This window comes from Cydia pomonella, chromosome 19 (assembly GCF_033807575.1).
Source record: "Cydia pomonella isolate Wapato2018A chromosome 19, ilCydPomo1, whole genome shotgun sequence".
In the NCBI taxonomy this organism is placed as follows: domain Eukaryota; kingdom Metazoa; phylum Arthropoda; class Insecta; order Lepidoptera; family Tortricidae; genus Cydia; species Cydia pomonella.
Window position 1 is genome coordinate 10,949,000 of NC_084721.1, and position 288,358 is coordinate 11,237,357.

The window sequence follows — 288,358 nt, forward strand, 5'->3', positions numbered from 1 at the left end:
GACATACCGGACGACCAAGTTGTAGCTGCTTCAAATTGCTTGTTGTACAAACGTTCGAGATTGAGTGCTTGCATAATGGCTATTAGATACTTTCTTTAAATGATGCATTTTTATTTAACTGACTTATAAAAAAAGGAGGAGGTTAATTATGTTCGATTGTATGCTTTTTTATTTAGAGTCACATCAAGCTAAGTCGGCAAAGATTTTGATAGCCCAGCCTGTGCAAGTGTTAAGTAAACGTCATAATTTCATAGAAGCTTGACGTTTAAAATAACACTTTCACTGTCTGGCTGTCAAAATCACTGCTAATTTATCTTTGCCTGACTCTAAGTTCAGTAAGTCTGGACATACCGGACGACCAAGTTGTAGCTGCTTCAAATTGCTCGTTTTACAAACGTTCGAGATTGAGTGCGTCCATAATGGCTATTAGATACTTTCTTTAAATGATGCATTTTTATTTAACTGACTTGTAAAAAGGAGGAGGCTAATTATGTTCGATTGTATGCTTTTTTATTTAGAGTCACATCAAGCTAAGTCGGCAAAGATTTTGATAGCCCAGCCTGTGCAAGTGTTAAGTAAACGTCATAATTTCATAGAAGCTTGACGTTTAAAATAACACTTTCACTGTCTGGCTGTCAAAATCACTGCTAATTTATCTTTGCCTGACTCTAAGTTCACCGATTATTAAAAACATATGTAATACTGTATAACCTGAAAGATGCTCGGCAAATGGAAACATGGTCGCCCTAAATTTACTTGGAGCCGTTCCATCGAGCAAGAGATGGGTGTATTGGGGATGGGGTGGAAGGAGGTTACCTAACCTGCCCAGGACCGGAGTCAGTGGAGGAAAATGGTTCTAACATTACACTCCAGCAGGGGGTAACATGATGAAAAGAAGAGAAGAGTTTGTTGTTTTATTAAGGTTCACCCATGATAAAAATATAATATATAAAATACTGTGTTTTATGAATAGACGTAATTAGGAATAATAATTTTCTCAAACATTGTCTATAAAATGAATGTTTATAATTGTCTTATGTGAAATGATTGATCACCCTTATCGACCCAGTCACATATCTTATAACGCCTGCCGCAGTTAGTCGAAACCGTGGATAAATTAAATAATTGCAAACACTTTTTTGTAGGCGCTACTGAGAAATATTTCCAGTATAATCGCCATCAGCTACATAATTTTATTATATTATATCGGAGCGACTAAAGTCTTCACAAATACACAAAGCCTTTAAGCTTTAAATACACAAAGCATTATTATTATTTTTTTATTAGAGATAAATCACAATTACAGAATATCTGCTCAAAAAGCATCATTAAACCAGAAAGGTTTGTCTCGTTACTCCATTCCGCAGTATTTAAATAATTAACTATACAATGCAATACACATACACATCTAATTCGTAAACAACGTAATGATTGCATATGCATAATGTAATCAAGATGTTAAAGTGCGTGTTCAGATATTTTTGAGTAGCTTGTCGGCTCCGATATATCTGATGGCGTGGCGACCATTCGGCCACTGTTATTCAAACTATAATTTACATACGCGTACCTAATTATTCGATTACATGTTAAATATAGCCTGTTAACTGAGGGTTGAACTCCCAATTATTTTCTATGGATTAAGCATCCCGGTGTACATTACAAAATTAGCCATTAAGTGGTCGTGTGGTGGCAAAATGGCCAGCCATTTAGACCGCGACTGTAAATTTAGCTAATATTTAATCTGTTATTGCGACACTGTAAGAAATATTAAATTAGGGAGTAGCGATATGCACAGTGTTTTTTTAAAGTCCTTTAATTAAGGTTGAGCTTAAATTAAGTTACTTTCTCAAAGACACCAGTATTCTAATTAGCGCCATTTAGGAGATAAACAAAAATTTATTTTTATCTAATTAGGCCCCTATGAATCTGTACACTTGCCTTGGGGCTTGTTTACTTATTGATTAGTGTTTAGTATGAGTTTATGCATTTGATACGAAATGCAAGTACCTCTCTACTGGTTGGAATTAGTTTAAAGATATACCCGAGTTCGAAAAGTAATCCTGATCTCGTTATATCCTTAATGATAATTTGTCCCTGGCACTAACTAACCCGCCCATTAATAAATAAAACTATGCGCCTATAAATTAAGCATAGCATTAGCATTCAAACGCCGCATTGCTCGGAACACTGTGGAGCTGCAGCGCTTAATCAATTATTAAAATCGTGTTAGTATTGCGAATAAATTAATTTCTATTGGAATTTCGATTCACTATTTAACAATGTTAACGGCGACAGCCGATTTAGTGATGCGGTAACGATTTTGACGACTAATTGGTTATAATATCGTGTATAACAAAAGATGATAGGTGCTTTTGATTTGGTTATGTGGATTGTTTCTATTCCTAAAGGTAAGTTTACTAAAGTTGTGGGAAAAGATACTTTGCGGAGGGGCACATATTAAAGAAATATATTTTTAGTCCGATTCTAATTTTGATTTCTTAAACAGATCAATTCATAAGACTTTCAGAATAAGAAATTAAAATTAGAATTGTACTCATGGTTTACTAAATAGTATCTACCTACCTATGTAAAATTACGATAATCCAACATTTTACGCCGGGATCACAGGCCCAAGAGACAGTTTGAAAAACAAAATATATATATATATATTTTCTTATATTTTGGTGCCAAAGAACAAATTTATCTATTTCTTAGCGTATGTCATATTCTCTTTGACGACCTGTCTGGCCTAGTGGGTAGTGACCCGGCCTATAAGGCCGACGGTCCCGGGTTCAAATCCTGGTAAGGGCATATATTTGTGTGATGAGCACGAATATTTATTCCTGAGTCATGGGTGTTTTCTATGTATTTAAGTAGGTATTCATAAATATTTTTATATTATTATATTATAAATATACCGTTGTCTAAGTACCCACAACACAAGCCTTATTGAGCGTGGGACTTAGTCAATTTGTGTAATATTGTCCTATATTATTTATTTATTTACTGCCTCATTTGGAATTAATATACATGGATAGTATGTTTGCGCTTTTATCATTTACCGTGTTCACATTTAGCGTCTCTACGCAGTTAGATACAATTACAAACCTACTTGTTAGATAGAATACTACGCCGTTAGACGACAAAAAAGCGATCATCATAGGCATATATTGTTGCAGTGAAATAAAATAGCCCATTAGCTTTGGCTTTTACATTAAAAATATTATAATGGGTACTAATTAACGCTTAAATATCGCTGTGAATTTTAATAAAGAAAGGCAGAATACACCAACGGGACTATCAGACGGAAAATAAACGAAAATGAAAACAGACCAAAGTGTAAAAAGTCAGACGGGACTACAAACAATTTTGCAACTAAAACAACGGCGAAGACCGGGGGCTTAATAGAGAACTAATTAAAACTTAGTGAATAATATTCCGGCTAAGTCCATCTCAGTGTAATTTGTTGGTCCTAAAGTGATTTTAAGTTTTTGAAAATTTATTAACAAGCTGAGTTTGTTACGAGATTTTGTTCGAGAGTGTCCTCCGGGGAGACAAAAGATGAGAGAAGCTAAAAGGCAAATGTTCATTGATGTGTAGTCTAAGATAAATTAGTACGGCTTTGTCAGGTAGTGTAGATGGCGATGTACGGCTCCGTATATTGTGCGGTAACTCGGGCTGTAAATCCTGAACAGTAATATATGATCACGCGCCATTGCGGAATTTCATTGGAACTAAATTTTTCATACTAAACTGGACTGTCATCCTATACATGAGAATAACAGCGCCCTCTTGACAATGATCATATATTTCTATGCGGGCTTTAATTCAACAATGCGTTACACAATTCAGTCATCTACCACAAAACATATGCCGCGATATAGCGCCGTCAAAGTAGACTGTTGTCAAACTTTGCACATCTTCACATATCTTATACAATCAATGAATCTTTGATAAAGCTTTAATGTAGTTAATTAAATATCGAAAAGATTTGAGCACACAAGGTAAAGTCAGCAACAGAAGTTACTAAGCAGGTGAAGTGTTCAAAATGTAGGTAACTGTACACAACATTTGTTAAGAGAATAAGAGTGCATGTACATAGACTAATGGTATGCAGGGGGTTACCTCTCTGCAGCTGACTGTACATTTTGAACAACCCGCCCGCTTTGCTTCTTTTACTGCTAACTTAATAAAAGTCTAATATCAATGTTAATTCAGTATAAGATACGAGCTTTTGAAGAGTAATGCCAGTTTTGCCTTTGAGATCTGACTCAATTAGTTACTTACACGTTACTAAGTAATTATTATGAATTTAGATGGGAAACGGTCACCGTGGCCCACGGAGGAGATTCAGAACTGGACTGAGAGTATCAATAGTTTTCCGTTTTCCTCCTCAAAATTGCTGGTCGATTTACGATTACGACCTATGGATTACGAGCTATAATGATTGTTTATTCAGTTATCCCAACATTTCATAAATACTTATGTTACGTATGTACGTTAGGTAGGTACTCATTTAATAAGTACTGTGTAATTAACCAAATAAATCTACATAATTTGCGTCATAAAACCTATATTAGGGCTATAAGAATAATTTATAGTATTCAAGGTCGTTGAGAATAATTAAACAGATGTTCCTAAAAAATTACAGGTTTGGTTCATTTGGGGCCAGCAATATTCAGGACACGCGCGCTCATAACGCGGCAGACGGTGCCGATGAGTGGTGTAAGGGGGAACGAATAGCGTGCTGTTTTATCTACGCACGACTTTTCTAACAACTACTTGGCTGCCGTAAATGTCAAAAATCCTGGCACCAACATCGATTTTTCATTTACAGCAATGACGTTTCCTGCAGCAATTCAGTCGGCAGCAGCGACTTTATTGCCGACTCCCTTAGTGCCGCAAAGAAAATCGAATTTGCTGCCCGGTTGCAACGCAGTCGGCAGTAATGTCGTGCTGCAATACTGCTGCAGTAATGCTGGCGTAGTCTGAATACGAACAGTACCTTAACAAACACAGACTTACCGAATACCATTTTTATAGAAATCGTAACACAAATAAATCACACTTCGCTAAATTAACTATTCTGTAATCAACATCATTGAAGTTCGTACCAACTATGAGTGGTTCTTTAGCTACTAAAATGACGTTTGATTTTTACTTAATTGAATTAAATGACTGCTATCTTCTGCGATTAATTCAGTCAGCAAGTCGAGTGGTCAACAGTAAAAGTACATATGCCTAAGTGAATATGAGTGCAAGTAATATGGAATCTAAACAACCATTTCTTATTTTATAAAGAAGCGCGAAAAATGTATAGATGATTTGATCACCGCGTCTTTCAACAAGAGTTTAACCAGGTATAATTTCAAAACGTTAAAATGGTAAAATTCTAAACCGTTCGCCTAAAAAAGGCTTGGCTTCTGTGTCTTACGCCTAGTCTGATAAAAGTTCGTGTCCAAAATACCGCAATTTGCAGCGCCGCCATATTATTGGGAACACTAATAGTTACGAGATTTTCTCACCTGCCCCTTAATTGATCTGCGGCTCGCAGAAAATGGAAACCTCATCATTACACGCGGGAAAATAACATCTGGGAGGAAAATACCTGATTGTATAAGTACAATAATAAGTACTTCTAAGTATTCACACTTATACTTATTTTTATCTTCTATATTTCTACGAGTACAATAACTAAAATAAATCAGCGAAAATGGCGCTGGACAGAGCACATGATGAAGGAGAACCTTAACAAGTGACCAAAGGACCTCGTAGAGTAGTGTCCCAGGTATTTAAGTTCGTTATTATTGAATATATGTAAGGTATGTATCTGCGGGCCTTAGTTGCCTGAAAATAAATTATGTTTAATTTGATTTCATAACCAAAAAACCGGCCAAGAGCATGTCGGGCCATGCTCAGAGTAGGGTTCCGCAGTTACTCCTCCGTCACAATAAGCTAAACTGGAGCTTAAAGTATAGTAGATGGAACAACCAAGGGATGAACTGTGGATGTACGTTTTTTTACTATGAAGGGGAAACTTTTTTGCGATAACTCAAAAACAGCTAAACTGATCATATCCGCTATAGTTTAAGTTTAATGTCTTTTTTAAGCTCTACTTCCAATTTTTTTTTCATATTTTTGGTTCTTGGACCTATGGTTCAAAAGTTAGAGGGGGGGACACATTTTTTTTGTCTTTCGGAGCGTTTATCTCCGAAGATATTCACTTTATCAAAAAATGTTTGTTGAAGACCCCTATTAGTTTTGAGAGACCTTTCCAACGATATCCCACACAGTAGGGTTGAAGCAAAAAAAAATTGACCCCCACTTTACGTGTAGGGGAAGTACCCAAAAAAAAATTAAATTTTTAGATTTTATTGTACGACTTTCTCGGCTTTATTGATTTTATATATCCATGCCAAATTTCAGCTTTCTAGCACTAACGACCACGGAGCAAAGCCTCGGACAGACAGACAGACAGACAGACAGACGGACATGGCGAAACTATTAGGGTTCCTAGTTGACTACGGAACCCTAAAAACCTAGACCACAACAATATCAATGGTCAGCTGACTTTAAAATAATTGATGGAGATGTTAGTTAGTTAGTTAGTGCTTCTGGGCATTTTCCGCAAATCGACAACCATTGTGCCTATTTTGCGTGAAACGAGGTAGCGCTACTCTAACCACCCCAGCTCCTCCACGAAGCCTAGCAAAGTTTTCAGGTTGCTAAATGCCTCTCCTAGTGTGCACGGAGTCCCTAGGTATTTGTTCCTGTATACTTCTACCTGTTTGCAGTCTAGGAGAATATGTTTTGTTGTTTCTTCTTCTTCCATGCACGCTCTGCACATGGGGCTGTCTGTTTTACCCATATTGTGTAGGTGTTTGTTAAGTGTGTTATGTCCCATCATTGATGGAGATGACCGGATGCGAACAGCAAGGGATCGAAGTACATGAAACGCTTTGGAGGAGGTGTGTACGTCAAAGAACGCGTGGAAGTTGTCGAAACCTCCTCCTTTATAGATAAATTATATTTGAATTGTAAATTTTCATAATAAAGGTAATTTTTTCCTATGTTTTACCTATCCAAGTGCAACCGTAAAAATCGTAAAAGCGCTGAGAAACGAGTATGTAGGTTGCTCGTCTTCAATTAAAAGAACAAAACAATATCGTAGACAAAAGTAAGGAACTAAATACCGAACAACGTCAGATGCGTAATTTAGGAAAGTTTCAGCTCGCTGCCTGGAAACGGTCGTGGACACGACATGCTGGTTCTAATTGTAACGTATGACATCGCCTGACACGCGTCGCAAGTGACAGCTGACATATAAATCCAAACATTACAAGCGGCGTGTGCACGCCCTTGTCTACCGTAGAGAGCCAAAGGAGTCATGTGCTTCTGGTGTCTATTTGCCCTAAAATAATTATACTAGTAGCAATTTTTAAATTACCTTTTAACTTCACACTTCAAGGCTTATTTAATTATTATCAAAGAATTAGGGTTTTAATGTAAACAACCGTAAACAGTATGATTGTTATTTAAAACCCGAATCGCTTAAAAGCTTTCAACTTAAATACTTATCGGCTATAAACAAATTTGAAAGTCGAACCGAACATAAATAATCAAAAATCCGCCCTCTAGTAGGTATTAATTAAGGCGGGCGTCTATTGCACCGAAACGTATTAGGTTCATTGAGTCATTATTAGGTACTTCATATAGAGACGCCATACAAAACAATGAAAGTGTTGCAATCGCAACCTGTAGGCAAGGAGATCGGGGCGTCAATAGCGTGACGCGCGAGCTAAACGGCGCTTACGACGTTTTGGTCGTGGCGAGATTGACGCCCCGCTTCCATCGTTATTGTCGCCCGGCAACAACTCATGGCGCAAAATACTGGTTCTCTGTACCGGTTCTATCCGTAGTAATAATAGTTCAATGATTAGGTTTTATGAATTTCTGTGCTTAATGACGTGTTTATGACGGCATTTGATCTTGTATTTTTTTCCAAGTGAAGATGAGTAGTTGTAATTATACTAATTATAGCTAGATTTCTTAAAATATGTATGAGTTATAATTTTAAATACCAAAAAATAACTAACATTAAGTTTATCATTTTGCTAAGTTCGTGAGAATCTAGATGACGGTACAGTAACGGAACACAAGAATGTGTATAGATTAAGAGAAATTAAATTCACGTATCAGATACTCGTACCTACACCACACACCCAGCTTCGATAGAAGACTATTCATTATGCGTTACGCTAAATACATTGCTGCTTTGTTGAGTTGTGCAATAGCTTGCAGCTATGAAGCATTTTTTTCAGTTGCTCATCATATAACGAAGTTTGTGATATTTTGCCATTTAAACTGATAGGTCTCATATTTTGTCAGTTCTTTAAATAGGGAATTCCTGGACCTCTATTCAGATTTAATAACTTGTTACGGTTTTGATCTTATTTTGAGACGTCCTTGAAGATCATTGGTGCATGAGAAATGAAGTGAAACTCGTGCACGAGCTGCGCGCCAATCACCAAGGTCGTCTCGAAACCATAACTAATTGTTAAGTCTGTATCGGGCTTCCAGTTTCGACCGAAGATTATTTGTTATGCTACGAAATCTGATTTAATGAATAGCGCGATAGCATGCAGCTTAGACGCAATTTTATATTTGGCTCATCATATAGTAAAGTTTGTCGAATTTTTCCTATTTCAACTATTATTTAACCGTCCAGAGACCTAGAAAAATATCTCCTGTTCCATTTTATTTTGAATCTTTATTTTGACTAATCAGAATTGCATTCGTCTTTCCTTAATACTTGGCCAGAGAACAGATCGAGAGTTCGCAACGGTGTCAATTGCGCCCTTAATCAAATATCTAAAGCCGGGAGCTTTGCATAAACATTCGGAACTGTTTGGGGAAGCGATATTAGGTATCGGAACTAAATTGAATAAACCTGGATTTGTTTACTAAACATCGCTTTCTAATTAATCGGGACGTCCACCGGAAATTCCGGTACTTGCAACAACAAACGGTACCGCATGTACCGCAAGCGATAACCTGGACTATAATTACGGGAATGAAAATCCATTAACAGTACAAAGACTTGGTATTTACGATCATTGTATTTGTTCTACGTTTCTGAATCATGGTGAAACTATCGAAATTGAAACACATTGAACGATTTAGGTGCCGTTAAACTGGGGTTACTTTAAATCGTGGGGAAATATTGATCATATATATATTTAAAATACACAGAATTGGTTTCTGAACGCTTTCATCATGTATTTCTGTCAAGCTTGCCAACCACATCATTGCGATCAAACATCAACTCCCTAATTCTCTAAAATTGGTAATCAATATTTCCCCGCGATTCAGTATATAGGTACGGAAATTCATAAAATCTGTGGTGTTATTTAAATAAGTTGTGGGTTCAAGTACTGGTTGGTGGATTAAAAATAATGTATTTTTAAATTATTAATTAGGGCGTTGATGATCGTAATAATAAATTATTCGATAAAAGAATTAAAACATATATGTTTCTATCACGCATTAGGTTAGGACTATAACCTATACCCTCTTTTAATAGTTAATAATCTTTGAAGTCAAATTTATCACATACGCTGAGGCCAAAATCGGCCAGGATAATATCATTATCAGACAATGAGAGCAGACTTGTCCTCATCAGTTGGATGTAGTATGTATTCGATGGAAGTATTAACAAACCATCTGAGAACATATGTATACTTAGATACCTATATCCCACATTTCTCTACAGTCATCCCATATAATAAAAAAAACTGCAGAGCTAATATTGTATGTACAGTCAGCATCAAAAGTAGCGGATCAAATAACGTTTCATAAGTATCTACCGTTCTGTAACAGTTTAACAAAAAGTGATGTCTTTAATATAGAACAACTAAGACTGTAAAAGATATACTTTTGAGCGCTAATTTTAGAAATTTATCTATATTTGGAAAAGTTATCCAGAATATCAGATACTTTTGGCGCGTTGTTTCATCCGCTACTTTTGATGCTGACTGTACCTAAATACAAACACAGACAACCGACAAACCGTCTGCCAACATATATATTCCCAGTTATTCCCCACATGCCCCTACATGTATAAGTAATTTAGGCTGTCAGCGCGGTTTACTCGAGACGGCGTCAGCCGCGCCGCTTAATTACAAGGCGTCAAGATAACTGTAATCAAAGGCCTTCAGTGTCTATGCTTAGGCGTCAATATGTCGCCTTATTACCAGGGAATAAGGTAGAGGACAGTAAACATATTATTTAGACGTCAAAGGACAATGGGCACTTTTGTATGGGGAGTGTCCCATGGATGTATACTGTTGAGACATATGTCGTTTTAAAGCTCTTAATCGTAGTATTATTTTATTGTATGGCACCAACCTTGGACCACTTGCAGGGACCGAGCTATATAAAAAAAGAAGTTGCGCATATAAGCAGTTATATTTCCTTATACGCGGGATATAAAAAGTTTAAGCGTATTTTATTCGAAAGAATATAAAAAATGCTTTATGTTTTTTGTATCAACACCAATGATAAAGTATTTAAAGGGACACAATGTACAGTTTAAAAAAATCGTCATTCTAAAAATTACTTGATACACAGCGAAATAAGAGTGTATACAAATGCCATGTATATCATGTGAAAAGTATTTTTATAAGCTATTTTTCGTATAATATAACTGGGGTCAAATCGTTGCAGGGACCAAAATAAAACCATTTAATGAGTTAATTAATTGTAGTTAATTACGCCTTTACTTTTCTACTCAACGCCAGATGTCGCTCTAAAGCAAAATTCTACTTGACGTAAAACATTTATACATAGCGGTAATCTCGTCAGTCTTACTCCATCATTTTAAAAAGTATAGACTAGTTTATGGATTTCTAAAGTTATGTCAAGATGACTCTGAATGTAATATTGTCAACAATAATTGTCAAAACACGCAATTTAAAATATTCAACATTGTAATTACAAAATAGTATATTTCTAATACGCTATAATTTTCTCCAATCGAAAGGCACTCCATTCCATTGATCTCAGAGAGTATGCTCCTTGATGATCTTCACTATTCATGGGGTAGGTAAGATAAAAGTATTATTTTTTCTCGTATAGCTGCTATATAGCGTTCGACTCCATGGAAAATAAAGGCTCCAAATTATATAAAAAATATAGCATATATACAAAGTGCAATTTAGATAGTATTCCAGAAAAAAATGCGCCAATGTAAATGCTGAAAAGTTTCCTATCGTATTGTCGAACAAATTCATATCTACTTCTGATCTACGCGACCTTAGAAGTTTGGATTGTCCTACCTAATCATTTTACATTTTATTGTTTTCAGAACAAGAATTATTTTACTTCCCACTGTCTATGTAATGGGACTTAGAGCGGATTCATACTTTACTATACGTGTCGTGTCGAATGATAGTCCCTATGTCAGTTTCTCCAATTCTATTTTGCGTAGGATAAGTTAAAAAAATAATTAAAAATATGTGTTACCGTATTTTTATTCGTGAAACGTTACCTATATTTCTAAGTTAATGATTGTACTATACTTCCAAAAATATGTCTGACAAACATTTTACATGAAAGCCATTTTTCCATGTAAAAATGAACTGTTATAGGGACCATCTTCTGAATTTATGATAATTTATTCATATTTTAATGTACTCGGGTAATATTGCAGACATTATATCAGCACCAAATAAATGCTGTGAACCAGATATAATAATATATTAAGTGGCGAATAACGTTTCCAAATCGCATTTTCTTTTGACATATTTTTCTTTTTTTTTGCTCTTTTTTTCACGACCGGTTTGGCCTAGTAAGTCGATGATCCTGGGTTTGAATCCCGGTAAGAGCATTTATTTGTGTGATGAGCACAGATATTTGTTCCTGAGTCATGGATGTTTTCTATGTATTTAAGTATTTGTATATTATATATTATTATGTCGTTGTATGAGTACCCACAAAACAAGCCTTCTCGGCTTGCCGTCCCACAGTCAATTTGTGTAAGAATGTCCCTATAATATTTATTTATTGTTATTATTATTGTATGTCCGGTAACAGAACTCCCCAGGAGCACTCGGGTGTGTAAGGTCGCTACTCCCCAACTTATTATAATTGTTATTACTTTCAGCATTTTTAAGTTGTTCATCGGACACTGAGGCCATTGAAGTTTCAAGCTGGCGGCATCAAAATGGAGTACCTAGGTACTGTTTCAAATAAATGGGTGGTAAGTAAGTACATTTGGTGAAGTGGAACTGCTGATGTTGATCAGAAACGGAACTCTTCCACGCGCGTGATTTGTCTTCTTTGTTAAGTTTGTAGCGAGTAAGTTTCAAGTACCAAGGTTTTTAGGAACCTTTGTGTCAAGGTAAAGGTCTGACGATGGGTTCCATGAGGAAGCGAGGGAACACCTCAAATCTTATAGGCATATAGTCATTTTGGATTTTCATCAATACCTTAAGCTTTTTCATTCCCACTAGTGGCATTTAATGAAGTGGAACTACTGATGTTGACCAAAACGGAACTATTGAACGCGCGAGATTTTTCTTCTTTGTTTTTTTTTTATGGCAAACGAGCAGACGTCACACCTGATGGTAAGCGATTACCGCCGCCCATGGACACCTGCTAAACCATAGGGGTTGTAAGTTCGGTGCTGGCCTTTAAGATTGGAATACGCTGTTTTCTTAAAGTTTTAAATGTCGTATTGGTCCGGAAATACCGCAGGCGACAGATCATTTCATAGTTTAGCTGTATGAGGCAGGAAGTTTCTAGAGAAATGCACAGTTGAGGACTGCCAACCATCTAAGTGGTGAAAATAAAAATGTTGTAGCGTAGAGCGCTGACGAAAAGAGGCGGCAAGGATTAATCCGAGCAATTCGATGGAACACTCGCCGTAATAGATTTGTCCTGATAAGTTTGTAGAAAGTAAGGTTGTTAAGAAACATCTGTGTCTAGATCCAGGTCTGATAGATACCTCAAACCTTATAGAAATACATATAGTTTTTTTTGGATTTACATCAATAACTTTGGGCGTTTTATTAAAAAAAAGCTACATTTAATCAAGTGGAACTGCTGATGTGTTCCAGAACGGAACTTTTCAACGCACACGTTTTGTATTCTTTATTAAGCTTGTAGTGAGTAAGGTTCTTAAGGTGTACTTAATACATCAATGTCCAGTTCTGATGATGGGTTTCATGAAGAATCGAGGGAATTCCTAAAATCTTTTAGGCATACATGTAATAATTTCTGGGATTTTATTCACATATCAAGCATTATTATTAAAAAAGTGTCATTTGACTAAAAGTAACAGCTGATGTTGACCAGAATGGAACTCGCCAACTCGCGCGCGATTTGTTTTATTAGTTAAGTTTGTAGCAAGTAAGTTTTAAGTATTAAGGTTTTTAGGAACATTTGTGTCAAGGTAAAGGTCTGATGATGGGTCCCATGAAGAATCGAGGGAATTTCTTAAATGCTATAGGCATATATGTAGTACTTATTGGATTTTCATCAACATATTATCAACTTTTATTCACAAAAGTGACATTTGATGATGTGGAACTACTGATGTTGACCAGAACGGAACTCCAACGCGTGCAATTTTTCTTCGTTAAGTTTGTACCAAGTAAGGTTCTTAAGAAACATTTTTGTCAAAGTACAGTTCTGATGATGGGTTTCATGAAGAATCGAGGGAATTCCTAAAATCTTATAGGCATACATGTAATAATTTCTGGGATTTTATTTACATATCAAGCATTTTTATTAAAAAATTGTCATTTGACTAAGTGTAACAGCTGATGTTGACCAGAATGGAACTCGCCAACTCGCGCGCGATTTGTTTTATTAGTTAAGTTTGTAACAAGTAAGTTTTAAGTACTAAGGTTTTTAGGAACATTCGTGTCAAGGTAAAGGTCTGATGATGGGTCCCATGAAGAATCGAGGGAATTTCTTAAATGTTATAGGTATATATATAGTACTTATTGGATTTTCATCAACATATTATCAAGTTTTATTCACAAAAGTGACATTTGATGATGTGGAACTACTGATGTTGACCAAAACGGAACTCCAACGCGCGCAATTTTTCTTCGTTGTTAAGTTTGTAGCGAGTAAGGTTCTCAAGAAACATTTTTGTCGAAGTACAGTTCTGATGATGTGTTTCATGAGAAAGCGACGGAACTCCTCATTCTCCTCAATTTTTATAGGTATATAGTAATTTTGGATTTTCATCAATATCTTTAGCTTTTTTTATTCACATTAGTGGCATTCAGGTTATACCTATTTAGGAAGCAGAGTTTCTAATTTAAGGAAATCTATGTAAATTGATGTTTATGAAATAAATTCATTCATTCAATTCATTCATTTGATGAAGTGGAACTAGTGATGTTGACTAAAACGGAACTCTTCAACGCATGAGATTTTATTCTTTTTTTGTTTATTGTGATATAAGAGGCAAACTAGCAGACGAATCAACTGATGGTAAGCAATTACCGCTGGCCATGGACATCTGTTACACCATAGGGATTGTAAGTGCGGTGCCGGCATTTAAGATAGGAATACGCTCTTTCCTTAAAGTTTTAAAGATCGTATTGGGCCGGAAATACCGCATGCGACAGATCATTTCATAGTTTAGCTGTATGAGGCAGGAAGTTTCTAGAGAAATGCACAGTTGAGGATTGCCAACCATCTAAGTGGTGAAGATATAAATGATGTAGCGTAAAGCGGTGACGGAAAGAGGCGGCAGAGATTAATCTGAACAATTCCTCGGAACTTTTAAGTTTGTAGAAAGTAAGGTTCAATCAAGCGGACCCCAGGCTCCCATGAGCCGTGGCAAATGCAGGGACAACGCGAGGAAGAAGAAGAGAAAGTAAGGTTCTTAAGAAATATCTGTACTAGACACCAGTGTCTAGTGTCTAGGTCTGATGATGGACACCTCAAACCTTATAGAAATACATATAGTTTTTTTTTTCATCAATATCTCTAGGTGTTTTATTTTAAAAAAGTTATATTTGATCAAGTGGAACTGCTGATGTTGTCCAGAACGGAACTTTTCAACGCACGCGTTTTGTATTCTTTATTAAGCTTGTAGCGAGTAACGTTCTTAAGGTGTATTTATATCAATATTCAGTTCTGATGATGGGTTTCATAAATAATCGAGGGAATTCCTGACATCTTATAATTTCTGGATTTTTATTTACATATCAAGCATTTTTATTAAAATGTGACATTTGACGAAATGCAACAGCTGATGCTGGCCAAAATGGAACTCGCCAATTCGCGCGCGATATGTTTTATTTGTAGCAAGTAAAGTTCTTGAAGACATTTGTGTCATAAGGTCTAGTTCTGAGGATGGGTTCCATGAGAAATCGAAGAAATTCCTCAAATCTTATAGGCATACAATACATACAGTAATGTTTGGATTCTCGTCAACATATCAAGCATTTTTATTTAAACAAGTTAGTGATATTGACCAGAACGGAACTCTTCAACGCGCGCGATTCTTATTATTTGTTAAGTTTGTAGCAAGCTAGGTTCTTAGGAAACATTTGTGTCAAGGTCCAGTTCTGATGATGGATTCAATGAGGAATTGAGGATTTTAAATCGATTTGAATTCACAATTAGGAGGAATTGAGGATTTTCGTCAACATATCAAGTTTTTTTTATTTGAACAAGTGACATTTGATGAAGTGAAACTGCTGATATTACTGAAACTATGCTGATACTGCTGAAATGGAACTCTTCAACGACAAGTATTTTACCTTAGGCGTTTTTTTTTTATTTTATTTCGTTTATAGCATGTAAGGCTTTTAAGGAACATTTGTGTCAAGGTCCAGTTCTGATGATAGGTTCTACGAGAAACTGAAGGAGCTTCTCATATTGTATAGGATAGGCATACATATAGTCATTTTAGGATTTTCATCAATATTACAAGCATTTTTACTCAATAAAGTGACATTTGTTGAAGTAGAATTGCTGATGAAGAACGGAACACCTCAACGACTTCCAGATTCTTTATTTTTATTACTCTTCTTTCTTTTTCATTATTCTTAGAACAGGTATTTCTACGAAGTGAACCGAACTGCTACTATTAAAAGTAGCTAGGTAGGTATGTTAAATAGGTTAAAACTGTAAGGATTATTATGTATAAGTAGTTTCTTTTAATTAAACATAGGTAAGTAATTCTATTTAAGTATAAGTATCTTTAAAAAAACATCAATCGACTCTTATCTGTCACTAGTTCCAGTTTCAGAGTATAAAATCCGGGTACACAGCCACGGCTAGCCGGGTAGCCAGACAGTTCGAATACGGACAAGTTATTGTGAATAAAAAATCTTATCGTCTTGCAAAAGTTAATGTCATAAATGTATAGGTTTCGAATACATGAATATAAAGTGAAAATGCTGGTAAAAGTATTAGTTTTTATCATTAACCATTTTATATCCCAACAAAACTGTTACCCTTACAAAAATAAAATGCTTTCATTACCTAATGTAGGTTACGTTAGGTAATAAATAAATAAATATGTAGGGACAATCTTACACAGATTGGCCCCAAACTAATCAAAGCTTGTACTATGGGTACTAGGCGACGTTAAACATACCTACTTATTTAGATAAATATATATTTACGTATATACATAGAAAACACGCAAGCCTTAGGAACAAATATCTGTATTCATCACACAAAGAAATGCCCTTACGCGATTCAAACTCGGGACCATCGGCTTCATAGGCAGGGTCACTACCCACTAGGCCAAACCGGTCGGCAAAAGGTAAAGATAATTAGGTAAAGACAATGAATAATTAAACGTATTATAAATTGACACCAATATCCATCAAATAGTATAACTAGGTATGCTAAGAGCGGGCTTCAGGCCATTACGTCGCACCTTTAGAATTAAATTAATTTGACTCAAAAAGTACGACTACTTTATATATGTAGTTTGGTAGAACAGTAAGAACTCACTATATGTGTCTCTTTTTCATGCGGTGAAATCCCCCCACCCGGAAAGGATAGCGACGCCCATTTTATCGACTCTCGAGTCGACTCCAATCTGATACTAATAGTAAGTAAGTACTTACTTAGTAAGCAAATTGTAGTAGTTTTCCCTTCTTAGTAAAAGGAAGTATTGTAAAGATACTACTTTTTAACCGACTTCAAAAACTTTTTTTTTGTATATATGTTAAGTAAGATCTTCGTCATTTCTGAACCAATGTTGAAAATTAGTTATCGTTTGAAAGTGGGTGTATAGTTCCAAGATGGTCCTATTTTTGACAAAACCACGAGGAATTAAGGGAACTCCCCAAATCTTATAGTCGTTTTTAGGGTTCCGTAGCCAAATGGCAAAAAACGGAACCCTTATAGATTCGTCATGTCCGTCTGTCTGTCCGATTCTGTCACAGCCACTTTTTTCCGAAACTATAAGAAACTATACTGTTCAAACTTAGTAAGTGGATGTATTCTATGAACCGCATTAAGATGTTCACACAAAAATAGAAAAAAAACAATAAATTTTGGGGGTTCCCCATACTTAGAACTGAAACTCAAAAAATCTTTTTTCGTCAAACCGATACGTGTGGGGTATCTATGGATAGGTCTTTAAAAATGATATTGAGGTTTCTAATATCATTTTTTTCTAAAGTGAATAGTTTGCGCGAGAGACACTTCCAAAGTGGTAACAAGTGTGTCCCCCCCCCCGTAACTTCTAAAATAACAGAATGAAAAAACTAAAAAAAATATATGATATACATTGTCATACAAATTTCCACCGAAAATTGGTTTGAACGAGATCTAGTAAGTAGTTTTTTTTTTAATACGTCATAAAATTTAAAAAAAAAAATTTTTCATCAAACCCATACGTGTGGGGTATCTATGGATAGGTCTTCAAAAATGATATTTAGGTTTCTAATATCATTTTTTTCTAAACTGAATAGTTTGCGCGAGAGACACTTCCAAAGTGAAAAAATGTGTGTCCCCCCCCCCGTAACTTCTAAAATAACAGAATGAAAAATCTAAAAAAAATATATGATATACATTACCATGCAAACTTCCAACGAAAATTAGTTTGAACGAGATCTAGTGAGTAGTTTTTTTTTTAAAACGTCATATAATTTAAAAAAAAAATTTTTCATCAAACCCATACGTGTGGGGTATCTATGGATAGGTCTTCAAAAATGATATTTAGGTTTCTAATATCATTTTTTTCTAAACTGAATAGTTTGCGCGAGAGACACTTCCAAAGTGGTAAAATGTTGAACAAAATCTAGTAAGTAGATTTTTTTTTTAATACGTCTTAAATGGTACGGAACCCTTCATGCGCAAGTCCGACTCGCACTTGGCCGCTTTTTAGTTTCATCAACAGACCAGGCATTGCCATTCAAAAAGTGCTATTTGAAGAAGTGGAACTTCTGATCAGGACCAGAAAAGAACTCTTTAACGATGCGTATTTCACGCTAGACGATTTGTCTTCTTTGTTATGTTTGTAAAGAAGCTACTTGCTTAACGAGGTTTAAGGAATATTTGTGTAAAGGTCTAGCTTACATCATGGGTTCCATGAGGAATTGAGGCAACCTCTCAATTCTTGATGGAACGTAAAACTGTTTATTGTCGATAGGTATCCCATCTGCTCTAATTTACCCCACTTGAAAAAAAAGGTACATGAAAAAAAAACTTCTCTTAAAAATAGGAAACCGACTTCAAACATAGGTATTAGAAAACAATACAAAAACTGTTATTGTATTTTCAGAAACCATACGGCAATAATGAGGATGCATCGACATAAGAAGAATCGAACATGGGCAAGATAAAGTTCAAGAAAAAAGCAAATATAATGTGTACTTGTGTGTAGTCAAAGAAAGTTGAAAAATAAAGCATAATTAATGGCCATAGAATACAGAACCGATACACGAACATTCAGACTATTAAAAATAGACATATAGGTTGATCGTACTACTCGTACTAATGTATATCTTTTGTTCAATTATATTATTGCATTAAAGTTAGATTCTCTAGATATATATTATTCATAGGTTCTGTATTCTATACGAATTGTTTCAGTGTAATTATTGTACTAAATACCGTTGACCGCCTGTCAACAGTATTTATTTCTACATTACTATCACAGAAGATTTTAGGCCCTACCGTACAGTTTTTGAATTAGTATTTACTATGGACAAATATAGCGAAATGTGAGTTTTTACCTAAAATATCAATCTTTTGTGAACGTGGTGTAGAGTATATACCGCCTAAGACTGAAGTAGCTACGCGGGTTACGTTTTAAAAATAGAATCGTGTTCATGGTCGGCCCATGGTAAAAATAATTAGGTACCCGTAGACCCGCTGGTGAACACTGTTTATGATAACACTTAAAATAAACCCCGTGGACCCACCAGGAGAACATATTGGAGAGACTAGAGATAATACACCGCTTTAAGGGCGGTCGCACTCGGCATTGACATCTGGCGTCTAGATGGCGGGTGGACCTCAGCGAATTTCAAAGAAATATTTATAAACATTCAATGACGTTCGGCTCGGACACCAGATCTTCAATCTCCTGATTCCTGTGGAGTCTCCAGGTTCCATCCTCTCCACGTGTGAGTCCTAGGATTTTTCGCGCTGCCAGACTCCGATGACTCGGGCACGTAGTCCAGATGGGTGAGGATCGTGCAGCCTGGAGGGCGTACTCTGAAGTTCCAAATGGCCGAAGACCGTCTAGACGTCCTAGGTAGGTCCCGCTGGAGAGACGAAATGCAAAAAGACCTTAGCGAACTCGGCGCTGTCGACTAGATGGAAACGGTTTTGGACAGAGAAGCATGGCGGTCTTTGGTGTCGGAGGCCAAGATCCACTTCGGGTCGCTGCGCCATAGCAGTAAGTATTTATAAACATACGGTACCTTCTGTGTACCTAACCCAAAACGAGATATTTAAGAAAAAGTCCACCCGCCATTCTGACGTCAGGATTGCGGTTGGACCTATGAAATCTTGCATTATACCGCACTAAAAGTATGCAGTTATATGGTACAGTCGCCATCAGATATATCGGAGTGGCCGAGGTGCTCAAAGATCTCTAAACACGCACTCTAACCTCTTGACAGTAGAGGCATGTTCAGATATTCGTGGGTACCTTGGCCGCTCCGATATATATGATGGTGACTGTACCTTCAGTGTACCTCTGTAAATAGAAATAGAAACCGGTGTACCTCTCCCCAAAACAAGCTAGGCTAAGCTCATGCACAATATAACTGCATACTTTTAGTGCGTCAGGTTGGCGGGTGGACCGTTTTGTAAAATATCTCGTTTTGGGGAAAGGTACACTGGTTTCTATTAAAGGTACACTGAGGTACACAGAAGGTACAATATGTTTATAAATATTTCTTTGAAATTCGCTGAGGTCCACCGCCATCCTGACGCTTACCATATATCTAAGGACCGACCTTAGGGGCAATAACGATAGTGCTAGTTCAGTTGTGTCATTCAAAAATTCGAGCCAATCGTGCTGTCTAACGCAACTAGATGCGATCAATCGCGTGCGTAATGCGAACTCATCAACCAATCATGTTGTGGTAGTGGTACTTGTGGCGTTAGACTGCACGATTGGCTCAAACTCGTGTGCGTAACACCGCTGTACTGGCCCCAATCTTATTGCCCGTAAGGCCCGTCCTCAGATATATTATGTCAATGACACAGTCGCGATTTTAAAAAATCACATCGCTTCTGCTACCAAGTTGTTGAGCATAACGTTTTCCTATCCACAGGTTCCATCTGTCCATCCATTGTTACTTAACTGATGGATCGAGATAATGAAACCTACTGAATAGAGCGGGTCGATTGGATATAACAAAGTACGCTTATATGAAACGCTACTCCGGTGTGCGAGTGAGATAGTCAGGCCAATTTGAACTTGCATTTGACAGAAAACTGTCTCCATCAAACGCTACCAGTTCCATTGCCGGCCTCTTCGCTGCCTTCTATAGTGGTTCAATCTTACCTTGCTCAGGCTTTCCACATGGACCAACTACGTATGCACAACTGGTTGTGCCATTAAAAATATGTGTTCCTAATGGCACAACTACGCACAACTGGCACAACTAAGCACAACTAATGTGCTCTCGAACCATTTCTTATAACACAACTACAATCAAAAGAGGAAATAGATAGCTTTCACATTAATATGTGCCCCTCCGATGTTGCTTATGTCCATGGGGGGCGATGACTGCTTCCCATCAGGCGGCTCGTTTGCAGCCTATTAGGCTATTACATAAAAAAAATCCTCTTTAGATATTGACAGTGATAATGGCCACTATTCTCACTTATCTTTGCATTATAATATTATTAATCATTGAGCGAAATTGGAACAATTTCGTCGAGGCTCCCAATAATTCTCTCAGGTTTAACGAGGAGTACACAAATGATTGATTTAAAGTTGGTAAATTACAGGTAGTTGTGTAATTAGGAACTAAAATTAAATCCTTGATAAACCAGTTGTGTCTATGGGAAGGATTTCGAAAAAATATTCCTTATGGCACAACCAGTTGTGCATACGAAGTTGGTCCATGAGGGAAGCCTGACCTTGCTTATGAATAAAAAGGGGCGTGCACACCGATATTAGAGTAATATTGGAATCATATCAGTTAGTTGCGGGCGTCTCGCTCGCACAAATACATGCGTATAAGTGCGAAATGAACGCACGAATGACAGCTAACTGGTATCATTCCAATATTATTCTAAAATTGGTTTAATGTCAGTTGCACTTTCGAATTGGCCTACATAGCGATTTCCTTAGCCTGCACACCGGATCGGCGTGTGGGCCGGCATCTAGCTAATGTAAAGCCACCTCATTAGGTGCTTTTAGCCTTTTGAACGGCAAGAACACCTAAAGATGTGGTGAGAGAAAGCCGCGCGTCCCTCATGCACTGCACTAGCTTTACAGCTTGCATTGCGACCAATGTATGCCGCTCACCGCCCCGCCGGTCGCGTGGGTCCAATCCGCGGCCCTAGAAGACGTACTTTACGTACATATAAACAAGAGCACGCGAGCATATTGCGAGTTGTGTATGTGTACTTGTGTTATCTAGGCGCACAAACGGTTACAATAACAAGAAGTGTACACCGCGTGTGCAGTCCAACACGGGAGCACGGGTGCGATTCGAAAATAACGCGCTAGCGACGCATTACGACATTGATACTTTACCATTTGAACGCCATAAACAAAAACGTTACTCACACGCCAAGGTCACGGGCGCAAGTGAGCTTGAAAGTGCATGAGTATTACATTAGGGACTTTGACAGCGATTATAACAGCTATAATCATTAATGTGTTCATGGCCCTTAAATCATGTCTAGTGACGGCGCCTTTAGGTGTTCTTGACGTTCAAAAGGTTAAGGGCGTTTGCTAGCTGGCGCTAGTGCACGGAGCGGGCAAACACGCGCAGGTGCCTTTGTAAGTAAAATCAGTCGCACGCGTCCGCGCCAGTTAGCGTTGCTGATACTGTAAGCCGCACGCCCGCTCCATGTACACGCGCCACGTTGCGGACGCCCTATGCCCTAAACCTTACTTGAAAGTGTGAAGGTTACTCTGACAGCGGCTATATCAGCTATAATGTATTTATGACGCTTTGAGCATAGCTAGTTAAGACGCCTTAAGGTATTCTTGGCGTTTAAAAGGTTAAGGGCGTTTGCTAGCTGGCGCGAGTGCACGGAGCGGGTGCACGCGCGCGGGTGCCTTTGTAGGTAAAATTCGTCGCACGCGTCCGCGCCAGTTAGCGTCGCCAGTTACTGTTTTTCGTTAACCCGCTCCAGCTAGCAAACTAATCGCAAATGGTCCGAGATTGGCGCAATAACCATGCATTACCTTATCTGGATCTGGATGCACCTATTCACCAATGCTTGCTTTAAAGTAACTTGTCGACTCGTCCTGATAATATTTGTGCGACCGTGAAGAAAATCTATGCCGTCACTTATTTTTTAATTTATATGAAATAAAGATGTTAAATGTATTCAAAAGTTTTTATTTAATAAGGTATAAGTGCTCTGTGCACCCGCACCAGCTAGCGGTGCCCTTAGCAAACCAATCGCAAATGGTCCGAGATTGGCGCAATAACCATGCATTCTCTTATCTGGATCTGGATGCACCTATTCACTAGAAAATGTATGCCGTCAGTTATTTTTCAATTTATATGAAATAAAGGTGTTAAATGTATTCAAAAGTTTTTATTTCATATGTATATATAATGGAACGAAATACAGCTACTATCTTAGCTTGGCAAACAGTTAAGAGTCGCTGATGCTTGTAATGTATTCACTGCGTTAATTTTAGGTTTAAGATTCTTTATTCTCACTAAGAATTTGACAATTCACTTACATGAGAACTTAAAACTACACAATTTAATCCTGCTTCATATGGCAAACGAAGGGAACGTTGCTTTGAACCGCGGCGCAATCTCAAATGTTTCACGTTTACACAATTTTCCTACAGAGAGACAAAACAAGTATGTACATAGTACCTTTTTACGATTTATTTTATCGTAACATATAAACTTAGATTTATTTTCTTGCTGCTAATTATGGTACTCCATAAATACATTTACTTACCTACTTATTGCTTAGGAATCTTATTTCATGTTTAATAATAAGTTTATATAACGTTTCTAGCAGGACATAACGCGAACTTTAAAAAATATAATGCTTTTTCTACCTTTATCACTCGAATATGTAAGAGCAAGAGAGATAAATAGACGACACTTACTCGTTCAAGGTAACAACTCGTTTTATTGTCAAAGTTCCGAATTAAACAAACTTATTCTTCGGTGACATTTTTAAGCGTTTATAAGCGACTATACGGATCCAGCATTTGCCGCTCATTCGGTTCTCCTATTGCACGCAAGATGTCAGTACTAGAGAGGATTTGAAAAATCATAATTAAGTAGTTTAGTGCCATTTATTGAGCGGTAATAATTTAAAAAAAATATATAAATTACTTTTTCATTATATTTCAGGCATGCAAAGTGATGTAAATGGTTACAAAAGTAACTCTATATGAATGACATTTTTTAGTTCCAGTTTACGCCGCAGCGCATGATCAAAATTATTAATATCATCTTCCCTGGACACTTTCGGTCTTTGGTGTCATATAAGTAATTAATGCTTAATTGAAGACCTTCCAAATAGGATAAAACTCAATTGTATATACCACTAGTAAAAATTACCCAAACGGCTACCAAGGCTCCATCTAGTGCCAGGTAGAACAAACAAAGCGGCATTTACCACACTTAATTAACGAAAAAACTAGTTTTATTACCGCCCCTGCAAGCATTTGAGTGCAAGTATATATATATTAAAATACCTTATAAAAATGTCTTTTAAATGATATATATGGCTTGAGTATACAAGCAAGTTTCAGTGTTTAATAGCAGTATTTTTAATTCAAGCATATGTTTTATCAACTAATTCCAGCCCTGTACGTACTTAAACGTAAGTAGTGGTAAACAGAAATCTAGAATTTCTCATATTCTTTCATACAAAACACCTAACAACCGGCTACATAACAAGTACTTTGTAAAACAACCGTTTATATTGGCCACTCTTTTTTTTAAATTGCTCAGTCCCTGCAAGTTATCCAAAGTTGGTGTCATACAATAAAATAATGCTAAGAGTAAACCCTTTCAAACGAGATATGTCTCAACAGTATACATCCATGGGACAAATTGCCCATTCTCCTTTACTTGCTTATATGTATGGAAAATCGACTATGCTTCATCGGTATCAAATATATTTAATTACATTTTTCGCCTTATACAATGGATTGAGGCAGTAAGTTGCAATAATATCATTGACGTTGAGGACTTCAAACTTACGATGCTTTGCTGCCAAGATTCTTAAGCGACTGGCTAAGACGTGAAATTCACTTTCTGCAAACCTTTTGTCAGCTTTCTATCACTTATCAGGCACTAGCTCATGATCGTTGAGCTTTGGAGTGATAATAGACACCATTTAGTTATGCATGTGAAAAATAATTAAAAGTGGTAAAATTGTGGTTAAATACAATAAAAAAAAAACCTACTAAATAAGTTAACGGAAAATCGACACTTGATTCCATTGCTTCAGGTCAAGAATCGTTTTTAATATTCAGAACCGTGTTTGTTATATTTTTTATAGTGTGAACGGGTACACTCAAAAGCAAAAAAAAATAAGTAAAATTACTATCTAAAAATCACCTGTTCTCATATTCATTTTTTTTTCGTATTTTGGGACGATGGATCTGGTTTAAAATAACATCATGACCTTAAAATAAAATATGACAATTTTTTTTTATTAGTTTAAATTTTATTTTTTACTACTTGTTTAAAACTTGTTGTGCGAATACGCGGCTTGATTGTGAAAAATTACAATTTACAAAAGGGAGTAAAAATGAGTATCACATTAATAAAATAGATACATTTGTTTATTTGTACATACTTTATTAGAACGTGATTTAAATACCAGCATTTATTTCTCCGACAAGTCTGTACCCCTAGTGTAAATTTTATCGACATCATAACGTGACGAACGCGAAGTCTCATTTTGTATAGGATTTTGAGTTTCCAAAACGTCCCGCTTGGCGCGCTCTTTCTAAATCCAATACAAAATGAGACTAAACGCAAACGCGTACGCAGTGCCGGATTAAGACATTTTGGTGCCCTAAGCATTTCTAGACCATGGTGCCCCCTCATCAAGATTACATTGAATTTTCTTGGTAAATTGAGTGACGTTTATTGCCGCATTACTTCTGAGAATAGAATTTTCAATCCGTCACATCATTTTATCACGGAAATTGACAGAACTGCAGTATTAAGGTCAAGTGTAAGCAAATTCGAAGTCCGGAGGCCAAGCCAACCATGGTCCAAGTGTAAGCGAAGACGTAAGACGTAGGCAGTATTCCGCACAGGATTTTGGAACCTCTAGAGCTTTCCTGTGAAGCTCATTCATGTGAGGGCAAAGGCCGAGCTTCAGTAGGGGCTTAGCCATTGGCCATTGGTTTTTGTCAGAACAAGTACCAATGGCCACAAATGTTTTAAATAGCAAATTATTGTTTACGAAAACGGGACTTAATAGGGTAAGTTTTAAAATTACCTCTGACCCGACGTTTCAAGGACGGCGTTGTCCCCATGGTCTCGGAGAAGACTGTGTAAAGTCGACATCATTATCTTGACGTTGGAGGTAATTTTAGAACTTAATCAAACGCGAATAAGTCCCGTTTTCTTAAATAATAATGTGTCACAATTAGGCCAATACAATTAGATTTTTTCGACCTAAAAATACGTATAATCCGAGTTTGCTCCACTCCAGGAGGTGTGCATAAATGTTTCCTCTTTTTCAGTTTTTTTGCTTGTAAATCGAAAACGGTACGGCTGTCGGAAAATTTGTTCTAATTACAAGTATTATTAAAATTGATATCTGAGGATCCGAAATGTAATTTAACTATGTTCTTGCAATAAAATATATTGATTGATTGATTTATTTAAGGTACCTTAATATGTATTCGTAGTCCTAAATTGTAAATTAGGTCGACATTTTTTATTTTTGGTAAAATCATGTTAATAATCCGAAAACGCTTTCTTACCAGTGTCTGATCCACTACCTAAGTGCTATTTTAATTGATAGTGGGTTCCTTCTACATCGAGTGGTTTGGCAATCCAAAGGAAAAAATTATCTCCTAAGGATCCCAAAATGTATGCACACCTCCTAGGATAGAACAAACTGGGATTACACGCATTTAGGACCAAATAAATGTATTAAAACAATTTCCAGCTTGCTGGGAATTAATTCCTCAAAACGCTATTTTTGAATGTAATTTGATTGGCCTAAATCGTGAAGGTGTTTTTAAAGGCAAAGTCTAAGGCTGAATGCGCGGAGCGTTCGATCAGCGCTTACGGATGAGGCCAAAGGTCGAGCTGGAAGAAAGCAAGGCTTGAATTTGACCAATGGCGAGGTATGAATAGCTGGACGTCCGCAGCGTCAGATCGCGGCGCGTTATCATATAATACAACTAATGGCGAGGTGTGAGCAAGGCAGCCCAGCTGCGAAAGAGGACAGCATGGATTTGGATCCATGACCAAGCGAAAGTGGGGCAGTTTGCATAAAGTAGAAGGCCTGGCGTCGCATGAGACCTAACGCCGAACTGCAAAAGAGTGGCTTGAAATCGAACCTATGTAATCACGGTCCGCCTACTGCTCGGCCTTTGCCTTAACTCGAAAGCGCAACTTGATAAGATGCTTTTGTTTTTCGGCCTTCGCAGGGCCCTTTATTACACTTTGACAATTAGGTCGCAGGATCGCGGCTCTGCAGCAACTCGGCCTGGCCGACACATCTGGTGTGCAAGAGACCAAAATACGCTACAAAATCGGTAATCTACGTCGAGAAAATCGGTTGGCCACAAGCCCGACGGTAAGATTTTTTTGGCCATGAGCTTTGATGAAGGTTGGAGATGTGCTTACGTGTACTCACTCTCTTACGACCCTTCGTTATTAGATGGGTACTTGCACACGTATCAAAAAGTTTCGTGTACATAAGGCCGGCGCCCCACTGCTGCGCACGCTACATCCACGGCCCACGTTTTAATACAAACCGTGGGCAAGCCCACGAAATTTTGTATAGGAACGTGGGTCGTGTACATAGCGTGCGCTGCAGTGGGGCGCCGGCCTAAGTGTAGTACACTACGACTGCGATGCTGATGCAGCCTGCGCGTTTTTTTTTTCCTATGATTTTGGTGCCCCCCTAGACGTGGTGCCCTAAGCAAGTGCTTATTTTGCTTAATGGTTAATCCGGCACTGCGCGTACGTCACGTTTCAAAATAGAATTTATTGACACTAGGGGTACTGAACTTGAGCTATAACAAACTGAGGGTACTTTTCAGTGACACGCTAAATTTTGAATGCCATCCAAGTAGGTTTGGTAAAACACGTAGAGTAACAATGTTGGCAATCCAGTATACATAAATTTATATATTTTAATAGAAAAGAAAAAAAATCCAGCATTTGTTTTATGTAAGATTCAACTATGTAAAAAAGAATAATAAATAAATAGGGATCAAAATCACCTTAAACAAGTTACGTATTTTTTTCAATGTATTTTATAAAATAATTCCGCATACTACATAGAATAATGCAAAACTGAGACAGCATATTATGTTAAATTATATTACAAGTAACTAAGTATAAGTATTATAAGTGATAAACTTCCAATAATATGAATAATAAGGGATTTGTACCTATAGCTTTTTTATCAGTCAAAATCTTTGTGACAGAACTTACGACCTCACTAAGTTCTCGTAAATGCTCGTTTCCTGTCTTAACCTCCTCCTGTCCTGTCTAACTATCCACACAATGTAACGAAGAAACCACTTGTATTACAAATCTACAAACTTTTACAAAACGCCACGCTTTCAAATAGTAATTGAATAACCAAGAAGAAGTATACAGATGGCAATGACATAATTGCTGGCCTGAAATTTCCCCCATTGTGCAAAACTCCCATTGTCGTTAGACGAATGCGTTTAGCGACTTGTCTGTGAGTTATTGCTATTCTTTACCGCTCTTTGCTCTGAATTTTCCTTGTAGAAGGCAATTTTGAGGGTTAAAAGATTTTAAAATTAACTTTCTTATAGTTTAGCCTTAAGCTGTCAGTAATCAAGTAATATAATATATTAACTTGGGTGCAACTGGTCTAATATGGAGACAATTTTCAGTTTCATGGTCTGATAAAGTCAAAAATCCATTATCGGGACCAAAAACATTTGACATAGCCTGGAATAACATACAGAGTGTCTCCAATCACGGGGCTTTGAATGCAGGGATCGATCCTACTCGCTACACTGAGCTACTTTTATTATGAGACCAACCACAAAAGCGCAAAAATGTTTGGGTATCTTATACATTTTGGCCGATTGAAAATACAAAAAAACCTGGATTCGGGTTGGTCCCATAGTAAATGTAGGTCGATTTAGCGGGTAGAAATCTGCATTTAATGCCCCATGGTGGAAAACATGCTGTATAACATAATTTGATTTACATAAAATGTAAAACGAATGCAGTCGCGAGCAGAGGCTAGTGACAGAACAAAACTTTACCTTTAGTAAAATAAAATCTCTAGAGAAATCAGGTAAGTTATCTATATAACAATTAATTGTTCCTAGAACTGGACTACAGATCGATGTCCCTCGATTTTCCTTGGAACTATTGCCTGGGTCCCCTGGGTAAGAAAATTAATGCTACAAGAACGAGGAAGACTTTTTCTTATAATAAATCTCGATGACAATTAAATATATCAAACGTCACTATAGCAATATATTCATAATTCATAAGTCGTGATGATCAGAAATATGTTTCTTATTTCTTACGTTTTGTATAAACACGTGTACGTAAGAATATTCAGACATCTGTAAACGTATTATGTTATAATTAATATTTTTTTTAACTGACATTTACCGAGTGTTATGGTTACCCTATTTGTTACGAACTGTTACGAACTCATAGCATATTAATCAAATTATTCAATTCACCTTTTTGTATTGTCTGGCAGCCTGGAGACATTATAAAAAATAAATATTGACAATGACAAATTTTAATCATATGATTACGTTGTTCACATTGCAAATAAGTCAACATGAATGTTGATAAGTAGGGATATTTTTTAGGGTTCCGTAGCCAAATGGCAGGCGGAACCCTTATAGATTCGTCATGTCCGTCTGTCTGTCCGTTTATGTCACAGCCACTTTTTTCCGAAACTATAAGAACTATACTGTTCAAACTTGGTAAGTAGATGTATTCTATGAACCGCATTAAGATTTTCACACAAAAATAGAAAAAAACAATGAATTTTGGGGGTTCCCCATACTTAGAACTGACACTCTAATTTTTTTTTATCAAACCCGTATGTGTGGGTTATCTATGGATAAGTCTTCAAAAATGATATTGAGATTTCTAATATCATTTTTTCTAAACTGAATAGTTTGCGCGAGAGACACTTCCAAAGTGATAAAATATGCCCTCCCCCCCTTCTTCTTCTTCTCTTCTAAAATAACAAAATGATAAAACTAAAAAAAATATATGATATACATTACCATGCAAACTTCCACCGAAAATTGGTTTGAACGAGATCTAGTAAGTAGTTTTTTTTAATTGGTATTTAATTAAGGAGCTAATGGATTGTCATTTGAATTAGTATTAGTTTAAGGAAGCTTTATCGGGGAATGTGGTTACTGTGCGCGACTCAACACATTGAGTGCCGGAAACCCGCTCGGCGGGCTCCCTGTTTGTAGTCGCTTTTCTCTATAAAGCGGGAAAACGCTGGGATAGGCTACGAGCGTAGCCATATGAAAACGTTGGCAGTGAATGTGTTACAAGTTAACCTGTATAGTATTAATATGACTAAGTTTCAGATCAGACAGAGAAAAAAAATATTTTATTAGTAGCAGAGTAATCTTAATTTCCTTGAGTTTTCAAACACAAACTGAATTTCAAAATGATTAAAGATTAAATCATAAAAAAATTATGGCCTATGCATTTCTTAATCTACATTTTTTATCTACGCAAATAACGCATTATGTCCCCCATCGGTAATATGATCATTACCCTCATATTTTCAAGGAGCTCTCATTCTCCAAATCACCTTGACGGTAATACTCAGCTAATGTACCATTTAATGACGTCATTCCTTTGCGCAGTAATATTATTTCATTCTTTATTTGAAAACGTGATTTCAAATTTCATTTTTTTCATTTAGTCTTATCTTTCGACGTAATTTGCGTGAAGTATAATAAATAATAATGTTTAGTTAGGTCAAGTAAGGTTACTTACGAATAAGATGCATGTCTAAGCAGTCAATAGAATAAAAGTTATTAAGCGGTCGACGAGTCCAAAATAAACTGAACACACATGAACAACCTACGTTAATTATAGGTATATAACAATTATGAATTTAAACTCCAAGTTTTCTTATTTTTATGGCTTTGTTCGGTGTGATTTTTTTTTTACGCAAATAATTCAATAAAAAAAAAACACTAATTATTCGTTTTTGAAAAAAAGTATTATAACGTAACGTAACTCGCATACTTATAGAAGCGTCTACCATTACTAGCGCCGTACGCGTATTAGCTACAAAAGACTGAATACCTCTCTGGTTAAGTGAGATAAATAAACTTGAGCTTAAATAATAAATTCCCGCTAAAAGCACATTTTATTAATGATTCATTAACCGTGGCCCGATAAATCGCGTCCGTGCGAAGCTCGCAGTTTGTGTTGCCATTATGCCGTTACCGCATATCATTACTGTTTAAATCGCCAGTTTGATTCGATCATTAATTAATGACGAAACTGTTCGGGAAATTTATTTTGAATAAAATACGATATGAGTTAAATTGTTGTTATTAGTGACAACTTCGGGTAACTAGAGCCTCGTTTGAAAACCAAAGATTTTAACTGTCTCTAAGGTGAGACCTACATGGATGCCACGAGTTTGCGATTGACATTTACGTTAGCGTCTGCGTGAGCACGATCGTATTCCCTCTCTATCGCACCAATACATCTACTTGTTTAGGATTGACGACGCCGGTTCTCAAGCTTTGATTTTATCCAGGTGTGTAGGTGTATGACGTTATCTTGATTTGAAGGTGTAGGTAATCCGTTACCTCTGGAAAGTTGAACTTATAAATAAACAGCAACTGGAAAGCACTTTGAGAATGTATGTACGAGTAAACAGGAATACCTAGTTACCAATTTTTGACTAAGGTAGGTATACACATCAGGTGACAAGGAAAACTCACTAATTACTACTACAAATTCATAGCCATAATATACCATATTATAACTAAAATAAGGTTGATTTTAATTATTATTTAGTAATTAAGGAGTGAGTTTTGCTGGTTACCTGACGATATGTGCCTTACTAATTTACAAAATATATATTTTTACAGAATGATATAATTTCCAAAACAGAATTCTATTTGTAAAAAATCTGTAGTTTGTTTTGGGTATTCTGTTAAATAGATGATAGTGTTTTAGTAACCTACTGACTTGTACGTTCGTAAATAAATACGTTAACTATCAATATTTTTCTTTTCTATTTAGATTGAAAAACATCGTAAAAACAAATGACTTCCACTTCCAAACAACCAGAATTTTGGGATTTCGCCCAAAAACAGTCGACCACGTCAAAACATTGTTGTTAACATTGCGCCACGTCGCGTCTCGTCTGCGCGCGCGCGGGACTTGGACAAATTGCGGCAGCTGCGCGTGACTACTGAAGACCAAAATACGCACGTAGAGAGGGGAATATCCAGTATCGATACAGCTTTATGCAAATTGTTATGGGGTCGAGAGACTGCATTACTTTTCCAATGCAAGTCGCTATTTGCAAGTACTTTCGCAAAAATACTGGCAAATAAATATTAGGTATAGGACATTCTTACAAAAATTGACTATGCCCCACAGTAAGCTCAAGAAGGCTTGTTTTGTGGCTGCTCGGATAACGATATAAATACATAGAAAACACAAATTACCATAGAAATCACACAAATAAATACTGGGATTCGAACCCAGGACCATCGGCTTTATAGGCAGGGTCACTACAAAACAAAGACAAAGACCTGAGAAATGAAATACCATTCATCTCGTTTGTCGTGTTTCTGTCGTGGCCGCTAAAGGATTATAGTGAATGTAAATTTCTTGCCGGAGAATGTCATAATAATATTATGGCGGGTCCAGGGTAATCCGCCGAATTATATATCAGCTAAAACTACGCAACGTTAGTATTAATTAGTGGTCTAATTATTGGTCAGCTACGGGCTGGTGCAACTTCTTCATTAATCACCAACCGATAAGTGGTAGACTTAAAATATTAAAACCTAATTATTTTTATGTATTTAGTTTTTTTGTAATACTTAATGTTGACCTTTGTTACTTAAAAATTAATGATTTAGATTTGAATTACAATTGGTCAAACATACGTCTACGAGTAAGTATTTTCTCCTGTGGAGAATAGTTAACAGCTTGTGGTCATGTATGTTATGATTTTATCTTCTTATCAAAATAACAAATAATACATTAGCGGAATGGTGGCCACGTCCAGGCAGTGTATTCCCATTCATATGTAAACGAGTATTCGACAAAATAGTTTTTTTTTCTATTAAAATAAATAAAAAAACTGATATTATTGCAAGGACTAAGAGATGTAGTGTCTCTTTTTATTATTACAATATTTTCTTCCATTGCTAATAGCGGAAATTGACATTGCAAGATTCAAAGATTAAACCTAATTAAATTGTCATTTACAATACAATAAGTTTAATCTAAATTACATAAATCACCGTATTCACACAGTTCGACAACTGACCAATCTATCGATATCGATAAACCGCCATCGCAACTATGACAAACACTGGGATTATAACACGGCAATAATCATAACTCAATTAAATCTTTTATATTTATGTGAGTAGTTAAATCAGCACGCTGCGCCAATAAATTCTACTCTATTAGGAGTTCGCAATCCTCACTGAAATGTGAAATAATATTCATATGATGAAGTAAAATAGTGTTGTGCAAGACATTTAGGTACATACGTACATAAAAACAGAATTGTAAGGAAAATTTAGGTATTTTTAGTTTGGTTGGTATTATGAAAATCTGGAGTCGTATTCTGAACCCCTAGTGTAAATTTATTCGATAGCGTGACGTGACGTACGCGTTTGCGTTAAGTCTCATTTTGTATGGGATTTAGAAACAGCGTGCCAAGTGGGACGTTTTGTAAATTCAAAATCCCATACAAAATGAGACTTAACGCAAACGCGTACGTCACGTTTCGCTATCGAATAAATTTACACTAGGGGGTACTGATTGAATAAGGTTATTAATTATATGTTTGTGTCAAATGTGACTTTCTTGAACCAGAAACGTCACTTTTGACCCTGACTGATCATATCCATACCAAAACAGGTCAGATTCATAGTGATATTACAATCAGAATACGCCTTTCCTGCAGGTTAGTATTACGAGTAGGTAACCGCTTGCAAAATTGTCCCATTTACTTAGGGTCAGTGCAGGATGTATTATTTCCATACCACTCTGTCGTTATCGTTACATTGAAATTCAACTTATTAAAGCAATATGTTCTTTTAAACATATACTGATTTGATGCTAATATTACTTCGTTAAAAATGTTGTTAAATATTATATAACGTTCGAACGAAATACCACCATTTTTGATTTGGTTCTTATCATTTTTGAAATGTGCCTGTTATTCACAAGAATAACATATGGCCATATATATTGATGTGTTCATTCTGAGATGACATCATGAAATGATCAAACTCTATGATCTGGCCCCGACATATAGGTACACATGTTTTTCAACATAAGAAGACAAAATATAGTAATAATATAATCTTCTTTTTTACATCACTTCAATCAGATCCACATAGGGTTATTAAATCAATAATTTTACTATGACTTTGGTATGGTTATTGGTTACAGGAGATTAAAACATATTGTGGGCTACTTACAACATGTTTTAATCTCCCTATTCAAACTATCTGAAATCAAATCTTGAACCATTATTAGTTAATATCTGCGCATCTCGTTAGCCCTAAAACTGACATATCAGATGTCAATTACAGAATTAGATAACTTACTTACTTACTTACTGCTGTGAGCGACCCGAAGTGGATCTTGGCCTCCGACACCAAAGACCGCCATGCTTCTCTGTCCAAAGCCGTTTCTGTCCAGTCGACGGCGCCGAGTTCGCAAAGGTCAGAATTAGATAAGATTTTTAAAATTCGAATAAGCCTTCTCTCTACGTACTCTACCCATTTAGCATACGACCTACCAAACGCAATCTACGAAAGAAAATCCTGTTGGTTATAAACGCAATGGTTAGAAACGAAATCTTAACGGAATTAATTCCATCACTAGTCACTGAGAGGAAACTGTTTACGATATAGTAAATCGAGATTTCATATTAAATAAATTTCATAGTCGTTAATAACATAAGTTAAAATGGCTTTTGCTAGTAGTTTTGTTATCGTACGGCGTTTTATGTGAACAATAAAGTCGCATACGTTTTTTTAAGAACCGGTTGACGAAAGACTGTATTGTTTTTCGAATGATTATTCTAAAATATGATCATGTACAATCTAGGAGTGGTGCGATTTTAATGTCTTGCGGTAGATACACTACAGTAGATTTTTTCTAGAAACCGAGAAGTAGATTCAGATTACCACAATTTTACACAACTTTGTCAAAATAAATACCTCGTATATCATTTAAAACTTTCGTGTTTTGAACACATTACATAACATATTTATAACCGGGTCTATCTCGAATTTATTTTTACCTTTATTTTTGACGTTTCGAAGCAGGTTTCAACGTCAAAACGTCGGAAACCAAGATAACAAAATAGATTCCCTATAAACCCGGTTTTATATATGTTTTGAAATAAATACCTAGGTTAAGAGATACCTTCTTATATTTGTGGGAAGAAGCGGTTACTGAGACCTACACTCTTAGGCGCTTAACACACTGGATCTGATTCGCAAGTCGCTCTGATGTTTGAGCGAGACAACGTTATGCGCATATTATAGCGACATCTCGCTCGCATATCCCACGACGTGCTAATCAGATCCAGTGTGCTGAGCGCCTTAATCTCTATAAAAAATATGTGTCCTGACAATTCATACATCTCGTCCTCTTAGCTACTGCTGTACAAAATAGATAGCATGAATTTAGTTCAATTAAATATTTTCCATTGCATTATGTACTTTTTATGCTGGTAAAACGACCTATATATTTAACTTGCTCAGTTTTATGAAGTAAATTCTAACAGTTATATGTAATAACAGTTTAAATACATTGCCCGATATTTCGCCATAACAGCTGCTGTAGTTCCGTTCCCATCAACTCGATACACTTAATTGTCCAAATTGAACATGCGTTGTCCGTCTGTCAGGCTCTTTGACCAATGACAGGAAAGCGCCAAACTATCCAGTTGAAACCGAAAGGTTGTATACTCCATTAAATAGTATGGGTAATACCAAACCAACCAACCTTTTTCTAAGTAAATGGTATATTACAGGGGCCGTGAGGGCGGTGAAAAGAAACACGCAAGGGGAATTACATGTGTAGGTATAATTCCCAGTTACATTATAACCCTATAGCCAGTTGACAGATGGGTTGACATTTTGCGTGTTGAAATCGGGATGATTCAAGTTTGCATTTTTCCATTGCATGAGGTTTGAACTGGGCGCTAATTTTTTGTGCCATGTCCTTTATTTTACACCAAATCTTATATAAGTAAAATAAAAAGTGCCCCTCGTTTATGTAGTTTAAGGACGAGCATGTAGTTGGACCCGGGTATGTCCTTAATCTACGTCCAAAAGAAAGGTATGAGCATTGTAAATGACATCTTGCTTTATGTTACTAGGGCACTGCACAGCGGATGTCCAATCCAGATCTAGAGCAGAGCCCAACTGAAGGTACTTCCTACCTTATAGAAAACCGCAGCCAAATAACACTAGACCCTACTCATAGTGTTGTGTTCCTGCCGGTGAGTAAGGTTACCAGAGCAACGAGGGTAGTGTTAAAGTCGGCAACGCGCCTCTGGAGTTGCAGGCTACGCCTGAAAATTAGTTGTAAATGTCATAACAGTATCATACAAATGCAACCTGCAACTACACACTCTTCACTTAATAAACATGAGTGTGAACTTTTGTATTAACCTATATCATATGATTTTTACCAACAACTGCGCTCTAACTGAAATTTTATAAAATACTCAGTTTGCGGCTTGCAATATAGGGTAAAGAACATAATAAGGTGACCAGTGTTCGTATCACCAGCAATTACTCCCAAACGGATAATTACCCCGCATTCGGGTCGTGTATTCCCATTCGATGTGCGAGCGCAAGTAAGTCCAGCTCACAGGCGCCAGTGTAACAGGATTTCAAGATCCGTAACAGCAACAGCTATGCCATATAAATATTATTGAAAGTAACGCGCGGGTATCAAGTGTAGTCGAAGAAAAACTAGGGTGAATACTCTTGGAAATGGTTTTATAACCATTGGTGGCCGCTTTCGGATTAAAAGAGCGCCTGGCGTTCGTTAGTCTGTTTGGAAAGAGAAGAGTCGTGGAATGTATTGAGCACCATACATTCCACAAATGTTGTCTTCCTGCACAGACTCTAGCTCGTTGGGTGGACGACATTTGGGAAGATTGGGTGCTACTTCTGGATGAGACTTACTCAGGAACGGGATAAGTGACGTACTCGAAGTGAGGACTATGCTCAGCAGTGTGCGATAAAAGGCTGATATTATGATGAGGTATACGAAGGACCTCAATACACGTTCACGATGAGTCTCATATACTCTTCCGCGGTGACTTTGTATAATCGAAGAACCCACTTTGGAGCTTTGGCTGATTCACCGTCTCGCCTGTGCTTGGTTTGCGATAAGAATGATGCCTCAGTGTTGCCAGTCCATTTCGAATGCGAACCGATAACGCGGTTAGCAGCAGCGATAAATGAGCTGTTTGTGCATTAATGTTGCCATGTTAATTGTATGCATAGTCAACCTCAGAAATCAGTATAATTTACATCGATATGTCTTATCTTTGATGAGTATGTACCAATACTGGATGGAACTGGATTGGATCCAGCAATGCAGTTTTCAATGGTATCGCTAAATTTGATCTTTCATTATGGCTTACAGTGATGCTAAAGAGCACAATTCTATTAAAAAGCTCAATATTTTCTTACAAAAACCAACAATAAGGGACAATCGGGATGACTGTAACACTGGACACTGTATAAAGATATTACCAGGAAGCAATTCGAACTTAATTTTGCTGTCATTATTATACTCCGCAAAAAGATGATCGGGTTGATTGGGGAGTGAATAAACTAGTTAAATTAAAATTATATGTAAATGTAATATATATTCAACCAAAATAATATAAATAATATTCAACCCAGAAAAGTGAGGTGTGAATCTTTTTCTACACACAGTCCCTGTTATTTTTGGGTAAATAATACTATTACAGACTTTACGATATTAAATTTATGTGTATTCTTAAACTTTAGTAGTAATTTAAAAGTGACAACATTTAACAAATATAACAATAAAGCCATTAATCAAGCGCCATCACAACTAAATATAGATGTAAAAGCAAGCAGACACCTGGCAACTTATCCGACTTCAAGATACAGAATAATCAGAACCAGCTAATTCTTTACCATTAAAAGTCCTCACGTACTTACGCAAATACAAATTGAGTTAGACCTCTATAACTTTTATTTTCTTCTTCTTCTTTCTCATTCTCTCACAGACTGTAATTTGGCTTCATTTTGTGCGGTCATAAGCCATCGTGGACTGCATGGCGCAGACTGCCACCAGCTGACCTTTCATAGCGTTCGACCATCTCATACGTGATCCACTCTGAGCACGTTTGCCAAGAAGCATTAAAAATGGTATAAAATATAAATACAGTTTGATTTGGGACTGAAGTACGAGACTAATTCTGGTAGCATTTGTAATTAGACATTCGCTATAAAAAAAGGTAAGGATCACTTTAATATATTAATAAAGACGAAAATTATTATAGGTACCATAACCGAAAGAAATTAAAGCTTCAAAAACATTGCGAGTACGCACCAAAAATAAAGGAGGTGTAGCGGCTCCTTTAGTAGAATAGACCTTTGGCAACATAGAAGTCACCAAAGGTTTTCCATTTTAACAGAAGATTAGAGAAGAAGAAAATTAAAGAGTACCTAGTAAGCACTTTACTTTGCAATATTTCAATCTCAATTGCGTGTAAAGTCTACAAAGTTAGCCACGCATGAACTTGAATAACCACGCTGTTCTAAGTTTTAACAGTGCGTCATGAATAACCTAAAAATAAACTATATCAAAGGGAATCCAGTAGCAATGCACCGTACCGCTCTATGTCCTCACAAAGGAGGTGACAGAAGTCGTAAACGCTATGCGACTAAAAATAATTGTCAACTTCTCAATCAACGGGGGATTATTAAGGAGATTAACGATTTAATATAGAGCTAATAAAACATTGCCGGAAATTAGGTCGAATATTGTTTTTGAGCCATATATATTGTTATGAAATTTAAGCTAAATAAAGCATTGTTACAGATGCCCTGTATTTACCGGGGACTAAGTTATCCAATCTCTTGCTTGAGTAAAGCTTCAACGCGATTTTGCAACTATTTGGTTGAGAAATGTGACCTGTCGAGGAGAATAGCCGGACAAACATAGGAAAGCTTTTTGTCCAAACTGCAACAGAGACTCTTCGCTCGGGCTTCGTACTCGCTGCGTCAATTGATCATTTCTTCATTATTACATTACAATATTTATTTGTTTCACAAGGGAGCAAGTTGTTGTTAACTATACTTTAATCCTATACTTTCTACATCAAAAAATGCAAAAAGATATTTTTTTGTGATTTGAAGAGTGGAGTTATGAGCGTTGCGACGGTTTGTAGGGAAGAGAGTTAAACAAAGTTTGCTACCGATTGAAACACAATAATAGTTTTCACCACACCTACGCGAGTAAAATACGAACTGTAAAACATTACAAATCAAATTCAAATAGATTCTATTAAATAGTTATCATTCAAATTCATCATTTAAAAGTCAATTCTACCAGCCAAAATGAGGAAACGACTCAAAATTACTGAAGATTGCTACACTTGTGAATAAAATGCAGCTTTCTCGTGAATTTTTGGAATATAATGAAGAGTCTTTCCGAGCTAGTGTGGTTAAAAAGCATATACCTACTCATTTAGTTCATGGACAGTTTTAATTTAATTGTGCTTATTTTAAATATGTATAAGGTGTTAAATTAACAGTTTTAAATCACGCACGTTAGGTAGTGTAGTACGTTAAAAGTAAAAAAAAAAAACAAAGTACCTAATCAACTCTTATTTACCTTAGCTAACGATATCTATATATCTAAATTATGCTAAGTAATATGCTATAACTTGTACTTATTTTTTTAAATAGTTTCAAGTTTAATGTTTTTATTTTAAGTAATTTTCTAATGAAACTGTGTGCAGCTTCCTTGGCTCCACACCTGTTTTAAAGTTTCCAGGCACTCAAGATACAACAGCCAGCTTTACAAGTAGAATAGTGCTCAGGGCTAATACAAATTCAAAGCTTTATATTTCTCTTAAAAAATTTAATATAAAATAAGAGTCATAAAAGTGATGAGATTAAAACATTTAAAACATATCGAGTTTATTCAAGCGGGACTTATAAGTTATAACATAAAATAGGGTCAGGTAGAGAACAGTTCGGGGCTCAAAAGTAAAATTTTGACGGGGCTAGTTTGTGGGGTATTTGTCTTTAATTTTTTTCTGCATCAATATATAATAATGTAATATATTAACATTTTATTTTTAGTTAGCTTTATTTATTTATTTTAAGTACAATACAATATAATATTATGTTGTAAATAATTATCAAGAATAAACATCAAATTCATTGTCTATCGAAACTGGAAATAGTATTTCATATCAATTTCTATCAAACGTCTTCACAGAAGTGAGTGGACACCCGATATTTTCTAAACAGTTTTCAATGATACACCCCTGTTATTTCTATTTGTATCTCTCGCTTCAGAGATCGGCCACTAGATTTTGTGACAAACTCGTCTCTTATAAATTGCATTCCACGTGGTTGCTTCTTCGAGAAAGAGACTTATGGGTTTATGTCTTTCTTGATGAATTCAGGCATACGATTCACGAGACCAATCTAATTTTACCCCTGGCTTTTCTTAGAAACTCGTAATGTTTACGACGGACGGCGAAAATTGTGTTAATTTAGAGCTCTCATTAAAATGGTGCATTCTCGTTGTGACAGCTTGAAAATTGCGTAAATATTAATAGGATTTTATGTTTATGCCTAAGGTTTATTACCTCTGAAATATGTAATTACCAAGGACAGTGATCTTAATAAAACATTCATTATTCATGTTTTTAACATGAAATACCTAACGATTAAAATTTCAGATACAAAGCATTTCATACGGTAATCCATCAATAAGGAGTCGAAAAAGCCCAGTATTTATTTGAACAACTTTATAATAACACGAATTACGTGCGTTACAATATTAAATACAAAAAAGCTTTAGTTATTTTAGTTGCATATTGTGATACGGCATTACGTCGAGAAAAAATAGTTCCACGATATTATTCTGATTGGATTCCGAGTGCATCGCCTCGTTCCAGGTACCAGAATCAGGTTAGGGACTAAAGTTAGTACTGTGAAATTGAGCTTCGAGGTGCCAACTATAAGACTCGAGTCGCGACTGCCGCGAATTGAAGCCTCAAATCTTAAAGCCTTAAAATAAAACCTCAAGTTAATGAGTTCGAGTCGAGCCTAAGCCTCAAGCTTAAAGCTTCTGAAAGTTGGACCGTTTGGTTTGGAGCTGTAAAATTTGACATTCGCATAAAAACACATATTCTCGTTTGACCCGAGTTTTGAAAGCTTAAGCTTTAGGTTTGTGGGTATTTAAGATTCAAAATTCAAAATTCAAAAATTTATTCTGCAAGTAGGCCTCAAGGGCTCTTTTACAAGTCAATACAACATTTATAGTAACATCATATAGTGACATGAAAAATACTTAACAACATTTATAAATACAACAGCCAATACCTGGGTAAACATTACATTATAATAATCTTAAAATAAATAATTACTACAATACAATAGAGATGTATAGTCTCTATGGTTAAAAACACATTAAATCTGGAGATGTAAAAGGTCCCCAATGTCAGAGTACTAATACTAATAAAATTTGGAGGTGTAAAGTCTCTCCAAGTGTCAAAATAAAATTTATACTAAATAAATAAACCGCGTCTGGACTGTTAAACTAGCAGTCTCATAAACTAATGCTACATTCTGTACATAACTAGTATGTACCAAGTCAAGTATTGTTAGCGACGCGACTGAAAAACCTTAGATGACGCTAAGATTAGTTAAGTTGAAATACGATTAAGGCTGTATTCGAAATAAAGATTTTATCCGTTAGGTAGGGCAAATATATAATTAGATTGTTATTAGACATAAGAATTATGTAATCGTTCGTTATATCAGGTGTTATTCGATATTTAGGTCACGCAAACCCTAAATCCCAATTCCTTATTCGAAGAGCGAGATGGACGAAGGAATAAGAAAATAAAGAAAACTTATTCATTGGTTCATAATTATAGCCAATCACACGTAAATAAAGACAAGGAAAGGTAAGAAACAGCGAGACAGAAAATCTCGATCGTGATTGGTCAGTCAATTTCCCGTACAGAATTCGATTACGCTCAGTTGTACTATGAGACGCACATATTTAGGTTATTATCGCAGTAATTACTTTAATTAGACAAATGAATGTTACGTATAATCGTAGAGCGTGAATTGCTTAACACCCTAATATAGGTCATATTATCGTAATCCTAGCTATTAGATAATAGCATGCCGTAAACCGTCGAGAAACGGGCTATTGTTCCGAGCGCGGGCGAACAATAGGCTTTGTATTCGTGAAGTAAGCGAGTCGGACAGGTGTTATTGTTTTGTTTCACTGACCTAGTAACCGAATTAGCGTGTTATGCAATATTCAAGTCAATAATTAGATATTTGTGAAAATTATAGTGATGTAAACGATAACGAGATAACACGATTTAACCCGAACAAAGCCGAATCAAGTAACCGACCAATCAGAGGGCTTGATTCAGAACGAATCGAAACGCGTCTTATCTCCTTATCGTAAGGGTGTTCCTTTTCTACGAAATTCGTATATAAGCGAGGAAGGAACGGAGAGAAATCGTAGTCAGTCGTCGAGTGATCCAGCAACAAGAAGCCTCAAGAAAACCAAGAAGAAGCCAACCGGAAGAGAACCAGAAGCGGTTCAATCGCGTAGTAGGGATTGTAGGAGTATTTTTATACCTTTGTATCGCGTGTAATAAAAGTCAGTTTGTGCGAAACAGTAGTTTATTTAGCTATCTCCTCGCGCATCGTATTCGCTCCTCTTCACGCGGCGACGTAGAGGGCCGTGGTCACGGTCTTGGCAGTAGGAGTGGTGGCGACAGCCCGGTGCCTTCTCCATTGAGCTATCGTCGGCAGATATAGCGCCGCGGGCTGCTATATTTTCCTGGTCCTTCGAGCACCGGATTAACTGTCAGCCCATCAAGACCGTCGAGATCAGCTTCTACTCTGCGTGAAGAACCCCATCGTTTCACATCGTCAAGATGCCGATAATTCGGACCAAGAAGGCTACGTCGGTACAGAGCGACGAAGACAGGCAGCGTTTCCTAGACGAAGGCGCGGCGGCGGCCCAACATCGTGAGGTTGCCCGCGAACACGCTGAGAGGACAGAGGACGCCGATGCGGAGCGCCCTCCCCTCCCCCCTGGCGAGTCGGCCGACGCGGCAGCGGTCACCCATCGAGCTGCTAGTGCGGAACCGTTAGGCGCAGCGGCTACATTATCGATCGACGACGTCTACCAGAGGCCACCGAGGTCTCCCTCGCAAGATACGATGTTGCTATGGCGGAGGGACCTGAACAAACGCCTGCGACGTCTTGCGAGACCTACACCGATCCCGTTACGTCATCCGAAGACAGTGGTTAAAGACGTTACCACATCGCAACGACCGAAGGATACTCTAAAGGAGGCGAGCACTCCGCACGTGCACACCCGTGCGCAGTCCGTGTGCTCACAAGCGAGTACCGTCATCGAGGCCAGACTCTCGCAAGCCGAGCTGGAGGCGAGCGAGCGGCTAGCGGAGATTCAGAAGAAGGAGCTGCAGTTAGAAGCCGAGTTAGTGAAGAAGAGGTTGGAAGCCCAGAAGCTGCAAATTCGTGCAGAAGCCAGTGAATCCGACGCGGCATCCGATAGGAGCGAAACCGGACCGCAACACCAGCGCATCCTGACATGGATCGACGAATCGCAGGACAAGACGCTAACCGAGCCCGTCAAGTCCAAGAAGAGGTTAGCCAACGAGCCCCCACCGGATTACGAGACTCCAAGGCGCTCCACGCGGGAAGAGAGGCATATTCGACGTCGCTCACCGAGCCGCGAGGACCGTCGGCGATCGTTATCGCCACCGATCGAGCCCCGTACGCCGCACACGGAGCGTACACAGCTCACTCAAGAAGGAACCGTAGCGGAGTCTATGTTGCAGTTATTCGAGAAGATGCAAATGGCGGCTCGACCGGCACCGAAGGATATCTTCGAACTACCTCACTTCTACGGAGATGTGAGTGAGTGGCGAAGTTTCTACAACACGTACACCGAGACATCGAGAAGATATAAGTTTACCGACTACGAGAACGTCGCTAGACTGCGTATGGCGCTACGCGGGGACGCGAAGACATGTGTGTCACACGTCCTATCGACCGCAACTCGTCCAGATATGATTATACGAATACTGAAAAAGCAGTTTGGTCGGAGCGAAGTATTGCTAGACAGAGCAATCGAAGATTTGCGCAAGCTGCCAGCGTTGGGACCTACAGCGAACGATCTCAACAGCTTCGCAATCAAAATTATGAACATAGTGTCCACTATTATGGATATAGATCGGAGACACTACGCCGACAACCCGTTGCTGATTCGCGAAGTAACGGACCGGTTATCGCCCCATATTCGAAGCAGGTGGTGCGACTACGCACGCAATCATCGTGATACCGACGAACCCGAGATCCTGCAACTTGCTGACTTTCTGATGGAGGAAAGTGAACAAGAAATGGCGTTTTGTCATGCCCGCGCAGCCCCGAGGCGTGCGCAGGTACCGTCAGCAGCACCGAACGCGCGCGCGACCGGCACTCATACGAATACATCCGCGCCGCGTTATCCGATTCCCGCTACCACACCCGGAGGTCGATACGCCACAGCACAGAAGGTGACGTATGCGACGCGTCAAGCCAGTACATCGAAGTCGACGTGCCTGTATTGCGGCGGCAATCATTCAACGCCGGAATGTCGCAAGCTAGCCGCACAAAGCATAGGCGCAAGATGGGAGTGGGCAAAACTCAACCGAATATGCTATAGGTGCATGGACGCGAAGCACCTCAAAATACAGTGCAAGGCGAAAGGGTGCGGTGTGGCAGGCTGTCCGCACGTGCATCATCGTCTGCTCCACGCGGAGACGACGCAGGAGCCCCGTGATAATACCGCGATGGCGATGACTCATGCTACGCAACGAGCGGCCGTAGCGCGAGTTACTACGGCATCGATCGAGCCGACGGCGGCACAAGAGACGCAATCTACGCAAGTTACGCAACGAGAGGACAACGACCCACGAGTCTACGTGTCATCGACCCCGAACTACAACGTGTTGTTGAAAGTGTTGCCTGTAACGGTAACAGGCCCGCAAGGAACAGCGCATATTTTCGCTTTTATCGACGACGGATCGACATTGTCGATGATCGATCAAGACGTTGCTGATGAGATAGGTGCAGTGGGTCAAGACGAGCCGTTATGTATTCGAGGAATAAGGAATCTCAAGCACACGTCGATAACACAGACTGTTAAGGCCACCGTGACACCGGCGAAAGGAGGTACCGAACACGAGATTACCGTCAAGACCGTAGATGGCCTAGGAATCAGGTCACAGTCGCTCAATAAGGAGCAACTACTCAAATATAAACATCTGGCGGACTTAGGCGACGAATGCTACGTCGGAACAGGCGTACCACAGATGTTAATCGGAGGTGATTATAGTCACTTGATTACACCGACGGAAATCAGGCAGGGCGGCGAGAACGAGCCGTGCGCTATGAAAACACCACTAGGTTGGGCGTTTTTCGGTAGAATGCCACGCATCATTCGTACGAACGAGCAAACCGTGTTACACTGCCGTATGGGGAATGAAGATCTCAACGAGCAAGTGAAGAAACATTGGTCGATCGAGGCGTTAGGCGTAACGCAAAAGGAGAACGTGAGTCCGAGCGATCAACGAGCCATCGACATATTTAATAAAACCGTGAGAAAAGTTGGAAATCGCTACGAGGTTGGCCAGCTATGGGCGTCAGACGACGTGAAGCTACCACCGAGCTACGCTATGGCGCGTTCAAGATTACATAGTTTGGAAGCGAGAATGCGTCGCGACAAGGACTTCGCGGAGGACTACGAAGCCCAGATTCAGAAGTTGCTGAAAAAAGGATATGCCGAGCGTATTATGGAACCACCGCAAACCGACAAGACTTGGTTTTTGCCGCACTTTAGTGTTTTCAATTTGAATAAAGGCAAAGGAAGAGCCGTATTCGATTGTGCCGCGAAAAGTCAAGGAAATAGTCTGAACGACTATATTTTAGCGGGACCAGACCTGCTAAAAAGCCTGCTGGGTATACTACTGAGGTTTCGCGAATGGAGCTTCGCAGTAGTAGCAGATATACAGGAGATGTTTCTGCAAATCCAGATTCGAGCCGAAGACCAGCAGAGCCAGCTATTCTTGTGGCGAGGTACGAGAAGAGACATGGAGCCGCAAGTCTACAAACTAAACAGAGTTTGTTTCGGAAACGTATCGTCACCGTTTCTCGCGCATTCAGTGCGCAATCGTAACGCAACCGACAACGAGGACAAGTATCCAGAGGCGGTCTACGATATACACAATAATCATTACATGGATGATTATGTGGCGTCCTACAAGACTGAAGACGAGCTACTGAGAGTGTCATCGCAGGTACGAGACTCTCACGCCGAGGGAAACTTTCACCTACGAGGCTACGCGAGCAACAGCGAGCGACTGTTAGCGAGCATCGAGCCAGAGCTTCACGCACAAGAACCGACGCATCTAGGCGAGAAGCAACAGACCGTTCTAGGAATGACTTGGGATCCTAGCACCGATACTCTAGGATACAATACGAAGATGCTGCGCGTACCGGACGCAGTAAAGAATCACGAGCGACCACCGACGAAACGAGAGTTACTCAGCGCGATAATGTCAATTTACGACCCGATGGGACTTATCGCTCAATTCGTGATAAGCGCGAAGATAATATTTCAGCGAGTTTGGTCAAAAGGAACGGATTGGGACGCACCGCTACCATACCAAGAAGCTGAAGACTTTTTTCAGTGGCTGAATGCACTGAAACATGTAGCTACGCTACGCATACCGCGACAGTACGAGACACCGAGAGCTGCTACGAAATATACTCTGCATATTTTCACCGACGCGTCAACGGAAGCATATTGCGCTGCAGCATATTGGCGCATAGAAAACTCAGAGCAAGAGGTTCGAGTAAGTTTAGCAGCGGGCAAAAGCAGAGTTTGTCCACTGAAGGTGCTATCCGTACCGAAATTGGAGCTAACGGCGGCAGTCATCGGAGTACGGTTAGCAGAAACAATTTGCAACGAGCAACGATACGACATCGACGAAGTGATTTATTGGACGGATTCAAGAGTCCTACTAGGATGGATTAAAGACGACGCACGAAATTATAAGCCATTCGTATCACATCGATTAGCCGAGATCACCGAGAAATCGAATCGTCAAGCATGGAGATATGTACCGACCGATCTTAATCCGGCAGACCATGCTACACGAGGCAAGCCTACAAGGAGGATCGACATACAGGATGATTGGTACAAAGGACCGCAGTTTCTCTACCTAGCCGAGGTGGAGTGGCCGAGCCGAGATGTTACAGTAAACCGCACCGAAGATCTCCCTGAAAGGAAGCTGAAAGTCAAGTCAGGAATCGTTTTATCGACTACGACATCGAAAATGGAGCCATCAAGCGTATTACCCGATATACGTCGCTTCAGTAATTGCGATCGATTGATTAATTCGACAGCCTACGTGCTACTTTTCATCGATAAGCTGAAATCCAAGAATAGGAGACTACAGCTACAAGTGCAACACATTAAGCGAGCAGAGCATATGTGGATACAGAATAGTCAACGGAGAAGCTTTTCAGACGAAATACGTACTCTGCACATCGGACGCGAAATCGACAGGAAATCGAAGTTATATACGCTAGCACCAGAGTTATGCGACGACGGCGTGCTACGTATGAAAACGAGATTGGGCAACGCTCCAGTACTCTACACGTCACTACATCCGATAATACTGGACGGCAGAGACTCATTCACTCGATTGCTGATTCAGAGAGCCCACAAACGATCAGCGCACATACACAACGAAGCCGTGATAAATCAGTTACGTCAAGATTATTGGATTTTGCATCTACGACCGATAGTGAAAGCCGTAGCGAGAGACTGCGCACTTTGCAAGCTACGTCGAGCTTCACCGCGAGCGCAGCCCTTCGGAGACCTACCCCCCGAGCGACTACAGGCTTATCAACGACCGTTTACCTACACCGCGCAAGACTATCTAGGCCCCATGTACGTGACAATAGGCCGGCGAAGAGAAAAACGCTGGGTCTGTTTATACACATGCCTAGTCACCAGAGCCATCCATCTGGAGAGCGTGCATAGTTTGTCGACGGACAGCGCGCTACTCGCCCTACGACGATTCGCTGCGCGACGAGGATGGCCACACACGATGTACAGCGACAACGCGACATGCTTCAAGGCGGCATCAACGGAGCTACGAGAAGCATATAAGCAGTGGCTACCACAGCTACGTGCTTACGGTCTACATCATCGGATGGAATGGAAGTTCATCCCGCCTGGTAATCCCTCTGCAGGCGGAGCTTGGGAACGCATGGTGCGTACCGTGAAGACGGCAATGGCGTACACATTCCATACAAGAGCACCGCGAACAGAAGTCTTCGAAACACTATTAGCAGAGATCGAGAATATCGTTAATAGAAGACCTCTCACACACGTTAACGTCGACCCGCAATCCGAGGAAAGTCTTACACCGGCACACTTTCTACTATTGCACAACGCAAACCTACCTATGACCGGAGTCTACGAAGAAAACGACAAGAAGCAGTGGAAGGCTGCACAGGCGCTCGCAGACCACTTCTGGCGGCGCTGGACGAAAGAGTACTTCCCACTGTTAGCACCACGTAAATCGTCCGACGAGGGAGGACGACAGATCCAGCCGGGAGACGTGGTCATCATCGCTGAACCCAATGGACCTCGCAGTGTATGGCCCAAAGGAGTCGTCGAGGTCGTCTATCCAGGCCCCGATGGACGGGTCCGCTCCGCAGACGTCAGGACGAGGCACGGGACGCTACGCAGGCCGAGCTGCAGACTGGCGGTCATCGCGTCGCAACCCATGCAACAGGAGTCTTCGACTGCGGGGACAAAATGTTAGCGACGCGACTGAAAAACCTTAGATGACGCTAAGATTAGTTAAGTTGAAATACGATTAAGGCTGTATTCGAAATAAAGATTTTATCCGTTAGGTAGGGCAAATATATAATTAGATTGTTATTAGACATAAGAATTATGTAATCGTTCGTTATATCAGGTGTTATTCGATATTTAGGTCACGCAAACCCTAAATCCCAATTCCTTATTCGAAGAGCGAGATGGACGAAGGAATAAGAAAATAAAGAAAACTTATTCATTGGTTCATAATTATAGCCAATCACACGTAAATAAAGACAAGGAAAGGTAAGAAACAGCGAGACAGAAAATCTCGATCGTGATTGGTCAGTCAATTTCCCGTACAGAATTCGATTACGCTCAGTTGTACTATGAGACGCACATATTTAGGTTATTATCGCAGTAATTACTTTAATTAGACAAATGAATGTTACGTATAATCGTAGAGCGTGAATTGCTTAACACCCTAATATAGGTCATATTATCGTAATCCTAGCTATTAGATAATAGCATGCCGTAAACCGTCGAGAAACGGGCTATTGTTCCGAGCGCGGGCGAACAATAGGCTTTGTATTCGTGAAGTAAGCGAGTCGGACAGGTGTTATTGTTTTGTTTCACTGACCTAGTAACCGAATTAGCGTGTTATGCAATATTCAAGTCAATAATTAGATATTTGTGAAAATTATAGTGATGTAAACGATAACGAGATAACACGATTTAACCCGAACAAAGCCGAATCAAGTAACCGACCAATCAGAGGGCTTGATTCAGAACGAATCGAAACGCGTCTTATCTCCTTATCGTAAGGGTGTTCCTTTTCTACGAAATTCGTATATAAGCGAGGAAGGAACGGAGAGAAATCGTAGTCAGTCGTCGAGTGATCCAGCAACAAGAAGCCTCAAGAAAACCAAGAAGAAGCCAACCGGAAGAGAACCAGAAGCGGTTCAATCGCGTAGTAGGGATTGTAGGAGTATTTTTATACCTTTGTATCGCGTGTAATAAAAGTCAGTTTGTGCGAAACAGTAGTTTATTTAGCTATCTCCTCGCGCATCGTATTCGCTCCTCTTCACGCGGCGACGTAGAGGGCCGTGGTCACGGTCTTGGCAGTAGGAGTGGTGGCGACAGCCCGGTGCCTTCTCCATTGAGCTATCGTCGGCAGATATAGCGCCGCGGGCTGCTATAAGTATATTATACAATATGACAGAGACGTATAGTCTCCACGGTTAATACATTAAGTTTGGAGATGTATAAGGTCCCCACGGTCTGAGAAAAATAATAATACACAATAATAATGACATTAATACGATTTGTAGGTGTAAAGGTTCTCCAAATGTCAAAGAATAAAAAAATTGTATTAAATACATGTTTCACGTCAAGATACTGTTAAGCTAACAATCTTAAAACTAGTTCTACAGAATACATAACTACTATGTATTTAATATGTCAATGTCATCATCAAAATAACTAAAACATAACAAACATTAATACATAAGATTCGAAAGTATTTAAGGTTAACTTACAACATTAACCAGGGTAAAAACATGGTATTACGGATGAACTGCGTAATACGCTCAATCATCTTCACAATTAAGATTGGGTGTGGCGTAATTGTGAATTTTTGTAATTTTACTTGTCTGCATTTTCATGATAGGTACTTGTTTATTTTAGTTTAAATTACTTACCTAAAACTTGAAAAGAGGCAAGAGGAACAAAATCAGCTCATCACTTCGCGATGATGGCATTTGCAACCATCCAAATACATAGAATACTCAAATCAACAATGGCATAGTCCGACTACTGATGTGCAAGTTGCGGAATCTTTCAAAAAAGTAAGAATATGTTATAGGAAATCATGACACCTTTCATTTGGGAAACGGAATATATAACAAAAATATGAGAAGTTACAGAATTTTTTTAATATGACGCAATTTCGGGAACTTTCCGTCGACGACATACCGAATAGTCTATTCGTTAAGCTACGAGAACAGCTGTTGCATTTTACAAGTAAACACGGCGCAGGCGCCGCGGGCCTCAATCTCCGAGATGAAGACGTCACGAACGAGCGCGTGTGGGGTACCGTGGAAAACTCACCGAGGTTCTGTATCATACCGGAGGCCTATTCAGTGGCCAATGTGGGGACGACCGACTATAAGGGAATGCCGTCTACAAGTTCTTTCGTCGCTTTTAGCTCTTGCGTTTGTACATATACTCCACTTACAAATACGAGAGAGTTCTTGGCCTTAGGTGTCGGCTTACGCGAAGCAGCGCGGCGCGGCGCGGCGAGGCGCGGGTGAATTCAATCCTTTGATACCTATGGAAGTGTCCAACGTGGGCGATCACGTTGTGAACGCGAATGCTGTTGGGCCGCCATTTATTCGCTCACGTAAGCCACTGGGTTAGTCTCCCGTGCAATACATTTTATAAGCCGGTATTCCCCACAATGACCTTAGCAATTGTTTCATATCCATGTTTTATGGACCAACCAAAAATCAAGAAAGCTTCTTCGACTAGAACTGTCACTTATAAGACTGACAGATCATATCCGTAACATGTTTATAACAAAAAAAAACTATCTGAATATTCCTCTGGGGACCGATAACCGGACTAAATTCAACCTTGTATTCGTTTTACGTATGAAATGAGAATAGTTTTTCAAAATGTTCTAGCCAAAGTTGTTTACTTCGAAATCAATTTAGTTCAGTTGTTTGTGTGTAAATAGACTTTTCTGCTACGGTAAATACAATATAATGACAACCGAGGCCTAGCCAAGATAGCAACGTCAATCGAAACTTAAGACATATATGGAAGTAGTTACGTGACTTTTCGTATCATTTGTCATTCCATTATTTTTTCCTATAGGTTTCGTCGATGCATAGAGTTGGTATTTTCTATAGATGCCATACCTACGCATGCGCCCGTGAGGGACAGAACATACTCAATGCGACGAAATTAAAAACGCAATGTAGCCTTCCTGACAACATACTAAAAACCACCCACGAAACAAAAAACGTCTACGTTACGTTGGACTTGAGACTATGACGAGGACAAATAATAATAGCGCTTTCTCTGCTACTCCTACTGAAAGTTTCATAAAACCATCCCGTTCGGTCATAGGGTACAGATTTTTTTTATTTCAATTCAGAGAAACTTATATAGCGTGCAAGTCCTGTAATTTTCTTGATACAACCATAAATTTAAAAAAATTTATATTTAAAAACTTAAAGAGATATTCCCACTAATGACAGTTACTGAAACTCGTTAGTACATTAAATAACATGAATAAGTATGCGTAATAAATACGCGATAAGTATACATTTCCCGCAATGTTAGAGAGATGACACCCCCTAAAGACCATGTTTGTTTGTACGTTCGTATGTCGTTAAATATATGGCAAACGGCTCGTCTAAGAACATAAATCAACAGCGCCTTAAGCGGCTTATTAATATTTGCTATAGCGAAGATATAGTTTTAGTACTAGATGTGCTATTTATTTAAATTGTTAAATTCGGAGAATTCAAAGACTGCTAATTATATAATACTCGTACATATACCTGCCGTACCTATGATACTGTGTTGTTTCACTTTACTAAGAGTACCGTACGCTTTTTATCTGGAATTCCGAGTATTCTAAATGGCTTTTCGTAAAACATAACGACACAACAACATTGTAAAAAGGTTACATAAATATTTTTACTCACTAATATTTTGTCGATCTCATTTTGCATTCATAAATAAATACATTCCAAATCATAATGCATCAAAAAAATATTTATGAAAATATGATTAAAATACTCGGGTTCTTGGTTTTATTATTTTTATGTTTAACGAACCTTTCTGAAATGACTATTGTTTAGATATTATTGTCAGTCAGATAAGTAATCAAGACCTAGTTTACATCTCTTCGTCCACCTCATCTACTGAAGGCCTAGCACATGATTGGCGCGATAGTATCTCGCGGCCAGATAGACTACGTCCTTTTCTAACCATGTTAATTAAAGAAGGACGTGTAGTCTATCTCCCGGCTGGTGCTTTTGTACAGTCACATCTGAAAATATCGATACGAACAAAGTCCCAAAAATTCACACCTTATTGCCCATGTCTTAAGATGTATTAAATATTTTTGACACTTATCGTCCGTATCTATATTTAAACGTGACCGTACTTAGACATATAAGAACATTTAAAGGGGTCCACTGATTAACAGTCCGCCGGACGGTATCGGCCTGTCAGTTTTTCTGAACTGTCAACTTTTTGTTCTAACTGACAGGCCGATACCGTACGGCGGACTGTTACTCAGGGGCCCCTTTAAACACTAAATTTATTTATGACGCAGTTTACAAGACAAACATTTTATATGCTCGGTTTGATTTTTTGTTTTAAATTAGTTAAAATTAAGGTCGGTCTGTGTAAAACTCAACGAGATGAGCTCAACGGGGGGGGGGGGGGGGGGGGGGGGGGGGGGGGGGGGGGGGGGTATGGAGTTGCAGGCGTACATAGGCTACGGAGGTATACCATCAGGCGGGCCGTATGCTTGTTTGCCACCGATGTAGTATAAAAAAAATGAAAAATGTCTTATAATAATTATTTACCTATTTATAAAGTATAAAAAATATATTAAGGCTTGAATTCACGAAGTTTTTAATAAGAAAATCGTTGTTTAATGTAATTAGTTAAAGTGATATCTTCCAGTCTTTTTAGGATCTTTGTTGAAAATATAAGCGAGATCCTATCTTAGGCGCGATTGTTGAGGTTTGCACACACAAACAGACAAGTCTTACTGGGTATAGTTGACTGAGGTATAATTATGTAACCAAGTGCTTAATAAAATCTGATGCATACTTAATTATGAATTAACAGGTAAGTTAAGTTATATTAAATTAAATTGTCATGTTTCTTTATATTGTAGTTTAACTCAATTCAATGTGTCAACTATTAATGATTACGAGCAAAGATAAGAGATTTAACCACACAAATTAAATCATGTCATAATGCGTAATAGGTATTATTTATCATATTTTCATGATAGTAATCAGTTTGTGACATAAATTGATTATGAATATAAATAAGCCAGTTAGTGCTAAATTTTAATAATGTGAATACATACACATATATAACATGAATAGGTATGAACATTTTTGTAGGTAAAGTACTCGTACCTTTGATGTAACTGCGAATGTTATCGTATTTCGTTATAGATTGACATATTTCTCAGACGAGCATCTGCAGAGAATTGGCGAACAACGGATTACTCACGCTAGACCTCACGGGCTCACGAGGCCGGGCCGGTGCTTCCTATGGAAAGTACCACGTGATCACCGATCAGCTGTCATAGAAAATGACGTGTCGGACGCTTCGTCGGATATCGATGGCGTATGGCGTCACTAGAAGTTATATACATCCCATTTAACTACGCAGTCTGAAATAAACTAGATGACAAGCTTTTATTAATGGTATCAGCCGTCGTAAATAATGGGAAACAAGAAAATTTCGATTCTGAAGGTGAAATATTGCGTTTGTATTATTTGCTATACAAGCTATTTTTTGTTCCATATTATCATTTTTGAAGTTAAAAAACTTAAAATTTAAATATTTTTATTATTAATGATTTTAATTTTATTTATATATTATGATAAATTACTCATTATCTATGCACTAGATTCGTTATAAAATTGAACATTATAGTCATCATCTCTAATGTTGTTATATGATGGAATTATGGGTAATTTTCGGAATTAGCCGGCAATTTGAATGATGTAGTTTTAATTACCCAAATAAACCTTACCTATTTCGCTAGAATGAAAGCAACAATGGTGACGAATATGGTCACAATTATGAAAAATGGCTTTGTGAACTGTAGATAATAATAATTCGTTTATTTTTATTACTCATATTATTGCTTTGTCACAATATTAATTACTTATGTAATACTACAACAAACTTCGTTCTCAACATAACACCCGTGTGCAGGCGCATTTATTATTTTATGATAAACCTCTTCACGTATTTTTAATAACTTAAAATTTTTCTCTGCGGAAATTCACATAGTTCTCACGTTTTAACAAACCCAGAGAAAAAAATGGATTTATGCTTCACATAATATACGCTGCACTCGCGAGTTGCGCCAGCTCTCATACTTTACGAGAAAAACTGAATTTTAACGCCGACTGTACCTCGGAACAACTCTATTTGTATTTGTCTGGCCGTTAAAAGCGCAGGCGGTAGCTATTAAAACTTAGTACTGCCGTCGGCTTGTTTCATATTTTACTAAATAACTTTGTGCCATCAGCCTATAGGCGTGACAAAGACACGAAAATAATAAAAACTGCAAGTGTAAGGGGGAGGTGGAGTGAAGGAGCCAGGTTGAAACAGCCACTTGCAATATTAATGCCTTTTGGTATTGTCCGTCATTCGTACATTTCTCTTGGTTTGTGCAATAAAGATTAAATAAATAAACAAATATTTTCGTGGTTTTCGAACGAGTTTTGTAGGAGCTATAATGTTTTCAAATGACAATACTGATTTCTCGCCCCCCACAAATAGGTATTCATTTATACAAAATTCGTTCCGGAACTACCTGAATAATGGAAGTGGCTCTTTCAAACTTGGCTTCTTTATGTCACTTCTCCCTGTAGGTACAGCGCGTTTTTCATCATTGTTTTAGTGGGGTGTCATCAGAATCCGTTTAAGCTATTACTCATAGTGTTGTGTTCCTGCCGGTGAGTAAGGTTTCCAGAACTCAAAGAGGGTGCGGAGTGTTAGGGTCGGTAACGCGCATGTAACTCCTCTGGAGTTGCAACCGTACATAGGCTACGAAGACTGCATACCATCAGGCAGGCCGTATGCTTGTTTGCTACCGACGTAGTATATAAAAAAAAAACTATATTCTCTGTACCAACTTTGGATTTGCATATTATTATTTTCCTAGCAATTTGGTGTTTTTGATGGCGCTCCACGCTCTGGCCTAAAGTCGATGGACTCTAAGTGAGGATTTAGGATCTTGGGATTATCGGCCTCCTGTCCTAGTCGGTAGTACTGGAAGTTTAACGGTATTCAATTGTACGTTTATCACGTTCCCGAGTTATGGATGTTTTTGCGTAGATCTATGTATTAAATATATCGTCGTTGGACACCTATAACACAATATTGAATTACCTATGGGGCTAGTAGGATTTGTCTAGAACTGTGCCAAAATGTACATAGTTTTTAATACTCAAAGTACTTACAAGATGGCGACCCAAAGGTCAAACCTCCATGAAAATAAATATGGTTTTAACCTACACGGTGGCGTTAACTACAGGACGTGTTGTAAATGCAAATTCGCATCGAAATAGATCGTCGTTATTAATTACTTGTCTTTGGGCAACCGATGGCATGTTTTCATAATTCATAGAGCAATATTGAACTTTATGCCTTTAACGTAAGTATTAATTTCAGTAATAAATTAACTCTAACTGTACACGAGGCGGCTTCTTACCTTTTCATATTTTGCAAGTATCCTGGTAATTAGGCCCTATTAACAAAATATTTGTTCATTGTGCAATTAATGTCTTCATTTTCAACTCTTTAATACATAATAGGTATGTAAGTTAAATATATGATACGTGATAACAAAAATATTAAGAGCAGTGTTATTCAATTAATACTCACGCATTGAATGATTTCTTTCAGCCGGTTAACCCCGGGTTAGTGGGATGGTGCAAGTGGCCCTCTAAGATGTATTTATCCCTTTAAAAAATACAGTAATTGGAAAGACGAATGAAGCCATAAATTGCAATAAAAAAAAAAAGAAATGGAATTAAATTAAAAAATATACGTACAATACCGAATATAGACTTAGGAATTATAGCAATGTCACAAATTTCTCAATTAAAATTGAATTAATCTCTACAGTCTTATAAATGATTTATGAAATATATTTCTTCCATTCATTATGTACATAAGTACAGCAACATAGCTACTAAAAATATTCCCAGATTACTTTACGAATATCCATGTCAACGGTAACCGAGTTGAGTCATTGAACAAAATGACACCAATCGTAAGGAAATTCCCGTGGGTTACGTCCTTTTGTTATAAACTGACGCAGCTGTGTGACAGGATGCGGGATGCGATTATTGAGCGTCCGTACTCGTCCAATCATGTGACTGGATTCGCACATTGGGTCCCGTTGAATGGTTAAAAAAGTTAAAATCCCTCTTGCCTGTATACATCATATAGGTATCTTATATCTTAAACGATACATACCAAATAAAAGTCAGTCCAAGTCCAAGTGTCTTCACCGACCTATCAATTAATTAACATTATTTTCAAAAACAAATCTTTCTGTAATTTGTTTCATTGCCATCTAGTCGTTAGAGTGCGTTAAGTTTAGCTTAGTTTACTGTAGCATTACCTTATCTATATTATGTATAGTTTTTAGTGAGAGCGTTTTAGGAGGTAGGTTGAACTTACTGCACGACTATTGAACTTACTTCTCTGTTTCTCCAATAAAGGAAATAAATAAATAAAGCTTCATTATACAGTCGCTGTAGTATGCTCTGCAGCACTGCAAATAATTCCAATATTATAGTCGTCTTCATGGACATATCGTGTATCGATTATTAGCCCTTGTTTCAAGGTCAAGTCATCTTGTCTACCTCTTATTCTGCATCGTTGCCAGCGACAGACGTGACCAGCCCAGCCCACTTCACCTTCACCGCTTTCTGAGACGTACGAGTATCGCCTTTGAGCGCCAATATGGGTACTTGAAAATAATGTACCCGAGAGGAAATAATCATGCATGTAATGTATAGGTAAGTATATTTTCAACACACTTGCTCAAAACGGCGTTTTTGTGCCACCGATTTTTGTCACATAATCCTAGATATTAAACACGCGTGCTTTTTCAGTATATTATAACACTCGTGTTTTTCTATTATATTATCCGTCTGAGTTAAGAAGGTAACTGATTGCTAATAATATGGATGGAAACCGAACCTTCTTAAATTGGCCGAGTACTTTTTACAACGTGGACTGGCGGGAGTCGGCGCCCCGCCCGCCGGCGGCAGGCAGTAGGACAGATGCAAGACTTTTACTAACCGATTTAACAATTAAAATTTGATGAATACATTCATTCATACATTCATATTTATTTGGTAAATGCATGAGACATTACACGTCAACACTTTATAAAGATAAGATTAACACTTAATACATTTTCGATCATTAATAATAAAATAAATCATTAAAAATACATACTCGTATTAATAATACAATGTCAGATTATTAACAAGAATAATAATAATAGATATAATATATATCTATATAATAATAGGCGTAGGGATGTGACGACCCCATCGCCCGCTGGTTTTACCAGTGCAATTAGTCAACGCAGGGCAGCTTGTGGCGAACTGTTGGGGAGTAGCGACCTCACGTACCCGAGTGCTCCTGGGGAGTTCTGTTAGCCGCAAGGAGGGTGGGTGGGACAGGATTCTCTGCCTCTGGCTTGCCTTAGCCGGCCGGCCAGAGTGGAGTCGTTAGAGCTATAAGCTCCAGGGGTGGAAGTGAAAAATTGCATAAGACGCGAGTTGGCACAGTGGCTGCTCGCAGCCACTGGGTAGAAAGCGGCGTACACCTCTCGACACCCCTGAGCCGCTCAAACCGATGTTGCCCTTGAGCCATCCTAGATGACGCTTTTTGTGGGGGCCCATCTTGTGGGGGCGAGTCACCGTCTGCCGGAAATAAAATTGAATACCGTTTTATTAGGCAGGCCTCCGGTTTTTTATCCCATAGCCCAGTATTTAGTCCATCGCTTTCACCCAATAGCCCAGTTCATTTTAGATTCCATCAACCCTCAAATAGTCCTTGCACCCTGGCGGGTGCTGCCTCTGCGTGCGTCCCATGACACGGGCAAGGGCAACATCCGCTAGGTGTACCCCTTACATTTCATTAAAGTGTCAAAAGGGACTCTACATGTTGGCTTCGGCTCCGCGCACACCTCCCAAAGGTCCGGAGCACCATTGTTCCGTGATGGGAAAGACAGATAGATATAAAAATTAAAGGAAAATAAAATTCAATTAAATGTCACAGAATTCTCGGATGTCATAAAATGCATTATTAATAAGCCATTTCTTTAATTTCTTATAAAAAGAGTTATTATTTTCTTTGTTTTGTTTGTTATTTCGTATGAAAGATTTTCTTTCTCCTCGCAAGTGTGTTGAAAAACGTGGTATGAAACGCGTATGCATTGGTCATTACACACATCGCCTTTCTTATTGCGCACAATATCGCCTCGTGTGTAGTGACCAACTTAGCACACTTGCATCACAATGTACAATTACAGTACTTACATATGGTGCTACTTTACCGCACTAGTGCGACATTTGGCACATTACGTTACGTTACTATGTCGAAAATTTAAAGGTATGTAAATATACTGTAAATACTGTACGATAACATGTGCGAATAGGCAACTAGCGTCGATTTAAAAAAAAATATTTATCTCCACTCGTTGTGAATTCGAATTTTTCGCAATTTTTTTTTTCGTAATATTAGTACTCGTACGCTTCTAGTGCTATATTCAAACAAGACCTAAAAATTATATTAGTTTATGAGACTAGTACATGTTGAAAGCGAGCTGCAAGAGTGGGCATGCACTTATATGAATGTTCACTCCTTTTGATAGTTTTCCTTATAGATTACGTATTTATGTATGTTCCCACACGTATATACTTAATTAATATATGTATTTATAATGATAATTTGTGTAGTTTATAAAAGTATTATATATATATTACCTATTAGTTTGTATACTGGCTTAGTAGTATTAGACTTAGTATTTAATTTTGGAATATTTATTTCACACTGCACCCACCTTAGCAAATTTCTGTTTGGCCCAGTGGTTGACTGGTAGAGAATGCCTCAAGGCATTAAGTCCGCCTATTGTACGTTATACTTGTACTTGTCCCTTGCTTTTAGATTAATTTGTCTTAAAGGGCCTCTGCGCTGTTGGCTTCGGCCCCACGCATGCCTCCCAAAGGTCCGGGACCCCATGGTTCCGAGATATGGTAAGACAGACAAATAATAATAATAATAATATATACAGGATGAAATCTGGGTCGTGGAGCACTAAAGTAAAACAAGACTTGCTACTAAATTAGGAATACAACGCTGTAGATTAGAATGCCCAAATCAGTATGTTTTCTGCTAGAACAAAAAAAAACAATATATATTTTTTTCTATTAATTTTTATCAAAACACTTAAGTTACTCGTATAGGAACGTAACTTGACGAGATGACCCCATTGAAGTAATCACCACCGAAGTACTGCTCAGTTATCACCCAATAACAGCTTTCCTGAAGCCAGTTTGCTCCGTAAATAAGGGTTGCTCCATTGTACTATGGATAATAAAGATAAAATTTAAAGGGTACCCTAGGAAATTACTTTGCGAAACGCTAGTGCATTCTTGCTTGAGATAAATGACAGCGTAAATGGTAATTTAAAAGGAAGTTCAATCAATATGCAATATGACGTAACTGGTGACCGAAGAGCTGGCGGCTTCCTCGCACAACGTATCAGTATTGCGATACAACGAGGAAATGCCGCCATCCTTGGTACAATGCCTCAAGGGCCTAGTTATAATAATCCTCTGTATATGACCATTATGTATACTGTTATTGTAAATAAAGAATTTGTTATTAATATACTATACATGTGAAACATACATATATTTAAAAGGTGTATTTCGACGACCGGTCTGGCCTAGTGGGTAGTGACCCTGTCTACGAAGCCGATTGTTCCGGGTTCAAATCCTGGTAAGGGCATTTATCCGAGTGATGAGCTTAGATATTTGTTCCTGAGTCATGGGTGTTTTCTATGTATAATATTTAAGTATTTATACATATTTATATATTATATATATCGTTGTCTAAGTACCCTCAACACAAGCCTTATTGAGCTCACTGTGGGACTTAGTCAATTTGTGTAATAATCTCGTATAATATTTATTTATTTATATCACAGTTTTCAATTAACCTATTTTAATTACCGTGGAAGTTTAGGTCATACTGAGTAACTTTCACTTTGTGATCAACCTCGAAATCACAAAATAAAATTTGGCTATTTCGTGAATTTTTGCTGCTCAGGTGTTGAAATTTTCTATAGGAGAGTCATTAATTTTTCGTGATTTCGGGGTTGGCCCCACAATAAAAATTCCTCAGTATGATCTAAATATTTACGGGTTTGAACTAATAAACATACTGAATATAACCTTCGGAACGCGTAGCTGGTTATGCGTCGTTAATATTCTCATGATTTTATTCATAACATACATTTATATATTTAGCTATAGCAAATACCTACTAGGTAGTGCAAAACTTAAGTAACGAAATGAAATACCAAAGTTCATTAAAAATGTATTTATTTTTCATTTTATTGTGCTCCTCATATTTATAATTGGACGAATCGCCCGAAACTTTAATTACATTAGTGATGCGATCGTATTACGATTAAAAATAAACAAAGTAAAATAAATTAAATACAAAAAACAGTAAACAAAAACAACAATTTGGACAGCCAAATAAATATGTCGATGACAGGGAAAAAGCTGATATCAATATAATTTAAATAGTAGGTCATTTAGGTTGTAGGTAGGTTTATTTTATTGGGTATTTTAGGTAGTCATTTCCTATCAATGGGATGTATAATAGGCCGGTGATAATATTAATGATGGATGAAAATTAATTCAATTATTTAAATAAGAAAGCAACTAAATAGTCATGCATGAAAAATAATTGAAATACAAAATGTTAGCACCAGTTATAGGAAATAAGAAGAAACGGCAGTTGTAGTTATTTATAAATAAAAAGGTGATTTAAACCTTTATGCAATGTCTAAATAATTTCGAAGGGGATTTTCTCCAAACATTTTTATTTAGTTAGGCTGATTATTATTGACCGCTAAAATGATAGGAGAAACCCACCCCTAGTGATATGATTATAAAATTTATCTTACTATTCTTACAGTACATAGGTATTAATTCATTTACCTACAAAATATTTACAATATCTACATGTCAGCAAACCGATGTACAACTTTTCTGATTAACTAAAATTTACAATTTCATTTTATAATCCATATTAAACGTGATAATTTTAGGACTAGCTCGAAATAACTTACTAGGACAAAACTTCTATCACTACTTAAAATATGGTCACATGAATTATGTACAAAAACCATTTAACGCTAAGCTATTCATGAAAATAATTGTATTGAGTGGATATTCCAAAACATTACTTGCCTAACTAATTAGGACCCGAATGCTACTTTACACAATCGTACAAAATTAGACACTACGAATTTTATTCAAGTCAATAACAATTCACAGTTTAAACTAACCAGAAACAATGTATATTGAAGGCATGAGAATTGAAAAGGCCGTACTCTGAGTTGAATTTAGGCCAATAAAGTTTAACAATAAATTGCTTCGATTTCATTCCTGTTTTATGATTTTAACTGTCGTATATCACAAAGAACAGTTATGGCACATGACCAAATCTTTATCACTTAGTTCAGACACTGCACAGTTCACGACATTGGTATTTCCGCAGAGAGACGATGCCGGGAGGAGGTCCTCGTGCCGCATGTACCACAAGTGTTATTACTATATCCTGAATCTGATCCAAAGGAGGAGTCCCCGCTCGGAGGTTTTGGAGACGCCCTTGGCCCTCTCCAGCAGCCTATTCCTGGTAAATCTCCGCCAGGCCAAGCGCCGCCCGCACCAACAGGTATAGGTCCTTGAGGCCTGGCGCCTACAGTCCCAACTTGAGGATATAGTCTTAGTAACGCATCTAGCAAAACGCCTTCATGGAATTCGGAGGGATCGGGTGGATGCATGTGCCTCGGCATTCTTTGTTGAGCTCGTCGTCTCTCTAAGGATTTAGGCCGCCGGTCTAGACGGTGGTGTCTGGGCCGGTGCGGTAGAGATTGTGGAGCGGGTGGTTTGGAGCACGTCCGACAGGGTGCCGCTTCGCCGACGAGGCTGAGCTCGTCTTCGGCGAAGTGGTCGTCGCTGTGTAGGGAGTCGTCAGAGCGGTGGGGTAACTCCTCGTAGAGGGGGGCACCGCAGGTATCGCCGCCGCAGGAGTTGCCACCGCGCCATGTGCCTCCCGATCCGCATACGAAGACTCGGCCGGGACAGCCTGGTCTCTTTGTTTCTACCATCTGTGAAAGATAAGAAAACCAAATTATTTTCCATTAAATACCTTCCATCTTGGCTTCTTGTTGTTTAAATATACATTTGTGAGTAGAATAGGAAGTAATAAACGGGGTGTTAATAATGAATGACTTGAATAAACATTACAATAATTATTACAATTACAACAAACAACTAAGCAACACTTTGGTCTTAATTAAAAATGCAAATTTTGTTCGATTTTGAGATTTAATCTACCGTCACTGTTTACTTAAGTATATCTGTCAATAATATACATCTAATAATTGTGCGCCTTACCTCCAATTGTGGTTCAACGTCCGGTCTGTGTGGGATGGGTGGTCGTCTCGGCAAGTCTTGCAGGTCCTCGTATAACGGCGCTGGCGGCGGCGCCCGTCGCTGCGAGCCGGTCTGGTTGGGTGCCGAGGATTTGGATGGCAGGAGATTGGTGACTTTCCGCTTGTGTCTGATGGAGAAGGAAAACACAAAGTTAATTTAATTGTTGAAAGGTTGTGAAGCTAAAATAGTATATCTGAAACAGCAAATAACGCCCCGTTAGTCGTAAAATATTGAGGCAAAGATGTCACAACAAATTATGTAGCAGACAAAACAATTCAAGTTTTTAACTGGCGGTATATTTACCGCCTCACTGGAGTCAAATGTTTACCAAGTAAGGTTGAGACAACCATACATTAGTCAAACACGCGTTTTGTGTTTGACTTGCCACAAACAATAAAATACGAATTGCATAATTTAAGAAGCATATATGTAGTAACAAGAGCACAAAGATTTTTCTTCTGTTACCCTTCATTCTTCAGAGAATCTCAAACGAATATATTTTCCAGCATCCTAATAATGCATAAACTCGTGTAGGAGTTCTTTGTGAACACTGAATAGGACCTAGTTTACTTTCTGCCTAGCCATGTGTAACCGTTAACGCACACATCTACAAAGAAATTCGCTTTTCTAAGAAAATAAGCGTTCTCTCGCTTTTGTTGGAGCCTTTATCCTTTTGTTTGCAGACTTGAGAATAAACGGTGGTCCGATGTAATTATGCTTATTCACGCATAAGGCTTCTTGAACAAGTTTAATTGAGTATTTGTTTAACGTTCGCTTGAGCACTTCTAGCTTTTGTGGACTCCGCAACTATAATGGACTCTAAAATAATTTGTTGGTCAAGTTCAAACAATGAGATAAAATTAGTAAGCTAGTGGCACCGGACAGGTATTCTTGGCGCTGCTTCTGCAATATTTGCCAATGAACATTGGTTTTTATGATACACATTACGTACTGGTATAGAAACATTTCTTAGCTGAACGAATTGCCACTAAATCTTAACGTTTAACTATCATTTAGCCACATTTCGAGGCGTAAAATTGTTGTCTATTTCCTAGGATTTATTGGCATTCCCTCTTACTCTGTCGCCGTTAACTTTTGACATACATACCTGTTTGTATTAGGTAGTACAAAATACTACATAATAATATTAACTATCGAATCTCACAGGTTCGCTTTTGTTTTGACTTTTTAGATATTATTCTCATATACTCGTAAAAGCACTCCGCGGGAATGCACTTATACCAGTCAAAATATATAGACAATCGAAGATATTTTAATTTAACCGAAATCATTCAAACAATGATCTAGATATCTGTCTCCATAACCTTTCGTTAGGTATTTTTTCGCCAATCCATGGAGTTGGTTAAACAAGCTTAATCCGCTTAGTACGCGGTTCACACACAAAGTTAAGAGCTAAATTTGTCTAGGTATCTAGTAAAAGAGTGATCCAATAGATGATAGTTGCAGTCACGTGGGAGGCACGAGTATCACCTTCGACTCCCGAAGTCCTCTTGTGCCTGCAGGTGATGCCGAATATACTTATAAGACACTTATCGCACCGTACCGCAAATATCAAGGTACTAGACAGTTTTTTATTAATAATAAATTATAAAAAAAAAAATATTAATTTAAATATGTCTATTCATAGCGAAGAGTATAATGTGTTTATAGATTTTTTGTATTGTTTTGTGTTTTTATATTTTAATATTATGTATATTCATATCATAAATGGCCTAATATAAGACCATATTTTTGTACCATTTGGAGTTAAAACTCGCACAAGTTTTTTGGAGAAATTGCGAAACGTCTGGTTGACATAACTGGCGACCGAAGAACTGGCGGCTTCCTCGCACAATGTATCAGTATTGCGATACAACAAGGAAATGCCGCCAGCATTCTTGGTACAATGCCTCAAGGGCCTATTTTAGATATAAGCTAGTTCATCTATAGTAGTAATCATCTGTATATATCCATTCTGTATATTGTTATTGTAAATAAAGAGATTCTTAACTAATAAAAATGACCTAAAGGAATGTAAATCTCAATAATAACACATAAAAGATAACAAAAAAAAGAAATGTGTTCAAAATGCATAATTTAATTATTTTTATGGCAACTTAAATAGAATGGACAATATACCCTTTATACACCTATCGTCACTAAGTACATTCTTTACTAAAATACGTGTCATCATATCCATCGCACTTATCTAACTATATCAGTTCCTTAATGTACATAGTTGTGATTAATAGCTTTAATTTAGTTAGCGTGCCTGGCACCTCATATGATATATGGACACTTAGGTGTCCCATTTCGCAGATAACAGGTCAACGTACTAAGTAAGCGTACATTATTAGGTAGTATACGGTGTATAATATATGTATACATAAACCAGTTTCATTCAATGTTATGACAAAAACATAAGACAATGCATGGTAGTCAAACAACTATTGTTAGTTTTTGTTTGCTATACACAAATTGTTGATATAATAAGCTTATTGAATATTAATAAGTACTAGAGACAGAAACTCTAAAAGAGATTTAGATTCAAAGTATACAACAGCCAAACGGTGCGTGCTCAATCGTGTAGAGAAACTTAAAATTAGATGTTAAAAAAAACTTAATGTTAATCATTGATAAACTGAACAACAAGTGAAGCTAATGAATACTTTTCTTCCAACAAGAACTAAATGCATTCATCAATGAGCAGTCTTGCCAATTTTGTATTACTTCTTCCACCTAAGTAGTACGAGTAGCATGTGCTATGCAATGTGTCTTTGATATTATACCTTTTAGAAATATTCCACTGGGATAAGGTATCCTACAATCATAAAAGTATTTATTATGCAGACAATAGACGCTTCACATTACGGCTCGTTACTCCGCGCATTTCTTTCAATTTGAGTATCCAGGATTATTATAAACATATTAGTGATGGTTATTTCACAATTCATTTCAAAGGCAGATGGTTCTTTGTAAAGCAGGTAGCGAAACCTCATATTTGGTTTTATTAATATTTTATTGATATACGTATAATGATAGGATGGGTTACGCATTGCGATGGATAATTTAATATCCTACGGATGTGATACTTAAAATTATTGTTTGTATTGTTAAGATAAGATCTACAAAAAAATAGTAAATGTTTTTTGAAAACACTTAGGAAACGGGCATATTGATTTCATTCTCGCAGGATCATCAATTATTTAAGCAAAATCAAAGACAAGAAACGCATGCTCTTACCGTAGCGTTTTCTAAGAGGTCGGTAAACGCTACTGGTGACTGGAATGGTGGTAGCTTTTTCTTTCGACATACTGTATTTGATTATAAGTTATGTTTATGTACCTTTTTTTTCTATGCTAATCAAGAAATGCAGTTATCTGTTTTAAAAAATCCATCTTTTATAACTACGTGCAACATGTCTCTTCTAAGCTCCATTTATTATTGTTTTGACTTCCGGCATTTTCCCTTCCAACTTCAATCCATAACGCCATTTACCAGTACGTAGGCATGTCGCCGGCGTAAGTTCACATGTCTGTCTCTTACGACCATTATTCTCGCAAGTCTCGACCACCCATGGCCATTCATGGAACGGATGCGGTATACTACACTCTCGTTGTATTGGTTAGTGGACATATTTGAGGTCCGGATCGACTAATTGGTCGAGTTACGTGATCTTAATGTTAACACTGATGGTAAAGGAATAAATTAAATTAAGATATTTATTTAATTTTAATTGCTTATATGTATATGTACATTATGTCCGGTCGTCGGGTAACAATAAAATTTTCTCAATACATGGGTGTGGCAATGACAGAAACTTCTTATAAATAAGTAAATTTTTATGCTTATCAATTATTCCTACTACTTAATAACGATCAGGTTTTCCTAAAAGACAAATGAATAAAATTGTATTCATTTGTCTTATAGAAATTCTTCTACTGTATAATAGCATTTTTGTGTGCTGTTTAATAGCTTCTGATAGTCCTGATTGATGAATTAACAAAAGTTATACATTAATTTCTCTAGTTTATATCAGTCAGGCTGAAAAAAACCTAGAAATGGCTCTAAATTGTCTCAAATGTAACATAATGCGGTAAATTACCAAAATGTCAACAACAAGAATGGCCAAGCCACACAACACGCACTACAGCATACATAGTTCCAATACTTTATCTATTATCTAATTTTTCAAAGATAAAACGGTTCTCTTTTTACGAATTCTGAATAAAAAATGACGTTCCATTGTCAACTTCCTCATACACACAAAGGCCGACTCTTATCCATTTTGATATAATGATACGTCGTTTTGATATGAAGTTACAATGTTTGTTTATCATAGTTGTAAGAAAGTTTTGACTTCAAATGCCACTTGTCGTTAAATCAATACTATAAATCAGTGAATGGATTTATTAAGCCAGTGAATGGGAGATAGTAAAACGTCGTGGGTATTTTTTATGAGTTATTTTTAATGGTGTAGATAGTTGGTAGCTCGATTCAAAGATTTCAAAGAAATAATTAAAGCAGCTGTGACAGTTTATTGATTTTTGATGGAGGACGGTAAATAGACTTACTCATAAAGAGATACATTTTATTTGTAACGCGTATCATAAAGAATAGTCTGCCTACGAAGCTCAATACGAGTATAATGGTCGATATTAAACGTAGGGCAAATAACATTTGATTGCCTAGACGAAGCAATATCGTTTATTTACCCTTTCTCCGTTAAGGAGAGACCTTTGCAATACCTAGGTTGCTCTGATTTGTAGGCAATCTTAATACTTACTATATAGATTTATCTTAGGACTTTAGAATGTTATTCCTAAACGCAATTTACTTCTTCTTCCTCACGTTGTCCCGGCATTTTGCCACGGCTCAAGGGAGCCTGGGGTCCGCTTGACAACTAATCCCAAGATTTGGCGTAGGCACTAGTTTTTACGAAAGCGACTGCCATCTGACCTCCCAACCCAGAGGGTAAACTAAGCCTTGTTGGGATTAGTCCGGTTTCCTCACGATGTTTTCCTTCACCGAAAAGCGACTGGTAAATATCAAATAATATTTCGTACATAAGTTCCGAAAAACTCATTGGTACGAGCCGGGTTTGAACCCGCGACCTCCGGATTGCAAGTCGCACGCTCTTACCGCTAGGCCACCAGCGCTTTCCTAAACACAATTTACAATTACTTTTTTTACGTATACCTAGAAGTTCAAAAAGTGGTGTGTTATACTTATAAATGTTTTTGTTATTCACTTGAATATGAATAGTACCTACTTGAAAACTTGGACTTATCTCAACAAAAAACTTAATAACCCACCGCGATTGCAAGGTTCAGTGGCAGTCGCTTTTGTAAAAACTGGTGCAAAAGGCGAGGTACTTTTCTTCTTAACTTGCACACGAGATGTACACAACACAGCTTAACAGAGTCGATTTCTAGATAATTTTTAAGGAGAAGAGAAATCAAACCAACAACTCTCCATAATTTTCATCCTCATGTTTAAGCTTTTAGTAATATTAAATTTAGTAATGGAAAAAGCGATTTAAAATAAGGAGATACTAGGGCGACGACTACGCAAGGTTCATCTAAATTAGCTGTCATAGCAAGTTTGAATGAAGTCTAAACTCTTTGTCTAGGCACTGAGCAGCACTCTTCCCGATGAAGTTGTAAAGACCATCGAAGCCAAACAAAGCGCCTCGAAAGGCCAGCAAACAAGTTGGGACTTCGCGTTGATTAGTTCGGACTTTCTATGCGGAGTAACGTGGCCAATAATGCAATGCCATGGGCTAAGCGTATTATTGCGGTTCGAGGAAATAGGTCAGGGACGCAAGTAATTATAAATATATATATTTTTAGCCTACATTGTGTAAAGGCCTCCCCTGTCTTCCGCCACTCGTCACGGCTTTGTGCATGCTCCCGCCAGTCGCCACAAAAATTATATATATAAAAAGTAAGTTATAAATATAATTACTTTATAAAAGATGATTCAAATGTAACTAAAAAACGAAATACACAACGTACTTGGATAAAAACGTTACAGGGGGTTTAAGCAGTTTTTTAAGGCACAATCCTACCTAATATTAAATAAACATAATAAAATATATTTTTTTTTTAAACTCACAAAGGATACATTAAAAAAATAACGATTAAATAGAGTAAAGGCACATTAGATTTAATACCTTGCATATTGTAAATGAGAAGTCTGTCTCTCTCTTGATTGCACTTACACTGACTATGATGAAATAGGGCATAGAAAACTAAACGAGATGGATGTAACGCTTTATTTTGGGAAATTCCATAGAACGCAGGCAAATAAGCAGCTTGCACCTTTAAGAATGTATTTTTTGATAGGGAGTTAGGCTAAAATAAATTTTAATTTGCACAGCTAGCCTAAACTACCGCTATGTCGCAACATTGTCTAGGAAATCTAATACTAAAACCGCATTCTACCAAATATTAGTCACGGAGCATACGCCAAATCGACGTAGACACCTCATTTTGTCGACAACCGCATAACGTAAGCGATCAAGTTACGAAGTCGAGCTAACCGACTCGTAAGTAATCTCTGAAGACGGGTTACCATATTGATTGGCAGGGGTCTATATTGGTGTGGACGTTTTGGGTGTTATAATGAGTACGACTGATGACTAATGTGGGAGATAGAGGCTGCGAGAAATCCGGAGGTGAGAGATTTCCGTCTGCAGTTTGGGGTGGTCGGTGATATTTTTTTATCCATTGAGATAGCCAGCATGGGCTATACCTCTGTTTTTTAATGCTTTAGTTTTCATTAAGTAAATGTCATGTCTTAACATGTAGGAAGACTGATTTAGTTACTATATTTATTCTTCAAAATAGGTATACTACATAATGGATTCGATGTGACTCTCGGTTCGAGTTCATTTATATGATTAAATTATTTCAAAGCAGAAATGAATTTAGCAAATACATAAATGTATTTAAATTACTGTGCTTTCTTTCAAACTTAATCAAAGACAAAGAAAAAACAGTAAATTTAAAACAATAGAGTTATCTGAACGTATACGTCTGATAGAATCTGACATTCCTGAAATCAGAAATGAAAAGACAAAGTGAACATTCCTAAATTATAAACTAAAATGCTTTTATCACATCAACATCTGTGCATACCTGCTTCAAAACAAAAGAATAAAATTAAAACAATAGACTTATTCGTCAACTAGCATAAGGCATACCAGAGATCTGGCACAGTGTAGTAATTTAATATGCCTTTGTGTTGAAGCTGTCCGTTTAACGCCTCACCCGGTTTTCGAATTCTGACACCTTCCGTTATCGTGGACGTATTACGTGTGAAGGCGGTTTAGGGGTGGATTATGTAGGCTTTGATATTGCTATGAAGGTTTGATTTTCGTTCGACAGGTGACCTTAGCTTATGCGGGTTAGTTTAAAGTAACACATACCAGAGTTTAAATAATGATGACGTGATTTAACGCGCCAAATTGTGCAAGGCTTCGATGTTGGCGATACTTTAGTCCTGCAATGTTAGAACCCAATTTGAATCGGATTAATCTTGCGTCTAAGTTCTACACTTATAATACTCATAGTGGAAGGAAACTAATAACTACTCGACTTTTGTGTTTTACTCATTTTTAATCAGATCGTGCAAAAACAATTCTGAATAAAAAAGGGAAAATATCGGAAGCCATGTTTTTCTTGCGGCCGGATAATGAAGTAATAAAAAGCGTCAAATGATTACCTAGTGATTTCAGTTAAATATCAATTAAATAAAACTCTAACACACGTAGTAAATCCATCCAAGAACACGCTAGAACCAGGCGCCACCCGAGGCGCGTCCACTCGACCGTGTTGTATTAGTGGATGCTGTACTAATTAGACCACCATCCTCGATGGGAACACTACGACGCTTTTTGGAGATTAGAGCGGTGTAGCCGGTGTACCGTGCAAATCCGGTATTAGATAGTGATAAGTGCTGGATTACTCTTGTTATGGAATGTTTTATGATTAAACGTGTAAATAATAAAATAAAACTATTTAAACGCATGAATTAAAAATACATTCCGACATAGTGTTATTTCATGATGGCGGTATCCGAAGACAATATTATGTAAATAATGGTTAATTTTCAGTGAATTTATTTTCGGTATTCTTTCATGAAACATTAACACATATCTGTCGAAAAGCTATATGATAAAACAATAAATAATTTTATTTTGAAAAGTTAAATATATGTTTACAGTTTAATATACACATCTTCCTTCTCCTCCTTGCTTTATCCTGAACATCGTATTCAGCTTACCTACTTTTGGTTACTTAAGGTACCTACAATAAAGTATCCTATTATATGAGTATACACCTACTCGTATTTAAAGAAAAGTAATTTCGTCCGTCGTAATCATAATACTGACAATACCTATTTAATGAAAATTCTTTCATGAGATAACGTTAAACTTTAAAGCAAGTGAAAAGTGCATTTTGTAAAATGAAAGAAAAGTAACATTTTAAAAGCTATCAAATAGTTCATTTCTTTATCCGGCTTGAAAGTTTCAAACTCAGAATTGGCATATCGAAGTTTCCATAAAAGTTACTCGCTTCGGTATTAAAAGGAAAAACTGAAGATTGCTTTTCAGATTTTTCATATAAATATTTAAATTGTTATACCTGTTTCAATACATTGTTTATTGAGGAGAGCGCTTAACTTTTATGAGTTTTCTTATACTAAGCTATTGCTGTCGATGCGATTTCCTATATTTTTTTAATGTTGTTGATAGCTGTATGCACGCATTGCATGCATATTTTAATATAATGATGTAATGAGTTTGCACCTGCAGTACCAATATTTCGGAATATTTATGTATTCTATAATTACGAATAACCTACTTGTACCAATAAATATGTACCTATACTATAATGTTGTGTAGTATGAAATAATATAATATATTATCGTGTATAGTTCACAGTCTCCGATTGAGTTTTTAATTTAAAAATATACCCGCATAATACTTTATATAAGCGGAAATTAAGTACCTAAGTACCAAGTTGTTGTCACACGCGACATACAATTTGTATAACGACATAATTGCAATGGCCGCGTAATTACAGGCTGACTTTAATTAGTGCTCTTACAGTAATTACAGTTAAATTGAACCTTATCATGACCTACTTCTGAAGAATAGTCTTTCCTGCTTTTGGTAAAAACTTATCTACAAATTAGCCATGAAACAAACTGTTGTTGTGTTCAATAGTTCGATCCCTACACATTAGTATCAGTATTTATGAACCGAACGACATTACTAACAATAAACTATAATTTATAGGCTAAATAAATACCAATGGTATCTTGTCTCGGTTAATTTTACGCTTGCTCAACATCGGCATATTGGCATTTGACAATAACTTTATTACGACCAGGTTCCATGGTACACACCTTCCTTACCAATCACGGAGCCACAACACCGAACCATGAACCACACGATTGAGATATTATGCAAATATGTGATTGTATGCAGATTGCCAATAATAAGTCCGGTCTGAAAATCAACGGTTCAATCCATTCGCCTTAATGAGAACGAGACAATGGGCTTAATAAAGACGTTAAGCCATAAATAGAATGCTGATCTGATAGTATTTGGTATGGCGAAAGCGTAAATGGTGGGTAGGTGGCGCAAGAGGAGGTCAGGTTAGGATAAGACATTTAATATGAAATATGAGTAGCCAATAAGAATATTGATCAACTTGTTTGTATACTAATTCTACGATTTATTTAAGGGTTTCCCCAACGCCAATGACCTACGACCTTAATCCCTTAGTTTTCTAATGTTTTTTTCAGCTTATCATATTAACAGCAACGGCTGTAAGCAGTATAGTGTCACATATTTACTTCAAAGTTCACTGTATTCAAGATATTTGGCATCAAAGTTGAACAATAGAACACAAACTACAAAGTTCAACAAAACTATAGTTTCCTGGCTATAACTTTTGTGTTAATAAGTTTAAAATTACAATCTCTACTACGTCGAAGACAAACTCAAATGTGTAGATTTCGTACATGTAAAATCCTTAACAGCAATCGAGTAACGAAAAAAGTGTTTTTTAGACAATGTTTAAAAAATATATAAAAAAATAAGTGTTTATTTCTATCAAAATCCGGCAGACCAGAACGGAGATAAAAGATTAAAGAAACGATAGCCGTTTCTCTTATAATTCTATCTTTCGTGCAAATGTAAGACTAACGACTCAAAACTAGTCAAAAATCGATGTAGACTGCGGGGAGCCCCTTAACACTGCACACTGGCAGTAGAGAGTACAGGAACTTGTTTAATGTGAATGTGTTCCTACTACATTTAATTATCTTGATCCTCGTTCAGTTATCAACTTAGCAATTATTAAAACATTATTTGCATATTACATATTTTTTAAGAGCGCTAAAGACTAAAATTCTTTTCTACTCCATTTATTTCCCTGTTCCTGTACAAGCGCCATCATAACTCGTTTGTCTATGCACTTGTTATGCGTCTTTTCATTATTCACTCTATTGTTCTGCGGAATTAGATTCCGCGGCAGATACGCGTTTTTGTCAGCCATATTAGACTCGAACACGGCGTTTCTTTGGCTTGTAAAATGAATTGTTTAAGCGCTTTGCTTATTATGCGTGGTAACTGAAACTCTGTATGTGATAGCAATTAATGAAGGTATGAAAAGTTCACTCGAGCGAAATAAAAAAGGCGGGTTTTTAATATAAAGAAGACGAAAGAGCAAGGCTTCAAAAGAAAATGAAATCCTTACTTTAGTTTTAATCTTTTCGCTTTTACGAGGATGTTGGTCCGTATTAATGTACGTTAGTAAACTTCGAAAATATTTCATGATATCGAGTTGCGATCTAGCTGTGGGAGCTATTCGATGCAAATAACTTGAAACTAATTGCTTCCACTGAAATTCAATCGAAATTTTCCATCAACTAACACAATGCCGGGAAACGCAAGAAATCAATGTTATTTATTACACAATAGGTCTCGGGTACCATTCCGTGTTCCTTATATAGGTTTCCTATAGAAATTACTTCAATGCTCCTCTAGGACTTTGATTGAAATATAGTCTCGTAAAAAACTAACGGGATATGTTTGTCATGTCCTTCAGTTTCTAGTAACTATAGATTTATCTGGTTAGCTATGAGATGAAAGGTTTTTTCCAAGGTCTTTGTTAATTTTAAGGACACCGTCTAATAGAATATAGAGATAATTATTCCTGAGCAATGCCATTCGTACATAAAGTGTAGTGATTTACGGAACTGGTATGCAATAGGCATACCTTAAATTCAAATACGTATAACTAGTTACCTACTTCACTTATGTACTCGTATTAATGATTTCTATCACTAAAATACTCGTATAGAATCTTGAAAAACATTTCTCCTCTTTATGAAATATAAAATTCAAGAGAGGCAATAAAACCTCTGCAGTATTGTTTCAAAATATGATTATGCGTCTTTTAGACCATAACATGCAGAAAAATATGTTTAAACTTAACCTACATTTTTAAAATTCTACCTTCGTCCGCGATTTTTATGACCGTGAAATGCTGCAGAAATGCTGGAAACGCGTCTGAAATTTTGTCCAAATATTATTTAAGTCCGCTTTAACTAAACCAACGAGCATTATTTCGAGTAGGTACGTAAATAATTTACAAGAATATAAGAGTGTTTTGTAAAATTTGCAGTACTTAGGTAAGTTTCGGTAAAGGCTACCTAGATACACTGTACATTATTATTTGACGAGATAAACTAATGTTCAAAAGTAAAACATGTTATATTGTTATATTTCACTTTAAAAGTACAAAATCTGATACAAAAGGACTTATAGAAATATAAATAGGTAATTTAATACTTGTATATCTCTAAGGATATTATTACATAACTTGAACCTATAAAACGAAGAGTTACAATTCCCTCCCTAAGTTGTAACTTTTCACTACAATCGATATAGTTCAATTGAATCGTTCAGCCCCGTGCTAACCGAATTTCTCAACTTTAGCGCAATGCAAGCAATTTTTAAGTGGTTCCGCTGTTCTACACTGTTGGAGCCTTTTGCCTTTCTTACCTGCTTGTAAAGTACAGACACTCAGGCTAAAACAAAGCGAGCGCTGGTAAATACCCCATTGTTTTGGACCCCCGGTGGAACTCGAGGGCACCTCAACAAGTTTATGCGGGATTTTTTTCTGAATTCCCCCTTTTTTTGAGGGTCGTTTACACTTCCTGAGTCTCGAGTTAAAAGCTGAATGGGATTTGCAAAATAGTCATGAAAGTTGTTTGAGGATTCGGTGTCGGAGGGGCTGCGATTGTTTTGAATTTTGTGTTACTGTTTTTGTTGGAGTAATGCTTTAATTTAGATTTAATTAAGATGCTAGAAAGAGGTTTATTGTGTCTGAGTGTGAAGAAACATTTGTGATTTCGTCATAATGAAATAAGTTTAAGTAGGAATAAGTTTTAGCTTTCAGTTACAGCAAAAAAAACTCATTAGCTTCTTTTTTTTTAACAACAGGCTTGATGAATTAAATAATATACTGGGTGCGTTTAATTATTTTAAATATGGTCGGCTTACATGATATAAGATAAACGGACCGCTGATGGCTTAGACTCAGCTGCAAGCTCGCACTCAAAACAGCACAGTGTGGTATGTCGTTTGAGCCATTTGCGCCGAGCACCGGTTTATAGACCAAAGACCAAGGGGATCGGCGACAAAGGGAGTCCGAGTTCAAAGAGTGCCTACAGCTTAGTGCCGATTACTTGAACTTAAGAATGGACGCAGACATAGCGCGTGAAAATAGCTAATATCAACATATGTACGTAAAAAAATATAACAATAATTTCTAGGATTTTGGATTTCAAACTACACTACATCATTTTTTTTAAATATATGTGGTTAATAAAATAACGAATAAAATAAGAATATTATTACATCAATGCGAAGTCGTATTTTTAGTGGAATTTTTTAGGACCTCCAATTTGCTAGATTTAGCTCACACCCGAGACGAATCGAAAAAAAGCGGCCAAGTGCGAGTCGGACTCGCCCATGAAGGGTTCCGTACCATTTATGACGTATTTAAAAAACTACTTACTAGATCTGGTTCAAACCAATTTTCGTTGGAAGTTTGCATGGTAATGTATATCATATATTTTTTTTAGATTTTTCATTCTGTTATTTTAGAAGTTACAGGGGGGGGACACACTTTTTTTCACTTTGGAAGTGTCTCTCGCGCAAACTATTCAGTTTAGAAAAAAATGATATTAGAAACCTAAATATCATTTTTGAAGACCTATCCTTAGATAACCCACACGCATGGGTTAGATGAAAAAAAATTTTTTTTTTAATTTTTATGACGTATTAAAAAAAAACTACTTACTAGATCTCGTTCGAACCAATTTTCGGTGGAAGTTTGCATGGCAATGTATATCATATATTTTTTTTAGATTTTTCATTCTGTTATTTTAGAAGTTACGGGGGGACGTATGGGTTTGATGAAAAAATATTTTTTGAGTTTCAGTTCTAAGTATGGGGAACCCCCAAAATTTATTGTTTTTTTTCTATTTTTGTGTAAACATCATAATGCGGTTCATAGAATACATCTACTTACCAAGTTTGAACAGTATAGCTTTTATAGTTTCGGAAAAAAGTGGCTGTGACAGAATCGGACAGACAGACGGACATGACGAATCTATAAGGGTTCCGTTTTTTGCCATTTGGCTACGGAACCCTAAAAAGCACCCTTTCTCATCCAGGGTTGGGACAAAACGGCACACAATAAAAATATTTAGGGTTGACACATATAAACCTTTACATGAATAAACGTAACGCATATAAGTTTAGTAGCGGTGTCAAATAAAATAACAAGATTATCAATAGTCAGGTTGACGGTATTTGTTAAATACTGCCAGCTGACAATATTATACTATAATCGACACGTTTGCTAAGCATTTTGAACAAAAGATTATCGCAACAAAGCATTCAAACATTGAATCCCTTCTGCAGTTATATATTTTTTTTTACTCTTAATAGCAACCATTTTAAACTTTAATACTTATTATATTATGGAGACTCGAAAACGATCGTGGATACATATTTTAAAACCAATATTTAATCAATATACATATTAATTACAAGTCCACATACACAAAGGAACTGAATATTCATCATATTTACAGTAGCTTTAGCGAAGTGAGACTAGAGCGTGCGCGGGAGTGGCCACGCCACGCGCCGATTGGTCGGCCATTTTTGAATTGGCCAATCAGAGAGAAGAAGCAGCGTGTAGTATAATTTTGGCATAATTAGTCACGCACCGAGTAATAAGGAGTTTGGTGAAGAATAGTTTTTACCTTGTCTGTTTTATCACCATATTTTGTAGGTAAATTTTGCAAGGGTTTACATGAATAATTAATATTGTTAACCCGACCTATATATAGAATATCGCGAGTATCGCGACACATTGTTTTAATAACGTTAATTGAGAAACTCGTAGTGTAAATACTTCAATATTAAATTAGCATTTAATAAATATTTAAATTTAGAACGACAGCAAATTACTCTATTAAATCATCAACAACAAAATTAAAATATGTAAAATACTTAAATGGAAACTTTCTGGTACTGTTTGTGTAAATAGCACTAACGGCGTTTATTTGAACTACACTCGTTGAATTAGCACTTTTTAGAAAAGAGAAAGACTGAAAATGTAAATTTTAAAATAGATTTTAAGTTAAAATTTTATTTTGAGTTTTATGAATGACAAAAGTCAATATGCTCACTGAATTGGGCCAATGCCGTTAGCTCTATCAATTAAAGCGCAACTTTCATATTTTTACAATAACTACAAACCTACCAAGTAGGAATATTTGACGTTGCTTGTTGCTAACCTAGTGATAAATTTCTTTCTTAAGTTTTACGCCAGTTTTTTATCGGAAGACATATTATCTGAACGAAACCATACGAGTATGCGACCTTTTTCCGCCTCACAAAAATAGTCAGTTCTAACCCTTGAAAGTTGGAATATATCACAAAGAATTTATAAATAGAGCAGTCAAAGTATTGACAGTGGGATGATTTATGAACAATAAACACATCCGTATGCCACCGTATTGTTCTAAAATAGACGTAACTGCTTCCTGGGTGATGAGGGCGCTAAACGATCTCTGTTGATTTTATGAGGCTGCGGTTGTGACATCGCTGATGTACGGTTCGTAGTTTATATTATTATCTCTAATTAGAACGATCATATTTAGACTGAGGCTATCGAGAGTATAATATGGAGCCACTTCTCTATGCTGTTTTTTTACATATAAACTTAGGTACAGTCAAGTGCAAAAATATGTATTGAAAGAATCGTCTCATAAATATGGTACTACGCTCTTATTACACTGGAATAAGATGCTATGAGACATATTTTTGTGTAAGATGTGTACACCCATATTTTTACACTTGGCTCTGTACACCTGACGCAATTGAGGACGAAAGTGTACGACCGCTATGAAACCGTGTTTTCATACAATATTAGTCCCCAGTTTCCTCCTTAGATTATCATTACCTAATGAAAATATTTTAACACAATTTGATGTATGTCAACCACGGCTATGCCCCTTCGTCGGTTTTTTTTCGATTATTGAATAAAGAGGTATTTTTAATAGGTAGATTTACAAATTTAGATGGAAATTGGTTGACGCTCCTAACTTTTATTACATGCAGATGGCGGACAGTTATCAGAAACTAATGATGTTGCAAGACTTGGGTCGCACTAATAGTCCCTTGTAATGTCACACTCAACTATTGTTGTTAAAAGTGAATTTGCCAAAGGAGAGGAATATATTATAGGTAAAAAATCATATACCTCCAGGAATCATATACCTCTGGCTGTAAACAAGCCATTTTTGGCTTAGCAGTTAAGAAACATGAAACACTGCGATTCATTTAATGTTTAGAACTTTAATAAAAATAAAAAAATCGTTAACCATATTTTGCAATTTTTTTTTTTGGTCAGAGCCAAAAATCAGAATGTACGATCTATCAAATAAATAGTAAAGAAACATCAACACACACCATTGCTCAGGCTATCGTTGGTGGCATAAACTTGAACGGATATTGGATATTGTCGTATTTTGACGTAAAAGATCTGGCCAATTTTATGTACAGCACGCCAGTTTTATGGACACTACGGCCGAAGGCTAAATGACACATCACTGAATGATCTCTTGGGGTCTGCAGCGGCCACACGCGCGTTTCGTAAATCTTTTATACCTTAGTAGTATAAAAACTGGATATATTGTACCTGATTTTTAGTCTTTAATTTGGTTAAAAAATGTACATATTTCAACAGACATTTACGACTTGCAATTTAAAGAAGAATAAGGAATATATTTATTTCAAGAATTTGGCATTACATAAGCAGCAGTATATTGATCCCCACACGAGGCTATTTCAGAAAACTAACCGAACAATGAATGGAATTATTAAGTTCTAAGCTAAAGCGCATTAAGTACGTAAGTATCTAATATATACGTTCCGTTATATGTAACTACAGCAGCTCCTTCTATCAACTCAAGGGTATCCAGTTTAAATTAGGCGTCAAACTACCCGTAATGTGATGACACGAATATTGTGACTCGTCTAATTACACTACCTATATGGTGTAATTCAAGCGAGGAAGCGGCATAACGCCTTAAAACACAATAATTCGAATGAAATACGGAGTACACGGGATAGCCTACGCCTTTCTTTGTCTAAGCCTACTGAAATATGTACAGTGAACGATATTGAAATTTTAAGAAATTGTGTATTAGCAATATTGTGTGTCATTAACTCAGTTGCGTAAAGTATAAATAAAAATAAATAAATTAAGTTGATTTCAGGTTATCAGAATAAAACTTAATAAAATAAATAATAATAACTTAATAAAACTTCTCAGTCAAGACGTGAGTATGATTAGAAACACACACAGATCTACCAGTTGTTGCGTGCGTGTATTTAAGTATAAGCACATTAATGCCGTGCAGATACAAGTAAATAAAAATAAATACCAAAGAAAACTAAAAAAGTTATCTTTAAAGCGTGTCAAGACGCCTCGTGTTACTCGCTACCTCTTTACCCAAGAGCCGGTGTCACATTTCAACTCTGGATTAAATCTCGAATAGGTGACAGGCACTCTAATCAACTTTCTCGAGCCATTGCCTCTCCGTACGTATGTGACGACGGTTTAACGCCGATTAAACTGTCACTGGCATTGTCGACGGGTTCCTTTAGCGTTAGTTAACTGATGATTGTAATTCGACTTTAATATTAGGTACTATCGAGTTATTAGGATGAATAAGATGAATTTGAGTGTTTAATTTGTTCAAGTTTAAATGGAAATGTAACAAATCCAATGTTTGGAAATTCATATTAGGTTGATTTGATATTAACGATACCTTTATTATAGCGCTTCATAGTGGGACTAGGTTAATTTTTGTAAGTTTGTCCCATAGGTTTTTACTTGACTCTGTTCACCCAGCTCAGATCACCCGGGTCAATAGCCCGTAGTGGTACACTTAAAAGCCATCAAAACTTGTATGGGCACTCCATACAAAGTGACCAGTTTCATGGGTCTTGGGAGTTTTTTTTTTAAATAAGAACCAATTCTTGGACGATGATTAAAATTGTTCCAAGAGAAGGCTATCAATAACTCTGACTTTTTAGCATCAGTTATTCAGCCCGAAAGGAGATGTGGTGATCGTACAAGTAACTGATAAAAATGACTTACTTCCAAACAAGGATAGCACCAACGAAGATGCCAAGGACGAGCACGATGGAGCAGAGTGCGATGACGGCGGAGGTCTGCAGTGACGGCCCGGTGTGGTTGTACGCGTTTATCTTCTGAAATACAAACATTTTATCTATCAGACAAAACTACAAAGGGCTAGACCTTACGGGACGTCACACCGCTTGCGTGGCATAGGCGTACGGTTCAATGTAACTTTCCTTGCATACATTCAAAAAGTACAAAGTGCATGTGCTCGTGGACAATTAAGGATGACTCACGCTAGAACGGTCCGGGTCCCGGGACTGTCCGACACTTCAGTTTTTTATAGAAAACACCACGTGGTCACCGATCACCCGTCATAGAAGCGTTGGTAGCTTCGGTCCGGGTCCAGACCGTTCTAATATGAGTCATCCTTTATACATTGAGCATAATCAATTTATATAAAGTAAAACACTTCATTTTCATTTTATGAATTATATAAACAGACTGGCTGCCAAATTTACAAAAGTTGCCGCTATTCTGTCTTAAATTGTATCGAGCAAAAATATTACAAGGTACATTTTCTTCATTGTGATTGTAAGTACCGTAAGCAATAAAATACAAAAAAAAAAACAAATTCAGCTAGTGCTTGGACAATGGCCAATGTTTCGATAAATAATGTAATTGCTAATTTGTCTTGAAGTAAAAAGCATGGTTTCATGCCAAATCTAGTCGCCGATCGGACGACTTCTATTATTTGAGTAATTAGTCTGATTTGATACAATTCAATTAAGTAGCTTTCACGATAATTCTTTTTCTGTATTCTTCTTTTCTTTATGTTTCAGATTATGCTTTAAGTAAATTGTAAGTACCCTTCCATAACTAGGTATGTTATGCTAGGTATGTTGTCTCGATTTGAACTCATTTCTATAGCCATCTATTTTTGATGCTAATTATATATATATTACCTAAAATAAATCGCGGTTGTAATTATCGAGCATATCCAGTTATCTACTTAAGTATTTTTTTTTCATCATCATCATAATTGGCACTTGCGACTATTGCAGACGATTTATGGTGTAACACAGGAGAGACACCTTTTTGGTGGCTGAATAGACTTATGCGAGACTGACATGGTCTGCCACAGGCCTGACAAGAGAGATTTGCGGAAATCGGTACTGAAACGCCTTCCTCGTTTTAGCCTTTTGTCAGCGAGTGGCCAGGTCTCATCACAAAACTTACGACTCTCCACAACACCTTCGCGCCACTCTGTCCGCTGTTCTGCAAGCCTCTCCCAGTCTCCGTGGTCGATATGGATGGCAATATTTTTTTCATAGGAGTCTAGATTCTTTAAATAGGTACTTAAAAACAGAAGTCCGCATACAGACATGAATATACGATTCATAAACGATGAAACGATGAATATACGATATAGAGCAATAAAGAGACAATGCCAACGGTTGCAAGTGAATTTGAATCAGGACTCGACTGCTTTTTGCCCCGAACCCGCAGGCGTTCGAAAATTGCCCCTTCGCAACATTAAACATAACAAAGCCCTAAATTATCTAGGGGCGCTTTTTCTATCGGGCAAAGTTAATAACTCTATTCCAATTTCATTGCTTGTATCTATTTCCTTTATTCTATAACTTAACACATACGCCATGTTGCGATAATTATAGGGCAGCTTAGGAGGGTGCAAGGTGTTTTGGGACTGGTGTTTGTATATTAATATTCTAGTGTAAGAGCGTCACGCAAACTTATATAAAAAAGGTAATTCAACACAATAGAGTTTTTTGTTCCAACTTCCCCCTCACTACCCCTAAGTGGTTCATTTTTATATTTTTTCTCGCTCCCTGGAGGACGCACGTATTGTATTTTTGTTTACTCAGTTCGGGTACGATTCGATATTAGAATTCTGTTCATAGGTTCATACGAAATGTTGGTCACACTTTGGGAGGCTCGAAGAATTTTCGGAAGAATCAGTTTTTTTCATGGAATTGAAAGCAGTCGATTTGCGACGGCAAGCAATCGTAAAAATTACTTTAGATGGAGGCAATAAAATAAAATCAGCTTTCGCGTATAAACCAGCAATTTTACTCATGAAAATTGTTCGATATTGCGTTTAAAATACAGTTTCGATTGCTTTATTTTACGTTAATTTTTCTCTAGTTGAACTGAGAATTTTAGTTTACTTGTCACATGAAGAATGTTATTTTGGTAAGTGCATATTCAGCTTAAGGGATTTCAAATACAATATACCTATGATATATCTGAAACCCATATTGCAACGTATGCGTTTAAATATTATGTGCCTTATATGAAAAAGCATATACACCTACATGTACGCATTTCCGCCGGTGTAATTAAAGCGCACACACAACATAATTAATATGGGCAGTGAAAGAGAAATGAACTTATTATTTGTATTAATTGGGTAGATTTTATCAAACTAGGGCGTACTCGTGGAGTCAACATTGGAAATGATGGAATACGTAGCTTGATTAGCCAAAGAATTAAAAGCATGGGGTAGAACAATAAATGTGGCTTCGTTTAGTTCACATTAAATGTTTAATTTTACAAACAGTTGGTTTGATAATGGAGACGGATGAGCGATGGGAAGCACAATTATTCGAGATGCTAGGGGAGATAATTCAAAAGGGGTCACAGAGTTTTAAAATTGATAGTAAAACAGGTGACATATTGGATTACAAGCTTTGGACTCTTTTACTCATATTTACATAAACAACTGCAATAGCTTATTGATAAACGACAAGGTATTTTGTAAAGTTACGTAAAACGCGCGTTAGTTGACGTAGTTGCCAAAATTTTGTTGAAACGGTAGCAATAGGGCGGAACCATACTAAATTAAAATAAATTTCAGCTGACTAAAATCGTCGGTCGTACTTAATATTCCTCTTACGAAAATAAATCAGTGTCAATCAAATATTTCACATTGACATGAACGTAGAGATACGGAGAGTTACACGAGAAGTTGCGAGGATTCACGAGACTCCGGTTAGGGTTCATCGACATTGCGTTTATAAATAATCACGATAAGCATCTAAGCGCATGTCCCGATGCGCATTAAGCTAAGCCTGAATAAGGGACACCAATTTGTCAAAACCTGGCACTATCAGAACAGAAATCCGTCATCGGTCCCAAGACGATCTATCGGCGGCATATCTCACAATCTCCCAAACAACAATATTGGGAAAAAAATCTTCAAAAACTACATTCAGAACGGGTCTCCGACTCGGCTTATCGGGCTGTCCATCTTCAGCCAGTAGCCGATTTGTCAATGCTCCGCCGTTAATTAATAAAAAGTCTTTCTTTAGAGAAAAAATTGAATAAAACCTTAATTAATTTGGGTCGGCGCACGGCGTGAACTTTTAGGTAAATTATTATTATCGCCGCTTTAAAACTTTTGCAGTAGAAAAGAGTTTTTTACTTATTAAAATTAGGAATTTGAGGAGAGACGGTAGGATACAAAAATCAAGATTTTTTTTTACTTATAAGTAGTCATTAAAGGACCCTGGGCAACTTTGTATGGAGCCTGGTCCAAAAACCAACAGAAATGAGAGTTAGATCATTAGATAGGTATTTCTATGTACTTCATTTCGTCCTATGGGCAGCACGCGGAACTCCATTGCAGAACTGAGATATTTGTATTTTAGTCAAAATGTCATCACCCTTATTACCTAAGCAATAGAGTCCAAGTAAGTAAATTAATTGCTGCAGGGCAAATGTTAGCGCACCGCTGCGAGCGCGGCAAACTATTCGCCGCGCTCGCCCAGCGCTGGACTAACTGATACCTAGGTAATGAGGGTGATGTCATTTTGACTAACATATGAAGTACATAGAAACACCTATCTCATGACCTAATACTTAACTCTGTTTTTGAACCAATTTGACACATAGTCCTTTTTTTTAAATAACTGGAAACGCGTCTTGTTAAACGATTTGTTTTAATGACTAGCCTTAAAATAATGCGACTCAAACGTCCTAATCTACATGAGGACCGGAACAGAAAAAGTCAGAAATGGAGTTGTCCAAAGATATGCGCATTTAGATAAGGCAAAGTTGCAACCTCATCTTGAACAATTAAGCGAACAAATATACAAACAAAGTTTGTTGTCTTGAAGACGCCCCGTGACGTGGGTAACTTTGTATTCGTCTAGTGGAGTACCTACAGGTGAAGGCTTGGAGTGCGCTTGACTACAAAGAATGTTAGTTTTTTAATCTTTCATAACAGACTTTTTTAACTTACCTGCATAATATTTGTTTACATTTAGTCAAAGAAATTTAAGAATGTATCGCATTATAATATTCGTATCATAAAACTCTTTGGACTTTTTTTTATCCATGCGATATAAAAGTTAGATAAAAACAAATGACGAATTCGGATGGTATTTAAATGAAGAAACTACTATGGTCTACATTCAAAAGATTAGGAAGACCGCAAAATGATGCCAAAAAACCAGTTGATAAAGCGATCACAGTAACTAAGCTACTATATCATGTTTTAAGTAGCTAGATTACTAAAGGATTTTTATAAGCTTCCTGCAATAAATCTATATCGGATAACATCATGCCAATCGTGTAAGAGCAATAACCGTATATCTGATCTGTTTTTAAGTATAAGTTCAATGTCAACAGGTACAGAATTGGGAAAAAAATATTCTCACTAACAATCGCATGCCAATCGCCCACACATAGCGAATAAAATTCATAATTGTTGCTATTATAAGGTTTATGATGTACATCATATTTACCTCGTTTTTTTAAGCATTAGACTTTAGACTACACGATCATTTTCAGGTGTCTTTTATTTAAAAAAAAAACGCTTTAATAAAATAGTAACTATTGCTTATGAAACCAAAAGAACGTAAATTAATATAAATGTTCATGTTTGTTGTTCAAATAAAAACGGCACTTTTGACACTGACATATTATCCGATCCATATCGTATAGGGCTAATATTTGACGTATCATAAAGTCCGAATCGGGCTAGTAGACTTTCCCCATGACTTCGTCCGTGTACTAGTTGTCAGTTGACTGAATGTTCATCGTAGGTAGAAATATTATTATACTTCTTAATATTTTTTAAATCCATCATATTTCAAGTGCTGCTTATGTATCTCACTGATATGGCTTATTTAATTAATGACTTTATGTGCATGGTCGAGTGCAAATATAACCAACAAAGCATTGTAAAAGCATGATTTTGTTTTGTGAATTCAGTTCGCTATTTAAATATTTTGTTAATTAGGATTTTAATTAATTGCAAATTATTTAAGGTTTCCGTAGTTCATTTGGATTGTTCAATTTAAATTGTATCGAATTTTAAATGTTAACAATTGATTGCTGTTTAACTTGAGGCTGATTAAAATTGATTAAATAAATTAAGTTTAATATGTTATTCTAATGAAAATATCAAGATATAATCTAAATAAAAAAAAATGTTACATAGCTTATAATAAAACTACACAAAACAATAAAAAGCCTTCAATGAATACTAAATCAGTATATACTTTTGAAACTATACGACAGGAACGTTCCATTTGAGCTACAATAGTAAGTTTTAAACTACGAATGTTTTTTATTCATTATTAAGACCGATTTTCGATAAAAATATGTTTATCTTTAACAACCGTAAAGGGTTAACAGAAAACCAATAAAAACAACATAAAAAAACAGCAAGTCCTCAACGCGCTTAAAATAAGCATATTTTATTAACGCTCATCGTTATCGACTTTCGATATATTTATTGGACCACCCGATTGTTCTGCGAAACCGTGACGAATCAACAGTCTGAATACAGCTTAGACCAACGCGTTCAGTCCATACATATTGTCAGATTATGTGAAGGACAATAGTAGAAAGTGCACTAAATAGAACACAGTGAAAAGCCGATGGAATAGTAGCTTCAATTAATAGGAAGAAGTAGACGACCGTGCTGTCGTGAACTTGTTAACTGGTAATCGGGTCAAAATTATTTTCGTTGCCTTGTTTCTGACCAATCTGTCACGATTGTGTTGGTAGCTTCTATCAAATAAATTAAAAAAGTCGAGTGCTATTGCATGTTTTTTATAGCTGTAGATTATATTTTACTTGAGAAAAATTAAAAACTAGAAATCATTCCATACAAAAAGCACAATACAAGACAGCGAAAGAATTTGTAGCTTAGATGTTATTGAAATATTACATAATCCATGGTCAAGCAAACATAGTAAGTACGAAATGATTTGTAACACATATAAACTCTTAAATTGTACCTAAATAATTACCTTCTGATAAAAATAGGATAATCATAAAAGCAGTTTATCATCTCGAATCAACGTGGTACTTGAAATGAATTCTTTTTTGGAGATTACGCCAGTATCAAGTCAAAGTGGCCATTCTGTAGACATTTTAAGTTATGATTCAGAACACCTACGGTGTTTTCCTTATAGACCCAAGGTGTCCGTTTGGAGTAGTCAATTAATTTCAACACATTTATGTCTTAATCATCTAGTAGGACCTTAGCAGGCAATAAGTTGTTTTATTAAATTCCGTTGAAAGCCACAAGCCGCTGCATATACAAATTCATTGATGCCACACGTGGTGAGAAACGATGACTAAATATGTTAATAAAAAGATTACACCTTAGTCATCTTCACCATTTACAAGTAGTTGGTTCACGAAAAAAGATAAATATATACGCAGAAAAATAGACATATCAACAACAAAAATTGGTAAGTCTAGTAGATTGAACAGTGAAAGCTATAAATAGGTTTGGTTTAATAATAATAATTCAGCCTATATACGTCCCACTGCTGGGCTATAGTCCCTACGCTGGTCCAATACGGGTTGGGGCCTTCACATACACTTTTTAATTTCATCGCGGATGTATGCAGGATTCCTCACGATGTTTTCCTTCAGCGAAAAGCTAGTGGTCAATATCAAATGAACTGATTAGTACGAGAATTTGACCTCTACCTCCGGATTGAATGTCGAACATCATATTCACTATTTACCAAAATATAATATTTTCTATCGTAGTAGGAATGTAACTGTGTGTTGATATTCTTGTCATTAAAAAAAGAGCCAATCGCTGTTCAATACATTTTGACTGTAACAAAGTAAAAATCTTAGCTAGATATACAAAAAATCATAACTTTTTGTAATCAAGCATCATAATGAAAAAAAAAACCGTAATTTTAACATTAGGTCTTTCGCTTAAATGTTAATAATAACGAGCGTACACTTCCATAAATGTTAATACTCGTAATATTTCACCCGGAACCGTTTCTTTTATTCAAATTACTTAATTAGTCCCAAAGCTAGTTACCAAAGCATTAACAGCTAAACCTACAAATTTGGCGTAAAATTTGCGGTTGAATCACAACATCCAAATTTCACGGTTAACAAATTGCGGTCAGTTATGTCTAACAAATAGTTGCGTCTAAATTTAATCCAATTAAGTTAGTTTAAATGGCGGTTTGCGTTAATAAGGGAGATTAGTGGTGTGACATCTATCATCGTTTATTTTAAATTAACGTTGAACAGTTTTTCTGTCCGCGTAAAAAGGTTTAGTTAGTACCAACTATGCTCACGGCTCTGTCCGTTTGAGATACAGTTCTTTTATGCTCTCTTTACAGGGATGGATTTGAGAAAAAATACATTCATAAGCTTGCTACAAGCAAAGATAAGATGCGTAAAATCTAAGACAATTTCGTGCTTCGAATTTGACAGGTAAACGAATGGCGCTGTACAGCTCCATACTTTTTGCGTCAACTCTGATTGTCAAAAGTTGACGTTTGAAAATTCAGACCGCAAAACATTTGGCGCAGTACACCGCCATCTGTTTTGGATGTCAAACTAACAGGCATGTTTTTTTCTTAGACTTTACCTCTCTGTTACAATCAATTATCTTTGCTACAAGCCAAGTAATATTTAATTTGGTTGAGTAGGTAATATCCACCGTGATAAGGCAACAGAGATATATTAATAACTTTCGCATTTATAAAATAAGTACCTATACGTATATGTTAGTATGGATGAAACGGTTTATTCAATAGAATTCCAGACCTCACGGTTCAATGATTACTTTTTATTGCGACGCCTTTGGTGATTATTCAGTTGAAACTAATATTACCCGTGAACACGTAAATTCCATTAAATTTATATCTTGGAATCGGAACACAGGTATATATTGAAATCAATTATTTGAACCAAGTGGTGATATTCGTAACGTAAAATGTAAAGAGTAATTTTTCTTTAATAAGGTTCTTCTTCTTCTTGGCGTCGTCCCGGCATTTTTGCCACGGCTCGTGGGAGCCTGGGGTCCGCTTGACAAGTAATCCCAAGATTTAGCGTAGGCACTAGTTTTTTAAGAAAGCGACTGCCATCTGACCTTCCAACCCGGAGGGTAAACTAGGCCTTGTTGGAATTAGTCCGGTTTCCTCACGATGTATTCCTTCACCGAAAAGCGACTGGTAAATATCAAATGATATTTCATACATAAGTTCCGAAAAGTTTTCTTTAATTAGGTTATTTACTATACATTTCGTCCTTATAAGTACCGACCATATTTTAGGAGATCGTTGTATAAGAAGGCATTATTTTTAATATTATTTTAAGGAAAGTATCAAAGCAAGCATTAGAGCAATAAACGTCAGGGATTACATTGTGAGAAAGTTATTGCCGGAAAAGAACAGGCCGTAGGAAGGCGAATTCCGAAATGATATTTATTATAACTACAGATAAAAGATTAGATCTTCAGGTTTAAGAACTTAAATCTATCAAATATATTTTGTAGAAAGAATCATAAAATAATGGACATTAACTATAACCAAACAGCGGCATAGGTAGTTTAATCTTTAAATCACTTGGAAATATTTTGTTGTTTTTGTTTTTCGTTAGGTACTCAAATAATAATGATGATCTATCTACCTCTTACTTATTCAAATGAACAAGATAAGAAAACACAATCGTGTCCAATAATCATTTGATTCCACGATCATCATTTACATATTAACAGATGCTGACATGTCACTCAAATAATATCACCGGAGTGAATCCACGCATGACTCAATGTAAACATACATATACATACACAATATCTTATGTAAAGTCATCTTAGTCAGAATTAGCAGAACGGTGTTAAATGTGGAAACGCCGAGTGTTCCGGCAAACACGCTTTAGCAACGTCAAATACAAAAAGTAAAGAGAAAGCATGCGCGATTGTAAAGTCTGTTATCCACTGTGAAAAGCAGCATACAAAAGAGTCGTTTGAAAAGCAGTTTTTGTTGCTAATTAGAAATCCGAATACTGTCACCTGACGGAATAATAATTATAATAAAATCATTTATTTCAGACCAAGTTGATAGCTTGTTAGTTACAGAGTATCTTAATAACTATGTTAGTTGAACAATACAAAAAATAAAAAAACCTAATGACCAGACCACAGGTGTAAGTGGAGTTCAATAGAAATTGCAAATATAAAAAAAAAACAGACTTTGTTAGCATTTGACGTATAACCTAAAGCTTTTAAGATGGCTGTCTTCATTGAAATATTAATAATTTACATAAACCGCTCGCGCTCCCCGCCGTCCCCGATGCGAAGCTGTCCATGATACTCGCAGCATTTCCACGCTGGATTACCATGGACAGCCTTTGCACTAGGAACGACTCGGAGCGGGGACCCTCTCCCATCTGCCTGAGACGACGGCCTAGCTAGCGTGTATCGGTGTAAAATTAACAAATATTTTAACAAGTAAATTGTATAGAATATAATTGATGTAAATAAAATAATTAATTATATAAACTGTCAATAAAATCATTGTTGTCCACAAAAAGTGCGAGATTACGAAGAAATGAAGGTAAATAAATATATAGTTTGATGATATTTGGCATTTCTATTGAACTGCGCTATTGAAGTCAGGTCAATAAACTAACTCTGCATGACATTTGCAATGACAAAGTGTGGAGATGTCATTGTTGATGTCGAATTTCTATGAAAATATAACGTTCAAGTTGGCGCAGAGTAAGCTCAGACGGACTCTAACCGGCTAGTACTTAAAGCCCCATTTAGACGGTTCAAGGATTTGCACGCGATTTTCGTTACATTGCGGTATTTGGTCGATCGACTGAATGCATTGTACCCTGTATGTTCTCTTATCACTATTCTAGCAATGTATCGAATATTGCATTGCATCTGAATGGAACTTTAGCGGTACCTAGCTTATTTGCTAAGAAATCTTAACGACGCACAGCTCAAATGTAAAACCATATGAGACCCGGAAACGAAACAAAATAAATATATAAGCTAATTGAAATTTATAATGAATTACATTCCCAATGGATAACGGAATATAATTATCATGAACGATAATTGGACGCGGTAGGCATTTTGGTGGACGAATTAATTAATTTAAATTTTACTCTGAAACCCATTTTATTTTTGTTGAATTGAACACTGGATATTTTAACAAGTAAATCCGTGCAATTTTATGTACTTTACATATTTTTATAGTGTACCACGCACTTAGTAATTGACAGGTTTATAAATGAATATAAAATTTCCTCTGCGAAATAATTGAAAAAGAAGCTTCCGCTTCTTCCTAAATCTCATAAAAGAACTGGGCGCCAGCCTTTACTATCAATGTTAGTCCAAGTTACGAAAGTGTAGTAAACCGTTAAGTTCATCCGTGTACGTTTTACAAGCCAGGTAAACACTGGAGATACAGTGTAGAAGGAAGTGTCCGTTTGCATTAGGCTAGCTAATCTCGAGAATTGAGAAAAGAATTTTATACTAAAACTGACTAGATGAATGTTAATGAGAAAAGGTATTTTGGATAACGGATGTTACCTGTTAATTTATCAAAGAGAGGCCAACGCTGGTAAACAAGTATCGAAGGAAAAAAACTGATTGATCACATAAATTGTATTAATTATGCCTCTTCTACAACTTAAATGAATCTTATGATACTTCACCAGAAAGAAACACTAAACTTGCACAAAAGCTTAATACTTCTTTAGTCGAGTAAAAAAAGAAAAAATATATTTATCTGTATATAACTAGCATTTAAAATTTAGTTTAAAATGCAACGAGTTATCTACCAGTTTTGCTTGTAAAACCGCCCGCACCTTATATGCCACATTTCAGTTGTGATACCACAAGTCCCTCACAAAAGTACACAGTAAAAAGTTGTAAAGATCACGCGATAAACAAGCATTGTCGCATGCCTTCATTAAGGCCCGCATTCGTCAAATATTTACCGACAACGATAAGAGTTTATTCATCACCATTTTTGGAGTCAAATGAATCTACATGTCGATAACGCTTTAGTTGTCTGTGGAACGTACGGGTATTTTGGCTAAATTGTAGTAGTTCACATTGTAGATTAATGGGCAGCTGAAGTTTAAACTTGAAGTAGGTTATAAAAGATTCGCTTAAAATTTACGCTTCTATCAAATTAATGGTGGCTACATGCTAACTTAGTAAGAAGAATTAAGAACTATTTTAATGCTAGTCTGACTTTATTTTAATGGGAAACGCTCGACTGGACTTCCTAGGTATCGCTGGAACGACGTAGCAGTTCAAGGCCTGCTCAACCTCGGCCATGGCGACCTGGCGAGAGCTATCCCAAGACCGAGAAGCATGGCGTGATCTGGTGTTGGAGGCCAGGACTCACATGTATTATGTATTTCTGACTAAATAATGCATTGATCGAATTAACTCTTATCTTAAGCTATATTAGGGCTGTTTATATCCTAGGTATATAATTCTCTAAAGCTCGCATTTTATGCTCTAGTAGTCGATTACGGAAAGAAATATGTTTGTAACGTACGAGGAATAAACACTTTCTAAACACTTACTGGTTCTGTATCGCAGGTCTCCAAGTCTGGGATGGGGTCGTCACCACAATAATAGTCCGCATGTAGGAACGGAGGCCTAGGCGGTGGTGGCAGCAAGAATTCTGGAGGTGGTCCCATGCAGTCACACTCCGTTAGGTCCGTGGGCTCCAAGTCCCACATCGCGTATTCTAACTTATCACTATTCACAACCTCACTGATATCGTCACTTATATATGCACTAGTATCACGTATTTCACGCTTCACTTCATGTGAAGTCCTTAACTCAATCAACTTGGCTATGTAAAGTTCGTCATCGACGTCACTCCATACGTTTTTTCTAATCTCTTCATCTTCGTTATTTATTGCATTATTTTTTACTTCTTCTGTCGCTATAACACGACCATTACTTTTAATCCTTTGTTCTTTACTCCAATCATTGTCATCATTTTTTTTGTCAGTTCTTTTGTTTACTTCATTATGTGTTTCTCGCTTTTTTCTACCACTGGATTTGATCCACACATGTCGGCTCGTCCAAAAAGCGTACGGTGACGCATTAATTGGACTATCGTTGTACCTTTCGGCCATACGCAGTTTTCTTCTATGTTATCTGGAACAAAAAAAAACTTTATTAGTATGGACGCATAAAAAAAAATACTGTATAAAATGTTGGTTGCCATCTCCCTCAAAGCAAACCAATTTCGTGCCTGATGAAAGACGTATGCAGCGTTAGGACCAAACTACTTATTAATCAATAGAAGAGCTAACACCTCATTTTGTTTAACAAAGCCACTGCAATTATCTCCTACCACTTCAGAGAGTACAATGGGTGCGGAACTCGTACCGATATCATCGGAGCTAACGTTATACGGTTTATTTTAATTTATTTTTTATCGTTCCCAATTGGACGGACGGGTTTCTCGGCGTGCACTGGTATTTCGTTACAATCACGATGCTCTCTTTTCGTTTTGATTTGGAAAGTTTAAAGTTCATCTTTTTTATTAAGTTAGACATTTGATTCGCGTTCCTCAAAAGTAAAAGTAACGTTAGGTGCACTTCAAATGTGTTAAAAAGGCAAAGAAATTAATTTCCTAATAACAATTTATAAAAGCAGTCGGAACTGTTATTTTAATTTCTAACGATCAATTTAGAAGTTGTTGGGAGATTTAACGGCCTTACAAATAACTTAATTTAGCAATCCAATATACTTAATTGCAAGCTTCTTCGCATGTGTCGATGGAGATATCTCAAACGCTAGCATACAATTATGCATACGTACGCCGTTTCTAAGGTGCCGAGGGTCGTGGGGTCAACAGGCGTTAGATAGCAACCTCTTAGAAAGGTCTGAGTCGAATAAAATATTGAGTGGTGTTTTCATATTCTCTACGTTGGAAATATGATTTCCAATGTACGGATTTCTGAATACGAAGGGAATATAAATAGTAAAGTGCGTGTACGGTGTGTTATGTAGATTTCTCGCCTGTGAATGGTTTCCTTTGATTCGTTTGAGCTTGATTTTCAACGATGCTTCGTTTTGATCAGTGCGTGCAAAAGTTATATAAAAGTTGTAGTTATATTTAGATATATTACAGAAATGATCAAATAAAAATAAAGCTTTGCAGACAATTTTCCACATTTTAATACAAGTTTTAACGTAAAAATCATAACTAACAGTAAGATACGACCTTTTCTTCTATTAAACACAAATGGAACGTAAAAGTCCTTACTGCACTATGTTGTACAGGATAAATACAGACAATCATGGTTGTGAGAGTCCTCCATCATACAAAATTTGCGTGTCAATTTTCCCACGTCAATGGTGCCAATATGGTGCCAATGGCTCATTAACATTTCGGCTGGCACTCGACGTCTGAGCTGACGCCGGCACAATGCGCAAGGGCTCTCCGTCTTAACGAACCTATTCTGCGGGTTTCTCACGTGAATTGTCAGGGATAACGGTAAGGTGCACTTGATTGAAGATTTTGCGATTGATCTTCAGTATTTTGTTATTTTACTCGTGTTGTGTGACTGGAGCGAGCTTGCTTGACCTGAGGATTTGGACAACGATAACCATCAATAATTTTGATTGTACTGAGTAATAGTAATTTCGATTGCAAAGATTACTTGCATATTAACAAGATATACAGAATTTACAAAGTAAATAAATAAATAAAAATATTTATTTACCAACACAAAAACAACAAATTGCAAGTACAGTCAAAAATCAGTTAGAAATAACAAATATTTGTGTAGTAAAAAGGATGAGACTATGCGAGACCGCTGGTTTTCACTCCCCAACCAAAAAACCTTAAAGCTACATAATTCTTAATTAAGTTATTAAATAAACTAACCTAACTAACTAAACTAACCAGATGAATATTTCGCTGCTAAGGCGATATTATTGGACATAATACAATGATTACACAATATAATATTTCATGATATATAATATGATGTTTCTTCTGTTCCCGAATATCAAGGCTTTAGCTTAATTTTTTTTTTTCTTGTGGCTTTTATATGCTTCCGTATCCTAAAGTATCGAGACCAACAGTACCCGTCATCAATGTAAGACAAATAAACATTATTAATTATAATTTATGCAAAATACTATGTGATAACTTTTTTTTTTAATATAATACGGCGTCGTACATTAAGTTATATAAGTATAACTAAAAACACGAATAAGAGGTGAAACAACAAATGTTTCGATCATGGAATGGCAATCTGAAACATATTTTTTATTCCAGAGGTTGTTACAAAACGGATGAACTACAAAGTAAGAAGTAGACATTATCAAAGCCTTGACTTTAACAAGAACGAACCCAACATTATCTCTTTAGAGCGCTACAATCGTAACCGCTGAACTTGTTAGGCCATCATGATCAAATCACAACATTCCACTTAACTAGTTAACAATAATTGAAAACGCGGGTAATTGCAATCTGTGCAAAGATACCGCTTGCAAAACCTTGTTAACAGTATCGGAGTAATTAATCAATACAAATAAATAAATTTTATCACTGTTTACTGATTTCGAGGAAGTATTTTGCTGACCTTACCACGTAATGGGGTGGGTTTAATTATTCCGTACATTGGCATTTCAGGCAGAAAGGTAACTTGTGAATTATAAGTAAGCATGGTATAAGTACTCCATTTCAAATCAGATAGTCATTAGACAGAAGGAAAAATTGTTCTCTACAGTGCCATTTTCAGGATATCATTTAATAAGTAACGTTTCTCAATTTAAACCTACCCAATTTATACACCTATCATTTTATCGAATTTTATGTCATAATTTATAAATACGATAAGGTCAACAACGCTCGTTGTCAGGTGTCATTACTGTCATTGTCTACAATTTGCTTTTGTATTCAATTATGTCGTATCGAAATCTAAATTGTTTGCTGTGATCTACTGGTGTAGATAGAAAAGAGTCTCTGATTCTATGATTTTCTAGAGTCTTTTGAAAGTCGAACATGTTTTGTTTAAATTTGTCTATGCTTAGTGGTTATTAAATATTTCATTAACAAATAACAAATATTTCTAATTTCTATCGCACTTTTGAATTCCATTTTGCGCATAAGTACAAGATATAAAGAACTCTTTACCTATTGCACAGGACTCGAACCCGCAACCTCCATTACAATCGCAGAACCTTTTAATCACGAGCAGGCTGAATTGTATATAATTAGCGAAATTAACCAACCTTATTTAATCAATACGCCTACACGGTTATTTCTACAGAGCAAATCTTCAAGACGAAACTAATTAACTGATCCCGAGGACGGTACACAGATTTTGAGCAATAAATAAATATAAAAGGTACAATATTTACTTTATGTTATTTTCAGGAAGCGTTTTCTGATTGTAATAATAGGTTATGAATTTGATCTGGATTTATTATGGTTATAATCTGTCAGTATAAAGAGTGACATTTCTTCGACTAGAAACGTCACTACTCACACTGACAGATCATATGCCTACCTACATTAACGAATTCAGATGAAATTCATAACATAGATATCAACTGTATATTATATTAATCCTCTATTTATAAAAAGGCATAATTTTGGTATGTGATAACATCGTTTATTACACTTTACTTTCATGTAAGCGAGAAAACCATAAATGTTACTAATTTAGAACTTAAAGTAATATATATATATATATATATATATATATATATATATATATATATATATATATATATATATATCAATAGGAAATCAAAACGAACTTCTGACATATCAGCGTTGGATCCATTCGCTATAATTCATGTTATTACATTCTGCCCTTGACTCGATAGGTATAAAATCCGTTTCAAACAAATCTCCTTCAGACGAACCCTCACGTAACCTTGTTTGCTATAAACTGTTTACTGTGTTCCAAGTAAGGCAAGGATTAATGTGATTACACGCGAGACAACCGACGCGGAGCCGCAAAATACACTGAAATATAGCGATTCTAGCGTTACAGGCGGAATTAAGGGTAACTTACTTTACACCGTACCGTGCCCGATAGGAAAGTCTTCCGGCGTTCGGTCATCTGAAATCGGAGGGCCGCAAACTACGTTCGACGTGTGGCCTCCCTGTCACACTAACGTACAAATTTACAAGTGGGACAGAGATTCAACACGTCGAACTGTAGGCCCTCTGGGACCTCAAGCACAACGTCGTCAAAGACCACTGACACTTAGGCCAATACGAACGTATACTATGACATCAAAATTATATCACCTATCTAAATGATGTCATTAAGGGTTATCACCCGCACATGTATGTACTTGTCCGTAAATGTATTGGCGCGAGCGAGACGCACACATCATTAAGATTATTGTTTTGATAAGTTTGAATTGGTCTCACTGTTACTTAGCTAGAGGTGCGGTGCGATACACGATCGACTAAGAAATGGGGAGCTGGGACATCCATCAAAACCGCGTAGATGACTAATTCAAACACTCCACTCTCAGGTGTACTTTTACTATTACAAGCGGTTTGAAGCGCCCTGGCTTCAAACGGCTGAACCATAGAGGTGTACATAGGTACACATGTGCGTGTTGACTCAAGGAGCCCGAGCCATACGCTTCTGTGTTCGACCTTTAGGGTTTTCACCTAAGTAGTTTGCTTAAGGCCCTGGCACGGTTCAGGTTCGCTGCGGTGTAGCCTGAGTCAACCTTTAGTCTGCAATCTGCGGAAATCTAGCTTAACTAACGGTAACGCGACAATACAGCTCGTGTTACGGCTTAGATGCCGAGTTTACAGCGTGTTCGACTGGCTTGTAAAACCGGAGATTTCATAGAACTATAAATTCAATACATTTTCAGGTTACATATCAATTTCCATTACATCGGAAATTTCCCAGTGTATTTGATAGGATTAAAAACACAAACAGTCCACTTGTAGATGTATGATAATGCTTGATGGAACGAAATATGCAACTTGAATTAAAATTGAATTATTGCTGAATTTATATTTCTGACACTCCCTGATTTTTAAGTCTATCACCGGTTTGCTGATAAAGTCCATAAATATTGTGATATAGCATTTTTAAAAGTAGTGTTGGCGGTTTTGTCAAAGATAATGAAACTTTACTCAATTGACAAATGTTAGTCGGTTAGGGAAAACGTATATTACCTACGTACACAATTGGCTTATTCAGCTAATATACTATACACATATATATACGAGTAAATCTACGCCGGCTCTTCACAAATCCAATCAGATTACCCTCATCACCTCCCTTGATATCCCAAATATCGAGTATGATATATTAACAAATACTCGTGAGACCGGCTAAAACCTTTTAAGAGGGTAAAGCATGTTTACATGTTTGTTCTCGCCACTGGTGGCTAATGGCGGGTTGTTCTTGGCGGTGTACTTGGCTCTTAGCTAATCGGCTTGGTTTGTTGGGCCAAGGCATTGGTTCTGTTGAGACAGGTAAGTGATGGGATGGTTCTGACGTGACTATTCTATATAGGCAAACAAGCGATTTTTGTTTTGTTAGGAAATAGTGAACTCCAGATTAGTAGACAGATATCTTATACGGATTCATACAATGTTGTTTTATGTAATAGTTCAGAGGCAATAAGGTAAAAGTACAAATTGGTTCAGGTATGTGGTGTAAACTTTTATGTTTTTCGACAAAACTGCTTTTGTTTCCTTTTAATTTTACCAGTTTAAATAATAAGGATTAAACATTTATTGTACTGTGTTTAGGTTATTACTTAATTTTGTCATTCTATGCCAAAATGTATCTATTGCCCAAAAGTTAACTGGACGATATCTCTTAATAGGGATAAGTTCATCTTTGTACAATAAAGTATTTTACTACTACTACTACTACTAATCCTTTACCTTAATTTAAAAAGGTTAAAAAGTATTGGTAAAATTAAACCTTCTTCTTCTAGAAAACGAGGATATATAGGTAGGTAATATTAGGAATATATACCAATGCATCGCTTGTTTTTAACGTTTAAAAAGTGAAAAACAAATTGAATTAATTGTGTTATCTAACATGTATCTCACACATTAAGTGACCAATTGCAATAATAAAATATGTGTATCAAAAATGTCACCTTGCCTACCTCTGTACTATTTTTGCGTACATGACAAGCACTGTTTTAGAGGACAAGACCGTGCTAATATTGACGGAGCACATTGACTCACAAATTAATACTTTGGTAATGCGCGCGCACGTTCTAAAGCACTTAGAAAAATTAACGGTGCTAAATGGCTTTAAAATTCGAACTTTGAAATGGATGGCTTAGTGTTAGTTTAGTTAGAAGTAGGTGTAGGTTTGTATTTGATTTTGGATAGACTAAAATCTTTAAGTGTGTTTTACTAGGTACAGTCAGCGTCAAATACTTTGTAGCAACCAAAGTAGCCAAATAGTTCGGTACACCATATATTTAGTATGGTGTACCGAACTATTTGGCCACTTTGACTGCTACAAAGTATTTGACGCTGACTGTATCTAATTAATATAGAAAGTACGGTTTTTTGATATTAAATAAAAACATCCGAACTTAAAATTATCATACACAACAAAGTATTTCAACTATAATACTATATTTCACATACATAAAGTATCCAGATACGCGGTAGCGTGTCCAGCCAAGTTCAAGGAAAAAGGAACTGGCGACGCAACCGTGTGTAATATTACACGTCTACTTTTACTTCATAAATACTATAGTATAAACGCCAAATATATTTACCAATGCTTCGTTTAAAATTTGAAATGTGTTTTACTTTAATACACTAACCTAGCAATCTAATCACGTACTTAGTCATAAAAACAAATCACGTTTTATATGCAAATGTCCTCCATATCCATGCTAATATTGGTCGACATAATAAGCGTTATGACATAACTTATCATGCTACTCACAGAAAATCCTAAATAATCCCAACTGCCCCACTAACCCGGATTCATAATTGAAAAATATCTCATATCCCCAACGCAAGGCTATAAAGAAATAACAACATAACCCAATTTAGTTAGCCAACGACCTTCTCATGAAAACTTGCAAAAACAACCCATAACCCCCTTCTGCTGCGAGAGAGAGAAAAATCTAGGGTGAGCATTGTGACACAGATTACATCAGACTGATCACTTCAAAGTACAAACGCACTGAGATCAGTTTAATAAGAAACTGTTGCTTGGTTTATAATTTCATAGACAGCGTGTTTTTCTCCATCCTTATCATTATTAACTAAACCTTTAGAAAATGCAAGAACAGTAACTTGCATTTACCTTTTTAAAAAAGGAGATAAAATAATCTTCACATAGATACAATCAACACTAAGTTTTCGAATTTAAACTTTTAGCAAATTTATTTGCGTTTAAAACGAAAACTCGAAAATAATTATTTATCCAGCTTTTCTTTGACTTATCGAGCCCGCTGATAACCGCTGCGCATGTCACAAGTAGGTACGTTCGCATTGCCGTTACATCGCTTGGCATTGCCAAACATTTGCCAAGAGGCATCTCGAGTGCCAAGCTTCGGTATCTGTTACCAATGGCACGCCTCTTCGCGTGCCTAAAATTCTCCCCCGTTCCTAGGAGGCAAGACTTGGCAACAATTCCCGACTCGCATATTGAGTTCACCGTTTTGTTTGAGTGAAGATAAGTTTCGTTCCAAATATATTGGAGTTTTTTGCATTCTGTTTCCAAATTTGAATACGTTGGATATTGCAACGGTTTCTTAGGTTCCCTATTCGAATTGCATATTGTTAGGTACATTGAGTGATTTATTGCATTTATTCAAGCGAAGTTAAATTACGATAGCTACATAAGATCTAAGATTCTCAATTAATACTGAAATGTCTACTCGGATGGCGAGTCACGTAAACATTCTAGACTAACGGATGGCAGGCCTACGCTCACGAAGTAAATATCTAAGTCGAAACGGCGCAACTACGCGGCGTCATCAGTGCATGGACGTAAGTGGCAAATGTCGTTTACACTTTAACAGTGAGCAATAGCAATTTTGGATACATGTCTGATGCTGTAGTTGCATTTGCTTCGGGAAAATGTAAAAGATGACTACATTTTTACAAACGAAACAATTTTATTTGTAAGTACTGCATTCATTACGCATAGTAAGTAATTGATTATGAAATGAAGGTATAATACTAATGTACGTAACTATAAGGAAGATGCTTATGTATAAAAGTTATTCAACTTGCTGTGCGTAATGAATTAGAAAAAAAACTTCCGATGTACTTAATTATTAAATTACGAACTTTTATGCAACTACGAGTACTACATTTTTAATGATAAACTCACAAGATATTTAGTATATTTTAACAACTTACAGTAAAAGCGTTTGTAACTTACACCATTAATAAGTGGAAACAGTGACTTAGGACATTTTCCCATGGGGCGGGGAGCTAAAAACTGTAGCGACTTAATTAAGATCTCAAACGACGCCAATTTACAAGGAATCTACGTGCCTGTAGACTTAAGAAGCTATTAGAACAGATCGCGATTCAAATATAGCACGCTGGAGAAAAGTTATTCTTAAAGTGGTTGAGTCGGCAATTAGTTATTATAATTATGATGTGGTCGTTTAAATATCCAATTAAAAATTAATATAGAACATGATCAATTTAAATAATCAACTAATAATTTTATTTTTGTAAGTACATATATAAAATTGCTATACTGTACTAATGACAATTACCTAATACAGTTTGCTAAAGGTAAAGACATGGTTGCAAAATTCAGAAATTACTATTAGATAAATTTCTTAATTTCGAAGGTTCTGAACAAGATGTTAGTAACTGATAGATTGCAATTTCAAACATATTTCACAACGCTCGATATTCGTGCCAAAGTTTTCAAGTCAAATGCAATAATTACACGTACGTGGTTTGATTCCGATTTCAAATTCGGTATTAGAATCGTGAGCGCATCGGGAAATGCAATTTGGATGCATCTCGTTAGGTACTGTTCGGGAATAGTTGCTCACTGACTCTGTAATGCGACCCGGTTTGCGGACGGAATTCCCCTGTTAAGACAAAAAGCCTTATGTTATTATGAATCTCTGATGCAGATACGGCTTTTTCGATTAGTGATATTACTGTGCTCCTCTATAAAATGACTTATTGTATTAGGAGAGGCTGACAGTTACGACCTTTACTTTAGTTTAAGTAGGGTTTTAATGTTAGTTATATTAAGACGGTTTTGGCACGGAGTAGTTCAGGCTTCGCTTTGGCAGGCGTGACACGATTTTGATGTCAAATGTATAAATTACTGTTATCTACCTTTCACATGCAATGTCTTCATAACTTTTATTTGCTGCATATAAAGTTTCGTTTTTTGATATATTAGAGGTATCTGTTTGTCATAAAGGCCTATCTATATATTCTTAAGCACGAGTAAAGTATTTATGTTGTCAATAAAACTCGGCGCGCGGGGAGTCCTGAACATAAACACGAATGGAAATAGCTCCCTTCGCTAGCGTGGTTTTTGTAGATTCATGCACTAGGCACTCTAGACAGACACATACATGTTTCGAATAATTGTATGTTATATGGCGAAGGTCTTCTAAGAAATATGTCACGAGGTATATGCAGGCGCATTGAAACTATATACGTACAAACAAGATATATTTTTATAGACACAAGAAAACATTATTTACACACTTTTACCGTGAATCTGACATTAGACTTAGCCTGTCCTACCGAATCGAGATTTTTTGCGATCCTGCAGAAACTACTCGCGCCACTGTTTAGATAAAGGTAAGAATATTGTGATATAGGTATAAGTATACTGTATGGAAAGAAAACTGTACATTTAAATTATATGGTAAATATCATGCACTACGCATTTATTCAGTAGAAATATTGCCCAATAGTTGGCCAATAGGTAATGGAGATTTCTCACCGATTGCTGTATAAGGCATCAAACACAGCGATTGAGGTCAAGTGATGATTTGAAGTAAGCTCCGATGATGCGGAGAACATAAGTGCTTTCGATTGTATGGTTTATAATGATATTATAATCATGAGACTGACGTGAAAGTAAAATTAAATAAAAATTCCGATGACATATAGGTAGGAATGTGGGAACATGATAATGCAAATAAATATCAATATACTTTTTTCAGTTTGCAGCATAAATATTAAGTAACCGCCAACACTAACTCAATGTATATAAATTAAACATTGTTAAAATTAACTGAATCAAGTAAAATATTTAAAATATTACTCATAACAGTAACCGTGACATCTATTTTGCAACATTATTTATAAGTAACATAATGAATTGACAGTACACTTAACAAAGACAGTGACAGGCAAAATAAAATAGTGTTCGCTTTATGAATAAATGGAGAATATGGTAACAAGATTGCGAGTAGTGATGTTACTGAAGGCTAGTCGACGAATAATATTGAATAATCGAATAAGGGACGTTCAACAACATACTATTTACCTAGTGACTTTTAAAAGATCGCTTTTGGCCAAGTATTCTAAATAGCGGCAACAATAATTTTATATTTTTATTTGCAACGTTAAGTTTACAACAAAGCGAAATTTAAGTTTAATAAAATACTCAACTTGAACAGTAGCAAACAATCAAACTTTAGGCTGTTCTGCTCAAACTGAACAATTTTTTTCAGTGACTTTTAAAAATAACTTTCCGCGTTTGAAGAATACGCTACAATCTATTTGCTCGTGTTACAGGTTATAGGCCACCCCAGGTATATCAAAAGTTATTACCTGATACAAAAATGTATCACGATTACAACGAAAAGAACCACCTACAAATAATCCATCTCAATCTCAATTAGTTCAAATCATATACGTCAATATTCATATTCATTACGCTACACCACTAGTTCTGACACAAATGAAAAAGCACGACATGCAATATTTATAGAGTGAGAGATGAAAATTGGCGCCCCTAGCTATGTTTTAGTTAGCTTTAAAATTATTATGCACTTTGAACAATTCTTGAGGCAAATTGGCTGAACCACGATAATTGCCGCTGGTGCTATTGGATGCAAATTGATGGTTCTGATTGATGAAGTGGCGCGGCTAGTATTCTAGAATGGTAGTTAGGTAGGTAATGGTCAGCACATAATGGAAAACCGATACTCGAGCAGGATGTATTATGACATCTTCAATCGAAGCATGCTAGGCAATATGCAGTTTAATACTCGTAATATGTGTGACGGAGTCAAAGAACATGCTGTTTAATTTGTTAAATGCAAAAGAGCAATCCATCGTTAACAACAGTCTTTACGGTTACTTTGTTGCTGTATTTATAATACGATTAAATTTTTGTATCTCGTCGGTGGCAAATAGGTGTACAGCCGGCTTAATGTTATGCATTAACCGTAGCTTATTGATGATTCTTTCTTCTGAGATGTCGCATGCCAACCCTTAGGAAACATTGATATGAACAACTTAAAAAGCAAACAAACACTTTAACGTGGTTTAAAATTTAAAGACTAGTACTTCCGCTCAAATTGAACTACATAATCCCAGCAGGCACTTAAATATTGAAATGATAAATAAACAAATTAATAAATTAAATCACGATTGTCATGTACAACATAGGTACTACACTAAAACTTAGCATCGCAACTGAACGAATTGAACACGTAAACGAACTTAGCATTATTTTGAACTGTCACCAAAGCATTTGCCACGGGTTTTGTCGCAGCTATATCAAAGACTTGGCTCGTTTTTTTCGCGGCACGAGACAGACACAAATAATGTCTGTGCAAAAGTTGACTTGTGTTCGCTTAGTACTATTAATATTCTGGAATTTATGTGCAAATTTATACCGTCGGTGCTTCAAATAACACTTACAAACGGTAACTTTACTTTTATTTAGGGTCAGAGGTACAATTTACAATAATTTAATTTGTAATAAGATAAGTGATAATCTTAATAATTTATGTCACTAACAGTATGTTTTATATATCTTCTCATACATACATAGTTTTGACTATCCTACTATGCCAGGAAATAAAATGAGATCCTGATAATACAATTATTTCAGCTACTAGAAAAAAATGGAAAATAAAGATAGTCAACTTCATAAAAGAAAGGAACTTATCAAATACCTACATATTTATTTATTTATTTAAACTTTATTGCACGATATAAAATTGTACAAATGGCGGACTTAATGCCTTAAGGCATTCTCTTCCAGTCAACCATTGGATCAAACAGAAACTTGCAGTTAGTGCAGGATTGTATACAAAGAGAGGGAATATGAAACACAAATCAAGTTATTCTAAACAATATAATAATATTCTATTTATACACATATAAAATAATAGCAATACATGCGTATATACACAACAAACATACATATATACAAATAAATATATATTATGTACCCAAGTATACAAGTAACATGCGGGTAATTTATTAACTTAGAGCGAGTTAAAGAGGTGCTTACATAAATGGTTATTAAAAGAAAATTTGCTCTGTGCTTGCATATATGAAAATAACAATCATAAAATGTTTGGAAATTTATATTAGCTACCGATGACTTATTTTGTAAGAAACTCCGATCAGAAAATATCTGAATATTCACAAATATATCCTTCAAACCAGAACGATAATAAATAAAATGACCCTACAATTTGGGGTACTTATCGAAAGGGTTAGTACCCTTGTAAATCCATTTATCCTCCGGCCCTTTACCTTCAAATTATTGGGTATTCTATGCAAAATTGCGGGTAAAAATAACTTTTAATCTGTACTAAAATGTCCTGAATTGAAGCTTTTCACTCAATAGGCAAGTATAATTTTCCTAACGATTTCCCTAACTTTCTTGGCAAATGAGAGGTAGTAAACAAGAACTAGGTACTTTGTATAATTTACTAATAGCGATTTTATATTCAAATAAGTCTTCTGAAAATTCCGTCGTCATAACTACGATAGTAATTAATGCTCCCTCGTTCTAGGGCCGAAACTTATTGAGCTGTTTGCTGATTTCCCCCTTTTGAAAGTTCTTGCAAATTAATGTGCAAGTTCAGGAAAACTTAGGGATATATATCTGCATTTCATTATTAATTGAGAATTTCACCCTTCTGCTTTAATTTCCAGTTCAGGAAGCTGTATTTAAATCAACATTGCTTTCATTATGTAACTACCTCTAATTCATTTCATCTTTATACCCCACCTGCTCTATTCCATCCTATCCAAATACAAAACAAGTGCTTATTTTTGCGCACACAGTATCGAAAAACAGGCAGATTGATCAATACATCATAGATCACTTGACCATTAAGAAAACTGAGCGCATTATTGGTTACTTTCATTCCGTAGTTACATCAAAGGACACAACTCAGCACGGAAGTTCACGCTTTATTTACAATCCCCAAATATTGTCTTCATAGTTCACTCGGTTCTAACCTCCATTTCCTCTCTAAACAAATAAACGTGGAACCACTGTCTTTTCTCACTTTTTTATCACACAAATCTCGCGCTCACGCCGTCGGAAACCCGTACGTGCGTGAAAACCTCAGTTCATTACAGGCGATGTGGTCTGGTGTCGTAATACCGGGCTTTGAACTTACTCTTTTTGTCCCCTGTATTTGGTTAAAAGGCGGTTTTTATAATGGGTCTTAATAGGTGTTTGATAGCGTCAAGGCTTCTAAAATTATTTCAAAAAGCAGTAGGGGTACAGATGGCTTTATCCACGTGATAAAGTAGCAGCCACTTTTTAACACCGCGCGATTAGAAGTTGCACATTGTCATGTATAGGTAGACAAGATCGACCATCATACGAGGTATCCGTAGATGAGACATATATAGATTAAGTTATTTAAACATAAGTTTAGCATTCTGTTAAATAAAATATAAAAAAATCTGTTCTTTATTTCATATGTTGATTTACTATTATTATTACTCTTCTTAAATTAACTACCTTTCTTAGCATTGGTAGTAAAGTTTTTTAAACTTGAAACATCGTATGACTAGAGCCATTTTTGCGAAAGAAAGCGATGTCACGGGTCATATAAGGTTTGTCATATTGATATTAACCACTGAAACATCGTTGTCTCAACGGCAAGATGGTTCAACTCTCCCTTCTGGCCAAGTATCCTGTGTATCCCTTACACTGATATGATGCTGCATATCTATAATACTGAATTATTTAAAATATCAGCTGTTCCAAGGTACAATGACTAATAGTGTAGGTACATTTGTTCCATCAACTCAATCAGTCGATGTAAATTATTATTGATAGCGTCTGGATTCTGATTTAAATACCGACAAACTAGTTTGCACGTCCCTACCTTATGCATGCAATTTCAGTTAGTTTCAAATTTTGCCAGAATGGCTGTCAAAGTTGTTGTGTTAATACGAGCGCTGGTCGTAGCCACGTAATTTTGAAGTGCGCATGAATTCTGATGTTTGTTTATTAAGCGTGAGGTTTTTAATTAATATTGATGGCAAACGTTAGCCTAATACTTACATGGACTAAAACTTGTCAGTTTGTAAAATGATATACTTACCGTAAAGCGAAAGTGACAACATTATCGGGATTAAATGAATATATAATAAGAATACATAATTAGTAATAATATCATAAAAGGTAGAAATAAGGTTGATATAAATATATAAAATAAATAAATAAAAATTTGGGGACAATCTTACACATTTCGACCTAGCCCCAAACTAAGCAAAGCTATAATTGTATATAGATAAATACATAGAAAACGTCCATGACTCAGATTTTGTTTATCACAAAATAAATGCCCTTACCGGGAGTCGAACCCGGGACCATCGCCATCGGCTTTATAGGCAGATCGGTCGTCATAAAGTGATTAAAAATATACCTATTAAGATGATATTACATTTTATCTTTATTTTTGTGCACCATTTCTAAAAAAAGGTAAAATCTTTTAAAATATAACACAATTAGGGTTCAATATAATGAATTGTCCATGCATTTTAAAGACTTGTAAAAAATGCAAGCTCATTTAATATTCTGATTGGACGCTCCGAACACTTTTGTTCCCTTATTATAAACGCAATAATTTACGAAAACACAAAAACTTTGAGCAAAATTTTAAAGGAACCCTGATGGCTGTAAGTTAAAAGCGATAAGATATTCTTTGATATATATTTATACTTTTTACTCTTATATTTTTTAACGATTTTCTATTTCATTTGCATTTGCCTTTAGTTATGCAGTTTCATTTATAAGTAAATATGTTTTATGCAAGTAGTTTTAGAATTACTTGCATCAAAACATATTTACATAAGAACTAAAAAGCCTTTTTATTTGTGTCTATGGGTTGACTTAACATAATTTTGGCCAATTTGCTCATACGAAGGGCTAATCAGAATAAATAAAACTTGTCACTTTGGTCCATGATTATGAATTTGATTGATTTAAAATTAAAGAACTAATAGATATTTTAAAAGTTTGATTTAATTTTATTTAATAAGTAATATTAGATAAATACTTTATCTTCTAGCCACCCAGAGACCTATAAAAAGGTCCCCATCCCGTTATATTTTGAATTTTTGTAATCATAAATCAAAATTGCATTTGTGTTGGCAAATTTTGGTGTGTGGGCGACTAGGAGGATAAAGGATAATCTTACATAAATCGACCTATTGCCACAGAAAGCTCAATTTAAAGATGTCAAAGACTTATGTAAGTACTACACGATAACAATCTAATACTTGAAAGCAAACATTGTTCCCGCTTACGCTTATAGATTGAGGTAAACGTTAAAAAGCGGTAAAGTTTTTACCCCAAGCATGCGTACACATTTCCCAGTTTAAATTGTGGTCGCTGCTCGGTAAAAACAAAACCCCACTTGGATCGGTCGTAAATTTTGACACCGTCGGTTGGGGGCTTTTTCTAGAAATTCAAAATCAAATTTATACCCCAGTGATTTTAAAATGAGAAACGTTATCGAAAGTTGCAAATATTGCAATGGCGAGTCTTTCAGATTAAAATTTTACCTACAGATACCTAGTATAAACTGAGGTATTCTAGAATTATGTTTTTATTTAATTTCTATCTACCCCTCTCACTTTACTCCTTTGTAATAAGGCGAAAATTGTGAACATAATCTTCGACGTCGACTGTACTTACATGATGTACGACTATGGCAAGGCCACTCTAAGCTCTCTATAATTTAAGAATAAGAACCTTTTATTTACGATGAACATTACCAGGTGGTCATGCGATAGGTGGTAAGTGTCATGTATAACCATAAATGGTATGCAAAATATATACAAAACTTATAAACGCCAAACTACTACCTATTTACTATACGACTGGTAGCTCTTTTTTTTCAAGGCTGTAAAGTGTACCGCTGTGGGGCAAAGACTTCCAATCTTCCCGATTAACTGCAGCATCCGTCCAGTTGCTGAGGAATGCATCAGGTCGTCCCGCCATCTCCGCTTAGGCCGAGCATTCTGGCGTTTACGTTGTGGCACCCACACCGTGGCTAATTTAGTCCACCTCTGTGGGTGAATACGTCGTACATGGCCTGCCCAGTCCCACTTTAGCCTGGCGGTTTTGACCCTTACATCGACGATGCCTGTTTTGGAGCGCAACGTAGTGTTTCAGATCCGGTCAATCCTTTTCACCCCATGTTGCGCTCCATTGCTCTTTGGCAAGCTCTTATATATACTTAATTTTATTTACATGTCAAAAAGTGTTGAATGCATTTAAATAAAAATGTAGGTATTTTATATGAAAACAATATAAACCCTAAACTATTAAATATACAAAATATCTCAATGAGCTCGTGGCGGGTGTATCAGACATAAACACCATAAAACCGCCCAATAGCGACAAAACGGGCATTTCAAAACTCCTTTAAAGGTTAAAAGATTTTAATCCCGAATTCGAAAATCGCGGCACCGAGGGTAAGTTTTTCTCGGAGGCGAAGTAGCGGGTCGTAAATCTTACGAGTTTTTCTCGACTCGGATCGGGGAAAGCCGAGGGTCTGAATAACAGCGGTTGCACCTGCCAGAGTACGCAATATCAGAGTAATTTTAATAAGGATTATACAGACTGTCAAAAAAGCACAAGATGTAACGTGAAATATCCAATACGATATGCACCTGTTTTATAGCTGGTTTAATTTGACTGGCTGTTATAAATTACAAAAACAAATCATACTAGGTTTTATTTGGGTTATATTCGTATATTAATAATGCGTTACATCTTCCAGCGGCCGACGAGTACTGGAAGATGTTGTGGAAACTGACACGCCATAATTCTAACTTTTTCTGTGAATATTTAATATTTTTTTATTCCTAAAAAGTAAGAGACACATGAAGAGAAGATTATGATATTAAGTCTTCTTCAGCTATGTACGCGAATTAGAAAATAGGCAACCAACCAAAATATGTTTATATGTATACCTAGCTGGGTAATACATATTTTATAGTGTGATTAATTCGTTCGCTTCTTTCTTGTAGACGTAGCAAAGTTAAGGGAATCTAAAGCTAATTTCTTACAAGCCATATACATCTTTTCAGTAATTGAGGCTCAAATAAGAAAAACGGGATACATTCATATGTACCACAGTCTTAACTTTTATGATATTATCCACAGAAGTGACCTATTTCTAAAATTTGTTTGACCCAGCTAGTCTACTTCCATATTTTCCGTAATGTGTGAATGACAATGGCTGACCTATAATTTCTGACACCACTTCCTCTACAATTCTCTACTCTGCAGTAATCAAGCGCAGCCCGGTAACATTCGTTTTTCATTTGTCTTCAAGTCCCATCAATCGTACACGGCTTCATTTGGACTCCGATCTTTGTCCTAAAAAATATCTGCCTTAAAAAAACGGCCAGCAATTACAGTTCCATCTGTCACCATTGGGTTTACGTCAGTTAGCGGGTTTAGGATTGATTGATCAGTAGGTCTACCGTCACTGAGAATTGTACCTGCGACGACCAACGCCTGATGCGCAAAGATAATTCCTTATCGTAAATTTTGAGACCAGCTTTTTAAAACCATTTAATATCAATTCTATGGGATTTCATGCAACTGAGACAAATAAAAGCAGTACTGTTTTTGAGATTTAAAGTAAACTGACATGATGTCTTTTTTTATATGTGGGACTCTTGAGTCAGTTAATAAATTTCCTTTCTACAAATGCTCGAAATTATATCGCCCATTATCGTACACAGGGAAAGCCAAGTAAAATTGGTTCGATTAGTTAATACTTTACCTATAAAATTATCAAGTTTGGTAGGTATTCTACATTATTCAAGGTTTCAAGAACCTCATTAGTGCATATTTGCGCATACTATATACATACATAACATTGTACTCTTTAAAAATCATTTAATGGTAAGCAAAGGTTTAAAATACTTTTCGCTATGAGCGGGGAGCATATTCCATATTAAAACTAATATTTAGTTAACCCTCTCAACAAACCTGACTAACTATAGTAAGTATTTATTTACACAATCGTAAAATAGCACTTAAAAGTAACTAAAGAAGCCATCGCTGTGAACACCTAATAAAACAATACATTAAACTGATATAAATGTTAGCCTAAAATCTCCTTGGAAATGTTATTTATCTCAAAGCAACGATCTATTTCTAAAACAAATTTAATTAAATCTTACATAAACTGATCAAAAAAAAAATTAAGCGGAATTTAAAACATATTTGTTTACTTATCAAACAAATTACGATAATTTTGTTTCTTTTATTTATCATTGATGCTGGACTATTGCGAACAAAATAAATAAAAATAAAATAATTCATTATTTTTAGTTTTATTTGTTTTTATGAATAGTGATAGGTATTCATAAAACAAATTAATTTATTATTTTAAGAACAACACATTAATACATAGTTATACTACATAAAAATCTTACATAGTTATACTTCCAAAATTAAACCAATACCATATCTAAGTAACACACACAAAAAGCGCAATTAATAATAATACGAGTAATTTTAGACGGCGACCTTACTATGCTACTTTATGAATAGGTAGCGATGAGGTGTTTCAAAAATACTTCAGTGATGTCGGTAGCACTTTAATTATTTTGGGAATGTCGTTAAAAGCCCGTGCAAATGGCGCCTACTTTCAGAGGTGTAAATTAAAACGAGGCTTAATCAAGTATCACAACTGAAATTCCGATTAAACTTCGCTGAATCCGACGATAGCTTGTAAAAAGGGAAGAGAGACCAGGTTAATTTGAATCTCCGCGTTTGTAAGCCCAAGAATAATTGGATTTGGACGTCTCAGTTGACAGTTCATTTCGTTGTTTCACCCTCTGACATGTTTTGTTAAGATTGTGAAAAGTTATTATTTCAGAGAACCTTCTCCGGCTAATTTGGATAAAAGCCAATTACTGAAATGGCGAGCTCTTTTTTGTCTTGGCCGGCTAAGTTGGTTGCAACAATTTTAGCGGCCCGATTTATGACGTAATTTGCTATGAAAGGGACAGCCGACTTTATCTAGAACTCGTCCAATTACGCTTGACTTAAATCATGCCAGTTGTTTAATTCAAAATCCTCATTAGTATTTCCGTAGGTACTTCTCTTGGTTTCCGCTTATATTACGTCGTTCATATAAATTTCAATAATTGGTAGGGAAATAAACAGCGAGACAAATAAAGAGGTAATTATTTACGACAAATTAAAGTTGTGCCGTGGAGTAACTTGTCAAGTTGGCAAAAACCGCCGACAGGCGAACAACAGCAGTTTTTGTCTCGAGAATAACAAGGGGGGACAAAAACGGTGGCATCAAAATGTATGACACTCAACCACCGTTTCTCTCGACACTTTTTGTACGTATAAAAACTTGGGGAGGATTGCAATGCTCAGTCTTAAGGGTCTTAAGTGATTTTCGTCGTATTTAGTTACAGAGTTTGAGCGAACTTTTTCGTTGAGGACTTAATTGTTTCTATCTTACTTTTCTTTGGACCGAGAAGTTTCTTGTAAGAAAATTGTGTTCTCGTTCTCCCATTGTCTGATATTTGACGAATTTTTTTCTTAAAGATTTTATTAATACCTAAACATAATGTGGACTGAATAAAAGAGGCATTGAAATATTGAAGACGACAATATAAACTAGTATTGACAACGAAAGTATGAATGAATGTCAGTCCCAGTACGCTTATCCAACTCAATGAATATTGAATAGAACAAAAGTTCGATACCGCTACTCTTCGGACAAATGATTTATTAGAAGACAAATGGATGGACAAAAAACAAATAGCTCCTGTCTATTGTGTATCTTTATCGAATATATCAACACACCTCGTGTATTAGGTATCTAATGAACAATTGGCCGGCTAACGGAAACATATTTTATCGACAGCAAATGACAATTGCGACAGACAATGGTTGGGTCAGAGAAATTTATTCGCTTCATACTACTGTTAACAACAATGTTTGTGCAAAGAGTATAAAACTTAAAACTATGAATGTTATTTCATGCCCGAAGCTAGTTAAATTAGTCATATTCGGGTTCCAGGTCCAAAATAGCTTCCGGGTTAATAGGCTTGTTTGTATCTACATCTGTCCAATATACGTCCACGTCAAAAAAGTTCAACTTTGATACTAAACGAACTAACAAGATTTAAATAAAATGGAGCAACGAATCTTATTTTAGATCACTCAGGAAGGGAAAAGTTGCGACGGGAATAATCCAATAACGGGCAATAAACGGGAGCAAAGAGAAATTAATAAGCTAGCGGCAAAGTTGATCCTGTTCGACTTGACAGATGTCTGCGGGATGAAATATCATGTCAGTGAGAACGCTAAAAGACGCAAGTAATTCGACGAAATACTGTGCAAATGGCTTAGCAATTTCTGGATTGAAGTAAGACGATAAAAGCGCAAAGTGCTTGGATGAAATACGAAAAGATATTCCACATTAAACATGACGCTCTCCTTAACACGGTAAGTGTTTTTGTTATGCTCTTAACAATTTTCGTTGCAATATTTGTACAAACATTTACCACTTAGGGATACCTTTTCCAAACGATACATATTCGAACAACTGTCCAAATTGGTCACTCAAATAAGATTTTCTCTTGTACGATATGAAAATAAACATTAAAAAAGGGAAACCGGCTGGCACTAAATACACATCAAGTGTTTATTAGACCAAGAAATCACATGGACTATTGCTTGACCACCCAAGATGAACAGTGTTTTAAGAGAATACGGTATCATAAAATCTCACTTTTTATCGTAATCTTGTCTGTTTATACGTAGAGGTATCATAAGAAATGGACAAAGATTAAATGCCTACTCAAAACAGACTACCCGGTCATTCCGAATCACAATCACTAAAACGTAAAATCTGCAATGATATCCATATTTCCTTTCTCGATAACTATGTTAGTTAACAAAATGAAGTTCTGTATTTTGATATAAATATCAGGTAACCTGTACCTAATTATCTCACCCTAGGTTAGTTCACTTCTATAAATAATTTCGCAGTGACTTGGACATTCGTTGTAAATGTCTCACTTGAAATGTTTATTTAATTTATACCAATAATTCTCTCTGAATTATGGGCGTGGGCAGGAAGACGGTGTTAGATCAGATATTTATTGTGAAACTACTCGTCCAGTTACTAACAATTTATAGACGGTAGAGAATCACGCATTTTTTGGAAACTTTAAAAACGGTAACAGAATTTTATGAGCCTACGCCAAATAGCCATTAATTCTTGATGTTTTACGCGTGTCTTGCCCTAATATTATAGACACAGCCCTTTGATGATGAAGTACGAAGGTACGACTCAGCCGTGAAATAAAGCTACGCGTCAGGGCAAAGCGAGAAGTAAATTAGCACCATTACCCGGCTCTAACTCAATAAGTGATTACTACGCTGCCAATTGAACTGACCAATTTCACCTACAATGGTTTAAAACTCGTCAAGCGCGAACTATGTCGTATAGTAACGTGTATAAGTCACAACATCGTTTAACACCCAACAGCCCAAACACGAATGCACTATCCTTTATTAGTGGACGTATTGACAGAACTAACGATTAACGTACGACAGAATCAGAACAAATATTTGAATGATCAATTAAACAAATGAAATTCGATGTGGTACAACACTCCGAAACGAGTTTGGGGGAATCGGCGTTCGAAATTCGAAATATGGAAAGAAAACAAACAAATATCGGCATTAACGCGGCTGTTGTGACATCTGTCGACGCGTGGAACCCAGTTGCAAATGTACATTAATAATAACCGGAGATCAGCAAAACTTGTTTTTCTACACTAACACTACAAACAAACTGTTGCATGGAAAAATTGGGACAACGGAAACCCTGACAATGACAAACAATTTACATAAAGCATTCCGTAGGACAAACTAGAAACAGGATATCGTTATAATGTTATAATATGAAATTACACTAGCTCATGCGCAACTTTATATAGTCATTACCAATTTCGAAGCTCATTACCTGTCGGCTTTATAAGACCGCACCAATTTATAACGGCCGGTCACTGCCCACTCGCCTACAAAAAATATAACACGACAGCTGTTGTAGGAAGGACGCTAATAATAAAGTAGAAATTTCGACGGCCATTATACATTATCTTAATTTTGATACGGTTTACAAAAGAGCGTTAACTCGTGCGACATATGTGTCCGGGTTAAGCTTAACATCGGTCGGTAGTCGGATTATGTGATAGCTTTTTATCGCTGTTTTCGATATGTGCACTCACCTTTGAAGATAAAATTATCTGCGTCATTTCGCTTGTCACGCTCCATATATTTCACAACCAACACTGTCAATTGATAACAGTACGTCAGCAACTTTGAATTGTTTCGGACAAAGTATTTTACCGACTTGATATCTGTCATCGAATTTTATGAGCAATGAAGATGAATCGATACAGGCTTTGCGCGGTAGTATCTGCCCATTCTATCTGGCAATTCGTCTGGTTTGTAAATATTTGGGCCATATAAGGCATCACCTAAATTTCGTAAGTCGCAAAGAGAATAAAAATAAATTTATTTTAGCACCACCCTTTTGTTGACAGCAATTCGGTGGTCATCAATAAAGCCTATCTCTCTCACTCATCACTGTACTGTGTGGGTGCGCACCACTGACGTTCCGAAGGATACGGACGACACCAAAAAAAAACAGGTACCAGAAACCGACATTCGTTAGCGGTGCCGAAACTCAAAGCGAAAAAATCGATAAACATCTATAATTTCTTAGAAGTCACAAAAGGGACTTCGATGCAATGAAATTTTTTGTCTTACTGCATAATTTATTTTTAACTGTTCACACTCTATGAATTTTGGAATTAGAATAAGTTGTCAAGCTTGTTGCGTTTGAAGGTTGCTTCGAGCCAGTTTATCAGATACGTGTGAGTTATAGTCTCATTCGACAGGCAGGAATGCGACCTGCAGACAGGGCATCGGTTGCCAATGAGCCATATAGATCGAATCAACGAAATTATATCTATAGTTCCAAGTGTCACGGTCCCACGACTCGATTAAACTAATTCTTTCTTGGGACGGTAGCATCAAAAGCGTTTGATAAATACATAATTTTGTTAGAAACTTTTGTCACTTCGGGCCTTCCGAGAACAAATTGATTCATTTCAACTATCCCTAGATTGTCTGACTCCATAAATTGAGACGTCTTCTGGTTTAACTACCATGTCGGCGTTATTGTCACCTTTTTTTTCTTATCCTCAGGTAAAGACCTCAAAATCTCGGCATATGGCGATAGAAATTGGTTACCTATCAGGAAATGATTGATGATCAACAAAATTAACTACAGCCAGATGAATGTATGATTTTGAAATGTTTAGAGAAGGTGTTAATGATGTATTCGAATAAGATAGTTGTAATATCAATTTCAATATGGTTTAATCGAGAGTATCTATAAACATGATTAGGAAGATTACTAAAAATATAAGTACATTACAAACATTGTCTATTATTAATATAAGTACCAATTTCACTATTAAATCATTAAAGAATGGTAATCCGGATAACAGATAAAATATTTAAGTATTTAAACTGAGTTGTAAATGTGTTTAATACTGCAATGGCAACACAAATTGTAATTGAATAATATATACTTTTGTAATGTCAAGCTTGAAAATTATTAACCGTATTTTTGCTTCTTACTTAAGTATAACCGCTACCAACCAATCTGTATACCGCTTTAAAAGTTTCATTTTTTCTTTCTTTAAAAAAAACCAAGAATTTAGATGTCTCCGTTTTGAAGTGACACAAAAGCTAATGTCATCGTGACAAGTGTAATCGTAAACAAATAGACCATTATAGAATTTTGAATGAAAAAACTTTTACTGTTCCCTTTTCGAGAGTCATAAAACCTTACTAATTTTAAGTTCTATTGACGCCATTTGGCGCCATGGCACCTAAAACAACTTTCAATGAAAAAAAAATAAGTAGAACTACTATGACATTTTAAGTGACAATACATATGTATATATAATACTAAGGATTACGAGTAGGCATTAATTGATAATATGGAAACAAATGTAGGTCTTGGCGGAATACTTTTTTATTATTTTTAAGGTTTTATAAAAATACACAATCGTAGCGAAAGTTCTGTGGAGTTATGTCGCGGAAATAAATCAAATTAGTCTGATTATCTTCGTGCTTTGTGGGTTATCTGGAGAAAATAATAATAAAATTAATGTATTGTTGTGTAAATAAGTATTGTAAACGGTTCAAATACAATACAACATCCGGCGACTTACTTTTACGCGGTGTCTCTGGGGTGGTTGGGTCACATAACGTGTATTGTATCCGAAATAAATACCAAAATGTTCGGAAAAGACACCGTGGAATTTATTGCGTGAAATAACTTTTATTATCCCTCATGTTTCAGTGTCAGTATAAACTTGTTCCGCAAGAATGTCGATCGTAAAAGATTACTAAACGTCGAACATAACTAGGCTTTTTACAGCTTTCGCATTTTTGTCTAGCTCGGTTTCTTTACTACCTATTGTACTGGTTTGTTTATAGTGATAACAGTAAACAGTTTATTTTCTACAATAGCTTATTAATAGTTTAATATTCATCTGGAAATCTACAAATGTGACACTAAAATTGATTTGCACTGATTTCGTCTGCGATACTACCTATTATGATGTAGAAAATAACAAGCAAATATGTAAATCTAGCTGTTGCCAACGATCTTGTTCGCGTGTTTTTTTATACTACGTCGGTGGCAAACATGCATACGGCCCGCCTGATGGTAAGCAGTTTTCGTAGCCTATAAATGCCTACAACTCCAGAGGTGTTACATGCGCGTTGCCGACCCTAACACTCCGCACCCTCGTTATGTTATTTTAATTCTACGAACTTTCAAAACCTTAATAGAAAAAATAATCATTCCCGATACGTACTTTCAACAATTCGTCCCCAATTTTTAAAAACCTATATCACTTTTCTCGTTTTCTACTGTTGTATTCTACGAAGTTTCAAGCCTCTCGATCAAAAAAATCTTATCCGATCCCATTGTGATCGCAACAAGAACGCTGTAAACATATAGCAACTTTTCTAAGACTGTTTCTTTCTCCGAAGTTCCAATTCTTACTCAAATAGTTACAAACTTTCAACCACCTTAGAGGATACATTTTCAAAAACATTTAAAGTATTATTCTAATTAATATTCTTAAAAAATTACGAAGTTTCATACATACATCTTCTGAAAACGCGCTACGAACATGTGTCTATAAAATATATATATTAAATTACTTAGATATCGAACTTTACGAGCTATTCACTTTCTTAAAACCTAAAGGATAAAATAATTATGATTTATACCAGTAAAGAGCAAAGTAATAACCGCAAATCCGATGCAATAGTTAATAATGCAGTAATATATTGCGTGAAAGCTAGTCTTAATGTTCCTACAGATATGTTCAACGAGCCAAATCCACGTGGGAGTAACAGGACCTAGTGCGGTAAAGTAATAATTGTAAACGCGTGATCTTTTGTAGTAATGTAATAGAGAGTATTGACCGTGGATAGTGTTTAAAAGGGAAGAAATAGGGACCCGAAATCTATTGTCGACAGTAATAGTTGTCAATCAATTTGAACTATGGATTTTATTAAACGATTTGTAAACTAGGGGAGCATTAAAATCCTGGGAATAAAAGATTATTAATATTTCTAAAAATCGATCTACTCAAGTAGAACAGTCTTTATAAAATAAAGTCTGCTTTATCAGATGGAGACAATAATTTTGTTCTGTTAAGAAATAGATTTGTAAAATACATCTCTGACTTTTATGGCCATTGTTGGTCGTAGGGGCAGGAATATGTCAAGTCCATAAATTGTATTATTGCGGCCTCAGCATTTAGTAGTGTGCTCATTTTTTTGACCTACCGATTTGTATGGTGCGCAAAAAATAAATAGTAGAATTGGATGTGGGGTATTTGACCATCTGTCACTAACACCGACAACGGGTTTGTTTTACTACGTACAATATTTTCACGTCTCTTGTTGTTGGTATGTAATGATTTATTTGTAAAATAAAAGTATGTAATTAAATCTATTAATTGATGCATTTTCCCTTTATTTTGTAACAAGACATTTATGACAACATATCAAACTTTAACAAAAAGATGGCTAGGGTACCTATATATATAGTGGATAAAAATAGTGGTGTTAACCCGAAGTTATAGTACTTAGCCGAATAAATTAGTCTAGCTAGATAATAATAAGTAATGTACTAAATTCCATTATATTATTGCCTCGTCCGATTCGAGCCAGGGGTCAGCCGGCAGAAATTATTTTCATCCGAATCCCCAAGCACCCTACAAGCCATATGCTTTAACAAAAAGTTCATACAAAAATGTATACCACGTCAAATCTTCGAGAAATGGCTTCCTCAAGATAGAGACGTTAGTATAAAATTAATTGTCCCGTCCTTTGGTGCATCTGCCGCTTCTATTGTTGTTTTTTCTCTTTCTTTGCCTTGCTTATGACCGGGACACCAAAACTTGCTACAGATTTTGAGTTTATAAAAATGTCCGGTTTTTTAGAGGTGATATAACATGTGTTTGGATAATAATGAACAGATGTTACTGACCGCATCTATAACGCAGTTTTATAGAACACGCAACGTTTGAATCTCTGAGAATACTTAAAGAGATTACAAGGCCAATAACACATAAAATGAGTTTGTAAACATAAAAAAATGGTTAAGCATATAGCCTAAATAAATAAAACAACAATTTCAAGTATTTGTTGTTCCAAAGATGTAACACAAGCTTAAATATTCGATACACTCATTAGAAATTCATGTAATCGATACGAAGTTGCTCGTAATTATTCACGAATGCTTGGTTCAACATAAAGCTCGTGTACCAACTCACGCCATCCATACAAAACTGATACCGATCATCATAAACCACTGATAACGAACGTCTCAGAGCGAATGCTTATATTACATTTCAATTACCATATAAAATGTACGTACAAGAACCACGAACTCCGCTCCGATAATCATCTAATCAAAGATCATTCAATAACTTTTATTTCAAGTATCGAGAAACTGATCAAAGTAGTGTGACAATTTCAAGCGATGAAAAGCTCTAATTGGCCGTTATCAAGAGTGACATTACCGTGTACGGATCGACTGCTACGTAAACCGAATCTCGCGTATTATCTTAAACGAGCCTACATCGTTCAATACACTGAAGATAGTATGAAAGAAATTATATATTCCAATTGGAATCATAGTCATATTAGCATAGCGTTGGTTTTTGTTTGAGGGACTAAGCATTCAAAAGCTGTTTTAGTCTCAAAAAGGAACGTATAAAACGTCAATGAGTATTCGAAATTCGAAACGTAAACGATGTTCCTCGAGTTGTCGGAACCATCTCCGTTCGAAATGTAGTCAGACAAAAAATAGAGCATGATACCAAATGCAACTTTGCTACATTCTGAATGATATAACTTTTCAGGCAATACCAAAACAAGGCTTCGAATTCAAACAATTCACATTCGTCCATATTTACACATTCTTTAAATTGTATTGTAATTAATTCTCAAATATATTTTGTAGTTTTCATTAGGTACCTACTACGTATAGTGGAATCTCAACTTGTTGCCAATTTAATTTGCAGTACAGTTATTGTTTCCAACTTAATTATTCAGCGAGCAAATATGCGTAAAATTACGAATTTTTGGCTCCATTGTTCGAAGTAAATTAAAACACTTTTCATGTTCAAAAACAACAATGCTTGAACGCGAACTCGTCGATTCACTTATTATTCCCTTGATGGCCTTAAAAACATTGTACGGACTTTACAACTTAATAACGTACATATGTTAAATTGGACGGACTGACATACGATTTATAATGCACCTTTAGACCGCAATAAATTGTAACAGAGACAATAAAGTTTCGCGGGTTGAAAAAACGATAGAAGAAAACAAAGGGCATAATGAATTGAACAACATAATACGAAGTTAATAAGGCGATTTGGGATCAGGGTATGAAAGACACCTGCGAGGAACGAAACGTCTTCATTAAAAATGAGAAGGATCAGGGAACAGGTGCGTTTCGTTTTACGCTGCTATTGGAAGCTGTCTGATCCGCTAGGATAATCATTGATTGCGAACTAATAGCTTTATTGGTGTACGTTTATAGTTTAATTTTGGGTTTGATTTTAGCCTAATCTAAAATTCGTGTTGATTAATCTAAAGGAGCCCAAAAAGATGCAGGTAAGTGGAAAGTTTTTGATGTTATTCATTTAGTAGTAACTATAGATTTGAAAGACCATTGTACCAAAGCATTTTAACTAGGTAATAAAATCACTTAATATTTATTCGCAGAAAACTAAATATTTAAACCCATATAAATTCAAACATTTTTAACTAATATTTTTTAAATTTCATAGAGACTAAAGTACCTGTCAAAACACGCACACATTTCGGTGGCGGTCTTAAATTTCAAGGATGAGACAAAACTTCTCTCAAGTTTCAGAATGTTTTAACCTTAATTGTTTACAAAGTCATAACAGCCTCTAGCATGCTCAGTTTGTAAAACCAACAACTGAATTCTTTATTCTCAGCGGATACGACGGTTCGAGGTTTTCGAGATAGGAGCTTTTACCTTTATGGTACACTCTGCATGCTAGGACCTCCCGGCAATTGTTTCGCTTATTCCGCTGACAGCCGAGACGCGATTGGCGGGATCTCGAGATCTTAAAATGGCGGCCGACCTCGGCTGACCCATCCGTCAGGCGCGAAGGTGGAACATCTGTTTTAACATGTCGGCTTTGCAGTTAATATAGGCATTTCTTTTACAAAGTTAAATAAAATTTAGTTCTTGTCGGTTTAAAGTGTGCCAGTGTTGACATGAAATTGAGTGAGAATTTCTTTGGAACGGATTATATTGTCAAGGCGGATTAACGTCAGTTGACGCGTACAATATTTTGCTGTCACCTGACATCTGTTTATTAATTAGTTCAAGGAAAAGTAGTATCTATTAGACAAGTATTTTTGTTTAAATAACATTTTATTTAAATAATTTAGAATAATAAAGTTCCATAGTCGATTGTGTTCTTATTAAACTATTTTTATTTAATCTAAATGCCAAGTTAACATACATTTGCTAAAAAATAAATATCACAGCAAGTTTACTGGACCTTAATTCAAGCGCGTTGTCATTTTTTAAATCAACTCTGAAAATAGGCTATAATATTAATGTAAAAGAATATAATAGCAGTTGCCTGAGGCCCGCAATTTCCGTCGGCGCTACCGAAATGCCGAGACACAAAACTTGGATTGTACATCACTCCTCTTGTTTACAAGAATCGTTAGCATGTCAGCCAATCATTTTGGAATCCCTGCATTTATTACAGACATTATTGCCATAAAATGAACACTATGTCTTTTTATTTTAAGGCGGTTTAATGTAGCGTGAAAACAAAAGCGTTGGAGGCTTAATTTTGCGGGTACGTACCTGTTTATCAAGGATATGCTCCGTATGGGCGCGACATCTGTAACAAGAAATATTTGTGTTAGTAATATTCTATAATTATAGCGCTAAACAAAATTAGAGCCAGAGTTGATCATCGTTAATTATTTTTACGTATACAATTTAACAAATCTACTCATTTGGTAATATGGTGACCTAGATTGTACAGATATTTACGTAGTACGATATTATTCTACAAAATTCAACCGTTCATGTTAAATTTGCCAATTACTTATTAGAATTTACTATTTTTTTCCCGAATTACTTTATGCAAATATAATAAACCTTGTTATAGTGACAAAGCGTTTTTACTCGATCATTACGCGTCGAAGCAAAAACATAGAACCTAATGATTCCAATTTCATTCTCTTCACACGTTCTTCCTATTACCTCGAAGGTATCAAGCGCAGCTTTAGGCCAATCTTCTGTTTTCCCGTCTCTTTCTTACTCGTTAACTTTGTTACATCTATCTCGTTTATCCAAACCCTTTGCGGCGCCGTGATCTGAGCAAACGACGCATGCGTTCTGAATTAAGCAATTATGGTTAATTTTGAGTCTCCCCGTATTATAGGCAGAGTCGTGGCGGCGGGAGAAATGTGTTATTTTGAATCGTAATTTGTGAGAAGGCATCCGCCTGAGCAGTTGAAAATTATACACTTAAACTTTGAGGTACGTTTACCTCGATAGAAGTAGGTATTAATGGACTACTGAGAGCGTTACGCTTTATAGCTAAATTACAATAGTGGGTAGCTTTACCGTCTTTTATAACAGTAATAACCTCATACTCAGTTAGGTGAGCTCATATCTTTCTAATACCGCCAAATCGTAGTGCTAAATTATTACGTTTTTTAGATTAATCAGTCGTAAACTCTCTTGAGATAAAAAATGTAATAACAATAAAGCCGCTTAAGATTTAAAGTGTCGATGAACACATTAAGCATTGATAAGCTTGTCTCTGTAAATGAAATCATTGGCTGCCATTATAATGAATTTGATAAAATAATTTGCATTTGTCAAAAGCCATCAGCGTACAAGTACAGCGTAAAATCTGAACGTAGGTATTAAAATGTAAAAAAAAAACAATTCGAACGGCCAACGGTTGGATTCGAATTTAAAATCATAATGTGGGGTGATTAATATTCTTCGTGTCCATTCGAATGACACTCCATGTCAACGAGCTCTAATATGATTGGACGTTTTTGTATAAATTACAACACCGGGCGGGGTCTATTGGGTATAATTAAAAAGCATAGATTATTATCGCCTCGCCAACCAGCCAGGTTTCCGGCGCGTAATTGTTAACAGACTCCTTTATAAGTTTTTAATGATTAAAATACAATATTCCGGTGTGAAAATATGCGTAGCTACTATGTTTCGGGGTCGTGAAAATTTTAGTGAGCAATTATATATTAAAACAAGCATTACCATTGTCTTAAATAGAAACAGGCCAAATCTAACTGTAAATCAAATGCGAGCATGCAAGGCTATCCTGATCTAAGGTTATAAATATTCCCTATTAAAGTTTAAGGTCTTGTTAGCTTAATTCTTGCTTCAAATTCATCTCACGCGTCATGTTACTACTTAGCGCAACCGTACAAAACGCAGGAAAAATTAATGCTTAGTCGTATGAAGATGTAGATTTCACTAGGCAACTTGTTAGCGTCAGAGTTGCTGAACAGATTAACAGATGCTACAATCTTACAATGCAACGTAAATATAGGTAACATTATATTGCCTTGCAGGGTAATATAATACGCACCCATGTCACAGTTCCTTATCATGTCTTGATGAATTATCGCTGTGCAGTTACTGGTCTATGTGGTTTAAGTAATAGATGACAAGTGGCTGCTCAAGTTGCTGTGATTTAGGTGGGTCGGCGACGGTTGGGCTCTGAAGTTTGTGGCGGGTAATGTCGCTGACATAGTTTATATGAGCGAATTTGGACACATAACCTTGTTTTGTCATTCCAACATGTGTTAAGGGTAAGTTTAAAGTAGGTCTCCATCTGTATCAGTCTGTAAGTAGGCGTTTATTAAAATTATAATCGATACAATAACATATATAATTTGATTTGATATTGAAGCGATTATTGATACACATTAAATATTATTATATAGTATCTAAAACACTCAAGACTCCGTTCATAAGTTTAACTAACTTGAAACTAAGCGCTCTAATGTACCTAAATTCTCCCGCTCACATTAACCCTGTATCGTCCTGTGGGGATCGTTTGAAATGCAAATTCTGATAGAAGTGTATTAGCCATTGCTATATCGGCTCCGTCATACGCAAGTCAAGTTTCGGTAGATCGACCCAGTTAGGTCGCCTCTAAAGCATACTAATTGTTTCTTGTTGAGGTTGGAAGTTGGGACAAGCTGTTGTTTTGAGTTGATTAAGTGTGCAGTTTGTGCATTATAATGAAGTTATAACGTCAAAGCCAGGACGTGCATTATAACGAAGGAGGGCAGATAGTAGACGAGTAGTCAAGATGTATTTTTGATGAACACTTCATTCCTCTCAAAAAATCTGATCTTTAATTTTTAGAAAGTTTTGAGGACTACAATTTGAAATTAATATTTGCAAACGCATGTTTTATTTCGATGCATAAACCTAAATGCGCCTTTCAGTCTAATTATTCATAAATTCACAGAATTATTAAATGCTTGCCAGTCCAGCCTCCTTGAATAATTTAATAGATAATTTAGGAGTACTAGAACACTGTGAAATGTAACCAAACTTGTCATTTTAGCTTTAGCAATTTTAGCATTAAAAGCGTCTCGTTTTAATACAGAAAATACATTTTTATAATTATTCCAGCACCATTTTAAGTAGAAATTAGTGTTTCTAATTATATGTTCTTAACAACCAACGATTTAGAAAACTTAATGAATTTATTTTATCATAATGCCATCAATAGGTTTAAACCTACCTAAGTATTCTGTATCATGTCACAGCAATTATATTAGTTATTTAATTTACGATGAAAATTACACTATAAATTTATTACATGCAACAAAAGTATGTTTATTTTCTCATCATGATCGTCAAACATTACATTATAAAATTAAAATGGGAGAAGAATAAGGATCGCAATGTACAAAATAAACATGTCAAACAATTGAATATAAACCAACTTATCATTAAAGTTTATGTCAATGTAAATAATTTTCCATGCAATAAAAGGCGATTTATTTCAATGAACATACACACAGGAGTTACAGAATGATAATCCCAAATTATACAAAGAAGAAGAAAAACACCTCTTAAATTAATTATTCGAATTCGAAACTAAACAAACAGTAACAATAACATTATAAAACGCCAAAACTGACATCTCCTTTGACGTAATGAAATTAACCGAACGCACAGACCAAATTACACGAACATTATGATACTGGATGACAGTTTAGGAGTCTCATCTGCATATAGTCGGGATGTTTAGAATGCAAATTGTTGTAATAGTGGTACTCGCATAGCCGACATTAATAATAATTTGGGCGATGACAAGCTATAGGAAGTGACGGAATAAGATAATAATTTGATTATACGAGACAGTAGGATGAGCCTAATGATTGAAACTAATGCACCTACAGTGCTCCAATTTAACTTCGCGGATCAACTACTTTAAATACACTATTGATCTATATGTAGCTAAGAGTATTTAGTAAGTGGGGACGCCTTGTCTGTCATTTTCTGTACAAAACAGTCTGCTGATTTTTGCGGAGGAGGGGCACGTCGAATGTATGGCTATTTGTACGTAACGCACAAATAGCCTTGACATGTAAACGTCAGCCCATACAATAAGTATGCACATTGTCCGAGTTTTTCGGCAGAGAGGTAAGCTCTTAAAGGCAAGTCCAGTTATTAAATGCTCTAAAATCTCTAGGGACCATATCTTGCTGTTTTTTTAGATAGAAGTTCAAGACTAGTAAACCGCTTATAACTCGCCACCGCTTGTAAGTCGCACATATTATACATTATTATGTAGATATGCATAATGTCACTTTATGTTACTGATGTACATTTCCGTATTTAGGTAGTTGAGAGTACACACAATTTGCAATAATAATGTTGCTGAATATGTCATAAATTATCTACGGGGACATTTGTGACGTTATCTATGAAAAGGGACCTTATTGTCGATGGCGCTTCCGCCATCATAAACGATGCTCCGATACAAATACAGCGCTGCGCGACGCAGTGCGGCGTAAGCGCCATCGACAATAAGGTCCCTTTTCATAGATAATGCCACATTTAAAGGAACGGAACTACACGAAGACTAGTAATGGAGACGTAGACGTTATGACTCGGAATAGGAAATGTTGTTTATGATTAAATCAGTGCTAGACAACATTAAGCTATTGTCGTAATGATGGTAATCACTCCTTGTCTTGGGATTCGCAATATCGTAGACGTATGTAACGTTAAATATGCCTAGGTAACAGTTCGAATCTTTAGATATAACAAGAATAGGTAAGTAACGAGCAAAATTTATGATTTGATATTAATATGTTGCAATAGCCCTTACAAATTAAAATGTAAATTTTAAGTACAAGATGTCTTACGCTAAACAAATTTATATTATGCAACGAGTGCTAACTTAAGGCCCAGTAAGTTAATATTCTTCTCTCACTCTCACTGAGAGTAAGCATGAGCTAGGTAGATGTGCGTGCCCGGGAGCGCAGACTATACCATGTTTATTTTTTATATTCAATTTCTTGTACGTTTAAATACAAACAAAGTAATTGATAAGTTCCCTAAAACATGATATTGAAGACTTTTAGAAGCAATTTCCATATTTTTAGATTTTGTGCAAAAATTGTTATAATTTTTAAGGTTTATTTAGACCTACGATGATTTTTTTTTCTATTGAGCGTAGGTCAAAAACTCAGGATACGATTCGATAGTCCCTCGAGAAAGCCCTCAAGATTGCTAATAAAATTTTTGGTAGCCGTATGGTGATCTAAAAAAGCACTACTGTAAATGGCGGGATCGATGGGTATATATTAGTAAGCGATCAGCGAAAGACAGTGGTAACGACAAGTTGTTTATTTCTTTTACTTGGAAACAGTGCTAAAAAAAAGGTAACATATCATAATAACAATCACCCTCGGCTCAAGCTCAACTAAACCACCGGCCACCATACTTAATAATCAGTCTCCGAGCATATCTCAAGAGTAGAAAAACTTTTGCATAGTATAATTTACGTGTCACCTAATGAATCATACTCAAAAATCTAACTTCTTAAAATCTTAGAACGTAACTATTCTATGGAAGACAAACGCTAAGCGCGTTCTATCTCGACGCCTCCGCCATCTAGCGAACGGTTTGTAAACTAATGTCTAATACATGCCATGAAACTGTGAAAGACTAACGCTTGCGTGATCTAACTCGACGCTAGCGCCATCTAGCGAGCAATTGGGTATACTTTCTGTGTTGGAAGTGGTGTTATGTTACACTACGACATTTAAAGACTCCGTGCACTTTAAACAATCAAATAAAATAGTGCACATATTTCATTTAAGCATGCAGTGTTACTGCGTAGTTAATATAACTAATTACCTGTCAGAATGATAAGTACCTGCTCTAAAGATTCATGTATAAGTGAATAGGTACCTAATACATTATTATTGTGATATTAATACATTTAATGGACCTACTTGCCGGCATATTGACTTAAGAGTTAGCTTTAAGTTTCGTATAAACTTCTTTATCTTAATAAGCGTCATGTACCAATTCCCATGAACATTATAGCGCTATTGTATTTTGTTAACTGGACGTATGAAAATGCAAATAATTTCATTAAATGCGACGATAAACATGTCCTAGTTTCACTTATATTAAAATGATATGTAAATTAAATACCGGGCGAGCCTGCTCGCGATTCTGTAATAAGCTATCTTGTGCCCATTATTTTTGAAGGATACTGTTTTGTTTACAAGAAAAAATAGGTATTTTACTTGACTTACGTACAGTGACATGGAAATTGGGGCGTCTCCGTATAAAACACTTAAAAACTAAGCCGTGTCAAGCTCGGCTTAACCTTAATACAACGAAATATAGGACAACTCACCATTAATATGAATACCTACATAAAAGTGATGATATTGAATAAGGGATTTTTGGTAGCGTCAAGTTGTAATTCTGTCCCTTATGCAAAGTTTTGAGATGTTTAAAAATGTCAAAAGTATAAAAACTAAAAAAAACTAACAAATTATGAAACTAGTGATTAATTACATATCTTTATTAAAAGAATGTAAACCTTCTCTTCTTTCATAAATAAATGCAAAAAACCGGTACCTAGCACAAGAAATGTCATTTTAGCATTTCAAAACTTCATAAGTAAATAGTTAATAAATACGTCTAGTTACGCGGTTCGCAAGTTATACTCCTATATCTATTTTTCAGAGTAGGTGAAATAAAATATTAACATAATAAAAGTATAAAAAGGGTTTTCTATAATTCCATACGGGACACTAAGTACAAAATCCAGATAATATTCGCTTCTCTCTCACGAATGCTAAGTTAATCTGATACAACGGAAATGTAAATGGCCCAGAATATAACGTTATATGTCATATAGAACTTTATTGTGTTCAACAGGTCAGCGAACCATGTATTTAGAAAACGTAAATGTCAAGAATAGTGTGAAGTAATGGAGGATTTTATGGCACGACGCGAAAATAACATATATTATTCGCTATTTACAGTACACGTTTATAGACAAAACTCCAATCGTTTACGCTCCGTAGCTTAGCGTAGTTATCCCTCTCTATCACTCTTCTTTATTAGTGCGACATGCATTGCATTTCGTTCAGTACGGAGCGTAAACCATCGGCATGTTGGATACGCACCAGGTAAGTTCATATTAATAGCGTAAAGTGGTTTGGAAGGAAATGAACCTTTTCGAAATCAATGAATGTTTCGAAATGAATTTACTATACTTGCGGATCCATTATATTGTGTAATCTTTAACAAGTGATACACAAAAGGTTTACTATAGTTTGTATTGTTTTATTTATAGTAAGTTAAACTATACCTATACTCTGTATCTTTAGGTATTTAAAAAAGGTAAACAAAATCTACCCTCAAATGGCTCCTTAAGCCAGTTGAGGGTAGATGAAAACATTACATGATCAAATAATGTAGGTTTAAAGTCAGGTCGTTCAGTGACAGATCCAGGCGGGTTAGAATTTGGTTGGTTAACCAATAAATATTAAAACTTCCCGAAAATGTACAAATTGTTTGTTTACTTTTATTTAAATACCTAAAGATACAGAGTATATACTTAACACCTATTACACAAAGATAAAAATTAAAAACGAACAAACGTAAAAGTGTTTGATTAAAAAAGCCGCGGATAACCTTAACTCAACGAAAAATATCTGCCTCATTTTTCATACTTTAAAAAGCAGGGAATTGAATTCTGCCATGCATTATGAAGCTTGGCGCAATACGCCGTAATTTATGTGCGTAGAATCCAGATGTAATCTCGCCAGGCTCATGTATCCCTTAGGATGCCATGCCGCAGAAGGATCGATTCAGTACACCGACTCTTTGCAAAAGTATAAAAGATGGAGTTATATTTTAGCATGCAAAAAATTCAAAATAACATTGGACGGACAATTTAATCTCAAAACAGGCATTGTATTAAAACTTATAGAACAAAGTTGTTTTGTTTCTCCAAGAATTAAACGAAGATTAGTAAGTTCACCTAAGCTAACATCAAAGTTTAAAGAAGATTGACTTTAATATAAAATTATTTTTTGTATACTAGATACTATTTTGAAACGCAGAAATCTTAAGTAAATAACCTAAGTTACCCACAGACTGTTATTTTAAGTGTTGCTCAAGACTCAAGTCCTTTGAGTCCGCTGGTTTAAGACTAGACTCAGCTTTTAAGTCGAAACTTGAGTCCTTATCGAGACCTAAGTCTTTTGTAAAGAATTGAGCCTTTTAAAGAGAACTCTAAAATTATTTACAAAAGTTTTCTAATAGGCCTTGTCTCCACATTAAATTCATGGGCTATGCACAAATCATTAAACAATTACAATTTTCCTTTGTGTTACTCGTAGATAAAATCTATAGGTAATTTTTTTTACGAAGTCTTTATTCGAAGCCTCGTCCCCTTAAGTTGCACTTAAAACGCATTAAAGGACTCGCGACTCAAGACTTAAAAGACTCGAGTCGAAGTTTTTTTTAGCGTAGAGTCGCGTATTAACGACAGGAGTTCTTTAAATTTAGACTTAAAAGACTCAAGTTCTTACCTACTCTATATAAAGAGTGGAGTAGGTTTATACTTAACCAAATTGGTTTTCTTTCCATCAGTTATAATCTAATTTTTATGTACTAAATTTGGCTGTAGTTGATAGTAGTCTTATATACAAATTACGAGTTTTATTGGGTCTAATATCCTTTGTAGTAAGATTTCATATGAATGTATACCAAACAATTGTAAACATTCATTCAAACATGAGTAAATCGTAAATAACTCATAAAGTTAACACTGCTCTTCATTACCATTTACGACGTTCAAATTACTAGTTCTTAAGTTACGACACTTGCGATGTTTTAAACTAACATACTAAATATGTGCAAGAAATGTATAACTTTTATTTAGATAAAGTCAACACACGAAGGATTTTACATACAGATATCTTAAGCTCATATTCTCTGAAGAAGCTTGTTTGACATTGGTCCTATTTCCACCGAAGAACTAAAATTAAGTCATCACATTTCTAAAGGTTTGCATGCATGCTACTTTACTTATTACTAGCATTTCATCCAACTAAACGAAAGTACACCATAACTGTCTAATAATAAAGTTGAAATTTTACTAACAAGGAACTCGTTACTTTTTATAGCGGAAAAAATCGCATCGTCACCGCAGCGACCGTGACGAACTGGGATGGAGACGTCAATTCCTTTACATTCTTCACAAAACCAACAAGAAAGAAGCAAAGAAACGAGTACAGAATAAATAGAAGTGAAAAAGCCGGAGTGTGCGGTCGTGACTGTAGCTGCTACTGGATTATTCTCGTTAGAACCGGTATGTAGTTAAGAAAAACTAGGTTCTGTATCATTCAGTTGGACCTGTATTCGACAGATTTTTTTTGAGCAGCCATACCACCCGGCAATTTCAGTTCTTTGCTAAATACAGCACTGTAATTCTCGTTTTTCATCTAACGTTAAATGAATATTTTGTTTCAGGAAATAAATAATCAATTTTTCTTGACAAGTATATATACCTATGTTGCGAGAATATTTCAGAGTAGTTAATCAGGCTGTGCAAGGCATGAGTCAGTACTATACAAATTTTACAATAGCAGCTAATCTTAGTATCTGTCAATATTTCATGTTTTGTGTGATTTTTCTCATTATAATTTGATACATTAAATAGTACAGAATCACCTCCTAAACATACAGTATAAGCATTTTCATTAGCAACTTATTTGATTCCAATGCTATTAATAGTTTTCTCAAATTATACGGTTCTATTAAGCACGATTCACGGGTAATCTTATCCAGCTTTATATCGTCAACTAAAAGTACTTAAAGTCACTACCCACTATTTTGTGATGGTCGACAATCCAGTAAATGTAGCAAGCACAATTATGTGGTTATTTTCACGTTAGGAATGTTTAAAGTTTGACCAAACAGAACGTTTCACGGTTGATTCCGAATGATGTGCCACGCTCCGCGGACAATTTCATTTCATTTTTGAAAGCCGGGGCGTGAAAACACGGGACATTCGGAAAAAAGACAATGAGAGCGGATCGTGAGTTTATGTTTGTTATTTTTGTATCAGTTTATAGGTCGTGATACCCATGATAACTAAAGTAAATACTTCGAGATTATTTTCAGGGCAATAAAATGTGACATGGCTATGTGACACCACGGCGTTGAATCCGCCACTGTATCTGTAATTTTTTCCAGAAAATGTCTTCATAATCACGGCACAGTAATACGGCGGCGAACCTCACTGATTGTAGTCACCTTAAATCGTCTTCAAATGACTTACTTAAATGTCTACGTTTTTTATTTCAGATTAACCTAGTGATCATGTATAATTACTATGGTTTACGATATAAATACATTTTATATATAAAGCATACCTTTCTATGAGAAAACATGAGGTAATTTATTTGACCTGAAATTAATTCAAGCTTATTTGGGATTTGAAATCGATAACCGCACAAAAGAAAGCAATAATCCAAGCACAAACATAGCTGTATGCAACCAATGAGTATTCAACCAATATTTTGGCACGCCATAACTCACGTTAACAAACACGCCCCATAATCGAAAAGCGATAACAATCACCAAACAATTTAACATCGAATTCAAAACATTTGGCCACTAGCCAGACAGCAACCTTGCTTGTATTATCTTATCAAGCATGATTATTAAGATGTTCAATAAAAACGGGAACAAAAAATCGGGAGGGCGTTCGCGCCCGCGGACGTAAGGTATATAGCAATTAATGTTAGACAAGCAAAGAACAATTCAAAAACGCCGACACGACCACAAACTCAATTACGCACACATGCGCGTACGCATATGAGTTTAACGCACACATGAAAGCGTTTTATTCGCGCGTGGTTAGGGCTGTTACACACACGTTCAGTTCAACATCATAATTACGAGGGCCAGTGGCGTGCGTCGAGCTGTAACGAGCTTAAAACAAAATGGCCGCTAATTTTATTTATACGCAACTGTGTGTTTAAGTTTGGAAGCACAAAGCATGGTTAAGTACAAAAATACACATAAGTACAATACAATATATCTTGTAATTGAAAATCAACCTACTTTTTCAGTTTTTCTCGCAAAAACAATATTTTTATTATATATATATAACTTTCTTTTACAACCAAGGAAAATATTTTGCGGTACAAGTAATAATGCGAGGAAGTTCCACTGAAGAAAATTATAAAACCTTCGTCATAATTTGTCAGTGACTGATTTTTTTTTTCAATAACTGGTAAAATGTTTTTGTAATTATATGCGGCTTTCATTTTATAGACTCAAAAACATACAAGTACACCTAATTAAATAGAATAATAACATTCCGCATTTGCATCTCGAGAAAGTAAAGCAACATTAAAACGTTTGAATCATTTCAGACGGCGACAGAACACGACATAAACAACTAGAGCCGACAAAACTGGTTGAGCGAAACTGAGTATCCTATAGCCACGGTAGCAGGAAACATTTAAATACTGGCGAGTGATTAATATTTATCACGAAGCACGGTAGGCCCCCTTTCAAAACGGGGCCGATTTTGAATCTGTTAAATATATTATAATGTTTGTTAATTAATTCGTCAAATTTTTTCCTGTGACAATGGGGAATGCTTTTGTTGAAATATTTGTATTATTTTTGAATGAATAATGATTCCTTTTTAAAATGCGTTATTAAATAAAACTTTACTTCTTAACTACAAAGTCTGGACGATCTTTATTATTGATTTAGTAAAAAAAATATTAGAATACATTTTTCTTTAACAATTGCTATGGGTGTGCTTAGACTTTCTTTTAAACCTAGTCATATAATAAAATATACCTTTTTAACAAAGGATTATCTTGTTGCTCGTTTAATAGTAAACGACAGGAAACGTTGTTTTGAGATACGCTACTTCATTATCATTACACACACTTTTAAATTCCAGTTCTCACTCTACTAAATGAGAGCAAAAAACGAATGAAACGAGAATCAGGGAGCATTTCCTAGAACCACATACGATCACACGTCAGATAAGCTAAGCAAGAAAAATCACACGAATTAAGCATTCTAAAAGAGTTGTCAGCCCACCAAATTAAGTCTAACGGTGACCAAGAAAAATACCATACAAATAGACCTTATCAAGATTGTATGAAGAAAAATAAGTCGGTAATTATTAAAACAAGATTATTATCGAAATCACTATAAGTCTTGTGAGTTCAAAACAAGTTCCCCGTGGATTAATGGATGCCAGTCATTAACGCTTCTGGCAGTAATTGCCTGGCACTATTATGATGAATTGTTCGCTTTTTTGTGGATATTTTCTCAGGGATTTTTAAACGCTTCAAGGGATTACCTTCCCAAATTACCAAGCATTAGTTTAAAACTAACGTTTAAGACATTTAAGTGCTAATTAAAAGCGTTAATTTTTTCAATGGCACCTTCCAACTTTCCTTCAAATTCAAAGCGTCAATTCAAATTATCTTTTATTTTTATCATGATATCAGCATTTGAAAGCATTTATACATTATATGTACAATATTATCCTTTCGTTCGAGCTAATTTGTATACAAATCAAAACAAAGTCACAAAAGAGCTTTAAGTCGTGTTTTACTTAAATTAGGCACTAAAATAAATAAAGTCCTTTTGGATGGCTAGAAAAGCTAGGGTTTTTACTACCTCCGGCTCGGCCTGGTGAAAGCTCTCAGCCAAATTGTATTATTTAGCATTAATTTTTGACAAAGTATATTTTGTCCTGGACTTACTTTGCATTTTTCATAAAGAATATCATAATTAGGCTTAGTATAATAGTCAGAGGTAGTGACACATAGCCACGACGTTTAATCGAAGCAAGCGTTGTGTACGATGTAGAAATGGGTAGGCGTGAGTAAATACTGAGTATTTACTCAAAGCACCCGATAAATAACCGTATTTACTCATTTCGGTGGATAAAAACGATTGCTAATGAAATATTTAAAAAGTTAATTTAAGAACTAAATTGTTTTTTATTGAAGAGTGTTAACGTGTATTAACAATATTTATGTAATAAAAAGCGAATAGGACGCTTAATTTTCGAAAAAAAGGCAAATTGTCAGTGAGTGGCAATTTGTGATAATGATAATGCATAGTTAACAATTTTGTTTTAAATAGGAAGGAATTAAAAAAAAAACCGGCCAAGTGCGAGTCGGACTTGCGCACGAAGGGTTCCGTACCTACTATTTAATTATGTTTGTTGTATGGGTTAATGGGGTTAAATATTTATTTTATTCTGTTTTTAGTATTTGTTGTTATGAGGCAACAGAAATACATAATCTTTAGAAATTTCAACTGGCTAACTATCACGGTTCATTAGATACAGCCTGGTGACAGACGGACGGGACGGAAGGACGGACGGAAGGAAGGAAGGACAGCGAAGTCTCAGTAATAGGGTCCCGTTTGACCCTTTGGGTACGAAACCCTAAAAACGACACTTAAATCTATGTTCTAGATGCATGTCGCGCAAAAGTGTGTGTTTACTCGGCACTTACGACCTTTTACTAAGGTTTTTTTTTTAAACTCTCAACCGATCACGTTCAAAGTATTTTTTTTGGTACTCTTATGTCCCGATAATTTTTAACCGTTTTTTTTTACTTTGGTTCAAAGTTATAGAGGGATTTTTTTCAAAAGTATTGAATTTATAAAAAAAAACTTAGAAACATCTAAGTTATTTTTAAAGACCCATTTAATGATGTGCAACACGTTGGTGGTTTCTGATTTTTTTGTGACAATTAGGTACATGTATGGAGTGCCCATCTTAAAAATAAATTTATTTCTATTTTGAGTACATAATCCAGTAGCGGCTTACACTTATATTTCTAATTTCTATGCTCCTTTCAGCACTCTAAATAGTTTATTGGGCCCAAACGAGTAAATACCGGTATATTGAGTAAATACTGAGTATTTACTAGGTATTTACTCGTGACTTTTTAATCAATACCCATCTCTAGTACGGTGTGAAACAAGCTTCAAATGATTATAGAGAATAACAAGAGGAAGTTAATCGACACGACTCTAACGTAAAATAAAAAAAAGGCAGTGATTAAAACCCCGGCACTAGCAAGCACAACATAATTATAAAAGTATAACCGCAGCGTGTATTAATAAACCAAATACTTGAAAATTGCCGCGCCGAGCCGAGCGTCATTTCATTCAGAAATGAGTCGTTAGCGATCCAGATCTTTGAAATTACACAAAATTAATTGAGACGTCAAGCTTGCAGAAGGACGAGAGAAAAAAGGATAGGCCTGTCTCCATACTAATTTAGATATCAAGCCAACGAGCTCGACAAATTGTTAGCCATTCGTATTGGATTCGTGGAATTAAGACATTTGTCGGCTGCTTTGTTCGGAGTTTATTTTTAGTTTCAATCGAATATGCTGAGAGTTTGGCGGTTTTTGTTATGGAATAGTTGAGAAGTTCGGAAACAACCGGGACCAATTATTGCTCTGTTAACACAAAATGGGGTGGCCAAAGTTTAGCCTTTCGCTGAAAATTGAATTGGAAAACATGTGTGCCATCTGAAGGGAGTTCTTGACTTTATTAATAACATTTTGTGAGTAGTTGAATAATAATTATGTTGTAAAAAGACATGTTTAAAAGAAATATACAACTAGTGTAAAATTAACTCTCTACTATCTTGATTTAGGTCAATTCAAGTCGTGATTGCGTCATAATGACTAGGTGGAAATTGGGCATGATATAAAAACTGACAGTTCATTAACAAGACTTACAAAAAAGTAGTCGAAACTGATACTAAAGGAACCTTCAAATTATTAATTGAAACCGACTTAAATTTCCACCTCGCTCAAAAACGAAAAAAAAAATAACGATACTCCAACGACTGTAATTTATGAGTTCGAAATATATTAATATGGAAATCTTACTCTCGGACAAGGGTTAATTGATGTTAACTATAAATAACACTAAGAAATATTACGTATTGAATGAAAAAGCAATTTTACACCTGCGTTAATGGGATCAATGTGAAATCAATTCCATTTGATTGGTGATATTATAAATTGATGTGAACAACGGATGAAAGCGTGTCTGATAATTTAACAGCTATATTAGTAGCAAACGACGCTGCCGATATTTATAAAGACCATAAAATTATATTAGACTATGTATTGAACTAGAATCACTATCATAACATCGAGAGAAATATTTTACGACCGCTTGTAGAAATACAATATCAAATCTTTAACACGCACAACGGTAAAACGTTTAAGGCATAAAAAAGGCAATCTATAACACAAAAGTGATAGCGGGTTTCCCAATTCTTTTGCTGTATTTTTTCATAAAAAATGCCCATTAATCTAAATATAAAACAATTTATTTATTAGAAAAATGTATGCCACCGTGAAGCTTGCGCTCTGTAAACAAAAGCAAGGACATAAATTGAGGAATCATACAAAATTTTACAGGTCATGTAATATGTAAGTAGGATGAACAAACACAATTTCTTTCAGTTTCGCTAAAATTCTTACGGGCCGGATTGCCGGGCCGGCCAAGTCTATTACCATATCCGGGCTATGGAATAATATTCAGTATGACTAGCAGGAATGCAAATAAAACTTCACAGAATAATCCCCTGTATAATGTAGCTGCATTATTGTAACCTACTTCGGGAGTATCTCTTGTATTACGGTTTATAGGCACTTTATCTGGCAATAACTGGACGTATGCGCAAATATTTCTAGTTTTATTTTAAAAGACAATTAACACAACAATTTATTACTTGTTTTTAACACTTACATTTCCAGGTGTACCTAAATCAGACGCGTGAAATTCAACTATGAGTACCTACTATGATTGTACATATTACAGGAGCCTATATTTTATGTATAAAATATAGGCTCCTGGCCCCTCGCAAATAGACGGACGGCGTTTTAGTACAAAGGTAATTTTATTTATTACCGAAACAGAAAAAAATATACAAATTCTAAACGATACCCGGAAAAATCCTTCAGTGATAAAAGTAATAACAAATCTACTAAACCTTCAATACTGTTAGATGGCATAGCTAATTGTGTAATCAACACTTTTATTTAAAATGTCCTTCGTCCTCTTTGATGTATAGTCGTAAACATAAACGTTGTATGAACGTGTGATTGCGCATGAATTTTGTTAATCCGCTGCCATTATAATACGAGGGTTCGCTATAAAAACATGCAATTTTATTACCCTCACGTTCTTTTACTAGAAGATTATCATATTATTTAGTATGCTCTGGAGATCCAAAGTTATTAGTATAATATGTGCCCTCCTATTTATCTTCTCCTAAATCATATTAGCTTTCCAGCTTGTTCTAATACGATGACATTTAAGGGTTATTGCGATGCTTATTTAGAAGTTTGTATTAATATTTTTATGTTATTTGAGATTTTAGTGTTTGACGATGTCTATGTTTTAAGCATGATGGAATTTATGAAATAGATTATAAGTAACTTGACGTTTCATCGTACTTTAAGTAATGGTTCAAACAACGTTTTGAACAGAACTTTAGTTTTTTTTTCACTTATAGTTAATCTTGCCGGATTTTTATTTCTTTTATTTTTTATAACTGGTTTATAGATAGGCACAATTTTTTTTGAACAAGGGGAAAATTGCAATATGGTCTCAGATATAACTAGCGTTTAAAACTATTTCACTACACAGCGTCCTCCATAAGTTATTTCACCGACAATATAGTGGTTTATGCCGGCGTAATTACAGCGCCTCTTGGACATTTACCGAACGTACATAACCTTACTCGTAAATTAATTCACCAGTAATCAGAACTAATGCGGTGCGACATTTACGCTCAGCTGATGAGTCGAGTGCATTAATAACCGTTTATCACCACGACGCTAATAAACCTGCGACAGCGAGATCTATTGGCCCTCATTTAGGGCCATTTACATACATGGTGTTAGACATATCGGTTTAGGAGATGAGGTGGTCCAAAATGAGCATGTTGGGAAATTTTGATTTAAAAATTGCGGTTTAAAACGTGATGATGTGAAGATAGTTTTGACGACAATAACGCAGATACGCGTGTAGCAATACATTTAAAATTTCCTTGTTCATTAATTTATGTAATAGACACCGCGACATAAAGTTAGTTACCGGTAGCTTTTATGAAATCATTCGATAGAGCATTTTTAAGGGGCCATAAATTTTTAAATCATCAAAATTAACTGCCTGATATCAGATACGTTGGCGATGTAGATATAAAAGTTTAATAATATCTTTGTGACAGCGGAGGTTCCATAACCCTAACATAAATAAAGTTACGGTTTTATTTTACAGGTACTTGGCGACGTGTAAAATATTGTAAGTTGTAATAAAACTATGTATAATAATATTTCAAAATGATTTTGTATAGGTAATCGTATCACGTATTGAGAAATCCGAGAACACCATGTAAAGTGAACGCATAAAACAAGATCTGCTTTATGAATAAATTATAGCAATGTAAAGTATGATAAATGATGTAAGGATTGTAATGAAACGGCATGAGATGTATACAGAGAAACGAAAGCTATCGAAAGTATTGAAAACGTTACACGCGATAATAACTATAACAGCGTAGATGATAAAGTCGATAATGGTGTAGATATTAATCGCTCGTGGCATCATTAAGTTTTGCTGAGTGTACTCATGCCTCACATAGTGCACAGCGGGTGGTTGGAACAAGTAAACTAGTCTTACAATGAGGGTAACGTTATAATTTATCGATGACCAATTTAAAGAGATTCCTAAGTGATAGAAGCTTTAAACAAAATTGTGCTTAGTACTAAAATAAGAGCACATTTGAAGAAAAGGCCAGGATATGCTGGTTGAAAGATATCGACGCGTTAGTTCAATGAATGCTCACGATTCGAATGATTATGATGTTACGAATAATAATTAAGGTTCTGACATTTTGGGAGCAAAGGTCGTTGGGTTGGCGTTTCGTTAAATAGAGGCTTCGTTATGTGCGACTATAGACCTTAATTATATTAAAATGCACCTGTTGTTTTACTTCATTGCATTTGAAGTTTGATTTAATAAACACTATGTTGATTTTTGTAACCGAATTGTATTGAAGTTCAAACAAGTAGCAGTTCAATTGACATTGAAGATAACTTATATCTATCTTCAACTGTATAATATATTAAATATAAAGCTTTTTTACAGAACAACATGAATAATTTAACCTGTAAAAATGGTTTCTGACTAGGTTCATCAAGAATAATATTCGTGAGTAGTATTTCTACCTCACAATCAGATTCAAAAACAGGATCCGTCTCTCATCAAAGCTCGCCAACGGCATTCTAAAGAATCATTCGAAACTGGTTTCAAAAACAATGATCTCGCGTTCTCCTGTTTTTGTCACCTGCCCTTTGCGTTATTACTTTAATAGCGACACTGTTGACGTTGGGAATACTAAATGTGTAACCTTTTCAAGTTTTTGTAAACAAACTAAATATAGAAGTATAATCCATGTTCTTTTTTAAAAATTTGTCAATGCAACTAAATTTGGGAAAGATTTTATTAAAACCCAATCGGACCACCGAATAAGAATTCGCGTCATTAATAACGTTTTTCCATTAAGGAAATTATTGACGTATTAAATAAACTCAATGCCCCCGAGTCTTAACAAACACCCAGACATTACTCAGGAACGTTATTGATATTTAAAAAAAAGGTTAATTCACAAGACGCTAATTACCAGGTACACGACCCACGATTACTTAAAGCGGAGATCATTATTAAAACCGCTGTTAAGTATAAGGATACCCGACAATGCGTTTTCGGCACGATAATGTTTCAATTTATGGGTTCCGCTGAATCCGAACGTATCAAATTAAAGCCTCTTCAGACGAGTTTACTCGTGCTTTCCGAAAGCCTTCGAGACTTAAATATCGGGGACAAGAGAAGTACAGTAAGAAAGAATTGTTGAAATTGCGAATGATTCATATTTTTTGCCACTTACCGCTTCGTCTGAATTCACGCGCGAATGAAAACGTTTATATTTTCTACGGCTCTTCAGCGCATGAAACGATATGAGTCTTATTCCAGGCAAAATATCCGAGTCACCAATTCCATCTAAATCCACAAAGCTCTACATCATTTGACATTTTTATTAACACAAATGAGTAAAATTTAATTTTAAAGAAGTCATGACAACACACCTACGTAGAGTACTTACTCATAAAGCATTGCGATCATTTGAAAAAAAAAATACACCAATAGATAAACCAGTGTTGACAGCAAGTGATTTGCTTATTAGAGCCATAAACTCTGTTTCCAATGCGGTCATTACTGTAAATAATGGTAAATACCAAGCTAAGGAACTCTAAAACATGGAGATCGTTCTTATTAACATATTAAAGGAGGATGGTTGAGCAAGTAGTGGTAATTACACCGGTTCGGGAAGGGTACAATTGTCTGGTACTTCAGGCCAGCGGGATACCTCGTAATTTGCGCTCCGAGCAACACCGCGTGCGTTGTTAGCTGCTCCAATTTCTAAGGTGCAGACGTGATGTCAATAGTCAACTACTGAGATTCAAGCTTGGAAGAGGTTTCAGAAAGAATTTATGGAGGAGGAAGATGTTATGACGACAATTCTTTGTTGTTGTTTTCACGAATATTTCGAAATAAAAATAACTCACTTCACATTTTGTTCAATGACATTAATAGATTGTAATGATGTGTAAATTAAAGAGACAGAAAAAATGCAAAGGATGTGGGTTGCCTAAAGTTTAAGAAAATATGACGAACTAAAATCATTCTTCTTAAGATCTCAATAGGAAAAAATAACACGAGTGGTATACGTAGTTAAGTCCCGTTTCATAAGAATAATGTCCGAGATACGTGAAGGTTTAAATTTACCTCATATAAATGCACATGAACTTTAAATCTAGATCATCTCTAGTGTCTACTGTCTAGCGAGTTTGTGCAAGCCGGCGGGCTCCTATAATTTACGCTAAGCAACACTATGCTTACTTTGCAGCTTTATAACTAAGGAAGCTGGCTTATTTAGTTAACAAATCATATATGTTTATAGCCAGCCTGCTAATATAGTCGTTGGAGATTTACTTGTGTGTACTGGAGATTTTATACTGAAGTTTGCAGATACATTAAGTTGAGAGATAAGATTACTAACAATCGATAGTCAAAAAATGTTTATGATGTCTATTGGTACTTTGCACTATCTACATGTCAATCAAACATTTTTAAATCTTACTTACTAATTATATTTATGTGTATAAATGTCATTACAAAATACAAAAAAATGTACCAATAAGTATGCGTTACGTCATAGAGATATAAGTAAGCATAGAGTGCTCATTCTATAGTCAATATAGTCATACATCGGTTTTCTTACCACAACGCTTATTATTTTCGTATCCGACGAGTGTCGCGACTGACGAAAAGTATATTGCTCAACAATTTACACCTAATATTACAAGCAGAAGGACTTGAAAATATAGTTCCGGTTAATCCGGTTATAATATTAGCTGAACATTGTTGAGAATTAGACTTTTCGTTCGTTCTATTGTCAAGTAGCAGTTCTGATAAGTCCGCTACTTGACGCTAGGTGTCCCCTACGAAAATAATAAGCGTTTCGGTAAGAAATGTAATGTATGGAGTGCATGAGCACTCTATGTTTACTTATTTCTCTATGGTTACGTCGAGGAAATTGATGATACGATGGATCAGTAATCTAGAGGTAGAGCGACCTGGTTCGATTCCCGGGCAGTTACACCAGTTCATTTCACTTTATAATACTTAAAAATCCGTGTAACAGAATTTATAGCTTTCAGAAAGTGAATAAAGTAGAAATAAATTAGACACTCGATTCAATTCTAACATTCTTATTAACCCACAATCAAACGTCATGATTACTCAATTACCATACATATAGTTTGAATAATCAAATTTGCTTTTGAAAATTAAATTTAAGGTTTTTAATACGAGTCGTATCGGACGATGCAATTAGTTGCATTGTTATGTTAATCGGGTTTCTTATTGAGCCCGCGTTGATGTAAGATAGTTATCTTCTTATTGGATGCGCGAGAGATTTATGTTTCGACGGTTTAATACAATGATAACTGGGAGCTTATACACATGTAGGAATTGTAAATTATGGTGCTTGTTTATTTATGTACTGTAGAAAGAAAACTAGTTATCTGATCCACGGATTTGGTATTGATTACATTTATACCTAATGGGTATGAATAAAATAATTGAATCTAAATTATAATTGGTGTAAACATTATACGCAAAGTAAAGGTCGAATTAAATTACAACTGTATTTTTTTTTAAGTATGATATCTTCAAGGTATTGTTTAAAATAAATATGACTAGCCTTGTAAACAGATTTTTAAAGAAAGATTAAAAACAATACTCTTAGATAATATTATCGATACATAGTACTTATATTTCTTAGATATATAGATAACTAAATAGTTGTGTAAGTTTTGATACCTACAAGTAAGCATTATAAATTAATCATTTAACTCAGTACTCAACTACTAAAATAAGTTTGTATAATGTACTTATGAGTAGGTATGACACAACATTGCTAGCTTTATTTTGGAGTGCACTATTCGCCAACAAACTGTCCACAGTTTGGCGAAAAAATATGTATACCTACCACTTAAGTTTTTTCTTGAAATAAAATAATAATAAAATAAAAAAATCTTAGTGGTACTTAAAAATATATTCTTAGGTAAAATCGAATTGAACTGATAAAGAGAATTCTTAAACACAAATACCTAATGTCATTAAATTCGGAGAAAACAATTGTTAGATCTAACAATAAACCTAATATTTCCCCTGATATCTTTATTGTGTTTGGGCTACCCAATTTCTTAGTGGATGTCTGAATTTCAGTCCACTAACACAATGGATACTTATTTGATTCCATCAAAAAGTTGCCCTTTTTGGGGTCTACAATTTAGGATCTGTCAAAATAAATAATTTATCTGTAAGAACAATTTACCTACTATAAAAAAGGAAAGGAAAGATCTTGAAAATAGGTCTATGTGAAAATAGAGATGATTCGTAAAACTACTACAAGCCATTTTATCATTTTAAGTAGGAAAACGGAACGGAAAATATGCAAAGGATATCAAATTTGATAGGGAGATTTAACAATGATATTTGTGTATCTTAAACCACACAATCATGGAATTGTTTGCATCTTTGTATGATTTTCCTGTTGATCCCGATAATCTAGACAATTGTTTTATGCTTTTCAGATACTGGCATCCTATTCCAATTCTCAACATTGACATAAAGTTTAGCGAACATTTGTTTTCAATTAAGCCGTTGAAATACACACTGAGATCTCTTTCGACTCGGATGTCTCTGTAATTAAGATCTGAATGTTCTCACTCACCACCACATATGTGCGACTCGTGTTACAGATTTATTGCATTGTTTTAGTGTTTGATTGAGTGTTAAGCGGGGCTTTTTAAAATTATTAGAGTAGTTAAGTATATATAGTGAAATTTATTAGTCACGCCTTGTTATATTTATGGGATAAAATATTGAGTTTACATCGTGGATTTAGGTATCTTACGGAGCCTAGTCAACAACGTGTAGAATTCGAATTCGTCTCATACTGCTTTATATAATAGCAAATAAAATTTTGAAGTTGAAGTTGATATAATCATCGGCATAATTATTTTTGTCCAACCCTGATGTGTACATTGGACTCGGTGTCCAAACACTAACCAGTAACCACCCCTACAGAAATTGTAGTCGCAAGCATATGTTACATCAACATTCCATTCAGCTCCCTATCAAAATACACCCTAATCCCGCACCTTTTAATATCCGCAACCAATACAAACATAGACAGTAGAACAAACAATCAGTTTTTTCGAGCGGCGACGAATAGAGCGTTATCAAAGCTGAGTTAGGCCGCCGACACGGTCCCTCAGATAATGGCTCGGACCGTCAATATTTGAAAACCCATCAGTGACAACGACAAAATGACTTCTTCACTTTACTAAAACAATTTTTACAATACTGACATTGAAACTTAAAACAACCCTAATATGCTTAAACATAAGAATTATTTTGCTGTTGACGATATTGAAAAACGCAGCGGCGTGCTACTTGCTCCATTAGGCAGTCTTTCATGTATTAAAAATAAAAGTATTGATATACTTATGGTAGTCAAAGTTGATGTAGGTAATGAGGGTGAAGGTATGATAGATGACACTGAGCTGAGATACAAAAGACTTGAATTTTCAAACTGAAATTCGGGTTAGGATAAAAGACGAAACAGAAGAAGATTTTTTTGTGTTTGTGTCTAGAATTCTGGAGTGGGAACGATTAAAGTTTTATTTCTTAACTTCATCTCGACTCATTAAGAACTTGTGCAATAAATCCTACGAGAAAATTATAGATACAGACGTCTCAGTAAATAAAGCTTAAAGTATTAAATCAGTCTGTTCTAGCATTCGCGCTCTCCCGACTTGTTTACAAAAAGTTCCGTGACTTATATCTGCTAAACTTTGTTTTAAATTAAGGATGTAGGGAGTGTTAAGGAATAAGGAAAGACGTAGAAACAAATTAACATTTCGCAAGATGGCGAGAAAATTGCTACATGTTTTCCAAGAACAGGTCATTTACTGCTTATAGGTACTTACAAATTCGTTAAATTGTGTCTTCGAGGGTCCGACTTACACTTACCTGTGAAAGAAATTATTTATTAATAACTATAGAAAACGTATTAGTCATTACAAGACAGTATCATCTTACATTATAACATTTAAGCTTTCTTGTCTCGTAGAACATTAAAAATTGACAGTGCATTAGTGTTATTTGTACGATATTACTATGTATTTAAATGTGTGCGTAGGTGTGGGATCAAAGAAACGTTATGCATTTCGGCTTACCATTTTAAGATAAAGGCGTGTTATGGAGACGCCTTTACTCTACGGTGAAAGATTACAGTTTTATTTACTACTCCAAAACGTTTGATAATCCATGTCTTAATTAACTAAGCCGGAGTGAGGCCAGTACTGCGCGACCCACCAACCATGCGTCTGCACGATTCTCGTCTAATTTTAAAGTATTAAAAGTGTGTTTTATTTCAAGGCTTGTAGAGTTAATTATCCGAGTTTGTGTGAAGCTAGGCGCCGCCTCGCTAATCTTTCAATTTCATGGTACAGGGTCTGCTACATGCGTTTTGTCGGCAACGCATATCCATTTGCTCTGGGCTGATTTGATTAGGAGTTATTTTTAAATTTTTATTGTATAAACCAAAACACTTTATTGTGATACGCCGTCGAATTAAAATTCTTCCAAACACGACAACGTCAATGAACTCGAAAGGTAAACTTGACGGATTTATTTGATGGAATCGTAAAATCGTAAAATCTTGAGTAAATCGATGAATCTCTCGGAAAGATAAATTAAAATTTTAATAATCTACACTCTTTTATCTGGGCGGATTAGGTCGTAAATCTTAACGGGGCCTTTTTAATTCACAATTTTATACGAGGGCATAAAACAAACAGCGACGGTGCCTTACAACAACGGTGTTATACCAAACTTTATTCAAGAAGAACCTGAATCAATCAGAAACGGTAATCCAGCAAGGCAATAAACGATCTTGGACAAACGTCGATAAAGCCGAGTTTTACGATCTGCCACCTCGTTTATTACTCCTCTGCGACGGGGCAAAACAAAAGTCGGGAATATGGCATTAACAAAATGGGCCGCACTCAACAGTATTGTCGGTTACACTAACAAATTTACGATTATTCCGAGCTATATAATCGTATTGGGGTATCTGATGTCATATAAATAATCTATCACTATCCGGCCGTGTTCTCTTTAGATTTATTTATAGCTTTCAAAAGATTTATAAATGTAAAGCTTAAATTCGAGGCATTTAGTAAATCAGAAAACTTTTAACAATAAATATATTTGAAAGCAGTACCTAATGGCGTCAAATGAATGTAAATCTTGCTACCAACGTTTTAGATTTACAATAAATTACTAAGTAAGTTACCGACTTAACATTAACCCTTTAATTCGCAATGTCAAGAATACTTTACATCAAAATCAAAAAAATATTGTAACGTAATTTTCACTTAAACTCAGTACTTGTTTTAATAGAATGATAGTTTAAAACCTAACTCATCTTCGACGAGTAAAGTTATTGCCCAGGCGCACGTATTTTGACAGTTAGTGGTAAGATGGCACGGCGACAGAAATCGGCCGTAGGACGCAAGGTAATAATAAATTATTTAAAAATATTTATACCCATAATGTCTGTCGAAATACTATTGCAATATGTTCTTGAGGGTGTGTGCTTTGTGTTTTTATATTTTTCTAACAAAATAGAAGCCTAACTAACACAGGACTGTGTTCCAATTATGCGTGTTAAGAATGCTTAGCTTCGCGAGATTCTTAGAAATATACTTAGTGTAACGTATGTTAAGAGCAATTCCTAGCTGAGCAACTTTTCAAATCTCGAATTTTTGAAGCTATGTTTCTGTCGCGCTGCGGTGGGCGGGAGCCGGAGCTATCTAAGTGTGAGTGCGCGCACACAGACGCGAGACTCGTGCGCTCGCTCATTGCGCGCCGTTCCGTCGACATCGCCCGCGAGCCAGACGGAATTTATTCTACGCTGCCCGACGCAAGTTCTTTTTGTTGTTACCACGTAATATTGTTTTTCATTTTTATATTATACTGTATCTATTACACCCTAATACCAAACACCCTATCACCTGTACTAAATGTATTTTACACCTATGATGACGAAATAATAAATGATTGATTGATTGATTGATATTAATTACCATATAGGTAAAAACTGCAAAAAATAATGATGTCTCAGCTTCGGTTGTCGTTGTACAGTCAAGTGCAAAAATATGTATCGAAAGAATCGTCTCATAAATATGGTACTACGCTCTTATTACACTGGAATAAGATGCTATGGGACATATTTTTGAGTAAGATGTGTACACCCATATTTTTACACTTGACTGTACCTATCCGTATCAGTAAGTTGGGAGTGATCATGGTGTGTTGTGAAATTTTGTAAGTAGGTATAAATTTAATATACCTATGGTTAAACTACAATCTATATAACTTGTAGTACGATGGGGCTAAACTTGGGCCGCCTTATTGAAGAACGTATCGCAATGACAATCTGGGTAAAGTATGTTGGGATAATGCCGGACAATTTTGGGACCAATTGAGAGAACTCGTGAAAAAATGTTTTTTCGAGATCTCAACACGTGACAGATTCTTGAAGTACGTAGCGAATCGTTAAATAATAACCGTAGATTCGGCCTGAATTTTGGTAATCTTCAATATAGAACGGTTTTAGTTTTGTACCTGTGTAAAGATGAGACATACTTTTTTTTAGGATAACGAGTGTTTTGCCATCAAGGTTCTCCCTTTTTTGATTGGATGGTGAAAAAAAGTTGCTTCTAATGGAAAGAGAATAAGGTATCACAAAGAAATAGGTCCGGTGTCTACCCTTTTGTATCCGATCTTAACCCTGATACAAAAATTGGTAAAATTGTGGCTCTCAAACTTTGATACCTATGTCATAAGGCAATTTGATAAGTAAACAATGTGCTAAGAAACCTCTTATTGTAAGGTTTACCCGAAGTAATAAAAAAAAACCACTAAAATAATAGATACGTTGCGAAGTTTTGACAATTTAAGATTTCGTGAACGGTACAGGTTTAGGGAAAGTGTAAATGTATTGTTTATTGAATGGAATGTACTGGAAGATATTAAGTACTTAAGTAGGAGGGGCAAAAATCAAAATAAAAAATAATCGTGCCCAGTCATTTTTAATGAAGGTCGCCAAAAAAATAAGAATCAAACTTAGAAATCAAAAAGACTAAGTAGTTCTTTAAAAAGGTCAAGGTCACTGAGAGCCCATCTTGAAGTATGGAAAATAATTAAAATTGCGATTTTGTTGGTTTAATTTTGCAATATATAGTTGATATAAGACGATTTTGACGACCGGTCTGGCCTAGTGGGTAGTGACCCTGCCTACGAAGCCGATGGTCCCGGGTTCAAATCCTGGTAAGGGCATTTATTCGTGTGATGAGCATGGATATTTGTTCCTGAGTCATGGGTGTTTTCTATGTATTTAAGTATTTATAAATATTTATATATTATATATATCGTTGTCTAAGTACCCTCAACACAAGCCTTATTGAGCTTACTGTGGGACTTAGTCAATTTGTGTAATAATGTCCTATAATATTTATTTATTATTATTTATTTATATACAATCTTTTTTTTTTGATAAAATGTACGGATCGTATGTAAAGAGTAAAGTAAATAATTAAATATATAGGAAAAGAGAGCCCTCTTGAAGCATTTTAAGGAAACTAATTTCGAAGCCCTATCTCTATTTTGTATCCGAAACTAGCAATGTATGTATGCGTGCACATCTACATATGCATCCGTATGTGTAGGTACTTTATTGCGAAAAATTGCTCATTTGCTATCTATTTTACTCGATTTTGTTATAAATTTCAACATGTATCATCATCCCTATACAATATAAATACTCTTTATTGCACACCTCAATAAAAGAAAACAATACAAAAGAAAACATACACATAAGCACAGGTAAACAACATGCGGTCTTATCGTTAAAAGGCAACCTTTGGGTTGCGGAAATTAAAAAAATTACATTGTCAGTAACCGTCGCGCTGGTAGTGGTACTGGATAAAAATAATGGTACGAAAGTGTGATCAAGAAAACAATAAATTTGATAATTAAGGTCAGTAGGTAAATTGAAGAAAATTTAAAGTTTGATAATCACTGCTGTTTTTTAAATAGGTAAAGATCTGATTGTTTCTGGTCCGATCTTTACCTGGAAGGGTCAAGATCGGATATCGGTCTACAGCAGTGCTAGGTCTGTTAACACAATTACAAAAATAAACACAGTTTCATCACAATACGCAAAATAAATTACAGAGCGAAGATCGGATAGAAGGAAGAATTCGCGAAATTTACCTTGCTCTCTGTGATTGCACATAGCACAAGCCCGACTCCCTGAGCGACGCGGGGACACTGACAGTCGAGGCGCAATGAAATGGCGTCTTACACAATGTTGTCAACATTAAAAAATAAAGCCAAATTAGGGGGAAATGAATGTCCTACGTTCTTCACCCGCATCCGGTATTTACCCAACATACCTTAATCGTTGAACCGCCGCATTTCAAAATGGCCCTTATTTTGATATCGGCTAGCCGTAATGTAATACGGCGGATTATACAATACGACTGCGATACTTATATATAAATCCCCTCGTCAATGTAATTTCATTAAATTTGCTATCTAGTGGCAAACATCAAAGTAGTTATCTTTTACTTGTGACGCACAAGTGTGAGCAATGTAAAATACTATATTTCGAAAAAAAATTGCCTACTACGTAATAAAAGAAAATGTGATTATTAAATTATAATACGAAAGGTGGTCAAATCGCAAAATGCTGTCGTTTTATTTAAAATAATGAAATAATTAGACCAGTTCCGAAAGTACCGGGAAATCCCGGTTCTTTAAAACAGTACCGGTTCTGCAATCCCTAATAAGGATGTTATGCCCATCACTATTCCTTCTGTGTACGTATATTTAGAAACTGTCTCCGCCTCCAATTCGTGTGATAAGGACAACTGCAGCTCAGACCGAAATTCACTCGCAAAAAACTCAAAAATCGAGGTTTCGCTCTCGACTGTTTCCTCCTCCAAAACGCAACTAATCATTATGAAATTTTGGAAATTGCAAGAGGAAGAAATAATCTATGCCGCTATGTTTTGATTTTTTGGATATTTTTTGTCATATTTGTATACTGTGCCTTTTTTTACAGCCAATTCAATTTAGCCGTTTTTGCGATTTTCGAGGCGCTGTATCTTTCTTCAAAATAAAATAATCCAAAAAAGCAAAACATAGCGGCACAGATATTGATGATATTGATCTTATTTGAAAAAATCACTGCTCTAGGTTAAAAATCCAGGGAGGAATCAGTCGAGAGCGTTTGTATGGAAAAATCGCAACTAGGAATTCCTCTTAAGCAGACTTAGCACTGCGCCGCTATGAATAAAGTACATTCTTGTTGAGCTGTTAAGTAATTTTAACATTGCGCAGATAAGGTTAATATTAGAGAAAATGCAACATACATTAATTATTATGTTTGTGGATATATATTTATATGTTTCTTGTTTTTTTTTTTATAGAAACATTATGCATACTGATTTTTGTTTACTGCATGTGTTTTTTTCTGTTTTGTGGCTTCAGGGCAAAATAAAATGGGATTAAATTAACAAAATATGGCCCTCGTGCCTCTAAAATACGCCCCCTCTTCTGATTGCAGTAGTGAAGAAGAGAATGAAATCCATCCCACGTGTCCGCAAAAGGACGTCGACACTGGCAACCCTTCCGATGCGAGTTCAGAATCCAGATCTATGACCTTCTTCTCTTGAGAAACTGAATTTACTTAATTCGGAAGATAAATAAATAAATATTATAAATTTTATAGGACATTATTACACAAATTGACTAAGTCCCACAGTAAGCTCAATAAGGCTTGTGTTGAGGGTACTTAGACAACGATATATATAATATATAAATATTTATAAATACTTAAATACATAGAAAACACCCATGACTCAGGAACAAATATCCATGCTCATCACACGAATACATGCCCTTACCAGGATTTGAACCCGGGACCATCAGCTTCGTAGGCAGGGTCACTACCCACTAGGCCAGACCGGTCGTCAAACGTAACTAACTAACACAAGATGTAACTAAGCACCTTCCCGTTCTCTCAGATGATGAAACTGAGCCTGCTGCATTCTCTCAGATGAAGAAACAGTACCTTTAACCCCTGTTATTCGAGAAACATTCCCAGCATCCCCACAAGTCCCTCTGCCAACGCTGCAGCTTTTCTATAATAGACTGGTGCTGTTTCTTCATCTGAGAGTTGTGTAGCAGGGTCAGTTTCATCGTCTGAGAGAACGAGAAGGTGCTCAGTTCTATTGTCTGAATTAAGTAAATTCATTCCTCAAGAGAAGAAGGTATGGATCTGGATTCTAAACTTACATCGAAAATGTTACCAGTAGTGTCGGCGTCCTTTTGCAGACACGTGGGATTAATTTTGTATCCAAATGCGATAGCGCCATGTACACCTTTTCCAGCACGACAGAAAACTAAACTCAGACCTACGCATCAGCCAACCCGCGCTGTTATGAAATATAAATTTGTTCGGAAACCACTGACATACACCTGAAAAGCAACAAAATTTGACCATTAACGCTATCTTTGAAGAAGCGGAACTTGTATTGCCGACTGAGTCCCAACTAAAGACTAAGCGATTTTTTTCTGTCATTCTTCGGTTCTGATCATATACATTATTACGAAGATAGTTTGGGGCTCGAGGCAAAAGTTGTCATCGCTCTCTGTAAAACTAACAAGTCGCTCGCATCGCTCTCTGCAAAACCATCGGTCGTATATTTCGACAACTTTTTCCCGTCGCTAGAAGTGATTCGTCTCTGTGAACATGGCATATTTAGCCAAGAAAAGTTACCTACTGAAAAACAGCTGTCGAAAACGATAGGGGTACGAACTAGCAGCTAGTATGCCAAGCTAGTCGTTGTGAAGTGGCTAGATAATAAGGTGGTAACACTGGCGAGTTCTTTCATCGATTCCTGATGGAGTCCATGCGATGATACTCAAAAGTCGAAAAAGCCCGAATCAACGTAGACTACCCTCAGACCGTAAGACAGTACAGTCCAAGGCTTGTAGGTTGATTTAGCGGCTATAGGACGAATTTCGAAACCAAGCGCTGGTATTTACCAGCGGTTGGTTTGGCTATGTTTTCTCAGGTCCTAGACATATATGTAAATAATGGCTGGTTGGTAGTGAATGGTTGTATCGCGATAAGCTGAAGCCGCTGAAAAGACTATGCCACTAAAGAAATTAAGATTAACAATGGTACAACTAGCAATGGAGCTTCTACAAAAAACAGGTCTAGGCCGTCAAATGCGAATAATGCGATGGACCTTTCAGAAGGGCAACAGTTGTTCCAAGACCTCCACCTGTAGTTCAGTATGATAATAAAGGATACGGAAGATGTAGGTATTGCAAAACAGGATACACGAACATGGAGTGCTCAAAACGCATGCCTAGTAGCAAAGATAAATTGATTCTTCTCTTTTCATGTTGCTCAATAAAAAAAATTGTATGAAAAACTATAAATTTGTTATTTATTTATTATCTCTATACCATGCGCAATGTCAAGAATACTGGACATTGGTTGTCAATAGTCATATGTTGAAAGTTGGGCGACGCCAAGTATACTTAACATATGTTTTCTAGAAAATCATATACATAATATTTTTTTCATTATTTTTCTGTACCTTATATTATCCCTAATAACTCATTTAAGTACTTGAAACCAGAAAAAAATTGGAAAAAAAAATTGAGCGTTAAAGGGTTAAGCTTCAAAACTAATTTAATTTTAGTAGTTTCAGTACCCTTTTTAAACCGCAACTGTGTACTTTGAAAAAGTTGGTTCTAAGTACCACCGACCTCAACATGAGCAGTCTTTAACGCTCGTCACAGATAACAAAATGAGAATGACACCTCACGACTAGTCATGAAATGTACGGTGCTGTCAAATGTAGACCGTTCTGTCGGACATGAACTTGAACTCTCTGACAAGGTCACAGCGCATACTACTGCCAGATTGATAAATCTCTACCTTAATAGAGCAATCTCCCACATAATCTCTTGAGATCATAATCTACAAAAGATAGCACGATTTAAAATAAAATAAAAAAAGGAAGACCAATTCGAATTCTTCTAATACGTAATTCTATTTTGAGTGTTCGCTGAATACGAATAGGACATAGATCAAATCCCTAATGTAAACATTCTTAAATAATGATGCTTTAATGTCCTTTCCATCAAATTTAGTCGAGACGGTAAGTATTCAAAATTCCCGATTCAGAGACAAAAAGTCTTTCTTGACAATTAACATGAAAGCGTCTTCTGATCAATCAGGGCCATTAGAAGAATTGCTCGTTCGACTTTTGATAAATATGACCGAAGTGTTTCACGAAAAGGAACAAGAATTCTTGAGGCGCAACAAAATGAAGAAATTAACTCGAAATCGGTGAAATAGCGGCAAGATAACTTAATCGTCTGCTCGTAAGGAACCGGTTTTTTTTTTCAAAGTAAGGTCAGAGTGGGCTTAGCGTGGCTGTTTGTAATGCCGACAGTGGTGTAGGAAATAATTTTCTGGGAGAAGTTTCTTTACCACTTAATTACAATGTACTTTGTTAAGAGGGAATAATAGCTTTGCGATCCTAACGAAACAACCTACTTTTTCTATGAAAACGGTTGCCACTAAATACATCTTAACTTGCTTTAGGATAATATATTTTATGTTTACAATTTTATAGGTTTCACTTTTACAAAAAAAAAGTACTGCAAATATCGAAAAAAAAAACATACAAACCTATTTTTTCATTGTGTCAATAAAACATACTTACTAAAAAATCATGGAGAATATTTAGAAGTGAAAAACATTTTTATCTTTTTGGTATGGATGAGTGTAACTGTAGTGCCTTCTAGACGCAGTGAAGCAAACGTATTTTTTTACTTCCCATTTCCCCGTATACAAAGTAATTTGAACTACCGTTAACAATCCTAAATTTCTAATGTTGGCTTTACAGGACAGCATTTCCTTTAAAGACAGAATGCAAAGTCGGATCAAATACGTCAATATCATTTTCGATATACGAGTCGAATATCGCCAGTTTCGAAAACAAGCGTACGACTGCACTCTGTAAGGGATATACCGTGGTCGGCTCTGGATCACGACCGAGTTTTGGACGATGGCCCAAGGAAATATTTATTTAAGTGAAAAAGTAGTACAATTATCATATGTCCTCAAGTAATAACTGTAAACTGTAATAAGAGATTATTTCAATTCAACCTGGGATATCAGTGTGCTTTTAATATAATCAGAAAGGGCTGAACTGAATTCCTTTTCTCATTATTAATAATAATAGTTCACTTAAAGAATTAAGCTGTAAATTATATTCCCTCCATTCGTGTAAGTAATCAAATTTTACAATTCTTAATTTCTGTCGATTATCGCGTTCCTCTGGTCTCTTGAGCCGTCTGCCGAGCTAAGACGAATTATTATTTTTATAGTACGCGGTGCTTTAACAGATTGCCCGGGATTTGGTGCCTTCGGTGTATTTTTTATGAAGTTGTTTAGTTTTACGTGAAGGTGTGTTCACAGGTAGAAGTTTTAATGATGTCGACTTGCTAAGCTTTACAAAGTTGCGCGAAGTTGAAAAAAGCAAATAGTGGCATTAAAAGTATAATGTTTAAGCAGCTTAACTAAGTTTTTAATGCTGCTTTAAGTCTTAAAATGTAAGGTAATTAGTGCGTGTGCATAAATCAAGGTTTAATACCCTATCAATGTGGTTCCAGGGTTCCCAGGTACCTCAAAAGAAAAAAAAGTAAGTGAAAAGGATACGGTCGTTTTTGCAGCAAAAAAACGTAAATTTTGACACTCAAGTCAAGGGAACATGACGACTTTCACACGAAGATTCCAACTTCCTTGACAATAGACTCTGTCAGCGGCCAATAATATTATATTTTAAACACATTAATATGAGAATATGCTAATTCAGATGCACGGTCCGTAAGCAGCTTTGTTTAAATTTTATGATTAAACCATACAAAGTTACGCCTTTGTGTTAATGATAAGACGTAATTAAAAGACAAGTGAATATATTTTATTACATAAAAGGTGTGACCAGGAAGAATGGACATTTAAATGTTAATAAGGAAGCGTTTGAAAACGAGTGTGTGAAAAATTGTAGATATTATGTATTCCAGGTTTAAACTGATTTAATTATGTATGGCAATTTAACAATTAAACACAGCCAAGCAACGTGGACGATGTATACTTTACACTTTTTTAGGGTTCCGTACCTCGAAAGGAATAAACGGAACCCTTATAGGATCACTTTGTTGTCTGTCTGTCAAGACCCTTTTTTCAGGAACTCGTGGAGGTATCAAGCTGGAATTTATATCAAATACTCAGGTCTAGTGTCCTTTGGAGCTGTGAAAAAATCAAACTTCTAAGCCAACGCAATCAAAAGATACAGCCGTTTATGTCGCAAATTTTCGACACTCGCAAGGGAATCAAAACATACACGGTACTTCCCGAGAACTCAGAATCTTGAAATTTGTTACGAAAAAAATTGCGAAAACCGTATTTTTTTAGTTACATCATATAATAATATAAACCTACAGGTTTGCACGGAACCCTCAGTGCGCGAGTTCGACTCGCACTTGGTCGGTTTTTTTTGTGAACTATCTTCATAAATATCTTAGAGAAATGTTTATGTAACTAGAAACAATAGAAGTAGTTATCTCTAGAGTATCCTCCAATAAGAATGTACTCGTAATTCCTTCAACCACAATTCGACCCATTTCATAAAGTAAAGATCAATACGCCCAGTTCCCTAGTTTTAACTATGAATAGAATGCGAATGGACCACGGACGATGTTGCGAGTTGGGACCAAAGTGTATTAAAATTTAATCAACGACACTGAAAAGTGGGTTAGTTTTTTATGGTCACGAGGGTAGTAAGTGCCGCTGAATAAGGCTACGTTCAGATGAACGCGCGGTGCCGCGCGGTACCGCGCGGGTGAGCTGTTCACATGACGGCGGCTTGCGCGCGGCAGTCTATCGTGAACATTCAGCCAGGATGGAAGTGGAGCAGGCAATTTGCTTATGGATTTTACACCGCAGACAGCGACGTCGTCGTCGAAAGCAAAGACGATACTGGGTGCACCCTGTTCTAAGTCATAGACTTAGTTTAAGCCTGTTTGTGACTTTATATCCTATACTGAGATTGCACGCAGATCGATTTTTCAACTATTTTAGGATGTCAATTGCATCCTTTGACTTTTTGTATAGTTGCGTTGAAAGGGATTTCGTCAATAAGTAAATCGAGACATATTTCCTCCTCCATTTTGTACGTCGCTCCGTGCGTCCAACCGCCTCAAACCGCGCGGGTCATCTGAACAGGTCGAGGCAGGACTGTAGTTCGTGTCCCGCGCGGCGCCGCGCGGGACAAGAACTTGCGCGCGGTACACGGCGGTGCGCGCGGTGCCGCGCGGCGCCGCGCGCTCATGTGTACAGCAACATACATTTGTTACGATCTTGAACCGCGCGCTGAGCAAACCGCGCGGCACCGCGCGTTCATCTGAACGTAGCCTAAGGCTGTATGTTTTATTCAGAGAGAAGTTTTAGGACGGTTAAATATAGAATAGGCTGCTCTGTTGTAGGAAAACAAAGGATATAAAGGTATACAGTTCGCATATTAAATTCAAGTAGGCTTATTGGCTTTCTGATGTTTGTACATAAGTACTTAGTTACTTATCTAGTTTTCAACATTCCTATTATTTTTAAGCTTGAGCAAGTCGCCGACGTACTTAAGCTAATTTGAAAAAAAAAAAGTTATTAGCCTAAAAGTACTGACTTTTAAAAGCAGCCTGCTTAAAGAGAAACACATAAAGCCATAATCCTTCTCTCGTTCGACACAATCAGGAAAATCTAAAAACAACATTAAAAAAACCGCTCAGTCTATACCGGGGTGTTATAAAGCATCCAAGCGACAGGCGTCAAAACAAAACGCGCACAAACATTGCCGCGTAAACCTTACCTGCCGTATCTTCATTTGAAAACTCATTCAATTTTATGCCTTGCTCTCATACAATAAGTTATATAATTGAATGATTTTTGGTGTAATAACACAATGAATATTTTAAGTGTGGCAACACTGATAACACGCGATCGATCACTCGCCCACGCGTCACAGTGTTGCCACCCTAATCCATTACGCCCTGAGTTAATAAAATCCTGCGTCTTATTTACAAATTGATAAGTGTCTGATAAGTGTTTGATAAGTATAGCAACGGCTACTGAGAAGGTGTGTTCCACAATGTACCGCACCAAATGCAGTTGTTAAGCAGTCAGCAAATATGTAAAATTTGTACAAGTTACATGTGTGTCAATAGTTATGGGAGTAAAAGATACAGTCAAAATTAATGTCAACAACATTTAGAATGGGTCGGATACCGAAGTTCCTAGTACTATAAATATGAAAAAAAAGAAATGAAGAGTACGTACCTACGCTGGCAACGCTAGGTCCAAACTCGCGTACCAATGGACTGTTTAATCATAAATAATACCGAAGATGTTCTTAAGTTGAGGAAAAAATTATAAAAAAACTAATCCCGAGAAGTTGTAGCTCCAGATACAACTGAAAACAAAGCTATAACAAGGGGCAATGCATTAAAATATAGCTCGTTACATTGGAAGACAGACAGGTTAAATACTGATACTGAGCTTCTATGAATAATTGGTCCCGAGAAGAATAAAACATCGCCATCTGACATCAGTCTTGATAAAACTGACGCAGCCAACAGTCTCTATGACATATATCGAGGATTACACTTTCCAAAACATACTAAATATTTTCTTATAAGCCACACGAATTTCAAACTTTTATCAATGTCATAAAGACCTTACCTTAAGGAAGGTTTTCTCATTTTATCGGTATCAATTATAATGATCATGCTACTTAGACGGCTTTCAAAGGATTCTCTATTACTAATTGTTTTGAAACCGTTAGCTTTGACAGGTTAATGGTTCGATGGTTAACTTAAAGTGGTGTTTAATATCACTGTATGAAAACACTGAATATAGTTTGTAGTATTATTTTAATATTATGATCTAGAAAACTGAAACAAAGTCTCTATTAGAACAAAAATTATTAAGTAATTTGCTTGTAATGTTTCTAGAATCTAATACAATCACTATTAACTACAGAACAAATCAATTAGTTCTCAATGTAAATTAATGAATCCCAGCACAGTTAATGTCTAGCTTCTACATATAATAATTCAAACCACTTGGATAGCTTTATGTATCTATAACGGCAACCAAGTAAAAATAAAGAAAAAATTACGAAGCGCCTGAACTAAGTGGCAGTAGAAGATTTCACACTTCACTGTTTTTGCTTCACATTAAATTTCTTGGTTGTTACAAAATATGCATAAAGCTATCCTTATAAATTTACGCGTAAGCCTGATCAACTAATGAACCTGTCCCGCTTCCAAGGCGAGATATTTAATACTTTCTCGATAATTATAAGCAAAGAGCCTACTGGAACACATTTTGTATCCAGCAATTAAGTCGCGTTTACGTATCTTGCGCAGAGTAGGTACTTTGTTAAAGCTGTTTGTTTTTTTATATCACATCGTTTAATAAAATATACATAATAGAACAAAAATGACTTTTCCAGTGAACTTGTACGATATGTATGTTTACCACCTAGTGACATATAACCGGTGCAACAAAAATTGAAAACAATATTCTGCAAGAATTTTTGCAGTTAATTTGTTAAAAAGTATCCCACGATTACACGACTTAATACCAGTTGTAAATCCGAAATACTTTTAAATAAATCGTAGTAACCATACAACCAACTGTTATTAGAGTGGAAAAACGGCACCTTACTTTTAAAATTGATAGTCATTTCGAAGAGGAATTATAATTATAACTGTGTAGATGGAGAGCGAATGGAAATAGCAAATATTAATACTTTAACTTTAAAATTAAAGAGCTATTGCTTTAAAAATATAAATATAGGTACTAATTTTCCTTCTATTTATCTTAATGATGCTCTGTAAATAAATACGACTTTCAAGAATAAAAGATATGGAATCTTGTATAAACTAAAAGTGAGTATTAAACAAGGCTTCCGAAACAAGAAAAAAGTACGCTGCTACCTACGCGAAGAGTTAATTGAACTTAACTAGATCCCAGGGACCTCTTATAAGTTCATCTGGCTAGAAACGAGTGGAGTCACGCTATTTGGGAGACTATAAACATGAAGCTACGTTAAGGGAATTACAGTGTGTTTTCGATAACTTTGGAAAGAATTTACAATCGTATATGTTAGAAAATACGCTTCAGTAGGTATTTTTTATATTACGAGTAAGACGGTCTTTGTCTTAAAGTAAAAAAAATATACAAGTTCATCTCAAATAATATTTCAATGTATTATATAAAACAGACAAAACAGTAGTTTGACAGATATATTAATGCGAAATGATGATACTTTATCTAAAGAAATAAACTTTTTGGATGATGCCAACGTTTTATTACTATAAACAATTTTCCCAGTCTGGGGGCCGATTATTTTCACTCGACAGTCTGTGGAAAAAGGCAAAAAGCTATTTTTGAAATACGAGCGATAGATAAGAATCTAATTGTATTGATCACTCGTTTTCAATTATATTAGTCGAATTTAAATGAGCAATAATGGAGATAAACGAAATCGAGCGATCGAAATTCAAAAATCGGCCCCTGATCTCTTTTAGTCAGCCCGACATAAAATGAAATAAACTACCAAGTACTTAAAGGAGTGAAGGGTACTTAAATGTATTTCTACCTTACTTATTAGCCCTTTTGTGTTATCAACTCTATCTACATCACACAATCTATTAGATTATCTGCACTAGGTCACGATTGCATACTAATGCAGGAAATTGCACGATATAATATCATTGTATAATCAAATAAAATAGTGAAGATTGTATCGAGATTCTGTCACCTTCTTATCGAGCGGCGTCTAGAAGCAAAATTGTGATCTGAATTAAGCAATTGAATAAAACAACATCGTTTTTAGAAAGTAAAGTTATCTTTTTTAGATACAGGACATTTTATAAACTGAAATATATGTTATACACGTATAAGGGAAAAAAATATTATAATTTATATACAATGTAAACTGTTTACTTTTCAAATACTTAACAAAAATAGAATTATTTATAATATCTTGCATAATATAAATGTAGGTACGAGTATATGCATTCTATTTTTCCAACAATGAAAATAACTGTATACATACACTATTGAAGCTGCTGGTCGTATAACAAAGTGTTTAACAAACGAAATACCAAGAACCGAAATAATTCCTTCGATTGTTCCAGAAACAATTTCAATTCACGTTCCCAGTACCGCTAGCAATAATGTCACAACTTTATTTGATCAGCTTTCAAATGGCAGCCACACAAATATTGAATCGAAACGAATATTAACTAAGTTCAAACACTGATTCTAGTGGGCTACCTCGGTAAGTATACAATTTTAGTATCAAACGTCGTTGGTTAAATAAGTTGCTATGTTACCAATCATTTATTGAGATATATATATGTATGACATCGTCTTATACCGGAAATGTGTCCTGTAACAGGATCAATCAATTAAACTATAGGTTGTACTCCTCAAACTGACCAACATTTATTCAGCGACTTTTGAAAATATCCTAGGTTTTGATTGCACTTTGAACTAAGACGCAACGTATTGTAAATGTTGTTATGTTTAAAGCGGGACAAGTAACGTCAAACACACTGATGACAGCGTATTGAAAAGAATATTTAATTTGTATGAAAAAGAGATAATCTTAAGATTTTATAATTTTTAAAAGTTGATAATCAAATCCTTTGAGGAATAAAATATATAGTGTAATTATTTGCTCGTGTTACAGGAAACACCTGGTATAGGCTCTAAGTATAGGTAATACTACTGCTATCTAGTTTGCGACCAACTGTACGAGGGAACAACGACATCTTTGGGTGAACAACAAACTAAACATATTTCATATCGGCACGAAGAGTAGTCAATCTTTAATGTTGAAAGAGAGTAAGCAATGTCACATTTATAATTTATAATGTAGAAATTTATATGCTATATATATTACATACTATTAACTACAGGTTATTTCAGTACTTTTACGATGTCCGAACAGGATAGAGAGCTAGGCCCAGAAGATAGAGCTAGTACTCCTTTTGTAGGACCAGGATTAAAGAAAGCTTAAGTGCGTCGCAGATGAGATTTCGCTGTCTGGATCAGACATTAAGATTGAAAAATAATGACCCGAAGAATTGAGAACAAACGTTTGAGATTTCAAGAATTTATTTCTAAGTTGTTGACTTGGGAAAGGCCCAAAAGCTGAGCTAAACGGAATTCGGGGAATATTCTTGTTTGATCAGAGGCTCGATAGACTATCATTACTGAGCGAGTTAAGTTTATTACAATTTTTGTAGCATGCTTTGTCTTAAGGCTATTGCCACAGATGGAATAAAAAAAGATTTTAGATTTTGAAGTTGACACAATTTCTTAAAATGATTGAGTAGATAACAGTCATTATAAAAATATTTGGATTAAGATGACAAGTTGACGAACATGTTTGACAGTGTCGTGTTAATGTATTGTACCTGTATGACAACGACTCCATGCCCAGACCCTCTTTACTCAGTCTGAAAACAGCATTAAGTTTGCAAATAGTTCCTGGATCAAGAAATCCTACACAACTTACAGGATGCAAGCAAATATTTGATAGCTCAGTCCAATCTTGTATGTCATACAATCGTTTGTAGCCAGAGAACCGATCATGCATCAAAATGTCAACAAGCTGAGTAGGGACTGAATGAAGAAAAAAAAAAGTGACACACCCGATCCGCCCGGGCAATTTGCTTCGCTTATGGCGAACTATCACAAAGTAGTAAAACGATACAATTCTTTTGAAGCATAAGACGTTTCGATCGTAAAATGGATAGATATATCGAATAAAATATTATTCTGGACGTTTGTCAGTTTCCGCGTGATTTGAATCGAGTGTCGCCAGTAAGTTTTTGTGGATCACTTCCATTATTACGAAAGGTCGGGGCCATTCTTTCGGCTTTTTGACTGGAGTTAGGTACAAAACCGAAGTTAGTTGTGGAACGGATCGCCATAGTCAGTCCCGTCACTGGTATGCATTTTTGTTTTTTTTTTTTTTTTCATTTATTTAATAGGTAATAGTGACTGAAGCTACCATATTTACGCACATTGGGAATAAAAATAATAACTTTAATAAATTTTATTTATGATGAAATATATTTATTACGTCATTAGTGCTCGTAGTAAACATATAAAGATTTTCAAATTATTGTTAGTATCTCTGTACCAACAAGACGGCAAGCTTTAAAGCAAGTATGTAGAGCCACTTGAGCTCTAAAAGGGACCGAAGTTCATAAATTATACTTAAATAGATACTGGTTATTTTAAGTAGTTACGCTCTTGAGCAGGTGGCCAGAATCTACGAGAGCAAATTACAAGTTATTGATCTAGTTAATTAGCTTCTGCAAATAAGATACGGAATAACAATTATGATTTGAATAGTTGGGGCGACATCTGCTCGGTATCTAGTTTTACTTTATATTTACTGAGTGAGTGTAATGCATAGGTACTCTATTGAAATAATCCTATCCAGTAAGCTCGAACAGGCTTTTCATAAAAAATCAATAGAATAAACTGCGCACATCTTAGTTTTTAAGGAAGCAGAATTTTGAAAACATTTTATAGGATTTATAAAATCTTAGCAAACAATTGGATTCCCTCCCTTACAAAACAAGGTTTCTTTGAACGTCTAAAAAAATGTTGATCCAAATTCAATAGCAGAGGAAGCGTAAGAAAAAACTAAGCCCATGTTGTGGTCCATTATGACCCATAGTATCGACGGCGGGACAGTACACACTATAGTATCTATTTGTTGTCATTTATGTGCGAAATTTTATAAATCCTGCCTTCACAGACTTCCGGAGTTTTGTAGGAATACAATAGCAGATTTGTTGCGTAAAGGTATCCGACCGCAAATAGTCGATTTGGACACCGGAACGAAACTTTCTGTACCATCTTTTATTTGGAGCCATTGTGTCAGATGCGAACTATGCATATATGAAATTTTGTGAAGTTCTGAATATACGTAGTATCAGTATTGCGATACAACGTGCCGCCAGCGTCCTTGGTACAATGCCTCTAGGGCATATTTTACATTTAAGCTAGCTATAGTAATTATCTGTATCTATCCATTATGTATATTGTTTTGCAAATGTAATATTTAACTATAAGGGTTCCGTTTTTTGCCATTTGGCTACGGAACCCTAAAAATCACGTAGTACTTTGCGGATGTTCAATATGACATCACTTGAACAAGATTAGCTAAAATGTATGCGTATGCAGTGTTTTACAGATGTTTAGAATATAACAATATTATTTATTTATTTAAACTTTATTGCACGAAATATATACAATAATGTACAAATGGTTTGTATTATATAGTAGGTTGTTGAATTAAAGTTTAAGTACAGTATAAACTCCAAAATTATAACGTTACTCGATATAACGATTCACTCCCTATAACGTCGATATTGGTTGCCTATAGTTACTTTACTTTAATATTAATTTATCTGTATATAACGGAAACTCTTAATAGCGTCAAAAAACGTCCTATATAGTCTTCACTTTGCATAACATCTGAAAAGACACAATGAAATAGCAACAAAATATAAAACATACCAGAATCATAAATAATCCAAAGTAAAATTGAATTCTGGGTAGAATATTTAGGAGAATAAACATAATCTGGGTACGTTCGCGAAATAAATGGTCAAATGATTTATAAAGAAATGTTTATCATAGCAAACAAGTTTGCTGAAATAGGATCTTTCTCCCTTTTCGATTTTAGTCAAAACAAAATCAGGATGGTCTTTTGTTGGCAATCCACTCCTGTGGGTATCATATTTAGGAGGGATGAATGAGGTACTGTAAGCAAAAAATGCTTTTAGCAATCGGGGGATTTAATATAAATTTATCAGGCAGGATGGCTTTGCAGGTATTGGTTTATTACGAACGGAAAAATGTTGATAAAAAAATCTCCAACGTTAAGTGATAGAACTGATAGAGTTTATTTAAATATTGATAGGTATGAAACTTTAATATTCATTCCTTGATTTGTGGTAATTATATGATATTTATAAAATACTTTAATTTAATAACACGATTAGTCGTGCAATTTTCTATGTAGTTTTATAAATAGGCCCAAGAGTAAAACATAACCCACGAATCTAAAAAATGTGTATCTAGTTATCTACGCTAGAAGTTTTTTGCCTACTGTTTAACGTCGACAATGTCGACTTTCCGACAAAAATTCGCGAAGCACAAACATTTTTCCACCGAATTCTCAGACCGTACGAAAATATTTTGCGATATAGAAGACAGAGATAGTGTAATATCCCCGGTGGTAAATAAACAGCTCCATACCACGGAATCAAGTTACATGTGTCGACTGCGCGTTCCATTATCATGCCTTTTACTATGGAACCCCTTCGTGGGATGAAAGGATTTTTATAAACACGCTTTATTGTTTGATAAAGTATTATTGTTGAAGCAGATGCTTCGATGGATAATCCGTCATGCAAAATATGTCATATTATTAAATTGATAGAAGGGTTAAGTACTTTTAATAGTTCAGAAGTTTTGAATGATGTTGTAAGAGTTTATGAATAAAATGCATTAAAATTATCTTAATAATATTACACATATAATTTCACAGTATAAGTCTGAATTAATATTAAAATAACTTGTACTTGTTGTTTTACAATCTTTGCTCTTTTCTTGGTCTTCAGCATCGTGTATTGTCTTTTTCTTAACGAAATCCCGTACCAATGACAAAAGCCTATCGCAGCGCGGGGCGTAAACAAACGTCATGATTCCACAGCATCGGGTTACAAGGCATTCGGTTCTATTTTGCCCTGTCAGTGTCATGCTTTTTTGCCCTCTTTGTGCCAAATACGCTTGCTTTGAACAGCAGCTCTGCGCTGTGGATCATAGCTTTCTCAAATTCTGGATCAATATTTTGAGTTTGTAAGATTTTTTGTGTCGTTTATGTTGTTTTTTTAACTGATTTGCGATATGTGATAAATTTAACTATTATATAAATACAATGCTACTCGTGAATGTGCATTTACGCCCATGTTGTAGTTTCGTAAGTAAATCAAAGGGGGAAAGTATATCAAAGGTAAACGAGTATTAGTAGATAGTTATAACAAGTACTCGTACCTATATCTAAATACATATGTCCAGTTATTATATAATTAGCTCCGTGTAATTGTCCTGATCACAACGTTGTAAAAAAGCTATCTTTTTTATCAACATTCGATCACTCATTACATTTGATATAATGGGATCAACACCATATTTACTAACAACGTCTATCTGAAGCTATCTGATCAAGATTACCACTATCACTAGGGACCCAACAAAACAATCGATAAAGCTATAACAGTAATTGTATCACCAATAAATATTAATACAGCAGTTTTAAGCGTTGATTTATAAACAGGTTAAGGGAAATAAATCTGCCTCGTGACCATTCCACAGTTACTTTATCACGAACCGAGGGTTCTGTAGATCGTGATTTCTCCCATCGTGGTACCCTTTGTTGCCGTGTTTTGTCTCTGTTCCGCTTTTGATTTATTCTAATGGCTCACTCTATTTGAGTAATGAATTTATTAACTTTGAACCCTGTATACGGAGACCACGGAGAGATAAAGCAGAGATACAGTATGCGCATACGTTAGGGTCGTAAAATTGACATATTTGTCAGGTGCATGGAAGGTGAATAACGTTTATTAAGTAACGTTATTGGTCATTTCATAGTTTTACGTTAAATAAGCTTCTTCATGGAATATACCATATATATTATATAGATTAGTGCTCATCAACTCAAGAATCAATAATTAATTACTTTTCCACTCGAACAAACGTAAAACTGCTAAATCGACTTTATCTTGAACTTTTAAACACCGCAAAACCTTTAAAATCCCTTCATCTCACTTGACGGCTCAATCACAAAGAAATCCTCTTAAATACAAATTAATACTATTACTTGTTTTTTACGAGAGCTTAGCTTTTAAACCGGACCTTTTTAAGCTTCTTTTTTTAAATCAAAGGGTTTCGCGCAAACTGATTTACCGTGAAAGCGAATTTAACCCTCAAACGCTTTCAAAGGCTGTGCCGCGTAAAAACTATTCGGGTTCTATTCGGGTACCTGCCCTATCGACGTTAGATTAACATCTCATAGGCAACGTATAAATTACAGGCAGGTATGCTACAGAATACTTGGGTGTGTTTTCCACAATCACTTCGATCCTTGGCATCCAATGTCGTATACAATTTTTCTTTGGGGTGAGTTTAATCTGCTTGAGATTTTTCATAATCTTCATATTTAATAAACAATTTCTGGGTGATTGAATGAACCCAGGACAGATAGAAAACATAAAATATCTTCCTACATAATACCTACGAGTGTATAAGATATATAAGTAAAATATTGCTTGTAAACTTGCGTCGGATTGTAGACAGACTAAACAAAATCTAACTCTAATCGAAATCTTTACTGGTTTGAATTTAAAAGCGAGAATTTTTAATTTGTACTTCAAGTTCATGCCCAAAGCCCTTAAATCAGCTAGCAATTAATTTCCGTCCGCCTTTGACTCTTCACACAATCAAAAGCTAAAATCCATATCCTCATTATATGCGGAGCATCTAAATAGGAGCAGAACTTTTATCAGCTCCTCTAGTTCCCTAGTCTCGAAACTTTGAGCTCGTACCGCTCCGACCCATTGCTTTATTAGTATTCGGGGCAAACTTTTGGGGTCTTTGATTTAGATCTGTATCGGTAATAATGTATAATGTACCTGTTACGTGGTTTGAAAACACATTTAATTTAGGTGTCTCTGTATCAAAGTCGCGATTTGGTTATCTATCGTATAGCATGTTTAATTTTGATGTTAAATATCTTGTTGCAGAACATTTTGTTTGACATTTCCAAATACAACCTCATATAATTTAAATAAATAACACTAAACCACAGTTGGTACTTCAGTACTAAATAAGTTTTTGGCAAAAATTTCATTTTTGGGACAAGCTTCCATCGTTGGCTGTACATTTATTTCCACAGGCAACTAATACTCATCGAGACAATTCTATCTACGCCAAACACAATTAGTTTGCGCTGTTTTATCACAGAGTTCCCATGGCCACCCCATGCATCCTACATTAGATCAGCTCCATGTCATTATAATATAGCACTGCCATTCGATTTAAATATGTATGCAAAATTTCAGCTCAATCGGAAATCGGGAAGTGGGTCATATTTAGCTTCTAAGATTTGATCCACACTAACTCTCATACATAGATGGAAACAGGCCAAGTTAAATAAAAGCTTGTAAAAACAGGATCTTCAAGTACCAAAAAACTTGTACCGTAATGAATGAGACAAAAGAGTAATCAATGCAATAAAAGAAAGACTGACAAACTTTTTATGTTTCAACACTCGAAACCTTTTCTGCGTATCGAAAAGAGCCCACGTACCACAAGCCAAATTAACAGACAACTATGACAAGTTACAAGTGTTTACTACAAAGTGATTTTGCAATTAACATAATCCCTTAGATACCATAATAGGTGGGAATAAGGATGAATATGCAATGGCATTTGACGTCAACGCTGGAGGTTGTAAATTGGTTATTTTGTAGCACCATTCAGACTTTTGTGTCCGCCTTTACAAAGACAATGAGCAAGACAAAGAGGTCTCAGCGAGTGGTCAACATTCTCTCCATAGTGTACCAACGGATTTTTTTGAGTACGTGACTAATATTGACTGCTCGTGACACCACCGAGTAACATGTTAATAGCGTTTGGGAAAAATTGTTCGAATTGTCATGCCATTAATGTAATTTGATCGATCACGAGTAAGTAGTTGTCGATTGATCGTGACTCCCTTTTTGTAATAATGGTAGATTTTAAAGCATGGGAATATTTATCCTTAAACACATAAAATGATTAGCACTAAATAGAAAACGTATGTATGTGATTTCTTTAGATAAATAGGTACGCAATAATCAATTTCATGGAAGTGTCTTTTGTTGTATTCGTGTTTATGCCTTTGCAAATTGTTAATACAATGTTGCACACAATGAGACTATATTTAACTTTTCATTAAAATTTTAATTACTAGTTTTACTACTTGTACTTGTCATAAATTAAATATTTTAATAACAACAAATAAATTAACGCGCAAAAACCTAAAATTGTATATCTATTATAATATAGCCATGAGTAATAAGCGAATGATTCTGCGAACGCTACACACGATCTTGATGCAACCACGATTACAGATAGATATCTACAGGGAATCAGACAGTAATGTCTTCATTACTGCGGCCAATTGATTCACTTCGACGACGTGATCGGTCGGACTGAGAATTGTAATACTAAAATTATATAGACAGTATTTTGACTTCATAAGTATGAGCGTGAACATTGCACGCGCATTGTTATTTTTTTAAGCGCACTTTGCTGATTAGGAATCTTATTTTACCTGTAAAAAATAATATGATACCAAAATAATGTTTTTCTTTTTTGTATTAAGGAATTCCAATTTTAAAAATCTCAATTTATATTCTCAACTGAAGCAAGGTTTTTTTTATTATATTTAAAGCCTTGACTTTTTATTATATTTTTAGAACAAAAACGCTGCGGACAGAAAAATCTATTGTTAATTAATAAAGATATATTGATTAATAAGGAGATTTTCTTGGCTAATAACAACGTTATCATAACAACCTCTTATCTTATACCGAGTGCTTCTAATGAAATATCTAACCTCAAAACTATAATTAAGGTTACGTTGAATATATATTTATTACGTACCTAAGTATAAGACTGGAATTTTTTTTACTTAAGGTTAAAATACTGCTGACAATCGGTTAGGCATTTTTATTTGATGTAATTTAAGTTAACCATACAAGTGTGAGTTAGGAAAAAGTCTTGCTGAGTTCAAAAGCAAAATTACATGGATTGGTACTGTAAGTATCAGTGATACCCATAATATGCTTATTTATTTCATTTTCTTTATTCTTGAATGACACATAATAACAGTAACTTAACTTTGACTCACGCGTTCTACTGTAACAAATAAAATATTTAAGTGCAGAACAAAGATTTATAAATGCCTCTATAGTAACCATTCTACTTTTATCATAAATTCCTTTCAAAACATATCATCTCAGTATCAATTGTATAGAGACATAAGTCATTTAATAGCCGTATCTTTAAATCTCATACAAAACTGAGCCTATTAATATGCTGTCAGTGTCCGGGGGAATTAGACAATTCATTAGATGTAATTGTACTACGTGAGTCAGCGGTATTCACCAGATTTAATGACAGGAACGGTCAAGTTTGGGCTCTTCCGTATTCTACTTAGATGACTTAACGAGTAAATACCACTCTATTCTATTGGAACGAAGACATGCCACGCGAATCCGCTTGCTGCGCGAAAGCGCAAATTCTTACGAAACGAAAATGCACCTATTAATCATAGGTATAATATAGGTATATAAGAAGCTAGTGTAGGAACCAGCTATTTATGGTAATGTGGAATATGTTGTGTAAATATATTATATTTTATCTTCATAATTATTAGACTCTGTATCGAAAACATTGGTCAAGTATCTTTATTTTTGAGTAAACAGCATTAACATTTTTAAGAAATATGTATTTGTATTTTTTATAGTTCAAGCTTTGCTTAGTATGTTAGATTTGTACAGTATCATCCCATCTCACTACGTCTATCTACTCTATGCTATATTATGACCTAAAATAGCAATCAACTTACTTTAAGTCTGTAAATATTAATATATTTCTTTTTTATTGTGGAATGTTGGCCAGAGTTGATCATCGTAAATTTTTTCACTGTGATTGATATCTGCATATACAATTATGGGTTTAAAGTCTGTAAATTATGAGAGTCAAATCCAGAATAACCTGTCCAATTTTTGCGGCATTCTTATCCATTTATGACTTGTGTGGCATTTCCTCTGACTGTACACTAATGAAGCGACATCTGGCTTATTCATTCTAGTACCTATACAATATAAGGATGAAAGAATACCTAAAAGTTACTAAACATACGCCATTTTAGTCGCCAGATTTAGCTAATGACATAATAATTGTATGCGCGTGACTCTGCAAAGAAATTCATTCCTAATGACCATTACCGCATTCGTCAGTTTTTGAAGTTTCTATGATTCTATTTTATTAGGCAGCCTTTTAAGTTGGTTAGTGCGATTTAATAAAGGTATTTGGTACACATTACTAATGTAAATTTGATCGTTATTATGCACTTCGCTTTCAAAATAATGCATGCTTGTCATAATCTCGTGATATCGTCCATGTTTGTCGTGAGATTTGGGTCAGAGATTAGAATGAAAACGCTTACTAGAAAAACGAACTTGGCTGGACAGTTTATCATTAGGTATGTTATTTAGTTGAATGAGAATAGAGCTTATCATTTTCTACTATAAAATCCTCAGCTATCTAATAAATAAATTTAATCCAAATTGAAACCGAAGTAAACGTTACATAAAAACGTTTACTATTTTCAAGTAACGAAACAGATTGACTAGAACTCTTCAAATGCAAATAAGTTTAACCTTTTTCAATTCAGTAAGCATTAACTCGTAGCACAGACCAACAAGCTCCTTCCTTTCTTATTGAGTTAGTATTTAACCTAAAGATTTATTCAAAACAGTACAGCCCGTTTACAGACGCCGCGTACATACAAATGATGTCGGCCGTATTTTGATCCTTCGATTTTCCCTTCTTCGGTTGGCAACAAATTTAAAAAAATTAAGTTTTTCTGGGTGGGAGTTTTTAAGGGTCGGCAACGCGCATGTAACTCCTCTGGAGCTGCAGGCGTACATAGGCTACGGAGTTTGCTTACTATCAGGCGGGCCGTATGCTTGTTTGCCATCGACGTAGTATTAAAAACAAAATGTTACATTACAATTTTGTCGGAAACTTGCCATATTTTGTTAATCAATAAGATTTGTATAGGTACAAGCACGTCAAGATATTTTCAACAGACTATAGTATATGTATTTTATCAGGGAAGCATGTGTCGGTTTAATTGGACTTGCAGTTGTCTATAACCAACGCCAACCGCTGACGGAGTCATATTTGTAAATATGATTGAAGAAAATCGAGCGAGGATTAATTTCGAACGTTTTCTCGCTTTTATACAGTCTTGGTCTTATTTAAGAGATATCAGTGTAAAACAGTATATATTTTCGGACATTATGCCGTTTCCAATTAATTGTGTTTATTGTATCTAATGTTATCGTATCGCCACTTCTAATTAAATCCCTTCAAATAAAATCCTAACACATATCTTCGTAACTCCAAGGTTACCCTTTCCATGCATCCCTTTTGTGACCGTCATCGATCCAGGTGGACGGAACCCTTCCATCCCTTGGGACGCGCGAGACCTTAACTGGCAAGGGAAGGCCCTTAAGGCTAGCGAAATATAATGTCCAAGGGCTGCTCTTTAACATTCACGAACTATGCATTTTAAACTATCTCGTGAGATAGGCAAATGAGATTTGATTTAGGATATTTTGGACTATATTTCCTCAAGGGACTACAGTACAGTACGTGGTTCTACGAGTAAATAGTCTACCTATAGGATTTTCATAGGCGCGATAGCATGCGTAAGCTGCTGTCCCTGTTTGCAAGAATCTATAGGCAACGGTAACCATTTAACATGGGTCGCGCCATTTCCCATTGACGCGGTATAACAGTAACGAAGTTCGAAAGCACAAGAACCTAGGTACTAGTAGGTATCTTATCTATCCTTGCCACGTATCCGTGTGCAAACTCTAACAGTTAATGCTTAATTGTTCCATTTGTTCCCCAGCCTCGTTACTACTGCTGATAGATAACAAACATTGCGATCCCAGTTAACTTAAACGACACATCATCAATTCGCAGTGCAGTAGTCGTCTACTAAATGTTTTAACTTTTCAAACTGAACTATTTTATTTATACTCATTCGTTATCGCCCTCACCGATGCCTGTGAGAATGGCTCTATTAACATATGAATACGATATATTAGGTTACAAAAAAATCGACATTAGTCACACTGGTATCTTTATGAATGCCGCTGCCACGGTCGCTTTGCTTCCACCGGACCGGCGTTTCAAAATGGCCGTTTAGTATTCAAAGAGCACATGCTTCATAATTCCGCTGCTGCTTAATACAGGCTCACACTCGACCACCGCAGTTCAAAACCATATAGAAGAGCCCCCTTGCGTCTCTTTTCATTTCTAAACGTGGGACTACCGAGGGAATCCACGCGGCTAACGACGGCTCAAGATAATATGGGCGTTTTATCTCATACTTGCCCTCATCTCTTTGTTTCACAAAAACGTGATATAAAAGATTAACTTATTAGTATTCAGGAGACAGACGCAGATCGGTCGGTACTTGCGTGAGAAACGCATGAAATCTACTGAAACTTGGATAGTGAACTTTGTAAAGGAATCTCGGTACTCCGCATCGTTTATCAAAGCGATGTACGGATAAAGACTGTCTTTGAGCAAAACCCGTAAATTCCGACACACGCAAATGCAAATATTATCATGGATCTGGCCTAGAATTCTTATCGTTCCATCGCCAAAAATATTCTACGATGAACTGAAATCTGGCTTCGGATGTCATCCACATAAATATGGTCTAGTAAAATTTTAAATGAAAAACGAAATGGCTTTACAAAACCTCGCAAATACCAGGTTTTATTGCACTGCTTATTACTCCCCGGGCGAGGGTAGAGGTAATGTAATTACTCAAACAAAACAAAGTAAAATTCATTGTAAAGTCAAATCCGGAATTTCTTTTAATTGAATTAGCACTTGGACTCGAAGCGGGGAACAGTGTAACAAAGTTCACTGATGAACGTCTTTCCCAGGAAACTATTCGACGAATAAAGAAACTTTCTCCCATAAATAAAGCGTTAACTGAATCGCGATCTAATGAAAGAAATAAAGTAGCTTAATTGCTTCTTAGGAGTGAATATGCCTAAAACGTTTGCCATTAGCCTTTTCAGGAGAGCTTGTTATTTCTTGCGGCAATACTCGTAAAATACCCTATTGACCATAAAACGCGTTTAGCGTCCGTAAATGCAAGTTTCCAACAATTATTTGGTCAATTAGAATGAACTTAGAAATTAATCTAAGTTTAGTTTCAAAGGGAGACTTTAAACAGTTTGCAATAGACTCTTTGTGTTAACTTCGGTTGGACGTGAATATTGATGTAGTATTGAATACGTTATAAATTGTAATTTGAAATTCCTTCTCAAAACAAATTTAATCTTGGTTGTTAATTACTTCAACAGAACTGTCTGTGTATATCGTTTTCCATTGTTCCTATTTTATAACAAAATAAATGAATTTGGATGTGTCTATATTTATACCTCAAATTCTGACCTGAAGCTCTATTAATGTTTGAATATTTTCCATCCAAGGTATTAAATTTTACAGAAAATTTTAATACACCAGCGGCAAAGGCGTTGCTAGCAGATATGTCCAAAACGGGTTCGTAACGTGAACAATTTCAGTGTTTGATCGCCAGGAGCATGGCATCCACTTCCTTTCTGAAGCTCATGTCTTACTTTGTAAATGATTTGAAATTTCGACTTTTCTGTGCTGGAATAAGGTAGGTTTTGTAATAATCTGGAACTAAGATAAGAGTTTGCAGCAATAAGTTGCGGATAGACGGGTCCATCACGACACGGCGTGGGCTCTAAATATGCCGCACCTAATGGCTGCACCATAAATGACGGTTTTAGTCAAAATGTTAGTATCGTATAGCGTGTAGGAGAAATCTATTTGAATGCAACTTAGTTACTGTTTCAGTTATGGGTATACTGAAGATGGTTCGAAGTCACGTGAGATAACGTATAAGTACTTGTATTCATGCTTCTTCTGCATTTACCTACTACCTATATTCGGCCGGTTTTTTTAATTCAGCCTATATTCAGCAGCAATAAAATTGATCACAAAGTCATTTAGATTTTTCTCAGTTTAAAAATTCTGGATAAATATGGAATATGACTGACACATCTATCAACGCACAAAAAAATGTGGTCTGCGAAATTAGTTCATGGAGACTGACATCTGCAATATCGGTCACTTTGCACAAAATAAGATAACCTGATCAACGACAACCAATGATAATGTTAATCATTACACTTCAATTATCTCCACGTGACGATTTTCCCGTATAATGTCAACTTCCACTACTCCCTCGACTACGTATCGATTGCGAACTGGAGTTCAAGTAGTTTGCGATTACGACATAAAGCTATGGCAACCTCTAAATAATTAACTCGCTATATATAAACTCTTGCACCGCAAACATCATTATGAAAGGCTTTCGAGGAAACTGGTTTGGAAAGGTAGTAATTATCAGGGGCGCCTATTTTACCTAGAACCCGGATAGTTCTAAGGACTACCCCGTCTTCTCACTTTTAATTACAGAACAAGGGGCCAAGGAAGCTCTATATGTAAACTGGAGATGAAAGATCATTATCAGCACTAAGGCCTTTGATTGAAACTTGATACGATTCTGCTTGTAGTATAAATTTAAACGACTTTATGTTAAAGTATTTTATGAATAGTTATGGATCTCAACGGATTTTTACATTTTCGTTTCATAGTTGTAAATCTCGTCTGATTTTTATTAGGAATTTATATCTGGTTTGTAATATTGTGTTTATAATATTGATAAACGAGGCCATTATTTCGGATTTATTTGGTTTTTTTTTTCATATGTATTGCGAATATTTCATTTTTTATTTCGTTACACTGTTAAAATATCAACGTCATTCAAACATCAACATGTGTAATAAATATATTTTAACATTAACTTTAAACAAAATAACCAAATAAGGAAGGTATATGCGTAATATAATCTATATCGAAACACATAAAATTATCCCTCCGCATACAATATTCTGCAAGCGTAAAAAGTATTTCCTTATACCAAATCATTATCCAAAATTTCACGAGGCAAGTTCGATTTCATCTGTCTCATTACCATTTGTAGTCCAAGGGTTGACTCATATATTTTTAGAGTTCTACAAAGGTTTATAAATATAGGTCTGATGCACATTTTATCAATAGAATTTCTTGAATATTATAAAATGCATGACTTAGGACAGGACAGGATAGGTACTTACCTATACCTAGGATAGGTTACTGAAAACAAAAATATTAACGATATTTTTTTATTATATACAATATACGTTTTGTCGAATAGTAATACATGCATAAAATTGGCAATTACATTATAAAGGGTCGATTAACGATTAATATATTAATTTATTATTAGTATAGATTCAAAATGTAGGTCTACGTCATTTTTTTATCTCAATCACTGGCCATTTCGTCATCATATTTGAGTCTTTATCACAACCTCTTGGAAATGTTTTTACAAATTACACAAAACTCCTTTCGATTGGATATGCAGTGCTCATCCTCTACCAAGTTCAGGAAATGGTACTACGTTAATTTGCTTAGCTGAATTCAAATTCGATGTTTTGAAATTTATCATACTGTATTGATTTGTTTATTCATAAACGACGTAAAAAGTACGACAACTACTTACTCGACATCGACAACTACCTACATACCTATGTAGGTATGATGTCATATCATGACAATAGACTGAGAAGTGGACAGAAATAATCAAACTTGACAAAAAAGCAAATAATGAGTCTGCAAACCATACATTACATTGCAAATTTCAAAAATGGAATGTCTATTCGAACACTACTCACACATGCAAGAGGGGCAATACGTAAGTTTTTTCAAGTGTCAACTTTGTTCCCGCTGCGCTAAACGAAGTTGCCGCTTTCAGCCTCCGTCGAGCAGAAAAATAGTATGCGCACCACGGGAGGAATCGTAGGACATTCCATCCCGCGTATTTGCCACCCTCGCCTTCAGCCTCGACAATTTTACACGCGGTCCTACTTTTCCTCCCTTGGGACACAAGTAACTTTAACACCTTATAAGTAGTATTAGTAGTTAAATAAGAAAATATTCGCCATCATTTTAAGTACTTTGACACAAATTGTAATGTGGTTGCTATATTAGATAATGATCCGTTAATAGTTGTTTTTGGTTTTTAGTATTAATTATTATTCCAAAGCATTTCAATTTTTTGTCAATCTCAAGAAGTTTCAAACATAAACTCCATTTCTCGTCATCAGCTCTTAGCGTATTAACGTTACACCCACAGTTCATAACTTAGAAGGATCCTCACATAGAAGATAAGGATATGTGCAATTTACGTTATACGGCTTTGAGGGAACTCTGAAACTGAATGGTTCAAATAGCTTCAACAAAGGTTTATCGATACTCTCGCTTAGAGGATTGTACATTAGGTATCGGGTTCGTACTTTGGAGGGATGAGAATGCTGACAACGTGAATGAATATGAAGATGAAAACTTTTTTTTAAGTCAATGATTTTTTTATAATATGATGACTAAATGGTTCAAATGGGTTTACCAATATTATGATACCGGGTTTAAAGGGATGAGAATATTGAGAACTTATAGAGCATAAAATTATCATTGTGTATTTTAACTTAAAATCTAAACTGACTTTATACATTCGCCATCAGATATATCGGAGCGGCCGAGGTGCTCAAAAATATCTCAACACGCACTCTAAAGCCTAGGCTTGTCTTGTCTAGACAAGAGAGGCGTGTTCAGATATTTGTGAGCACCTTGGTCACTCTGATATATCTGATGTCAACTGTACAGCGTTCAAACCCTGACTAGTACTAATGAGTTTCTGGGAACTTAACTTATCCATGTTGCTCTTCGATGAATGATTTTATACTTTCAGAAAATATTTAAATTTCTGATAAATCTCCTATAACTATGCATTAGATTAATGTAGCATTAATCCTCTTTTCCAATTGTAGAAAGCCTGTACCTGGGTACAGCTGGCAGGAGGTATTATTGATATCATATTGTGTGAAACTGAGACGTCCGAATAATATGAATAAGAGTGTGCCACATCCCTAAAAGCCAAGTCTGGCAAAACGCTGAACAATATTACTATACCAAATGTTCTATTACAGTAAGTGTTATTTACCAAACCGATTCAATCAAGGCTCAGACTGGTACCTAACAAAAGCTTTCTAAGCTAGAAAAGAAAAACAGTTCAATATTCTTACTTATTTAGAAACCGTCTGCTTGACTTTATAAATTTGATGGACAAATAAAATAAGAACATCAAATTGATGTTGGTAGTTAATCAAATTCTATAAAAAAAATATTTTCTCTGACACTTACTTAGAAAATACTTAGAACAGCTACTTTATTAAATCTCTATAAGTGACATATTTTTCGTAGAAAAAATTACTTCGTTATACGGTTAATTTTATAATAAGGTTTCATGTGCGGTGGAAAGTACTTAGCAGTTTTGATAACTTTAGCAATTTCAAACAGTTTCTTCTAGTATAACTTTTCAATCCTTGTATGTATGTGTATCCTTGTACTTTTACTCGTTATAAAATATTTAAAATAAAAACTTAACTATACATTACATATTTAATCGATGAAGGAAAACATGGTGAAAATCCAGACTCATCCCAAAAGGTTTAGTTCGCTGGGTTGGAAGACCAGATGGTAGTTAAGAGCAATGCCTGCATCATTTCATGATCCCGGGCTCATTATAGAAACATGGTATTAGAAAAACGTTATGAAAGCGCTATCATACTGTCACTTGGCCATCACTGTAAACTAAAACTTTTTAATAGTTTATTGATAGCGCATTTTTACTGTCCAACATACAGAAAATTCTAGATCAGACCCGTTATCTGTGAAGTTACTTAAGGCGTATTCCGTTAAAGCTGAATACTGAATTCATCGAGGGATCCGTGGGATACGTTCGAAATCCTTCGGTCGTAAAGACCGTGCCTGGACAGATCGAGCTCTCGACGATACCATAAAACAAGCCGACGTAATCGCCTCATCGTCCAGCTGGCTGATAAATTCAGCCTATAGGATACACTGGAAAGGCTATTAATTTATTAGACTCGATAACGTAACAATTAACGTTGGGGTTTACGTGGGCGATAAGTTATTGGAGGGCCCAAATAATTTAATGCATGGACACGTATTACATAGTTACTTCGGTCTTTAATAGATCACTTAAATTTGCCTGTCTTGGTCTATGTAATATTCCTTATTTCTTATCCCAATAATTGCTGGTTTTTGGTATGATTTATTCGGTATGGTTAGCTGGTATGATTTATTGCACCGCACAATAGGGAACCTATTACATACAAATAGGATTTGCAATCCGGATCCGAAATATATGAAATTAACCGGATCTGGGTCCGGATCCGCGGATCTTCCCATACATTTCAGATCGGTCGTGCAAAGCCTACATACAAAAACAGACTAAATGCCATTGTATGGCTATGGGTATACAAAAAAAAACTTGCGATTGTCACTCATAGACAATCCTAGTTACTTATATTTTCCTAGTTAATTCAGTAGTCCGGAAAATTCTTAACAATGCAATTGCTTGAAGCATTACATATACTGCTGGCTACTTGACTGTTTTTTGTAAATAATGTCAAACGATCTTGATTTTCCTGAGGATCAAATGTCTATGAAGGAAATTGCCATTTTGACTCTGAAATATTGCGTTTATGTGTATAGTTGACTTACAATTTATTTTTCAATAAAATGTAAGAAATCGAATGGTACCATTTTCTTTTCTATTTTTGAAAGACAAAAAAAATTTTTTTGAGATTTCGGAGCCTTGTATTTTTTTATAATCTCAATATAATTTTTTAAATTCCACTTTTTTATAATGGATGGCTCATTTTCTATCCATTTAACTAAATTTTGTTATAATACTCAACATGTGCCAAGTACCCAATTATCTGAAACATTCTCGCTTCAGCTGCAAAAACCATACGTGAAAAAATAAAAAGCGAAACAACACAACATTACTTTTCAATCTACTTAATCAAAATGCAATCCGCTTACCGATATTCGCATTGGTTTACCGCCTGTGTACGTTTTTATTTTCCTTTAATATAATGTGCATAATATTTACTTAATATCTCGTATGCCGTGTATTATTCTTCGTTTTCAATATTCCAGTTCATCAGTGCAGTGGTTTTATGCAGATTTCTAGAGTAATCATAATAGCTCTTGCTCATTTCATTTTCTTCTTTCGCGGCTGCAGTTTTTTCAAGGTTTTCCGTATTTACAGCCTTGGTGAGTTCAATTTGCAATTCTTTTTTCCAGTATTTGGTAAAATATATCATAATACAATTTACATCATTACAATAAAGTTAAATAAAACTAACGAAATTAAATACTAGGTATTATGAAATGAAAACTAGTTAAATCTAAAAATAAAATGAAGTATAGAAAAAAACAAAGGAAAAATAAAAATATACTTACCTACAAAATAATAATAAACCCAATTAAATAGAGAACACCCCGTCCAATAAATCGGCCTGCGGCATGGACCCCATGACACTGGCGGCGTTACCTCTCACCTTACCGGCGTTACCTTTTTCCAGATAGTTTTATGTGCTGTTAAAGGAATATTCAAAATATGTAAAAAAATTAACCACATCTCTCTTCTGAAATAATTTACTTCACATTGTATATTTAGGTTCATTCATGCTTGCATTTTGCAAAATTTAGTTGTATACAACCAACAACATAATGTTCATTCTTATGCGCAGCTACAGAAACCTACTTACCTCGAGGTTTCTGTAGCTGCGCATAAGAATGAACATTAGTCTAAGTTATTATTAATTTTTCAATTTCGCACGTCATGTACTTTATGCAGTTTCTACCTGTGAAAACTTGTAATTGGCTTACTGTTTTTATTTCGAAACCTATTTTGTTACTTTAGCTGTAGGTTTTCCTAAGAAAAAAAATCGGACAAATGCGACTGGACTCGCTAACTGAGGGTTCCGTACTTTTTAGTATTTGTTGTTATAGCGCCAATAAAAATACATCATCTGTGAAAATTTCAACTGTCTAGCAATCACGGTTCACGGACAGCGGAGTCTTAGTAATATGGTCCCGTTTTACCCTTTGGGTACGGAACCCTAAGAAGCACTTAATTCGTCTTAAAAACTAGTTCATATAGTCAAACGCCAAAAGTCGTAAATATTCCCACTAAATATCGAACTCACATTTAACTATCGATCCACCAGCGGATCGATAGTCGGATAGTATCATATTAAAATACACAGCATAAGGTAAACCAGCCAGATCACTCCATTTTTAGGGTTCCGTAGCCAAATGGCAAAAAATGGAACCCTTATAGATTCGTCATGTCCGTCTGTCTGTTCGTTTATTTTAAATCTTCATTAGTAGTAGTTCTTACATCACCAATTAATATTATGGAGATGTAAGAACTACCAATCAATGTAAAGTTATAGGTATCTGGGTAGCTTCAGCAATGGCTAAAGAGGTTCAAATAAAAGTACTATCTCTCGTTGTCTTCTTTCTTCTATTTTAGCCTTTTTTGTGGTGTTATCAATAGCGTACATTTACTACTTTCTAATTTCTCTAGTTTAAACTTTTAAACACAACGCAGTCGATTACAGTTCAGCAGTTACAGAAAGTTACTGCTTACCATCAGGCGAGCCGTACGTTTGTTTGCCACTGTCGTGGTATAAAAAAAAAGAAATTAGCTTTATTGTGACGAACTTTTTTTTAAATCTTGCAAACCAGCAATTTACATTAATATGTAAGTCGGGTGATAATGTAACATTGAGTACGAATCGAGCTAATAAAGTACAGTCGACAAAAGCTTGTAACAAAAATGACATTTTTGCCAAAAACTTAGTTTGTATAGAGTGAGTAGTGTGTTCTACTCTATCGCTATTGATATTAAGTGGTATGCCCGAATCCACTCATCTGGAAACAATTTCTTTATTAGCTTACTGGCTTATTCACCTATTTTTACTTTAGTTTTGAACGATAGCTTTAATTAAGATATCTCAAAAGTTATGGAATGAACCGTATATACGACTTTTAAATTGCTTTGCATATTTTAATCTTAATGGAATTTCGCACTTTGATGATCACCGTGCATTTTTAATAACAATTTGATGGAATGGTATTATGATTTTTGATGTCTTTAATGATTTGAAAAAAAAAACATATTCAGTGGTTTTGTTTTTTATACTACACGCAATCAATAATTTACTGATAAATCCTACTTCAGTATTCTGATGTTCAAACCATTTCCTTCAGTATAAAAAAGCGGCAAATTAAAAAAAATGTAGGCGCGAACCGACGATAACCCGTCCCATAGAATATTTGAATTTCGCGCCTTTTTCTACTGACAAAGTTATTTGACAGGCTGTATGTAGTAACTTTTGTATAACAAATCGAGTGGAGGACTAATTTAGATGACAGAGATATCGTGTTGTCAGTGGCACACATCCTAAGGATGACGAAATCGCTACGCTGAGATTTTCGTGATAACAGAAAGTAAACTCTAAATAGTCAAAATACATGAAATATTGTATGATTGCGGCAAATAGACATTTCAATAGTCGTCTTTCACAAATTTCACAATGGCACTTGAAAGCGCCATAAAACAACTAAAGAGGTGTTCGAGTGCCATATTGCCTATTGTTAAACAAAAGGCTCTAACTGTCTAGTTTTACAAATGCTTTGTTCGAGTAATAACGTCATGGGTCCTTTTATTATTGTACTTTCGAACGACGGGATATGATTTTTTTGTTAATAATGGAAGCAGAGTTATTTGCAAATAAATTTAAATAGTAGGTCAAATATTTTAACATCAAGATTTTTTAATCTGGAATTGAAATATAATTTAAAAATGTTGACTTTCCACGTGACATAATAAATCATTAAAGTGTACATTTATATGAAAAAAACTAGATAGATTATAGAATAAACAAGATATTTAAAAGAATTTCTAGATTCGGCAAAGTTGAAAGAAATTCAACTCTTTGCATTAATAATAATTCAAAATCAAATATATAGTGTAGATTTTTTTTATTTGTTTACGTACACATACATGCACATACTTTAGCAAAATAATAAACAAGTTGTATTTCTTAGTGTTTATTAGTTAATTTATATTAAGGAAACAAAGCAGCCAATTCGGAGAAGCTCCAAAAAGCGTAACGAATTTTAGAGCACTACAGTAATTTATTGCGGAAAGTGCTCCTGTTGCTTCCTATTAAATTTTTGACCGCCACCAGAAAGATAAACATTAAGGTAATTTAATCCTTACACTAATACAAATAAGACATTTATTATAATAAAAGAATAGTCGAATATAGACGACAACAGCGGCTAAAAGGTGTAGTGCCTTGCCTATTGACTGCTTCCCTACTAATGAGGACGTGTTAATAGACACTTCCTTTGCCTTTATGTAAAACCAAGGGATTGTAATTACTTTTTTTATTTGAATGCCTTCCTTCAATTAAGGTGTCACTGGGTTTTTGTGTTTGGAATAATACAAAGTTATATGTATGTGGTTACTTAAGTTAATTGTTGTCCTATTTGCTACAACGGTTTTCAACGAAGGGAACGAAGGAAGAAGAAATAAATTAGGTAAGTTACAAAGTAAAATGATGCATATTTTATAAATAAAATCAGGTAAAGATAAATAATACGAGAACTTGAATGCATAAATAACAAATTAACAGTTACTTGTGAATTGACAACTATAAATTCGTTATTTGAAAGTGCTTTCCCAAACCGTAACAGGTACACAAAGTAGTTTCAATAGAAACCTATAAATACTTTCCACTACAACTACCGATTTAAACATATTTTGTTTTGTATAAATATACTTATTAGATTTAAACTAGTTTTTAAGACCCTTGCAGGGTGGTTTTATTACCCATTGCATGAAATAAATGAAATGAAAATAAGCAATCGATACTTAGATGTGAATAGGTACTAATTAAAACTTGGTTCGAAGATCGTACCACCAATTTCATGCCACAGATTATAGCAGGATGTCTATAGCCTCTTTTCATCGTAATACGAAGATGGACGACTAATTTTCTAACTCCAGGCAAGTTTCAAACGACGTTACAAGTTCCCTCTTGCTGTTTAATAAATCAGAGGTTCCACCACAAAGTTCGAATGCGAAAAACGATCGAGAAACGTTGGCCCACACGAAATTTGACATTTACTAAACGGAAATTATGACACTTAGTTTCTGAACTTTGGAAGTAAAAAACCTCTTTGGTTTGTCAATTTTGATACCATCGCAATTTATCATAAAAATTATTATGACTTTGATAGATTTCTGGAAAACGCCGTTGTTGATTGATTGATTCACCGATTTTCCGATGTTCCATAAAGAGCTATTAATCGAGTATTTTCGATAAGTTAACTCTTTTCGTATAAAAAAGATGTTAAGTTCAAGGACATTTGTTATTTTGTATTTACACTTTTCACATAAATTTTCATAAAAATCAGGAAACTTGAGTCAAATTTTCGAAGGTCCCCGACAAGTTTGATTTGCGACCGAAAATATTTAATATAAGGAGATTGACATCGGCCAAATTTGCGACGTACCTGCGGAGACAGGACATGGAAACTTTTTTAATAAAAAATATACTGAGCTGAGACCAGCCGCTACATATTTTATGATCTCCATGGTTATTTTAGGCGCCAATCACTGTAACAGTTATTGGACAGTTCAGGGATCTTAGCTCGCCTAAACTAAGTATATGTTATGATAAAAATTTGGAGCATCATTCATGTTTCAATTGATATAACCAGCACATCCCCTTTTCATTTGAGTGTTTTAGAAATTGCTGATTTTGGCTATTAAATATAAACAAAGCGTAGTTTTAATAAAAATGATGGATCAATCTAGCTTGACATTTGTTTTAAGAAAGGTCCAAAGTAATTTACGCCTTTTTTATTGTCTGAGTACTTTCATTTGATCATTTCATTAACAAAAATAAATATGACATGCAAACAAAACACTGATGCGAGTCGCCTGTGGCGGAAATCGTACCAGGAAAGTTAATAGCTCAATATTCAAAAGCAAAGACAGAACCAACGGTCATCACAAACTAAATTGCTTTTCTGCTAACAGCAATTAAAACATAAATAATCACACTTTTGGACAGTTTATAGTGTACCAAACAAAGTTTAATTTGGTAAATTTTAATAGGTAATTTATTTATTGGCATAATTGGTTCCATTTGTGTCAGAATTTCCCTTTAAAGTGGTTTATGATGGCTATAATTTAATCAGGATTGAAATATAATGCCGGGAACGGGATGGCAGCAGACCATAACGTTGCTTACGACAAAATTTGTTCAATATTTGTACTATAAATCATGGCCGTGATCTGGTTTGGAATAGGAGGCGCAGGACTCTACGAAGTAAAGTACTTTAGTGGTTATATTTTGAATCAAAATAAAAATGACATACTTTCCGTTTATTTTAAATCGTTTTGAATACTTACAGTAAAATTATATCAGCCGTCTATTGTTGTATTTTGACACATACTAGATATTTATTTGGTTTTTATTGAAGTATTTTTTAAATCATCATTTATCATAATAGCCACAGTTGGTTGACTAATATTTATTCCGATTTCTTAAATGTATATAAAATCATTTATATCGTAAGTATTTGACATTTGTTGAACACTCCGCCGCTTCATAAGTCAGTAATCCCGTTACATCAAAGGCTCAAAATTAGACTGTTTACAAAACGTCCGGATCTGATAAAATAAATGTTTGGTACTGTACGTAAACAGCGCGGAATGTATGCAATATTTTATGACGGGATACGAGTATTGACGAGATATAGCTTGCGTTATAACGGATGGCGAACATATTCTAGGATAAATATTAGTAATGTTAGGTCAGTAACTTTAATATTCATAATTTATTATACAGAAAAGTAACAGCTGATGTTGCGAGATTTGATTAACAATTAACTTGGTTGGACTTAGTTTTAAATGTTTATATTAGCTGATGAGGTTGTTAAAGGTAACGGTCGAGACCGTTGGAAATAAACTACCAGAGCTGCAAAACAATAAGGTCAAGACTTCCACTGTTTCTTTTTTTTTTTTTTTATTCTTGTTGTTGTTAATGTATTATCTTCTTTGTAATAATTGATGTGTTGTCTGAATAAATATAATTCTATTCTATTCTATTCTATTCTAAGATGCTTAGTAAGGAGGATTAGGTTATTTTCTTCCTTGTCGATACAGGGAAGAAAATAACCTTATCGTCGAAAATATCTAATCACATCTAGCATGTGACTGTTTTACCTTTCCATTCGAAATTACTGATCCATTCTCCTACTTTAGCCATTTTAATGCTGCGCCCGCATAAACAAATTCTCTCTTAACAGTGCAAAACCTTCGACCACATATTGTACCACAATCGCAACATTGCAGTCAATGTCAGTGCCGCGATCATGCACTGGATCTGCACTAATGAGGAGACTGCATTACCTTTCATTGCAATCGCTGCATAAGGCCGTTGTTGCACTATCCAGCTTCGCTCAGTTACGAATCGAGATCTGGCAGAGTATTTACATCGGTTCGAATGTGAGCTGTGTAATTATTGTTGAACTAGTGGAAAGTAACCTTTCAATCTGTAACAACCATGAGTGTCGGAAGGAGATCTTATACTGGTTTTCCTGAGAGATCAACCCACCCGTACTCGGCAAGTAATTTCATGACACCTCTGTATTGGGGACGCGCTAAGAATTATGGATGCGATATCGTGCCCGATATCGTCTTCAACAGTCAAGTCATTGCGACATGGTTTAAGTTATACGCAAAATGATGGCAAGGATTCGTTTCATTTACAAAATATTATAGGTACCTTATAATAAGACATCAAAGTCTGGTGGCTTGTTAATCAACGCTAAATAGACTTCGGCTAGTCAGTTTAAAAATAAACCGCAAATAAATAAAATCTATGGAATTTCAACTAATCAAATAAAAATAGCAAAAAAAAACTAAATGACAATAATGTTCGGAATAATGGTTCGGAATAGTTGAGATGAATGACTATCTTTTTAACTCCGGTCTAATTAGGATAGTCAAAAGGACAGTGTAATGCACTCTATCTATTCACCCGATGGTGCATGTCGCACTTTATCTGAGCAGCCAGCATCAACCTCTTGCTGCTCTCGGTACTATTAGATTAGATCCGGTTAATTAAATGTTGTGTGTGTTTGTGCAGATTGTGTATGTGAACAGCATTGTGTGGAGAGACGACATTAAAATCATAGTGAATCTTTAGACCTCCCATTATATATAATTTTTTGTTTACATTAAATACTGTACCTACCTCAATCTCAATAACTCACTTAGTTGTGTTTGTTTTAACATAAATCAAAGACATAAAGATTTATTAAAATAATTACTGAGGTGTTTCATATTCAATCAAACACCATACGACCAACTTGAATGCTTCACTTGCAGTTAGTTCATTTTAAAACATTAAACTAAGTAACTCAGTTCAACTTCAAAAATTTTATCTCTCTGCGCAACAACAAATCGCTCAACTTTTCCCTAGGTAAGATTTTCACCAAGATCTACTTCCTGGCCATTACGTTAAAATGTATTTGCGAGATTTATATGGAGCCAAGTCGTGCCTGGTTTGCCAGTTAAAATAAATATAAAGACACCTCATAGCTCTAATAAAACAAAGACTCATCTCATATCAGTATCATAGTCAGATATGACTTTGTTTTACTAAAGTCACGTCTTGAATAATATTAAGTTACTTATTTCGTTAGATGGAGATAATAGGTTACTGAGAACTTGAATCTGATTTTGAAGTTGTAATTAATTGCAGGCATTCTCTTATAGCGTGAGCTGTTATCATGATGCGTTTAATGCAGTTGAATAATGTCTTTCTGATTTGTAATTGATTAAATAGAGAAGTTTGCGATCATCATTATTGTATTTATTTGTGTTTATAAATGTTTCTTTCTCTTCGAATTTTATCATTATCTTATCAACTTCGTAATATGCATGTATAAATATCTTCTACAATGCTCTAATTTATACATGCATAAATGCAAGTATACGTACTTGAGAAAAAAAACTGTATATTCTCGAGATTAAAACCACTTTACTAACAGGTTTGGTCTACAATTTAAAAAAGTAAAATTAAATGTAAGTGGTACAATTTTCAAATTCCAGCTAAAGTAAAGCCCAGATGATACAACAAATTTCTCAACAGTAAAAAGCCGAAGGACATTTTATATTATTTACAAAGTCATAAACATAAAACCGTAAGTAGTCACCACAGAAATTCCCTCATAATAGAACTTGCTCCGAAACTCCCTCAGAAGCCTCCGCAAGCCTCTTTTATTTATTTTTCATTTTTCGTCCAAACTCTAATGATCTTTAATGAAAAGAAGCCGATACGGCCACAGTTTTTTTCGCTTTGGCCCCAGTACTTTGAAAAGATGTTTCTTTTCAACATGGCTTATTATTTATAGTTGAGTGATCATAAATATTTTAGAGTTTCTTGATTTTTACTGTAGAAAAGAAACTTATGTGATGGATCTCTATGGAGGTACTTAATATTCTTAGCAAATTTTATTTTAGCTAAAACTAAGCTGTTAAATAACCAATGGAGGTAAATAAGATGCTAAATGGTAATAAAGAGAATATTAACGTGGAAGGGGCCTAGTTTAACGACATTTATGCGCGAACACGTGGGAAGAGGCAGTAGCAAATAATTGACGACATTTGTACAAATGTACCTTAACTACGAAAACGTAATAGTCTATTGGGGAAACCAATAAAATTGCTCAATAAATCTTTGATGTAACCTATAACGTACTTACAATTAACAAATCGACAGTTACTTTTAACGAACATAATGCTAACGATGTACTAAAAATAAAAGAAGCACGGAATAACGTGAAAGTGACTACCATTGGATACATTGATAGAATGGGTACATCCATCATAAAACGTCAGTACAGGCATGTTAACCAAGCACTACATTTGTTAAGAATAGTTCGTTCAAATACCGGCCATGATGTATATGTCGGTCCAAATTTTTAAGGTGCCAATGTTTTTGTAATGATGAGGTATTTTAATGATGCGTCATATTTGAGGCTATTTTTTTTCTTACGTTGAGGAATCCTGTAACTTATATTATATGGTTACAGACTTATAGATGTCATACTCATGTCCAGATTTCTAAGATATTTATATAAAAGGTATTTTAATAAGTAGAGTTAGACCAAGCTAAATTGACAACGATTAAATAACACTTGTCTCTGGGCTATCAAAATCGCTGCCAACCTAGTTTGGTCTGAGTCTATGTCATTTTTTCTTAGGCATTGTACGGCAATTTATCATCGGTAGATAACTGTTTAGCTATAGATATGGCAGGAATGGTTTATCGGTCAACTGCCTACTTTTTGAAGGAAAGTCAGGCTGGGTGCTGCCTGTGATGATTCAGACATTTCTGTGAAATTCATAAAGGATATAGACCTATGCTTTGCAAGTTTAATGTTGACACTTAGATTATAATATTTGTAACAATGGTATATGAGGGAATTATCCTAAAATACACTTGTTAAATTAAAGTCAAACACGACATGTCATACTAATGATACCAACATAATTATCCTGTGGACTCAGCAAATACAAAAGGAGTCGTAACAACGCGTCAACTCCAATTCAAAGCGAAGTTCTACGGAGCGTGCATTACAGAAATTAGACACAGACTCGACATAAACATTATGAACGTTAATTAGGGAATTTGTTTATTTTATCTTCAATCCTGTATTGAGATTGAAGTTTTTGTTGTCATGGATTAATTCCTTAGTGACAAATATCCATTAACCGACTCGTCTTAGTAACCTACCTATTGACATGCTTCTTGTATTGTAACGGATAGACATAATCTTGGACGGAAATAAAAGTCTGGTCAATAAAATATGACTGTCGAATTATATTTATTGACTAAGCACTAAATATTTTTTTGGAAACCGGCAAAATGTTCAGGCTCATTGTATAGCTGCCCAAAACCTGTAAGTTGTTGTGTAAAACCTGCAGAAGTTAAACACAGATCTATAACCAAAAACAATACCTAAGAATAATTAGAAGAATTAGCTTACTTGTTTATCTTCAATCCTGTATTAGGGCAAATTTCGTCGTTGAGATCTTGTGATAATACAATCTGCGAATTGAGAAATTTTATTGTTTAACCGGTTTATTGGTCAGCTAGGTGTGTTAATGGGATCTGTTGATTATTTCCTATTATATTTATATTTGATTGTCATATTTATCATTGTTACAGTTACCATCATAGACAAATTGTTTAAATTTGCGATCTTTTTCGAAACGGTTCTGGGCTAATCTAGAAACTCGTGGTTCGTGAGATAGGTAACATGATACTAATTAGCGTTAAAATGTTTACAAGATGCAACTAAGTAAGAACCAATAAAATTATGGATCATTAAAATAGCATTCTAGAAAGTAACATGGGGAGTATAAAAGTCATTAACGTTCTTAAAGTTAGTAACGTCTTTAACGCGTTCACTCATATTTTTATAAGTGGTAATAACTGATTTATTATAACGTTGTGAAACCCCATCTCAATGCAAGTAATGATCCGTACTACACACGCAGCGTTAAAACCTATACAAAAGTTAACCCATTAATTGATTTTCAAAAGAGAACTGTTGTCCAACCCACGGAAATAATTCTATTAACTTACACAAATACAAGTAATTACTAATAAAAAAGGTAAGCTTCAATCACAAACAATACTCTATTGTTATAATGAATTGTTTTGTTACCTATGTGTTCATCTCGAAAATGCTATTTCATTGTTATTACATATTCCACCCACGTGCTTAAATTTGAATAATGCTTAAATTAATAAAAATCCATCAATCCATTATGAGTTTTATTATACAGCGGTTTTTGATTTACTTTTTCACATTTGAAAGTTCAAAGAAGATGGTAATTTTGTTTATTTATTTTATTGTTATTTTATCGCCTGGTGCGAAATGTTTCATCAAATTTCCCAGTAAGATCAAATTACTAAATAACTGTTAACATCATAACATTTCTCCTGTAACCAAATCATTTCATGTTTCCGCTGAACGTCGCTTCCATTAAATCGTTGTCAGCCGTCAACATTGTCGGCGTCGCACTAATATCATCTGGCATGTGTTTACTTTTTACAATCAAACAGATCACATTAACCACATCCGTTATATGTATCTCGAATTGTAAAACTGACCATCAAACTGGGAGCAGCACTGAACGGCAAACTTTCGTCCGACTCTGAAACACAGTTCACAGCACAGTCACAAATCCTTCCGTCGCTTTATAGGCCGCACTATCTCGGGGCAAACATCCCTACACAAACACACCGAGCCGGTACGATGTTTCGAGCGCGAACAAGCCGTCGACAGCGACACGCATCCCCCGACATCCGGAGAGCGACTGACTGGCGGAATTATGTTTAGCTGCGGGGCACACCGGCTATTGCATCCGAGCATAAACGAAAACGGCCGAATGGGATTTTGAGGTGTGAACGAGACGGGTCACACTTTCTCAGCGAATGAGCGAGAGAGAAATGCAGGTAGGGTGGGAGACGGCTGCACCAGGGTTTCATCTATGCAGGTCGGGAGATTGGGATTGCATGCGTTTATGAGCGGAGGTGCCTGTGATGTGACAACCCTGCGGAATTCGTGGCTCTTGAGTCAATTAGGGCAACAATAAAATTGATCACAATTCGGGTCAATCAAGCCATTAAGTCATTAGGGTTGATAGATAACGATAAAACAAATATGGCTGTAGTTTTGTTGATTGGGGAAGTGCTGCTGCGTTATTGTTCCCAAGGGATTCGACCGTTTTGTATCTGTTGTTATACTTAATTGTAGTGATACGTCGTAAAGTGCCACAAGGAAACGAGTAAATTCGCTTTTTTAACTTATTTGTCGTTTATTTTATACTACGTCCGTGGCAAACAAGCATACGGCCCGCCTAATGCTAGGCAGTATCCGTAGCCTATAGATGCCTGCAACTCCAGAGGTGTTAAATGCACGTTGCCCAACATAACTTTAGTTGAGCTGTAGCAATCTTACTCACCGGCAGGAACACAACACTGAGTAGGGGCTAGTGTTATTTGGCTGCGGTATTCTGTAAGGTGGAGGTATTTCCCCAGTTGGGCTCTGCTCGAGATCTAGAATGACAAGCGAGATGACATACTCACTGCACATAGCTCTCTTTTGGGTGTAGTGTAAGGACATACCCGGGTTCAAAAGATTTGGTTTTCCCAGCAAGAACACGTAGGAAAAATTAGTTCCTGAATTTCATCCAACTTCCAGTACAAAACAAATACCGTATAACCTTCCTATTATGTATAAATAGTCTAAAAGCTAACTAATGGTCTAATACTAACTTGATATCTTTGTGTCGGTATGAATATTATTTGTAGTTGTAGGATGAATTTTATTTGTAGTTGTATTTGTTGTTGTAGTGGCAAATATTTGCATAAAAGGAAAAAATAAAATCAGGCATCATCAAAACGAAGATTGGTATTGATTGATACGTACTTATTGATAATTATTTACGTGTTGAACTTGTGGACCATAGCAATGATATTATAACTCCAGCGACTGTTCTAATAAATATGTAAGTGCGATAATGACAAGCATAGTGACAAGTGATAAAAATTAAACCATGCTGCCACCACAGATAAGTTATAAGTGTTTCAAAATTGAAGCGTTTATACTTTGATCAAATTGTATTAGTTGCCTCTAGTCACGCCTAGGCAAGCGAGTGCAAGCGAAATATACACGTGCTAACAAGCTCCCGCAGAGCGAAAGAGAAAGAGGCAAGCAGCTTATGTTTAGCACGGGGTGCAAAGATGAATGGTATGCGAAAATTAATCATCAACAACAGATTCATTAGGGTAATGAAATAAATATGTAAATATTTTTGTGCTCCTTATGTATGAGTACGACTGTAGTAAAGGACTATAGTCGAGTGTATTAACGGTACGTATGTTTATTTGTTGCAGGGTTGTTCAATAATAATCTTAAAACCCATTCCGAATCACATAACAAACTTGTTTATTCAAAACAGCGAAATTCTCATGATAATAAAAAAGCGTCTTTCATAGTTAAGCTTATATAAACAGACACAAGAGCGGTATAAAGCCCTCAGGTATGTTGATGCAAAGCTCTGCCATAATATCGGATATTTTAAGCTCTCAATAAAAAGTGGGATCAATCAGCTCTCGTCTAAAGCTGTTTTACTATTGGCTATGATTGTTTGGGTTATTCCGGATAAGTTCTGTCAATCGTACTGATATTATGATATCAATGTGGAAGTTTGTATGTTTGCTTATTTAGTACTTTAGTCACACAAAAATAGTTAAACAGATTTGATATCACTAAAATTAGCATATAGAATACCTTCCTTTTGGAAATCACCGGAGGAAATGGGGAGAAGATATTTTTGTATGAGAGCTGTCGCAAAGCCTTAATATCTTTTAACAGATTTCTATATAAAAATATATATGTAGTCCATTTTTTTTTCAGTTAAGAAATTATATAAGATCAAAATAAGTGGTACCTTTTTCTTTCAAAATTAAACTTGAGTAACTATGCACTAAATTATAGTGTCTTTTACATATTATAGACACGCAATATTATATAACATAGAAACCCTAGCATTTCAGAAGAAAAAGTTTATTGCCACTACTTTTGAGGTTAGAACAATTCTAATCCCATGATTGGTATCCCAAGATTGTAATGTCCCTTTGATTTCTATTTTAATTTTAGTTATATGGGTTGTAATACGCAAAGTTATTTTCTTGAACGTAAAATTAATATTAATAATAGCTTCATTTCTCTTAAGGAGTAATCAAGCCAATTAATGGAGACGCTCATCAAGGGTCAATTAGGAGTAATTATTAACTATCTAGACGTTAGTCACTCCATTCATAGAATATTTAGAGCAGATAAACAGATTTTTGTATTAAAATTCCTAACAAATGATTGCATCATTGTCTTGACTCTAGAGAAGCATTTGAACTTTAAAAATACAACTTGATTTGATATTACATCTTATTTTCACTCGTAATTTATTATTTAGGTTATCGACTTCTCGCTTCTGCCCGCCGCTCTGTCTGCGCATTATTATGTTTTCTGTTATAAAAACAATGACCACATCGGTTCAGCTGCTTAAGAGCAATTCCTAGCTGAGCAACTTTTCAAATCTCGAATTCTTGAAGCTATGTTTCTGTCGCGCTGCGGTGGGCGGGAGCGGGAGCTATCTAAGTGTGAGTGCGCGCACACAGATGCGAGACGCGAGCGCCCGCTCATTGCGCGCCGTTCCGTTGACATTGCCGGCTCGCCGGCCGGAATTCATCCTGCGCTGCCCGACATAAGTTGTTTTTGATGTTATCACATAATATTGTTTTTAATTATTATTTTGACGAGCAGTTTGTCCTAGTGGGTAGTGACCCTGCCTACGAAGCTGATGGTCCCGGGTTCAAATCCTGGTAAGGGCATATATTCGTGTGATTAGCATGGATATTAAATTTGTTCCCGAGTTATGGGTGTTTTCTGTGTATAAGTATGTATATCTTATTTAAGTATTTATAAATATTTATATATTATATATATATCGTTGTCTAAGTACCCTCAACACAAGCCTTATTGAGCTTACTGTGGTACTTGTCAATTTGAGTAATAATATCCTATAATATTTATTTATATTGATTATTTATTTATTATATTATACTGTGTGTGTAGGTCGCGGGTTCAAATCCTGGCTCGTACCAATGAGTTTTTCGGAACTTATGTACGAAATATCATTTGATATTTACCACTAGCTTTTCGGTGACGGAAAACATCGTGAGGAAACCTGCAATACATCTGCGAAGAAATTCAAAGGTGTATGTGAAGTCCCCAATCGGCATCGGGCTAGCGTGGGGACTATAGCCCGAGCCCTCTCGCACATGAGAGGAGGCCTGTGCCCAGCAGTGGGACGTATATAGGCTGAATTATTTATTTATTTATTTATTTACTGTATCTATTAATTAATTCAGATAAAGACTACAAAAAAGAATGATGTCCTTGCTTCGGTCGTCGTACCTATCCGTGACAATAAGTTGGGTGTGATCATGGTGTGTTATAAAATTTTGTAAGTAGGTATGGTTAACCTACAATCTAAATAGTAGTAGTAGTACGATGGGGCTAAACTTGTGCCGTCTTATTGAAGAACGTATCGCAATGACAATCTGGGTAAGGTATGTTGGGATAATGCCGGACCAATTGAGAGAACTCGCGATTTTTTTTTCTAGATCGTGTCAGATTCTTAAAGTAGTTACGGAGCAAATCGTTAAATAATAACCGTAGATTCAGCCTGAATTTTGGTAATTTTCAATATATAAAGGTTTTAGTTTTGTACACGTGTAAAGATGAAACATACTTTTTTTAGGGTAACGAGTGTTTTGCCATCAAGGGGTAACATCGGATGGTGAATAAAAGTTGGTTTAAATGGAAAGAGAATAAGGTATCACAAAGAATAGGTCCGGTGTTTAACCTTCTCCTACGTATATAAATTGCAGCCAACAATACTAATTTAAAAGTTGTCATCGAATGTCATAGTGTTGTGTTCCTGCCGGTGAGTAAGGTTGCCAGAGCTCAACGAGGGTGGGAGGGGGTTAGGGTCGGCAACGCGCATGTAACTCGTCTGGAGTTGCAGGCGTACATAGTCTACGGATACTGCTTACCATCAGGCAGGCCGTATGCTTGTTTGCCACCGACGTAGTATAAAAAAAAAGAATGTTCTATTTTTCGTATTTTTTGTATCCGATCTTAACCCTGATACAAAAATTTGGTAAAATTGTGGCTCTCAAACTTTGATACTTATATCATAAGGCAATTTGATAAGTAAACAATGTGTTAACAATTGCGATTTTGACGGTAAAATATTGCAATTATATATATAGTTGATATACAATATTTTTTTTGGATAAAATGTAAGGATCGTATGCAAAGAGTAAAAAAAATAAAGTAATAAAGTAATAGAATAAAATATATAGGAAAAGAGAGCCCCTTGAAGCATTTTAAGGAAACTAATTTCGAAGTGCTATCTCTATTTTGTATCCGAAACTAACTATATATGTGTGCGTTAACATCTACATATGCATCCGTATATGTAGGTACTTTCGTACTACATAATATTAGGTCTACTTCGGCGGTATACATGTTAGTTTTTTGTTTGATTTCTTGTAACTTTCATAGTTTTTCTGTTTACAAGATATTAAACAAAATACTAAATTGTAAGCTACCCAAGTAGACCTAATGTTATGTAGAAAAGTTTTAAAAAGAATGGAATAAAAAAAACATACTTTATAGTAATGCAAGAATATGTTTATTGCTTTCAATTTGGTATACAAGATAGTAATAGACTAGGTGTTGTAAGTACTTCAGCTTCTGATTTTGTTTGGAATTGTTCTTTTTTTTACCTATGTTCATCTTTGTGTACAATGCTGCATTAGCTTCGTCTTCTGTGACTTGTGTCTCAGTCTGACCTAGAACTTTCATGTGCTCATAACTGACTTGCCTAGTTCTCAACTGAGCGTTTCTTCTTTGACCTTAATATCCAACTGGACGTGAATTCAAGATATTCCGGAGGTAAAGTAAGGACAGGTATAGTGTATGTTAGAGAAATAATAAGTTCATATCAATCATATCTGTTTAAAAATTTTTTGACAGTAAACAACAGTTGCTAGGTAACAACATTATGAATGAAGATAAGTCTTGCTCTTGACATACGAGGTATATGCAACCTTCTTAATGTTGTATTCATGCCTTTAAATTTTGTCAATCTTATATCTGGTGATGTAGTTTGCATAATCGGCAGCTTCAGCTTTACGCAAAAGTATGTTATCGGATCCCATTAATAGAAGTCGCCGCCATCTTTACTAATGATAACTACATTTCTAAGTGTTACCCCCCTGATCGTATGTTACTATTACTTAATTCCTTTTTGAAAGTAAAAAAAAAAAAATTGAAACTTTTAGGTCCTGTATTTTTAATCATTTCCATATAGTATTTAAATATTCATTTTATTGCGAAAAATTGCTTATTTGCTACCTATTTTACTAGATTTTGTTATAAAATTCAACATGTAGAATCATCCCTATACAATACAAATTTTATACTCTTTATTACACACCTCAATAAAAAAAAAACAATACAAAAGAAAACAGAAAAATAAGCACAGGTAAACAACATGCGGTCTAATCGCTAAAACGCAATCTCCAGGCAACCTTTGGGCAGCGGAAATTAAAAAAATGACATTGTCAGTAAGTAGGTGTACATACACATACATACAAAATAGACTACCTAAATCTTTTCCTTTTGATTTACCGTCGCGTTGGTACTGGATAATAATAACGGTACGAAAGTGTGATCAAGAAAACAATAAATGTTATAATTAAGTAGGTAAATTGAAGAAAATTTAAAATTTGACATACACTGCTGTTTTTTAAATGTGTAAAGATCGTATTGTTTCTTTCCGATCTTTACCTGGAAGGGTCAAAATCGGATATTGGTCTACAGCAATCCTAGGTCTGTTTTTGATTGGATTGTTTTATAAATAAACATGTAAAACGAAATTATACATTAACACAATTACAAAAACAAACACATTTTCATCACAATACACAAAATAAATTACAGGGCGAAGATCGGATACACGAAATTTACCTTGTTCTATGTGATTGCGCATAGCACAAGCCCGATATCCCTGAGTGGCGCTGGGACACTGGCAGTCGAGGCAATGAAATGGCGTCTTACACAATGTTGCCAACATTAAAATATAAAGCCAAATTAGGGAAAAATGAATTTGCTACGTTCATCACCCACATCCGGTATTACCCCAACATACCTTAATCGTTGAACCGCCGCATTTCAAAATGGCCCTTATTTTGATATCGGCTAGCCGTAATGTAAATTTGCTATCTAGTGGTTTACTTGTGACGCACAAGTATGAGAAATGCAAGACAATCAAATTGTTAATAAGCAGGTTGTACCTATTATCCTACTTAGCTTTGTTTACAGGCCTTTAATAGTAAACATAACTAAACATAAGCACTACATGACCTGCAATGTAAAAAAATACATAAAAACGGTTTGAAGTGACAGGCCATTACGGGTACATATTAGAATAGAATAGAATATAAATATTTATTACGAAACTATGGTACATAATAGTTGTAACATTAAAGAGTGTGAAAACACATGGCACCCTTTTCTTAGAACTACGTGGTATTTTGGTTATATTACGGCGATCGACTGTTGGTTGTTGGTGTATTTTTTCTCATTTTAACCATTAACATGTTATGCTCATCACTATTCCTTCTGTGTACGTATATTTACTATATTTAGAAACTGTCTCCGCCTCTAATTCGTGCGATAAGGACAACTGCAGCTCGGACTAAAATTCACACGCAAAAAACTCATAAATCGAGGTTTCGCTCTCGACTGTTTCCTCCTCCAAAACGCAATCAATCTTTATGAAATTTTGGAAACTGCAAGAGGAAGAAATAATTTATGCCGCTATGTTTTGATTTTTTGGATATTTTTTGTCATATTTGTATACTGTGCCTTTTTTTACAGCCAATTCAATTGAGCCGTTTTTGCGATTTTCGAGGCGCTGTATCTTTCTTAAAAATAAAATAATCCAAAAAAGCAAAACATAGCGGCACAGATATTGATGATATTGATCTTATTTGAAAAAATCACTGCTCTAGGTTGAAAATCCAGGGAGGAATCAGTCGAGAGCGTTTGTATGGAAAAATCGCAACTAGGAATTCCTCTTAAGCTTGAACATTACATTTAGCGTCAATGTGGAAAGACCGTCATATACAATTTTTGGTTGACAAAACCGTATTTCTATTAGACTTTCGTATTTCAATATGTATTTCGCTGAGAATACTCAGAAAGTAAGAGCTTCGCTCCTTCTTTCTGCTCTACCGACCTTCTGTAGTTAAGTAGAGTATGTAGGTAACACAAGTGTAATAATTCATTTTTTTATCATTAGAAATAAGGAAAACAATCTGGACATGTATTTTTATTGGAAAACCCTTTTAAAAAATCAGTATAGATACTGATTACTTAAGAAAGCATAAGAATTTCAAAAGTGTTCCTCAATAAAAAGAGACATCAATATCGCTTACATTCTTTCAAATGATAAAAAACGGACTATAGAAGCGACGAAAGAGCTTGAAGACAGACGTCCTCTCCACGTTGACCTTACACACCCACTTGTACACTTTTTTACACCGTCTAATTAATTAATTATGTTATGTGCCAGTTAAATTCACACGAATTCTACGAGCCATAAAAACGTTTTGCTATTACGCTATAACAATACCAGTTGTATACTCGGACACGCTTAAATATTAAAGGGCCCAGAGCGGACTACGCCATACAGTCGGTATTGTATTCCAATGTAGGGCCCGACGGGACTCTTTGGGGCCGGTCCGATTTAGTGCAGGTGTTGAAATAATATTCAGTAGGCGAATTTACATAGAACTACTTGAAAAACGAGATAACAATGAAGTATTTGCTAGCTAGCTTGCAATTGGCACATGATTTCGTTAACGAATCTTACTTTCTAACACTTACATTTATGTTCCGCTATGTCTCTATATGTGTCTACATATTTTGAGATCCCGAGAGCACCTTCAGTTTTATTTGATTACCAAATTTAGTAACTACTCAAGGTTCACTCTTTGTAAAACGTGTATTCGCAAATTGAGTTATAATATGGGAACGGAATTACAATTTCCCAACAATAAAATGTTTTAATATTTGATAATATGAAGATAGAAAGGTGCTACCTATATAGAAATGTCGCAAATGGTTGCCGAATGGGTTTTTACGAGAAGTTTTAAACAAAACTAAATTATAATAAGGCGGTACCCTAGGTAGATACTACGTTTGCCCTCTAGCCTATTTTCCATAATGATTTTATAATAAAAATAGTTTTACAATAACCACAACGTCCATTCATATCTACCAACTCAACCAAGCCACAGCCAAATATGGCAAACCAACCTAGTTGAAGCGGGCAATTTATTTTGGAATTGCCACGAACTTTGCATTTATTTTGCCGCTTTCGAACCTTACCCTGCCAAACATTTGAACTCCGTTTTAAGTAAATTCCAATATTCATAACTCTAAATCTGTGGCCCTAGTGAAAAAGGGTACAAGTCTCTGGCAGCGCAGGTGTAAAGGGGTGTAAGTTCCACGTAACACTTATGCCCTTATACACCTAAACTGCCAGAGACTTGTACCCTTTTTCACTAGGGCCACAGAAATATTTCTAAGACAGTTTATGACGTTTCCCAATACATACTATTTATAAGAAAAAGGACACGTCGACAAGCGAGTTACACTACTCTTATTACCTTCTTCTATTCAGAATATTAGAGAACACCCATGCAAATTGTCCGCGTTGCAAGCAATTAAAGAACTTGTCGAGACAAATTTATGGCCCATTTTGCCTTGTCGGGCGCTAAAGAGTTTTACGAGGCAGTTTTGTGGGGTGCAAATATATGCGAGAGACCATTTGGTTGCTGATGTGTTCTTTAGTAACTAGAAATGCGTGGACAGTAAGCGTTATCGCTAGTAGCTGGCTTATCATAGGCATTTGTGATTCATGTTTTCGAGTATTTTCCTTGTGCAGTACAGTGGAAAGCATTTGCCAACTAGGCAATAAATAGAAGAAGCGAAAAAATGCAGCTGAAACGAAGCTCGCAGTCTAATATGGCAGTATCTATGTATAACATTTTCGACGTCTCGACGCACAGCTCTTGTTGCTTACGCAAATTTCCAATACACACAAGATTTTTTTAACTTTTGCCCTGTTTTAAATTCAATAACATTCCAGGTTTCTGATAACTATTTTTCGATTTAGGAGTCCTGTAGCAGTTTGCAAAGCGTTAAGCCGTTCAGGCGAAATATTTGGTAAATAGTCTCTAAACTTCACAAAAATCTAAATAAAATGTCACTTAGGTCACGAGATTACTCTAATGTAACGTGGTTCTTTACAGTTACAGAACCCTACACTCAGCATGACCCGACACGAACGTGCCCGGTTTTTATATTTAATTTCCCAGTAAGTCTGTTTCGGTGTTCATTAAGGGAGATGCTCACGGTGCGAATAACGCGAACTCGTTCAATAACGGCGCTGCCGGTGTATGTTATAAGAGGCCGCGTTAATGTAAGTACATTTTTAGGGTTCCGTAGCCAAATGGCAAAAAACGGAACCCTTATAGATTCGTCATGTCCGTCTGTCTGTCCGATTATGTCACAGCCACTTTTTTCCGAAACTATAAAAGCTATACTGTTCAAACTTAGTAAGTGGATGTATTCTATGAACCGCATTAAGATGTTCACACAAAAATAGAAAAAAAAAAACAATAAATTTTGGGGGTTCTCCATACTTAGAACTGAAAATCTTTTTTCATCAAACCCATACGTGTGGGGTATCTATGGATAGGTCTTCAAAAATGATATTGAGGTTTCTAATATCATTTTTTTCTAAAATGAATAGTTTGCGCGAGAGACACTTCCAAAGTGGTAAAATGTGTGTCCCCCCCCCCCCCGTAACTTCTAAAATAACAGAATGAAAAATTTAAAAAAAATATATGATATACATTGCCATGCAAACTTCCACCGAAAATTGGTTTGAACGAGATCTAGTAAGTAGTTTTTTTTCAATACGTCATAAAATAAAAATAAAAAAATTATTTCATCAAACCCATACGTGTGGGGTATCTATGGATAGGTCTTCAAAAATGATATTTAGGTTCCTAATATTATTTTTTTCTAAACTGAATAGTTTGCGCGAGAGACACTTCCAAAGTGAAAAAATGTGTGTCCAAAGTGGTAAAATGTTGAACAAGATCTAGTAAGTAGTTTTTTTTTTAATACGTCATAAATGGTACGGAACCCTTCATGCGCGAGTCCGACTCGCACTTGGCCGCTTTTCTACGATGAAATCTAAATCAACTTTAGAAGGGCGGCGTGTGGGGTGGTGTCTATAGGATCATAACAGAACTGCTTAGCAGTCATCTAATGAATATTTATACAAAATTGTGCAACTGTTGTATTTTTTTGAATGCTAACTTCTAGGCAAAGATCTAAAAACTTTTATTGACTCTTGTACAGGTATTTTCTTTATTATTTTTTTATCATTTCTGGTGATTGCTTCTGTTGTAGAAAAATTGTGTGTAACGGTGGTCATCACGGTGGTGCTTATTTATTTATTTAAACTTTATTGCACAAAAGATATACAACAATGTACAAATGGCGGATTTAATGCCAAATGGCAATCTCTACCAGTCAACCATAGTGCCAAACATAGATACTTACGATTGGTACAGAGAGGTAAATATATTAAATGAATTAAAAAAGTAAACCATACTTATAAATAAATAATAACAATAAAAAATATATGATAAATATATAAGCTCATTAAGGCTTGTGCTGCGGGTTAGACAACGATATATATAATATATAAATATTTATAAATACTTAAATATATATAAAACAGCCATGACTCAGGAACAAGTATCCATGGCCATCACACGAATAAATGTCCTTACCAGGATTTGAACCCGGGACCATCGGCTTCGTAGGCAGGGTCACTACCCACTAGGCCATAACGGTCGTCATAAACTACATATATAAATAAAAAAATATAAACTACCACTTATTTATAAAATAAATACTATGTATAAATATAATAATGATGGATATTATTCGAATCTTGTTTTAGCAAATGCTTGAAAGTTGTGTTTGTTATGTTTACTTCCCGCTAAGAAGTCACCGTAACATAGAGCTCTGAAATCCCGACTCCTCATCACAACTATTTGTCGTATGAATTATTTCCAGTAGCCCGTTTTAATAACTCATACATAAAAAGATGATTCTCTTGAAAACTGCCCAAAAGATTATAACTTGTGTTCAAGGGTCTGACGGGTAGAAGAACTTCACGAGCCCTTACAAAGCTCTACTTATTGATATTATAATATGTAATACAAGCTCCAAAGTCGGTCGAAGCCTGCCTACTACCTATTTCGAGGGATTATCAAAATATAGGTATCTTATATTTAAAAAAAAACGCTGCTTGCTTATACATTGCACCCAACCATAAAAATGCATCATAAAATGGCGATATTGCAGACGCATATACATTTTTTTTTTCGTCGTCATATGTACATGTACTATTATTGTCATACATAAATTATGTTCCTTCCTACTAACGACAAAGTCAAACAGGCGGGTTTGACGTTAGAGTTCATAAGTATTTAAAAAGCAGTGTTGGGCAAAAAGTAATTGAAATACATATTAACAATTGAAATTACAAAATATAATTACTTTTCAATTCAATTCAATTCAAATATACTTTATTCATGTAGGCCTAGCAACAAGCACTTATGAATAGTAAGACAGTATTACATATAATTATCTTAATCTAATTATCAGAGCAATTTATTGATGTTGTAAATATTATTCCATATATAATACTAATGAATATAATTCATAGATCAAATTTAATACTAAAACATTCACAAAATATAGTCATACAAAAAAAATGTATAAAAAATACTAGTCTAGATTGTTTCTAGAATAAATTCTAAATGTCAAACAAATATAATAAAAACAACAAAGGAAATACATGCATTGGAATATCCATTTCATCATCATTATTCAAATATAATAAATAATTAATCATTTCGAATCACAATTAATCCCACGTTGTTTTATCATTCATGTAGTCTTGTGTGGTATAATAAGCTTTAGAAATAAGTTTACGCTTTACATGATTCTTAAATTTATTAATTGGTAACTCAGTAATATGGTTTGGAAGTTTATTATAAAATCTCACACAATTACCCATGGATGATTTTTTAATTTTATGGAGCCGAGTGAAGGGCACGGCGAACTTATGTTTATTTCTAGTATTAATATTATGAATGTCACAATTTTTCTTAAAATCGGCAATATTTTTATGCACATACAGAATATTCTCATAAATGTATTGACAGTGCACTGTCATGATGTCAATTTCCTTAAATTTATCTCTCAGTGAGTCTCTATGGTTCATTTTATACAACGTGTCCCAAAACTCAACGATAAGCCGGCACCAGAGGATGGAGCTGCTTATGATTAGTCGAGAAAAAATAAGGAAAAAAATATATCTCAATTATTTTAGAAATTACAGAAAAAAAATGAAATTCATCGAAAATCGACATCCCTAATGGTATTTTTAACGACCATGTCACAAATATTCAAATATTACTGTTTTTTTTTGTTTTTGGAAACTTAAGTAGCCCTGCTATCTAACACAGTTCTTAAAAATACCATAATACATGTAGTTTTTACACAAAAAATAATCAAAATTCATTTTGTCCCTACAATTTTGAAAGATTTTTTCTTACAGTCCACTTTCAATCATCATGGTGTAAAAAAATAGTATCGACACCACTATGGCAATTATTTTCAAAAGTTGACGCAACTAACCAAGATTCCAAAATGGTATAATACTTTAGGAAACCTAGTCACAAAAAAAACAACGAATTTTTAAACAAGAATCGACATTATTTAATGTTGGCGGTAATCACTTTTACTGTATCCAAAAAAGGATTTTTGTTGTTGAAAAATGTTGAATAAATGCAAAGAAATGGTACAATTTTTTTTCCTTTTTTTTAAATTCATTTACTACATTATTAATACTACAGTAAATGTTCAAATTGCCTGCCACCGGCATTAATACAGACATGACATCGCCTTAGAAATGATCGTTTTACCCGTCGTGCATATCTTCTACCATTGATATGATCCGCAGCTTGTGTGATTTTTTGGCGAAGCTCGTCCAATGTTGCTATGGGTTTTGAGTAGATTTTGTCTTTAAGACAGCCCCAGTAGAAGAAGTCCAGGGGGTTCAGGTCGGGCGAACGGGGTGGCCACAAGACAGGACCAAGTCGCCCGATCCAACGCCCTGGATACTCTTGGTTTAAGTATTCTCGCACTGCACGGGCATAGTGAGCTGGGCAGCCATCATTTTGAAACCACATGTTTTGTTATTATATCATTTTGGAATCTTGGTTAGTTGCGTCAACTTTTGAAAATAATTGCCATAGTGGTGTCGATACTATTTTTTTACACCATGATGATTGAAAGTGGACTGTAAGAAACAATCTTTCAAAACTGTAGGGACAAAATGAATTTTGATTATTTTTTGTGTAAAAACTACATGTATTTTGGTATTTTTAAGAACTGTGTTAGATAGCAGGGCTACTGAAGTTTCCAAAAACAAAATAAAAAACAGTAATATTTGAATATTTGTAGACATGGTCGTTAAAAATACCATTAGGGATGTCGATTTTCAATGAATTTCATTTTTTTTCTGTAATTTCTAAAATAATTGAGATATATTTTTTTCCTTATTTTTTCTCGACTAATCATAAGCAGCTCCATCCTCTGGTGCCGGCTTATCGTTGAGTTTTGGGACACGTTGTATATTGCTCGAATAGCCCTCTTCTGCAGAACAAAAATGGTATTTATATCTGAAGCACCACCCCTCAGTAAAATACCATATGACATAATGCTATGGAAGTAACTAAAATATACTAATCGAGCTGTTTTTACATCAGTTAACTGACGGATTTTGCTTACTGCAAAAGCTGCAGAACTCAGTCTATTCGAAAGAGTAGCAATATGGGGACCCCACTGGAGTTTAGAATCTAAAGTTATACCAAGAAAAACTGTACTATCAACTAATTCCAATTCCTCATCCTTCACAATGACACTTGTTTTTACATGCCTTACATTACTAGTGACAAACTTAATACATTTAGTCTTATTCTCATTTAACAATAAATTATTAACATTGAACCAATTTACTACTTTTGAAATAGCATCGTTTACATCATTGTAAGCTTGTTGCTGTCGTTTGACTTTGAAAATAAGTGAAGTCTGCAAACAATACTATATCATGGTGGGTCTTTACAAGGAATGGCAAGTCATTTATGTAGATAAGGAACAGGAAAGGTCCCAATATTGATCCCTGTGGTACACCCATAGAGACCAATGACCCCGGTGATCGCTGTCCATTCACATCGACCCTTTGTGTTCTACCATTTAAGTAGGACTTAAGTAAATCCAGTGCCGCTCCTCTAACTCCATAATAGTGTAGTTTCCTGATTAATATTTCATGACAAACGCAGTCGAAGGCCTTAGACAAATCACAGAAGATACCTATAGCATCTCGTGACTCCTCCCAGGCATCGAAGATATGCTTAATTAGCTCAACACCAGCATCGGTTGTCGAGCGACCCCGTGTAAAACCAAACTGCTTATTATGCATTAAATTATTGACGTTAAAATGTCGTACTAATTGAGAAAGAATTAATTTTTCAAAAATCTTACTGAACGTTGGTAGCAAAGATATCGGTCTAAAGTTAGTGGGGTCAGAGTTGCTACCCGATTTAAATAAAGGAGTTATTTTACTATGTTTCATTAAATCAGGAAACTCGCCGCAATCAACACTGTTGTTACAATTACATGTAAAAAGTAAATGCACTTACAAATATCAATTATAATTACTTTATTAATTTTATTTTATTTCGTTTATACTTAATTTTAATAATACTTTATTTAAGCGTTTTTATCGTACCTAATGTATGTTAATGTAGTTTACTTAAGGATAATTTATTTTCCTCTTCTTCCTCGCGTTGTCCCAGCATATTGCCACGGCTTATGGCAGCCTGGAGTCCGCTAGACAACTAATCCCAAGATTTGGCGTAGGCACTAGTTTTTACGAAAGCAACTGCCATCTGACCTTCCAACCCAGATGGTAAAACTAGGCCTGGTGGGGATTACTCTGGTTTCCTCACGATGTTTACCCTCACCGAAAAGCGACTGGTAAATATTAAATGATATTTCGTTCATAAGTTCCGAAAAACTCATTGGTACGAGGTGGGGTTCGAACCCGCGACCTCCGTCGCAAGTCGCACGCTCTTACCGCTTTACCGCTAGGCCACAAGCGCTTTATAAGGATAATTTATTTTGTGCAACAATATTAATTTCTATTTAACAGTAATGGGTTTTTTTACAGGAGTATAAATAAATCTCTTATTGAAAAATGAAATTATTAACAAAATTACTAATTACTTTTGTAATTAATTTATTTTTCAATTACAATGAGTTTTGTTAAATAAATTTTTTTTGATCATATTTATATCGCATAATCATCTTAATAATATGAATGAGCTCTAAATTTGACTAACCATACAATGTTTTACCATACATATAGAAAAAAAAAAAATCTGAGTTTATTGCGACATATTGTACAAAGCGAAATCAATACTTATAAACTTAAACTTACTTACTTAAAATTTTATAAATGCGAACTAATGATAATTGGTAACCAATATAGAACGTGTCATTCACGAAGACAACACGTGTCATTCATAATATAATTTTATTAATGGTTAGATTTGACAAATCTACGCGTCATCGTGGATGACATGAACTATACCCAACGCCTACCAATAGTCGAAAACAACCAATAGTCGACACCTACCAATAGTTGGCACATACCAATAGTTGGCAGCTGTCAATAGTTGGTGCCTATCAATAATTAGTACCTACCAATAGTCGACACCTACCAATAGTCAGAAGCTACCAATAGTCAACACACCCCAATAGTTGGCACCTACCAATAGTGCCGACCTGCCAATAGTCGACACCTACAAATAGTCAACTACCAAAAACTGATACCGATCAATAGTCTGCACCTTAGAATAGACGACACCTACCAATAGCCGGCAGCTACCAATAGTCGGCAACTATTGCAGGTAGTGGCACGCGCCGTTTTAGTTAACAATAGACAATGGATAAGCCGTTGAGAGCCAGCTACAAATCTAACGACTATAACTGTGTTGCCAATCGGTAGAGATTGACTCTGTACAGGAAGGAACAGCGCCATTTACTATTTCAAATTCGAGACTAAACAATTTTGCATATCTTGAAGCAGTTTCATATTCTTTTGTGTCTGGTATTACGGAACTATTAAATATCAGAACCCTAATAATGACACTAGCGGTTCCTTGAAGCCCAACTAATGTTCATCCGGCCAGTTATTTATCCTTGCGTAAACAATAAAATTAATAATTCAAATCATACACGCCACTCGCAAACAAAGGGTTTTGCATATTAAACACTGGATTTCCGCAACCGTCATACGAGCCAACAATTACTTTAAATTAGACTGTAAATAGTATGTTTGGACGCGTGAATCAGTTTTGCGTAGTAAATTGACTTAATGTAAATTTTAAGCCATTCTGCTAACAATATTATGGCAATAAATGAAAGCAAAAAAATGCTATGAATAGTTTAAAATATAATTGAATCATCTGTAGCTGAACTACAGCTGTGTCGCGACCAGTAGGTATCTAGGTCATACAACTAAGCTATCAAGGCATTTATATTTATAGCCGAGTCTAATAGGTATTTCTTTTATGGCGCCTTCGTGCAATGCACATGTACTTCTATATACTTTGAGAATTTTTAATATTTTAAAATGTACGTTTTTGTTTTTATCATATCTAATATTTGATAATAGTATTTTATACAATTGAGTTATAATAGATCGCTTTTCAATCTCGTACCTTACTTAGGCAACTCAGCAAGCTTCGTTAGGTACGAAATTGAAAAGCTTGATTATATCACTATTGTATACAATCCTTCTTTTAATCTACATATCAATAATAAAAATTGGTAAGTATCTCAATAGACGAAAATGTAGACATAAACGCGCGACTCCCGCCCTTATTACGCTCGTTTAGTCTTTTCTATTGAAGCGCGGCGGCACGTGATTAGTCAACTTTTTATAGTTGACTACAGCGTATCGAAATGAATCTTATAGTTGAGTGGGAGGCAATACACGAAAAGTACGCAATTATGGTTTGGTATATGAAATCTTAATTCAACAATTAGAGTCGACGCGTAAAAAAATCCATTTGATAACTTGACTAAATATGACCATGATTCTAAAAACAGTGGCTGTAGGTACCAAATTACGAATCTAAAAGCAATCTCAATTTTAACCAATCTGTAACCTAAAGGTGCAGCTCGAATGCAAGCGGGCTTATACAAACAATGCTCCATAATCCGCTTACCTCAGCACAGTTGCATGCTGAATGGAGTGCGTAACAATTTGCTTTGAGGGATTTCATTGGCTCTAAATCCAACCTCTCAATAATCAAAGAACTCAAACTACAAACCATGCATGTACAATGCCTCTGGTTTCAGCCATGTCAAAATGTCTGAATTCTCAGTCAGTTTGAGACCCTCCAAAAACTTGTAGTCACCGGGAACCAGTGGGGGAAGATTTTGTACTTACGACTTAATTTTCTGTGTTATTTCTTCATTGTATTACAAAACTTTTATATCCTGACGGATCATTACCCTCGTCATCTTTATGCCAATGAGACGCATGTATGCAGTCCGCTGGGCTTACGTGGAAATGCAACCTGAAGGCGGGAGAGTGTGCGGCAAAGTGCGGCACAATATTTATTTTTACTGAATATGCACGCACAGTGCTGCCACACTGGTGGGCAGTGTTGGTCGAAAGTTAATTGCAATTGACCATTAACCATTACAAATTGAACCGTAAACCCTAACGGACGGTTACACTTTACGGTTCAATTTGTAATGGTTAATTGCATTAACGTTTCGGCCAACACTGCTGGTGGGATTCTGCCTTTAGAATATCGATGCAAAGAGAAAAACATGTAACGATGATCTATTTCAAAATAAAAAAAGCATGTGAAAACATTTGGAATAAACTATTTTGGTCCAAATATGGTCTTATCAAACCTTACGACCTGTCTGGCCTAGTGGATAGTGACCCTGCCTATGGAGCCGATGGTCCGGCGTTCAAATCCTGGTGAGGACATTTATTTGTATGACACGGATATTTGTTCCTGAGTCTTCGGTGTTTTCTATGTATTTAAGTATTTATATATTATATATATCGTTATCTTAGTACCCACAACACAAGCCTTCTTGAGCTTACCGTGGGGCTTAGTCAATTTGTGTAGTAATGCCCTATAATATTTATTTATTTATTCATCAAAACATATACTTCCAATTGAATTACGTAAAAGTTTTTCAGTTTAAGTTTCTTTATTTTTTCCTCTTTCGACATATTATTGCGATTCCTCTTTTCCAGTAAAACCAAAGGAATTGGAAAATTGTAACCGCTAAGTTAAATATTTGCGGCTTTACCTACTTAATTATGAATTTGATTATTTCTGCTGTGGTTAGCTCTTAATAAGTTTGCAAACCAATAGTTTTGAGACTGTTTATGCAACACATGTAGTTTTTCTGTACAAATGTCCCATTGCATTCAAAGCATACTCTTATACTATCTACCTCATCTCACCACCCACAGTCCAGTACTCAGGCGTTGCTGGCACGGGTACACTGCGTGGGAGTCGTTTTATTACTTATCTTATTGTTTGTTTTACGCCACCTTTGACATTATGCGGAATTTCAACTTCCTGTGCCCAGTACCTATCAATGTTTAATAAAACTTTTCTATTTAATGTCGAGGGTCTTGTTTCAATAAATCCGTATTATATTTTGTAGAGTAAACACATTTTAAAAATAAGTTCTGGGTAAACATTTTATTTTTGGAACAAGCTTTCATCGCTGTCTGTACTTTTCTTTCCACAGGCAACTAGTACTAACAACCCCAAGCACAGTGAGTTCCCATGGCCACCTCCTGTCTCCATCATCACATCAGCTCCATGTCATCATAATATTGCTTCGTTATGCGATTTACCTACATATGTATGCTAAATTTCAGCTCAAATGGAAATCGGGAAGTGGGTCAAATTTAGCTTCCAAGATTTGACCCACGTATATAACGTCAATTTTAACACTGACATATCCAATCCATCGTATCTTTAGGATCATTTTGACGTATTTCAAAGTTCGAATCGGGCCGTAACTAACATATCCACACACATAGTAACAGAACACGTTAAACAAAAACTTGTAATGAGCCTCCAGCAGGGATTTTAACGGTGCTGAAGAACTGTTAGATTTGGATCCAGATGCGTATGAAATATTTTCGGCTACATAGTTGAATCGGATTGCAAACTACTACTAAATAGCCAATTAGATGTACTTAAGCTTAAATCATTGAGTCTTAAAACACATGCATATATTCCTATAATTATTAAATTGTTTGTTTCCCCATGGACAAACTTTTATTGTTTTTGTTTTTGACTGGTAATGTGTATTGGCACTCAGTGCGTTATTTATACATCATTGTATTCATTGTATATAATAAATTAGGTACACTGAGTCTATGAATAGTCGTCTATGACTATTATACTAATGGAAACATAACAGAAGATAATTAAATCCTCAATTTAAATAAGTAGGTAAGTATGCTCTGTTTACTTACCTCAACTCACACGTTGAGACGTCATAACAAAATTGAAATACTTGTTATGAAGTTTGCTCAAGTTACAAGGCTATTTGGGAAAACGTACAACGAAAAATACGTTGGATGTACTTACAAATATTGGCCACATAAAAATAAGGGGATATTGTTGAGGATTTCTGGGATTTTACATTTAGAATTCTTATACTGCTAGCTACCGGTCTGGTCTCGTTTTAGATGTTCTCCTTTACCGAAGAATGTGAAATTATTTCCAATGAATCGGGATTAGAACCTTCTACTCTTTTCTAGAAGCCGCGGTTCTTGCTGCTCAGCTACAGAATTAAGAAGAGGTTAGGTTTCTCTGCATATGTCTGTACCACTAGATAGACAAGCTGCTTGTTTGACTTTTACCATAGATACGCTATTTTGTTACGTCGGAGCGTGGAATGCAAATTCCTCCGCAGGAACTCCGCAAAGCACTCAATGCTATGCGGTCCAATAAATTGTTTATCGGTTTAAATTGCAGCAAATGTTTCTTGAAGGGAGAGTTACTGGAAAATGTAATTTTGTTCATTATATAAGGCGTGAAGATTCCTAGGGGAACTTGATTAGCGTAGATAAGGCACATAGAGTATCGGCTGAATATCACTCTTTTCATTCTAATAAGTAATTGTCTATCTCTGCTCGTCTGTTAGGCTTGCTGTTGTAAATTTATTCTTCTGACTCATACATAGGTGAATTGAATATTCATACGAGAGGATTGTGTAAATATAATTTTGGCTTAAATACAGGAAAATAGAATAGCCTTATTTCTGATTATACTTTAGATCGACCGACACCGGTCCCGACCTATTTATTTTTCGGGGGTATCAAGATTTATGACAACACAAAATTATAACCCGTAATCGAAATCGTTCGAAGCGTTTTTACGTTATGAGGCATAATATATAGTTACAAGATTCTGGTAATTTGGAGATTTGGTGATTTGGAAAAAAAAATATTGATTAGTTTAATTACTTAGTTACGTTTCCGAAGAGATATACTAGATAAACTTATTATTGTAATTGTTGTTGGTTATTTATATTATATTATATTCGTCAATGTGTTATATATGATATTTATTTATGTATGTAGTGTATGTAATTTATACTATTTGCTATTTATGTATGTGTATAATAAGGTATTATTATTTCTCAACTTCTATCATTCACTGCATCACCTACTTACATTACTTGTTTTTTTGCCTTGTCTCCACGACCCTAAGGTTGTCAGGAAGAGATCGCTCTTGAGCGATAAGACCACCCGTTGTCTACCATAGTCCAAATTTTGTGCTTAATTTGTATGTCATTATGTTCTTTTCATATTGGTAAGCAATAAAAAAAATTTGTATTGTATTGTATGCCTAACCTAAATATAATTCTGGCATTCAATTAGAGTCAGAAGCACAATTAAGTATTTGCCCACACATGCGCGTGGGTTTCATTTCCCTAACATCATCTTCATTTAGTTCAAGTATTTTGTGGACGGAACGGAAGTATGCCAGGACAGGTTGCGAAAATAGGCACACTCAGCATAATTGTTTTCTATTTTTGCAACCTCCTGGATGAACTGTTTCCCACTTACGCAACTAGTGTAGGCTTTTAGTAAATAAGCATTTTTCTTGTAAGGCTAACCTTTACACAAGGGTCACTTTTCTTAAGGGTAAAGTAACAGTACCTATGTTAACATATTTTACAAAACGTTATAAAAATGGTTTTTGTCAATAACAAATTAGAAGGAAAAAAAATCGCTCGCAATATTATTCATTACATTACATTACAGGGACAATAATGCGATAAGTAAATGCACACTTGTAATCGTCAGATCGCACGACCTAAAAGAGATTATTGGCATTAATTGGATTAGGTATAATTATAGGTTTTATCAATTTTATTTACGACATATTTACGCTTATCAAGATGCCTTTGGAAATAATGAAATATAATTGCGATAAACGACATCATTGTTTAAAACACTTGAGACGTTACTCTACGTCTCATCCGTTTCGTAATGAAATTTCTTAAATTATCAGTTTTTTTGCTTTGTGTAACTGTAGTAAAATGTGAAAAATTCCGATTCGATAATTACACTTTGTATAAAATTTTCCCGGAAAATCAAATACAAGTGAAAGTACTGGAAAACCTTCAGAATGATATAAGGTTTGATTTTTGGACGGATCCGGTGCCATCAGCAGAGTTTGTTTTAGTCATGTCGAGCCCTGCAGATACTAATGAACTTGTTAGTTTTTTGGAGAAAAATAATATGACATCTGAAGTCACTATGAGCAATGTTCAAGAGTAAGTAGACTCAAAAAAAGATCCTTCTCTGTATTTTTTTAATGTGTACTTACCCAGATTTCTTAAGGCTTTAATAAACTTTACATTGAAGTCATAGAATGTTTATTTTTATAACAACTTTTACGTCTGTTCTTAAAAGTCTGTTCCACTTCAAGCAGCATGATCTTCTAATTTCGAGTAGTGGCATTAAAATTTTAGTATTTGATCTCAATTTGATTACTCTTATACTGATTTTGGATCCCCTCCTGTACATTTTGTGTCACAGATACATCGACAAGCAAACTGTCAAGCGATACACACGTAGCAACGTCCGATCCATGACCTGGGATGCTTACTACACGTTAGACGACATCTATGCTTGGCTTGATGACTTAGTCATTGCATATCCGGACATTGTAACTGGAATTATTGGCGGTGGCTCCTATGAAGGTCGGGAAATCAAGGGCATTAAGATATCTCACGGCAGCGGTAAAAGAGTCATCTTCGTCGAAGGTGGTATCCATTCGAGGGAGTGGATTTCTCCTTCATCCGTTTGCTATATCATCTCTGAATTGCTGACTAGTGAAGATGCCGAGACTATGGCCGCTGTTCGCGATTATGATTGGTACATATTCCCTGTTACTAATCCTGATGGTTACATTTGGACTCATGAAAGCGTAAGTAAAGATAATGATCCTAAAAGTTTGGTGTGTTCTGACCCCTCAGTATGACTTATGACTAGTGTTGTCGCATACTTATAAGTCGCGCTTGACATATGATGTTGCGCGCGACAACGCAAGTGATGCGAGTAGGTCTAATTAAGATTTTTTTTATTACAGTTTCGGATGTGGCGTAAAAATCGACGTCCCTTCGGTTCTGCATTTGGTGTTGATCTCAACAGAAACTGGAACAACAACTGGCTCGGTAACAACAAAATTATTTTATGAGCATTTTACACAAGTCAGAGATTTTTGAACTATTGTATTGATTGGCACAATTCTGCCCATATTTTTTATTTAGTATGTACTCTGATTTATTAATGTTTTTATCCCTAAAACAAATATTAAAAGAACGCAACGCAATATTTAATTAATGTAAAACCACGATACTATATATTTTATTTACTGCATCACGATTTCAGTCAGTGGTGCCAGTACGAACCCAGCTACGGACATCTATGCAGGCCCGGGCCCCTTCTCTGAACCAGAAACGAGGTCGCTATCTAATTACATCAGGTCCATCAGCGACCAGATCGACCTGTATCTGTCATTCCATTCCTTCAGCCAGATGTTGCTGGTACCTTACGGGAACACAACTGATCATATAGATAATTACTATGACGCGGTAAATATTCCTTAAAGATCTTAAAATTATATCAACTATCTTTTAATTCTCAGGGATTTAAATATCAAAAGTCTGCCCTACCGAAGAGCTAATGTTTAATTCCGTAAGAAGATTAGCAAAGCGTAATATTTTGCGATTTTTAACTTGGTGTACTTTCTATCAGATTTCCTAGATCGTACCGAATTATTCTGAAAACTACAACACCACTACAAGGTGATATTAAACATAAGTGTTACCTAATTGGGCTAATTGTCGGCAAAACTGATTTGGTCAGAGCCCAAAAATATTTTAAGGATTGCCCGAGTTATTATTTTGTTAGTTCGATATGTAGAACAAATACTGCACAATGCACCTTAATGTGTCCTAAATGTGACTTCATTCATTATGTTGCACTTTACTTTGAAGGCTTAATTTAATCAACTGAATATCATCAGCCTTCTTTAAATAGCTACCTACATTCCAAATCTAACGCCTATTTTATAAGAAATCTCCTTTTCAGGTAAACATTGGCCGTCGCGCCATGGGAGCGCTGTCAGTTAGATACCAAACGCAATATGTTACGGGGAATATTGCTGAAACTATATGTGAGTATGTTGTGTAAATGGAACTGACTCGGAGTTAGAGTGCAGCGATGTGTTTTCTTGTAATGAAGAAATTTTAACGAGATTGCTTGTACCTAGTTGTCAATATTGAATTAAATATAAGTACTTTATTTACTTATTATACGGGAAACCATAAGTCAGCAGTTTTGTAGTATACGTAAGCAATTATATATACGAAAAGATCCGAACACATCGTTTGGTAGTTCAAATTTACAAAAACAAAGATTACCTGACATTTAATTAAATGAGTATTAGTAGGTATATTAACAAAGAAATAAACTACAAAAAAAAATCAGCTAAGTATATAATTGTTGTCAGACCTCTTTATATTACTTTTTTTTGTTTCTTCGTTCTATAAATACTAGATTTGTATAGAACATCATTTCAAAATATTCATCTTATTCTGGTTTGATTTGCTCAGTTGTAAAGTTGTCCAAAGACGTAAGTTCTAGTCGGAGTCGTAAACTTTATAATTTCTCCTTTATTTGAAAAATAAAAAAAGCAGGAGTCTTACACATTCATGTGTCAAAACGAAGACTGTGACCATATATTTCAGACCAAGCTACTGGTGGCAGCGTAGACTGGGTCAAAGGTCACCTGCGCGTTCCCCTAGTCTACTGCTACGAACTCCGAGACCGTGGCGCCTTCGGGTTCCTCCTGCCCACAGACCAGATCCTGCCCAACAACGAGGAGACCATGGACTCGGTGCTAGAGATCATCCATCAGGCTAAGAGGTTCGGGTACATGAATAGTTCAGCGGGCTTGACGGGATCTAATGTAATGATGTTTGGACTGATGCTGGCATACTTTTTGTAAAATAGCTAAGTCAAAATAAATTATTGTTTACACAGAAAGATGTTTAAAATGTCTTTTCCTTCTTACTGGATTTTCATTTCTTGAATGTTAGTTAAACATTTATTTTAGTAACTACGAGTATAACGACGCATTGTTGGAACTCGTGCGTTAGAAATACGTAGGAGAGGAATTTAAGGTACCAATTAGATACTTAAGTCTGAATTGTCTGATTTATTCTATTTTTGTTCGGTACCTACATCTAACTACAGGTTTTCACATGTTATTTTTTTATTTTATTTTGTATTTATTAAACATCTTAAGTAAATACTATACCAAAAAAAACGTGGAAATATGTTACCTTCGTAGATTTTTATATTTAATATAAATTCGCTACAAATTTCCATGAGTGCAGCACGTGCCGGCTTATGATAATGCTTGCAGTGATAAGATTATATTTATCATGTATATTACATGAATATTATACATGCACATAATTGCATTACTTTGATATTATATCATCTAGACGACATTTATTTAAAACTGTCTGCAAACATAATCCTTGGAGAAATGGATTAAATAGGCTACTTAGCTTGTCGCAGTATCGATCGCTTTACTTTAATTCAATCTTACTAACAAAGAGAGTAAGACCCTAAAACACAAAAAATCAAATCAGTGTATAAGTCCCATTACCTAAAATATGTATGATTTCGTGTTAAACTTAACATATTCGCTAACGTGTACATAACATACTTTCTATACATCTAGCTCGCACTATTTGAGAGTATGAGCGAGTTGCATAGAATTAAGTTACGCACACGCTAGCGAATATATAAGTGTCAAACTGGTGATAGCAGTGCTGGAAATACATACAAAATCATGAATGAAATACGCAAAGCTATGTAATTGCATGCTGCCTTTTGTTTATATCGACAAAACCGCAGGAGTGCAGGAACAATTGTCACCCAGCCGCCCACCTTTGATTTTTATTAACCGGCTGAACAGAGCTTATGTCCTACAAATATACATTTACCGTCCTCAAAATCTGGAGCTGACATTGTTATGTATGTAATCCATGCTTCTAACTTAGAACAAAGGGATGTGTAACTTATGATTATGTCAATAAAGCTCAGGTGTTCTAAAGGAATGAAAGTGCTTTCACAGTGGTGCCGTGACCAGGATAAAATGGGTTGGTATCGCATGCGCATATAATAGCTACTGGGCCAGTCGACATAACTCGTCCACTGCGTCATAAATACGACTTTGCTGGGCGATGAATGCCGCACAGTAGAGAATAAATGCCACAGATAGTTTAAGACTTTGGTCAAAGTGGAGAAACGACTTTGCAATGAACTAGAATTAAACGACTAAGAATACGCTTAATAAGGAGAACATTCATTTATATAATTATTGATTTATTACATCGTATCTGTTGAGAAAATACATAGGTCACTAGATAAGTTTTGTAATAGAAAAATATGAAACAAATAGGTGGCCTATCACATATATTTTTGAAATTTATATTTCTATAGACAATGATTGGCTGGAAAACATTTATGTACTTTCTGTTTAAATTTACTTATTAAAAAAACTTAACTTTGTATGAAATGAAAATGTTGTATAAAATATGCGTAAATCGCCCTTAGCCCACGCCGACGCTTTCAAAGTTTAAATCTATTTTTAAGACGTAAATTTATAAATAAAGTAAATGTTTTCCACCCAAACATTGTCTATGGAAATATAGTTTTAAAAAATATATTTGATAGGCCACCTCATAAAAACAGACAGACCTACGTAAAAACAGGTACTTATTTTTATAGGCTTGGTAAGTGTATAAAATTATCTACTTGGAACTCGATTAATAAAAGATTACTACATTTTAAAGTTACCATTGGCTAAATGGAAAAAATAAATAAGAATTCAGTAATCCCGATAAATAGATGCGCCTAGCATACGCCAAGATGGGTCGCAAAGCGATCCGACTGTATATTTAAAATTACAATTGTCGCCAACCAACAGTAACCCGTTTATAACAAAAACGTTTATTTTCGTAACCTATACTGTTACTGACTCACCTTATTGTCTTGAGTACATAAAAATGTCAGCGCTGTTATTTATGGTGCATTTGAGCGCTCGGGAGCATTACCAATGTGAAAATAACTTTGCATAAAAACGGTCACACCTACTGTCTTACCCGATTAAGCCAGCATCTTTGCATTTTTATATCTGATAGAATGCGGTACCCTATGAGTTCTAATACAAGGATTTATCCTCTAGTATTATGTTTTAGGTACCTAACTTTGTTTAAATTAATACCATTTTTTTTATTTTTTTTGAGGTCAGAATATATGAAAACTTATTTTCAGATTTACGAACCTATACTGTTACTGACTCACCTTATTGTCTTGAGTACATAAAAATGTCAGCGCTGTTATTTATGGTGCATTTGAGCGCTCGGGAGCATTACCAATGTGAAAATAACTTTGCATAAAAACGGTCACACCTACTGTCTTACCCGATTAAGCCAGCATCTTTGCATTTTTATATCTGATAGAATGCGGTACCCTATGAGTTCTAATACAAGGATTTATCCTCTAGTATTATGTTTTAGGTACCTAACTTTGTTTAAATTAATACCATTTTTTTTATTTTTTTTGAGGTCAGAATATATGAAAACTTATTTTCAGATTTACGAACGTCATTTTTATAACGTTAAATACTTTGTTGAAAATTGCTCTTGTACCTAATTTATTAGCGAAATATCGATAGGTAGATGTCACATATTAACACAACATACAATTAAAGCAAAAAAAACAACCTCAAATCAAATGACCTCAGCTATATGTATACGGTACTCTTAACTAGTTAGTGGAAAATAGAACTGTACGATTCTATATGAACCGATTTTATATTCCGTAGAACAGCACAGTCCAATCGCCCGTTCTTTTATTGCTGGGTACTTATAGGAGAACTGGCCTACAATTCAGCGTCAGTAGGCATTGATGACTATTATTTCGCGATTTTATCGTTACTTCTATACTAAAGGCTATTTTGTTTAAAAAAGCAGCAGTGCATATCGTGCGCAACGACAACAATATATTATAATAAAAAACAAGCGAGCGACATGCTGTAATGATACCGATACTTCTTCAATTAGCTGACCAAGGGCGGGTTTAAATCCAGCAAGCTGTACCCGCACCTTTTTCATTACTTACACAATCAAATTGTTGCACATTGTTGAGATAAATACTTACCTACACTTTGTATCTAAGATGGACTACTTACCTACCTAATACATATTTGTACCTATGAACTGCTGTAAAAAGTAATTAAATAAACGTATTTGTATAATGTGGCAGGGCAATAAAATCATACCCATTCAATTAGGTCAATTTGGCATTAAAAGCAAGCACTTAGACATTCCTAATTTATGATGTGGACATGAACGTTAATGTTGGTGGCGTTGGTGTATTAGATACCTACTCGTATACGGGTTCTTTAAAAAAGGAGCGTACAGATTTTTAAAGGGTTGGTAACGCGCATGAAACACCTGTAACACATGGAGTTGCAAGCGTCCATAGGCTACGGTGACTACTAACCATCAGGCGGGCCGTATGCTTGTTTGCCACCGTCGTGGTATAAAAAAAGACTGAAGTTTAAGACGAAAGTGGAGGATCCGTGTCGTGGGTAATCAATTGGCTTTTCATACAAACCTAGTCCTCATTTTCCTTTCTGGATATGACCATCATTGAAAATATTTGGCACAATTTGTTGTATATCAACCACAGCTATGCCTTTTTGTTTTTCATTTTCAATTTATCAACTATCATAAGAGTTAAAAGCATTTAAAATCTGTTTTCGCTCCTCATTTTGACAATAATCGAAATCGAAAAAAATCAAACGTAGCTATGGTTAATATGCATCAAATAATGTAAAATTATGCTCCATAATGTCTCCGTTTGGGACTCCGTTTGTATGAAGTCGCCGTCCTCTTTCCTCTTAATGCAAAAATACTTTCATTTTACATATTTGGTTTTAGTTGTCTGCGATCCTATGATCGTCCACTATTAAGTATTGCCTCTCTTAGAGTTCGCCTCTTCAATTACTCAACCAATCGTTCATTGATAAACTAGCATTACTCGTCATTTTCTCTGTCTTGTCCTGTGCAAAGATTTTGCTACCGTTTTGCTGATTCTTCTAGCAAAACTTCTCACGCTTTCCTACCCTCACGTCAGCTAAACTTAATCTTAATACTAATAATTTACACGTCACGTAGTTTTCTTGTACAAAGCCGTATTTACATTACAAGTGGCATCTTCCGGATAAGGCCTCCTTGAGGTCTTCTTAAGGCGGTATAATGTGCGACCTTTTGTTGTGACCAAATGGCTGTGTGGTATAATAAATGGAAGTGGTACGTTGGTAAATGTGCTGTTCGTACTTTTTCATTAAAGGCAAAAGCGTATTTTCTCATAAGCACGGAAATAACCAACATCTAATTATTATAAATGCGTAGTTGGGAGTTCAAATAGCATATAAATTTTGCCATCGATTTTTAGGTATCTTCTTTTGAACATAAATTTATTACGTTATAATACTCGATGGATACTAAATATATTTTATTATTAACAATGATTTGATGATTTGAATCAATTAATTATTTGTAATTTATTATATAAGTCATTCTTTTTTTAGTTTCAATTTTGTCTATATGTTATTAATATGCAAAAAAAAAATTAAAACATAAAATTGTATATTGTTTTTTTTCCTTATTCATTTATATAAACTAGGTATGAGTCATATTTATTTTCATACTGTAATTTACTTATACTTCCTTGACATGTTTACCACATAAATTTCTTTTAGTCTAGCCATTTAGGCTCCGGTGTTATCAGTAAAAGGGATTTGTTTACATGAACGAAGAATATAAGAAGATTTACGCTACCTGAAACCTATATTTTGCAAAAGCCTCATAAAGGTGTAGCGCATAAATCTTTGATTCTGGCTAAGTGAAACTGAACCTTGTATGTATGTTCACTTGTATCAAACTTGAAATTTGACGATAGAAAGCTTTTCTCAATTTAATTGTAATCTAAACGCGCAAGGGTTTAAAGTGTTTACGATCTTTAACAATGGTGCTACTTACTGTAAAATTGAAATACATCCAATAGCAATCAAATGGTGCAGGTAATTATGACGGAATCTTTAATGGAGTTGGAATTATAAACATAAAACTCCCATGAGACTCAGGCATATACAAATAAATTTATTTATATCGGGTGACTCACATAATCTTGGTCGAGTTTTCTGTCTGTGTATTTGTGGATTGTGGGAAACATATACTAATATATACGTAGAAAAAACTCCATTACATATAGTTATATTAAAATAATCTGTTCCTTTGTTGTTATTTTATTATTTGTCAGTTTTCATTTAAAAAATATCCTTTCCACTGATATAACAAAAATACATACAGCATACGGCATATGTTTATTTATATTATTTAGTCGGTTGCTGGCTTTCCGATTGAGGTCAGTATTTTTTTTATAATAAATAAATATTTTTTTAAACATGTTGTTTTTGAATATATCAATTAGGTTACCTGCATTGCCTACATGGTCCATTGAATGGATATCTTACCTTTTTAAAAGTGATCTTTCATTCAAAGCTTTAAAAACAACAGTAAAAAAATCATTATTTCTTATACTAACCGGTACATATAACTCAAGTTTTTCGCCCTCTTTAATTAGTTTCAGCTCAACATAGACATACATAAAATATTTTACAGTACATATGGGGCTACTTTATAGCACTAGTGCGAGAAGTAGCATATTATGTTACTATGTCGAACATTTAAAGGGCCATATGTACTGTAAAACGTTGTACGATACATGTGCGAATAGGTAATTCGCAACTCGTGTCGATTTAAAACACTCCCTTCGGTCGTGTTTTAATTTATCGCCACTCGTTTCGAATTTCCTATTTTTCGCACTTGTATCGTAATGTACTATATTTTTAAGACGCTTATAAAGCAGGGATCGGAACCGGTTTTTTGCAAAAACATCGAAATAACCATATATTTCGGTTTATTTTACACTAAAAATGTAGGACTCAGTTGTGTTTTTAGATAACGACTTCGTATTATTAGATTGCCCGATTAGGAATCAAATAATTAACAAAGAACGAAAAAATACCGTTTTCGTTCCCATACAAAAAATACCGGTTTCCGATCCCTGTTATAAAGTCTGTGAGCTAATAGGACATACACTAACCAATATTTTTTGCTGTTAATATTTGTATATTTTATAGATGTCTATAATAAAAAAAAATGTTGTAACAATTTTCAGTTTGGGATGTGACATTTGTTAACAGGAAAGTAGACAACCGCTTCTCCACACAAATGTACCCCCTATAATCCTCCCTGGATATTGACATTGAAAACATTTTACCACTGCACGTTTCATTTTATTTGATTTTTTTTTAATTATTATGGTATAAGGAGAAGAAAATATCACGGAGTAGAGATCCTCCACTTTTCTTTTAAACTTATGACGATAATATTAATTTTCCCACTAGATCTTTTGTTTCGCCAGAGATAATACTACAACGGTGTATGCACTTTGAATACCAATAAAAAAAAATGTTGTAACAATTTTCAGTTTCGGATGTGACATTTGTTAACAGGAAAGTAGACAACCGCTTCTCCACACAAATGTATCCCCTATAATCCTCCCTGGATATTGACATTGAAAACATTTTACCACTGCACGTTTCATTTTATTTGATTTTTTTTTAATTATTATGGTATAAGGAGAAGAAAATATCACGGAGTATAGATCCTCCACTTTTCTTTTAAACTTATGACGATAATATTAATTTTCCCACTAGATCTTTTGTTTCGCCAGAGATAATACTACAACGGTGTATGCACTTTGAATACCAATTGTTATGCTCCTACTAATCGATTTTTACCTGAGCTATTAACGCGTCACTTCCAGAGACCTACATCACTACATCCTTTTGTTGCTGGCTCTTTGTTAGCGGCCACAATGAGTGTTAAAACGCGCGAAACTCACGAGAGCCCCTTTGAGAGTGACCCGTCCGGTGGGTACAGAAATTATCAGATTTTTGCTCGGCAGTGTGATTTTTCGTGAGACTTTCTCACCTTTAATTTAATAGTGGTGTGAATTGCGAACTTCTGTAAATGAAGACATAAATTAATTCCAGTTTTGCTTTCATTCATTGCATCTCGATTACCGACGAGTATATTTGTGCTATTATAATACTAGATTCTGTACACTGATCGTAACTTTGCCTGCGTAGAATGATTTCCGTGATAAAAGTGCCTTTCCTTTATACTTTCCCGGGACTCATACTATCTCCATACCAATTTCATCTAAATCGGTTCAGCGGTTTAAACGTGAAGAAGTAACAAATAGACATACAGACAGACAGAGTTACTTTCTCATTTATTACTTACTTATATTAAAAATAGGGATATTCTTTTAATTGGGACCCATCAAGCGGCGTTCAAGAATTATCAGACTTTGGCGGCGGCGTTGTGATTTTTTTTGCACTTTGTGACCTACGTAACTTCAAACTGGTGTGAATTTGTTTATTGCTTCCACAACTGCACTCAAAGTTTATTATTGCATCTTGAGATGTTTTTAGGGTTCCGTAGCCAAATGGCAAAAAACGGAACCCTTATAGATTCGTCATGTCCGTCTGTCTGTCCGATTCTGTCACAGCCACTTTTTTCCGAAACTATAAGAGCTATACTGTTCAAACTTAGTACGTGGATGTATTCTATGAACCGCATTATGATGTTTACACAAAAATAGAAAAAAAACAATAAATTTTGGGGGTTCCCCATACTTAGAACTGAAACTCAAAAAATCTTTTTTCATCAAACCCATACGTGTGGGGTATCTATGGATAGGTCTTTAAAAATGATATTCAGGTTTTTAATATCATTTTTTTCTAAACTGAATAGTTTGCGCGAGAGACACTTCCAAAGTGGTAAAAAGTGTGTCCCCCCCCCCCCCCCTCGAATAACAGAATGAAAAATCTAAAAAAAATATATGATATACATTGCCATGCAAACTTCCACCGAAAATTGGTTCGAACGAGATCTAGTAAGTAGTTTTTTTTAATACGTCATAAAAATTTAAAAAAAAATTTTTTTTTCATCAAACCCATACGTGTGGGGTATTTAAGGATAGGTCTTCAAAAATGATATTTGGGTTTCTAATATCATTTTTTTCTAAACTGAATAGTTTACGCGAGAGACACTTCCAAAGTGAAAAAAAGTGTGTCCCCCCCCCCCTGTAACTTCTAAAATAACGGAATGAAAAATCTAAAAAAAATATATGATATACATTACCATGCAAACTTCCAACGAAAATTGGTTTGAACCAGATCTAGTAAGTAGTTTTTTTAATACGTCATAAATGGTACGGAACCCTTCATGGGCGAGTCCGACTCGCACTTGGCCACTTTTTTTTTAATATTTTTACAGTATTGAAACAATAATTGTGTACAATAGTGAGTAAGGTAGGTAACGAATATTGGTAGGTTTGTTATTATCATGGTTGGTGCTGTATATATAATATTCTGTATAATATGAAATATAATCTTAGATAAAATGTTGAATCCTTTTGTTAACAAGTAATATTTTTTTACAGGTTATATTTTTCAATATCATGCAATATTTTTACAGATATACACAAATATCGGTATTTTTAATATATATAAAAAAAATATGTAGAAATATACTTACTCATTATTATTAGTTAGTATATTTTGTAAATAACAAGCTTCTTCCATCGATTTTTTATTTTACGTCCTATACAGACTTTAATCTCCCGTTTTATTTTTAAGCGATGATTTTCAAAATAAAAGAAAGTATTCTGCATTTGAATCAAGTTCAATAAATTTGTACCAAGTCCGTCTAGCCGTTATTAGCCGTGGAGTAACAGACATCCAAACATATATTGTCATCTATAATTTTAGCGATCCTATTTTTATCATGAAAGTCCATACAGAAACACTATTTTGATAAAAGATTATGTAAACATGATGCGGCATGTTCAGACCCATTAGGGGCTATACAAAGGCGTCGGCAGAACAGATAAATCTTGGAACGGAAGATCATTCAGTAACATGATGAATGATTTTAAAGCGATACCGCCGTAGATGGGTGCAGGGGTTGGATGTGGCAAATAAATTGGTATTAGTTGCAGTTTTGCTAGCAGGGACATAAACATTTTTGTAACATTAAAGTATTTTTCTATACTTCGACTGAAATGGTTGAATTAAGATTTCAAATAGGTACCAAAGTATAATTGTATACTTCTCATGTATGGGGTCCCAACTCAACTATATTATTCATTTCGATCCGCTGTAGTCAACTATTAAAAAAAAGACCAATCACGTACCGCCGCGCTCCCATAGAAAAGACGTTTAGTCTTACTTACCATTTTTCATTGATTATTTAGGTTTTATAGTAAAGAAAAGTATTATTTTAGATGACTCGTAGAAAAAGTACTTATTGTTTACTTAATAGTGTTATAATAGAGTTTTTCAATCTCGTACCTTACTTAGGCAACTCAGCAAGCTTAGTTGCCTAAACACGGTACTCGACTGAAAAGCTCTCTATTATATCACGATTGTATAAAATACTAGCGGTTGAAAAGTAGGCGGTCAGCCGAGTGTGACATGAGCAGGGGTCGGACAAAAAGTGCGGATGACGTCAAACCACTTATAGGATGATTTCAAATAGTATTTTTGATTTTCATAAACAATTATCACTTATCATTTATCAACCTCTTTATTAAACGATATCGCCACTTGAAATGAGTAAGTACGTTTTTGACTGACACATTGTCAATCAGATGAACAATAAATTGACTTCGTTATTGTTTAGCTATTGTATCTTCACTATTATATTTAGCTAAAATTTATATTTACTAATGTATAAGAAAACGCTCTAAAATGTCATCTTTACTTGAATATTGTGGCAATCCCACAGACTTGTTCTAACTAATTTCAAATAATTATACCTTATGGTAACAAGTTTCGTGAAATTTATTTTATTCACTACATCACCCTACCGCCTGTATTATTAATTCCATGGATTTATTTACGATTATTTTGTTACTTCATTAATACTACTTTGTTACTACATGTCACACGGAAGTTTAAATACAAACTCAAACATCATCCTGTGTGCAAGATTACGTCATTTTTACGTCATCCGCACTTTTTGTCCGACCCCTGGACATGAGTAAACGGGCGAGCGAAATGAATGTCACTTTTGATACTGACATATCCGATCCATATCGTATCTAAACTTAATATTTGAGGTATCATAAACTTCGAATCGGGCCGTGAGGCCATTTAGTAACACAAGGCTGTATATTTCTATTTCAGACTATTTTTTTGAAAAAATGCAGGGAAATACAACACGGTGAAATGCTTGATAATGGAGTCGTATTTAAATATTTTTGAACATCTCTTTTACTACTTTATATCTAATAGATAATGTAAACGAGTACTTTAAATACAAAATATTAAATTAACTTGAGTAACCTTGCTCACGGGGTTAATATACCTACATTGAATAACCAGACGTAGGCGAGTACACTGCCAGGTTGAAGTGGTACAGGCCGGTCATGTCGGCGGCGTGTACCCGAATAGGTGTGCTAATATAGCCACCAAGTGGATGTCGCTAGAGAAGCGCGGACGGGACAGGCCCCGACGGAGATGGAGGGATGACATTGACGGCTTCCTCAGCAACAGGCCGGTAAAAATACCTCAACGGGAGTCATGGTTATCAAGGGGAGACTCCTCTGTCCAGCAATGGGAGACTTAAAAGGCTAAGAAACAAAAAAACCTGTGCTAGCGCACAAAAACTCTCGTCTCAAAAGTTATGTTTCTTTGCTCCATGCTTTTCATTTGTTTGTCAAAATAATGAAGTGGGTCGCATGAGATTTCGAAGCCAAACTCAGTGGGCGTCTGGATTTTTGCTTCCTTTTATGTGAGGTTATTCACTTATCCTTATATCACGAGATACCGTTGCGTTACACTAATCCTTACGTAAAAGCACATAAACTGTATTTAAAAACGCATAAAAAGTCCGAATTTTTGAGGTTAAAACTTAAAACACTGGGCTTTGCGCAAGTTCGTTAGTTCACCAACAAAGCCGTTAAAACTGTTAAGCTATTTAATTTAAATTATGCCTTTAAAACCTAAATATTTCCTATAAAGATTTAAGAAGCGTCGAATTTACAAAGTTTCCAATAGCTACTAGGTAGATCACCAAGAAAGGTCCAAGACGGAATGTAAGCCGAACTGATCTTTTATAATTAAATTAAATAATCATTTAATAATAGATAATATGTGTTAGTAGCAGACATAGTAAAAAAATATGTTTAAAAAAGTTACAATATTAAATGTGTAATAATAATTATGTTAGCTGTATTTCACGTCCGATTAACAAATTCAGAGACAAAAGCTGTAACCAGAGTGCTTAGCCAACATACCAACATTTACGCTCCGTATCGAACGAAACGCAACTGTCACTATCGCACTAATATGGAAGAGTGATAGAGACAAAGCGTTTCATTAGAGTAGCGCAAACGTGTAGGACCTTGGCTTAGCAACCCGTTTGAAGATTTCCAACATTTCACAATTGGACCTGATTGAAACGATTTGACACGATCGGAATAGATTCGGTCAAAAAGTAGAGTCAAACTCTATTGCAATTGAGTTGCGTTTTACATAATGAAACTCAACGATATTAAAATTTATCTTTACAGTACATAATTATGATGCTACTTTATGGCACTAGTGCGAAAATTAGCATATTACGTTACTGTGTCGAACAATTAAAGGGCCATATGTACTGTAAAACGTTGTACGATACATGTGCGAATAGGTAATTCGCAACTCGTGTCGATTTAAAACACTCCCTTCGGTCGTGTTTTAATTTATCGCCACTCGTTTCGAATTTCCTATTTTTCGCACTTGTATCGTAATGTACTATTTTATTTTTATAACATACTATTTTTTTTATTTTTTTTGGTGATTTGTGCCTATTATTATGAGATATTCTAAGCTACGAAGTTTTTGTCCTATTGGGATTCAAGGTAAATGTTTGTTAAAAAAGAATTGGTCTGAAACGTCAATGGCATGGAATGAAAAAAAAATCGTATGAACCCTACCACCTTACCTTTTGCGTTTGAAGAAGACTATACTAAGGCGTTGATGTGGCTGCTGTCAGTGTTAATTTCCTAAACGTTTGATGTCTTGAATGTTCAAATCACGACAATAATGTTGCTATGGACGTCTCTTTAAGAAACGCTTGGTATCACAGTTTTTGATACTCCAAACTTAGTCGTCTTTTCTTGTCTACAATAAATTACCTGATAGACTGAAAAATCTCCAAGGCAGGCAATTTGACTGATACTGATTGAATAACTACTAAATACTGTAACATCATGTAAGACGTATTATGAGGCAAATAAATGAATTGAATTGAATTGCCTGGAAATTTCGAAATGATATGTAAGTACAGTCAGCATCAAAAGTAGCGGATCAAACAAGGTTTCAAAAGTATCTACCATTCCGTAACAGCTTAACAAAATGTGATGGTTCTATATTTAGAACAATTAAGACGATAAAATACATACGGTTGAACGTGCATTTTAGAGATTTATCTATATTTGGAAAAGTTATCCGGAATATCAAATACTTTTGGCGCGTTATTTTATCCGCTACTATTGATGCTGACTGTACGTATGTAACTTAAAACAATAACTAAGCAAACTGTCTGGATGAGATGCAGCCCGATTCGAAGTTTAAGATACGTCAAATATTAGGTCTAGATACGATATGGATCGAATATGACAGTGTCAAAAGTGACGGTTTTCGAAGAAACCTATTATTTGACGTAGTTTAAAGTTCGAATTGGGCCGATGGTCTCTTTAACGTATTATCAGTTTTTTACCGTATTTAGAAGATTTTCTTCAGAAACAATAGACTCGTAACTTTTAATTTACATTTACTGTCAATACACCTTTACTAATGTCGTATTACAGTAATAAAACTAGTTTTCCATACAAATAAAGTTGCGTCTGAAGTCCTTCATTGTGCCCATATCTACTCGTATTTGAATAGGTCTCGTCCGTAAGGCGGCGTTTACAGTTGTTGATAGTTATGTTATTATTGATTAAAATACATTCAAATAAAATAAGTTAAAAAAAAATGTCGTGGTTTGCAAATTTCAGATTATGTAGCAAGCTCAGTAGTTATTTTTTTATTTAAGAACAAGAATATAATAAGAATTGTTTGTTTAAAAGAAATAACTTTATTAACATTTAAAAATATCCTGCGGCCCCACACTAGGCTATGCCTGGCACGTGGCAGCAAGATTCAGTTTGAAAAAAAGTAGTTACATAAAGAAGCTAGTTACTCCGGTAACATACAGCCAAAAAAGGGTTAATTAAGAACTAGGTAACATAAGTAAGAGAAAAGTATGTAATCTAATAATGAAAGAATACTAAAGAGGTTATTTGTAGTAACTATCATTATCTTTTTACACGTGCTTCCCAGCAAGTTCGCACTCATCTAGGATCTATTTCTCGAACTATATTAGATTAGTATTATTCGCGAGCTATGAAATGTTCAGGGGCCAACGGTATGAGACTAATATTATTAGTCCACAAACTGTCCAATCATATGGGTTTCCATGACAACACACTAATAATATTAGTGTAACACCGTCAGGGAAATGGCCCCTGTAGCTAATTAACGTGTGTGAATGAGTAATCAAGAAGTACGTGATTGAGATAGTCGTTATGTGCCTTTTTTTTTTTTTTTTTTTTATTATTATTATTAATTCTCAACAATAATTATTGTGTCGAACATAATTACTTAATGATTAAAATTATCTACATTATATTAAAAATTAAAATAAATATTGAACATAATTATAAATAATTACAATTACAAGGTCAACTTCAAAGGTACACTTCCAATTTAACAATCACTTACTAGAAATTACAACTGCCAGTGGGAACCCCTTTCCTTTCGAACATGGCAACAACCTTTATTGTTCTATGTGACGCTTTCGGAGATATCTAGCTCAGAATATAAACATAAGACACATAATACAGAATAATAATAACACCTGGTATACTTACATGTTTACCTATAGTAGGTCTTAAAAAATAACTTCAAGTGGGTAAAGATGTCACTGTAAAGGCACCTTTACACCTAACAACAAAATTGTGCCCAAAGTTGCCATCCTAACCGGACAGCCCGTTAAGGGGCCGGTATCGGACCAAAAGGGTAGGGTAATATTAACTGAGAGATTTAAATAGGACACCCGGTGAAAAGTCGCCTTTTTGCGGTATCCGGTTACGGTTTCTGTTAGTGGAAACCGGAATTCTAATTCGGTTCCGGGAACTTCGGGAGAGGGTCAGCGGTAACTACATATAGAATAAGTTTTGGGTTACATGGTGTAGAAGTCTTTTATCGATTTAGACAATCTAACGGAACAATCTATGTAGTTCTTTAAATACTGACAATATAAAATATTTTCGAGAGTCAATAACAACAGTAAAGTTTGTTAAACTTTAGTATTTTCTCTCAGTCAACATATCAAATAGTCCTTTAAACTTATTGATAAATAATAATAATGTGATTAGTTTTTATCATCATCCATATATTTAAATAGAAATTCTCTATAAAACTTCCGTTACCATATAGATTCGGTACTTGCCTCCGTTAAACAATTTTCAAATAAACATAATATTGTTTTTTTTTAATCATTCCATAATATAATAAATTAACATCATTAAATCTAGGCAAATGCCAGCTGTTTGCGGTTTTAATTTATGAAAGACAGTCAAAGGAAGACAAATAAATAATGCATGTAAAACATTAAAATTAACGTCTTCATACAATGCGATACATGAGCGCGGTGTGCCACTAAAACTGTGGACTTAGGCTTTTTATTTCTTGAACCACGGCGCTTAAACTTTATTTGTGTATTTACATAAATAGTCCTTATACTTCCCAGTGAGGCACTCACGGGGCTGGAAAATAGCTACAAATATGGTTGCCAGCCACTTAATTTCAGATATGTCATTTGAATTCTTTTGCCTATAGCTGTCACTATTTTGTATTAAGTAGATAGTTAGATCATAAAACAATATACTTTGACACATTTGTCCATACAGTATATTTAGCCAAATATGACTTATTGTGTATGTACAATGCCTATGTATCTGAACTACTTATAAACTATTTAGGTACAAGGTGCATATTGACTTTTCGCAACGCGGCGGTGCAATTTTGGTGATTTTTGGGGTCTCAGGCACTATAGTGCTTTCATTGACCTGCCTAAGGCATGCCCGGCAACATAGGACTTACTAAAAATACTAAAAGTTAAGGTAACGATTACAGGATTTGAACTATTCCACAGTTTCCTGTAATAATATTACTACGAGATTTAGTAATTGCATTGTCTTTATATAACAGTTGTAAAATATATAAGTCCGGTCTAAAAAGACTTGAAACCAGACTATAAGAACTCCAGTGAGCTGAGGTGTAAAGTAACCGCCCGTAACCAATCAAATCGTTCCTAATTAGAAAGTGAAGTTCACAGTGAACAGTTGAAGGCATACTTTTAATTGGGAACGATTTGATTGGTTACGAGCTTGGCTAGGCCGGCACACAATGATTACGCGAACGAACTATAAGTTAAAGTTAACTTATAATACTGCGTAAGTCAAAAATTGGCCATGACAATTGGCCGTCAATTGTTCATATAATGCAGTTTTTTGTGTCTTCTGAAAAGTAAGCAACTCCCGACTTGCGCGGAATTGTTTTCAAAGCGATGAAATGTGAGGCAAAGTCGATAATATATCTGTTTCTATAATAAAACTCATAAATACGCACTTTACGTTCCAATCCTAAGCTGAACCCCTATCTATTTCAATAAAAAATATACCTAAAGCATTCCCAATCGTTCGTGCACGCTGGAGTAAAAAAACGCAAAGACAGGTTAATCGTGGAACGATCTCATCGGCTTCTGCGAGTGGATAAAAAGAGATAAAGAGGCGAAGGGCTGGTGGTCTGTATTACTTAACTACTGACGGGCGCGAAAGTGCTTGTTAATGTCTTCTTTATTTATTTATGGAACTATGTAACTATACTCACGTCCTACGTGTTGGTTTCAAGTATTGTAAGGAATATTACGGCTTAAGTGTAGGCTTAGTAGATTTTTAACCGCCTTAAAAAAAAAGAAGGTTCTCAGTTTGCCCGTATGTATGTATGTATGTTTGTTTGTCTACGATTATCTCGCGATTGGCTGAACCAATTTTGATGCGGTTTTCAGAAAAGTGTTTGTTATATTCTAGATACGGTTTAAGTATATATGGATGGTTTGAAGGACTTCTAGCACTGGCTTCGGAATCGTTGCAATTATAAGCATAAGTCTCCTAATTTCGAAAATTATTTTTCGAAATTAGGAAACCTATGCTTTAGCTTCCAAACCAGCGAATAAAAAATATAATATGTTCGATTATACTGGTAATAAGTAGTGATTAATTCTTCCAGTATTTTATAAGTTGTACCACCACCTTAAAACTTATGTTTGAAACTGTACCTCGAACGTAAATGATGCATTTAATGGATCCGTTCCTGCATTATGACAAAAAATTCAATCATTAAGCATACACTGCCAAAAGAGTTGCTTTTGTCAAAATATTTACAAAAACAAGACAAGACATTACAATTGCATAGTATCTTATAAAACTTCAGGGCTTGCAAGCAATCCAAATGCGACCTTAATACTATTGTCACAAGGCAGATATTAAGAGTAAAAAGTCGTAAGCTGAATGGGTACCTACGTCTTACAAGTTTGGGAGTGACCATTGGATACATTGGCAACTTTGGTTGTTAGCAAGAATCGAAGTCACGACCTCTAACTTTGCAGACAAACAAAACAGTTTAACAATTGCGGTGATTAAATGGGGTTCTTTTACAAGGGTTAAATGTATATAAAAGGTTGTTTAATAGATAAAAACGTCTTCCAGTTACTTTCTATCTATAATTAAGGGTATTTATTATTATTTGTATGTCTTTCCATCACGGAAAAATGGTGTTACGGACCTTTGGGAGGAAAACTTCAACTGTGCGGAGCCGAAGTCAATGCGTAGATACCCTTTTGATCCTTAATGAAATGTTAAAATGACTAGGCTATTGGGTGAAAACGATGGACTAAATATTGCGCTAAGGGATATAAAACCGAACGCCTGCCTAATAAAATAGCTTACAATTTTAATTTTATTTCCAGCAGACGGTGACTCGCTCCCACAAGATGGGCTCCCACAAAAGTCTACACCTAGGATGGCTCAAGGGCAACACCGGTGTGAGGGCTGAAGGTAGAGAGGTGTCCCTGGATTTTAAGCATACACCCAACTTGCCACTTATGTTTACACATCTACCCTCGAGAACGCACCTCTTGCGACTCCACTCTGAACGGCTGGTCAAGGTAAGACAGGGGCAGAGAATCCTGTCCTACCCACCCTCCTTCGGGTGACAGAACTCCCCAGGAGCAATTGGGTACGTGGGGTCGCTACTCCCGAACAGCTCGCCACAAGCTGCCCTGCGTATGACGATATATTTTTTATTCGTCAGTCCGATAAAAAACAGATCGGAATATTTCTACTCAATATAATATAAATTGGTAAATCTGGTAACTTATCTGTATGTTTGATGTAATAGTACATTACGATACAAGTGCGAAAAATAGGAAATTCGAAACGAGTGGCGATAAATTAAAACACGACCGAAGGGAGTGTTTTAAATCGACACGAGTTGCGAATTACCTATTCGCACATGTATCGTACAACGTTTTACAGTACATATGGCCCTTTAAATGTTCGACACAGTAACGTAATATGCTACTTCTCGCACTAGTGCTATAAAGTAGCCCCATATGTACTGTAATATAAATTTTAACATATAAAAAATGAGACCAATCAATTAAGTACATTAATTTAACCTCCTATAGTTTTAAATGAGCGTCTTATTTTATATTTAGATTAGAATCATTTTGTACTTTTTACGGTACACAATTAGTTATCAAAAATACCAGCTTAAAATAAACACGCAACCAACGAATAAATTACGAAGCTTCGTAGTTAAGTCATATAAGCCAGCGTATTATTACGTCAGGAATAACACTTTAACAAGTGCAGTTTGCCGGACATTGTTGAGTAGCGCTACGGGCACTGTATACAGGTTATCATTTTATACAGGCGGAATCTTTTGCGACCCTAGACAATCAATTGCAATTGTTAATGTAACGTGCGTTTAATAAATAGATAAATAGTATAGTAAACACCCCTATTACGGAACAGGCACCAGTAATGGAATGGTATAGACAGACAAATGCTGTAAAACAAGTATTTACCATCAGTTATCTTGCAACATTTTACCATAAACAAGAGCCAAAGAGCTGCTTAAGTTTAATTTTTCATTAATATTTGTTATTTTGATAATGAATAGCGCCATAAATTCCATGACTGGATCAAAAAAAACACAGTTTTAATTGGTTAATAATATTGAACACGCTATATGTATTGTGTTTCTGTGATTTGTTATAATCTATGTACTATATACCTATGCTTTTCGTTTTCTTTTGTGTGTCAAATTCCTTACTGTCGAATTAGGATAGCCTGTAACGATGGTTGTGTGTAATAAAAAAAAATTAAGTCTACTAAACCGCCACATAAAACATCAGCCTGTAAACGCATAAGCGTAATACCACGGAGAAGCGGGCGATCCTATGGCGAGATAGAGGCGATTTTATTCACAACTTGATTTATATCTTTATTGTGAACTTATCTTATAGGGCTCAGGTCTAAACTACGGTGTTAGAACCTGTTAGATTCCAGCCGGCTATTCTTAGGAAAAATAACGAAAGCTTACTAAGTTACTAGTAATAAACTTTTTAAAAACAAAATAAAGGAGTACCTTCTCAAGTGGATAAGGATTAAATTAGAGAATTAACCTTTATACACCTTCACTTTTCGGTATGTCTACAGGAAAGACCTGAACACAGTTTTGTTTTTGACCCTTGTGCACTATAGTATGTACTTGAAAATGGACACCTAGACTCTTTACGTGTTATTTTCATAAAATATAACGAGAGCGTAGACAAGAGCAGTGAACGAAACCGATAATCCCAGTTATAAATGCTGTGAGTGTGGTAGTCAGCTGCAAAGAAACTTAAATCGTTTTAAACTTAAGTACTATAACTGAATAAAAACCCTCAACAAAAACTCGGTTTTGAGATTAACTCAGTTAAAGGTTAAGGTTACCCTTTCTTTAATCTTATCAGTACAACCAGGTAACAGTATGATACGGTTACCGAATGATAAGGTTACCGAATTGATTGGGTTACCGAATTGATAGGCTTAAGCGTAAAGAGGGGTTTTCCGGTCCTTGGTTACAACCTACAAATTGATAGATAACAATTGTAAGAAATCCATCTTATTTGGAGAATTGACATAGGGTACCTATATTAAGACTTGTGAAACCTTATGCAGACGATTTTTTTACTTACATTAATTAAATTAAAATTAAAAAGTAGGATAAGAAGTAGAAAGCTCTAATCTATCTACAATTTCAGTTCTCAGAAAAATTGTATAATGGTTTGTATTGTATGAGAATATAAGTTGTTTGCCCAAAAAAACATTTTTGGCCCAACTTTTATAGCTAACTTTACTTTCCTTTTTATTGGCAACTAATAAGTGCTTATCGAGACAATTCTAATAAGCCGAAACACAATTAAATTGCTTTGTTTTATCACAGAGTTCATTTGGCCAACTCCTGTCGCCATCATCAGATCAGCTTCATGTCATCATTATATTGCATTGTCATCCGATTTACGAATATATATGCAAAATTTCAGCTCAATCGGAAATCGGGAAGTGGGTTAAAACTCTAGCTTCCAAGATTCGACCCACACTAACAGAACTAAAAAACATACATACTAACGGGGTAAGTTAAACGAAAACTTGTAATTTTTTTTATTAAACTTAAACAAATCTCGTTAAATCAAATCAGTCAATCTGATATATGTAATATGTACATTCTCGGATATGATAAGATAGGCGGAATTTCAATAACAAAAAAAAATGCAAAAGGATGGAAAGATGATGTTTAAAAATCTACGTACTTATTGCTCAGCATCTCTGCAGTTTTCAAAGCCCAAGTAGGTTTGTTATGTTTATGAAAATCTGGAGCAAACGTTAATTTCATTGGTTCATACCCAAAGCAAACATTGCCGTAGTTTCAAGGGCTTCCATATTTCATTACTTCGTGTTTTTTTACCAAGTCTGGCACAGGTAATATATAAATTAAACCAGATGAGTTTTATCGCTAAGGGTATATACATATAATCGTAATTTTATTAATAATTGAATTTAGTTCTTTTAGACTAGATAAAGTTTCGCGGGTAGGAATTATTTGACGTTAAAATATATGATATAATAGAGGTTAGGCAGATATGTCTAACTTTGTTTAAGAATGAGTATGCTATGGACCTACTACATAATTGCTTTAAAACAATTGCTCTTTAATGAACATAATAATGGTTATTTACTTATTTGTTTTACAAGAGGGCAAAGTTGTTGTTTAACCTCTCGTGCAACCCGATACCCGAGCAAGGGAAAGATTCAAAGATTCACGAGTTTAGCGAATGGTTCGAAAAATGGAATCTTGAGCGTTGCGAGGGTTTCATAAATGTTGTCACCGAGTGAAACACAACATTTTCAACACACCAACACAAGGAAAATACTAACTTTAAAATATCAAACAAAATCAAGCAAAGCAAATCGATTGAAAATGAATGTTATTAAATATTTATCATTCATAATCATCGTTTTAAAGTCAATTTTACCAGCCAACATAAGGATATAGCTCAAAATTTGCGTCATTATGATTACTTTGCCTCACATGCGGCCATAAAATGCAAATTTGTCATCAGTTTTTGAACAATCAAGAGAGCTTTTACCAGCTAGTGTGGTTGAAAATAATATATATTTACCAAGGTACCTAATATGTAATTGTAAGATTTAAGCTAGTTATAGTAATCCCCTGTATATATTATATTATGTTGTGTGTGTGTCTGTTGACGACCGGTTTGGCTTAGTGGGTAGTGACCCTGCCTACGAAGCTGATGGTCCCGGGTTCAAATCCTGGTAAGGGCATTTATTCGTGTGATGAGCATGGATATTTGTTCCTGAGTCATGGGTGTTTTCTATGTATTTAAGTATTTATAATTATTTACATATTATATATATCGTTGTCTAAGTACCCTCAACACAAGCCTTATTGAGCTTACTGTGGGACTTAGTCAATTTGTGTAATAATGTCCTATAATATTTATTTATTTATTACTTATTTATTATATCCATTATGTATATTTGTTATTGTAAATAAATAATTGAGTATTAATTGTAAGAAATTACCAAAGTATGTATTCTTACAACATGTCTTTATTAAATGCTGTCCTACAAAAGTTTCATTTCTAAGGTTAGAATCTAGCCGAACAAGTTTGTGCTTTGTCTTTCAACCTTTGAAGTTTTATTAAGAAAACAAATTGCGATCTAATAAAATACTTCCTAACCCACACATTCCAATCAACTTCATTTCAGACACAATATTCCAAGTTAAAATGTCATGAAGCTAAACCACTTTTGACGAAACTTTAGGTTTTATTACATTTTTCCGATACAAACTTGGTTACGTTCTGATTGGAAATCGCTGTCCGGATTGTTGGCAAGTCCTTTTATTAGGTTCTGTGTTTGTGCTCATAGTAACTACAGGGACAGAGTTGTTTGTCGATTTTTAAAATAAGGTGAACAATGTCAGGTCTTCGGTGTTGGGGTGATTTTATAAAATGTATTCATTTGCTTGGGATAATTTAACAGACACTCGCGGGACATGTTTCGGAGAGCTTAGATCTCCTTTCTCACGCACTAATGCCCAATTCGAAGAACGATTAAGACACGTTTCAGATCTTGGAAAGATCTTTAAAAGATCGATAACTAAACACCATTCAAAATTGACGTTTATTTTGATTCCGGGATCACAGCCCAATAAGATCTATCTACGATATTTCTTACGTCAAAGTGACAATGGTTGCGCAAATCGAGCTGCTTCTGTCAATTATACGACATACGAATGAGTTAGTTAGTTAGTTAGTGCTTCTGGGCATTTTCCGCAAATCGACAACCATTGTGCCTATTTTGCGTGAAACGAGGTAGCGCTACTCTAACCACCCCAGCTCCTCCACGAAGCCTAGCAAAGTTTTCAGGTTGCTAATTGCCTCTCCTAGTGTGCACGGAGTCCCTAGGTATTTGTTCCTGTATACTTCTACCTGTTTGCAGTCTAGGAGAATATGTTTTGTTGTTTCTTCTTCTTCCATGCACGCTCTGCACATGGGGCTGTCCGTTTTACCCATATTGTGTAGGTGTTTGTTAAGTGTGTTATGTCCTGTAATTAATCCTACTATTTTACGTAGTTGGTGTCGAGGTGTTTTCAGTAGTATTTTGGTGAGTTTGTGGTTCAGTTCCGGTAGAAAATCCTTAGTCTGCCTGCATGTGTCCATTTCATTCCAGTATTTATTGTGCAGTTGTCTGTGATGTAGGTCTAGCTGGTTGTGTATATAGGATATTGGTAGGGGTATGATGGGCTCGGGTCCATATGCCGGCGTTTCTGAGCCTTTCCTGGCCAGTTCGTCCGCTGCATCGTTTCCTCTTGATCCACTATGCCCCTTTATCCATTGAATTGTTACTTTGTTGCCTTCTTTGCTCACTTCCGTGAGGCTTCGATGACATTCGAGTATGAGCTCTGAATTAAGTTTGTCGCTGCATAGCGCTTGTAGTACTGATTTACTGTCTGATAGTATTAGTATATTTTCGTGTTTCACCTGTCGTCTTGTTATGGCATTGCAAGCTTCTATTATTCCCACACATTCTGCTTGGAATACCGTGTTATGTTCTCCCAGGGGTTTTGAGATGTGTATGTTTAGGTCCTCCGAGAAGACACCACATCCTGTCCCTTCAAATGTTTTTGAGCCATCTGTGAATATTCTTAGGTTTGTTTGGTCTAGTCCTTCTTTTGGATCTTCTGTTAATGATATGGCGTATTCTTTCCAGAAGATCATAGTTTTTGGTGTTTTGTCGATGGGCGCCTCCAGCATGGGTAGTTTTGAGATCATATTTTCATAGATCTTCTTGTGCGATGAGCTGAAGGATGTCCATAGGTTTAGTTTTTTCAACCGGAGAGCCGTGGCAGCCGCTTCTTTTTGTATATATATATGTAATGGTAGGAGTCCTAGCATTATTTCTAGCGCCGCAGTCGGAGTAGTTCTCATACAGCCCGTCGCAGCCACACATGCTAGTCTTTGTGTTTTGTTTAGTTTGTCTATTACCGTGGTTAGCTGGGTGCGGGGCCACCATACGACCGAGCCATAGCTGATCATTGGCATTATTACCATTTTGTATAGCCACAGTATGATGTGAGGAGCAAGTCCCCATCTCTTGCCCACCATCCTCCGGCATTGCCAAAAGGCTACTGTTGCTTTGTTTAGTTTATTGTCCAGGTGTTTGTTCCAGTTCAGTCTATCATCCAGGATTATGCCTAGGTATTTTACATCCTTTGAAAGTGTCAATCTTGTGCCAAAAAGGGTTGGCAGTTCGTATGTACCCAGTTTTCGTTTGTGTGTGAAGAGAATTGTGTCGGTCTTTTTTGGGTTTACCGATAGGTCATTCTCCTTGCACCATTTCTCTACTATTTTCAGTGCTGTCTGTGTGAGATCACATAGTGTGTTTATTACTAGGCCGCTGATTAGTATTACTAAGTCATCTGCGTACCCTATAGTCATAAAGTGTTTGTTGTTTAATTTTGTTATCAATTCGTTCACCACCAGGTTCCAAAGCAGTGGTGAGAGTACTCCTCCCTGGGGGCATCCTCTCATGACTAGTGCTTGATGAGTTTGGTTTTCGGAAAGTCTTATTATTCTCTGTCTTAACATATTCATTATCCATTCGGTTACGAGTGGGTTGGTTCTATGTCTTTGTAATGCTTGTTGAATGCTGCTAAAGTTTGTCTTGTCAAAGGCTCCTTCTATGTCGATGAAGGTGCCTAGGCATGAGTTCTTCCTTGCTAGCGCATTCTCTATGTTGCTTACTACAGCATGGAGAGCTGAGTCAGTTGATTTCCCTTGACTGTAGGCGTGTTGGTTTGGATGGATTTCTATGTTTTTTAGGGCCGTGTCCTTCAGTTCTCTGTCACATAGTCTTTCTAGTGTTTTTAGCATGAAGGATGTAAGGCTGATTGGTCTGAAAGACTTGGGATCCGAGTAATCGGTTTTGCCTGGCTTTGGGAGGAAAATCACTTTCACTTCCCTCCATTTATGTGGTATATATCTAAAGGCTATACAGCTGCACAGTAGATTGGATAGATGTTTGATTAATGTATGTCCACCCCATTTTAGTAGGGCTGGGTAAATTCCGTCTGTTCCCGGCGATTTAAAGTTATCAAAACTATTTACCGCCCAGGTTGTTTTATTATATTCTGTTATACATTCTGCTGTTCTCCATTCGCTTTCAGTTGGATTATAGTTAATTGTATCCTGTTCTGGGTCTTGCTCGTTTACTACTTTGCATCCTGGGAAGTGGGTCTCCACCAGTAGCCTTTCTGTCTCAGCTGGGCTGCTGGTGGTACTATTATCTTGTCTCCTCAGGGTACCTAGTAGTTGTCTTGGTTGGTCTGCAAGGATTTTCCTTGTTCTGTTTGCTTGAGTTACTGTGGATATGTTGTCGCAGAAGTTTCGCCATGAGGCTGATTTTCTGTATCTTAGTCTTTTCTTGTAGTCTGTTTTAGCTGTTTTGTACCTGTCCCAGTCCTCTTCAGCTCTTGTGTTCATTGCTCTGTTAAGTAACCTTCTCATTTTTGTTCTCATTCGTTCCAACTCCGGTCCCCACCAGCTGTTGTTGTTATTATTATTGCCTTTTCCTCTAGCTGATGGAGTCGATAGCGGACATGTGTTTTCGTAGCTTTCAGTTATGTTTTTAATAAGTACGTTTACCTGTTCCTCCAATTCCTTTGTATTGCTAGGTCTGTTAGTGTGTGTGTTATTGTGTAGTTTACCTTCCAGAAGTTCCTTGTACGCCGCTATGTCCGTGCGTCTCGGGTTTCTTCTAGGTGTGGATGTTTGGGTGTCAGCTGTCAGGTCATACCGAATCCATCTGTGGTCGGAGCAGGATAGCTCGTCCGACACGTGCCAGTTGGATATGTGTTGAGCTGCCAGTCCTGTGCTTAGAGTAATGTCAATTATAGTATTACACCTACGAGTGACAAAAGTTGGTTTGGATCCTGTGTTTAATATATCTAGGTTAGTTGACATAAGGTATTCAACAATATCGTTACCTCTTTTGTTGTTGGTTTCCATTCCCCATAGGTTGTGATGGCCGTTGCAGTCTGCAGATATGACCAGCTCGAGCCTTTCTCGTTCGCAGTAGCGTATGAGGTTGTTCATCTCCACTGGAGGTGGTTCGTCCTCCGCCGCCATGTAGGTGGACGCCAGGACTATCTCCGGTAGACTTGAGTTTTGTGTTCTGAGGAGTTTTATGGCACACACGTCTCTGGAACAGAATTGAGTTAGTGGTTGTGCCATTATGTTACGAGATATGTATATACAAGATCTTGGTTTGAAATGTGTATTGTAAAATAAATTACCTCCGGTATTACCAAGGCCGTTTATGCGTGTGTTCCTGATCCACGGCTCTTGAATCAGGGCTATGGATGTTGGGTTAACCTCCAGCCATCTTCGAAGTTGAGCCGTTGCAGATTCGCTGTGCTGGAGGTTAACCTGGAGGACCTTACAGTGGGAAGGCGCCATCTGGGGATATCCCTTCCGCTGCCCTTCCCTTTAGGTCCAGGAGACTGATCCCCTTTGGTAAGCCATCCTCGTCCTCAGAGTCCAGCAAAATGCCTTCCTCGATGTCTGAGGTGTGTGGTTCCGCGCAGTCGGTGTCCATTGCAGAGGGGGTGTTCTTTTCAGGCGCGTCCTCTGCAGATTTGTTCTCCCCTCCGTCAGTGTTCGCCTCTGTTGCGTTTTTCTCCGGTGGAGAATCTCTGAAGCGTCCTCCGCCGTGCTGGAAACGGATGTAGACTGTCCCACATAGGTAGTTCAGTCTTCTTCCCTTTTCCATCACAGTAGGAACAACGTCTTCAGGTATTCCCACCAGGAGTAGGGTACAGGCCCTCTTCTTCAGGGGGATCGCCTGGTGGAGAGTCCACTTCCTCACCATGGCCCACGGGTTCTGGAAGTTGAGGACCCTGCCTATTTTGGTGAGGTTGTCTTCCAGGGACGGGATCAGGATACCGCACCTAGTGTTCCGGACCATCTCGTCCTCCCTCTTTCCAACGAGCTGGTCTCCGTTCTGAAGGGTGGCCGACTCCAACCACTTCATCAGCCACGCCTTGGTGTTCGCGTCCTGGCACCACAGCTTCAGGTACCCATCCACAAAACTGGGTCTACCTGAGAACGCTGGGGCCTCCGCTGCGGTGTCCAGATCGGTTTCGATGGCTGCTTGGAAGATAGCGTCCCCGATCTTCTTCTCCACCTCTGCAGCATCTTGCTGCGTCAGTCTGCCCGTGCGGTTATTGGTAATCGCCACCGTCAGATCTGACGCTGCTGCCGCCGCATAGGAGGAGGGTAGTTGTCTGTTCCCCGAGCCGGCGTCTGTCCGTTGTTTTTTGTGGTCGCCTCTGGGGGATATGGTTTCATCCAGGCGTGCCCTCTTGGCTTTCCCTTCTGGTTTCTTCCTTGCCTGGGTTTGTTCCGCAGGGGTCGTCACTCCCTCGCCCTGTCCCTCCGGGGCGTCAACCTCCTGTTTGTTTCCAGAGGAGCGGCTTTCTGCTTCTCTTCGCTTTTGGAGCCGCTGCCTCTTCCTCTGCGAAAGTTTTTTCCGCATAGGTGCGTCTTCTTCGGTCTGGGCAGGCTTCCCTCTTGGTTTGCACCTGATCTCCCAGCCGGGATCTATGACCTGCTTCGAGGGTTCAACAGGTGTCGTCCCACTCTCAGCCGCCATCGGTTTGTCAGTCGAGGGTCCAGCTGTTGAAAGCTCCATCGTCTCTGGCTTAGTCACCTGGGCTGGGGTTCCGATAGGTACCCCGGCTTTCAGCGGCCTCTCCAGCTTCGATGGCTCCTCCTTGGCCTTCCCACTCTCTATTGGTTTCGCCCCCCTTAGTGCTTCAGCATGTGCCGTCTCATCTAAGGAGGTCGTTTGTTTTTGTTGGTTTTTATTTATGATTTTTTTTGATTTAATGCTATTCATATGGTTCCCACGAGTAGCTAGGGATATAAAAGGTCAGTACTACGCAGAGCCCCGCTTGCGTAGACAAGGCTATATACAACGGGTTTCGCCCGGTACCTGAGGCCTATCGTTCGCGACTGAGCTCCCTCTCAGCCATGCATCCATCGGCACGATCAGTTACACCTTGGATTAGGGTTTTTGGAGTCGAGGTTGTCTCCTCCAGGAAGGGGGATGTGGATAAGTGGATTAAGATGGGAAGGGGGGTCAGGAAGGTTGGTCTGGGTAAGGTTTTATGGGAAAATTGGGGGTTTGTAGGAAGGGATAAATGGGTCATTTTCATGGCCCTCAATCTCCGAGCCTCCCCGTGCAGGACACCTTTCCGCTGTATCGACCTTAGCCCCTTGACGTTGTCTCCCTTTATCCGGTCTAAGAACAAGTCTCTTACCGGATTTTTAGGAGAGTAACGTCTGGTTCCCCAGTCGATTCGTCGGAAGTGTGTCCACGCGAGGCGGCGGCTTATTGAGTGCCTTGCTAAGACCCATTTTTAAGGATTTGGGAATGGTTCATGAGGAGTTGGACCACGAGTTGGGATTTGCTCGGGTTCAACCTCCATTGTCCGGGTCCTTATTAGGACTAAGGGGCTATCCGCAACCTGCCCACCCGCTCGGTCGCTTTGGAGACAGCTTGTTTTCCCGGTAGAAGTTCCAATGCTGGGCGTCATAAGGGTCACCTCCTGGGAGGTAGCCCAAGCGTCACCCAGCATAGACCTTCAGCCAAGACACCCGATACATACGAATGATATTTAAATGAGAACTTATCGTTATCGTATCTCATTCTTCGAATCGGGCCGTAACAGTGCGAGCGGCGTTCACGACGGCTGTGCTTCGCGTACTATCCACGTTATGTCAACCGTAAAATTAGTTTCATGTTAGTATGTCTTACGACAGTTTAAATTCGATAATTTAACAAAGTTTTCTTTTTCAGTAATCCTTTACTTTATGGATAGTTTAATACCTATCAATACAAATATAACTGTAAATTATACAAAACTAACCGCAAACTATCTTTGATTTAGGCACTTGTCCATGCAATAATGGATATTATCTTATCACCCTCCGCTTACAGGCGAAGACGAGAAGGTACGCCTACAGCAGGAGAGCGATATCTACAACTTCTTTCCTTGCTCTGCTTTTGTCCATGTACATGTTTTGTGCATTTTGTGTGTTCCTGCAATCTGAATCTGATCATCTTCCTCGATCGTATGGTAATTTTGAAAGTACGTAAAAAAGTTAAAGAAGCAAAATTCATCAACGCAGGAGTGTTTTTACTTGATTAGCCAACGATACTTTTTGTTTATAGACATCCTGCCAAGCATCTTAGTTGTTTTATAAAATCATTCGGTTTTTAGAAGCATTACTGTTAATGACAACAAAGAAAAACTAATCTAAAAATTCTACTCTTCTCATAAACTCACCGTTTTTGCACGAAGTGAAGCCTTAAAATAAAACATAATAAATATTGCAGGACAGAAAGGCACTTAAAGGTAGCTAAACGTCCAATTAATTAGTCGATCGCGATGGCTTGCCCTTAATCCGGGGCATCGATAGCGTTATCAGTCCCGTGTAATCCATACCGTATTAAGACTCCCGGTAAGGAACTTAACTCGAGCCATGGTAGTTTAAATTACAATTTCCGAACATTCTAATCATACCTCTCTTTCACTGTTAGATTTGAAATGTTTAATGCATTGAAATATTATATTTCTACGTTATATGTGAGCTGCAGGTTGCTGAAATGTATATATATATGTATTTAATATTTAAATCCTGCAACAAGGCCCATATTCCAAATACCTTATAGACTATTATATGCATTTTATAAAGTTAAAACTAAACATTATTTAGGTGACAAAATGGCGTGGCTATATACACCGTGGGCCGATTAAACCCGACAGATTTTAAAGGTGTATTCTTGACTGCGTTTAGAGACTAAAATGTCATATAAAGTTCTTGGATCAAAGATCTTGTTTTGGAGATAATGTAATTTTTTGTGAAAATTTGTATCTGTTATAACACTTATAACTTAATGAAAAACGCCGTTTTAGCTCTGACGCTGCCACTGTGTAACTTGGTTTAGACATACCTACTGACATACATATAGTACTTAGAATAAGTCATAATCATAAATACTTAGATAAATAAATAGTACATAAGATAAGATCGGGTACACAAAAACTGTAAGTGAGTGCAACATTCGCCGATAAACGTTATGTTTGGCGAAATGTTATGTAAAAGTATATTGTACCAACTTTTCTTGATAAATAAATTAAAAAAAAACATTAAAGTTTTAATGTAAACTTGCAATTTTTATCAGTATATTTTAAAAAAATTGACTTATTTGTTGTAATGATTTTTATTCACCAAGGTGTAAAAATAAACAACGTGTCGTGTGCAGAAAATGAAAAAAAATTATCCAATTCGGCCAAAACTTATTTAACATTTTTTACTCCTTATGACCTCAGGAATACGTGGTTCAAATCTGTCTAGTTTAATTGGCCCACAGTGTATATATAATATTACTGCCACTTTCAATAATTTAATTACTTATGATATGTATTGTCGTAATAGGCAAGAAATATTACAGCTAGATTATTTTTCCGGTTGACATTAAGATACTACTGGCAGTTAGAATCTTTATTGACACCAAGTGGTACATTTTGCTTGAGAGTGTCATTATATTTGCTATTGCATCTTCCACTCAAGTATAAAACGAGTCTTGATCATTAAAAATAACCTTAAGCTCATCACGATCATAACTAATGTATACATTAAACTTGCATTAACCGACCGTAAACAAATGCAGATTGTTCAATTTTACGATTATAAAAGCGCTCGATCGGTTTTGCAAATGCACTACTGTATTACCGATTAAATGCTTAAAAAAGAAACATTTATTTTTTATTAACGCAAACCAATTCCGAATTCAAATTAAGATGTTAAGGCTGTGGTCTTAGATAAAGCGGGATTAAATAGCGACACCTGAAAAGACACGTATAGCGCACGTAAACAAAGCATCTCTTTCTAATTTATGTACATTAACTATTTAGAAGAAGACAAGAAGGCCACATAGATCAACTCGTTTATTTCGTGGCTTACAAGTTATTACATTGCATGTGATACACAGATATAATCGTCAGATGACAACCAAAACTCAGTTGATTACCACAATTTCAGAGCCATGGTGAACCGTACTGGTAAATAATTAGAATGACTTTTTTTTGAGATGCAATTAGTGAGTTGTGGTTGTCATCTGACGACGTGGTCGTTTACCACCTAGCTTGAAGTTTGAAAGCGCAGTTACTTACGTGATTGAAGGCGCTCGCTCGCCAAATGTTATATTTGCTTGGAATTGCATCAATCGTTTTTCAAGCAATGAAACATCGCGCCAAAAGTATCTGCTACCCTGGAATACTTTCCCAATGTTTACTTGTTCTCCATATAGAAACAAATTTCTTTTTATTGAATAATTAGACAATGTAGTACTTTTGACGCGCGTAGACGCTACTAAGTAATTATTTCATTAATTACTACCAGAGTATGTAATAACTTGTGCTAACCATAACAGGTATTGAAATAAATTTAAACAAATAAAACTGTTTTAGATAAAAATTACTACGACTATATTATTTTGTTAACTTCGCCCGCTGCCGCAATGGTCACCTCCTAAACCAGACCTAAGCGATGCTAATGAGCCTCCTCACCTCTTAATTTTTGCATAAAATCCCTCGTTGGCGTGGGAGGTAGGATTACACTCGCCCGCCGATAACGATCGAGGTACTGTGCGTGCTGACACTTTGGAAAACAACAGTTCCGTAGGCACCTTTCAAGAAATAAAAAGAAAACGAGGTAAGAAAGGATCGAGTCGAGTTAAGGTGAACGCAAATGTGGACGGATACAATAATGCCAGAAACACACGTGGCTGTATGTGCCTAAATAATCGCATGGCTATTCTGCCCCTACCATTGCAAACTATAGACAGAGCCAATAACATGATATTTATCATTAAGTTGAGTATGTTTGAAGTTAGCGCCTACAGTATATTTACACGTAAATATACACATTAAACAGTAATATATTTTGGTCAATGTTGTGCTAAACTGTAAACCTAACGAATTATGCTAATGAATTACATAATAACAAATATTATGAATTCACGTAATGATTAAACTTTGTGACTGTTAAAACTGATTGTGAGAAACGTTATTTTTAAGTACTTATATTATATTTAAATATTATAATTAGTATTGGCTGAATGTTAATTAGAATTGAAAAATTTGAAAATTAACCATTTCGAATTGAATCGTAAACTGTAACCATCAGTTACGGTTTACGGTTCAATTTGTAATAATTAATTTTCAATATTTTCAATTCTAATTAGCGTTCGGCTAAAACTGATTATAATAATATTATCATCTACAAGGAACTCTAAAAACAAAAATGAAATGAGTAACTTGACTTCAAAACTGTGGGTACCGACAAATAATGTTGATAAAAACTGGTAATAAACTAGTGTTTTTATTACTGCGGGTGATAATATCGCAATAATTAACAAGGTTTAATAAAGTGGTCTAATTTATAGCTACTTTTATGTTAAACTATAAATTATATAACTAAAAAGGTAAATATACTCAACTGTTATTTTGACATTGAGTGGGAAGAATAACACGTACTCCTCCATATAAAAAGAGAAAATGTTTTTCCACTTCTCAATATTTATTTATTATGCTGAAGCGATCGACAACAACATCAAAGTGATTTGTTAGTGGAAAACGTTTTCTCCTGAAATGAAATTTCATATAAAAGTACCGTTATTTTGTTAGGATCGCAAAGCTATTCATTTGTCTTAAATATTTTTTTTCTACTTCCTCAAAACTATATCTGCAGTTAGGGATAGATTACGTAAAGTTTCCAATGTTTGACGGAGTAATTATATTACTTGACACCCTGTTAGTCCTCTCTATTGTCAGTAATTAAAGATTGTAGATTCCAACATGGTGATATCTAATGGGATAATAGCGTAGACAAGGGCGTTAATGTGGTTAAATGACTAAAGAATGTACAACTTAAATATGTTAATCCTATAACTATAATTATTTAACAGGTCAATCAAATGGGTGGCAAATTCAAATTTCACTGTTCACTTAAAGTAGAAAATCAAACAGTATAATAAATGTACCTATGTACACCCCGACTCCCAATAATGCTATCATTATGTAAAAGTAATTAAGGTTAGTGAAACACAAAACAAGTTTGATGCTAACCGTACCTGTACATGTCACAAAAACAACATTACCTTAAGTATCAAGACTAATGTATCAATTAATAATTAATGACACTTTTTCTGAGCTAAACCACACTCAATGTATTTTAGTCACACCCGCCATTTTGAAAAATGCATCGAATGTCCGACATTTCGACTCGTTTACCTTACTAATAGATTAATTTATACGCCAGTCGATCCCGAGTCTTAATTAAGTCGTATACCGTGATTAAGTGTTTATTTTTTGTCGTTTTGTCACACACTTATTTCAGTCAAGAAAGATCCTAAGTCACTAACATTCACTTAACATTGAGAACCTTTTATATTAACAAATCTGTGTGCTCGATGTATCACTGCATTTGAACTGACAAATGAATTTCTACTTTCTGAAAAACGGAATAAGATTTATTTTGAAAAAAAATATGATAATTAATTAAGACATGACTAAAACAACATTATTTGTCCTTGCTATAATTAAAAGGAGATTTTAATGAACGTTTTATTTAAATGACGTTCGACTTTAAGTTATGGTTGAATACTGGAAAAGGATTACCAACACATTATTTACCATAAAATATTTACGTAAACATGCGATCAATAACAGGCTTAAAAGCAGCTAAACGCTGTGTGTATAATTCCGCAACCGAAGACATGCAAAAGAAACAAATCATGAACGAATGAAATCACACACAGATAAAAAAATAGAATGGAGATAAGATTTAAATTTAGACTAAAAAGTAATTGACCGTGTGAACAGCATTTTTCCACCAATAAACACCAATATACGTTATCACTCTAAGGGCAGCCACACACTAGCATTTCCCGAGCGTCAGCGTCTAGTCAACTCTATGGCTGCTGCTCGACGCAACATTGGCGCAACTGTGCATCGACACTATTTTCCATAGCGCTGACTAGACGCTGATGCTCAAAAAATGCTACTGTGGGGTGGTTCATTGACAAATACAACAACACCTCCAATAGTAATATCCTCGCGAGACACCCAAATACCTACAAAGCAAAGCAGCAGATATGCGAAGATGAGAGGAAAGAGGGTGTAATCCAGCGGAATGAAGAAGAGAACCAATGCTATTGGTTGATGATTCATCCACGTCTTCTCTCTTTTTTTTATTAGAAATAATGCTTGACCACAATCTCACCTGATGGTAAGAGCTGATGCAGTCTAGACCGGAACATGTTTACCCGAAAGATTTCTATCCACTGTCAATTTCAAAAGATCCATCCGCTCCATTTTCATAATTCTGCTCATCTCCAAATCAAACCTACCACCATCTCGATTCTCCTCATATTCGGACTTACAAATTGTATTTCTATGAAAGTACTACGCTCCTGCCTTTCATGATAATTGGTTAAAGATTACTCAAAATATTGTCTATCAAGACAAATAAGACATTATATGACCGACTGCAGTTTACAGATATTCCACTAGAGGATTTAGGCTATAATGGTATAGTCATAATGGTAGCCTATGCGGATTGGGATTAAATCCCTATTTCCAAACCAAAAATAATTACACTTAATACTGTATTATGCGAACATTCAAAGTCAAAACTCGACTTAACACATTCTCTAACTCGTGCAGTTCGAATAGCTAGCATTTCGAGAGCTCTATTTATACCTACTAATATGGAGATCGTTAGCATTTCCCTAATTCCTTGCCATAGGGAATAATGTGGCCACTATGTAACGACCACATTTTACTACCGTGCTTTGGTAGACCTTATGACATTGTAATACAGTTCAAAATGAGAAATCACGTGTCCACATTTGATACTGAATAATGCAGTTAGTACATTTGTGTTTTGAGTAGAATATTGCTCTTTAATTAAATTATAGCTCAACTAGAAGATTCATTTCGATACGCTGTAGTCAACTATAAAAATTGACCTATCATGTACCGGTACGCTCTCATTAGAAAAGGCTAAACAAACAGCCGCGAGGCGCCGGGTCGCGCGGAGTCTCGCGTTTATATATTATGTACTACATTTTTATCTACTGAGATACTAACCAATTTTCACTAATTATTTAGGTTTAATAGTAAAAAAAGTATTATTTAAGTGTTACGCGTATAAAAAGTATTGTACACAGTAGTGATATAATCAAGCTTTTCAATCTCGTACCTTACTTAGGCAACTGAGCAAGGTTCGTTGCCTAAACACGGTAATCGACTGAAAAGCTCTCTATTATATCACGATTGTATAACATACTATTATACACACGATGTCTATTAGTGTCACATTCACAATTTGCTGCAGCTAAGTCTGGAAAAGTTAGACTACACGAACTCTATTGAATTGTAGCTGGCTGCTAATGAATAGTCTCTCAAAAAAAGTCGTACACCCCCTTCCATAATCTAATTCACATACTATTAGCAGTCCAAAGCACTTAGCCGCAATAAATTGATACGGACAATCGTAGGAAGCCACAGGCATCGAGTTCTCGTATAAATTTAGCTAGAATTCGATTACCGTTATCAGCTCGCATCGAATGGAATAGATAATGGTGCCGAGGGCGTCCGCAACCGGTCCTCAGGGCGATTTAAGAAGAGTGAATTTGTAGAGAGTAGTCTATCTAAGGCAGTGGTTCCTAACCTTTTCAGCCCTGTCACCCCAAAGACTAACTAGGGATCCTGATTTTTCCCCTCCTTCCAATAATCATCAATAGTCTTTCTTATAGGTCTAATCTTTGTTATCTTTAATTAAGCTTATTACTCCCGTTAAATACCAGTTTTACCCCCACGGGTTAGGAACCGCTGATCTAAGGCATGTGCGTGCGGGCCGTGCAAAAAAAGTTTTGGGGATGTACCTAAGAATTATAAGGAATACTTTGTAGCAAAGGGACGTTGATTCTATAAATACTGTAATTTTGGGGGCTGGCAACAACAACATGGCATCAATTATTTTTAAAAACTTCTTAATTTTGACACCTGGTAAATTCAGTAACAGCACTGGGTAGTCAAACCAAGATCAATTAGCAGCGATTTCGATAGCCCAGACGGTGCAGGGGCATTTTAAACATCAAACTTTTATGAAATTATGACGTTTACTTGACACTTACACCGTCTGGGCTATCAAAATTGCTGCCAACTTATCTTGGTCTGACTTTAGGTATTGTATGTATGTATGTATGTATATACTTTATTGTACATAGAAATAAAAACACAGTTACAGAGTAAATTAAATACAACAAAGGCGAACTCATCCCTGTATGGAATCTCTTCCAGGTATTAATACGAAACATAATAAATATATATACATTTGGGAGTAGTATTTTATTAAACTATTAAAAGAGACTACGGAATTGAATAACAATAAAATCAAAATAATAATACAAACTATACGTACGTCAAATATGAATTTTTACATGAAAGATTACTGTTAATGTTCCTAGACTATGATTTAGAATGTGGTAGACATCCTGCTGCTACTATTTGTAATAGTGTAAATGGCAGGGAAATGGTCTAGTTTTATTCTGTTCTATTACACTACCATATTTGTAAGTATCTTAAATATAGGTATATTTGTAATTGAGTTCTCCAGAACGGCTCCAAAGTTATAAATTAAATTAACAGATAACGGTTTAAAAAACCACAAAATGATTTAGCTCGATCCGTTTATTTACTTCATGTTATCTTCACTTATAGATAAAAGATTTTTTTTAACTATTCGCGACATTTTTCCTTTTAAGTAACATAAAATTGTCAATTTGCATTACTGTACGAAATTATGTCAACGACACGACAATAGCATTAAAGCCTCTCAAAATGCATTACAATATCATAGCAGTTCAATAAAGGATTACTTGCCCTGTCACTATCAATTCGCCATCAATACGAAACTCAGAGAAACAAACAATGCCATCATGAATAAAAATACCTTTAAAATAAAGGGCATTATGAGAAATAACGGTCTTAACAGTACACAGGATGATTGAATTGAATCGGTAACTTCTTTAAACTTAGGTAAATAAAAAAACTATTAAGTACCTTACTCCGATGTTTGAGAAAGTTTAGACAAAATCAATAGGATCTTTCTTGTTTTTGCTAGTAGACAAAATAAGTTTGTAGGTAAATCATATTTTATGGATTTTCTACTATAAGTTGGATATGACTTCCATCGGTATGTAATGTCTACCTGAGCGTTTCTTAGTTTTTTTTTGGCATTTTTTAATGTTAATTTTTTTTGCTACTTTTGTGTTATTTGTAGTCAGAATCGCGAGATCTTTTCATCCTTATAGGAGAAACAGTGTTCCAAAAATTTCATGCATTTTTCAAACTTTTATTTTAGTAACCGTCATACAAAGTATATGGGGAAATGGTAACACAATAGGAAAACAACTCTGGAACATGTTTTAATCCCATTAGGATTGAAAGAGCTCGTGATTCTCAGTAGAAATAACACATCATTTATTAAAATGTACAAAAAGTGCTATTTATTTGAAGCAACGCTCACCGAACTAACTTTTGAAGAGATATTGAGTATTGGATAATCGGCGGATATTTCAACGAAGAGGACTTACGTAGGATGAAGTGGTAATTTTACTTTGTTGCTCTTGGTATATGTTTAAGATAGGGACATTGATTGATTTGAAAACCCGCAACTCGATTTATGTACAGTCACCCGCAATAATATGTTACTCTTCGAAGGCCGCATAAATATGTGACACGCTCTTATCATTTTACAAATCCGCAAAAAGATCGTGTCAGATATTTTTGCGGCTTTCGTTGTGTTACATAGTATAGCAGGTGACTGTACTTTGATACATTATAGGATCTCGATTTAGGTGTTAGATATGAGCGCTCTATATTTATATGTAGCTTTAAAGGTAAAAAATATGCTACAGTAGCCAAATGGATATCGGATACGATGGTAATGTCGGATACGAGAGGATTAATTTGATTTTTTAAAGTAAGTATACCACAATTACCACAGTAGTTTTGTTTAGTAAATAATGATCATTTGAGAAATTTGACGGCCGGTCGGGCCTTGTGGGTAGTGACCCTGCCTATAGTCCTGGGTTCGAATCCCGGTAAGGGCATTTATTTGTGAGATGAGCACAGATACCTGTTTCTGAATCATGAATGTTTTCTATGTATTTAAGTATTTGTATATTATAAAAAAGGCACCCTTTATAAACTCAATGCAAACTCCAAGCACCCATGTTTCTCAGAGACCGTAAATATTCTTATCATCGGAATAAAATGATTTTTGTGTTACGCCTTTTTTTGCCAGCCTTGTTATCTGCAATCTGGCACCTCCACGCTTTGATGCATGATTTATCATCATCACTCTATATGGTATTGGAATATCAGTGAAAGTATCAACGGCTGAGATTGAACAACTTTCTTTGGATCAGGATTTACAGTTGGGCTGTATTTTTTTTTTCGACGAAAGGTTACATTCGGTTTTAGGTACAATAACGGAAAATAGGTGACTTTACTATCCAATTTCGTTGATTTAATGGAGTGACGGATTGAAGCAACTGACAGCAACTGAAGGATATGAAGTTTTGACCTAGGTGACTACAGTCAAATCCATTATAATATCTTCTATAGTTACCTGTATAATGAGTAAATAAGATCAGTTTGTTTATTAAAGTTTCAATAGTAGGAACATTCCCAGCTGATAACATTGGACGACGCCAAAACCCAAGCAATTCAAAATGACACAACCGCCTACCCTATCAACAATTTTACTCATGCGCAAACCCTTTTACTTCTCAACGCTATAACTTCAAATCGGCAGGCGATAACGCTTTTTATACAAGCATGTGTTCAATCGGTAACGCATTGGTGGCCAGACCGGTTCATGCAGGGAAAACCAAAAAGGCCGTACGTTCATTCTATTTTTGAACTCTTGGAACCTTCTTTGTTTAACGGATTACAGCAAAGCTATACCCACCGCGCCGCGTGCGCTGTACCGATGGTAAAACAAGCAAGAAAATGCCATTGTTAAAATGCCCGTATTAAAATTTACAATACATGGTACTTGCTAATATTATTTGAAATGACTTCAAATATCAACTTAAGCAGTTTAAGCACGTTCTAGTTTTAAAGTACCATCGAGAACTTGAACTAAACTTGCCTGGCCTTTCAATCCATTTAATTTTTTGTTGGAGTTTTTTCTCAGTTGAATAAATAATGTTATTAAACATTTCTTGTTCAATGTTGTTCGTTAAAACTCTTACATTATTATCGTACCTAGCATGGTAAAAGTCGTTTTTACTAACCTGTAACAAGGAGAATTATCCTAATAATAAACTAATCAAAATTTTATTAGACTTATTTTTAAATTAAACATTTGTGATGTAAATACCTACTTAGTTAAGTGGTATGTTTTGTTCATGGTGTTTGCTCTTATTTCTTTTCATATTGGTAATCAAATTATAAAAAGGACAGCATGCCATCAGTCAAGTATTTAACTTATAAAACACTAGATGTGCCTGCAGCTCCGTCTGTGTAGTATTCAATCTAAAAGTAATTAGTTGGTTTCTTCCCTCCCTCGTGGGAAGGTTTTACAACAAAGTAGCCTGTGCGTTCTATTAATTCAATGATACATAAACATTGTTGTTGTACTGACCATACACAGATATCTAAAATAAAACCTGAGCATTCAAGATTTCCGACCTTAACCGTCTAAATTCAATAATCGTACATTATTATATTTATCTCGCCTTACGCCAATTTCCGAGGCAAATCTAATAACACGGATGATTTCATTTTATTATTCAAAGGATATAATTTGAAGAGTTTATTAAGAAAATGATAACGTTTTCGTGAATTGGCAATGCTCGGTATGCTTTCAAATTTTAGGCAGTATTTTCAAATAAAATTATGATAACTGAGGCTTTTTAAAAGGTCTTAATGAGAACACGTGATTTTACGATTATGTGATGGTAATTATCGTCATATGTGACGTTCCATGGCTAAAAGTACATTTAAGCAACGGTTGGCGCTTACGTTAGTATTGAGAGTCGTTACTAATAGCGCAAGCGCCGACCGACATAAGGTACCTTATGGCGGTCGGCGCTTACACTATTAGTACCTTTGCCCGTAGAACGTCACATATGACGATAATTACCATATTCCTCCATTTCCTCTTTCATTAACATAACAGAAAATATTTATTGGACAAACAATTTTACGGTTTATTTTACGTATTTTTAGTTGCTCGCGTGACATGTTTTGGGGAGTTTAGTAGCCTTATCACGAGTTTGAAACTGACATTCGCTAACGTCTGCGTATGTGCAAGCGAGATGTATAATAAAAAGTAAGTTATGTAGCGTTAGAGCATATGCCAGTGTCAAACATTAGGCTGGTCTACATTCGTTGCATGAGCAGCGGTCACGTTAGGTAGACGTCTAGCATACAAAATGGGCATCAATAAACGCAAAAATCAAAACGGTCAGACACAGATAATTTCTTTCTCACGTTGTCTCAAAATTTTATTAGGTACGATTGGTAAAAGTTTTAGAGGAGGAAAATGCCGAGAACGAAATCTCGATTTCTGACATTTTCAGAGTTCTTGGCCTTAACTGCAGTTGTCTTTATCGCACTAATTTTAGAAGGGGCCTCTACATATGTCAGCGCGACGGAGATATTTAAAATTCTCAAATCAGGGGAGAGGCTCCGCTGGTATTTCCTCGTAATTAACTGTTCTGTCCCGGCGAGAATTGGTTATATATACCTATACAATGTACCCGACCCACTAAATTCTCGCAACAAAAACCTCACTGAGGTCTTTTAAAGTAATATTTCCTGAGGTCTAGGATTAAAGCAAGATCCCTCAGAGACCGTTAAATATTCATTATGATATTATTCCGCGCTTCCATTGGGTTCTTTCAATCGATGAATTAACATTGAAACCCGAATTTAAATCGACCTGTAACAAGCTATCGAAGGGCTTTGTTCTCAATAAGGCAGATTTATAAGGTAATGATATCTATAGGTACCTAGTATAAAAGGAGATTGAAGTTGGTTTCGTAAATAAAGTAAAAATAAATTTTTAGTAAATATAGTGCTGCTAGTGCGGTAAACTAAGTGCCTATGTCGAAAATTTAAAGGGCCGTATTTACTACTTCATTTATATAAGCGACTGCCATCTGACCTTCCAACCCTGAGGAGAATTTAATTTAGGTCTCATTGGGTAGGTGCAGTTTCCTCATGATGTATTTCTTAGCAATAAATAAAATGGTGTTTCGGACGAAGTTCCGAAAAACACACACGTTCCGAGTCGGGGTTCGCACCCGCCACCATCGGTTTGAAAGTCGCATACTTTACTACTAGGCTAACAACGTTTAATGACATAAAATAATAATAAGTTTTCAAGGCATCATTTGACCCATGGCTATATTATATAGGGCCATAATTAATGGCCATTATTATTTATCGGTACCCAATTTAATCTCCGAAGTCGAAACAGAAGCATTCATTTTAATAACATTATTTAAACGTGAACGCACCTTTATGCAGGTTGTCATTTTACACAAACATACCATCGCTACTTTAACGAGGCAACTTTAAATTTATAATTTTCACTTATGTATTCAGACCCCAATGCTGGCAATTTCGCGTGGCCCTTATATGTAGTTTGTAAAAAAACAATTGTATGTACTCATAATGCAGCTTTACGCCTTTGTTTCGAAAATAACAATTATAGTAGGTACGTGGAAAGCAAGGACTACTGACACTGGTTACTAATAAGTAGTTTAAACTAGTGTTTCTGTGAACTGTGATCTCACGAATCCCCATGGCTCCGCCACTTTGAATGACTTTTAATAACTGAATGGACAAAAAAATATTTAATTAAGTATGAACCTGCCCACCAAATTTAACAAGAATCGGTTGAGTAATGCGACCATTAGAGGAGAACATTCGAACTTCTATGTACATAGAAAAGAATTTTCGCCTAAGCTGATACAAAGACCTTCGCTGTCTCTCGATGAATAACGTGTTTGTTTAAGTTAGTAATTTTTAATTATTATCATCACGACTCACTTTTCGTCCAGTGCTAAACATACTACTAAACTAACTTATAAACTGAACTGGTATTTTCTCAGGATAAAATATTCCTTTTCTTTCTTTACTAGCAATGTCACTCCAGCATTAGACCTAGGTACCTTGTTTCCGGTAGCTGATTTTCTATCCACACAACAAGTGTCCTACAAACTGCTTCCAGGATCCATGGCACTGGTTTTATAGGATTGTCACAACTGACACAAGTTATTATTGGCTTGAAATAATGTTGAACGATTTGGAGGGCAGCTGCTGACGAAAGGTGGAATACGGTTTTGCTCTCTACCTGCAGTCTCGAAGTAAATTTTGTGTATTCGGAGTATGTTTCTACTAAACCTGTCCTCCTTAATTTTGTTAACAGTGGATCAAATAAGCGTTCTTTGTTACACCTACACCATATTATTTAATTTCTTCCTTCAAAATGCGCTTTCCAGTACTAACTAATTCAACGAACTAGCATGCCTATCCTTGTCCGTAGTCCACATGGTCCTATTGTAATGCCATTGTGCTAAAAAGGTGTGTGACAATTGTAATAAAGTTTGCTGACCGTATTCTACAAATTCTGTTGCTCTTTAAATGGGACGTAGTTATTTTTATTTTATCTCTGTTTTAAGCATTCGTAGTTAAGATAAATAGATATAGGATTCGCACATAACGAGCTGTTTACATCGCATTTTTTTAAAACTATTGTCTTTAATTTTATATTTAAGGCCGATGACGGCGACGTTTTATTTACAAAATCATGCTTTTTGCATTTCTTTCATCCACGGCACTAAAATTTTAACAGCAAAATTTCTAAAAGACCCTTTAAATTTTGAAATTCCCGTTTTGACAAACGACGTAGATTTGTGGAACATCAATTTGCCCTATTTTGACCTGATAGTATACCTCATCTAGAGCTGGAGCTGTACCTTAGGTTAATGCTTTTAAATATATTGTTTGATTTTTTACAATAAATGTAACATAAATTAATAGTTTAAAAAACACTAGAAAAACACGTTTTTTTATGGTGTAGGTTGCATGGTGGTTTGTTATAACCTTGAAACCTGATCGTGTTCAAAGTCCATTATGTGACCTTTCTCACAAGTGCAAACACGACTATGATACGATATTCCATCATGGAATGCCAGTGCCTATCTTCCGGCTTCATCATCAGACCTTGAAACCTAATCGTGGTCAAAGTTCATTACAAGACTTTTCTAACAAATCCAAACACAGCTACGATACGATGTTCCATCTTGAAGTTCCAGTTCATATCTTCCGGCTCCATCATCAGATCAGTTCGACAGTACCATATTATTGTATTGTCATCAGAATTACATACCGCTGCCAATTTTCATGACGCTACGATCCTTGGAAGATGGTTAAATTAGTTACATAAGATTCCATTACATAGTTACATACAGGTCGACCTAATAAAAGCGTGTTAATAACTTATTAGTCTTATTACATACTAAATTAAAACAATACAACGATAAATTTATATTTACTGCTATGTATAATATTTTAACTCAGTTTTGCCAAAGTTTACCAGTAAAAAATTACTATTTCAGTATCAGCCAAACTTTTTATTTCAGTAATAATTTAAAAAAATAATGACGCATTAAATCAAAGAAGCAGTGTTACCATACACAGTGGATAAATAAGAATTTCAAGATATACAGTTAAATCCAGCCCCCATTTAACACCCACAGGTTGCCGGAATTTTATCCACTCCACATTTCGCTCGATGTTAACACACTTTTTGCTCACACTTGTAAGTTTTGACAGCTCCATGTCAATAAAGACCCCACGCACTGTTGACCGTTTCACGCTTTTTTCACAACGTTGCTGACATTTATATGACACTTAGTAGTGTTTGACGTGGCTTCGTTAGCAACTTTTTTATTATTTAACTTATTTTTTACACTTTTACACTTCGCGGTTTGCGTTTTTGGAAAAAAAATAATTGAAAATCAGCTAATTTCCATGATTTTTATAAGTTAAGTACTTGTTTTTGTAGCTTTTTTCTAAGTATATTTTGGAAAGATTGTGGATTTTTTTTTAATTCGTTGTCAAGACTGTGAAAGACTGTGACAAGAGTGTGTAAATAAACTGAAGTTATTTGATTTTTCCGTCTTTTATTTTCAATGTAAGATTATATTATTTGACTGTAAACGTTTCACATAAGCTTTGTATTCTATCATCATAATATCGTATAATCGTTTTTCTATGAAACGCATGCGGTGTTATGACAATCATAAAATGCATAATCTAATTCCTAGTACAGTCGGAACAGGAAATCGACATCTTATGCAAAGACCATTATGTCATAAAGCTAATGCAGCTCGCGTTGCACGAACGTTTGAACGTTGCCGATGCGCATGTATGTTGCATTTGCAAATAAACGCAGTCTGCAACGATATCAAGAAGTCTCTTTGAATCTTGAAAATCTGATTATATTATACACTTACATAATCTTAAATAAGTGAAATAGATATCGTGTAGGTGTTATTAAAACTTGACGTTAGACTTTAACTTGATACTGTTTAAATAATTGTTTAATAGGTTATTAATTGTTACTTAGGTTGGTATAGTTTCACACATTTTATTTACCACAGTACCATAATATTATATAACATTTTATTCTGATAGGCTTTATATAACAAACGATCAAACAACGTTTTATCGACACTCTACAAAAATTTGCGATTTAATACAACATAAATTGCCAATTTTACTAACGCAATGCCACAAATACGAGCGACTACACCGTAAAAGGGGTCATAACAGCCAATCGCGCCTACATAGCTCCTATAACTCTCCACAAACACCCATACATAGCCATTAACGGACAAAACAAATCATGGTATTATTTCAGAGCGCATAAAGCTGGCGGCATACATGCGTTTTTATAAATCAACTTATTCGTTACGCCCCGGACCACATTGTCCTCGCCTCGGAAAGAGAAAAAAAGGAAATTTTGAAAATCGAACACGTCAGAATATATTCCATCGAATCGCGATCGCCAATGGCGCAGATTCGGATGCTTGGGTGCAATGGTTGTTCTACAGTGGTTTCGTGTCTGCGAGTCTGGATTGTATACAGTTGACGACCGGTTTGGCCTAGTGGGTAGTGACCCTGCCTACGTAGCTGATGGTCCCGGGTTCAAATCCTGGTAAGGGCATGTATTTGTGTGATGAGCATGGATATTTGTTCCTGAGTCATGGGTGTTTTCTATGTATTTGAGTATTTATAAATTATATATGTCGTTGTCTAAGTACCCTCAACACAAGCCTTATTGAGCTTACTGTTGTGGGACTTAGTCAATTTGTGTAATAATGTCCTATAATAATTATTTATTTATTTATACAGTGGTTCTATGGACCTTACATTAAACAATAACTTTTTATAGAATAATCGAAAACTACGCTTATGCATGTGTTATACTTTCCTAAATAGCTTTCCTAAACTAGTTCAAACTAGTTTTCTCTAAGTACCTACGTCGTAATAGTCAAAATTAGTTTAACAACGTGAAATTCGCTTCAAATAGGAAAAACTGTTTAAATAATTGAAGCATTTAGGAAAACTAGTTTTAACTGGAAAACACGTGTTTTATCCTAATAATGGTTTTTACAGTGATATACTAAAACATAACGAAGACTTTTTACAAATTCAAAATTGTGTTCGGCACTTAGACCGCCATGTGGACGCTACCACGCACAACTAAAGAATGATGAGCGAAGTGGCCTGGCGCCCCGGTGTATGCGGTAAGCGGAAGTGGAGAAAGGTTGCTTTGACAATTTTGATCAAAATAGTTACTCTTAAAAGTGTGCGATGCTACCTGTACAATAGAGAAACTACATGGTTAATATAAAACTATATCTGAAAAATGAAGTGACAAAATATAATCAACGAACTGCCATATCATATTCATTATCAAAAGTTCATAAAGTTGAAAAAAAAAACTACTATAATGTGGTTTAAGTAATATTTATTTATTTAAATAATAAATAAATATCATAGGACATTATCACACAAATTGACTAAGTCCCACAGTAAGGTCAATAAGGCTTGTGTCGTGGGACTTAGACTACGATAAATATAATATATAAATATTTATAAATACTTAAATGGTTGTTTGCTATCACCCATACATGACCCATGAAAAGTCTTACTACATAATTGAACTAACGCTTTTTTAATTCACTTTATAGTGGATGGTTAAGGAACATCAATATGAAATAGTCACCATATATTGCGACCACTGTAACAGGCACCGAAATAACAAGCAATGACGGCGGACCGAGAACAATGGCGGCGGTGAGTATCGATGGCACTTGTCAAAAAATAAAAACGCGCGCCGACCGCCGCGCCGATAACACTCTTTTCCTTTTTGCGATCGCGATTTTGGAATAAGAAGTGTATTTTGATAGTTGATTGGTTTAGAACATGGGAAGGTCAACAGAGTTTATGATGATTTGATTACCTGCACAAAACAAAACTTGCTGTATATACTTGCTTGTATTTCGGACAGTTCAAACAATTTCTTTTTTTCAACGAAATAGATATTATTCCATGCAGGTGTACTGAAGGATAAAGGCCTATATTGTTCCAGCGGAAGTTATGGATTCTGAAAAAAAGCTATAGCTCCCTTGGGAGTTATAGCTTTTTTTATTTTATTATGTCACGAATTCATACGAACCAAAAGGTAAATGAGTTGTACTTTTAACATACTGACGTGTATAATTTGATATTTTTATTAATGTTTAAAAATATTTTATTTGATTAATTTAATAGCCGTTTCAAAAAAATACATAATTTTCAGACGTGGCTCAATGCCAAATAGATCTGTGCCTTCGATGCGTAACCCGTCAAGAAAAAGAAATGACAGTATGGCGGACGAATGCTTGAAATGTTACCGTATTTAAGAATTATTTCGCATAAAATTTATTTTTTTCTTCGTAAGTTTGATAAAAACATTGTGTATAAATCCGGGGGTAAGAATATTGCAACTTGGGTCTTTAATTCCCTCGAGGCTGCGGCTGTTGGGACTTAACAACCTCGTTTCCAAAATTTCACATACCCCCTCGTTGCACAATGTACAATTGTTTATTTACTAGACTTGTACTTATGTAACTCAAATTATTTAACCATATTGGTGGCGTCGAGTATGCATGATACTTGTCAAAAAATAAGAACGCGAGCCGACCGCCGCGCCGATTCTTTTCCTTATTGCGGTCGCTGATTTTGAATAAGAACTATGTTTACACAACGAAATTTATACTTGATTAGTTTAAAACATACGAAGATAAACAATTTATAAAAAAATATACACATTAATAAATCGCTGTATCATATATATCTCTTTCGTTTCGGACAGGCTGAAACAATTGAAGTAAATTATTTTTTTGTTTATTTGCTTGACTTGTAATTGTATAAGTCAAATTCTGCAGGCATATTGAGGGGGTTGAGCAACGATGCAGATTATAAAAAACGCGCGCTAACCGCCGCGTCGATAACACTCTTTTTCTATTGCGATCGCGATTTTGAAATAAGAAGTGTGTTTTGAAAACGAAATTGTTAGTTCACTGGTTTACAACATGAGAAGGTAACCAAGAATTTATAAAAAATACACGAAAAATACGCTGTACTAAAAATAGCTTATTAAATTCTGTAGGTAGTAAGCAAGCTTGCAATAATGTGATGGTGAAAAAGGTGAATGAAAGATTTTTTTTTTAATTTTTTAAATTTTCCACTTTTTTAAATATTTGGGTATAATTTGTGAACTGTTAAATCACATCAGCTTTTATCTTATTACTAGGAAACAAATCAAATTATTTTATGAAAACATTTTGATTTCATTCTTTTAAAATTATGGCCTCAGTCCAGTGGGACTATTTTGCCAGTATCAAGGCATTGGGAGCATTTAGTACAAGACAGTGTACGATGATTTTATTAGGTCTTGTAAAGCGATAGCTGGACTTTACAATTAGCACGTGGCTACCGGTGACCCCAAAATGGTGGTCAAACGCGTTTCAAAATTAATTCTCTATTCACTGCTAACTACATTACTTAGTGTGTGTGTGTATCGATTACACATTAAACAATATTAATGAGCAAAAAACAAAGGAATTAATCACGAGGCTATCAAGATGGCGCTTGAACCGGAAGTCCATATATTTTAATTTGTGTTATTTGAAATTTTATATTAAATTGAAATAGATGTCATATACGAAAGGAAAAATGACGAAGGCCTCCAATGCCCAGCCCTATTTCCTATTCAGAGTCTGAGTTTTTAGCTATTAACTATGTAAGAAGTTAGAGTGAAACAATACGTAATGTACTCACAAGTCACAAACAGTCACGCCGTATTCGCCGTAATTTCCCTAACTCGATGAAAACAATCACACAAGTCTACGTTTGCTCAGTCTGCAAACTGGCCGGGTACTCCAATTGCTTACGCAAGTGCAGGCGATACGGTTTTTATTTGACTAATTTGAGGCTTAAGTATGACATTTTCCGACGCTCGAAACCGCTTCAAAATATACCTGCGTGCTTAACCAGGATGAAAAATTGCTTGCGTTACGACACCGAAACGCTATCTGTCTCTCAATAGCACTAATAAGTATGGAAGAGTGATAGAGATACAGCAGACATCATCTTGGCTAGGCGCTCAGGAGGCCAATTCAAAGTTGCATTCTAACATCAAAATGTAAGTTTGAATTGGCCTCTTGGTTACTACGTGTTAAAATTAGATCGATTACTATTACATACTAGTTTTAATTTTAAATCAGTTTTGCTTTAAAATTTTCTTGAAAATGAGAAAGTTTTACGATTTCAAACTCAATTTACCGGATTGATACTTTAGTATTCGGAGGTCTACACAGCAAATGATCTAACCAATCATTTAATTTGGCCCGAACGATGGACCAAACAACCTATATCACCTGCTGCTTTCGGCTTCAATCGGAGGCCAAGGCCTAATCGAGGAGTCCTCAACTCGTTTAGTGCTGCGTAATAGATTTGAATGACGAGCCTGTTCGTTACTTTACTCAGTTCAGGAAACAAAGTTACTAGTTTAATCACTGTTTAGGCTCTAAACTGATTAATTAAGTTGTTTTGTATCTTGTGATGTGTGGAAATAAGTAGACATAATGAATGTTAGATGAGTAAAAACCATGCAAGAAAGTCAATGTTGATCTCCTGAATAGCTGAAATTTCCTACAGAAATGCAGTTGGCAGCCAAACTGCGATGCAATGCTTTCGCATTTGGAATCATACCTTAAGAAAATACGAGTAAATGATGACTTTGTAGTCCCATTTTCGTCTCTGCATATTAACATTATGGAGAAAATATTTGACCCTTCGTTTGAAAATTCGTCATCGCGGCCATCCACTTGCCTCTTTAGGTGTAAGACTACCAAACAGGAGGTCGCGTGTTCAAACCCCGGTTCGTAACGTAACAATGAGATTCCCGAAATGTATGTGTATAAATTAATCCAATGCGATTCATACAATACAATCTAATTATATGATATTTATTTTACCTATAGCATAAACAGATCAGTTGTATGAGGTTTGGCGTCTGGTGAGTTACCCAAGGCTACTGCCCTATCTCTCCTTATACAGATAACGTATCTTTTGAGTTTATTTTAATAAATACGGTTTGGATGTAAAATAATGTTCGATAGAGGATTGGGGCGTCTTGTTAATATGTCCTTGTCTTTAACTGTGTAGCGTTTTACTTTTTCTATAATAATTACGAGATCTAGGTACTCGTGATCAATTCACCTGACACTGATTTTAATTTTCAATCATCTGAAAGAACATCTGCCAACAAGCTAACACTGCATGGCAAAACAAACCAACACGGCTGCTGTATCGTTAGTTAAGCGTGTGCGCACGCAGCACTAGCGACATCTCATAACGAGCGCGTCAACTAGCCATACCAATTGCTGATACATTAAACATATAACTTAGGGCTGCCACATGAAAAGATATACGTCAATTTTAAATTTATATATTATGTTTATGTAACACTTAAGTACACAAAATCACTTTTTGGTTGATTTCAATAAGTTTAAAGAATATTATCATCATCATATCGTATCCAATAAAATAACATTTTCAGAATGCTGTTTGGGCTTCCTCGATTCTGCCGCGCCTCTGGTATGTTTGCCGATGCCGGTGTAGAGGATATTTATGCCACAATAAGGAAAAAGATTACATAGCATCCTGAGAATGATAGCAGAGAGGTGGGATTCGAATATTCTCCGCCGATATACCAACTTTCATGTCATACTACCTAAGAGATAAGTATTTTTATGTAACCTGTTAATATATATAAGTGAGCTACTCACTAATGTAGTTTTACGAGGGCGACTTGCACCAATCACCAACCCGAGGTTAACCGGTTAAACCAGGAGTTATCATGGTTACCAGTAGATAACCATGATAACTCCTGGTTTAACTAGTTAACCTCGGGTGCGCGGTGAGTTAACGGTTTAACTGGTTAGCCCCTGGGATAGTGCAAGTGGCCCTAAGTGTCTTGTAAGTTGTGACTAACTAATCTATCGATCTGAAGAATCTGCAAATAAATAATTATATTTTTTTATATTTTATCTTTATCGGATTCGAGGCGGGATATATGTACCTAAACACAACTGAAACACAGACCAACTTGAACACTGACTCCTCCTTGTACTCAGTATTAAAAGTAGCACTAATACACTACTTTTGAAGCTTATGTATGCGCTACCATCTTTTTTTTGTATCAACAATTATGTTGTAACCTAATAGACATAGATTTAATTTGTTAATTATAACAATTTAAAACTGTTTATGGACAGTATTGCGCCATTTCTTTTGAAATGGGCAGAAATTAATGAATCGTCAAACTTAAGCAACTCTTGTTCATGATGAAATTTTGCCAGTGTTTAAAAACTGTTGTTAAAAACTTATTTTGCAGAATTAGTGATTTATATCTAATTATTGGTACTACGTCCATTAGGCTGTTTAAGAGGTGAAGCTATCTGATACCAGATACTATCTAGTACCAGATAGGTACTTTGCATTCCAAGAGTGGATCTGTATTATGATATTGTCCCCTAATATTTTTAAGGACTTTAAAACAGAATTGAAAAGAAAATTGTAGGTACTTAATACGCGAAAAACCGACCCACCTTTGCTTTTTCCGTTTACGGCGCAACAAAGTGAATATCTACATTATACCATCAAATACAAAACAATCCTTTCCTGAGATAACTGTAAAAACCTTTTTCAAAAGATCAATATATTATCCAGATTTATCAACCATAGAGTTGTCATCGATATGCCGCATTACAACGTATCATTTTAAACTTTATACCCCTTGAAATAAGGGTGACATGAAAAGGTAGGTAGATAAGTGAGTGAGTGATAGTTTTGAGGTGAAGCTACTTGCTCGTGCACATCGATCAGGACTCGAAAAGGTATTTAAAACAGAAACAATAAAGTTTAATGGCTCCTGCAGAATACTGGATTAAAAGGAATGGATGAGATTAATGACTGTTATTTATTCGCACTGCAACTTGTTTTTATTTTTAAATATACAATCCTATGACATAATAATTAGTATCTGAACTGCAAACTTATGATTAAATAAAAGGAGAATAAAACAGAGCTTGTTTATATTTTTAAATAACTATAATCTGTTTTTTTTTTCACCAGCCATACTCTAGTGACTGCATAGGTCATACTGAACAACTTTTATTATAGGACCAATGCCGCCTTACTCACCAGCAGGAACACAACACTATGAATAGGGTCTAGTATTATTTGGCTGCGGTTTTCTGTAAGCTGGAGGTACTCCCCCAGTTGGGCTCTGCTCTAGATTCGGAATGACATCCGCAGCGCTGTGCTGTGCCCTACTACACAAAGCGAGGTGATATTCACCTCCCTTTGTGTAGTAGGGCACAGCACAGCCTGCCCATACCTCTCTTTTGAACGTTTCAGTATTATTACAGTATATTTTCCCAAAAGATTAAATTATAGCTTTTAAGGGTCGCCAACAAACTCGGTTCTCCATACAAACGTAGTGACGCTCTCATTTTAAAACGACTTGCTAGATTTCTCCGAAACTTTGTACTTACAGGATAAGGTATATATATTAGTCCTGTAATTAGTGTAGCTTCAGATACCATAGTCAAAAAAAATACAGCGAATTTAAATTTTTCATAGAAAACTTGTTTTTGCTCTATTTCGTTTGTTTTATAATCTAATTTCAGGATAGTATTAGTAATATCTTCTAGATATACCTCATGTCATTTGCAAAGTTTCATTACAATCCATCACGTAGTTTTAAAATGAGAACGAGACTCCGTTTGTTTGAGAACGTGAAAGTCGGCCGAGCTGCCGAGGACTCTTTAAGCTTTTGTATATTAAATTAGTTTAAATAGACATTACAGGTAATTTACGTAAATGAACATAGAAAGTTAGGAAGTTTTCTGCGGTTGAAACTGACAACTTTAGAACTAATGGCATTCAGAGAACTTTTACTCGATGTTGACTTTGAAATATTGACACTGAATTTTAATTTGTTAGTTTAACTAACTAAATTTCTAATTAATGGTGAAACATTAACTTTTAGTTTTAGTAACTTTACGCTATTGTACAGACAGTTACTAAAATATCCTAACATGTTGTGAATAAAACAAAATAATGATGTCTGAAATGTTAAGGTGACTTTTACAGTAAGTTTTTACTCCGTGTAATCTTTAGTTTGAAGTACTTCTTACAGTATTTATGTATACTCCTTCATACCTATGGGTTCACCGAATTTCAGCCCTAGGATTGAATAAATACATTAAAATACCTAAACAGGCATCGTAATTGGTCGTGCCCACAGCGCCATGGATAACTATAAGTGTTATGGCGTACGCTGTCAAAGTAACCTTCACACTTTCAAGTAAGGTTTACATTAGCTCGCTTATACCCGTGAACCTGGCGTGTAAGTTGTGAGTGGCGTCTGACGTTTTTGTTTATGACATAAAGTGTTCAAAGGGTTAAAACAGTGTTTATTTCTTTTCAATATTAGTATCAAAGGCAAACAAAACTACGTCAATTAAAAAATATATACCTATATTAACCTTGAATTCTACGGACCCAAGAAGACACAACGTAGTTTTTTTCAAATACATAAAGCATATCCATCTCAGCTCCTAGGTCCAGACTGTTCCTAGGCACTGATTCCATCGCTGATTTGCCATGATTAATCACCTCCGTCTAGAATGGATTTCATTTCAGTAATTACCAGACAAGACTGATGATGGCGATGACGTGACGCTTAGCGTATTGAACCGAGTTTTAGCACAAGTTATTAATACTAAATTAACTGGCACAGGATGACTTGTAGGTATCTTTAGCGCGTTGAGTTTGAATAGCTTGACGATAAATAGGCACAAAGTAAGTTCTGAAGGAAAGGCCGAATATTCTGATCATGATCTTTTAATATTTAAGATATTATATATCTCTAGTGCTCTTTATGGTTGTCTTTTACTTGCAATTCCAGGAGTGCTCCATACGCTTTGACAACCTACATCGACATTTGACATTTGTTTCTGAAAAAAAGTTTTTTATAAGTATTTAACCACCACGAGAACTCTAGAACACGGGAAAATTTCGCACACATTTCTGCTCATGCGCAGCCCTAAATTTTACGCGTAATTTTAAATTCCGAACGTCCATTGTTGTCGCCTATCCGCTCCTATATCGACTTTATTTATTTCCTCGCCACCACCAAATTACAGAGACACGTGTAATCCCATACCGGCGTTATTTATCGCGTCTCGTTACTTTGGCCATTGGTCTTTCGGGAGTTCTTGTTACGCTGGTCGGTTCGTGAAGTGTTTACACTACCGCCTAACACCTTATAAGGGTGGTGAAGTGCGTAACTTGTTACTCGGTTTTGGTATTGAACATTAGCTTAGAGTATTGTTGGAAAAATAGCTGGGTTTATGTTGAGATATTGGTGTATCGCCTACGTGAAATTGTTGGCTTGCGATAATCGTTGATTTGGGTCTTTAAGCTGGTGAAATCTCATGAATTACTGTGCCGAGTTAACAATATCTACCATAGCCGGAGCTTTTGTGACTTTTGTAATTTATAGATGAACAAATAAATGCGGATATGAAAGTAGGGTTTGTGTCCTATATTTATCTACGTCAAATGAAAATATATAACAATGCTACTAAATACTCGTATACATGATATTTGAAAATGTATAAATATCCCCCATCGCGGAGGGGCTATTTGGCACTATAAAAATCATGACCGTGTGGTTAATGCCATCGTAAGGCACTTTTACATTTATTACCGTTGTAAATATTAAAGCTATATGTTCTATAAATTCAAATTTAAAAGGTGGTTCATGGTTTCCTTATAGCCCCAAACTGCATTTACATTGTTAACATAAGTAGTTAGGACTGGTGAAAATTAATCGTTAAAAATGAAAAATAAATGTTTGGATTTAAACGAATGGTATATTTTTTAATATTAGATGAAAGTAACGTAGTTTTTTTGCACGCACCTACTGTTAATTGTTGCCTGTGACAATGTTTATATGCAATTAGTTTTAAAAGGGAACCACCGAAAACATGTCGACTGTTCCCGAACTATCACACATTGCTGTCGGAAGTAAAAGCCTTACATTCTTTCGTAACATTATCAATTTTAAAGCGTGCGAATATCTTTTCTTTTCACTAGTCTAATATTTCATTAGCACTAATTCAAATAGGTAGTTATGTTATCATTTAATTGAGATGACGCTTGGAATAGTTGTAAATGTGATACAATGTACGAATATACTGCTTATTCTAACTACTTCATAAGTTGAACTAAAACTAGCAAAGCAATAATAGTAATAAAGGGTTTTTATGGACCGATAGACAGACGGGCAGCGAATTATCTTTAAAAAGTAATGTTAAGGAACCATAAAAGATGTGGCTATATACTCTACCACCTTTGCAAAAAGAGTAACTCGTGTTCAGTCCTCGACGATCTACATAATACGTGAAATGATTGTGTGACGAAGAGATGAGAGATAAAACTTCCAAGTTGAATATTGCGTATCATATCATCAAATAGGTATGTCTCCATCAAACTTCAGCTATTCAGACTTTATCGTGCCAATTCTGTCAAACCTGTTCACACGGTAAGAATGTAGATTATGCGAATTACAATTCTGCCAAGTTTAATGCTGCTTGAAAATTGTAACTTGAGTTCAGACTTGAGGTGCCACGTAGTATTATATGGAATGTATACGGTGAGGTTATAGATAAAACGTTAATATTCTACACTCTAAAACTTCTTAAACTATTTTGATACCTTTAAGTCTTAATAATAGCGATTCAGGTTGACGGTTATGTTTAAGTTGAAGTATTTGAACACACTCCTCAGAGATTAGAGAAATTTCTGCGCCCGGATCTATGAACAAGCTAACAGGTTGGAAATGTCCATCTCCATTCCCAGCAAGACCCATGACCGTAGCCAACACATTTGGCATAGTAAGCTTAGTATCCATTGCCAAGCAAGACTTCATAGTAGCACTTTAACTCTGGCAGTGCCATTAGGATCCCGTTCACCTTCCGGATGTGAAGGCTCAAGAGCTAGCTGAACAAATTGTCAAATCATTATAAAAATTCATTGATTGGTCAGCTAAAAAAATATTTTCTTCAGCAGTCAGTCAGCAACGGTTAGGCTAGGTTAGACTTCTTATATCCAGTTGGTTTGTGTCAGTTAACAAATAACTAACTTTCTGCTGACCAGCTCATCATTTTTTTGCAGATCAGTAAATCATACTCGTACATCTTAGTGAATCATTTTTAATGAGGCAGAATTACTACAATTTGTCATTGTATTAGTATAAGCGACAGCAAGACCACTACAGCTATTGTATATTTAAAAATAAAATCAATCGCCACAGTCATTTCGATTGTTAAAATACTTAGTGCGCAGTAACACCACTCATTGTTATAGTCGAGATAATAGTTAAATTTGAAACCAATAGGAAGGAAATTTCGTAACATAAACCTCAGCAAATTCAGTTTAGTTATCAATGTTGACACAGCAAATTGCATTTGACAGTCCCATGCAAAACCCGCGCATATACTGCGGGCTTGAATAAATATTTCTGCTAGAGCATCTCAATGTTGACTCGGGGCTAAAATGTAGCGATCAACCGATTGCTGTTTTAAGATCTTATGCAAATAGCCGATCGGCGCTCAAACTTTGTCGCGAGGGCGCGGATACGCTAATGTCAATAGAACGGTTTGGATGCGGCTGTGAAGTCAAATACATTTTTATACGTATACAAAACAAAAAAAAAACAACTAATATGAGTGGTAACAAACATGCTTTGTAATTATGCAATCGTATTAGTATTCATATTTGTATTCGTATTCATATTCGGATCCGCATCCGCATTTGCATTTGCATTCGCATTTGTATTCGTATTCATGCCTATTCATATTGTACATAAGACAAGTACAGTCGGCTGAGAGATTCCTAGTGCACCCTGCGTATGTCAGAGGTCAGTTTTCTTTCCAGCTGACGATAGAAAATTTAAATCACATAATTTGGAGAAGAATTTAGGGTTGCAGGCGCGCAAAATACAAAGCCAAAATAGAAAATGCACTTTAAAAAACCTCTATAAGTATCTTTTTTAACAGGAGAAATAATAGATATACTTTCCACGGATAAGTTAGCTTCCTTTTGGCTAGATATCTTTGTTCGTTTAAAGTAAAAATAAAACTCCAGGAAAATATCGCATTACAGAATGCCTCATCCATCAATTTATTAAAACTCTTGACGTATTTCTTACATCTGATCCCACAGTAGCGGCGCGGCGGCGCCTTAGTGTTTATCTTAGAATATTTTTCAGATTCATGCAGTGATCCCAACTTAGCTCACTCGTGATAAAGTGATAAAGACGTTTTAAATGTTGGACTTGGTTACACAGAAGTAAAATTGATGGACATGTCGCATATATTGCTAAAAACTTTGCTTAATAGAAGATATTTTGCATAATACCTAACTATTTATACACACTATAGACATATTAAGCGAGTCTTATGTAGAATTTAAAACGAAATTTCTCACTCCTATTGGCAATTAACGGATTGTATGCACGTAAATAATGATTTATAATATCATCACCATCTTCTTCTCCTAGCCGTTTTCGGCCACAGCTGCGTTCTACCGCTGAGTGCGTCGCTAAATATGCTTTGAGTTAACTAATGTAGCCATTTTTTGCATAGGATGTGTGCCCACACTCATCAACTGAATTTTTGTTAGTAATTTGTGACTGATTGGGTATGAAAGGCCCCAATTTTTTTTACAAAGCCTTACATGTATAATCTGTCCGTTTTTCTAAGATCAAGTACGCCATTAGTAAATGTACGGCAAACTTGATTTTAGAAATCGGACAGGCTATACTAAACAGTTTAATCACCCATCAAAACACAAATAATTTGATGTAAAATTCGCCATGTTTGATACAGCGACATCTACCGTCATATTGGGTCTACTTTACTGCTATAAACGTAGACTAATTGTATTGTAACGCACTATATCACTTCTAGCCAACATAATGACTGGTCAACAGTGCAAGATACATTTGCATTTAATTACTGAACTGGTTTTGGCTCAGTGGGTGGGTAGTCTAAAACATTCAGATTCATTAGTGTTTAGAGCTTGGACAATATCTATTGCAGTTTCTAAGTTATATCTTAATTACGCTTTTTGCTCACATTTCCTTGGATATCTCTTTATAATTCAATGTTTTCTTTACTGAAACTTGTGTGGTAGCCGACCGCTAAGGGAATTTGGGCTTGCTCCAATGATGATGATTTTCTTTAATCGTACCATCAAATAGATAGTGATGGCCAAAGTAGCCAAATATATCTGTACACGACCTGCATCTGCTATGGTAACAAAGGTGCGTTACAATATATTAGGCTTTGGCCATCACTATCTATTTGATGGTACGATTAAAGAAAATCATCATCATTGGAGCAAGCCCAAATTCCCTTAGCGGTCGGCTACCATACAAGTTTCAGTAAAGAAAACATTGAATTATAGAGAGATATCCAAGGAAATGTGAGCAAAAAGCGTAATTAAGATATAACTTAGAAACTGCAATAGATATTGTCCAAGCTCTAAACACTTGATTTATTTGATGTTGACTGTACCGAGGTGAATCAATTTTTTTTTGTCTTTTGCAAGAATTGCCCTTAATCATTATTAGTTCTACTTTTGTACGTTGTAACATGGTGAAAATGAAACAAGATCCTTAATATATATGCCAGATCCAGCAGAAATATAAAAACGTCAAATTTTTATTAAAAAAAAATTGGGTTACCCAGTGGACGAACTCTTATTTTCATAAAAAAGTGGGGGACAGCTTTGTCCCCCACTTCCTCTTAAACAAGTTGTAAAATATCAAATCATGATAAAAATATTTGTTTTTATACTTATAATAGAAAAAAAACATAATATCCAAATAAATTTTTTATCACTTTTAGTCAAAGTATGTCAAATTTTGCTGACAAAAAAAGTTGATTCAGCCACCAATGAAATATCATTTAAGACCAAAAGCTCCTCGGTGAAGAAAAACATTCCAATAACGGTCTTATCTCAATAATGTCTAATTTATATTAGTTAAAATTATTGTAGATGCAAAAAACTTTCTCTAAACCCTTGAAATGAGCTACCAAGCTTATCCGGAGCTCCTTTTTCATAACATAAACATAATTTATTTCAAAAACACGTATTCCAAGGTTATATAAAACACAGACCTTAAAATAGTGATTGTTTACATGTGCCTAGTGATGTGCCGTCGAGAAATTACGCTCTTACCGTAATTTTCATTAATGAAAATTACCGTAAATTACTGTAATTTACACATGAAGAAGATAAAATTAAGATTGAATTTTGCTTACAACTTTTGTGGTTTTTAAATATTTTTTACGTTACTTAATAAAGTATAGTAATGTTATGTGACACGTAATTGATTGGTATAATTAATAGTCTTATTTCGCCTTATTCGCATAAAACGCCGGTTGTCAACAATATGCCAGGACCTAATTCTCATATACTTCAGACATATCTCACGCCGCTCCCCGGATAGCCTAGAGAGTTATTATGACGGGAAAAGTTGAAGGCACCAGACCTCAGGGCCCTCCCCCTACTAGATGGTGTGCTCAAATCACTGCACCTATGCTATTAAAACTGCACGAGGCCATGCGCTTGGCAAACAAAACATGATGTGCCTGAACTAGGATTCCCTGTGTTTCAGGCGAGATATATGACAAACATTGTTCATGTAAATTAATTTTCACTTACAAAGTACTTAATACAATTTAGCAAAGAAGGGCTGTCAATATCTTGTCCATTTTTACGTTTATTTTAATTTAGGTTATTTAGATAATAGAGAGACTATTTAAATCTTAAATCGTTTTCTTTTTTCATCAAATAAAAATTTCATTATCTCATTCCAACAAAAGATGCTGTAAAATACGCGGTAATAAACATAAAGTCACTCCAAACTATTTTCATTCGGAAGTACCTATCCAAGCTGTCGCATGACACTCGTTGCAGCATTCCCACACTAGGTGTTAGAAAGAGCCGCAACATGCAAGTATCGCTCGATCTTAGTTTGCCATGAAATAATACCGACGTAATAATAGTCACAGGAGTTATAACCCTATCATGAGCTGAGGAACTTGGAACTGTTTCCAGTGTCTATTTCAAGCGGAAGAAATAAGGGCGACTGCGCGCGATACGATTACGCGTCGGAGAAGCGCGACTTCTGTCAGTCCACATCATGAATCATGAGTAGATACAAAAAGTCAGTGGGAACAGGGCCACTTTAAGGGACATATGCAAAGACTTTAGAAAAGTAATAGCAGATAAGGGCAACTTTTAGGTGTTGATGGACTTGCCTAAGCCGGATGGCAAAAGTGCGCCGTGAGAATTATTAATTTTACTGTAACCCCTAGAGGTATTTGTATTAAATTATAGTTGCAGTTGCTTATACTCTCAATTACCCTGAATAAAGTTAGCTGGGTCATACACATTTTATAGTATGCTTACTTCGTTTACGTCATTCCTGTAGTCATCGCAAAGTTATGGGAACATAAAGCTATTTTTTGCGCTGCACCCTTACAGGCGGGACACGTATCTGGGCCCTGCTATCATTTTGTTGTTTTGTGGAAGGACCTATTTCTTAAATGTATCTGACAAACTTATAAGAGTTATAAGATTAGTTTGAGGAAGTGTGATTTTTAAGAGGATTAATACCTAAAATAAATCATTGTTCAATTTAAGCTTTTAATGACAGTACGTATGATATTTCCTATGTAATTTTATATTTATGATATTTGGTCAGATTATTTATTTTACAAGCGAATTATACTCCATTTATTTTTTGACCCGATTTTTATTGCATTACCATTAACCACATGAGAATGGCATTAAACTAAATTTCATTTAAAATCATTCTCCGCGTTAATAACCCATAATCTCGTAAAATAATAATCTTAATTATCCTAATAAACCTAAAATCGTCCGCCTGCCGCCGCCCTTATCGCAACGACGTGTCAACCACGCGTTAACGTCGCCACGTTGGAACACCTTGATTTATTTTATAGTAGCAATAAATGAGAGCACTGCTAAATAAATTGTATGGAGTTAACTTGCTGGTACTGAGAAGAGACTACTTACTTAATAAGTCATTCATAAATAAACTTGTGGCTTCCATTTTGCGAAAGCAATTAAATTCGTGTTCAAGTCATATTAAATATATATTCCTTCAACTAGGGAAGGTCCGACTGAGTATAGTAACCAGTGTCATAACAGGTCATGGACTATTTAACAAACATTTTATATCAGGTGTCGCAGACAGTCTCCCATGCAAAGGATGCATGGAGACAGAAGAAATAGCCTCTCACGTGGTGCTGGAATGCAGCGGAGTGGCCCTATACAGGGTTAAACATCTCGGATCCCCGAGAGACCTCTCCGAGGTCGTACTCAACATCAAAGGTTTTATAGGATTCTTCGAGGAGTTGGGTAAAATAGGCGCCAGTCGTCGAGTTGCGGCGCGGCGAGCGGAGCGGCGGGCGGCAGTGGGGCGACACTCCTCCTTTCGGCTTTTCCCGACTCCGTTCGCCTTAGCATTGCTTGGAGCAATTATTAGGGTTGGCACAACTTGACGTCCCTCGTGCACGACCACAGATAAGATAATGACTTGAATTTTGACAACCCTAAATGGCCGAAAGGGATAGTGCCATACATTAGAAAGGGACAGCATAACTCGTCCCTGAATCGCTCTCAAACTTCGGTTTTGTAGAAAGTGTCATTTCTGTACGGTAGTAGTATGTATTATTTATTTTGTGGTGGTAGTGCGGCGGGCGCGCAGTGCGTCCAGTCTGCAGCCTAATAGAAACGCTGATAGATTCACTTCACAAAATGCCCTGTCGACCTCCTTTCTGAAAAAGAAAAAACATTGATTGGATTGGTGTGTCTATTAATTGCTATTATATAGGTAGACGAGAAGCTTGAAAAAACTCTTTGAAACCTATATTCAGGCTTTCAAATAAAATCCATGTAACTTTTGGCTGTATGCGTGACACTGGCGCCCGGCTAATGGCGGTAGGATAAACTCGTTATTAAATATTTTAGCTATTTGATAGATAATAGATGTCAAATACTTAGATTAAAAAAATTAAGAGTGTAAGTGTGAGTTGGGGTGGGATCTTGCGGACCAATATAGTTTGACACAGACAAAACTGAGAAGGCCAATTCCAACGTACTTTTTTTAATACTACGTCGGTGGCAAACAAGCATACGGCCTGCCTGATGGTAAGCAGTCTCCGTAGCCTGTGTATGCCTGCAATTCCATAGGAGTTACATGCGCGTTGTCAACCCAAGCTATCCACACCCTCGTTGAGCTCTGGCAACATTACTCACCGGCAGGAACACAACAAATGAAAGAATGTTATAAAAATATGTAAAATCAGAAATCTATCTCGAGCGTTTTTATTCGCCACCACAGTTAGACGCATTTTCCTTTACAGTAGCCTATGGAGCCTGCAGCTCCATAAGTATTACATGCGCGTTGCCGAGCCTAACACCCCACACCCTCGTTGAGCTCTGGCAACCTTACGCACTGGCAGGAACATGACACTATGAGTAGGGTCTAGTGTTAATTGGCTGCAGTTTTCTGTAAGATGGAGGTACTCGTTTCTCCAGTTAGGCTCTGATCTAGATCTAGAATGACAAATTCAGTAAAAAACATAAACAGTTACTACAATCACAATACGCTTCCATTTACTTACTGGCGCGAGAGAGATGTACAGACGAATAATAAGAAATATAAGTTTTAATTGGTCTCAAGATACTCGTAAACATTATACATAATACGTAATAGCAGAAATCTGTTTACATAACGCTGCATCACCTTAAGTGATTTTGATTGTCATCAGTAACAAATCAACTGTAACGGCAATTTAAAGCTTTGTTTCCCTAATTCCACTCGAAACGCTGAAAATAACGTGCGCGTGGGATACCCCCTACCGGTACTCAGGCAACAGGTCATATAAGCGTAATAGTTGGGACTGTTATATGACGTTTTAGTTTTGAAATGTTTGTCCTTAACTTGTTTACTTGCGCCGGCGCTTTAAATGTGAAACTGGTAAACACATTAACAGGGCTATTTGCGTTTCGCCTTAAGTGACGTAGAGGATGCAGAGTATAAAACCGATTAAAACAGAGATTTCGTTTGGTTTTTATTCAAAGTATGTTTCTAATATTTAAATTAAATAAATATTTTCAATTTCAAATAAAAATACATATAAGTAGAAAATGGTGCTTACCAATTCAGGACGCCTAATTAAAAGACGAGGTTAATAAAATATTAAAATACAGTATAGAAAATTATCAATGAGGCTTATCATTTAAAACAGAAAAAACAGCTCTTTTGTATAATAAATATAAGTAAAAACAATGCACGTCAAAAATTGTAAAGTCGCCAACTGAAATGTATATTGGAGGGACTAAAGTAATAGCAATCACCAGCAATAAAGGTATTTATGCTGTGTATGCCGAGATGTGACCATTTCGTGCGTGGCACTCCTGTGTTTTTTCTATTTTTTTGTATAACTTTCTTTTCTGTGTTTGTGCTTACGAATAAATATTTTCTATTCTATTTTATTCGAATATCTGAATCAAGACGCGCAAGTGCACGTTTAGATATTATTGAGCACGTTGGCCGCTCTGATGTATCTGGTTGCACCCATAATTTAAAAAAAAAATAGAACAATTTAGCTGAATGCCATAAACGTAAACAGTCCAACCCAAAATCTTACAAACATTGTAAATAGTTCACCTAGATTTAAGTAAAATTATATTGTACGCCTGACAGGCAAATTATAGCGTTGCTACCAAAATATCTATTATAACCTGTACACCTATAATTATGCAATAAATGATATCTTATCTTATCTTACCTGTAAAGAAAATATCTAAGTAAAATATATGTGTCGCATTTTACTCTACATCTTTCGTCTAATCTGTACCCATAATGGATTCACCTACTTATTAACCGGGAACATTATGAACGTCTGTGCCCATTCCACGCCTTTTGATCTGAGCATTGACTAATCTTTGATTATTTATGAACCGTGGGTGGCTGCCCTAGACGACAAATGGCGCTGAAAGCGGATTATTTGAGGGGTTTTCCAGTAAATTATTTCGCGGGATATTAGTCCTGTAAATAGGAAATTTGTGGTCGTATAGTGGACTTAAAGAAGGATTAGGGTTGCGAATATAAACCTTTGTGAAAACATCAAAGTTGGGTCGACAAAGTCCTTCTAGGATCCGAAGGTCATGTGTTACTTAATGATATAATAAAGTTTTGTTTCAGACAAATAATCAAACTTCTGTGTGTCTTTCAAATAAATAAATCAGAAACAACACGGTTAACAAAAAAAAATGTATCATTAAAACACTTACGTATTAATAATTATTAGTGTATTTAACTACTCGTAATTTTATACAAAAACGTAATAAATTGAATGCGGCTAATTCTGAAGCAAAGACATACTTCGAAGAAAGAAAAAAGAAAAATAAACTTATTCAGGATTTTTAACGACAAATTATTCAGGAAGCTTACAATATTTTTTAAGACTTTTAAAACACTTTTATGAATATGAAACATAAACGTTACTAAAAGGTATTCACTCAGTTTGACGTCAAGCTACCTTTCGGGTATCTTGACATTCTGACATTCTTCCGTGGAGACGATCGATTGCGTCTATACGTAAACTAAACTAACAATAAATAATAAGTCATCTTTGGAATTCACTCCCTCTAAATATTAGACAAGCTCCAAGTAAGGCCCTCAGCACACGGAGCGTAAACGTAAGAGACGCGTAAGCGTATCGTAATATGCACACGAAGCGTCGTTGTTGCGTAGCGTATGAAATTTCTGTTGTCATTCACAGGCGTATCGTAATACAGGAGTAAAATACAAATAAAAGACGAGAATGTAAGATCGTCGATACACCCTCAGAAGACATATGACGCCAGCGACGCCATGATTTCAACTAATGAGATTTCACTTATAAAACCATTATGCTTACGCGACTCGTGGTACCCAGAGCTCTACGCCTCTCGTCCTCGTAATGTTTTTACGATACGCTTACGCTTACGCCCCGTTTGCTGAGGGCCTAAGTTTTCTTTAAAGCGGATGTTATGAAAGAATTTGCTAAAACAAGAATTCGAATAATATTCATCAACAAAAAATAGTATATTATTTAATATGTGGTACTTTATATATATTTTATTTATTTATGTAGTTCATAAGTATTGTTTGGTTTTTTCATTTCATTCAACATATTTTTCTCTCTTACACCAATTGTATGTATAAGTATTTCTGTTTGGTTCTATGGTTGATGACTGGTGGTGGAGAAAGCCATTTAGCATAAAATCCGCCTTTTGTACATTGTTGAATATATTTTGTGCAATAAAGTTTAAATAAATAAATAAGCAATTAAATTGAATTGAGACCACAATAGGAATCAAAATTAAATAATATGTATAACAATAACACACGATTACTTACTTGAGTATCTAAATCAGTAAGTAATAAAAGTTACCAAGGGTGAGTATGGATGGAGCGGGGTACGTTTCCGTCCTTGCACTCTCTAGGCGTCTCGTTTCCAATCAGTGAATGCCGGCGCGCTCTGAGCACAGATGCTGGGATCCGAAAGATGGTGAACTATGCCTGGTCAGGTCGAAGTCAGGGAAACCCCTGATGAAGGACCGTAGTCAGCTGACGTGCAAATCAATCGTCGGAACTGGGTATAGGGGCAAAAGACTAATCGAACCATCCAGTAGCTGGTTCTGTCCGAAATTTTCCTCAGAACAGCTGGCGTCGATTTAATCAGTCTCAACCTGGCTCGCGATCCCAAACTATTGAAATATTTAAAAAAAATGTAACTTCCTTACAAATTTTAATATAATTATAAGTACTACAAACATCTAATAACTCATTCTAATAACAATTGTACCTACGTAATATATTATATTAATTATATATCTAATATTTTATTTTAATATATTTTGTAGTTTATGTGTTATGTAAATTAATTATTGATATAAATGGTGTTAAATATGACATACTGTAATTTTTGAAGTGTAAAACTATTGTCTTATAAGGGAATAAATGAATGAATGAATAAAGCAAATGGTTAGAGCCATTGGGGTCGAAACGACGTCAACCTATTCTCAAACTTTAAATGGGTGAGATTGGCACTTACCAGTAATTTGTCTGCTCTTTGAGCAGATTTCTGCAAATTCGGAATACACTTTTTGTGTTTTACTTTAAAGGACTAAAAATTTAATGCGAGTTTCGTAAAGGCGATATGTTGATCCAGCATCTCCAGGCGGAAAATCAAAAACTGCCACTGCAAATGTGTTGTGCAGTGTACAGATAAGACGAGTAGCTACTCTAACATGCCGCCATGAAAATTGCAACTTTTAAGATAAATACTGGGTTATCGAATGTCTTGTCTGTTCTGACAAAATGCAGTTTTTATATTGAATTTTCACACATCAAGGACTAATGCCATGAATAAATTCACATGGAATCTAGACAAAAAAAAAAGTATATGAAAATAAAGAGGCTATACTTTTAAACCAATCAAACAACAATAATCTAAAATCAGTTTAGTGAAGCAAAGACAAGTACAGTCAGCTGCAGAGATAACTGCAGAGAAATTTGTAAGTAGGGAGGGTCAACTAAATCTGCAGCTTACTGCACATACTTACGTTTTCACTTCGCTGAAAGGAGACTACGATATGTTCCTCAATATATTATCCATGTACCAACTCGACCTTGCGAGTGTAGTATGCGAATATAGCAAAACAAGAGACCGAAATATAGCAAACACAGACAAATTTAAACTCTCTTACTAAGATCTGTTTAAAAACAAATTCAAACCAATTCCATTTCACGCAACAAATACACATAGCTTTCCAATCAAACGCTTTTCAAGTGTTCCCAATCCTGCCCCAAAGGGGATCGGTTAGCCGTACAGCTAATAAAAGAATCGAGTCTATCTATCATTGGAGTAAAAAGGAGGCGAAATCAGCGCAGTCGCGCCCGTTCCGGGGCGAAACGTGCTTCGCATGTTCGCAATCCAGGGATCTGACTGACAAGATTTAGCGAACTGTACATACATGTAAACTTTCTCTGTATATTGACAAAATTTTCGAAATAAAGAAAACACCGTCTTGGCCGTGATTCGAGTCTGGGACGCCACACTACCGTTCTAGCGGATAAACTACTGCAGTTTACCTATGAAAAATATTTATTTATATCATCTCTCCGCACGCCCTCTGAAGCCTAAGAGTATTAATCTTCAGCATCTAACAAAAAATATACTTTTATAAAATGTGAAAATTCATCATCTCGGGCTTTTGTACTGCGCCACTGCCTTAAGGTCGGCACAAACGGACCTACTTATTACTTAGAACGGCACGGTGGCTGAAAGTACAATTTCCAGATACAAATATAAGGATGGCATAAGTCGTTCTTATTTTCACTTTATTATTTATTTTATCTATGTTTTCATCATGTGGTTTGTATTATTCATCAAAATCAATCCGCTTCAGTGTATACCCTACGCCTAAAGCCCAAGCTACCGGAAGTTCCGCTAGAACCTATATCCGACCCGCCACCTGGGGGGCTTTTTTAGCTTGTACCATTCATATGCTAATGCGTGAATATTTGCTATAGCACCGTTATACGATGGTTATAGAAACTCCATAGCGCTTTTAAAGGGCAATGGTGTGGATAATTTTGGCTGATTTATGGGTTATGTCGGGTGTTTTCGAAGTCTGTATCGTTTTCTTTATTCAATGGTATTGCCTGGCCTTTGTTTTCAGTTCTACGTTATTGGGTAGTTATATGAGTTTTATTAGATTATTTATGACATTTAGACTTAGGTACAAATTAAAACGGCCGAAAAATTGCATTGTTTATCTGTATAACATCTTGTGTCATACAGATAAACAACATCATCTCACCATGTGTCCACATTTACAAGATCCTCGATGTCTCATTTGATTCTCACCGAATTTTCCAATTTTCCCCACTAAGTAACAAGATATAATTAAGAGATTATTAAGCACTACACCACTTCTCAATCAGCGTTAATTCGACTTATATCCGACTAAGACAATCACTTAGTCTAAGTAATAGGGAACGTCGTGTTAGGTTATCTAATAAAAGGCTTGCGATCTCAGCCACGGGCAATACTAAAACAAAACTCAACTTTACCGTCTAGAAGATATGATTCAGTTTAGGTCGTTGGCGGAAAGTTAGGCGATTTTGAGATGGATACACAGCCACAGGCCTGATATCAGAGTAACAGTGTAATTGAATATTGGGTCTCGGATCCTCTGGCCTAGATATCCTAAGGAATTTGATTGCTGCTTGATTTGTATCACTTTTGGATTCGAAGGGTCAGTGCCCTTTATCTTGAGGTGAACTTTACCTAAATAAGACCGTGTTTTTATAAGCTAATATATATCGTCCCTTTTTACCTACTTGCAGTACGGCACGACAGACTTGTCGTGCAGACTTAGTTACATATTATTATGCTTTGGTGTGTTGGTTTGTATTTGTACTGACATTAATAGTAATTATTCACACGAAACGGCTAAATCTGATGTTCTTGCGACAAGATTGGGTGGTCAAGATAGTTTATTTTTTCTTAATCTTTAAAGCCCAATTGTTAGGGTCTCCCCAAACTAGTCGACGCCGTTTCGGCAAATCGCGTATGGAAAAAGCTTTATGTCAACGCAATAAGAGCGAATAAGTCGTAAATCGGCTCGGCCCACGCGAAACGACGTCTTTCGACGGGAAAACGGCGTTTTGCCGTAAAGCTGTTCGCATTCGTACGACGCTGTTTGCAGCCTACCGCACACGTTCGCATTCATAAATCTCCTTATACCGCCGTACGGTTCCGGAAAGAGTTGAACGGCTCCAATCACGGCCGAGTACCTACGATAAGGACCGGTCAGAGCTGGCGGAAGCCGTTCAGCGTCTTCGACGGCCGAACATAGCTGACGACGGCCGAACAGAGCCGATGACGGTAAAAATGCTGGTAAGCCTTTTTTTCCATGCCCGTCTACGTAAAATATCCATCATCACAGGTTATTATATAATATGTAACAATTACCAAGGAAAATAATCTTACAGGTCTGTTCAATTTCAAACTCAGGTTGTTACTAACAACCAGTCTCCAAAAATGAGATTTACGATTGCCGATCACCCGCTGTCCTACATCTGTTCGTCGGACTCAACGGCTGTACGTGTGCTGTCTGACGTCTCGACGGCAGGACGGAGCACGGGAGAGCCGACCGTCGCTTTACAACTGTTGCGATAGCAAGTCGCAGGCGATCGGGCGTCTCTACGGCCGCAAGGAGGATGAGACTGCTAAACGCAGGTGTCCAACCGCGGAGACGGTCGATCGGCTAAATGCGAATAGTGTGGTGTAAAACGCTCGGCGAAAGCCGACTCCGCGTCGACTGGTTTGGGGAGACCCTTAGACGATGCATGGTGCGAGAACTCGCATGAGACTTCATTTACGTTACCGACTACTGAGGTACAGTCGAATTAGGTGCTTGACACATGTTGAATTTTATAACAAAATTTAGGTACATGGATAGAAAATGAGCGATCAATTACAGAAAAAGTGGAATTAAAAAAATATTGAGGTACTTAATAAAGCAAATAATAAAAGGCTCCAAAGTCTCACATATGAAATAAATTTTTAACTTTCAAAAAGAAAAAAGAAAATGAAACCATTCGATTTCTTACATTTTATTGTAAAATTAATTGTATGACAACTATATACATAAACGCAATATTTCAGGGTCAAAATAGCAATTTTCTTGATATTCCATACATTTAAGGCAGACCATTGTAATGTGACGACACATTACAATATCATTTTGTTAGAGGCCTTATGAGTCCTACATTTGATCATCAGGAAAATTAAGATCGATTGACATTATTCACAAAAAACTGTCAGCTGTCAGTAACCAATTCACAAACATGTTTATAAGCCAGAATTCCAAAAATATATTTACACGTCTTTAAGCTGCCAAATCATAAAATTCCCACCCTTTCTCTTATCTCTGGCGTTTTGTTTCAATTTTCCAGTTTTTCTTATCAGAACCATCAGTACGGTCAACGGAGATTAGGCTTTTTACGAACCATTGCGAAGAACGTTACGAACGGCCCTACTTGACATTTGGAGGGTCTTCGACAAAAATGCAATTGTTAGATTGTATTTTTTCAAGGCGTTGATGTATATTTGCCGCCGCCTATTACTTGAAGAAGTAATAAGATTGGTTAGCTTATTTCCTTATTAACCCATTCAGCGGTAATCACGACACTTTGTTGCTTTGCCTCTACAAAGCATTTCCGCTACATACTGGGAAACCCATGTTATCGGCTACGACTATTCTTTCCATAGACGCATAGATGGAGTTTCTTAGATTACTTTCTTTCCTTCAATTCTGACGGTCTCAAAACGTTTCGGACTGATGAGTTTTAGATCGACTAAATAGAAAACCCAAAACACGTCAAATGTTATTGTACTTTGTCGATGAATTAAAGCAAGTCAAATAAAGCTCAAGCCATATTGCGCGTGAATTTCACACACAGGTTTGTTCCAAGAACTCTCCTATCACACTTCGCATGACACGACCTCATCGTTTGTAGCTACTAGTTATTACGGTACGGTATTACGATATAGATACAGGTTGTAAATTTAGTTAGGTACCTGCAATAATTTACGATGTGAATATAAAGGTCATACTGAGCAACTTTTACTACGGCACCAACCCCGATATCATGAAAAAAAAAATGTTGTTTCATACATTTGGCTGATCTGATGTTGACATTTTCTATTTCTAACAGAGTCCATTTTTTTTCGTGATTTCGTGGTTGGTTCCACAATAAAGTTA

General features: G+C 35.8%; 2 protein-coding genes and 1 long non-coding RNA gene across 4 annotated transcripts; 2 read left to right on the plus strand and 1 right to left on the minus strand.

Annotated features, from left to right (window-relative positions):
- The first annotated feature begins 13,610 nt into the window (after positions 1-13,610).
- LOC133528362 (uncharacterized) lies at positions 13,611-77,304 on the plus strand. The gene is made up of 3 exons (XR_009800988.1): positions 13,611-14,822; positions 14,902-18,270; positions 77,151-77,304. It is a non-coding gene; the product is annotated as an uncharacterized LOC133528362 (long non-coding RNA).
- Positions 61,671-192,932, minus strand: LOC133528361 (uncharacterized). Of its 2 annotated transcripts, XM_061865724.1 has the most exons (7): positions 192,722-192,932; positions 191,589-191,650; positions 123,827-123,863; positions 93,427-94,012; positions 81,586-81,698; positions 63,779-63,944; positions 61,671-63,489 (listed from the first exon to the last, which is right to left on the minus strand). In XM_061865724.1, the coding sequence occupies exons 4-7, from the start codon at positions 93,988-93,990 to the stop codon at positions 62,854-62,856; spliced, it is 1,479 nt and encodes a 492-aa protein (XP_061721708.1). In that variant the 5' UTR covers positions 93,991-94,012; positions 123,827-123,863; positions 191,589-191,650; positions 192,722-192,932; the 3' UTR covers positions 61,671-62,853. The 2 variants fall into 2 exon arrangements, with proteins under 2 accessions (XP_061721708.1, XP_061721709.1); XM_061865725.1 differs by lacking the exon at positions 191,589-191,650.
- Positions 192,933-214,817: 21,885 nt separating this feature from the next.
- LOC133528558 (zinc carboxypeptidase-like) lies at positions 214,818-218,103 on the plus strand. Its single transcript, XM_061865983.1, has 6 exons — positions 214,818-215,324; positions 215,590-215,980; positions 216,143-216,227; positions 216,445-216,647; positions 217,147-217,231; positions 217,806-218,103. Exons 1-6 carry the CDS (start codon positions 215,038-215,040, stop codon positions 218,063-218,065), a joined length of 1,311 nt encoding a protein of 436 aa, XP_061721967.1. The 5' UTR covers positions 214,818-215,037; the 3' UTR covers positions 218,066-218,103.
- The last annotated feature ends 70,255 nt before the right edge of the window (positions 218,104-288,358 follow it).

What these genes read in the sequence shown, in the direction of transcription:
- LOC133528361 (XM_061865725.1), bottom strand. Translation starts at nt 93,990, where the DNA reads ATGGCCGAAAGGTACAACGATAGTCCAATTAATGCGTCACCGTACGCT. An exon ending in AGACCTGCGATACAGAACCA is followed by an intron (nt 81,699 to 93,426) that starts GTAAGTGTTTAG and finishes TTTGTATTTCAG; the next exon opens with AAGATAAACGCGTACAACCA. An exon ending in ACGTTGAACCACAATTGGAG is followed by an intron (nt 63,490 to 63,778) that starts GTAAGGCGCACA and finishes TATCTTTCACAG; the next exon opens with ATGGTAGAAACAAAGAGACC.
- LOC133528558 (XM_061865983.1), top strand. Translation starts at nt 215,038, where the DNA reads ATGAAATTTCTTAAATTATCAGTTTTTTTGCTTTGTGTAACTGTAGTA. An exon ending in TAGATAATTACTATGACGCG is followed by an intron (nt 216,648 to 217,146) that starts GTAAATATTCCT and finishes TCTCCTTTTCAG; the next exon opens with GTAAACATTGGCCGTCGCGC. An exon ending in GAATATTGCTGAAACTATAT is followed by an intron (nt 217,232 to 217,805) that starts GTGAGTATGTTG and finishes CATATATTTCAG; the next exon opens with ACCAAGCTACTGGTGGCAGC.